Source organism: Pleurodeles waltl, chromosome 6 (genome assembly GCF_031143425.1).
Source record: "Pleurodeles waltl isolate 20211129_DDA chromosome 6, aPleWal1.hap1.20221129, whole genome shotgun sequence".
In the NCBI taxonomy this organism is placed as follows: Eukaryota; Metazoa; Chordata; class Amphibia; order Caudata; family Salamandridae; genus Pleurodeles; species Pleurodeles waltl.
This window is the reverse complement of record NC_090445.1, coordinates 168364451-168652808: the sequence shown is the minus strand read 5'-3', so window position 1 is coordinate 168652808 and position 288358 is coordinate 168364451. Positions and strand designations below refer to the sequence as shown.

The 288358-nt window shown below is 45.5% G+C and overlaps 1 protein-coding gene across 2 annotated transcripts; it reads right to left on the bottom strand.

Moving 5' to 3' along the window:
* Positions 1-59364: 59364 nt before the first annotated feature.
* Positions 59365-260409, bottom strand: PSME3 (proteasome activator subunit 3). 2 transcript variants are annotated; one of them, XM_069237733.1, is made up of 11 exons: positions 260233-260409; positions 230041-230073; positions 226167-226229; positions 224080-224184; positions 215503-215551; positions 207939-208051; positions 189548-189616; positions 175667-175734; positions 175519-175573; positions 104439-104525; positions 59365-61363 (listed from the first exon to the last, which is right to left on the bottom strand). In XM_069237733.1, the coding sequence occupies exons 1-11, from the start codon at positions 260272-260274 to the stop codon at positions 61283-61285; spliced, it is 765 nt and encodes a 254-aa protein (XP_069093834.1). In that variant the 5' UTR covers positions 260275-260409; the 3' UTR covers positions 59365-61282. The 2 variants fall into 2 exon arrangements, with proteins under 2 accessions (XP_069093834.1, XP_069093835.1); XM_069237734.1 differs by lacking the exon at positions 260233-260409 and having other exon boundaries at positions 226147-226229.
* Between the last annotated feature and the right edge of the window lie 27949 nt (positions 260410-288358).

Sequence of the window (288358 nt, the reverse complement as noted above, 5' to 3'; positions counted from 1 at the left end):
TTCTGAAAAGGACGCGCTCGAGCCGAAGCCTCCTGTGTCAGGACTGTATAACACAGCCCTTCTTGATTTGCAGCGGCTCCCGCATCCGCAGCTCGGCACCAACCCCATTTTGGTGGATGCAACTGGGGTTTTGTGGGTTGCAGCTACCATCTGGAGTATCCAGTTTCTGCCACCTCTGAAGTGAGAAGCCTGCCTGGTCGGCATCTGGTTTGGCGCTGGTTGAGCACTGAGTTCGTGTGCTCTTTGAGTACTTGAGGACTGGCCAACTCCCGCCCTTTCAGGTTATTTAACCTTTGATGTCAAAGCTCCTCATTTGTGGCAGGAGTCCCCGCTGGGTATAATCTTGGAGACCCAGCAGCCTGTATGTGTACAATTTGTGAAAAACTGTTTGGGAACTAGTGCTCAGAATTTGAGGACTAATGAGGCAATAACAAAAATGAGTGGGGCAATACGAAAGTGGCTGGATGTGGCCTGCAGCCTCTTGATGCAAGTGACACTACTGCGAGTGTGGAGCCGAATGAGGCTTCTACTGGTAATTCAGGGACAGTAAAAATATTCAAACAATATCTGTTGCAATATCAGAAATTATGCAAGAAAGAAATTGTAGTAAGCTGGGTTCTGGCTGTAGTGCCCCCCCACTTTTTGCCTGGGTTTTTGATGCAACTTTTTCTAAAGTGCACTGGGGTTCTGCTAACCAGGTCCCTAGTGCCAGTGTTCCTTCCCCAAAAGAAGACACCTGGTTACTTGATTCCCATGTGACCAGGTCCCTTTAGAACCTCTAAGTCCCAGTGAAAGGTACCTCTGGGGCCTAGGTACTAAGGAGGGCCCCTAAGGGTTGCAGCACAACTTGTTCCACTCTAGGGGACCCAGCACCAACCTCATATAGACTGCCGTTGCAGGCTGTGTGACAAGGTGCTCCCTAAAAGTGAAAACTCGACGTCACACAGCCTGAATGCCAAGTCCCTTAAAGACTGCATGCAGTCACCACTACAGCAGGCCTTCTAGCTCCAAGGAGGGGTACATTATATTACATGTGTGGGCATATCTGCAAGAGCAGATATGCCCCTGCTAATGTCTGTCGATGTGCACTGAAGCCATTTTAAATACAGGTGCTGGACACTGGTCAATACTACTTCCCCAGCTACATGATGGCTTCACTGAAACTAGGAATGTTTGGTATCAAACATTTCATATGAATAAACCTTCACTGATGCCAGTGATGGATTTATTAATACATGCATCCAGACGTGCACTGTAGAGGTGCCCACTGAAAGCCTACCAGCCTCTGGTGTGCTTGCTGACTAGTTTAAGCCAGCCTGCCACCACCAGAAATGAGTCTGACCCCTAAGGTGAGAGCCTTTGCCCTCGGGTGGTCGGCCACAAACCCTGCTCTGGGAGGGGTGCTACACACCCCCACCCAACAGGATGACCTACAGATCTACCTTCCAAGGTGGGGAGCTTCATAGAAGCCAACAGCCCTTGGTATGCAGATCTGGTTTCTCTCACACGGGAGATGCCGAGCACCCCTGCCCCACGGCACATTTGGCACAGGGACTGGAAGTCAATGTAGTATTCAGAGGGGTGTGTCCATCCCTTGGGTCAGTCCCACGCCTAAGGTGATCTGCCTGATGTGGACATTACATCTCAGAATTTGCCATATTGGAGTTGCCAGACTTAGGAATTCTGGGGTAGGGTTATGCCCACTTCCCACAGGAAGTGGTCATGTAGGGAGTGTACTGACCCCAGGGGTAGGTAAGCACATTGGCTACTACCCTACACTCCCTGAAATGTCCCTAAATTCAGTTTTTAAGGGAGTCTGTGGCACCTGAGAAGCAGACTCTGACAACCTAAGAAGACCAAGGACACTGAAGAGCCGGGAAAGCAGAAGAGGCAAACAGAAGTAGTTGACCTGGTACCAATCCACCAGCCATTTCTCGTCAAAATCTACACCAAAGTCTACTCGGCCTGCAGCTGTGATTCCAGAAATCCGGGAGGACTGCCTGCCTTCAATAAAGACTCAAGACCCAATGTGAACAGCAGACCTTCTCTCTCCCTAAAACTCAAAGAAAGGGCTCTGAAGTCTCCAGAACCGCCAAAACCAGACATCTGAAGCCACCACTGCACCTGTTACCTCTGGCCTGAGTTGAAGTAGACCACTGTTGTTAACAAGGTTCCCCAGCCCTCAAGATTCTGAGTCGATCGTGGTTTCCCCCCTCCTGGACTCCCTAACTATGCCTGCAGCCTTTCTAAGCAGCCCCCTTCTACTGCGACCACTCCAGTAAGGAAAACCAGACGCCTGAAGACACCTCTGCACCCCTCGACCCAGAGTCATGAAGAAGAGGACCAAAGTTACCTACCTGTGCCAAAGCATATTAGGCCTGAGCCCCTCTGTTGGTTCAGCCAGACTGCCTTTCTGATCACAGCCAGCAGCCTCTTTTTACAATGACTGATCTCCGTTGAAACACATTGGGCACCCAACACCATTTTACACCCTGCACCCGGCAACCCCTGTGTCGCTTCCGGTGTACTGCTGGTACTTCTTAGGACCTTGCCCACCACTCCCCTTAACTCATGGAGATTGGCCTTGTAAGGCGCTGTAATCTACTTGCTTTCTGAAATTGCTCTTCCTCCCGTAGGATAACTTTGCAGGACTCAGAATTTGTACTGTGTCCACTTTTTAAACTGAAGAACAAGTTACTTACCCTCAGTAATGCCTTATCTGGTAGAGACATTCTAGTTGCAGATTCCTTACCTTGGAATTTCCCCAGTTATCAGTCTGGATCTGGAGATTTTTCTCGAGCAGTACCCCTGCGTGCTGTCAGGTGGCGTCAGTCGGCTGTATGTCCGTTGTCAGCGTCATGCGCACCGGACATGATGTTATGGGATCTACATAGACACCACCCCTGTGCGCCGACATCCGTTTCTTTTCATGACTTTCCACACCAGAAGTGCAGAGCCATGAAGAACACTCACCACCAGTGCATCAAAACTAGGGCCCTGAAAGGGAAGATCCTGTCCCTGGAAATCAGTTCACAGAGAGGGAAGGATGGGTGGGTTGGTGAGGAATGTGCAACTAGAAAATGTCCTGGACATGCCCTCCCCCCACAGCTACATCTCCGTCCACCTTAGAGACCTCCACTGGCTCCTGACCGACAAACGCATCACCTTCAAGCCACTGATACACCTACTAGGCACTTCACAACATCGGACCAAACTACCTCAACCACCGCCTGACCTTCTACACCCCCGCCAGGCAACTCCAACCCTCCCATCTCGCCGTCACCCCCAGAATCAGGAAAAGCACAGCCGAAGACAGATCCGAACAGGCAAATTACCTGTCCCTACGGACCTGACTGTCCAGGCAGTAGTGTTTGGTAAACGTGTGCAGGGATGCTCACGTTGCTGCCTGACAGATGTCCAGGAATGGAACTCCGCGTGCTAACGTAGTGGTTGCAGCTGATGCTCTGGTAGAGTGAGTGCGCAAACCCTCCGGGGGTGGCTTTTTAGCTAATGCGTAGCACATTTTTCAATGTCTACATGAGCCCCCTCGCCGACATCGTACGCAAGCACGACATCATCATCACCTCCTACGCCGACGACACCCAACTTGTACTCTCCCTCACCAAGGACCCCGCCAGCGCCAAGACCAACCTACAAGAGGGTATGAAGGACGTCGCAGATTGGATGAGGCTCAGCCGCCTAAAGCTGAACTCTGAAAAAACGGAAGTCCTCATCCTCGGCAACACCCCGTCCGCCTGGGACGACTCCTGGTGGCCCACAGCCCTCGGCACCGCACCGACCCCCGCAGACCACGCCCGCAACCTCGGCTTCATCTTGGACCCTCTTCTCACCATGACCAAGCAAGTCAACGCCGTGTCCTCCGCCTGCTTCCTCACTCTCCGCATGCTCCGTAAGATCTTCCGCTGGATCCCCGCCGACACCAGAAAAACCGTGACCCACGCCCTCGTCACGAGCCGCCTGGACTACGGCAACACCCTCTACGCCGGGACCACAGCCAAACTCCAAAACCGCCTGCAACGCATCCAAAACGCCTCGGCCCGCCTCATCCTCGACGTACCCCGCAACAGCCACATCTCCGCACACCTGAGACACCTGCATTGGCTCCCAGTCAGCAAAAGGATCACCTTCCGTCTTCTCACCCACGCACACAAAGCCCTCCACAACAAGGGACCGGAATACCTCAACAGACGCCTCAGCTTCTACGTCCCCACCCGCCCCCTCCGCTCCGCTGGCCTCGCACTTGCTGCCGTCCCTCGCACCCGCCGCTCCACGGCGGGTGGGAGATCTTTCTCCTTCCTGGCGGCCAAGACCTGGAACTCCCTCCCCACCAGCCTCAGGATCACCCAGGACCACTCCGCTTTCCGGAGACTCCTAAAGACTTGGCTGTTCGAGCAGCGATAACCCCCCCTTTCCCCCCTAGCGCCTTGAGACCCGCACGGGTGAGTAGCGCGCTTTATAAATGTTAATGATTTGATTTGATTTGACATTTTAATCAATGGAACAACCCATCTGGAGATTGTAATCTTCTGCACTGCACAACCTTTCTTCGCACTCACTTAACCAATGAAAAGCTGATCGTCCACCTGGAACTCTTTAGTACGTTCAAGAAAGAACATCAACTCTCATTTTGGGTCCAGGTAGTGGAGTCTCTTCTCCTCCTTAGAAGGATGTGGGGGTGCGTTTAATGTAGGTAAGGTGATGGATTGACCTACATGAAAGGCCATGACCACTTTTGGCAAAAAGAAAGCCCTGGTGCGAAGCACCACCTTGTCAGGATAGATGGAAAGGTGGAGTGGCTTAGATGACAGCACCTGCAGTGCTACTCATCCGGCAAGCAGATGTAATGGCCACCAGGAAGGCTGTTTTCAGTGCTAGAAGCCAGAGAGGACAATTGTGAAGTGGCTCAAAGGGAGCACACATGAGGAATGTTAGAACCAAGTTTAAATCCCAGTGGGGGCATTATGAATGGAGATGGAGGAAACATATGGGTAAGACCCTTAAGGATCCCATTTACTATAGGAGACTTAAAGAAGGTTGGTCAGGTAATCTCAAAAATGGCAGACAAATACCCTTTGAGGGTACCCAAAGCAGAGCCCTGCTGGACCAAAGAAAGCATAAACAAGAGGACCTCAGATAGAGGGACTTGTCTGTACACCATGCCACAAATTTGTTCCATTAATAGGCGTACACTGTTTTGGTGGAGGAATGCCTGATTGCCAAGATAACGTCACAGACTTAGCGCGAAAGGTCAAAAGCTGTCAACTGCCAAAGCTCAATCTCCATGCAAGAAGCAGAGACTGGACAGGTTCGGGCGGAGAACCCTCCCCTGCTGCTGTGACAGAAGATACTCCCAAATGGGCAGTCTGATCAGAGGATCGCAAGCCATGCCCAATAGTTCAGGATACAACACTTTTCATGCCCAGTCAGGAGTCATAAGGATTACTTGGGCCTGGTCGCTCTTGATAACTCTGGGCAGAATTGGTATAGACGGAAAGGCATATAGGAGGCCTGAATTCCACTTGAGACGGAAAGAGTCACCAAGCGAGTGCCGTCTTGGATACTCCGACGTGCAAAACTGCTGAACATGCACATTCTCTGGGGATGCGAACAGATCTAATCAAGGCTCTCCTCACTGCCTAAAGAGACCTTGCACCAGCTCCAAATGGAGACGCCATTCGTGATGGAATAAGCATTGGCTTCTGAATTAGTCTGCTCTGGAGAGCCCGCCAGATGATGAACCACCAGGGATATGACCTGTTGTTCCAACCACGTCCAAAAGCGCAGAACCTCCTGACAAACGGTCCACGACTCCACCCCACCCTGCTTACTGCAGTATCACATGGCAGTGGTGTTGTTCATTAACACCTGCACCACTTTCTCTTTGAGAGAGGGAAGGAATGCTTTCCATGCTGATTGCCCAGAGCCACAAAAGGTTGATATGGAGCCCGGACTCTGACGGAGACCAGACGCCTCTGACCTCCACTTCTCCCAGGTGGCCACCCCATCCTAGGAGTGACACATCTCCCACTACTGTAAGATCTGGATGGGGAAGGGAGAGAGATCTGCCTCTGACACATTTGTAGTTTGTTATCCACCAAGGCAGATCTCGCACAGTTCCCTCAGAGATCTGGACCATGTCGGAGAGATTCCCGTAATGCTGCATCCACTGTAACTTCAGGTCCCACTGCAGAGCCTGCATATGCCATCAAGCATGTAACACCAGCAGGATTCAGGAGGCCATGAGACCCAGCAGCCTCAGTCATTCTCACAGAAATCCAGGATAGAGGCTGAAACATTGGTATCATAGCCTGATTATCCTGAACTTGCTGCTCAGGAGGATAAGCCCAAAACCGCAGTGTCCTGAACAGCTCTGATGAAAGGGTGTTTGAGGGAGTTCAGTGCGACTTTGGCATGTTTATAGTGAACCCCAGCAAATGCAGCAGGTCCGGCCAAAGCTAGAAGGTAGGAGACAGCCTGGGGCAAGCCCACTTTCAACAGCCAGTTGTCAAGGTAGGGAATGAAACCCCGACCTGTGAAGATGAGCTTAGACAACTGCCATCACCTTGGTGAACACCAAAGGGACACTGGTAAGGCCAAAGGGAAGTATGGTGAACTGAAAGTGCTTGTGGACCACCGTGAACCACAAGTAGCACCGGTGGGCAGACAGGACGGGGATGTGAAAATAAGCATCCTGCAAGTCCAACACTACCATCCAGTCTCCTATGTTTAACACGGATAGAACCTGAGTCAGATAGAACCTGAGCCAGTGAGCATTTTGAACTTCTCCTTTCTGAGGAAGAAACTGAGGGACCGAAGGTCTAGGATAGGGCGGAGGCCCTTGTCCTTTTTGGGTACCAAAAAGTTGAGGGAATAACCACACCCTACTTCTGGCACCCTCTCTATGGCTCCCTTGGCCAAGGGAGACATAACCTTCTCGCTGAGAAGTGCCAAGTGATCCTTCATTATGTGATCATAGGATGGTGGCATGGATGGATGAGTAGTCTCAAAGGGAGGGAGTAGCCCCTTTGGACTATTTGCAAAACTCACCTGTCTGACGTGATGGTAAGCCAGCAGAGCAAGTGATGGCAAATCCTGCCTCCGACTGGTCCCTGATAGAAGAGCGTAAGACTAGGAAAGTTGGGAGGCTGCAGCGGGGGAACGGGGGCATGGACTGGATAGACCACTGGCTCCCTGATCCAAGCCGATGTTGCATCACTCATCCTCAGCCATGCAGAGGCTGGGCAGCATGTGCAGCGCAATGGCTGGGGGGCAAACATGGTTGGGCACCCTCCTGTAGCCACCAAAGTGGCGAAAAGCAGCAGGGGGGTCAGCTGCACGGCCTAAGGACCAGGCTGTAGCTCTGGACTTCAAGCGCAGTCTGCTTTGTCTTTGACGAGATGGGTGCCATCAAAGGACATGTCGATAAAGGTGGATTGGACATCATGGCCACCGTCAAAGCAACCGATATGCCTAAAATCAGTCCCCGATATCCAGCCCACATCTGATTGTGAACTTAGCTGCGTCTCTACCATCAGCAACGGCCTGGGTGTCCTCCATGACCTGTGGCAGCACTTGCACAACCATGTCCCATAAAGTATGGGTGTAACGGCTCAAAATACATACAGTGTTCACAGACCACAAAGCCAGGCTGGAGGAAAAAAAAACATCTTCCCAATGTGATCCAGCCTCTTGGATTCCCTATCTGAGGGTGCAGAAGGCAATGCACCATGGGACGTGGAGGCTTGAATAACCAAGCTCTCAGGGGTTGGGTGTTGAGTCAGGAAGGCTGGGTCATTCGAGGCAGGCCTATGGCGGAGGGCTATTGTCTGCTTATAGGAGCCCCTGTGCTGGGTTTGGACCAGGTCCCCAGCAGGAAATCAGTAAAGGCTTCATTAAAGGGCAAAAGGTTGAAGCACCTCCATCAGATGATTAGTCCTTACAGCCACTAAAGACAGTTCGAGTCCCAAGACCTCAGCCGCTCTCCTCACCACCACTGAATAGGACGCTCCCTCCTCCGTAGCCACAGTAGGGGGAGAAAGCATATCAGTGTCTCAGGAAGTGTCCAATCCACTAGCCTCACCCAGTTCCGTAGCCCAGTCCATAGGGTCTTCCAGTTGGTATTCTAAAGGGTTCTGTGCCCCTCTGCCCCCACTCCTCACCATGCCCTAACTCAAGAGAATAAGGGTCAGGATGGGGATCAAGGTCCTTGAAGTTTGAATCTGCATCGAGTGATGCTAGTTTGGCTTAGTGTCGAAGTCAGCAATAAGGATGGGGTTGATGCCGGGCATGGGCACGGCTGGCGTTGGGAGTGTCAGCGTCAGAACCGCCGGTGGGGAAGGTCGAGGTGGTTCAACCACTGACAGTTCAGATCCAGAAGCGGATCCATGGATAGAAGTAGACAAAATAATTTCAGACCTAAATCTAGGTGCAATCCAGTCATCCCACATGATAATATTGATACCTACAATGAAGTTGCAGTTCATGGGCTTATGCAAATAAGGCAAGAAAGTAAAAAAACAACTATGCCAGAAATTTAACTGAGGACCAAAACACATTTGGTTTCTTTGAGTACGAATCCCTCCTTTGATATTAAACCAGCAGAGGCAATGTAGTTATATGGGACATACATAAATACCAGCAAGAAGGCAATTGGAATTGCCAGGCAGTAATGAGAAAACCACAATAGGAACCTATAGGGAAACAGAAAACGGCATACAAGATATTACTTGTGGATTGGCATGAGAAAGGCACACAGTGTGAAGGATTATCAGTTTTTACCTGTAGACAAACCTACAGCACTGTTTTTTTATGTTGCCCAAAAATCATAAAAACAAGGAGAACCCCACCCCACCCCCCAAAGAGACCAATTATCTCCCGTAACAGTTTATTGGAAAATACATTTATATACCTTCACCATATCCTTTTACCATGAGTTCTTGGTTTATCCTCATATCGTAGGGATAAGCACAGATTTTAATCAACGAAATTGAGGGAATCCTTTGGAAATCAAGATGCATTATGGTTACCATAGATGTTGTATCCCTTTATACCTGTAGTGACCATAATCTGGGTGTGCAAGCTTGTAGGTATACATATTTATTTAGGGATAAAGCACTCTTCCTATACGACCACTCTATGATGCTATTAGAAATGCTGCAATTTTGTTTGGATTTTTTTTCCTATTTTAGACAGTGGTATAGGCAATTAACTTGGACTGCGATGGAAAGTTGCTTCGCACCCAGTTACGCGGGAATATTCACGGGGTGGTGGGAGGCAGAGCACATATGGATGGAAGCAAATGATAAATGGATGAGGCATCTCATATTTTGGACAAGATACATAGATCTTTTTTGTAATCTGTATGGCCCACCTGGTGAACTGCAGGAGTTTCTCATTTATATTGCATCAAATGACTTGAATGTCAGTTTCACACAATACACAAATTGGAAACTGAGTTTCTGAATGTTATGGTCAAAACAGAAGGTGTTAGAAATGGGATCTTTGGTTGGCAGTCATGTTACCCCCTGTCCAAGCAAGGACCCTCACTCTAGTCAGGGTAAGTCACACACAATCCAAATTATCCTGTGCCCAACCTCTGGTAGCTTGGCACTGAGCAGTCAGGCTTCACTTAGAAGACAATGTGTAAAGTATTTTTGCAATAAATTATGCAATACCACCATATAGCACCACAAAAATACACCCCAGTGTTTAGAAAAATATATAATATTTATCTGGATAAATGCAGGCCAAAAACGGTCAAAGATGCAATAAGTAAATGTAGAGATATCACTTAGAAATGATATAAAGTATCTTAAGACTTTTAAAAGCAAACACAGTCTCTTTCAAGCACAAAGTAACAGGGTTCACGTGAAAAATCTCTGCAAAGGGCCGCAGAGGAGGAGAAGCGTGGAAACAAAGGGGTGTGCTTTGATTTCTCGGGCTGCACACAGCGATGCGTCATTTCGTTTCTACACAGGGACAGCTGTGCGTCGATTTCCGGCACTCGGTTGCGGATCCTCTTGGGGTTGCGGGGTTTTCAGATGCCCGAGGATGATGGACGTGGATATCCTGCACTGGCAGGATGAAGTCACAGGAGCTGCATCGATCCGGTGGTCGAATTTTTTCTCGCACAGCAAGCCCTGCGTCGATTCCTCTCTGGAAGTCGGGCTGTGTCGCTCCGGGTCGGCTGTGCGTCGATTCAGAGGGCGTGCTTCGAATTTCCAGTCGCTACACTGGCACTGCATCGATCTTCTCGTCGCGAAGTCCCGCTGCGTCATTCCAGTTCGGTGAAATTTTCACCGCGGGGCAGGCTGTGCGTTGTTTCTGGCAGGCTGTGCGTTGAATTTCACTGCACAAGGAGTGTTTCTTGAAAAGATGAGGGCCCTCATCCTGACCTTGGCGGGCGGCGGAGGCCGCCCGCCAAAGTCCCGCCGTCAGGTTACCGTTCCGCGGTCGAAAGACCGCGGCGGTAATTCTGACATTCCCGCTGGGCTGGCGGGCGGCCGCCTTCAGGCCGCCCGCCAGCCCAGCGGGAAAGAGGCTTCCACGATGAAGCCGGCTCGGAATCGAGCCGGCGGAGTGGAAGCTGTGCGACGGGTGCAGTTGCACCCGTCGCGTATTTCACTGTCTGCGCAGCAGACAGTGAAATACATTTAGGGGCCCTCTTATGGGGGCCCCTGCAGTGCCCATGCCAGTGGCATGGGCACTGCAGGGGCCCCCAGGGGCCCCGCGACCCCCCCTACCGCCATCAGGTTCCCGGCGGGCGGACCGCCGGGAACTGGATGGCGGTAGGGGGGGTCGGAATCCCCTCGGCGGCGCAGCAAGCTGCGCCGCCTTGGAGGATTCCAAGGGGCAGCGGAAAACCGGCGGGAGACCGCCGGTTTTCCTGCACTGACCGCGGCCAAAGCGCCGCGGTCAGAATGCCCTGCGGGGCACCGCCGGTCTGTCGGCGGTGCTCCCGCCGACCCTGGCCCCGGCGGTCTAAGACCGCCGGGGTTAAAATCACCCCCGAAGTCTTTTTGGTATTGAGACTTCAGGGGACAGGAGGCAAGCTCTATCCAAGCCCTTGGAGAGCACTTCTTCACCTCAGCCAGAGAGCAGCAAGGCAGCAGTCATTCACAGAAAGCAGTCAGGTGAGTTCTTTGGGCAGCCAGGCAGTTCTTCTTGGCAGGATGCAGGTTCTGGTTACAAGTTTCTTATCCAGGAAGTGTCTGAGTTGGCAGGGACAGAGGCCTTGTTTATATACCCAAATGTGCCTTTGAAGTGGGGGAGACTTCAAAGGGTGGCTTAGAAGTGCAACAGGTCCCCTTTCAGTTCAATCCCGTCTGCCAGGGTTCCAGTAGGGGGTGTGGCAGTCCTTTGTGGGAGAGCAGGCCCTCTACCCTCCCAGCCCAGGAAGACCCATTCAAAATGCAGATGTATGCAAGTGAGGCTGAGTATCCTGTGTTTGGGGTGTGTCTGAGTGAATGCACAAGGAGCTGTCAACTAAACCCAGCCAGACGTGGATTGTATGGCACAGAAAGATTGAAGTGCAGAGAAATGCTCACTTTCTAAAAGTAGCATTTCGAAAATAGTAATATTAAATCCAACTTCACCAGCCAGCAGGATTTTATATCACCATTCTGGCCATACTAAATATGACAAGCTTACTCCTTTCAAATCAGCAGCTACCACTCAAACAATGTCGGAGGGCAGCCCCAATGTTAGCCTATGAAGGGAGCGGGCCTCACAGCAGTGTAAAAACGAATTTAGGAGTTTTACACTACCAGGGCATGTAAACTACTTAGGTACATGTCCTGCCTTTTGCCTACACAGCACCCTGGTCTATGGGTTACGTAGGGAATACCTTATAGGTATATTACATGTAGAAAAAGGGGAGTTTTAGGCTTGGCACGTACTTTTAAATGTCAAGGCGAATTGGCAGTGAAACAGGCACACACAGTCCTTGCAATGGCAGGCCTGAGACAAGGTTAAGGGGCTATTGAAGTGGGTGGCACAATCAGTGCTGCAGGCCCACTAGTAGCATTTAATCTACAGGCCCTGGGCACATATAGTGCACTTTACTAGGGACTAATAAGTAAATTGAATAGGCCAATTGGGTATGATCCAATGTTAACATGTTTAAAGGAAGAGAGCATATGCACTTTAGCACTGGTTAGCAGTGGTAAAGTGTGCAGAGTCTTAAAACCAGCAAAAACAGTATCTAAAAAGTGGAGGGAGGCAGGCAAAAAGTTAGGGGTGACCACCCTAAGGCTGTCAGGTCTAACAGAAGGAAACAGTGTAAACAAGGATCTTTGGGGAAAAGATTGCAGAGAACAGCGTACTGCATGCCCACAGTAGCCACCCTGTGCACTCAAATGGAGCATACCCTACAGGGAAATGCTGAGGGTGACAAATAATTGTAGCACCCCCTTACCTTTCCAACTGGAACAAGGTAAGATTATTGGTAGATTCTTAAGTAGGGGCTACCTTAGGAAGGTTTTGAGGACAGCATGTGAGAGGTTGAAGGTCTTACACAGGGCAAGTTTGCTGCAGAAAAAGACTAAATATGAGGGCACCAATATGCCTAGACTGAGCACCACGTTTAATAGTGAATCCACTCAGATTAAACGCATGCTTAACAAATATTGGCATCTGGTTAAGTTGGACCCAGTGATTGACAATTTGGTCAGTCAGCATCCCATGATAACTTACAGGAAAAGCAAACCATTAAAAGACTTGCTGATACATAGGTGTCTACTGAACAGGAGAACAGGAATTCTTGCCTGAAGGAACAAGAGGGGTTCTTCAAGTGTGGCAAATGCAGGGCATGTAGAACTAGTGTGAACAGGAAGACATACTCTTCCCAATGGAAGAAAAGTGAAAATCAATACATTTTATTACTTGCAATAGTGACGTTTGTGGTTTATGTGATGCAATGCCCTTTTGGACAACAGTATGCAGGGAGTACCATATTCCATGGAAAGAAGAGAATTTTGGAACATCTGCGTGCCATAAAAAACTGTGACCCTAATTACCCTGTGGCAGGCCATTGGCATCAGATGCACAGGAATGATATTGATCTGATCTAGTTTTCTGGCATTGACAGGGTTCCCGCTGTTATAAGAGGAGGGGACAGAGAAGAAGTTAAGGAGGATGGAATCGGAATACATTATTCTACTTAATAGTGAATGTCCTGGAGGTCTCAATATCAACAAGAAACTCCATATACACGTTGGCACGTATTTAAAATGACTATCTGGTCGTGTTTTTCACCCTACCTTTGCTGAATTGGGGTACTATGGAGTTATGGAGTGGACGTATCCTTTATTTGCTATTGTTTTTCTTGCCTGCTCTTGTTATTCATTGTATGCAAAGACATATAAATAAGCCATATTTTCACCAACGTTGATTTATATACGATTTTTTATGAGGTGCATTTGTTTTTTGATTTCGTCTCCGGGCCACTTGGCTCCAGGATAGTCTATATTTAATGAGAGGAGCAGGGTCATGTGATCCTATATTTTTAATTATTTATCTGTGTAGGAAATGGCCCTTTCTGCAGGTTTATCCCCAAATGTTTTGCCTTTCTCCTCTTATTTTTCTGACCCTCTTTTTGTTGGCTTTAGTACTCTAGGCACTTTATCACTGCTAATCAGTGCATGTGCTCTCTCCCCTCAAACTTGGTATAATTCGCTTACATCTGTTTGGCATATTTAATTTACCTGTAAATCCCTTGTAAAGTGGTTTATCATGTACCCAGGGGCTGTATATTAAATGCTACTAGTGAGACTACAGCCCTCATAGCACCACCCACAGAAGTGCCTTTTTAAACTTGCCTCAGGCCTGCCACTGCAGTGGCTACGTGTGCAGTTTACTGTGGCAGGTCAAGCTACTTGCAAAGGCCTAAACTCCCCTTTGACCTAAGTCACCCCTAAGGTAGGCCCTAGATAGTTCTATGGCAGGCTACTATGTATGTCAAAGGTAGGACATATACTTTTGTGACATGGTCTTGTTGTGACAAAGGGCATATTTTGTTTTTCACTGCTGCTCCTCTCAGGTTTGCATCAGGAATTCCCTTATATATGTTTAAGTGGTAATTTCTGATCTGTGAGTAGAGTGGGCATGTTTGGAGTGGTATTGAAAAATCCTGCTTACTGGCGTAGGTGGATTTTACATTACTATTTTAATGCTACTTTTAGAAAGCGGGCATTTCTGTGAGCTTACAACTCTAGTGCTTTGCAGCCACTGTCAACACCAGAGCAGTACGTGGTCTATTGGCGAAAAAAATGCAAAAACCCAGCACTCTCAAAACAACGTAATTTATGCATTGTGCTGATATGTTGTGGGTTAACCTTTTGCATTGCAGAGTTCAATCCTGAAAACTTATTGTTAATATGCTTACAAATACTGTTCCTTTGCAATGTATTGCTGCAGGTTTTCAGAGTGTGTTAGGGTGTGGCCCCTTTCCAGGGTCTTCCAGAGACTTTCCATGCAACATGCTTGGGTGTGGTTCGGGGCTGGGCCAAGACTCTGTAAAAGAGAGCCAGCCCAACTCCCAGTGCTCACTATTCAGAGGTCCCGGTGCAGAGCAGCAGCTTCTTCCTGAGCTCCTGTCCCGGCGGCCTATTTGGATCTTCCAGTCTTCTGCCCTTCATTCTTCATTGGTGATCATTGTTCCAGGCGGTAAGACGGTGGTTGGACTGTTCCAACACCGTTATTGAGAATTTTCATATTCTTGGTTTAATTCTTAAATGAGTAACTGATTACTTGCGCGCTACCATTTCTTGACATTTATATGGTAGTTTACAAATAGGCAAGACGCGCGATTTGTTTCATAAAGGTTTGACTTTGTTATTCATTACGTGCTACCATTTCTTGACATTGGCATGGTGGCTTAAGAATCGGCAAGATGCGCGATTCGTTTTATGGTGTTTAAACATTGTTGTCCATTGCGCGCTACTATTTCTTGACATTTACATGATGTTTTACGAATTGGCAAGACGCGCAACTCGTTTCATGAGGATTTAACTTTGTTGTTCATTGCGCGCTACCATTTCTTAACATTTACATGGTCGCTTAAGAATCGGCAAAAGAAGCGTGATTCATTTCATTGTACTTTAATCTTGTTATTTATTGTGAGCTGTTATTTCTTGACATTTACATCGTGTTTTACGAATCGGCAAGACGCGCGATTCGATTAATGATGATTTGACTTTGATATTCATTGCGTGCTACCATTTCTTGGTATTTTACATGGTGACACTCGAAACGGCAAGACGCACGATTCTCTCCTCGAGTTTATTTCATGTTGTTTATTGTATGCCACTATTCTAAGATATTTATTATGTAATATTCGAGTTGACAAGTTATGTGATTTGTTTCCTGAATCCATATTGTGTTATTCATGGTGCACAATCCTTTTATGGTGTTTACTTTATATATATATATATATATATATATATATATATATATATATATATATATATCTGCAAAATGCGCAATTTGTGTTGAAACATTTTAAGAGTACACAGAAGGCCAGAGTTTCTAGATGCAATATTGTATGGTCCTAATATACATTCTCAAAACAGGATTTATATGACTGGTTTAAAATTTAGTCAGAATGTTTTTTCTGATTCTCATGTAAAGGAAAGTACTTGAATAAGAAAGTTTTCATTTAATTCATCTTGATTCCCTTACAGGTATCCGGCCATCTTGAAACTTAGTCATTTTAAACTTAACTCTTAGATTGTTCATGTTTTCAGAGTGACTAGGCTTAGAATCATAGTCTAGTATTGATTTCAGGAGATATAATTTTCATATTGTGTTTTCTAACCTTTTTCTTACTACAGGGCTCCTTCCCAGCTGTTCCCTTCCTAATCCCCTCTTCCCCTCTTGAACTGTCTCAGTCTCTGTGATTTATCTATCAGAGTCTTGGAGCTGTTCAGTGGTGGACGTGCTGGGAACGTGCACAGACCCCGAGGATCTGGTGACTCTGACACAGTCTCTGATCCACGTCTGGGGCAGAGTGACAGGTCCACTTGGTGCATAATTTCCAGACAGCCATAACACAGGAAGGAAGTGGTGTGACAAAAGAGTCATCTGCATACTGATGGTCTTCCTGGGCTGGGGAGAGGGTCGTTCACACCCTGCATGTGAATAGGCTGTCCCATGCCCTCACACAATGGGCTGATTTCCCCCTACTGATGTCTGGGGACAGGGCTGGGTTGAAAGGGTATCGTGCTTCACTTGAAAGAGCCCCTTTGAAGTTACCCCAAGTACAGGGGCTCTAACCCTATGATTTTAGAGCACTTTTGGAACTGGGGCTGAGCCTCTGTCAGAAGGACTGCTAAACTGCACCAAGGACTCATCTGGACTGCTCTTGTTGCTGCCCTGCTGGGTGGCATAAAGGACTATGGATTGCTTTTCTGCTTGTTTGCCTGCTGTCCCCGGACTCTATTCTGCCAAGGCACGTGGGACCGCAAGGAGGGACCGCCATTTGAACCAATGGCTCTTATGTGCTGGCCTGCCTGCTTGCTTTGGGATCCATACCTAGTGTTCTCCAGGGGATAGTTGCTGATTCCCTGCTCACTCGGAGCCTCTGGTCAGGGTGATTACTCTAGAGTTTAAAGTCAACAATACCGGCCTTGGGAACAGTGTGTGACGAGTGCTTGAAGAGGAGAAGGCTGCACATGTTAGTGTGTGCCTTGGTTGTCCCCAAGTGGGTGGTGGTGAGCGCAACTCTGGATTCTGGGGTATCCAATCAGAAGGTGGCTGATCCAACATTCCCAGACTGAAAGCAGGAGGGGCGCTTTCCCCCATGACTGGGTGAGTGCCCCCACTGAGACAACAGTCTTCGCTTCACTGCGTGTGCCGACATGCACACACAGTTGCACTACAGGGAAGGCCAGGTGCTGAGGCAGAGAGAAGTCACCTCCGACATCAGAGTGGTCCCATCCCAGGGAACACCTGGAAGTGGACGACACACGTTCCTTGCTCTCAGTGGCTCCCCTGATGCTTGGAGGTTGCTGCCCTAAGCCATGATTTGTAGTCGCTAAGGTGCACGGAGTGGTGCGACCTACAGGCAAGGCCCAGAGGAGAGGGGGTGGGGGTGGTCTGCTGTGGCTGCACTTCCCCCAGTTTGTGTCAAGGGCAGCCAACGCACATGCAGGCAGCTGCCATGTGGAGTTTGACATGCAGGGGGGATTCCTGCTAGGATTTACAGGCAGGGGTTCTCTCCTCCCCCCCCCCCCCAAACCCCTAAATTCTGAGACACATCTCGGGTGCACTGGATGGTGCTGGTTGGTTTCAACATAGTTTTCCTCAACAGTCTCCCCCCCCCCCCCCACCAATCCGAGTATTGCCACATTCAGGAGACTACTTAAAATTACCACATTATAACTAGTAGGTGCGCAGGTGCCCCTGTTCCCTATGTGTAAAGCCTAAATACACTTGTTTTCAGGAGGCACCTAGAAATACTGTAACCTTATTAATAGGAGCCATATTGTTATATGGAGATTTAATGCGGTGGCCTCCAAACACGCCTACACTGCTAGTAAAGTGTTGATAGCTGGATGCTAACATAGTGATTGAGGTGTTTATCCTTAATCAATTTGCTTTATATACATGGTAGCTATGGTTCATGGTATTCCCTCTTCATAAAACTGCTGCATTTCATGCTCTGTTGTCTAATGTATGTAATTTGGATTCTTGTCCTGTGAGAATAAGGAGTACTGTTTCAGAATTTGCATAGTGTTCACAGTATTTATGAATTATGTCATTAGGACCTATGATATGCACACCATACTACATTTTTATATAATTACGTGTGGAGCCTCTTTTTGTGGTTTACTTAATGTGTCACTGGTAGAGTGTTGAACAAACGCTTTACACAGGACTTCTGGGTATAAGTCTGACTGCTCTTCGCCAAGCTATCAGGGGTGAGCACAGGCTATATTTGGTGTGCAACTTACTCGCCCTGACTAGAGTGGTGGGTACTGCCTGGTTTGAGTGCAAACCCTAGCCAAGCAGAAACCCCATTTCTAGCAATCTTGAATAGAAATGATTAATGATTTCTTAGATTATGGATGTGCCACTGGGCACTGTAATTGCTTTTATGAGTATATTTTTTGAGTCATGATGATATAACAGTAACTTTTCCCACTTGGAGTCACATATTTTATTTGACATTATATACTATGGTGATGGACATGAATGTTCACGTATTGGTCGCTAGTCATACTTTTTCTATTTATTTTTTAGCAATTTTTGACTTTCGTTGAATTATGGATAACTTTTTTCATGATTTATTGGCACAGTATACATCAAATACCCCCTTCCATAGCAACGTCACATTTGTTGAATTGCATGTGTTAGGGAAACGTCTTTAAACGTATGCCAAATCACGTTATGTATATGATGACATTTTGAACCTTTTGTTAGGCGGAATGAGCCAGATCTTGCAGTATTTTATCTATGTTTGTCTACCGATTTGTGATTTTTTTAAAGGTGATACTACACATTCAATCTGTAATTTGCCCTGAGGAAGACCACGGTTGAGACGCGTTGCAGAATAAACTTCTCAGTGAACACATCTTGGAGTGCAAGCGTTCTGTTTCTGGACTGTGTGATAGCCTTTCTTGATATATCTCTCTACATACATAACCTACCAGTGGTTGCCAGTAAGTTGTTAAGACCAAGTTTAAATTTTCCATACAGAGTTTTTTTTTTTTTTTGCTAATAAGTTTGGGGGCATTTAATGAACTTTCACAAAATGTTCAAAACCTATGTCCCTGTCACTTTAGCCGCGGTCTGGAAAGTTTCGGGGTGATCCTTCACACTGAAGGCACAGAAACAGGGGGTGCCCAAAAACAGCTTCCCCATGCAATTTCCCTACAGCCCGAACCACTGAATGGAATTCCATCAAATTCGGCAGAAAGCTAGATCTTGGTCCAGAAAGACATCTGTTTGTGATCTGGTGTATATCAGTTAATTCGTTTTTGCATTATTAAAGCAAAAAGACATGTAGGGGCGCAAAGGGTCCACACATCCTACAGTACTCATGGTGAGATCTGATTGGATGCCAGCACTTTAACCAGGAAGTGCTGGCAGCCACCTTGTAACTCAACCTCAGCCAGAGTCCCATAAAGAGAAATCCACAAATTCAATCATACTACAAAGATGATTTTGGCATCATCTTCCATTTTTAGGGGGAGTGTAAGGGTATGACCGCTTGTATACTTTTAAGTATACTTCTTCTGTGGGCTTCCAGCTATTCCATTTGTTAGTTTCAGTGTCATTTAAAAATCCTTTCTTGCTGGTGGCCAGTCATGCCTCTTTGTCCTTCCTTCTGTGTAGGAGCAGGGACCAACTACGGTATAATTACGCTTTGTCCCGTTTTTGTCTTTAGGAGACTTTAGTTTCTTTGTTTCCTGCTCGTTTATATCTGAAAGAGCATTTACCAAGGAGTTTTGCAACCCTCTGCACCATTACAAAATACCCGGCTTTAGAGTCCCCTTCAGTGGTGACGTGACAGTGCGGCCTGGGTCAGTCAGAGTTGTCAGTCTCCAAAAAATGCTGAATTCATATCGCCCCAATTACGATAAAGCTCCGAAGATTGGTAGTGCGGCGCTACGGGCTAATCTCCACTACAATATTTTGCCCTCTAAAGAAATACGCTGACATGTGCCCCATTTAATCAAAATACCACTTCCGTCCCCTGCCTGGAATAACTGCACTTTTAATTCCAAATTACGGCAGTTTTAACCTGTGAGAAAACAGGGCTGATTGCAGAGGCCCCCTAACTTTTTGCCCCAATTTTCCACTTTTGGCTGGTGTTTTCCTGACTCTGATGGTGCCCTGGGTACTGCTAACCAGTCCCAGGGCCTATGCTCTGTGTAATATCAATATGCAAATTAGGCTAATTATAATTGGCTAAGTCAACCTACCTATAAGTCCCTAGTATATGGTAGGGCATGTAGGTTTAGGGACCACAGCATAGGTAGTGCACCCATAGGTGCACTGCTGTGGTGCCCAGTGTCATTTTAAAGGCAGGCCCGCCTTGCTGGCTGCTTTTAAATTAAAGTTATATGCAATTTCGACTTTGGAATTAAAAGTAGTTCCAAAGTCTTAAACTACCTTATTTTTACATATAAGTCACCCCTAAGGTGTGCCTTATGTGCCCCTAGGGCTGGGTGCCATGTAACTATGAGCAGGGACCTTATAAAAGTAGTTTTATAAGCCCTGGTGAGGTAAAAACAGCCAAATTCGTTTTTCCCTCATTGTAGTGAATGGCCTTCATAGGCTAGAATGGGGAGACTATTTTAATTTTAAAAGTCCCCTTAAATGACAGATACAAAGAGTTTGGCATCAAATTAATTGTTATAATAAACCCCACAACTTCCAGTTGTTGGATTTAATATAACTTGTTCAGGTAAAGAGTTTTAAATTTTACCTGAAAAGTTGCCAATTTCAGCCCTGCATTGTTTTTGCTGCTGTGCTCTGATTGGCCGGCCTCTGGCAGCCTGGCCAGGCTGCTTGATGAGGTGTGAAGTGGCCTGGCTTCATACAAAGATGTGCCTGTGGGAGGGAATCTCCCCTCAGCAGATGGTGAGGCAGGAAGGGTGAGGACTGCCAAACTGGTCTTTAAAGGCAGAGAAGCACATTTGGAGAAACCCAGCAACACCCCCACATCCTGCAACCCCAGACAAGTAGGTGACCCTTTGATTAGGAGAGGGCAGGAGAGGGGTGTGTTTATGATTTTTAGCCACACCAGTGGGTGGGCTCAGCCAGATGTAACCTCCAAAAATCATTTTCAGCAATGATGGATTTTTGAAGAATGTTGCCTCCTGGGATTGATTTTTGCCACACTTCCCAGGAAGTGGTCATCACAGGGGGAAGGAACCTGCACCTGATTGGAGAATCAGGAACCCCCTGTTTTTCGCCCAGGAGCAAGGATAAAACTGGCAGACCTGCACCCACACCTCAGTTCCCTACCAGATCCCCATCAGATTCCAACAAGGAAGAACCAAAGGAGAAGAAGGACTGCCCTGCTGGACCCCTGGCCTGCACCTGGAACCTGCACTCAGAAGGACTGCACCAGCTGCACACTTGGGCTTCACCACAAGAAGGACTTTGCCTGGCTTCAACTGGTTCAAAGAGGGACTCCCTGTTTGCTACAGGTGAAAAATTGCTAACCAGGGTCCCCTGCACCAACTCTTGAAGAAATCAACCAGCTGACCACTTGCCCAGTGGCCAAAAAGGAGTTTGTGCCAGGTGCATTCTGGGAGTTGTAGTCCACCCCCCCCAAGGATCATCTCAAAGCCTCTGGACCCCTGGGGTGAGCTGTGGACCCCAAAAGAACCTTAAAAGAACATCTGGGAGAAGACCCAGAAGTTTGGAGAACTTTTGAAAAAAAAAGCTACATAGAGGGACCGACCCGCTGCGGCAACTCTAGCTGGCTTGCCTCAACCGCGACCCGGCCTGATTTGCGGATTTGTCCCGGTGAAGAAAATCTCCAAAAAAGAGACTAAGTCCGAACGTACAAAGATGACCGGGACCTCCCAGCCAGCATATCCGAGGAGGGCTCCAAGGACGTCTGATCAAGATCCAGGTTTACCCCGGTCGAAGGATTTTCACCTCGGAAAAACGACTAAGTCCGAAGGTAAAAATCTCCACTGAGGATTCCTGCAATGCGTATCTGGAGAAGGGTTCCAGGACGTCGGATTTGACTGGCAGGTTCGTCCTGCTGAAGAAAATCTTCAGAAAAACGACTAAGTGGGAAGGTAAACTTTTGACCGAGGCCTCCCGCGGCTTGTAGCCGAGCCGGGCTCCATCGCGGTCGGCCTTAAACTTTGACTTTGCCCCGGTCGAGGTGCAACAAGATGGCCCGATTGGCGCTTTTTGTTTCTAGGCGCTAAAAAAACACCAATTCTTTGAAAATTCATATCTCCGGTTCCCCTTATCCGATTTTATTCGTTTTTGTGTCATTTTAAAGATAAAAATATAATCTATTTATTGGTTTTGGATTTTTAAACTGTTTCCTGTGTTTTACTTAATTACTGTTTTGTGATATTTGAATGCTTTACACTCTGTCTCCTAAGTTAAGCCTTGTCGCTCGTTGGCAAGCTACCAAGGGTTGAGCTGGGTTTAATTTACTGAGACCTAACTGGACCTAAGTGGAGGTTAGTGGCCTATTGCTAAGTGTAGGTACCTACCTGCCCTTACCAATAACCCATTTTCCAACATAACCTCACAACGGTAACATGGAATAATGAGCCTTGAAGCTATGAATCACACAAAACCCATGTAGATGAGTAGGTGGGCTAATTTTGCCAGGGGAGATTGTTTCAGCAGTCAACGCCGCAAACACGTTAGAAGATAATGGGGGTTGCTAAAAGTGAACCCCCATATGTACACAGCCCATGATCTCGGCTGCACCGCATCTGCGCACATTGCTCTGCAGCAGTCCTGGCAGCAAGGGGCGGGAGCTGAGTTTTCCACCTCAGGCTGGCAGAGGAGGGGCGAGAGGTGGGGACTGGAGTGGCGCTTCAGCCTTACACACACTGTGCAGTGCTTGAACAGCACGCTGTGGGAGGCTGGCCCTGTGCCTACCGGAGCTTGCCACGAGTGAATGCCCCTCTCTAGGCTGCGCTGCTGCACACTGGCGCCTGCTCACGGATCACCAGATACAGTGCAGCACACACAGCAAGGATTCTGAGTATTCCTCATTTGTGCTAAAGGCAAGCAGAAGTAAGATTAAACTTACTGCAGACTGGATGGAAAACATGCCACCACCCCGTTTTCTAGTGTTGAGCTTAGTTTCTTGGGCTCAACAGATGTGAGCAACCACTAAATTAATAGGGAGATCCGAGCCAGTGGTCTGGCTTGGTTAAAAGAGCACGAGCCTAGCCAGCAAACTGCCATGTACATCGTGCAATAAATGTCCTGTGTAAACAGGAAAAAGTTTTTAAATTCAAATAAGTGTATGCTTGTGCATGGAGATTCATTTCATTCCAGTATATTAGATTACATCGCTGCATCGCTATCATTTTATTTTAGATGTGATGATTTCTAAAAACAAATTTAGAGACATTAATAAATTAAGAGGTCATGGGTTAACCAAGGGATTAACCAGCTGTCATGTGGCCTTTTTTATAATGCCTATGTGTGCCCTCTATAAATGGTCTGTTATAAATGTAGCAAAATTATTAAGTCTGAGGCACAAGTCTCAGTCTCAAACTAGGGATTTGCAATCTGCACACTGACTGCCTTCCAAATGGGAATGCAATTTGCAACCTGACCTTTGTACTAACAGGCTGCATTGCAAATTATATATTTGCAGAGGGACACAAAAGACCTGCCTAATGAATATTATTAGGCAGTTTGCAACCTTCAGTGGCAAGCGCTTTACTCTGTTGTTAGTATTGTGGGCTTTTAACCACACCTACCTCTTTCACTTGTTTGTGGGCTTGCCTTTCAAAAATCCTTCATCTTTGGTAAATGCTTTACGTTTTTCTGCCTTGGGGAGGTTTTGTTACCGCCTTGCAGACTAACCCAGTTACATGGATAACTGCACGATTGCCTACATTTTTGACTGTGAGACAACTTCTGTTTCCTTTTGTGCTTCTCCTTCACGCTCATGGTGGCCATGGCAGTTTGAATCAGCTCAATTATGTCAACTGTTTTACAGTTCATTTTCAATTTATGTTGAAAGAAACGTCCAGTTAGGAATATACAACGTTAATAGCTCTAACTCGAGCAAATGCGAGACCAATTGCATTGCAAATGGGTGTTAAACTTTCTCAGCGCTTCTTCTTATCACTCATCCAGATACAACCATGCTCCACGTGGCATCGTGCCCCATCTCGTGAATATCAGCTGATTACACGGCTGCCATCAGGGAAGGATGGGGCCATTTTATGTGCAGTGCAAGCTATTCAACTACAGACAGTGCTGCAACGAAACACACCTCCCCCTGTTCGTCAACCAAGATTCATGTAGACCGGAAAGCTTTTGAGCTCCGGACCCCTGCAGTACTGTGCGCACAGCCAGGCTCACATTATACAAACACAAAATGGCAACTGCTTCCCAGAAAGGAGGTGTGTACAAACAGCTGCACATCGTTCTAGGCTTTGGTCAGTGCTTGCATTCCTTGGCAAGTGAGATTGTCGGGTCGAGACAGGCTTCCACTTTTCACCATCATGTCTGTTTTCTAAGGGTTTGGTACAGATGTATATATTGTTTTCGTTGAAAAAAAACAAAAGGTTACAGGGACGTTCTAGTTAGGAAACAGATTTTTAAAAAACCTTAGAAATTCACTAAACCCAAAGGTTACAGTGACTTTATATTTAGGAAATAGCATTAAAAATCCATAGAAATTCCCTGAAAAGAGAGAGAAAAAACAAAAACAAAGGTTACAGGGAAGTTAGTTAGAAAATAGTTTCAGAAAACCTTAGACATTCACTAAAGAACAAGTTACTTACGTTCGGTAACAAATTGTCAGGAGATGCATCATAGTCTGGAGGTTGGCTAACACTGTGGAAAGCCTGCCTACAACAGCAAGTAGTTGACCACCACCATCACTTTTGTGAGCACCTGAGGGATGCTGGTGAGGGAGCCCAGCAAACTGAAAATGTTCCTGGCCCATCTTGAAAACATGTAGCCTCTGAGACTGAGGAATGGGTATATGAAGATATGCTTCCTGCAGATCCAAAGGCACCATATAGTTTCCAGGTGAGACGGGGGGCGTGGCCACGGAGCCGAGCATGGCGCACGCTTAACTGTTCGGCTCTGGAGGGGCCGACTTTAAATTGGTGCCTGGACGCGCTGAGGCGGGCGATCTTGCACTCAGAGAAGAGTGAGACGACCGCTGCGGAGGTGCGGTCTCGCCCCTGGAGCGGGACTGCATGCACTGAGGAGACGCGGGGATGAGGGGCCCCCCGGCGCTGCCCGGTGGGGAGTCCGCTTTGGGTACACCCCTTGGGGAACGCACAATCGGAGCGCCGGTGGCTGCTGCCCGGGAACCCCCGGATGCCGACGACGAGACTTACTACGCCCGAGGCAACCCAGGATGAACATTGATTGTCCTTTGTGGGGCGGGGCAATGCGGAATCGCCCTGCGACAATTGCCGTCGTCTGCCGGGGTTGGAGGCCGGGTACCCTTGTTGCCAGGTGCGGGCCCCCTTTGGTTGACTGGACCAACGCCGAGCTGAAGGCCTACTGCACCCACCCCTTCTACGCACAACGACGCAATTCTACGAAAACACACCAGCCCCGGTTTAGCCCAAAGCTGTTTTCTCATCTATGGAGTAGATGGGACGCGACCAGGGGGCTGAGCACAGCACACGCATGATCGTTTGGTCCGCGGGGGGCCACCGGTGGACCCAGGCCTGAGCGCACTGGATCAGGTGACCCTCTATCGAGGGACGGACGCAGTAATCTGCGCGAACGAGGGGGGCCGCTGGGGCCTGACTGCAGCGCCGGCACGGACCCTCGGTGGAGCCGGACTACGCAACGTTAGCGGAGACCCTCGGCCCGGCCGCTTGCTGCCGCTTACCGCGCTGGGAGTGGCTGGCGGAGCGCCTGAGGCTCTCCTTGGAGCAACCGGATCCTGAGACTGCGACAACAGTGCCCTGGACTAGTGGACAAATCAACAGCATAAGCACTTGAACTGTGCGCCAGACTCACTGAGACGCCCCTCCCTGTCTGGCCAATGCCCCCCAAGGGCAGACATAAGAACAAAGCCATGGACCCCCTGACACCGACACCAATGGGGGACAATGAGCCGACCATGCAGAGCCAGTCACAAATCAAAGTATAAGACACCCTAGACAAGATACTGGGTGCCATTGAGGACACCAAATCCACATTACAGCGCGACATCAATCAGGTGGCGATAGAGGTGGGCCTCCTGAGAGCCGATCATCACAAATTGGCCGACAGAGTAAAAGAAGCGGAAGCAACGCTAGCGGAAGTCGTCCCAAAACAAGAAGACGTATCAGCGGAGGTGACCTCCTTGGCTGGCAGAGTGGCGAAGATCGAACAACGAGCTGAAGACGCAGAAGGTAGAAACAGGAGGAACAATATTCGCGTGGTGGGCCTCCCTGAGGGGGCAAGGGGACGAATATAGTGGAGTTTCTGGAGAAATGGCTAAGCACAGTTGTCGCACCAGGATGTCTGACCCCCTTTTACTCACTGGAGCGAGCACATTGTGTGCCAGCTAGACCACTCGCTCCTGGCAGGCCACCACGGGCTGTAACTGGTAAACTCCTGCACTACAGAGACAGAGACATCCTCTTACAGAAAGCCAGGGAAACGGGCCCATTTAAAGTAGCCAATGGCGAAGCGACACTATTCCCTGACTTCACCTTAGAGGTCCAAAACAAGCGCGCCTTCTTCTTAGCCGTTAAAAGAACCTTGCGAGAAGAGGGGATACAGTACTCGCTGCTCTACCCAGCAAGACTACGAGTGACCGCGGAGGGGAAAACCACGTTCTTCCAAACTCCAGAGGAGGCATGGGAATGGCTCGAAAGATTTGGGACACGACCGGCGCGACCTGCACCGGAGAATCGCGGGGCGGGCGGGACCCGGTGGGCCCCGAAGGGGAAAAGGCCCAGAGACCGCCAGCGACTGGCGCCAACGCGGACACAGAAGAAGACTGGCAAGAGAGAGGCCCTGGAGGCGGCGGCCAAGGTGGGCAGAGAGTCAGCGCCCCGGGAAGTCTCTGAAGAAGAATCGGACGATACGGTGGTGTCCTCACCTGATGGCTCTGGGGATTCGACTTACGCACCAAGAGTGACCCCGCAGACCGCTGACGAACTTGCATAGATCGTACCCGCACCGGCGCTGAAAGGCGAGACAAGATAAGTAGTGAAATGGCCCCTCCGGACCTGGCCGCTCCCCCAGACCTGTCTCTCGCCTGTCAGTCCTGACTGGCGAGTATTGCAATGATGTGTTTGAATAATTTGCAGTGTTGCAGAACTTATTGGGCCGCCTACAGTTCCGGAGGTGCCCTGGGGATGGGGAGTTGGGGTTTGCTGATACTAGTTATATCGGCTACATGTGTGAAATGGACTGAACATAATGAAGGTACAAGCTTATGGGGGAATCGGTCGGGCCATGGGTGTGCCGACCCTACATACAACAGGCTTTGAGAATAGGATGGCGGACTACAATATCCTAACTTGGAATGTTAGGGGGATGGGTACTCCTGCTAAGAGACATAGAATTCTTTCCTTTTTAAAAAGGAGAGGGGTGCAGATAGCTATGTTACAAGAGACCCATCTCGCACCCGGAGAGGGAGAGAAACTAAGGCGGAGATGGAGGGGACAGGTGTTTGCCACAGAATATTCAGCTTACGCAAGAGGAGTTCTGATTTGGATTAGGGCGGGGGTCCCCTTCGCGATTGATTCCTCCAACATAGACAGAGAGGGAAGGTTTGTCATATTGGAAGGGAAATTACAGTGGCTCCAGTTGATCCTGAGTTGTATATACGCCCCCAACCAGGACCAAACATCATTCATGACGGGCCTGTCTAGGCACCTCACTCGTCAACACATGGGGGAAGTACTAATAGGAGGAGACTTTAACGCAGTGCTCGACATTGACTTAGATAGATCTAACCCCCCACTACAGGGAGCAACATCAACCAAAACAGCAAAAAAACTAGTTGAGTGGCTAGACGCCTGGGGGCTGGTAGATGCTTGGCGGTTTCAACACCCAGCAACCAGGGATTATTCGTTTTACTCGGGCCTCCACCAGGTACACACTAGAATCGATAGGATAGTTTGCACTGCGGGACTGGCCCGAAGTATGACCCATGCGGAGTACCTTGCCCGCACAATATCAGATCACAACCCTCTATTACTGACATTGAGGGTATCACAGGACAGACCCCCCCATACCGGCATGGAGAATGCTCCCGACGGCGCTAGAAGACCAGGCATACAGGGAGGAATTACAATGCTACCTAATAGAACATATAGAAGCTAACCAGGGATCCACTTCCGCCAGAGGCATAGAGTGGGAGACACTCAAAGTGGGGACGCGGGGTCACTGTCTTGGACAGTCGGTGGGGATAAAACATACGCTTGAGAGAGAATTAAACGCACTGGAGAGGGTCATTCACGAGGGGGAGCTGAGACAGGGCCCTGCAAGGCAAGTGGATGAAGAGTACGAACGTGCACGTAGAGAGCACTCCCAAGCTGAAGAGCGACTTAGATGCCACAGTATGCAAAGATACTTGGCATCCATACAATCAGAAGAGGGGAGATCCGGTAGACTCTTGGCATGGCTGGTGCGCCCGAACGGAGATAGTGACCCTATTGCAAGTGTACTAGACAGGGGGGGGGACACGCAGACTCAGTCCAGAATCCATTAACGACGCATTTAGAGATTACTATACACACTTATACAGGAAGCCCACAGACTTGGGGACGGGGATTCTTGACAATTTCCTAACTCGGATACCCCTACCGGTATTGAGCCCAAAGGACAGGGTCGGCCTGGGGGGCCCAGTGACCACGGATGAGACAACTGAAGCAATTGCACAGCTGGCCCCTGGGAAGACCCCTGGTACAGATGGTCTTCCTATGGATTTTTATATAAAGTATAAATCCTTACTAGTCCCCAGACTGATAGAAATGTATATGGAATCGGCAAAGAACGGAGAACTCCCATGCACACTGCGTGAGGCATTGGTAGTGCCACTCCCTAAAACAAATAGTAGGGAGGCATCAGTAACAGACTTTCGCCCACTATCAATGCTAAATAGCGACTTTAAGATCCTCAGTAAGATCCTGGCCAACCGGCTATTACCTCTTATGCCCACCCTGATACATCCTGACCAGAACGGTTTCATACCTGGTCGCAGCACCTCTCTGAATCTTAGGCGTATTTTCTCTATCATACATATGCCCAGTGAATCGAAGCCGCCAGCCGGGACCATGCTAGCAGTGGACTTTGAAAAGGCCTTCGACTCAATCAGATGGGACTACCTGAGGGCGACAATGTTAAAAATGGGCCTGGGTGAGGGCTGGGTCGAATGGGTGGACCTATTATACTCATCCCCACTGGCAAGGGTCAAGACGGGTAGGACAATCTCTGGTGCTTACCCAGTGCACCGAGGAACTAGACAGGGATGCCCCCTATCTCCATTGTTGTTCGCCCTGGCGATGGAGCCCCTGGCGGCGTGGGTACGCGGGGACGGAGCGGGCAGAGGGATTCGGTGGGGACCAACGGATCACATTATCTCGCTATATGCAGAGGACATCTTGATCTATCTTAGAGATGGGGCGAATGATCTCCCCTGGGCCCTGAACACCCTGGAGGAGTTCGGAGAGGTGTCAGGATTAAGACTTAACCGTAATAAAACATATGTGTTCCCCCTGACGCCTGGATATAGATGTCCCGCAACGTGCCCAACAGACCTGAAATGGGCCCCACGGACATTTAGATACCTGGGGATCCAGATCTACCATGACATGGGAGACTTAAGAGAGGGTGCAAACCGGAGCATCTGGTGGGGGCGCCTGCCGGTGACGAATCTGCCTCCTGCTCGGGGGGCGAGGCCTGGTGCCTTCTGGCTGCAGGACTGCATGCACTGAGGAGACGCGGGGATGAGGAGCCCCCCGGCGCTGCCCGGTAGGGAGTCCGCTTTGGGTACACCCCTTGGGGAACGCACAATCGGAGCGCCGGTGGCTGCTGCCCGGGAACCCCCGGATGCCGACGACGAGACTTACTACGCCCAAGGCAACCCAGGATGAACATTGATTGTCCTTTGTGGGGCGGGGCAATGCGGAATCGCCCTGCGACAATTGCCGTCGTCTGCCGGGGTTGGAGGCCGGGTACCCTTGTAGCCAGGTGCGGGCCCCCTTTGGTTGACCGGACCAACACCGAGCTGAAGGCCTACTGCACCCACCCCTTCTACGCACAACGACGCAATTCTACGAAAACACACCAGCCCCGGTTTAGCCCAAAGCTGTTTTCTCATCTATGGAGTAGATGGGACGCGACCAGGGGGCTGAGCACAGCACACGCATGATTGTTTGGTCCGCGGGGGGCCACCGGTGAACCCAGGCCTGAGCGCACTGGATCAGGTGACCCTCTATCGAGGGACGGACGCAGTAATCCGCGCGAACGAGGGGGGCCGGTGGGGCCTGACTGCAGCGCCGGCATGGACCCTCGGTGGAGCCGGACTACGCAACGTTAGTGGGGACCCTCGGCCCGGCCGCTTGCTGCCGCTTACCGCGCTGGGAGTGGCTGGCGGAGCGCCTGAGGCTAGTCTTGTCAGTCCTGACTGGCGAGTATTGCAATGATGTGTTTGAATAATTTGCAGTGTTGCAGAACTTATTGGGCAGCCTACAGTTCCGGAGGTGCCCTGGGGATGGGGAGTTGGGGTTTGCTGTTACTAGTTATATCGGCTACATGTGTGAAATGGACTGAACATAATGAAGGTACAAGCTTATGGGGGAATCGGTCGGGGCCATGGGCGTGCCGACCCTACATACAACAGGCTTTGAGAATAGGATGGCGGACTACAATATCATAACTTGGAATGTTAGGGGGATGGGTACTCCTGCTAAGAGACATAGAATTATTTCCTTTTTAAAAAGGAGAGGGGTGCAGATAGCTATGTTACAAGAGACCCATCTCGCACCCGGAGAGGGAGAGAAACTAAGGCGGAGATGGAGGGGACAGGTGTTTGCCACAGAATATTCAGCTTACGCAAGAGGAGTTCTGATTTGGATTAGGGCGGGGGTCCCCTTCGCGATTGATTCCTCCAACATAGACAGAGAGGGAAGGTTTGTCATATTGGAAGGGAAATTACAGTGGCTCCAGTTGATCCTGAGTTGTATATACGCCCCCAACCAGGACCAAACATCATTCATGACGGGCCTGTCTAGGCACCTCACTCGTCAACACATTGGGGAAGTACTAATAGGAGGAGACTTTAACGCAGTGCTCGACATTGACTTAGATAGATCTAACCCCCCACTACAGGGAGCAACATCAACCAAAACAGCAAAAATACTAGTTGAGTGGCTAGACGCCTGGGGGCTGGTAGATGCTTGGCGGTTTCAACACCCAGCAACCAGGGATTATTCGTTTTACTCGGCCTCCACCAGGTACACACTAGAATCGATAGGATAGTTTGCACTGCGGGACTGGCCCGAAGTATGACCCATGCGGAGTACCTTGCCCGCACAATATCAGATCACAACCCTCTATTACTGACATTGAAGGTATCACAGGACAGACCCCCCCATACCGGCATGGAGAATGCTCCCGACGGCGCTAGAAGACCAGGCATACAGGGAGGAATTACGATGCTACCTAATAGAACATATAGAAGCTAACCAGGGATCCACTTCCGCCAGAGGTATAAAGTGGGAGACACTCAAAGTGGGGACGCGGGGCCACTGTCTTGGACAGTCGGTGGGGATAAAACGTATGCTTGAGAGAGAATTAAACGCACTGGAGAGGGTCATTCACGAGGGGGAGCTGAGACAGGGCCCTGCAAGGCAAGTGGATGAAGAGTACGAACGTGCACGTAGAGAGCACCCCCAAGCTGAAGAGCGACTTAGATGCCACAGTATGCAAAGATACTTGGCATCCATACAGTCAGAAGAGGGGAGATCCGGTAGACTCTTGGCATGGCTGGTGCGCCCGAACGGAGATAGTGACCCTATTGCAAGTGTACTAGACAGGGGGGGGACACGCAGACTCAGTCCAGAATCCATTAACGACGCATTTAGAGATTACTATACACACTTATACAGGAAGCCCACAGACTTGGGGACGGGGATTCTTGACAATTTCCTAACTCGGATACCCCTACCGGTATTGAGCCCAGAGGACAGGGTCGGCCTGGGGGGCCCAGTGACCACGGATGAGACAACTGAAGCAATTGCACAGCTGGCCCCTGGGAAGACCCCTGGTACAGATGGTCTTCCTATGGATTTTTATAAAAAGTATAAATCCTTACTAGTCCCCAGACTGATAGAAATGTATATGGAATCGGCAAAGAACGGAGAACTCCCATGCACACTGCGTGAGGCATTGGTAGTGCCACTCCCTAAAACAAATAGTAGGGAGGCATCAGTAACAGACGTTCGCCCACTATCAATGCTAAATAGCGACTTTAAGATCCTCAGTAAGATCCTGGCCAACCGGCTATTACCTCTTATGCCCACCCTGATACATCCTGACCAGAACGGTTTCATACCTGGTCGCAGCACCTCTCTGAATCTTAGGCGTATTTTCTCTATCATACATATGCCCAGTGAATCGAAGCTGCCAGCCGGGACCATGCTAGCAGTGGACTTTGAAAAGGCCTTTGACTCAATCAGATGGGACTACCGGAGGGCGACAATGTTAAAAATGGGCCTGGGTGAGGGCTGGGTCGAATGGGTGGACCTATTATACTCATCCCCACTGGCAAGGGTCAAGACGGGTAGGACAATCTCTGGTGCTTACCCAGTGCACCGAGGAACTAGACAGGGATGCCCCCTATCTCCATGGTTGTTCGCCCTGGCGATGGAGCCCCTGGCGGCGTGGGTACGCGGGGACGGAGCGGGCAGAGGGATTCGGTGGGGACCAACGGATCACATTATCTCGGTATATGCAGATGACATCTTGATCTATCTTAGAGATGGGGCGAGTGGTCTCCCCTGGGCCCTGAACACCCTGGAGGAGTTCGGAGAGGTGTCAGGATTAAGACTTAACCGTAATAAAACATATGTGTTCCCCCTGACGCCTGGATATAGATGTCCCGCAACGTGCCCAACAGACCTGAAATGGGCCCCACGGACATTTAGATACCTGGGGATCCAGATCTACCATGACATGGGAGACTTAAGAGAGGGCAACCTTGGTAGAGCGCTCCGATCCCTGAGATCATCGGTAGAATTTTGGTGCTCTCTGAAACTGTCAGTGATGGCCAGAGTGGCGCTCTCCAAGATGATCATGCTCCCCGACTTCTCTATTACTTCACCAACTTGCCACTATTAATACCCCGAGCATGGTTCCGCGATCTGAACACATTACTCAGAGAACTAATATGGGACAATGGGCGCAGACGAACTACACTTACAACTATCTGCAGACCACCCCACGCGGGAGGCCTGGGAGCCCCTGACTTTGAGGCATACTACCTGGCATCCCAATTACAGTGGATACCCGGTTGGCTTGCGGGCCGGGGCCAACTAGATTTATATACAGCCCAAGGAGTAATTGACACGGCGTGGATTGCGGCATGCATGGCAGACAGAAAGATAAACCCCCCCCCCTGGGAACAATATAATGATAAAAGTGGCAATGGCATGCTGGAAAAGATGCACGAAAAGAGTGGGAGTGGGCCCTCCATATTCCCCAGCTTTGCCACTGGCGGTGCTCGCCATAGAACCTAGGGGGAGGTGGGGCCGGGAAACACGGGACTTGGCCCCTGGTTGTCAGCTGGAATAGAAGCAGTGGGAGGACTCTTCAAGGAGGGAGTGATGAGGGGATTTGTTGAATTAACGGAAGAGGGTGTTCCCGGGGGGCAGTTCCTGCTTTACGGGAGGCTAGTGCATACTCTTAAAGCTCACTGGGACACGGTGAATGCGGAACCTGACACACATGAGGTCCTGCACTCACTGTTGACATTAGGGGAGGAATCACATCTGATCACCAAAATATATCGGGCCCAAGTTGAGGCAGCCTTAGACTCCTTACGGTCGCTGAGAGGACGATGGGAGGGCACAGTTGGGCGGGAACTAACTGACTCAGAGTGGAAGAGAATACTGGCCTACCCCCGGAAGATATCACGCAATACACGGTTAAGGTACATTCAATATAATTATTTGCACAGAACGTACCTCACGCCTCACAGGCTATTCCGTATATATGGAGGGGCCCCGGGGACTTGCCCGAGATGCGGAGGAGGAGGGGCGGATTTTGACCACATGGCTTGGACTTGCCCGGCGATCCAGACTGGCTGGAGGGAAATATTGCCCACCCTAACTGAATTGTTTGAGTTTGAGTTGAGACCCACCCCTGAGCTGTGCCTGCTGGGCCTTAGACCAGCTGCACTTTGCGGAAAAGTGAAGGGGCGCTTTCTGGACCTTTCCTTGGCCCTTTATAAGAGACTAATCTCGAGGGGCTGGAAGGCCGCAGATCACCCTCTGCTGACCGACTGGAAAAGGGATATATCAACATGGTCTAGAACTGAACTACAGGTCCTAAAAGCAGAAGAAGCCAGGAATATCCGCCAGGTTCCTATAGCTCCGGGGTGGGAGAATTTAATGACGAGCTGGGAGAGTATAAATAAGAGGCTGGCAAGCCCAGTAGGAGAAACCAGTGAAATCCAATCCACACCGAGGATGGAACCAAATGGTGGAAGCACATAGGCAGGCACCCAAAACAGACCCAAACCACACATAGATCACATCGAGAGTAAGGGTGCGAAGACAGTTGGATCTCTGACCCCCACTCCACTGACAGAAATAGCAAGCACTGTGAGTGACCCGCCGCCCCCATGGTGCGCCGGTGCGCCCTGGGTTGACATCTTCCCCTGCTCAAAAATTGATATATTATACTACCTTCAAGCCAACTATTACAAAAGCCATAAAGTTGACCCCCTAGGGTCTTTTTTTTTTTCTTTTTCTCCCCTTCCTCCTTTCCCTACCTCCAATTAGTCCAATATGACTGTCAACAGAAGTTGTATACCACATACCTCGTGTTCTCCCTCCCCCCACCTTCCTCTTCCCCTCTCACCACCCTTGTCTTCCTGCACCTAACCCCTTACACCATCCTCCCAAGTTACAAGGAAGAAGGGGTTCAAGTTTGTTGTTTGATTGTTGATTATACAGAACAGTGAAATGAAGAAAGGAAATGCGCATTAACAAGTAAATGAGCCCAGTTTGTTGAATAAAGAACAATAAGACTAACGATAATAAAAAGAGCAAACAATGAACAAAAAGTAGAATATAGCATTATAAACAAAAAAAAGCATGTGAAATGAACAAGTATGTAACTATGTAACAGCAAAATGTTAATAAAAATATATTTTAAAAAAAAAATAGTTTCCAGGTGAGACAAGATCTGCATGAGCATTTTGAATTTGTTCTTCCACAGGAAGGCAGTTCAGAAGTTGAAGGTCCAAAATAGGCTGGAAACCCCACCACATATTTATTTAGCACAAGGAAAAAAAGGGTAGCAAGCCTCCCTCTGTTAGTACCCTCTCTATTACTCTCTTGGAGAGTACAGCTCACACCTTGTGCAGAAGAATGAACATGTCCTCTTCTGAAATTCTAATGTAGGGGAATGTTTGGTTTGACAGAGCAAAACGCAAAGGCAGGGCATAACCATGCTGAATCATTTTTAAGACCCATTTGTGGAATGTAATCTATCACCACCCTGGGATTAAGTTCTGGATGCTGCTTACCAATGGATGGGCATGAGCTGCTAATGGCTTAATATAGAGGGACAGGCGGCTGTTGCAGCAGGAGAAGAATGGGAGGACTGATGCTCCTTCTGGCCTGCACACGGACTGCCAGACCCACAGCCTTGAAAGGACTACAGTGACTGCTGTACTGGGTGGGGAAGGCTGTCTTTCCTTATACACTAACCGTATGGAACAGCTTCTGAACATTTAGAATTGTGTGAAAATTACTTGGCAAAGGTTGTAAGACTACAGAAGCATACCATGACTACTTCATTTAAAGTGCTCCAATGAAGAATCTGCTTTTCACTGAATTGGGGAGAGCCATTAAAATTAAAAAAGCATATCCACAACAGAACGTGAAACAATCCTGTGGAGCACACCTATGTATATCGGTGAAGCACAGCACTGGTCCAACAACCCTTCTGAGGTTATTACTACTATCTAGGCCAGTGGCGATAACGAACAAGTTACTTACCTTCAGTAATGCCTTTTCTGGAAGAGACTATTGAGCCGGAGAGTCCTTACCTTGGAATATTCCCCAGGGATCAGACTGGACCTGGAAGTTTGAGCAGTACCACTGTGTGCCAATAGGCAGAGTCAATCAACTCTGCGTCAGCAGTGTCATCCACATCAGAAATGATGCACACAGTACCTATACAGGCGTCAAATATAGGTGTCTAGGCAGGCAGCTTAGTTCTCAGATTTATAGCTACTTTCTCATTGCCAGAGTAGCATTGTGGTTGGTTAATGCTTTCTGCCTTTTGAGTCGCAACACACATGCACTGTGAGGCAGCCAGAAAAATCTTGCCGACAATCCCAGACGACCTTAAGGCCTTCCTGGCTAAGACATAGAACATCATATTGGATAGAAACTTACAGCTGCAGATTCATTACCTTAGAATAGTCATCAGGCGTCAGACTGAACATGTAAGTTTTCAAGCAGTACCCCTGCAAGCCTATAGGTGACTGGGTTCTGCTAGGCATCAACCACATTGATAATGATATGCGCAGTACATATATAGCCACCCCCCAGGAGGTGCACTTCAGTCATTTCTTTCCTTTCTGTGCCAGATTGTGATTATCTGTGAAGAGCTACTCTTAGCTGTTTTTTTACCAGCTTTTCCCTTGACTTTTGTCAAACCTTTTTTGAGAGATTTTCTCTTCTGGAGTGACAGGATGTCCACAAAGAAACTGGCTGGTCTTGATCCATGTGACCAAGAAGAGAGTCTGCCCTCCAGGCCTTGTGCTTCAGCTGTCAGTCTGCGCCATGCTTCTGACTTTTACGGAACAACCCCTGCCCAGCTCACAGAATGTTGAGGCCATGCACCTCATTTGGGTGGCCCAGCCCTTTTGGAACCCTTCGGGCTCAGGAGGGCCCCTCCCCCATCCGATAGGATCCTTGCCAGCGGGTTCAGCTTTGGCTCCATTCGAGTCCCGTGCTGGATCTGGACGAAGATGCCAGCGAGATAGAGACCTTCCTTGGTGCCAGCCTCAGTGCCATGCAACAAACTCGTCCCCTCCAACAACAGCATCATCCTCAATGTCATTCACAACTCAGACACTGAACTGGACAAGCGTAGTCCAACTTTGATTCTTGCGCAGCTGGAAAGGGAGACTAATGGGTGGGGCCTCAGCTGCAGTCAAGACTAACATCTGAACCTTTACACCCTTACCTACATTCAACTTGGTGCCTGGTGCAAGCCCTACACCTGGGTTCCTGTGCATAGGACAACTGCCTGCTGCCAATTTCCTGCTCCTGGAGACTTCAGTTTCTTTACCCAGTACCCTTTCCCGGAGAACTTGGGGGTCCAAGCCTCTCCTCTGGAGTCAAACCTGGCACGTTCCCTACCACGCCACAGGACATGGAATCCAAGTGGCTTGATACCTTAGGAAATCATTTTTCATCCGCCAGCCTGGCACTGTGGTCAGTGAACACCGTGTGCCTTTTGAGTCAATATTTCCACTTGCTCTGGGACTTGGTTGCACAGGTGCTTCCTATGGTCTCGGAGGAGGCTCAAATAATACTCTCACAAGCTATTGTAGACGGGAGGGAAGCAATTAACTTTGCCATACGCTGTGGGCTGGATATGACCGGCTTGCTGGGCACAGAGGTCCGTAAGTGCCACACCAGCTTGAGAACCACTGTCTTTTCAGGAGATGCCCATGCCGCGCTTATGGACAATACACTTTGACAGCTCTAGTCTCTTTGGAGAGAATGTGGACTCTGTACTGGAGTACTTGGTTCTCTATGGCTCCTTGTTAACACAATCTGCCTTCTGCCCCTTTCATGGCCACAAAATGGGTTTCCAACTGTGTCCATACCTTCCCAGCCACCATGGCCAACAGTGTGGGACCAGTAGCTAGATGTCAGACCAATTCACTACCACCTCCCACTCCCCAAGCACACCTGCCCTGCCCTGCCCCCCCCCCCCCCCACCCCCCACAGCCTCCATACTCTTAGTTTTCCCCCCTAACATCACAGGTGCTGAATGGGGGTCAGGATTCGCCATCACTTGCACCAGTTGAGGGAGGGGGTGTAGTCAAATTTCTTATCAATAATAAAGAAGTGACCATTCTAGTAATAATTGAGTATTTATAAGCAAAATAAAACAAAATAAAATACGGCCGGGAGTACAGCACAGTTCTGCAACTGAAGCCACACTCAACTCAACTCTTACACACAGTGATTTTTATACACTTGGTGGGCACTTAAAATCCACTTCCTTCACAACACTTACGATTAACAAAAACAATAAGTCTTTAAACGTTATCGGACTGCTTGTTACAAAAATACAGTCCTGGCAGATTCATTACATACATAGGGGGTCCTTCTGACCCAACGACCGCGGGAGCACCGCCAACAGGCTGGCGGTGCTCCCAAGGGCATTCTGACCGCGGCGGTATGGCCGCGGTCAGAAACGGAAAACCGGCAGTCTCCCGCCGGTTTTCCGCTGCCCATGGGAATCCTCCATGGCGGCGCAGCTTGCTGCGCCGCCATGGGGATTCCGACCCCGTCACCGCCATCCTGTTCCTGGCGGGTTTGCCCGCCAGGAACAGGATGGCGGTGAGGGGTGTCGTGGGGCCCCCGTAAGAGGGCCCCACTTTGAATTTCAGTGTCTGCTTAGCAGACACTGAAATTCGCGATGGGTGCTACTGCACCCGTCGCACCCCTTCCACTCCGCCGGCTCCATTCGGAGCCGGCTTCATCGTGGAAGGGTGTTTCCCACTGGGCTGGCGGGTGGCCTTTTGGCAGTCGCCCGCCAGCCCAGTGGGAAACCCAGAATGACCGCTGCGGTCTTTTGACCGCGGTACGGTCTTCTGGCGGCTCCCGCCACCCGCCAAGGCTGGAATGACCCCCATAGTATCTAATATACACAATGTCCTTCGATCCTGCCCTGTGACCTCTACCAATATGTTCCCCCTACACATCTACCAGGCTCCAAAAGTTATGTCCTGTCACCCCCTTTCTGCCAACCTTGAAACACAAACATCTAACGCTGTGTCTCCCTTTCAAGTCTGTCGTGATTTACCCTTCTCCTTTCCTGCTGTCGGAAAGTAGCTCAAACTCTCCCTTGTGTGTGTGCGTCCCAAGTTATCTGTGGTATGCTAGGCTGAATAGTAACTGCTTTGCCCTGCACCTGGCCTCTCTTCTCATTCTCCTTTCTGTCCCGGTGTTCCTTCTTGACCATTATGTTCAAACCGAGGCCTGGACTTTTCTCGTATAATATAGACTTCTGAACGTTTGTTTTCTAATTCGTGTGTCGACCAGAGTAGGCCCTCTTTAGTTTTCTTAAGGTCTATTACAGGGGTCATTAACATCAGACTGTTGGGTTTTGCAAATAATCCAAAAGAGCTACTCCTTTCCTTTTGTGACCATCCCTACACCCATATACGACCGGATGATGGAGGACAACCTCTCCTTGCTCCATCAAGAAGTGATGGCTGTCTTTGCCAACGGAGCAATTAAGAGTGCTGGCATCTGAAGTAGGTTGTGCTTACTATTGCCACTACTTTCTTCATCCTAAGAAGGTTAGAGCCCTTAGCCATTTCCTAGATCGATCTTATGAATCTCTTCCTGTAAAAGGAGAAATTCAAAATGCCTGCAAAAGTTCTGTCTGCCCTGGATCCGACAGACTGGATGGCAGCATTGGACTTCAAAGTCACACATGACTCCCTCAGACTCTCCCTTTCATCAGAGCTGTTCTGGACAGAGTGCAGTTTCTGGCCTATACTCATGAGCAGCAAGTCCAGGATATTCAGGCTAGGATAGTGATGTTTCAGCCTCTATCCTGGACTTCAGTAAGAATGACCCAGAGTTTGTTGGGCCTCATGGCTTGCTGCATCCTGCCTTTAACTCATGCCTGTTGTGATATGCAGGCTCTGCAGTGGGACCTGATGCCCTAGTGGGTGCAGCATACGGGGAATATCTCTAACATGGTCCAGATCTTGGAGGAAACTGCGAAAGATCTTCAGTGGTGGCTGATGAACTGCAATTGGGTCAATAGCAGGTCTCTCCCTCTCTCTCTCTCCTCCCCTTCCCCCCCCCCCCCCGCCGCCGCCGAAGATGCCTAGCAGATCACAAATGGGGGTCTCCATCTGAAGGAGGTGCAAGGCCTCTATAAACAGGAGGGAAAGCTTTGGTTAGATCTGTTCACCACGGCAGAGAATGCGCAATGTCAGTTTTGCTCACTGGAGTTTCCAAGGTGGCTATTGTTCGGAGACAATTTTTGTCTCACGTCGGGCTCCTGGCCTCCTGTATACATTGCCTCGGGAACCATTTATTATACACACCCCAAGGATTTTTCATGCATAACATGTATCTAGCACTCATGTAAATTGCCCCAACACCTTTGGGTCGCTCGAGTTCACATTATCAAATAAAAAGGCCTGTCACTGGGGTCAAGACTGATGGCAAATAAAGGCAGAAGAGAAACAATTCACAAAGAAGCAAAAACAAAATAAGGAGACTGAAAGGAAACACGTCTTAGTAAAGACCTACAGAAAAACTGCATGAAAACAAATTCACAATAGTAAGCCCATTAACCAGAGACAAGAGGTGCAGTACTGCCGCTGTGCAAGGTGACAAACACTGCAGAAATGAAAGGTGTGAAAGGCAGAGAAAAAAGCAATCTGACAATGGCGAGGATGCTTCTGGGGCACAATGGAGGTGAATATGAACAGTTTGCAAGTTTAACTCCTGTAGCAGAATCTCAATTTTCCATATTCAATGGAAGGTTTTTTGCATATGCACACATCCATTTAAAAGGGCAAGCTGTAGATCACATAGCTAAACAGGACCTATAGTGAGAGGAGAGAATGTGGGATGAACTAGAGCGCTCATTATGACATTCTTTCTCAAGCATACAGCAATACTGCAGGTTCCAGAGTCCTTTCGATCTTTTGCTCTCAAGAACACAAAGGGGGACCTCCCTGTCACCGGTCGGGCCTATTGTCATGGTTTCTGTGGCGTTGTTAATGCCATAAAAACCATGATGGTAGGCTGGCTCATAATGCCATAATTGTCATCTCCGGCCCGGTGGCTCATACCGCCATGGCGGTATACGTGGAGAACTGGTTGGTTGGCTGCAGCCAACCCGCTAATCTCATAATGTGGCGGTATGTACCGCCAGCCAGGGACATAATGACCCCCTAATTTTCTTATCCAGATCTTACATAGATTCACATGCTTGAATCAGAATAGCAAGCAGTTTCCAGCATTGTGTTAAGAATCAATACAACTAATTGCGGATGGTGGGCAGTAAGAGCAATGCATTAAAGACAAATAAAAACAAGAAAAACGTATATTGTTCATAAACTGAAAATAGAATAACAGTTTATAACCATATTCTGCAACAGACATAACATAAGCAATGTTATAATTAAATATTCCTCTAAAATAGAGGCTCTCCTTACAGGAACAAATGTTGTTACACAGTTTGACCTACAGCTGCATCCTCTCGAAGCACCGACAGCAGGTAGTAGTGCTGCGTAAATGTATGGGCATTTCTCCATGTTGCAGCACGGCACATCTTCTCCAAAGAAACACCCGCAAACTGTCATAACCCCTCAAACCTAAAAAGAATAGATGATGGACGGAATACAGAGCAAATCAAACATTCACCCCCAGTCACAAAGATCCGGGTTTAATCCATTGTTTTTTTTTTCTCACCACGCCACCCCAGGTTGGACCCAGCCATATGCAAATCAGTATTGACCCTGTTCCTCATGAGAACAGTCCAGCCCAAACTGCCAAGCCCGGTCCTCCCTGGACCTGAAACAAGCATCCTAGGACCGGTTTCAGGGTATCAACCTTCATCAACTAGGCTAGCTTGAACCAGTGGCGCCCGGGCTCACTATGCCACTTAATTAATAATAAAGTATTGTAACAGATAATAGTGTGTTGCCAAGTAATTGCAAATGTTAGTTTTCAGGTGCCATTATCCAGTCAAATAAGACGTGAGGTGGCAGACTGAGTGTTTGACGAAACATCTGAGGCAGTCTCTCTGAATCCCATTCCCCTTTTCCCTTCCAGGGTGCTCAATACGGAGATTCTAATTCATTGCGAGTAGTCTGGGTTGGGTCTTAGGATAGGTCTTCTGCTCATGTCGAATGTGCCCTGCCTTTGGTTGTAAACAGTTTCCCCACTTTTGAATGTCAAAATTGGATTGTGGTGGAAATCCAACTTGCGAGTGTGGCTTTAGTGACTGCATACCCTTGATGTTTGACTGTTTGATATGAACAGTTGATTGGATTTGAATATGTTGTTTCTTCGATGTAAATAGAATTCAAGGCATCTCAACATCCAGAGTATGAAGTGCTTGCTCAGCTGGGTTGGGTGGATTTGTGGGAAAAAGGTGCACAGTATGACTGGTTCATTCAGGTGGAAGTGATTTGGTACTTTTGGAATTAACCGGGGATTTGTTCTTAATACGTAGTCATCAGTGGAAAAAGGTTCTTGAGTAGTAAAGGCTTGTATCTCACTGACTTCTTGTATAGATGAGTGCTAATAATAATGCTAACTTCCAGGTGAGAAATTTAAAGTCTGCCTTAGGAATTGGTTCACATGACTGTTTTGTCAACTGTGAAATCACTATGTTGAGATGCCATTCTGGTGGTGAGGCTCTTATTGGAGGGAAAGCATAGAACAAACCAATTCAAAACAGTTTGATGATCCTATCCGAGCCAAGGTGTGAGTTAAATGATTTTCTGTATATTGATATAGCTGCAAGGTGGACCTTGATGGAAGCATGCACTAGTCCAGAGTTGTTGTTGACATCATATACAGAACCTTTTCCATTTTAGCCTGTATGTTTTTTGGTGGAGTCAGCTCTTGCCTGTATATCGTTGCAGCCCTGAGAAATATCTAGGTCCTTGTATTCATTGAATTCAGGAGCCATGCCCACAAGTGGAGAGATGTTGGGTACAAATGGAGAACTTGGCCCTTGTTCCTGGTCAATAATGTTGGAATTGGAGTAAAGCAAATGGGTTGGCACTCCGACATCAAAGAGTAGTTCCTTATACCAGTGTTGCCTGGGCCATCTGGGGGCAATTAGGATCAGGTGACAATGCTCATTTTTCATCTTCCTTAGAACTGCATGAGGGGGAAGAGGGGAAGCGTAAGCATAAATCCCTGACCATCTCATCGAAAGGGCATTCCCCCACTGCCCTGGAAGCGGGTATAGACTGGCATAAAACTGGCATTTGGTGTTGATGTTAGTCACAAAGTTCAATGCTGGCCTGCCGCAGCATGCAAATATCTTGTTTGTCTGCGTTTGATGGAGCTCCCATTAGTGACAGTTCTGTTGCCCTGCTGAGTGTTGCCAATGTGTTTGACTCCTGATACACACTCCTCCCTTAGTGATGTATTGTGAACCGTGATACAATTCCAGAGATCCTGAGCCTCCTGGGACAGTGACAGGGATTCATGTTTCTCCTTGTTTGTTTCTATAATACATGCTGGTCGTGCTGTCCGTACAGACCAGCACTGAGGAGCCTTGTATCCTTGAAAGAAAGGCATGAAGAGTGAGAAAGTTGGCCTTCAATTCCAGACTATTTATGTGCAATGTTCTGTGCTGTTGGGACCGCCGCCCCTGAATTTGTATATCTTGTAGATCGCTGCCCCAGCCCTGGAGGGAGGCATCTTATCATGAACTCGGGCACGTGAGGAAGGAATGTGCCTTGAGATAAATGAGAAGCCTGGGTCCATCACTCTAGGGCATTCTTGATGTTCAGAGTGCTAGTTATCAGATCGAACAATCCTTCTTTCTTTATCCATTGCTATTGCAGTTCTTCCTAAAGTGGTCTCATTTCGAGTCTTGCAAGAGGCATTAGATTTATAGCGGAGACATCATGCCTAGCATGGACTTATACATACGTACTGAAACACACCTTTTTCTTAAAAGCTTGAGCATCAGCTGTTTTGACCTGTGCTGCCTGTCCTGGGATAAAAACGCTTTGTTGGGCCTGCTGTCCAGAAGAGCCCCTAGAAACAGCACGTTCTGTTTAGGGATATCTGATTTCTGCGAGTTGCTCATTAGCCCCAATTTGAGGAATAGGGCAAGACAAGCTTGTGTTGATTTTCTTGCCTGTTTCGCTGGTGGGGCTTTGAGGAGCCTTGAAAATACTCGATGACACCGGTTCCTAAAAGCTGCAGCTACTGGATTAAGGCATTTTGTAAATGTGCGAGGTGCCAATTTTAGTCTAAAAGGAAGAACCTGGAATTGGTAATGAATACCAGCCACTGTGAAGTGAACATATTTTCTGTGTTTGGGGTGGATGGGGATATGGAAGTATGCGCCTTCCAGATCGAGAGATCTGCTGTTGAGGTGGTTTAGGACGTCAGAGAGAGTGACCATCTAAAATAACTGCTTGAGGAGAATTTTTTCTGAAGTCCAGGATGGGCCTCCATTCACCAGATTTCTTTTTTTTTTTTTTTTAATCATTAAGAATCTGGAATAGAAGCCTATGCCTCTTTAAGAAAAGGATACTCTCTCGATTGCACCTTTTGCCAGAATGATGAAGGCTTCTTTTATTAAAAAGTGAAGATGGGGGGGGCGGGAGTTTGCTCCCTTTGTGGGGTAATTTGGTGGTGTTTCCATAAATTTCAGAGTATGGCTATACTCTGAGTTTTAAGAACCATCTGTCTGCTGTTATTTGTTTCCATTGATGTAAATGTTTGGAAATCTTCGCATACACTGGATGGAGAGATGTTGTGGCAGACACCCGATGGAGGCCACTGTTTGCAACCTGTCTCTCTAGACTAGGAGGGCTGTTTTCTGCGGGACCCTGTTTAGTGTAGGCAGTGGTAGTCTGTTGCCAGTATTACTGTTGGTATAGCAATCTATATTGTGATTGAAAAGGTTGATATTTTGGTCTTTGGTAGGCCCCTTGGTAGGATGAAAATCCTCTTCCACAGACTTCCTGAAGCAAGCTTTTTTAAAAATATCGGAGTGCCCAAGGATCTTGCCGTACCTGTGTCCGTTTTGATGGTTAAGAGGGCATCATTGGTGTGTTATCCAGACAATGTCTCTCCGCCATAAGCCATGTCAATGACCTTAGACTGTAGATCCAGTCTGAATGATGTTGACTTGAGCCGTCCTTGGCATCTAAGTACTGCCTCTCTAGCTAACTGGGGAAAGCCGGTTGTCCCTATATCCAGAGCACTATCAATTACCTCAGAGGAGGTGAGCTCACCTTCCTGCAGTATTTTAATTACCTCAGGCTTTTTATCCTCTGGAATGAGGCCTACAAGATTTCCAATGTCTGACCACATCTGCCAATCATGGCAGCCTAAGATAGCTAGAGTATTCGCAACACGCACCACAGCGGCAGACACAGTGGTAAATCTTTTGCCCACATTGTGTAATGGTCTTCCGTCCCTGTCCAGTGGTGTGGAGATGGGGGAGCGGAAGGATTTTTAGATAGTCTTTGAGATCTGGTTTAGGATGGCTTGTTAAGCATGCCAATCAATCATCAGGGGCGTTGCATTTCTGGTTTATCCTGGACGGCACCAGTACCACGGTCGCTGGGTTTTTCAGAATTTTGATCCCCTCATCCCAGATGTAGACTATAATGGGGATGGCCCTGACAGACTTCCTTGCTTGCTCCTTGAAATCATAAAGGATGCAGTTGGTTTGTTTCACTGACATTGGGAGGTAGGATCTGCTGGCTGCTCTATCCATTAGGTTATGGAATCAACCTATGTCCTCTGGCAGTGAATAGGCGTGGGAATGAGAATTATCCCACTCACTTTGCAGTCTCCTTCCTCTCTCTTCTGAGTAAGATGGGACCTCTCTCGGTGGTGCTGCCACAGCTGATTGTTGTGCAATTCTAGAAGTTACTGGTGGAGGTATAAGTGGAGGTGTAGATGGTGCAACAGGCTGAGATGGTGTACCTGATGCTATGTCCAGAAACCTTCTTTTATAGTCTTGTAACATTGCCTGCAGATCCTGCACCAGTGAGGGAGGTATTTGTAGATTGTCCTGTCTTTTTTGGTAATCATAGCGTTCATATAGAGACTTACACTGAGGAACGCAATACTATTGGTAGTATGGGTGCTCTTCCTTAAAGTTTCATAGTCGTCATCCTGGCATTTAACCAGAAGCTCAGACAGACTATGCGCAGTCCCGAATGGTCCATCATCTTCAAATTCCTCCAGATCAAAGAGATGTGATGGAGGATATGTAAAAGACTTTACTAGGTAAAGTTACCGGACTAATCGTCTTTTTTGAGGTTTTCAGTATAACAGTTGACGGGCATGTCGACAGCAGTTCGATCCTCGCCGATGCAGTCTGTGGACAAATTCTCGTTGACAGAATGGGCGAGTCAACAATGGTCTTGTCAACGAGACAGTTGTAACAGTCATTGTAGTAGTCGTTGACGACTGTCGTCAATGTAGATTTTTTTTTGATGGCGATGGAAGTTTCTCTGGCTTTGTAAGACAGTGTAGCAGGCTGAGAGGAGACTTCCTTCCCATAATGTGGGGTAGAAAATCTGAGGAAAACAGCCTCTGGGGAGTGTTCTAGAGGGTACTGTCACCTGAATGGTCATGGTTCAAGTTTGGTCCCTTTTACAAAACAACATGGATATGTTGTTAAAGACATTTTTTGTTGCCATTAGGGCCGATGATCATGATACATACAGCTATGTTATGGCACTGTGGGGCTCCCATACCAATGGGGAATGATTCAAGCATGTGAATCTATGAAGGATCCAATACTTGATAATGCAGGACTACAGTAGCCACAGATGGGTCATGTTTACATTAACACATCTGATGGCACCTCTATACAAGGCATACCAGGCTTGTAGTGAACTAGTGTAATTGTGTAACAAGGATTCACGTTACACAGACACGTATTGTGCCAGACTAGCTTTTAATGCATAATACCTGCTCTACTGGGCATACGGGTCAACATGTCTGGCTTCGAACACTACTCCCAGTTCCTATCCCCAGGGACCACCACTCAGATCACTTTCTAATGCACTGGCAGCCCACGAGTGGCTGCTAGGAAACAGTATACTGATGTAGGAAAGTAAACTAGTGTGGACTGTAAATGAAAAAAAAATAGGAAGTCAGGAGGACCTCCCAGGCAGCGAGTGGGATCAACGAGGGAATGCACCTGCACTCAACAGGCAGTAGAGCACCCCAGTTACAGCAGCTCCTACCAAAGCACAACAGATGGTCTTTTCAAGCTGAAGGAAATTAAAGGAGTTAAAGGCACGAAGACTGTTAAAGGGGCAGTCTTGGCATGAACAGCAAATAAGACAAGATAGAGATGAGGTGACAGGAAAAAAAAAAAAAAGAAATCACGCAAAAGCAAACACTGGCAGGAAAGGAATAAAAAAATAAAAAAATTGTCCCCCAAACAAAAAGGAAAAACGAGCAGTACTTTGCCCGTGCTCCATAGAGCGAACAAAAGACAAAAAAGAGTGACACAGAGAAAGGATTGCTCATTAGTAAGCAAGGATTTTTTAAGGATACTGACAGACAAATGAAAAGCAATGGGCGGGCTTGAAGCCCACAAAGTATATACAACAGGTTGCTTAGCAACAGCACAAGTGCCATCTAGGCTTGATAAAAAAAAAAAAAAGAAAAAGGAGTGACATTATAGTGCAGCTCATCTCTCTATTGGGGCAGTATGGAGCCAGTACGGGCCTGCATATCGCTGTAGGAATGTGGCCTGGTGTGTGGCGAGCAACTATGGTGATATCACCCTGTACCAGGTATCCCCTTATTAGTGAGGTGTAGTCCGTGTCCAGGAAGGCTCTCTAGAGGTAGCTGTGGATGAGCAGCCAAAGTTTATCAAGGAGACATGCAAAGCTCATGCAATATCACACAGCACTTACACACTTGAAAGAACCACAGTGTCACAAAAATAAAGGTACTTTATTTTAGTGACACAAATACTAAAATACTACATAGGTAATGCTCCACTAGCAGGTGAGTGAACACACTATTATATACACCTAAGTTGTCAGGAATGAGCATAGAAAGAATAGAAAAGAGTACAACAACAATAGACAATAGTGACCCTAGTGGGGAGCCCAAATCACATAATAAAAAAAATGGAATGCAAACGATGGACCTCCCCCCCCCCCACCCAAGTAAGTGGAATCTATAGAGGGGAGCTGGAGGAACCCCAGAAGGTAAGTACCAGAGTGCCCCCCCAGCGACTAGGAGAGAAGAGGTAAGTGCCTGGTTTTTCCTCAAACCCACAGAGAACCTTTGGAAAAGGACTGTGCAAGACCCAAGCACGACTGCATGAAACAGAAGATGGGTCCAGACAGAAGGGGACCTGCAAATGAAAGGTACAAAGTACAGTTCCAGATGGAGTGTCCGGTTGGGGTAGGAGCTACTACCCATCCTTCTGGAAACGCAGCACCAGGTAGACGGTGAGGACCAGGACTCAGCTATGCCGCACAGGAGCAGAGGAAGAGTTCCAGAAGTGATGCAGTTGATGCCCCACATCGGAAGAGGAGTTGTAGTCCGTCAGTAGTGTGGAAAAACCACCAACAAGCCTTGGCAAGGGCAAAAGTTGCAGAAGGAGATCTGCAAAGCTGCAGGGGACCAGGAAGGTCTGACGGGACTCAACCCAAGATGGGGAGTTCCAGGCAGCCCCCAAGTCAGGAGAGCAAGAAGTCAAGGATGCAGCCCCCACAGGCAACTCACAGGCAGCAGGCACAGAAGTTGCAGTTAGGCCCACTCAGCACACCTGGAGAGGAGACCTACGTCGCTGGGGCAGCAGGCATAAGACCACGTGTTGCAGGGAAGTGTCCTGGAGGCAGAGGCTACACAGAGCCTGAATATCCCTTGGAAGAAGAGCCAACAAGCCTTGATAGTTGCAAGAGTGGCAGTTGAAAGGGGTACCGTCCCGCAAGGAGAGCCAAAGACTCACCACCTCCAAAGTTGGACAGCTGGTAGAGGGGTCCAAGGGAACCACTCATGACCACCACCTGTGATGCTGGATTCACAGAGTTGCAGGAGAGAGGACCCCACGCAGCCAGTCGTTATTGCAGTTGGTGCCTGTGGATGCAAGGGAGTAACTCCTTTACTCCAAGGGAGATTCCTTCTTGCTTCTTCGGCAGACTGAAGACTTGTTGCCCTCAGAGGATGCACAGCTGGGGAAATGTTGCAGTTGCTGAAAGGAGTCGGAGAAACAATGTTGCAGAGAGAAGTAGTCGCTGGATCTGCAGACTGTAGGTTCCTTTTGAAGTCCAATTGCGGTTCCAGTGGCCAGAAGTCAAAGTAAACGTTGCAGAGGAGTCCTGCTGGAATCTTGCACGTCACATCTGATGACTCACCCAAGAGGGAGACCCTAAATAGCCCAGGAAGGGGGACTGTCACCTAGCAAGGTGACCACATCAAAGAGGGGGCTGTGACGTCACCTGCCTGACGTGACCACTGATGCTCCCAGAGGCCTCTGCCCACCTTGGATTCAAGATGACAGAACCAAGTGGCCACCTGGAGGAGCTCTGGGCACCACCCCTGGGGTGGTGATGTACAGGAGAGTGGTAACTCTCCTTTCCATTATCCCGTTCCATGCCAGAGCAGGGACTGGAGGTCCCTGAACCAGTGCAGACTGGTTTATGCAAGGAGGGCACCAAATGTGCCTTTCAAAGCAAACCAGTGGCTTGGGAGGCTATCCCTCCAAAGCCATGTAACACATATTTCCAAAAGGGAAAGGGTGTTGGGTCCCTCTCCCAAAGGAAATCCTTTGTTCTGCCTTCCTGGGCTTGAGTTGTTCAAGCAGGAGGGCAGAAACAAGTCTGTAGAATGGCAGCGGTGCAGGCTGCCTAGGAAAACCCTGAAAACTAGTCGAGGCAAAGCTGGGAGTCCTCTAAGGTGCCCCAAGAGTGCATGAAAGCATACAACCAATACTAGCAACAGTATTGGGGTATGATTCCAACATGTTGGATACCAAACATGCTTAGGTTCCGAGTTACCATTATGTAGCTGGACATAGGTAGTGACCCTATGTCTGGTACACTGATAAAATGGCTTCCCACATAAAATTATTTGCACCCTGCCCTCTGGGCTAGGAGGGCCTGCCATAAGGGTGACTTACAGTGACCTGTAGTGAAAAGGGTGCATGCACCCTTTCACGCAGGCTGCAATGGCAGGGCTGCAGGCACATTCTATGGGTTACCATGTGTGGCATAATACATGCTGCAGCCCATAGGGTAGCCCTAGTACCCTAATGCCTTGAGTACCTAGGTACCATATACTGGGGACTTGTATGGGAGCACCAGTATGCCAATTGTGGGGTGTAAAAAGTTGGGGACAACCAAACCCAGAAGGAGAGAGCACAGTTACTAGGGTCCTGATTAGCAGGATCCTATTAAACACAGTCAAAACACACTGACATAAGGCCAAAGGTAGGGGGTAACCATGCCAAAAAAGAGGGTGCGTTCCTCATGAGCCAGCTAGCAGTGTGTGGAAGCACTGCTGAAGAAAAGTCTCCTGATAGTCTACCGTCGAGGAGCATTCTAGGGAATCTGCCATTGGATAATACATCGGATTAGAGCTGTGATTTCCTGATCACATTGATCCATTTTGCTCCTGCACTGGGGAAGGAAGCAAATCCACGTTTAGGAGGATGTCCACAGATCTCCTGGAAGACTAGACACTGGTAGGACAATATAAAGCTATAAATGTACAAGGTACTCTGACTTCACCCATTAGCAACCCTCTTCAACATATCAATCCCCCGCACCCCCAGCCCGACAACAGTCAGGAGGTTATGCAAATTGGGCATGAAGATAGACTTTGTTTACTCTAGGCTTCACATATTTGCCTTTTGCTTCAAATCCCAGATTCAGCAGTCAATAGGGATAAGGCTAGCATATGAATGGTTGTGCCAGACAGCACCTTTTCTCAGAAACGACCTATAGCCATGAGATTACAGAATCTAACCAGCTCTAGGCTAAACCTAAGTATGCATGACAAGTGCAGGACTCCCTCTGTACCCCTTGAGAGAGACACAAACATTTCCAAGGCTCTAACTGGCTTGGAGGCTGTTGATAACCCAGATTTCTAGAAAGGCTAATTCGCTTTTGTAAACTGGAAGAAGTTTGTAATTCAAGCAAGTGCACAAAAAAAAAAAAAAAAAAAAAAAAAAAAAAAAAAAGCTTTGGCAGCTACGGCATATGTGTGTGATGGAAAATAAAAAATAATAATGGCTCATTATAGCACTCAGTAAAAGGGCGCAATGGGTCAAATAAGACTGGTGCAGTGTGCACTCAGCAGATAGTTGCAGTACTAACAAACAGGTCTCTAAACTGCACAACCGCATTGTGCTTTAGCAGTTAGTGCGATTTTTTTTTTTTTCTTTTAACTAAAATGTTGGAAGCAGGTATTAAACTGACCTTTGAGTCTCAAAAGTTCATAACTGCAGCTGGACTTCGCACAAGTTGTCCTAATGCAAGCCTTCTCTTTTAAATAGGAATGCCCTTGCACTTCCTTTTGTTCTGTGGAGTTCTTAGGGTTACCTTAAAGTTCTCGTTTGTTAAACATCATGGCAATTGATTGCATATTCACTTCTAAAATTGGATGATAGCTTAGGGAGGGATCTTACACATTTGGCTCCTCCATCATGGAAAAAGTGGTTTACTTCCAATACAATCCAAGGCTTTGAAAGATACATGCCACTCGTGGTGTAAAACAGGGCTGTGTGCTTGCGCCCCTTCTTTTTAATTTGTTCATCGTACACATGTCAAAGTCTCTTGACTGTTAATTCTCATCCCCTCCTCACAGATTGATGGCCTCAGGCTCAGTCATCTGACTTACGCCGATGATCTTGCATTAGTTAGTTACACTAAGTTAGGCCTTCAACGGCTGCTTAACCAACTTGCATCTTATACTTCCGTGAATCAAATGGCAGTTAATCTGCTTAAAACCAAAGTGGCCTCCTTTGGAAGGAAAAAACATTTGGGTTCCAGTTGGTACTATAAAAGCTGTAAACTCGTTTCTGACCAGTCTTACAAATATTTAGGGGTGCACTTCGATACCAGGGGCAGTTTTGTTAAACAGAAGATCGAACTCAAAGCTGTGGCATTGTAGGTGGCCTTTTCCAAATTATCCGAAGTTTTAAATGGCCTGACCCTCCTTCCCTAATGGAAGTTATGAGAGCAAAGATTATCCCTTCTCTGGCCCATGATCAAGAAGAAATAAGTTATTTACCTGTAACTGTAGTTCTCCAGTATTGGAACCTTTCATAGATTCACATGCTTGAATCTTTCCCAGTCATCCCGATGGGATTCCCCAGTGCAATACAAAAAAAACATGCTCAATTGCATATAAAGCTCTAAAAGCACTAGGCCTCTAACTTAGAAACATATCACAGTCGGTTTGTAAAAAAAGGACCAAACTTAAAAGACAACCAATCAGCTTACACCACCCACTAGACCCCTCCTGTGAGGAGCGGACTTCCCTCAGATTTTCAAAGCACAAGTGTAGCAATACAACTAGTACTGAGGGAATGAAGGTGAGCTCCCCAGGGATGGTGGGTGTGTCGCATGCGATCTATGAATGTTTCCAATACTGGAGAACTACAATTACAGGTAAGTAACTTATTTCTTACTCCAGTATTGGAACTTTCATAGATTCAGATGCTTGAATCAGAGTAGCAAGCAGTGAACACCACAATGGACTTTCAGAATGAGTTTGTTCTGTTCAGATAGAATTTTATGCACCTAAGTTCGATTGAATACAGGGTCCTCTCTGCATTCGTCTGAGGGTTCAGGAAAACCGATTTCAACACCACTGGTTCATTGATATGGAATTATGAAGGCACCTTGAGAATGAATTTGGGATTGGTGTGTAGAACCACTCTGTTTTTTTAAACTGCAAAAAAGGTTCTTGTATAGTGAAAGCTTGGTTTTCACTAACTCTGTGCCGAAGTAAGACTGAGAAGGAGAGCCACCTTCCAACTGAGGTACTTGATGTCTGTCCTGTGGATAGGCTCAAAGGGCTCCTTCATGAGCTGGCAAAGGACGATGTTAAGTTGCCATGCCAGAGGTGAAGGTTTCACTGGAGGAAAGGATCTGAAGAGACCCTTGAAGAATTGCTTGACTAATCTCAGAGAACATAAGGACGGTTTACCGGGTGTCCTTTTGTATCGGGGAAATAGCTGCCAAATGGACTGTAATTGATGAATGGGCAAGACCAGACAGTGCCAGCTGCAAAAAGTACAGCAACACTGCCTCCGGGGCGGAGATGAGAGGGTGCACATTATGGGTTTCATACCACAAACAAAACCTCTTCCACTTTAGGCAGTATGATTTAATGCTGCTAGCCGCCCATGCTTGAGCTAGCACTTCCCTGCACTCCGCTGGTAGGTCTAAACGGCCGAATTCAATGAATTCACGAGCCATGCGCACAAATTCAGAGACTTGGGATCCGGGTACATTACTTGTCCTCCGTTGATGGTAAGCAGAATTGCTCCGATTCTGATGGGTGGACGAGCAGACAGGAGAAGCAACTCTGTACCACTGTTGACGCGGCCACGCTGGAGCTATTAGGATCATCTGGCAGGGTTCCGACTTCATCTTCCTGATCTCCCTTGTGAGGAGAGTGATCGTATGCATAAGATTCCTGACCATGCGATCGACAATGCATCCCCCCCCATGATCCCAGTTGGTGATGCCAACTTGCGTAATGTTGGCATTTGGCGTTCTGGGAGGATGCGAATAGATTCTGTTTTTCCCACTGGTCGAATATTCGATCTAATGTCTGCTGGTCTAATTCCCACTCGCGAGGGGATGTTGCCATCCTGCTCAACGAATCCGCAATGGTATTCTGTAGGCCTGGGACATGTTCCAGTTATGTAGACCGAGTGGTGAATGCACCATTTCCAGATGGTCTGCGCCTCTCGAGAGAGCAGTTGGGAACGCGTTCCTCCTTGCTTGTTGAGGTAGTGAATTGAGGTAGTATTGTCTGTTCTGACAAGCACTTTTAACCCTCAAATCCTCGGAAGGGAAAGCTTGCAAGGCATATTAGAATGTTTTCAGCTCTAGGAGGTTTATCTGAAAAAGATGGTGAGAAGGGGGCCATTTACCGCTGACCCAAAGGTCTTGCAGGCAGGCAACCCATCCAGTGAGTGATGCGTCCATCGTTACAATCATTGGAGGGATCTGTGGCAAGAACGTGAGACCTTTTGAAATGTTTCCGAATTGTCCACCAATGGAGAGAGTGGACCATGTGTGGTGTTATGAGGACCGTGTCCACGAAGGATCCTTGCGCCTGCGTCCATTGTTTGTCCACCTACTCTTGAATGGGACTCATGGGCAGCAGACAGTAGGAAATGAGGCTTATGCTTGACAACATCATGCCCAGTAAGGACTTGTACTGGTGAACTGAAAGACAACTTTTTCTTTGGAATCGCTTCACTAGGGAGATTACCGTGGTTTGTCGGTCCAGCGTTGGATAGCCTTTGGCCTGTGGTGTGTCTAATATAGCCCCTAGGAAGGCTAACCGAGTCGAAGGTTGAAGGGAGGATTTTTCCTTGTTTAGAGAAAAAGGCCTAATTCTTTGAAAAAGCACATTCTCACCCTGACTGACTTTCGTGCTGACTGGGCATCTGGAGCTTTCACTAGCCAGTCATTTAGATAAGGAAAAACCTGGTGCTTCTTTCTTCTTAGGTAGGCTGCAACTGGGGCCAAACATTTGGTGAAGATTCATGGTACTGAACGTAGCCCAAAGGGGAGGACCTTGAATTGGAAGTGTTTGCCGCTGACCATAAATCTCAGGTTCTTCATGTGCAGTGGATGAATGGAAATATGGAAGTACGCATCTTGAAGGTCTAGAGACGCCTGGAGGACGTCTTGCTGGGTAACCATCTGAAATGTTTGTTTCTTGAGGTACTTGTTCAGCTCTCGCAAGTCCAGGATTAGCCTCCATAAGCAAGATTTCTTCCGAAAGAGAGAAACGAGAGTAGAAACCCTTCCCTCTCTGGGAATATGGAACGGCCTCTATGGCCCCTTTCTTTAGCATGGTCGCTACTTCTAAGCAGAGCAGACAAAGATGTTTTTGTCGGGACTGGGATGGAAGCATTAATGGAGGAATCTGAATGAATTCCAACAGGTGCCCAAATCAAATTACATCCAGCACCCGCTTGTCCTTCGTAATTTGCTGCCAGCGTTGGACATGATTTTTTAATATCACATGGAAAATTGTAGGAGAGGAGGGAGGAGAAACTGGTGGTAGGCAGTCATTGCATACATGCAGACTCTTTAGATTTTCGCCCTGACTTGGTCTTGTGGTAGGGTCTGGTGTAAGCCACGGGAGGCTGTTGCTTCGGTTGATATTGTAGCCTAGAAGGTTGGAATGTGGAGGAGTAAGATGGATACTTAGTGCTGGTATCCTCCACGAAAGGAAGGATGACCTCTGCCTCTTCGAAAGGGCACCTTCCTGTAATGTAGAGTGCCCAATGATCCTGCTGTCCCTGTATCAGACTTTATAGTCTGAATAGCATCGTCAACGTGCTTTCCAAAAAGCGCCTCCCCGTCATAAGGAAGATTAAAAATCTTTGTCTGCACCTCAGGGGTGAATGTTAGTGGCTTTGAGCCAACCCGGACGCCTCAAGACCGATGACCCAGCGAGTAGTCTAAATCCCATGGCTGCAATATCAAGCGCACAATCTATCTCTGCTGAAGATCGTTGACATTAAATGAGCACCTTTTTAGATTCTGATTTGGCACTCTACGAAAGCTCTTCTAAGGATTGGGACATGTCTGACCAGAGCTGCCGATCATATCTACCAAGTAGAGCAAGGGAATTGGCCGCCCTTACCACAATAGCAGACGAGGAAAAACGCTTGCCGATGTTATCGAAGCGTTGTCCCTCTTTATCCGGCGGTGTTGTCAACGGTGTGGAGGGGTTTCTAGAGCGACGTTGGGCAGCTTGTGAAATTACAGAGTCTGGTTTCAGGTGGCCTGAGAGGCAAGCAGGAGCATCATCAGTAGGCTTATATTTTTTGTCCATCCTCGGCAGCACTGCAGGGACTGTTGCAGGATTCTGCATGATCTTCAAGCCCTGGCTTCAAATGATCTATTATTGGTATAGACCCGACCATTTTTCTGTGGGGCTCTTTAAAATCGTAGAGGAAGCAATCCCGCTGAGTTGCAGGCATCAGAAGATCAAACCATGAGACTGCTCGCGCAAGTAGGTTATGAAAGCCACCGATGTCTTCAGGTGGAGACTCTACAACAGGTGATGTAGGAGATGCAGGCGCTGGTATGATATAATCGTCCCATTTGTCATTCCCAGTCTGTATTTCGCCTTTCTCCGCGTCAGAAGTAACTTGCTGCATTGGTGTAGAAATTGTAGAATGCTGTGGTCTTGGTGGAGGTGTATGATGTGGTTGTTGCAACTGGGGAGTTGGTGGCATAGCCAGAAGTATTGGTTGTTGCACAGATGAAGGCTTCGATGGAAAATGTTCTTTATAGTCCACCAACATTGCTTGCAAGTCTGAAACCATTCCCTGGGGAAGAACCATCAGCCCCGGCTGTTGCTGCTCATAATAACTTTGGTCATAGTATGAACCATCGTCATCTGAATATTCCTGGCATTTAACCCGTAACTGGGAAGGGCTACTGGCCACTCCAAAAATGCCATCTTCCTCCGAGTCATCATCATCTAACAGGTGTTAAGGTAAAAGGCTGGAAACCTTGCTAAGAGATGTTAGTGAGGGCGTCAAATGGTACTTCTTTAGCCTACTTTGCGCAGCTTGGTCCGTCGATGAGAACAGAGGCAAGGGCTGTAACCTTCATTGTCGACAAGATGTCGCCGATGGTGGTGCTGTCGACAAAATGATCATCGGTGGTACCGTCAACGAGAGTTTAGACAGATCGATCATCAGACGGTGGAAGCATAGACGGTTGAGACATCGTCTACAGTTGGAGTGTCATCGACGTCGTTGACTGTTGCTTGGTCGACGAACCAGTCGACGGTAGAAGCATCGTTGACGAGGCAGTCGTCGGCAGGGTCTTCACCAACAGGTGTACCGTCGACGGTATCAGCGCCGAGGAGGTAGGTCTCATTGAAGAAGAGTGCTGCGAAGAGATAGGGCATGCCGTCGACGAGAATGAGCAGACTGTCGACGAAGAGCCGGTTGCTGCCACTGACACAGTGTGGTGACAGTAGATGTCGTCGTTCAGGCATGAGCCATCGATGATGATCCCCTCGACGGTGCAGAAATTGGCTTCCTGAAGGTATGTTTTACCTTGACTGGTGGGGTTGATGGCTCAGAGACAGGCCTCTTTTTGTATTTGAAATCTGAAGCTTTAGAGTTCATCCTCTTTGAAGGGCTATACATTTTTGAGGACACTTCAAAAGAACCGCCCAGAAAAGTTGTACAAAAATCTGCTGAAGAAACTTCAGCTTGTCTCTTCACAGGTGTTTTTACCACAGACACAGAGGAATAGGCAATGTCTTCATCAGAAACTGGAGTGTCTCTGGATTTCAGTTTTTGTAGCCGAAGTAGAAGGCGACCTTCTCCGTCCTTTAGAGTTTTAGTAGAAAAGGTCCTACATACCTTACAGTCTCTAGGTGTATGGCTAGGGTAGAGACAATATATGCAGTCCTCCACATGCAGTCTTTTCTTCATGCAGGTAGCACAGGTTCTAAAAAGCCCTTTCTTAGGTGTTTGACATGGTAGCCAGGTTGGCCCACCTTGAATAACTCCTGAAGAGAAAAAGAATCCAAATCGCCTCAGGAAGGAGAGGAGAAAAACTGAGCAGAGCTCGAGAGACTCCTTAGCACGATGTGTGGTGGAAAATCTAAGGGAAGTCCGCTCCTCACAGGAGGGTTCTAGAGGGTGGTGTGAGCTGATTGGTTGTCTTAAGTATGGTCCTTTTTTTACAAAATGACTTATGTTTCTAAGTTAGAGGCTTTAGAGCTTTATATGCAATTGAGCATGGTTTTTTGTAGTGCACGGGGACTCCCATCTCGACGACGGGGAATGATTCAAGCATGTGAATCTATGAAAGTTCCAATACTGGAGTAAATTCTGTTGGGTAAAGGCTCCTGCCTATTTAATAGGCTGGTCAACAAAATCTATAAGAGTGTCTTTCATGTCCCGCACCTTGCTTCACCCGCGCAGGTACGGCTGGAATTTGGGCTTCTGGATTCGGTGGCAGTTGGTGCCAGTGCTTTTTGGCAGCTCTGTGATAAGCTGCGTTGTGCCACGGATGGCAGTCTTGTGGCAGGAAATCAGTGAGTCTAAACCGAAGGGATCATACTTCCATTTTTTGGCTGAATGCAAATGGTGGCTGGGTGCAGACGATCTTTGGGCAAGTAATTCCCCCCAACCCCAAAACCAGGTTCAATCTAGATGTAAAAAGGTTCATTCAACTGTATTTGTATCACTCAGATCGCTCCCTCCTTGCTCAACGGAAGCATGCCTGGTCAGTAATTAAATCCTTTAAGCCAGGTGCCCCTTCCAGCTTTCTTTCCTGTTCTTATGGGTTCCGGTTGAAAAAGGCAGTTATGGCTTTTAAGAAACCCCAATCGTCAATCCTTAAACATCTACCTCAATGGCGGCTATCTTCCGGGGAAGGCGTGACATGTAGAGGTTGTAGCTACGCGGACGAAACTATTGATCATGTGGTTTGTCTGTGCCCAGCTTTACTAAAGGAGCATACATTCCTGCTTCGGAGCAAATTGAACGAACTGAGAATTCGCGCCGGTCGACAGGCCATTAACCAGTCTCTGGACTCTGCTAATTCAATGCTAAATGTGTTATTGATTAGAGTCATTAAAATTGGCCAATCTAAATTTAGTGGCACTGCGAGCAATGGATAAGCATAATTGGAATTTTTTCCCCCGCTCTTGCCATACTGCCCGTTATTGGTTAGGTTGTGGAGTTTTAATGGCATATGCTGGTATTTACTGTAGTCATTAACGCACTATGCACTTTAGGGCCAGGGCTTTATGTATTTTTTTTCATCTTATGTATTTGCGGAGTTCTGGGCTTGGTGGTATATTCTACTTTTATATTGTAGGACTGTTCTATACTTTCAGGCAGGAACACTTTTCTAAAAATGTCATGTGCGTCCTACTCACGGTGAGTTTTTAGCATGTATTCAGCTTTTGATTGCATTAGTATTTCCTTGTTTTCCTCTTTTTTGTCTAATTGTATTGGATTTTATTATCTATACAACAAATTATTCAATTCAACGATACTTGCTAAATATGCAGGACAGTAAAAGTTCTAAAGAAATGGCGCACATTGGGAAAGGTGATTGACTTAGTGAATAGGTAAAGAGCAGCATGCTTCAACGGGCGAGGTTGGCAGGGGTTTCCAAAAGCCTCTTTTTAGGAAACGGAAAAAAAAACTCGTACAAAATGAGGACAGCCCATGAGCAGAAAGCATTATTTCTAACAAGCATCACATTTATAAAATTGATTGCAGTCTCACTGGAAATTCAAAAACGCAAACAAATGTATTTACTGAACACTTTTAATATTGACAGTTTAAAATTTTACACACGTTCCTTTATCAGAACCATCCAACAACAATGAATATCAAAATAAAAAACAATTTAAGGCTGGACACCACCAATCAATACTTTGGAAAATGGACAAAAATTCATAGATTCGGTCCTGATCAGTTATGGAAAGAGCCCCTGTTCTATTCAAATTGTAACTATTGTCATCTTGCAGAAATCCAGATGCAAATGGAACCATCACACTTCACACAATGGGAAGCCGAGAGAGATTGGTCATCACACATGGGCCAGGAAAAAGTCAGCCACTGAACATTTTATCCAGGTGGAGGTTTGCATCTTACGTAGCAATTCGTTCACATTGCTCTGGAACATAACACCCACTGACTTATCAATAAAGACAACTTAAAAGAAGTATAAAGATATTACAGACATTATCATTTTAGTGATTGAATACCATGTTCAACGGTTTCTTCCTTTCAGGTTGCTTAGGACTGATGGAGCATGAGTCAATCACCCAAGAGACAGGATGTAGATCACATTTAAAAAAACAGAAGGGAAGATACGGTACAGCCATTTATTCATCTAAGGCATTGCAGCTGGTAGAAACCTACATGCATGCAGTCAAATATTCAACATTGTAGGAAGAGGCTTCCCAGCATCAGAAAACTGGGATTGCAATGCCGAGTTCGTGGTGCAAAGATTGTTTTTGTGGGAGGTGAGAATGAAAACTTGTCTGGAACACCAATCCTTATGGCCTAAGAGGTAATTTGTATCTAGCAAGGAGGGAAACGACACCAAAGCATAACAGAATGCCAATGAAATATACAATTAAAGCCTGTCACAGTGTTGGCATAGATAAAATTCTTAAATCTAACATATCAACTCATCCCAACACAAATTTATACCATACAGAGGGAAAGCACAAAAGTCTAATTAAACAGCTGTAAAATGTGAGCAGCTCAGCAACTCACCGGTATCCATTTCTGTGCAATGGACCATGGAAAGCAAAAATAAACGACTTGGACAGCAGCAGAAAGACTGGACGCCCCCACCCTGTGATATGTACCGCTTTCTCTAGACCTCTTTGTATACAACCTGTCTGGCTATGTTGCCAGTGATGCCAAGGACTCACACTCAAACAAATATTACATTCATGATACCTGAAATCTATGCGCCCAACACATCCTTATTCAGATCAATGTGACCACAAGTATTCCCAAAGGATCTTATTGAATTTGTAAGTTAAATTATGTCTCAGTCAGTACCAAACTGCTTAGCAGGGGGTATGCCAACTCAATTTGTTTCACACCTTTGAATCAGCCCAAAGCATAAGCAATGTTTAGAAAGTCAAAAAAAGAGTTCCACAACATCTTGCAATGGGAACGGATCTAGTCACGAACACTACAAAGCAGCCACAGAGCAATCAAGACTCAGGTCTTACAAAGGACCTACCATCCTTTAGAGCCCAACACCAGGGTCAATATCCAGTTTGCGATTTTTATCAGTAAACATCCAAACATATGGCGAGCGAGCTTTACTTTCATTTGAATTAAGATAAAGTTGTCTGAAATAAGCCTCCATTTATTACCAGTTTGGAAAAATAAGTGAAAAAACTGCCAACTCCACCCAAACACTAACGCCAGCGTTCAAAATTTTTACATTTAAGTGCCTCGGCTTTTAAAATAAAACCATGTTATTTAGGCTGGGGGTGGGGGGAGGGAAGGATAAAATTCCTGAGAACCAAATAAAATTAAAGCACAACACTAACTAAATGGAAGCTTTGTTTAAATTGTAACTTAAAAACAGTGTGCTTAATATTTCCAGCCAGTTTTGCTTGATAGTCAATGTCGTGCAAGGAACCAAGGCAATGATGGTCTTCAGTCGAACACAGTCCTTTAATGTTGAAGCCTTTCAATAGAGGGCATCTGCATTGCTGCTCCGGGGTCTCTTGATCTTTTCTATGTTCTTAAGGATCATGTCATGTAACGTCACCTGGGATAAAGGAGATTAATACATGAAAGAATAGTTTTAAAAAAAATATCCCCGCAATTCACACAAGATCTGGTTACTTAAAAACTATAGATCAGTGAACAGATATCTAATTTCTAAACATTTATTCTGAAAATTAACCATTTGAAAAAAAGTCCGAAATCTGATACTAAACAACAGAAAGCATTATTTCAGTCTGCCATCTAGGAAGAACCACTGCCGATATCACACTAGATCAAACACAGACGTGTCAAAGATGCAAACCTGTAAACCACAATGTAGCTTCTTCCCCGTCCAAATAGTCTGTTGCAGATGTTCACCATCCAACTGACAGAAGCCTGCTGAACACTTCCAAGGAGGGTGTTTCATTGTACTATTTTATTCAGTTTAGGCATCAGATTTAGACTCCTAAAGTAAGACTGCATAGTTTCACTTTAGGTTAAGCCATTGTCTTTCATTACCAAGCCTCTTCTAAAGAAAGTGTATTACTTCCCACTAAATCAAATGTACCTCGATCAGTATTAGGGGCACAGCCATTGAGAGCGAAGCTAACATCTAGTCAAGCTAAATGAGGGAAATTGCATTACAGTCCAACCCCCTGCCAAAGCACAATCTGAGGAGCCCGGAATCCACAAACTCACTTAATATGCAAAGTGAAAGTATGGAAGTTTTACTCAACATCTGTTGCTTGTTGACAAAACCAGTGGGACCCGTGGTGGACTCTTGTAGGTGCGTTTCCCTTGTACAGCTGTCGGACATATATCATGAAGTGCTTATTAGAGTGCTGCATAACAAGTTTTTGAAAAGTGCATATTCACCCCTTGAAGCATCTTGGCTCCGGATAAGCAAACATTCTTACCTCTTAACAGTAGTTAGAAGGGTAGCTCAATAAATCCATATAAATAAATCCATCCTCTGCCCCTGGAAATCTTTTAAAGCCGGAGAGAAAAAACTCCAACAAAGCAAACTAATTAAATACCCAAGAGGGGTGAACGTTTGTATAACAATATTGCACTTTTAACCCCGTAGCTGCTTAAGCTTTTACAGCCCGGAGCCTTTTTTAAAAGTCAGAGCCTACCAGTCAGAGCAGCTAGGTGGCTGCTAAAGACTGCGAGGACATTCTGAAAGCGGACCTAAGAATGCATTCTGCCCATTGTTTACCACTGGCTTTGTAACTCATGTTTGCATGCTTTCTATTTGCAGGCTTTGTTTCAGGCTGTCCAGCATGTCTGTCACTCCTGTGGAGCATAACCGGAAGCAAGCACTCGTGGAAGACTACAGTAAATGGGCTAACAGGCCTTTACATTTTGTTCTTATCTTGTCACATTTGCTGTGCATTCAAAGACAGGTAAAAGGTTAGGCTCGGTCTTCTGAGGGAGCTTGGTGTTTAATTTTCTTTTTCTGACTTCAGAGTGATAGGATTTATCTGCCAATCTGGGGGTGTAAAAGGAAAGGCTTTTTTCCTAACAACATTAAAATGTCTGTACATTAACTATGCAAATATTTCAGAATATATCAATTAGGAAAGTACTAAGGAATTCTGAAGTGTGCGGGAAACATTTTAATACAATCCAAATAAAATATTCTAGGTGATGCAGTTTGCACATTGTGCTCTGTATAGTTTTATCAATAAATCTGTACGTCTGTGCAAATATAATGGTCGTTTCAATTGAAAATGTGTTGTCTTTAATGGCAATGCATTACCACACCATATTGCGACTAACTCCCACCACTAACTTTTACCATTGCTCAATAGCTGGTATGCAACATGGCTAAAACACATTGACAGAGGCAATAGCTCATACAGACGAGAGGTATTGGCTTTGCCAATGCTTTTTATTTTATTTTTTAATGTTTGGGATAATTTGAATTTGACCCGAGGGAGGTCTGAATGTCAAATCTGTTACCCTATATTTGGTATGCTCAGAGTACCCAGCGTGCATTGACACAGAGCTTGCGGACTTGTGGCGGGATTCAGAAGTTAAAAGAAAACACAATGAAATCATTATACAGTCGCCGGTGCATATACGAAGGGCGCCAGCAGATAGCACCTGAAAACAGAGGATTCTAGCTCTTGTACGTCCCATAACTATATGGGAAGAGGTGCCAGTGCTCTCCAACAGTCCTGACGAGGCCTTGAGTTGCTAGGCCGAAACGCGTCGACATATCCCCAATGGGTCCAAGGAGTCTGAGCAAATAATCAATTTATTGTTAAATAACTTATATAGCACTACTTGCTATCTTGTATAAAGAAAATTAAGGTAGCATACAGCTGGGTGCAGGATCCTTGGCTACCATATAATTGTTGATCACTTTGTTTACTGTATTTTGTGTTGTGACTATTCTATGAATCGTTGGAGTAGGGCACATGTATATATAAAAAAAACTTTTTTTATATCATATGTACTATGTGGTTCACTTGTCTGTTATTTTTGTAAATATGTATAGATAAGTGTATATAGTTCCACTGTAGTGTCAGTTGTTTATAGATAGGAAGTCTTCCTCTGATCCTGAGATGAGTGTGTACATTGACAAATATAATAAATAATGGAAAATAGTTGTATTCCTTCGAACCAAGAGTTATTATTGGTTGTGTGTAATCATTATTTAATTTGTCCCTCTCCTGCTAAATCTTTTTTGCAAGCATTGTTTCATTAGTATCCTAAGCAGGCGAGGGTGATAGGATACTCCCCTTGTTTTTTGGTTAGAGTACCAGAGCTAGCAGAGTCCCTTACAAAGAACAAAGAAATTAGTCAAATATAGCAAAAAGTTTTTTTTGTTCTTTTTTATGGCAAAACAGTGCTGTGGAAGAAATCATTTCATCAACCAAAGATTTGCTGTGCTATGATACGCATCTTCCCAGCTTCCCGTAACTTCACCTGTCCACGTAACAAGCAGAACCAACTGACCTGCAGCATGGTTTTTCACTGTATACCAAAAATGCTTCAATTCCTACGGTAAATTCTGATGAATGAAAAATGGGTTTGAAGAAAACCTATGCACTTTTGCAAGGTGCCCAAGATACGGAGTTTAGGAACAGTGGGTATCAATTTTGGGCTTACCCACACTATCTTGTCATTTAGAGACCATTTTGCAGACCGGATTATATCTGTAAACCGAAAGGGAAGAGATTTTCAATTGATAATGGATGTTCAACACTTCTTCCTATAAAAGTGGTACCCCACTAGCGATGGGTCTAAATATTGTAACAGACCAGGCTCCAGAACACAACGAGGAGACATCAGAAGTTTGACTTGCAAATGTGCCCATTTTGGCTATGTGGGTATAGCAGCAGTATTGGGTCAGAGCAGAGCCATCACACAGGGAGACCTAGTAAACTCAAACATTTAAGAAAAGTAGACACCCCCGATGAGTCTTAAGCAATCTAACTTGCATGGATTCAAATACAAACCTGCCAATATCCACAACCTTTCTACCACCCAGGGTTCCCATACTTTTCCCAATAGAAATGGTTCTCACTGCATATGTAGTGCAGTGCATGGGAACATCTGGTCTATCACACTGAAATAATTAGCATTAACCTAAGGAAAACAGAATGTAAACTTAAAATGGGTTTAAAAAAAAAAAAGCCATACTGCTCAGAAGCAATTCATATCCTATTTTTAAAAATGATTAAAAAGGGGGACAAACCTTTTGGCATACACGCAGCACAAAGGGAGGAGGAGGAGAAGAAAAAAAAAAAAAAAAAACTTTGCTGTCACATTAAGGTTACCCACCCCTGGATCAACAGCAGCATGCAGCATAGTGAGACAGACCGTTGCTTCCTTTTGACAGCGATACAAGCCACAAGGTCTCGAGAAGAAACAACTGTTCCTACTTTCCTGACTTCACATGGGAGGAGGGCAAGTTGTTCATGAACTTATTCATGCTGCCACTGCCAGAGAACTAGTGTTACAGGTAGGTAGGTAGCATTGTTTTCTTTCAAGAAACCGTCATTGATATTCATGAACACTAAACATAATAGCAAGATGATCCCTTCTTACAAGTGGTGAGAAAGTTCGAGCTGCTAAAGTACACCCCTGCTGCAATAAGGTATCTAAAGTACATACTCACCTTCAAAACGTTGACACTTCTGGTCCAATTCTATAGCCACGAACAAGATAAGCAAATATGCAATCAGGTTTTAGAATGTCACTGTCTTGTCATTAAGCTCAATCATAGAAGAACAAAATGGCTATTTTTTTTTGTAGGTTCACAAATTGCTCGTGATCGTCAACTATGACAACCACATCACAACTGAAAAGCCTAAAAAGAAAAGTGAGCTATAATCCTAGTTCTCCAGAGGAGTCTTCATTATAATCATAACTGATTTATCCAGCCTATGAACGATATGTCGGCACTTGTAAGAAAAATAAATAAAATGTTGAAAAAAAAAAAAAAAAAAGGTATATAATTTATATATACTCATTTTGAGGAAAATAATTCTAGGGAAAAAAAAAAACTTTGAAACAGCCTAGGAAGGCTATATTCACCAATGTCTGCTTATTTACGTTAAAAATTTACTTTAAAAACAGTCACTAAAAGTAACCTAGTGATCTGAAAGCTTTCACAAACGTTTTATTGAAGGAAAATTGAGAAAACAGGAGCAATGTAGTCTAAAAGCTGAAGCCTGAAAGGCTGGGAAAACTGAGCTGTTCCGTCAACTACGCCCAGTATTCCATTATGCACTGTACGTGGATGCTGAGCCAGTTTTTTCACAAAGATGAAGATTCATGAAAAACTGGGCATAAGTTCTCATTGTATTTCCTCCAAGCAGGGTAGGTTGCTTAAGACTGTAATGAAGATTCCACGGAGGAGAACGAGGTTTTCAGGTAGGCAATTGTTCCTTTTACCCGAACGATCTTAATTATTAGTCATAACAAATAAGAAACCCATTCCTTCTAAAGGCAGAAAAACACATGCAAAGAAAAAAAAAAATACTACAGAACATAATTGCAATGATTCTGCAGGCTTGTTCCACTGGGGCATTAGCTCTAGAATCCAAGACAATAATATTTTGTGAAAGCGTGTTCAAACATCTACATGACAGATGTAAAATAATCTGTCATTGAGCTACTCCTCAGCACTGCCACAGTAGCAACACTGGTGCCAAGGGAATACACTCTAGGTCTACCCAACACAGATTTGTTAGCATTACTGAAACAAACAATGCAGGAAAAAACATCTAGAGACAGAATTTTAAGACTTTTTATCCTTTAAATACAAAGCCCTTTCAACTGAAGAAGGATTCTCAGACAATTGAAAGAGTAATTGATTAAAATAGAAATTAGACACCACCTTCGGAAGGAAATTGAGGTGTCCTTGTCATTACCTTGTCCTTGATTTCTGTAGATGGTTCCTTATAGTACCTATGGCAGATGTAATTTTCACTAGAAAAACTGTCTTCCTGGAAGCACTTACAAAAGAGGCCTTCTGAATGAGTCAATGTTTTTGATAAAACTATAATCATTTCAAAGGGAGAAGGGTTCCTTGAACGGATATTAAAGTTCTCTAAAGCATTCTAAAAGGTCATTAACAACAGAAATCCGGGAGGAGGAGGTTGTCTTCTTTTAGACACACTGCTACGTGTATCTTTATGAATGAAAACTGCAGCAAGATGCTGCTAATTCGAGAAGGCATGGAAGCACTGCTCCCCCCCCATGCTCCACTATATAGTAACCATTTACAAAGAAGGCAAATAAGCTCAGCTCATTGAAACAAATTTGAAAGAACTGCTTGACCCACCATTGTGTCCTCATTACCTACAGCATATAGACAGTCATGCCTGGTAAAGGTATGCCTGTTGGATCATGTGGCAGCTCTGCATAGGTCAGGCAAGACACGCCTGCAAATTAAGCTGCTGAGGTTGACACTTCTGGTTGAGTGGGGGCACATCCTTGATGTAAGCAGCCTTCCCCGCTCTCATGATAGTCATAGGAGCCAATACCCATCTCACTACAGTCCCTCTTGACACCAATTGACCTTTTCTTGCGGGTGCAAATGCAACCAGGAGCTGATTAGTTTTTCTGAAAGCCTTTGAAGTTTTATTCAGAAAGAACAAACATCTTTTCACATCTAGGGTATGAGGCACTTCTGCTTTGACGGGTCGTGAAAGAATGACTAAGACATTTGGTTTATTGAAGTGGAAATCTGTACGTACTTTAGGTATCAAGCAAGGATTAGTATGCACGATAACGGTCTTTTGAACTGCAACTATGGCTCTTGCACAATAAATGCTTGTATTGCACTAACTCGTCTTGCAGATTCAAGTGCTAAGGGAACAGCTGCTTTCCATGTATGTCTTATGTCAGCTAGGCTCAAGAGTCCTTCTCACGAGTTACTCTAGAACTGTATTCAATGGTTTTCTTACCAATGGATAAGCCGAAAGTATCCCTTTAAGGAATTCTTTTATCAGCCCGTCTGACCACAGGGACATTACTCCTAGAGTGTCTGAATCTTAAAATTGTCACTAGGTGTACTCTAATCGAGCTGTGACTTAGACCAGACTGAGCTAAATACAGTAGGTACCGCAGCATCTGCGCAGGCTTTGAAGAGAATGGGTGACACTCGTTTGAAGCACACCAATTACAAAAACTTTCCCTCTTTGTTTTGTATGACTTATTCGCTGATTTCTCTCTAGCTTTCGCTAAAATACCTCTGCATTGGTGGGAAATAATGATGCTGGTGAAATCTGTTGTATTCTGTAGCTAGACTGCTAAACTGATAGATTCCAGATTTGTATGAATAACATGGCCTCTGTTTCAGACGAGCCATGCTGGGACTTGTTTGAGTGGAATGTGTCGCTGTTCTGACATTAGAAGAAGCTCTGTTTCACAAAATTGTCTCAGCCACACTGGTGCTATTTTAATAATCCTGCATGGTTTCCGTTTCATCTTGTGCAGCATTCTTGTAATTAAAGACATCGACGGAAAGGCATATGCAACTATTCCTATTCATGACATTTGAAGTGAATATCCCCATGATCCCTTGTGCAGTAATCTGCTTAAGCAGTGTCTACATTTCTTGTTCACCATAGTAGCAAACAGATCCATAGATTTGCTGAACATTTTGCTGAGTTTTGTGTCCGACATCTCCCACTCGTGGCAGTCTTTAATGAACCCGCTTAACTTACCTGCCCACTAGTTTTCCTTGCCCTGTACACGATTCACTTTCAGAGAGTTTGTGCTGAAGACACCATGTCCTGCGTCTCCCTGGACTGCAGAAGTGAACTTGTTCCACCTTGCTGGTTTAAATAGAACACTGTGATTGTACTGTCTGTTCAAATCAAGACTTACAACACTTTTACTCTTGGTAAAAAAGCCCTGAACCCCAAAGCCACCACCTTTGGCTCCAAGAAGTTATGTTTCTACTTTTCCTGATCTAACATCTTATTGCCCAGTTTCAAAGTATAGGAGATGTGGTCCCCAGCCTTCCTCCAAGGTATGCGTTATGACAGCTTGCCACTTTGACCAAGAACGTTAAACCCATTGCAATGTAGATTTTTCATCCTTCATTGCAAGGCGCTCACCATTTCAGCTGTTGTACGTACAACATTGTCAAGTTAGCCTGTGCCCTGCGTCCATTGCTTGTCCAGTTGTTCTTGCAGTGGTCTTATGTACAAATAGCAGTTCGGGATGAGCGGAATGTATGATGATGCCATTCCCCTAAATGATTTGAATTGCCTTACTGAAGTGGACCTTTTTCTTGATAGGGTGGACGCCAACAATGCTATTATCTTTGCAACTCTTTTTTGTCAGATACACCTTGCAAATGTGTGTTAAGAATTGCTCCCAGAAAAATAATTGTGTCTGGAATTATACACGAATTCTCCTTGTTTATTTAAAGGCCCAAATCATAGAAACGTTGAAGGCATGATGTTGTAGAATTAATTACAGACTAGTGTGGATTTGCTTTCATTAGCCAATCACTCAGGTTAAAAAATACCTGATGGCAGTTTCTTCTCAGGTAGGCCGCAACTAGTGCCATGCATTTGGTAAAAACTCTTGACAGACTTGAGGCCAAATGGTAGATTCCTGGATTGGTAGTGACTTGCGGCCTCCTCAAATCTGAGATATCGCCTGGGCTTTACAGGTAGAGCGATATAAAAATAGGAGGCCAGAAGATCCAACGATGTCATGCGTCTACTGGGTTTAATGGCTGGATGATATCTTGTAGCGTAATCATTCTGAATGATTTTTTTTTTTATTTTATTTTTTTTTAAAAGGTACTTGTTGAGCTACCTCAGGTCCAACATCTGTCTCCGTTTTCCATTCTTCAACAGAAAGAAGTTGGAAAGAAACCTGCGTGTCTGCGATTGTGCGACGACTGCTATTGCTTCCTTCAATATCAGATACTCTATTTCCTCTCATGACAACTGAAGTTGCAGGTATGATCTCCTGATAAGGGGATGTGGAGGTTTTTGGATAAATTCTAGTGTGTTACCATACATTATGATGTCTAAGACCCATTTGTGAGAAGAGATGGACTTCCAATGGGAAGCAAAACTGTAGAGGCGACCAGCGTCACTGTGATGTCACGGTCTCCTGGATGAATCATGTCCTTTGCCCCCGACTGCAGCCCTTCGCCTACCTGATTGTCTGGAGAAAGTTGCGGTCTGTGAAGGTCTGTATTGCTGAGAGAACTGTTGATGATATACCTGCAATCTGCTGATAATACTGCTGATCCGAATAAGGTTGGAATCCCACTCTAAATGAATATTCTCTCTAATTCTACCACTTCAAAAAGAATTAACATTGTCTCTGCTGCAGTGATCCCAAAGACCTCGCAGTCTCTGTATCGGCCTTGATAGCTAGTAAGGCGATGTGCTTTCTGAATAAAGCCTCGTCATTGTAAAGCATGTCCAACATTTTTGACTGAACTTTGTCTCAATGAAGTTGCCTTTAACCATACCTCCCTTCCTAAGACAGCTGTTCCAGCCATGTGTCTGAAACCTGTGAGGGCTGCATCATCCATTGCTGTACCTATTATTTCTAAGAATGTCCTTTCTCTTTATTAGAGACTGGCTCTAGCCTCCAGTCTTATCCTCTGCAAGAGACTCTAGGACTTGATTTCGGTCCAACCACATTTGGCAGTAATACATACCCAATATGGCCAGGGCATTAGACACCGTTATGGTGATTGCCACCATGGCAGAGAAATGTTTCCCTATGTTGTTCAATCTCCTACCCTTCTTATGCAGAGGAGCTAAACAGGATATCGTTGGGTTTTTCAACCTCCTTTGTGCTTCCTGCATAACAACTGAATCTGGTTTTGGGTGACCAATGAGGCAGAATGTAGAGTTCTCAGGAGCTTTATATGTTTATCCAGCATTGAGGATACTGCTGCTACTGTAGCGGGGTTCTTCCTGACCTTGAGTTCCTCAAATCAGGTGTAGTCAATAATTGTAAGGATTTTTTTTTTGCAGACTACTTATGTGACTCTAAAATCATATAAGATATTGCTGAACAGAGACCAGGAGAACAAATCGTTTCTCTAGAAGTGCATGGAATCCCCCTATGTCATCTAGGAATGAGCTAGCCGCTGGAGGTGTTGGTGTGGCCAAAATAGGGGTCACAGTCATACCATTCAATACCAATGGTAGTTAGCTGGTCTTGAGGCATCTCACCCTCTTCAGGCTCATTAACATCTCTCCACGATGAACACAGTCATGAATGGTGGTAGCCTCTAGCTGCCTTGTTTGCAAGGTGTCTTTACAGTGCACTATGGACATTGCTTTTTGTGACTACGCTTAAACTTCAGAGTACTGACATTTATGTGCAACTGTGATGGACTTGTGGCATCTTCCAAAGGCCAGTCATCATCCTCTTCCAGCAAACCTCCCATTTCTAGAAGGCACACTGGTAGTAAAGGTGAAACTTTGCTAGGCGAAGTAAATTCTGGCTCAGCAGTGACGGTCCACGGGCCCATCGACAAAGCCATAGTGGAGGATGCCTTTGGCTTCAATAGTCTGATCTTCGCTGTTGTCATTGGAATTAGTGTCAACGGTGGAGCAGATTGTCTCTCTGATGGTGTTGATGACTGTGCAGCAATGTTTTGCGCCAGCAAGGAGACGGACGTTGACAAACTTGTGGTCGACAAAGACAGTCAACACGAGTCTTACAGCTGACAAAGCCGTACACACTCTAGAAGTTGATGTCGAAGTAACCATCTTCACTGTCGCTGGTGCCATGGATGGTCTAGTCGCTTTAACCAGCAACTTGCCTTATTTTTCTGCAGGCTAAACAACCCTCATAAGGCACGCCAGGTATAGGAACCTCAATTGGCATAAGTGAGCATAGCCCTATAGCATATACAGTAACTGGTATCTATAGGAGCTCTTTCGGAAAATGGGCAGTACATTGTTGCGAAACATCATCTAGAGGTGGGGCTATACTCATTGAAAGAAGCATTCCCTTTCGTCTCACTCACTGAATCTGATGCACATGGCAGTTATACTATTGTACAAGCCTTGATGGGTACTAAGCAGGATACTACAATCGTCACCTCTAATCGAACACTTGTGATCTGCCCTTTTATAATGACTTACAAAGTCACATCTTGTTATTCCCAGATAATAATTTGTGGTGGGGATTTTAACATAGTGTGTGGCCTATCTCATTGGTACTCCAGTGCTATCAACAAATACACACACAGCTGCTAAGGCACAACTAAATATTTCATCAGATCATAACTGAGTTAATATTGGAGGATAAAAATCCCACACATAGGCCTCCCCAGTCAAACATGTAGTCTTGCCTGGACTTTTGAGTGGTCACTTGAGATGCATGCCCCTGGAAGGACACGGTGGAGTACTTAGGTGGGACTCTTTCAGACCATGCTTATCTGCTTTTGAAGATAAAGGTGTTTACTGGGCACAGGAATAAAGCCCCGGTAGAAGCTCTCTTCATCTGCTATGTTAGGCAGGTTATGTAGAAGGGAAACAAGAAAAGAGATTGTGTAATTCTTTCCAGTCAATAGGGGCAGTTGACTCTTTAGTATGTGAAGACTTCTAAGTAGTAATGGGTGGCCACTTCATAGCTAAAATAAAAATATTGGAGTACTAAACTCCAAGAGAACACCTATTTAGACTTGAGCTTAAATCCAAAAAACTGGAAAGTGTGCTAATGACAAGAGAAAACCACACGTTTGAGGTGGAAAAAATGACTTAAAATGCCAATACAATTGTCGCAGAAAGAGAAACCTGCCATTTGAGCAAATCCACCTAGGCAAGTGGATTTGGTGAAGGTGAATGCCTTGGTAGATGACAATCCAAGATAAAACAACCACAGCCATCCAAGATAAGAAAACTCCCTGCTTTGCTCCATCCATACATAGATGCAAACGTAACCACAGCTACATCCATTCAGGCTCCTGTGGGCAAAAAGGAAAGCATATGAGGGGAGCTCATGAGAGATTCTGCCCTATGAAAACCTATGAAACGACAAACTAGGTTAGAGGCAGAAATAGAAACATTAAGGAGAGAATATAATAGTGCTCAACTCTGCATTTATTACACCAGTTTGAGAGGAGGTTGGATCTAAAAACCAATTTTACTACACAAGCGGAATATGCCTTACGACTACTAAAATGGAGATATTATGAGCAGGAAAAGGCATGAAGACTGCTGCCTGCAGACGTACGTCACAGATGCAATAAACCACACCTGCAATTAAGACTAGAAATGTTGAACTCACTACATATCCGGTAAACAAAGCAAATACCTTTGCATGTTTCCTAGAGGATTATGTAGTAGAAAAATCACAGGAAAACCCCAAAAAAGATATATATATATATATATTTTTTTTTAAGATTTCAGTTTTGACACCCTTTTGAAAGAAGGACGCGAGTCACTGGAGAGACAATTAACAGAAGAGGAGACCTAAGAAGCCATTTGAGTATGTCCAATAATAAAGCGCCAAGAGACAATGGCTTTCCCACAGACCATTATAAAATTAGCAAACTGATACAGATACTGTCATTACATAGTTATTCGAGAAGTAGGTGGTTTTTAGACCAGAATACAATAAGAGAATTATGAGCTTTATACTTAGATCAGTCTAATGACCCGATGTACTAAAATGCAATTTAACATTTACTAAATAGCGATTTCATGGAAATCACTATTTAGGAAATGCAAAATTTTATGTATAGAGAACAATTTCATAATAGTGATTCTTACAAAGGGCATGCTCTATTGCAATTGAAAAAAGGATTGCAATTGCCATCAACTTGAAGTCTATGTCGTAAATGCCCAAATCCCGTTTAGGAAATTATTTGTACATCAGAATAGAAATCGCAAATAACTAATCCCCATTTGTGATTTCCTATTATAGGGTTCGCAAAATGTGATTTCTACAGGGTAGAATTTTGAGATTTCCTAAAGGCCTTTGTACATCAGAAAAGGCAGTTTAGGACGGTTAAGAAATGCAAAAGGGCTTTGTACATCTGGCCCTAAGACCTAAGTATGTGTGCCAGTTACTGCCAGATATCATTGCTTAAGACAGATTATAAAAACCGGCTAAAGTATTGGCAACAAGGCTCACAAATTATTATACAGGATTCATAAGAAAGCTTTGTACCAGGCTGCGCCTCAAAAAACCACAGAACATTATCAAACATCCTTTGGCAGGTGAAAATAGATAAGATTTTGATTAATTAGGATGCAAAGAAAGCATGCAATTGTGTTTAATTTGGGGCTTCTTACTTCATACTATGGAAAGGTGTGGGATTGGGATGGACTTTCCTAGCTAAACTCAGACTTTCATACTCCAACACCAGGCCCAGACAAGAGTGCATGGGTCATATGTCATGTATCACTGATATCCATAGAAGGTCAAAACTTTAAAAGCTGTGATTATTCTTATTTCTTATAGTTTGTGACAGCGATAAGACTGGAGTCAATATCGAAGAATGACAAGTTAAGATCCTATTATACATAGGCCTATTAATTTGGTGAGCCAGATGCCTCAATCCTATCTTTTATAATGGTTATTGATTCAGTGTCACCCAAACCACAGATTTTTTTTTTGGAGGAGGGGGGGGGGGGGGGGGGGGAAGGAGGGTCATCTGTTATTCTCAAACAAATCCCTCTCCATTTGTGCTTCTAACTACGAGCCAGTGTGCATGAGCAAAATAATTGAGCAAAATAATTTAGCAAAATGCCCTTCGAGTCACATCAGCATCAAATGCTGATTTGTAAAACAAACATGATTCCTAAAACGGGGGGGTTGGGGGGCAGAAACAGGTGGGGGCACAGGCACATTGAGGTGTTCTCTTGGGCCAGAGGCTGGCCCAAAAAGCAAAATTACAACGGAGCCTTCCAAAGCCAATAATTAACATGGCACACACCCACCCACCCACTGCAAATAACATTCGAGACTGAGCAACAGTCTGGGGGCCCCACAAAAGTCCATGAAAGGGGAAAAAGAAGGCACGGAGTGAGGCGGCAGATAGTTCTTGAAGCTCACTCCCCCCACCCCTCCCCCCAAAGTGGCTCCCATACACCAGGACAGTTGTACACCAAGCCCCTCAACGTTTGATCCTGAACACTTATCATCCACTCGTGAAGTTCTGGAGCAGAAATATAAGGGCTTTAGACCTCTGCACCCTTCATGAGGCCCACCACAAACTCGCCAACAAAGTTAAATGTAATGAATAATCCCTGAAAGAGACTGGCACGGATATGACAAAACTGCAGGTATGAGTATCTGAGTTCAACAAATACCTGGCGATCCTGTCCTGCAGGGCGGAGGAATGGAGTAGATGCAGCAATATGTAGTTGGTGGACATGCCGGAATGAGTTGAGGGGAAAGGCATTGTCACTTATCTGGAGGGATACCTGTCAAAGGAAGTGTGCAACTGCCCCCCAAACCACCACCCCCAACCCCCCAGGCCCCAAAAGGCCCATCACCATTCTTTGCCCTAGAATGGGCACAGAGTTCATGTGCACAGCCTCACACCGTAGTTGAGACTGCTGCACTACTGCAACAAAGACCTCATACAACGTGTTCGGGCACCTGGACGATACCAGTTCGATAACGCTGCTATGGTGAATTAGCTGGAATGCACCTTTGCCATACAACAGAGGGTTTTGTTTATAGCAGTGACAAAGGGTGACGCAGGTCTGAAATGTGTTGCTCTTCTCTGTCTGCCTGAAGGTACTAATCAATGTCTGCCTGAAGGTACTAATCGGTGTGGGGTTTTATGACCCTGGAGGAGTATGTGACTAGTTAGAAACTTATGAGGCTGGCACACATGTGGGAGGCTAGAGCAAACCACTCACTCAAAGCACCAATAGATGGGCTGCGGGCGTCCCAGGAAACCATCAAAAGCTCAGGTGGGACAAACAGGCCACTGCACTGGCAAACATCTTCCATGCACTAGCACAGTCCTATTCTAGTAAGCATACGCCAAACTCCTCCGCAGAGAGCAAAGGCATGCCAAGGAATGTCATGTCATGCCCAGGGACCCAGCACATCACTCACAACAGAGGATGATCTATGAGAATGTGATGGAAAACCACGTGAGGGGGTAGAGGGGGGGGGAGGTTGGGGGGGGGGGAGAGGGAGGGGGTAGGGTTGGGGGGGGGGGGGAGAGGGAGGGGGTAGGGTTGGGGGGAGGGGGGGGGGGAGGTGTTGTGAGTTGGGGAGGAGGAGTTTAAACCAAGTAAGAGGATGCGCCAGTCACCTCTCCAGCTCCATTGGGCAATATATGATGGCAGAATGGGTGAAGGAAAAGCACAATTTCAGGACACATTACACTGCACGGCCCTTGTGAGGAGGCTGGTACCTGGGCAGAGAGGCAGAGTAGCCACCTGTACAGTTTGGGCTATTGTTGGGGTTGATCTCCGGGGCAGGGGCCAGGTATGTTTCTGGTAGGCTGCACCACCTCCAGTTAAATGTGCATTAGGGGGCTAGTTTAAGTCTGTACCAGCACGAGTTTACTGGACGGACATCTGTTGCTCTCAGACCTGGGGTAAGGGGGTTGGAGACTTAAGTTTTGTTAGATCCACCTGGCCAGTTGCACGCATACAATATGTACAGTTTGGGTGACAGACTGGAGGTTGTGTAGCTTAGCTGAGACATACCTGTCCACTACCCCAGACATCAACCCCCACAAACATGTAGTAGTGATGGTCTGGTTTAAGTCAGTATCTGGACGAGTTCACTGGATGGACAGCTGTTGCCACTCAGACCTAGGGTGAGGGAGTTGGGGGACCGTTAAGTTTTGTTCAAGTCAGCCTGTCAGTTACACACACACACACACACACACACACACACACACACACACACACACTCGCCAGCTATGGGCACTTACATTGGAAGGGTCGCTGTGCGGGGGTTGAGATGGATCTCTGGCCAGGCTATATATGGTGAGCACAGGATCCACATATTGTGAGGAAAAAGAACAGAACAGAACCTGAGGACTCTAGGTACACAGTCTTTACCTGGAACACAAGAGAACTTGGGTCTGCAGAAAAGGATATAAGATACTTACATTCTTGAAACGCAGGGGCTTGGATGTGGCCTTCCTACAAGAAACACATCTAGTTGAAGGGAAATTACCCAAACTGAAGAGATGCTGGAAGGAGCAGATACACACCCCAAGACAGATATGCAAAAGTACAGGGGAACCTAAGTGGAGTGCAGCCAACACCAGGCATGTTTACATACCCCAAACACAGAACACATACTGGAAACCTTGACCCAGGTGCTCATCCCAGGACGTGAGCAGTCTGATAATCCTCTGAGGAGACTAACCGTGTGCCAGACATAGCCTTGAACAGATCAGTGGCCCTGCGTGCAGACTGTGCCTGGATGACCCAGGATCTGCATGACTTGCTCCCTCATTGGAGCATGGGCAACAGTTTGAGGAACACAAGGAGGGAATGTTCCTGTTATTCAGCTGTGCATGCCTTGCACATCGACCTAGACAGGCTGGTGTACTCCCTGGGAATAGAAAAACTGCAACCATTTTGAGTACCTGGGTTGCAGGATCCCCAACCACAACCCACTACTAATGTGCATGAACTGCAGCAAGTGAGTGCCCCCCCTACTCCCACCTGGAAGCTACAAGTGACTTTCCGGAACCCATGTTGAAGACCTGCTAGCAGATGCAATATGTGACTCCTTCAACCACAACTGGCACACTGCAACACATACTAAGACTGCGATGCGTTTAAAACTCTAGTGTGGGGTTTCTGCATGGGACAATTTGCAGAGGTATGTAAGATATTGGAGGGGGACCTACCCAAATTAGAGGACTGAATAAGATGGCTGGAAAGCGGGAGCAACCCCTCGCTTAGCACAGACTGCTGGTAGAAAAAAAAAAAAGAAACATGCCACTACCATAGAGAGGTTGAGAACCCTTGCAGACATCAATACCTGGCCTCTGCACACAGAGTGAGACAGACGTGGCAAACTTAGTACGGCTGGTGCAGCCTACTGACAAGGGTCGACCCCATTACCCATATCACTGATCAGGAGGGCACACTGGTCTACTCCCAACAAGATCCTTGGGGTGTTTCCTAGCTAATATAGAGAGTTACTCTGAGACCTGGGTCCGCCACTTGTTGAGACTGGAGTCTTTGTGGACCTGCCTCAACTACCTATGGCTGACAGCAAGATTCTGGGAGAGGCAGCAATAGAATTTGAGATCAGAGTGGCCCTCAAGAAACTCGCATGAGGGGAAAACACCAGGAACAGATTTCCTCCCAGTGGAGTTCCAACAGACCCAAGAAGCTTTTCTGGCGCTGAAGCGGACAGAAATGTATGCTGGGGCACTGGACTGAGGTTCAATCCCAGAATCCACCAGGGAAGCCTTAATATTATCAGTACCTAAACTATCTGAGGCCCAGCTAGGGGCTATAGGCACATTCCATAGTGAACATGGACTACGTTTCTGAGCAAGGTTCTAGCTAACTGCCTAGTGCCCCACCTGCAGCACATCATACACCCTGAACAAAATGGTTTCATTCCCACACAACAGCCCCTCTTACCATATTAGCAGCTATACCGGGTTGGGAATTAAATTGAGCCTTATCACTTGGATGCGCTGGAGTTGTCAGCATGACATCTGACACATTGCAGTGGAGTTACCCGAGAGAAGTTATGCAAGATGAACCTGGGAGCAGGTTAGGAGAGATGGGTGTTCCTCTTGTACTCTGGCGCAGCGGTAAGGGTTGGCAGAGACATCTGAGGAGTTTGCGGTACACAGGGGGAGGGGTATTGGAGAGGTGGGGCTATACAGGGCTGCTCTCTCTCTCTCACCAGCTATTTGCCCTAGCAGTGGAACGGTTTCCCAATATACTTTGCATTAAGGGCCGAGAGTAGGGCATCCCACTGAGACAGGGAGCACACACTATCCCTATACATGCACCTTTACTCTAATAATGTCAGGATGAGTACCATGCAGCATGGCCCGCATTGCAGAGATGAGCACTGTCTTAGCTCTGTGCACTAACTGGCAAAACACCTGTGTTTTCTCACTATGACTCGACCAGCTGCAGCCCCTGGCAATAAAACAGACAGATCAGGTGGGAATCAAGGGGGCCTAAATACCTCGGGTTCAGGATTCACCACTGGGAATCAAATGCTGGAGGGCCAACCAGGAGGGTGTTCTGGGGCCTGGGTGGCATTCTGGTACACTTTACAGTTAGTTACCCATCATGGCCAGTATCACCCTTACCAAAATGATCAAGTTCCCCTGAGTGCTATACTATTTTGCCAATATCCCAAACCGGTTTCCGTAAATATGGTTTAGGAGATTAAACACGATGCTGCAGGAGCCAATTTGGGATGGGGACGGTACAGGGTAGCACTTTGCACCTCCAAACCCAGCATGGGGGACTGGACGACAGCATGCATCACCAATCTGAGGCAACCTTCACAAGCCTAGACATCTTGGAGACTGACAGTGGGCTACCCGCTGTACAGTTTGACCAGTGGTGTTCTTACGCGGACATTATGAGATCTAGACTGACTCACAAACTAACGACACTGCAAATGTTTCTCACCTTTGGGGACAGACACAGACTGACATACTGGTTGGACAAAACACCAATATGGTCTACCTCCGAAGACATACCCAGGACTTCTAGGGGGACCTTTGAGGGACAAGGAATGGCAACAGGTGCTGGAACGCTTTTATACCAGCATCAAAGAGCACAAGATTTAAGTACACCCAATTAAGTTCTATGCATATGACGTACCTCACTCTACACAGGCTCAGCATGATGCAAACAAATCCACCTCTGTCCTAGATGTGCTCACAGTTTTGCAAGAGTTTACAACTTTAATAAGCTCTGACAATATGCAGTCAAAATTGAACACTGCCAGACGTCAGATCACCTTCTTAACCCCTTCGCTGCCCGGCCTTTTCCCCCTCAGGTGGCAGGCCTTTTTTTGGCTATTTGAGGCAGGGCGCGCTTAGGCCCTCATAACTTTTTGTCCACATAAGCTACCCACGCCAAATTTGTGTCTTTTTTTTTTTTCCAAACATCCTAGGTATTCTAGAGGTACCCAGACTTTGTGGGTTCCCCTGAAGGAGACCAAGAAATTAGCCAAAATACAGTGAAAAGGTTGTTTAAAAATAAAAAAAATAAAGACGGGAAAAAGGGCTGCAAAAGAAGGCTTGTGGTTTTTTCCCTGAAAATGGTATCAACAAAGGGTTTGCGGTGCTAAAATCACCAGCTTCCCAGCTTTCAGGAACAGGCACACTTGAATCAGAAAACCCAATTTTTCAACACACTTTTGGCATTTTCCTGGGACATACCCCATTTTTACCAATTTTTTTTGTGCTTTCAGCCTCCTTCCAGTCAGTGACAGAAATAGGTGTGAAACCAATGCTGGATCCCTGAAAGCTAAACATTTCTGAAAAGTATGACAAAATTCTGAATTCAGCAAGGGGTCATTTGTGTAGATCCTACGAATGTTTCGTACAGAAAATAACAGCTGAAATTTAAAAAAAAATTAAATTGAGGTAAAAAAACTGCCATTTTTCTCCACATTTTACTCTAACTTTACCCTGCGATGTCAGATTTTTTCTAAAGCAATATACCGATAGTCTGCGGACTCTTCTGGTTGCAGGGATATATAGGGCTTGTAGGTTCATCAAGAACCCTAGGTACCCAGAGCCAATAAATGAGCTGCACCTTGCAAGGGGTTTTCATTCTATACCGGGTATACAGCAATTCATTTGCTGAAATATAAAGAGTGAAAAATAGGTATCAAGAAAACCTTTGTATTTCCAAAATGGGCACAAGATAAGGTGTAGAAGAGCAGTGGTTATTTGCACATCTCTGAATTCCGGGGTGGCCATACTAGCATGTGAATTGAAGGGTATTTCTCAAATAGACGTCTTTTTTTACACACTGTCTTATATTTGGAAGGAAAAAATGTAGAGAAAGACAAGGGGCAATAACACTTGTTTTGCTATTCTAAGTTCCCCCAAGTCTTCTAATAGAAATGGTACCTCACTTGTAGGTAGGCCTAGTGCCCGTGACAGGAACACTATCTGAACGCAGCAAAATTATCAAATACAAAACTACCTGTTTTTGCAGGGGGGTGGGGGGCGGGGGGGGATTGACGACCACATACGTTGTTGGTCCTGGGCTCAGCAGCCATCTAGGGAAACCTACCAAACCCAGACATTTCTGAAAACTAGACACCTGAGGGAGTCCACGGAGGTGTGACTTGCATGGATCCCCCAACGTTTTCTTACCCAGAATCTTCACCAAACCTCAAATTTAGCTTTAAAAAAAAAAAACACATCACATTTCCCCCACATTTGTGTGGGATCACCGCACCAGGACGAATTTCCTACCACCCAACGTTCCCCTCAGTCTCCTGGTAAAAATGATACCTCAGTTGTGTAGGTGGCCAAGTGCTTGTGACAGGGAAGAGCCAAAAACTGGTTGAAATTGAGGGGGAACCAAATTGGGTCCAAAAGGGCAGTTTAAAAAAAAAGATTTTTAGGCCGGCAAGTGCAGCAGAACTTTTATCGGTATAGATGAGACAATGCTGGGTGGTAGGAATTTTGGAGATTCCTGCAGATTCCGGAAGGTTCCATCACAAAAATGTGGGGAAAATGTGTGCTTTCCAGCAAAGTTGCAGGTTTGCAGGGCATTGTGGATAAGGAAATGGTGTGGGGTGCATGTGAAGCATACCACCCTGGAATCAACCAGATGTTTAGTTTTCAGATGTGTCTAGGTCTTGTGGATTTTTCTACATGGCAGCGTCCCAAAGTTTAAAAAAAAAAAAAAAAAAAAAAAAGTGCAGCCCACGCCATTCCATGTGGGACAATTTTGAGAGTTACCAAGCTCTCATGGCCCAAATGTAAAACAAAAACCAAAACTAATCAAATGTCCTCTTGCTTGCCATGGGATAAGATGTTTTAGTGTGCGGGGGAGAGCTGAAAGACTGTTAGCCCCTTCAGGTCAGGTGGGGGCTTAACCAGGCCTATACTGGTTGGTAGCCACCACCCCACTATTTTTTTTTATTCCCTGGCAACTAGTAGACTTTCTGTCCCCCCGGGGTGTGGATCAGGGGTAATTGTCCAATCTGCCCACTTGTGGGCAGAACAACTTTGGCCCCATTTATTTGGGGTGGGGGTAAAAAAAAACAAAAAAAAAAAAAACCTTCCCTGGTCTCTGGGGGGCAGTTACGGTTAACAGTGAGGTGCCCCCATGGGGCGAGACTCTTGTCCAAGGGAATGCCCCCCCCACCCCCAAACAAAACACACACCAATCCATGGTATTTAGATGTTTCTGCCCTCTTTGGAGGCAGACTGGCCTAACAAAAATAGGCCAATCTGCCTCAAGGGCAGAAATGGCCTAAATACAATTTGCCCCCCAGTGGAGCGACCCTTGTCTAAGGGGTCGCTCCCCATACATAAAAACAAAGTAAATAAAAAAATATAAATATCACTGGTGTCTAAAGGGTTCTGCACCCCCTGGGGGCAGATCCACCTAATTATATTAGGCCGATCTGCCTCCTGGGGGGTGGGGGTCATTTGGCCTTATGTGCAAGTATGAATACAATAAATAATCCCTGGTGTCTAGCGGTTTCAGCCCCCCCTGGGGGCAGATCGGTCTAATTATATTAGGCCCATCTGCCCCGGGCGGGGCTGGCAGAAATGGCCTAATAATAATTTGGCCCCTGCGAGCGGCCCTTGCCCAAGGGGCCGCTCCCCTTATTGGAATATGCAACAAAAAAAAAAAAAATTTATAATAATAATTCCCTGGTGTCTAGTGGGCATTCCTGCTGCCCGATCGCAATCGGGCAGCAGAAATGCTGTGAGAGACAAGAAAAGAAAGGTCTTTCCTTTGTCTCTCCCGCCCCACCTCCCAGTCGGAAGAGAAACGCAAAAGCATTTCTCTTCCGGGATTGCGCTGGAAGCAAGCTTCAGTGCGATCCGAGGTGACCTTTGATTAGTTCAGCGTGCGATTAGCGCTCTGATGTCAGACGTCACGGGGGGCACTTCCCCGTGGGCCCGGTGCAGGACAAGCTGGTCTCGTCCCAGGCACACGGCAACCATAAGCCTGGACGAGACCAGCTCGTACGGGGAATGGGAGAGGTTAAATGATTGCTTATCTACAACTGCCTTGTATTGGCTTAAAAATGTTTGCATGGACGGGTGTCAACCACACTGACTATTTGACATATACATGTAGCAAATTTTGTTTTTACTGGTTAATGGAGAGCAATAAAAACATTTTTTTTAAAACCACTTACTAAACAGTCATTTGGATACATTTAAAAACAAGCATTTGCAATGCAACGGGTCTCACGTTTGCTCATGTTAGAGCTGATTGCGTTGTAAACTCCTAACCAGACTTTTCATCTATTGGCAAAAGTGCTTTTATGTACGTAACCTGAAAAAGTGAAATTAACTGTGTAAAGCGCTCGACTTCTGCCGAGCGAAATCGCGCTAGTAAATTAGAGAAAAAGTAGTCCACGAGCCGGACAGAAAACAGCGAGCCTCGTATGTTTTCTGTACTTGGTCGCTGAGCTCGAGGAGGGCTAGCCACCGGAAAAGGCATGACGTGTGCATGCCTTCGACTAATGAACGCAAGCAGATTTTATTAGGCAAACCCACAATCCAATGAAAAACACGGACGTGATGTCGACAGGGCTCTGAGCCCTTTTCTAATAACTAAAGCATCTCGCTGCGATATGCATGCGCATGCAACGCAGGCTCGACCCTAAAAATTCATAAACGTACTTTGTAACCATTTTTAATTATATTTTACCATATGAACTGCAGTACGGTCTACAGAAAATGAAATCTCATATGCTGCAGTCGAGCGGTTGACCCCATTTATATTTTTCTTGGCTGACATGTAACTATTTTTGTAAATTGGTCATTGGGTCACAGATGAGTAAAAACCTATTCTTTCCTTTATTTTTACATTTTTTATATCAATGATTAGTTTATTGCTAATAAAAATGGAGCAATTCACACATTTCACTCCTTACTGAATTTTCAATTTTGTCTGCTTTTCGGAAATGAAACGCTTTCTGGGATCCCACGCCTCTTTTCACCACAAAATGGATACAAATGTGGTTGGATAGCTTATTTAATGGGGGGGGGGGGGGGGGTGGAGACATCATGAAGGCTTACAAGCAAAGTGACCCATAAACAGAGCTAATTAATCCAGAGAACAAGACCAACTGTCTTCCAGTAGTCCTTCAGAAATGATACCCTGGATATTCTGCCAGAGAGAACAAGTGGTAGAGTAAATGCAAGGTAAGGGGCAGGGCCAGAGAAAATTATGGAAGAGCTAAGAGAAAGGTTATAACAGATAAACCCAGCAAAAGTCAGAGAAAGTGAAAGGCAATTAAGGGCTTCAAATTCCTGCTCCCTGGCCTTGCACAAGTCCATTCGGCCTCCCATAATTGGCCTACTGGTCGATCTGTTTAATGTGTTTTGTTGACCCTAGGGAAGCAACCTCGTTGAGGCCAGTTTACGGACATTAGATGCAGAGAAAGCTTTCAAAAGGATGGTGCTCAGATTTCTCAAAAGGGCACAAAGGATTTATTCCCCACTTCAGTAAGATTGCTCTGGCAGGCTATAGACTCACATGAAATGATCTGGATGAATGGTAAGGATTCTCAGAAAGGGGGGAGGGGGGGGAGGGGAAGAGACGGGGCACAGAAAACAAGCTGCTTCCCTGTTCCCCTATTAACACTTTATATTGAGCCTCTGGTGGGCAAAATCGGCTAAGCTAGAAACATTAAGGGAGTGGTTAATATCACAGAGGAACCTTGAAATCATTTGACCAGATGAAGGTTGAATATGGGCTACAGGAGGAACAAACCCTCACATCCGCCCAAACTAAGTACTTGGCTACATCTCCCACTGTAGAATCCGTGACAGGACCATTGATGTGCTTCAAATATTTGCTCAGTAGAACATAGACAAACCCCCATCTCTCGGATATACAAGTTATTGCTAGAGGGCCAACTCAAACGGGAAGAGGAGCCAGGCAAATTTTCTGACATGCAATTAACAAAGATCTTAGCTACTACATAAGGATCATTTCACATAGCCATCGGCCGGAACTTTCAGAGAAAGTAAGTCTGTGGCACTGTACTGCATTTTTGGTGGTGTAGTTCGCCAGGTCATTCTGTGCAGCAATGAACTCAGCCTAGGGTTATGGGAAGCATTTGTGATTAGGTAAGGGTCATGATCACTGGCTAATCTGTTGGGTCATGCTCCAGATACTCCCAGAGAACCACTTTGCAAGAATGATCTCCCAGCCGAACCCCCGCACCAGGTTAGCCATTTCAGGCACGCAAACAGGAATATTTCAATATAGTTTGGATTAAACTGTTTTGTGTGGATGGGGGTGGGGCGGGGGAGGTGTCTGCTTTGTCAGAGGAAATTTGTCATGTTTTGATGTTTACACACAAAACATTTCAAGTAGAAAATTGAACATTGGATGCAAGAGTAATATAGCACAGTTAAGAGCAGGAAGGTGTATTGTGGCTCATGTAAGGGTACACCAAGTGTCAATCATGAACATTAGGTCAACTTAATCTTAAGACATTACATTCCATTCCACTATTCTTGTCCCTTAACAAAAAAGGTTCTCTGTACAAGCTGAAAAAACTCAATTCCTACATGTACTTGGTCTATGTGTCAATGAACAAGTTGCTTCGGTGAGCGTGCTTTCTAGTGGATAGTATAATGGCAGAGTATTCGTCTTAATATTTCCCCAGGCGTCAGACTCTATCTGGGAACTCAAAAGCAGTACTCCTGGATGTTATGCTGTGGAAGTGCTGAGTGGGGCCACATAAGTGTAACCCAAGCATACGGACAGTTGCTTTTTAAGGCTTGTCCATGCTCTCAGACAAAAAGGCCATTGTTCAACTGGCTTGACCAGTAATCAGATCTGTAGGTTAGGATCTTTTTAAATGGCATGAATCCATCCATGCCACAGAATCGGTGGTGGGATTTGAGAAATTTGCAGCTAAAGTATAGTATCCACCAAAAAGAGATAGCATATGGTGTTTGAAGGGGGTGGGGGAGACACTAGGTGGGCGTGAGTATCTGGGGGGCTGGTTTAGACACTTAATTGCACCGTATCTAGGATAGCTCTGATGAACGGAGGCATCTGCAAATAAGTCAGGTGTGACTTTAGCACATTCATACTGAACCCCAGAGATGCTAGGAAGCTTGCTGCCGTCTAGAGGTGGTCTAAAAAGGCCTTTTTGAATCCATTTGAAGAAGGCAGTCATCGAGTTATGTGAAGACTAGTACACAATCTCAAAAACGGTGCAATGCACCCAACACCATCACTTTTGTTAACACCTGAGGAACACCAGCTGGGCCAAAGAGAACCACTGAAAACTGAAAGTGCTCCTATTCCGCTATGAACTGCCTATGGTACCTGCAGGACTAAAATATATAAATATGCGCCCTGCAGGTCTAATGCTACCATCCAGTCTCCGAGATCAAGGGCAGAGAAGACCTGGGCCACAGTGAGCACGTTGTCCTACAGCAGGAAGGCACTGAGGGAAGAGATCTAAAATAGGATGAAGGACTCCAGCACAAGGAAGTAGCAGGAGTAACACCCATTCCCTACTTCCATACCAAAACACTCTCAATGGCTCCTTTGGCCAAAAAAGGTCTGCTCTTCCTTCTGCAAAAGGGACATGTGTTCCTACATTAGCCACACTGCTGGTCGTGGAAGGTGCAATGGGATGGGAATGACGCCGCTGCACATTTTCCCCATTGCCCTGAAAGTGGTCTACAGAAGCCTTGACCATGAAATGGCAGAGGTAGTTGAGTTGGCAGCGGGGTCCTGCATTGGTAGTATTACAAACATCCAACACAGCCTTGAAAGAGGCGAAAATGCTGAGGAAATGGCATCTCTATTTCAGTGTTTCACAATGAGACCCCTTTCTTACCAAAACAGATGAGTCAGCAACTAAAACATCCAAAGAGGCCTTGACATTGCTGAGAAACCCATAGATCATCCAGGCGTGGTGTCTAAACACCACATTCGTGCCCATTGGCCGATCCCCAAGCAGTCAGTTATGTTGTGGTAAGGTATTAAGACAAATTTTGCTGCATCCAGACTGTCCTGTATGGTTTGGGCTAACAACGTCCATAATACTTCTAGAACGGATGAGAGTAGACCAACTGCATTCCATAAAATGACTGGAGCAGCCGAGGAGGCAGATGGCATCGACATAGCACAACACAGGTCTGGCAGATGAAAATATGCGCTTGCCAAAAGTTTACATGCACTTGGACTCTGTCCAGGAAAGGTGTTCAGTTTGCTTCCGCTAGAGGTTGCCTGAATCACCAGACTCACTGGCATAGTTTAAAAAGTCAGGACTGCCTGTTGCTAGTCTGAAGAGCTACCCAGAGGGCTCAGTGCACGGCTTTACCCAAATGCCTAAGAGAGTATTGTAATGCCTCACTGAATGGAGAGGCTCATTAAGTGCCTGGCCAGGCTGAAGAACCTCAAGTCAGGACACGAGTTTTGAACTCAGTAGGGAGCTGCAGGTTAAGGACGGCTACAGTCTCTCTAACCATAGCAAACGTGACACTCAATGGCAGGATCAGGGGAAGACATAAGCCAGGTGTCTGGGGAAGTGTCCAGGCCACTGCATCATGTAATCCAGCATACCAACTGCCCTAACTGTATTGCGGGGCCGACATTGTCTTAATCTGATGAAGACTAGGAACTCAACCCTGTGGTAAAGGCAATGTATAGCACACGAATGGCTTTAAGCTAACCTCCAGTGGGATCAGAGAAAGGCCTTAGTACAGGTAGACACAAAGCGGTCTCCAAATCACAGACCACAAAGGGTAACGCCTCCTCTCACAACACTAGTGGAGTCCACAACTATGTGAAAGGAATTGGTCCAGGGAGTGGTGCTGGAACTGAAGTCTGAAAACAAGGCTGGTGTGGAACCCAAAGCGGGATCAAGAGGCACAGATGGTAATGAGGGTAAACCTACAGGCAGGACCACAACTGGTGTTTGTAGATCCTTGGGGCCCAAAGGCACACCAGAGGAACTCAGACGAATGTCAAATATGGACAGCATGGCCTCCCTAAAAGGACTTTCTTTGCTACAGCGTCACTGACTGACCCGGAAATTTGGGTTGCATCAGGGCTCTTCAGGAATGAGACTGAGAAGAATGTTGACGCTCACTGGAATCTGAGAGCTGTGGGAAGAGGCAGAAGCCTGCCTCAACTTCTGGTGTTTCTTTTTAAAAACTTACCTGAAGACACTGAGCGCAACAATGACCTGCTGCAGGAAAGATTTTGAGAACTAAATCTTTTTGGCTTTTGCCAGTCACGGCGCAGAATTCAATGCTCACGCTACATAGAGCTTAGCCTCAGGGTCCCATATGGCTTTAGTCTGGGCACAGTTGTCGGCTCTCAAACCACACCGAGCCACAGGCGTACTTTGTGGGGATTTGTCGGACATTTGGTTGCAACAGTCTCTACAGAGTTTCAATCCTATTGTTTTGGGAGGAGACTTATTTCCCTAGCAAACTGGTAAAAAGTAGAATTTGGGAAAATTACCTTTCAAAGACAAAAGCAGTAGAGCTCAGGATCTGCATCTGAAGGTAAGGAAAGGAATGCCTGGGTGGCACTTCTATGTGGCCCCACTTATCACTTCCAGAGCAGACAGACGCAGGAGTGGAGTTGCATGATGCCACCTACTGGCATGCATGAGTACCTCTGGAGTTTCCAGATCCAGTCAAACGCCTGAAGAAATATTCACACTTGAAAAAATATTCACAAGGTGAGGAATCTGCAGTTAGACGTATGCATCAGAAAAACATTTTAACTGATAGTACTGTATCCTACAATGCATCAACTGCTTCACTACACTGATTTGGATGTAAAATAATTAACAGAAGGGGAAAAAAAGGCAGTCCTTTCCTAATAATTTAAGAAAGGAGTTATTTTCGCCAATCTGAATGGTTTAGACCAAAAGCAGGAGACTACTATGCTTACAAAAAACACAGCACTTGCACTGAACTGTAGACTGGCAACTATTGAGTACTGCTACCCTCTGAGATCAACTATTTGAAATGAAAATCAATTTCTACAACTTAGCAACCAACTCAATGCATGCAACTTCAAATTTCAGTGGTTTAAGGTTTTTGAACTTCTGCCCTTCTGGGATCAAGTTGCAGGTCACCAAGGGGGGCTTGTGGACAGAAGCCACTATGAACAGACATGGCACTGTGAGCGCCTTCTTACCGATCCCCCCCCCCCCTCGCCCATCGCCGGTCAACCTGCATTCTGAGGGCCGCAACCAGCCCTAAATATACTCCTCACTTCAGGGGCACTCGATTCAGGGCGGATTCAGCGGCTCAGAGTGCTCCCCACTACCACCTGCACCATGAAAAGAAGCAGAGTGCCTCCCCTTTCATCTTCGTCCAAAATGGGGCCCGCGGATGGCTGAGCATCCAAATCCTTGCTGCCAGGCAGGGTGGACCTGAAGAGACCCAAGGCCAAGGGGTGACCCTTGCTGCACAGACCTCGTTGGAAGGTGGGGGCCGAAGCCGCACCTGGGACCAGCCACCTTTCCGCCAGCTGCGGAACGCAGCGATGAGGATAGGCTTGCTGCAATTTAGGAGACAAAGCCGCAACCCTGGAAACTGACCCCGCCCACTAACAGGGGTGCCCTCCTCACCGAGGGTCCTGCTTTGAGAGCAGAAGGAATTAGGCAGCCTGTCAGCCTGTCTGGGAGACTAGCAGGGAAGCCCATGCTTCGCGCCAACGGCACCCTGAGGGCCCCCACGACTGATGACCGGATAGCGTCTGCATGGCAGACCATACAGGCCTCAGCATAGACTGACCCCACTGAACCAGGAAGTCCAGCACAGAGAACTGCGCAATGCAAAGGCTTACTTCTGGAGAAGACACGCAGTAAGTGGCACATTGTGCCTGCGGACATGTGTTGGGAGACAGGGTATGGGCAGGTCAGACTCTACAGCACTGATGCCTCCCTGGTGTAGGTGCCTGTCCTGGAACGCAGGCCAAAGATGACCCTGGGCATGACGGGTGTCCACCTGGACGGTGGGAGGCACACCTTTTCTCCGGCATGCGGACAGAAAGGAGGGGGTGAAATCAAGTTGGAAGGACATGGCCGCAAGGACAGTGAAAATAGGTCCAGACGAACCAATATTAGAATCATCGGGCTCAGGGAACTGAGGGCTTTGGTCTTCTCTACTGGACTTTTCTTTTTACACTCACTGGGAGCTAGCCAAACCACACGGCCAAACCGTCTCCACAGCCAGTGGCTGCCAGACCTCTGTACTATGGAGACCACGATCACATATTAGTGCAAGCCAGACAAAGGGGAGGCATCCGAGTAAATAACAATAAAATCGTGATTTTGCCAGACTTCACCACAGAGGTAAAAAAAATGTTGCACTTCATTCGTAGAGGCCAAGAAATAGTTACGAGCCCAAGGCCTGCAATACACAATGCTATTCCCAGCAAAACCACAAGTGATTACACAACAAGGAGTACCGTTCTTTCTTACCCCCTGCAAAGTATAAAACTGGCTGGAAGCCCATCCACAGGTGGGCCACATCGTCCAGGAGATGAAACGCCCACCGCAATGCCACAAGTGGAAACCACCAACCATGTGATTATGAGGGGGAGCCCTGTCAAATGCTGAACAGACCTAGAAGGGGGCAGGTACTGGAGGCCATTGCCGGCCTGAGAAGAGTTACTAGCCCCATCACTTCACTGAACCCAGGCCCCCTCCTTGCCCCCCTCCTTGACATTTCACCACCATTGACTGAGGCTGGTTCTGAGACTTCGAGCAAATACTTGCGACTTATATTTCCCCCCCCCCCCCCCCCCCAAGGATCGCAGACGAGTTCCTGTGAACCAGAGGGCAACTCTCCTGCATCACATGGATAGCACTCGGCTGCTTCACTACAACATGGGAGATGACAGCTACTCCGCCGACTGTTGTAACGCTGCTATGCGTCCCATATCGGCCAATGCAGATCCTTGAGACCCTCACTGGTGAGTAGCCACGCTTTACAAATACTGATTGATTTATATTCATTGAGATTTCAACCCAGAGATTAGGTGGGGACGGCACAGGAGCGACGAGTGAACAGCGACTGCAAGGTCACCCCCGCCCATATGGACTATTTGAAAGTTTGCAAGTACAAGTATATACGCTTGTTGAATGTTCAACAGTTTTGGATGAGTGGGGTTATGCTACCTGTCCAGGGAAATAGAAGTTTGAAAGTTACTGTTTTTGTTGAAATGGGTTTTGATCTGCTCTGTGCCTTTCTCGCCATACAATATGCCCAACCAGAGGGGGGCTCCCCGACAGCAAACACACCACTGCTGAGATTCCTCCCCCCCCCCCCCCCCCTTAAATTAAAATCATACCCCATGGCTAACCTGATATGTACAAACTCCTCACATGGAACATGAGGAGGATGAGTTCGCTGATTAAGCACCATAAAGTGTTCTCACAACTCACTAGGTGTTGAATCCACATAGCTCTTCTTCAGGAGAGCCACCTGGACCCAAAGGAGTGCCTCACAATGAAGCGCAAATGGAGTGGCCAGAGTCACACCACCATATATTCTGCCAATGCGAGAGGGGCCCTCTGTGTTGACCTCGAGTGTGAGGCTCTCAGAGCAGTGATTCAGGGACACTGCATTTCGGCTGCAGTACGGATGCTCCTAAATGATATTATGGTAGCAGAAAATGCACTGAGAGCTCTCGAGAGGCATCGCCTAGACAAGCCAAATATTCGATATGCTATGACAATAAGAAGTACATGGGTCGCACCCATGCGGCGGGTGATTGCGTGGGCACTCCTGGTGTAGCTGGCAAACCCGGCCAGGAGAGGCTCGGTGATCGTGGAACTGCACATGCCCTTGGGCTGCACCATATGTCGGCAAGCTGATTTAAATAAGGAAATCTGCAAATACTATGGTGTCCTTTACCACAGCAAAGCTGACATGGGGATCACCGTGATCCAGGCTTTCTTGGCAGGCGTTTCTATAGTCCGTCACACCCAAGAATCGGAGGCCCTCAAGCAAGATATTAAATTGCGGAGGTTTGAGTGGTTGTCCAAGGCTTGGCGCGGAACAAAACTCCTGGCCTGGATGGCCTCTTGGTAGAATTCTACCTAGACTACATGAAGGAGCTGGACCCACGCCTAGTCTTGATGTTTAAGGCAGAAATGAACACAGGGTCCTGCCCAGATCTGCCCAAGAGGCGCTCATCATTTCCCTCTTGAAGCCTGGGAAACAAGCAACGAACATGGCTTCCTACCAACCTCTCTTGATGCGGCGTTTGGATTATAAAATACTCAGCAGAATACTGGGAACTCCGCTGCTGCAGCACATGCCCTCCCGGGTCCACCGGGACCACTCTGCATTCACAACAAGTCGCATTACAGCTCATAACATCAGTAGACTCCAGTCTCTCCTAAATACAACTACCACTGGTAAGAACAAAGCTGCTATTTTTGCAGTTGATCTCGAACAAGCTTTTGAGAGCCTAGAATGGCCTAATCTATACGGAGGTGCTATGTAAATATGGGATGGGCGAGAGCTTTGTGGCTTGAACCCAATTGCTCTATACAGAGCCATGGCCTCAGAACCGGATGGGCTGAGCCATATCTGAGAGCATAACCAAACAAGGCTGACCGCTCTCGCTCTTCCTTTTCACCCTTGCAATTGAGCCTCTCGCTTGCTGGGCCCGCACCAGAGAACCTTACAAAAGCCTACAGGCTCCAGGGCAGGAACATCACACAGCATTTTATACTAACGACCTCCTGTTTCTTGAAAACAGAGGGAGCACTAAACGGAGCAAGATGTCAGATCACTATGACGCCATCTCGGGTCTTCGGGTGAACTGGCAGAAATCTAGCCTCTTCCACATGGCTGCCGATAGACAAACCCCAAGAGACATCAGAGACCTCCAATGGGAACTGAATCACCTTCCTTACTTAGGAATGCACATCTATCATGATTCACGCGACCCCTTAGAGGACAATGTGGTGTGAGCGATTTGGGGACTCCATGGCAGCATGTCATTCTGGAGCTCCCAGTCATTCTGCGGCAGGACGGGGTGCCCTACTGAAAATTATAGCTTTACCCCGTTTGCTCTACCTTTTTGTCACCCTCCCCGTATGGATACCCGGAAAGACCTTTCAGGCATTTAAATCCCTACTTATTAGCTTTCTCTGGGGTTCAGGCCCCAGTGGAGTGGCCCTGGCTACTCTCCAGCGATCCATTTGGGGGTGAGGGGCTGGCTATGCCCGATTTTGATTATCTGGCGGGCCAGCTCCAATGGCTGGCGCAATGGATAGCAAACCAGATGATGCCCAAATGAGAGGTGGGTCTTTCCACTCTGAACCTATCCTCATTGAGCAGAGTGCTGCTCAGACTCCTTTCGCCCTACAATTCAGCTCCTCGGACCTTGGGTGTGGACACTGCTGGTTGCGACATTCCACATATGAAAATGCCCCATACATTATGCCCCAGAAATTCCACTTGGTTTCCCAGTGTAGTTGCCCCATGACAGGAGCTGGGCAGGAGAAATTCTCAGCCTGGGCCGAGGCAGGGACTGATAAGATGGGGACCCTCTGAGGCAGACACTCTGCCTTTTGAGGACCTCAGTGTTAGCCACACCTCAACCCCTGGCCCTTTTATCCTTCATAGGGCCCTCATCAGAGCGGTGCCACCACACCGAGCAACCACCCAGTCATCGCTGGAACAAAGTCACCGAAGACCAGTTGACCAACACCCTAGCCCAGAAACCGCCCACCGACCCGGACATCGCCGCCCACAACCTCAGGCTATGGATCGAAGACTGCGCCAACAGCCTCGCACCACTCAAGAAACCCTCCAACAACCAAGCCAATAGAAAAGTCACCTGGTTCACCAACGACCTCCAAATGCAACTGCTGCAAACTCAAGAAGAAATGGCTCCACGAACACACACCCGACAGCCACTCAGCACTTAAGGACACCACACGCAGTCATCAACTCCTCAGGCTAGCAAAAAGATCCTCCTTCAAAACTCGCCTGGAAAACAACGCTCACGACTGCAAAGAACTCTTCAACATCGTGACGGAGCTCTCCAACCCCAGCGCCACCATCAACGACATCCCCCCCCCCCCTCCGAAGAACTGTGCGACACCCTAGCCACCGCTTTCCACTGAAAGATCGCCCACATCCACGACCGCTTCAACACCCCTACTACCCCAAACATGCCAGTCTCCCCCTCCACGAACTCCACCCGCACCAACCGCCTGACCTCCTGGACCAGCATCAACGACGACGAAACTCGCAAGACCATGAATTCCATCCACTCCGGATCACCGTCAGACCCGTGCCCACACCACATATACAACAAAGCAGACACAGCCATCGCATCACACCTACGGAAGGTCATCAACCTCTCATTCGAAACAGCAAGATTCCCGGAGAGCTGGAAACATGCCGAAATCAACTACTCAAAAAACCAAAGGCGGACCCCGAAGACCTGAAGAACTTCCGGCCCATCTCCTTGCTACCATTCCCGGCGAAAGTCATTGAGAAAATTGTCAACACACAACTCACCTGATACCGCGAAGACAACAACATTCTCAACCCCTCCCAGTCCGGATTCAGACGGAACCACAGCACCAAGACCGCTCTCTTCGTCGCCACAGACGACATCAGAAGCCAACTTGACAATGGAGAAACATCAGCCCTCATCCTCCTAGACCTGTCAGCCGCCTTCGACACAGTCTGCCACCACACCCTGAAAATCTGCCTCCACGAAGCAGGGATCCAAGAGAAAGCCCTCGACTGGACCACATCCTTCCTCTACGGAAGAACCCAGAGTCCGCCTCCCCCCTTTCCAATCCGAAGCCACCAACATCTGTGGCGTACCCAGAGCTCAGCCCGACGTTGTTCAACATCTACATGGCCCCCCTCGCACAAGTGGCCCGCCAAAACAACCTCGACATCTCCTACGCCGATGACACCCAACTCATCCTCTCCCTCACCAAGGACCCACACACCGCCAAACCAACCTCCACGAGGGCATGAAGGCCAGCGCCGACTGGATGAGAGGCAGCCGGCTGAAACTGAACTCTGACAAAACGGAGGTCCTCATCCTTGGGCCCACCCCCTCCGCCTGGGACGACTCGTGGTGGCCAGCCTCGCTGGGTACCCCTCCAACGCCAACTGACCACGCACGCAACCTTGGCTTCATCCTCGACTCATCCCTCTCCATGTCAAAGCAGGTCAACGCCAATCTCCTCCTCCTGCTACAACACCCTCTGCATGCTTCGCAGAATCTACAAATGGATCCCAACTGAAAGAAAAACAGTAACTCAAGCCCTTGTCAGCAGCAGGCTCGACTAAGGCAACGTACTCTACGCAGCCATCCCATCTAAACACCTGCAACGCCTCCAATGCATCCAAAACGCCTCCGCCCAACTCATCCTCAACATTCCCCGCCGCAGCTACATCACCCCCCACCTGAGACCTGCACTGGCTCCCCGTCGACAAGAGGATCACCTTCAAACTCCTCACCCACGCACACAAAGCACTCCACAACACCGGACCAGCCTACCTTAACAGACTCAGCTTCTACACTCCCCACCCGACTACTCCGCTCTTCCAACCTCGCCCTCGTCTCCATCCCCCGCAAATCCTCCGGCGGAAAATTTTTCCTACCTCGCCGCCAAGACCTGGAATACCCTCCCGTCTGACCTTAGACAGACCCAGGACCTGCTCACCTTCAGAAGACACCTCAAGACCTGGCTCTTCGAACAGTAGCAGCACCCCCACCCCTTCTCTCCCCCAGCGCCTTGAAACCCTCACGGTTAAGTAGTGCGGTTTATAAATATACTGACTGATTGATTGTGGAGGCATTGAAGCAGGGCCCTTTGGAGCCACGCAAGTCAGCAACATGCCAATATTTGTTAACAACAACAGGCACTTCTAATGCGGTGACATGTCTCTATCGAAGAATTGGATCAGACCGTATCTCTCCACTGACTGCACTCAGCCTGAAATGGGAGGAGGACCTAGGGGAACCTATTACCTACGAGGCATGGGAGACTATCCTAGCGCGCACCCCTAAAATATCAAGACATGCCAGATTTAAAAATATTAACTTGTATGTGCTGCATAGGGCATACTTAATGCCTGGAAAACTCTACCAGCATTTCAAGTTAGCAGAAGCTAAAAGCACGAGGGGTGATGCAGAAGCGGTGGAATTTTTTCACATTATCTGGACCTGCCCATTTCTCAACAGTATTGGACTGCTGTAACCGACACCTTAACTGAGGTGCTTGACCGAGAAGTTCCCTACACAACTGGACACTGTTTGTTGTGCTAGTACTCCTCCCACACACGTCCAAACTGAAAATATTCAACCAATTCCAAGACCTGGCACTTTTGAGAAAGGACTAGGAACTTGAAAGGGCCCTAACCTTTCAGACCTGGACACAAGAGTTGCTGAAGTGGGTTAAACTGGAGGGGATGGTGAAATTTTAAACTGGAGTCAGTTTATACGTGAAATCAGGTGCGGACAGGGAACCACAAAAGGGGCACAGGCCTGGGCAACTCTAGTACTCACACTTGAGAACACTGGCTTCCAACCCCAATAAAATAAAGTAAAGGCAACCTAGCAGTGGGTTTTCATTGAGCATCCCTAATTAAAGTGAGTACAATATCTTCACAAACAGGGCTTTAAAAAAAAAAAAAAAAAAAAAAAAACAGAAAAAGGTTACGAGACCTGCAGGTTGAGTACCTTAAATAATCTACCCAACTGCAATGTACTTGACCTGCAAACGGGTCTCAAATTGGGTGATCCTAGGCAAATAGTTTACAGAGTCGCTTGTTTCTTAATTTTCACATATGACTGCACCTTGAAATAGGTGAGCTCAGCATTTTAGCAGTACAAAAACTGTCTTTTGTTTGATTAAATACACTAAAGTTTGCTGCATGCATCACAAGAATCTAGCCCATATAACCTAGGACTTTTTAGTTTACTAACCGCATTGTCATCAGGGCAGAAGTGTTTCGTAGTTTTTTTTAAACACTCAATTTTAATAAATATTACTAAACCATGATGTGGTAACATATTGTCACCTACACACAGTAACTTTCCAAGAAATGTCCAAAAACCTCTCCACTAACTTGCAGTTTTACTGATAAAACTATGTAGTGTATTAACAATCTGTGAAAATTGGGTTTCCTTTGCACATCAACATGTAAAGTACTCTGATTTGATTTCATCCTATTAAAATATTTTTTCATCACACAGAAATATAAAAAAGGGCTTTCACAACTACTGAAATATATTTTGAAATGTTTGCACAGTTGACAGTCATTTAAATGTTGTGTGTTAGGAAAAACCTGACATCCTATACCTGTTTATTTTACATTCTAAGCAGCAGGTCACACAGTTCACCTTACAAAGTCCTGGAACTCTGCAGTCAGAAGGAAAATTAATTGTAAGAAAAAATGACTTTTGACCTCTATCTGTAAACACAGAGCAAATGTGAAATAAGAACAAGGATTTAAAGGCATCTTTTATTGCCCCACAACTTTGCAACTGAACAGAACACCTGTTCAGTGTCAACTCGCCAGAGGGGAGGAGTAAAATAGCTCGACCTGATCAAATAAGACTTGCCAATGGAGTGGTCAAGTGGATTTTTTTTAGCCCGGACAGGGGTCCTGTAGGTAACTGCAGTTAGCTACATAAGTGACTAGATGCACCCTACTAGTAGGGCCATTTATCACTATACAATGGGCTGACATTAAACACTAGACCGTACCATGGTGCAAGGTACAGAGTAAAGGGAGTATGGGGGTGTTGGCTTAATGGAGCAGAGAGGTATGCCAGTACTACATTATGTTTTTCACTAGTGACAGCCAACATGAACTGCTTGGCAGCGGTTCGGCCCAAGGAGCTACATAACCTCACTTGTTGTGTACCTGTATCAATGTAAAAGCTAATAGGGGCTGAGAAATTCAACTGCAAAACGGCTGGACTACTCAAACATATCAACGTGCCTACTGCCATTTTGTTGTATGTATTTGTTGAAAATCAATAAAATTGGTTTAAAAAATAAATAAAATATATATATGGAAAATGTCACTTACCCAGTGTACATCTGTTCGTGGCATTAGTCGCTGCAGATTCACATGCTGTGCACATATCGCCATCTGGTGTTGGGCTCGGAGTGTTACAAGTTGTTTTTCTTCGAAGAAGTCTTTTCGAGTCACAAGATCGAGGGACTCCTCCCATTTCGACTCCATTGCGCATGGGCGTCGACTCCATCTTAGATTGTTTTCCCCCGCAGAGGGTGAGGTAGGAGTTGTATATGCTAGTAATAGTGCTCATGCAATGGAGTGAATACGTATGTACATAATGTAGTTTAAAGTAATATATATATTTACAAATATACAGATGTTCAAGATCAACTTCGAAACGGCTACAGGCTCCCGGGGAGGCGGGTGGGCGCATGTGAATCTGCAGCGACTAATGCCACGAACAGATGTACACTGGGTAAGTGACATTTTCCGTTCGGTGGCATGTGTAGCTGCAGATACACATGCTGTGCATAGACTAGTAAGCATTTATCTCCCCAAAAGCGGTGGTTCAGCCTGTAGGAGTTGAAGTTGTCTGAAACAGTGTTCGTAGTACTGCTTGGCTTGCTGTGTGGTTAGCACGTCTACACAGTAGTGCTTGGTAAATGTATGAGGCGTAGACCATGTAGCTGCCTTACATATTTCTGTCATTGGAATATTTCCTAGAAAGGCCATGGTAGCACCTTTCTTTCTAGTTGAGTGTGCCTTTGGTGTAATAGGCAGTTCTCTTTTAGCTTTAAGATAACAAGTTTGAATGCACTTAACTATCCATCTAGCAATGCCTTGCTGAGAAATTGGATTTCATGTATGAGGTTTTTGTAAAGCAATAAATAATTGTTTTGTGAATTAGTTTTGTTCTGTCAATGTAGTACATTAACGCTCTTTTGATGTCTAATGTATGTAGTGCTCTTTCAGCTACAGAGTCTGGCTGTGGGAAGAACACTGGTAATTCTACGGTTTGATTTAAGTGGACCGGTGATAGGACTTTTGGTAAAAATTTAGGATTTGTTCGTAGAACTACCTTATGCTTGTGTATCTGAATAAATGGTTCTTGTATGGTAAATGCTTGAATCTCACTTACTCTTCTTAAAGATGTGATGGCAATTAAAAATGCAACTTTCCATGTTAAGTATTGCATTTCACAAGAGTGCATGGGCTCAAAAGGTGGACCCATGAGTCGTGTTAAGACAATGTTGAGGTTCCACGAAGGAACTGGTGGTGTTCTTGGTGGTATAATTCTCTTTAGACCTTCCATAAATGCTTTTATGACTGGTATTTTAAATAGAGAAGTTGAGTGCGTAATTTGCAGGTAAGCTGAAATTGCTGTAAGATGTATTTTAATGGAAGAAAAAGCTAGCTTTGATTTTTGCAAATGTAGTAAGTATCCTACGATGTCTTTGGCAGATGCGTGTAAGGGTTGAATTTGATTATTGTGGCAGTAATAGACAAATCTTTTCCACTTATTTGCATAGCAATGTCTAGTGGTAGGTTTCCTAGCTTGTTGTATGACCTCCATACATTCCTGTGTAAGGTCTAAATGTCCGAACTCTAGGACTTCAGGAGCCAGATTGGTAGATTCAGCGATGCTGGATTTGGGTGTCTGATCTGTTGTTTGTGTTGCGTTAACAGATCTGGTATGTTTGGTAGTTTGACATGAGGCACTACTGAGAGGTCTAGTAGTGTTGTGTACCAAGGTTGCCTTGCCCATGTCGGTGCTATTAGTACGAGTTTGAGTTTGTTTTGACTCAGCTTGTTTACTAGATATGGAAGGAGAGGGGGAAAGCGTAAGCAAATATCCCTGACCAACTCATCCATAACGCATTGCCCCGAGACTGATCTTGTGGGTACCTGGATGCGAAGTTTTGGCATTTTGCGTTCTCCTTTGTTGCAAATAGATCTATTTGTGGCGTTCCCCAACTCTGGAAGTAAGTATTCAGTATTTGGGGGTGAATCTCCCATTCGTGGATCTGTTGGTGATCCTGAGAAAGATTGTCCGCTAGCTGGTTCTGAATTCCTGGAATAAATTGTGCTATTAGGCGAATGTGGTTGTGAATCGCCCAATGCCATATTTTCTGTGCCAGGAGACACAACTGTGTTGAGTGTGTGCCTCCCTGTTTGTTTAGGTAATACATCGTTGTCATGTTGTCTGTTTTGACAAGAATGTGTTTGTAGCTTATTATGGGTTGAAATGCTTTCAGCGCTAGAAATACTGCCAATAGTTCTAAGTGATTTATGTGAAACTGTTTTTGGTGAGTGTCCCATTGTCCTTGGATGCTGTATTGATTGAGGTGTGCTCCCCACCCTATCATGGAGGCATCTGTTATTACGTATTGTGGCACTGGGTCTTGGAAAGGCCGCCCTTGATTTAAATTTATACTGTTCCACCATTGAAGCGAGGTGTATGTTTGGCGGTCTACCAACACCAGATCTAGAATTTGACCCTGTGCTTGTGACCACTGTGATGCTAGGCACTGTTGTAAGGGTCGCATGTGCAACCTTGCGTTTGGGACAATGGCTATGCATGAGGACATCATGCCTAGGAGTTTCATCACCTTTTTGAGTTGTATTTTTTGATTTGGATATATGGCCTGTATTACATTGTGAAATGCCTGAACCCTTTGTGGACTTGAAGTGGCAATCCCTTTTGCTGTGTTGATTGTCGCCCCTAAGTATTGCTGTGTTTGACACGGCAGAAGGTGTGACTTTGTGTAGTTGATTGAGAAACCTAGTTTGTGTAGGGTTTCTATGACATACTTTGTGTGTTGTGAACACCTTTCTAGAGTGTTGGTTTTGATTAACCAATCGTCTAGGTACGGAAACACATGTATTTGCTGCCTTCTGATATGTGCAGCTACGACTGCTAGGCACTTTGTAAAAACTCTTGGTGCAGTTGTTATTCCGAATGGCAACACCTTGAATTGGTAATGTGTTCCTTGGAACACAAACCTTAAGTACTTTCTGTGTGAAGGATGTATCGGTATATGGAAATATGCATCCTTTAGGTCTAGTGTTGTCATGTAGTCTTGTTGTTTGAGTAGTGGGATTACGTCTTGTAACGTCACCATGTGAAAGTGATCTGATTTGATGTAGGTATTTAATGTTCGGAGATCTAATATAGGTCTCAGAGTCTTGTCTTTTTTGGGTATGAGAAAGTACAGAGAGTAAACTCCTGTTCCTTTCTGGTGTTCTGGTACTAATTCTATTGCTTCTTTTAGTAGTAATGCCTGAACTTCTAGTCCTAGAAGATCTATATGTTGTTTTGACATTGTGTGATTTCGGTGGCACGTTTGGAGGGAATTTGAGAAATTCTATGCAATAACCATGCTGGATAATTGCCAGTACCCAAGTGTCTGTTATCTCCTCACAATGTTTGTAAAATTGTCTTAGTCTCCCCCCCCCACAGGTGTTATGTGTTGGGGATGTGTGACTTGGAAGTCACTGTTTGTTTTGAGGGGTTTTGGAACTTCCCTCTATTTTTTGGGTATTGTGCCCCTCTATATTGCCCCCGAAAACTTCCCCGCTGGTATTGGCTTTGATAAGTGGGCCTTGCTTGTGAGGTTGTGGCCTCTGTAGGTTGACCTCGAAACCCTCCCCTAAATGGTGTTTTGCGAAATGTGCCTCTGCTTTGTGGGGAGTAGAGTGCGCCCATGGCTTTTGCGGTATCAGTATCTTTTTTGAGTTTTTCAATAGCAGTGTCGACTTCCGGCCCAAACAACAGCTGTTCATTAAAGGGCATATTCAGCACGGCTTGTTGTATTTCCGGCTTGAATCCTGACGTACGCAACCATGCGTGTCTCCTTATTGTTATTGCAGTATTTACTGTCCTTGCAGCTGTATCTGATGCGTCCATTGATGACCGTATCTGATTATTGGAGATACTTTGTCCTTCTACCACTTGTTGTGCCCTTTTCTGGAACTCTTTGGGTAAGTGTTCTATGAAATGCTGCATTTCGTCCCAATGAGCTCTATCATATCTTGCCAAAAGTGCTTGTGAATTGGCAATACGCCATTGGTTTGCTGCTTGTGCTGCAACTCTTTTACCCGCAGCATCGAATTTGCGACTCTCCTTGTCTGGAGGTGGTGCATCTCCCGAGGTATGAGAGTTTGCTCTCTTGCGAGCTGCCCCAACAACCACAGAATCTGGTGTTAATTGCTGCGTAATATAAACAGGGTCTGTTGGTGGTGGCTTATACTTTTTTTCCACCCTTGGAGTTAACAGGCTCCTGAAATATTTGTTTTGAATGTTTTAGCATTCCTGGGAGCATAGGTAAGCTTTGGTATTGGCTATGAGTGGAGGAGAGTGTATCAAATAAAAAGTCATCCTCAATTGGTTCTGAATGCAAGGTGACGTTATGAAACGCAGCTGCCCTTGAGACCACCTGCGTGTAGGATGTACTGTCTTCAGGTGGCGACGGCCTTGTAGGGTAACAGTCTGGGCTGTTATCGGATACGGGAGCATCATAAAGGTCCCATGCATCAGGATCATCTTGACTCATTGCAGTATGAGTCGGAGATTGCATCAGTGGTGGAGTGGCTACCAGTGATGTATGCATTGATGGTGGTGGAGTTGTTTGTCTTGCCACCTTTGCCTGTGGCTGCTTGTCCTTTTCTTGAAAGGCAAGTCTTCTTTTCATCTTAATTGGGGGAAGAGTGCTTATCTTCCCTGTGTCTTTTTGAATGTGGAGCCTTCTTTGAGTGTAGTCTGGCTCAACAGATTGAAGTTCCTCTCCGAACTTATGTCCTTGCATCTGGTAGGACAATCCCTGTTCCTCTGTGTAGGAACCCGTTTTCGGTTCCGATGCTGGATGTTTCGGAATCGAAATCTTTTCGGTCGCCTTTTTGGGCTCAGAGGCAACCTTCTTTATTTTCGGCGTCGTGGTTTCTCTGTGCCGAACCATTTCGGTGCCACTGTCTCGGTGACGAATCTGTTCGGGGCAGGTGTCTCTGGCCAGAGATTGTTGTGTGGCGGTATCTCGACCGGAGTCGGATGACTTCGCCACATGCATGCCCTTTTTCGGTGCCGATGATCGGTCACCTATCTTTCGGGTTAAGCCATGGCCTGTTGGCGGTGGCGTCCCCTGGGCTTTTGTTGTCTTCTCGTGAGTTTTATGTTTCGATGTCTTACTCACGGTTTTCGGCATTTCTTCGGGATCGAGCTCGTCCGAGTCCGATTCATGGATGGAGAAGCTTTCTTCTTCCTCCTCGAAACGCCCTGGTCCTGTCGGCGCCGACGCCATCTGCAGTCTTCTTGCTCTTCGGTCTCTTAATGTCTTCCGAAACGCTCGACAGGCTTCACAGGTATCCTCCTTGTGCTCTGGAGACAGACAAGTTACAGACCAGATGCTGATCTGTATATGGATACTTGTTATGGCATTTTGTGCAGAAGCGGAATGGGGTCCGTTCCATCAGCCTTGAAGAGACACTTGGCCGGGCTGACCAGGCCCCGACGGGGGGATCGAACAAACCCCAAAGGGCCACCAGAGCTCTTCAAAAATCGGTGTCGATCTGTTATAACTAACCCGATACCGAACGCAAACAATACCGACGATTTTTCCGAGATTCTAACTTTCCGACCCGAAACACGGAGCGAAAAGGAACACGTCCGAACCCGATGGCAGAAAAAAACCAATCTAAGATTGAGTCGACGCCCATGCGCAATGGAGTCGAAATGGGAGGAGTCCCTCGATCTCGTGACTCGAAAAGACTTCTTCGAAGAAAAACAACTTGTAACACTCGGAGCCCAACACCAGATGGCGGGATGTGCACAGCATGTGTATCTGCAGCTACACATGCCACCGAACATACATATATATATATATATATATATATATATATATATATATATACACACACACAAACAAATAAAGGTCTTAAAGGGATTTTACCCCATCTAATTTTAGTAGACAACTTCAGCTTTTAGATTGCTTGCACTAAAGGGAATATGATAAAAGATAACTATCAATAGACAATATCTCAATGGATAAATCCACAAAATTCCACTAACAATACATCCAATGGAAATTCAATATATGCTTTATGAAATTGTCACATCAATAAAAAGCTGGTAAGATAACTGGGTGAAAAGGAAGAGTCAGAATTAATAAATAAAATGCTATAAATGTTTCTAGAAAGCAACATCAAGTTGGGTATCTGGCTGGGCTCCTTTGTCAGACACTGTCTCTCTAATGCAGCAAACAATTGAATTAGAAAAATATATCACTTTGCAAGTTAGGCAATTCCAATAATTACTTCACAAAATACAGGAAATACTATCTTTACACTGGACAAGTAATCCACAAGTCTTAAGAGGTGTTCTTTTAAGTGAAATTGAGTGAAGGAAAGCAACTGACCAAAACATTTTAAACAAAGTTGGCTCATAAAAGAACTATCCTGTGAGGTACTTATATTAAACTGAGCGGCCTCAATTGTTCTCAAAACAAATGTTAAAACTTACATATTGGTTCCTCAGTTCTGATATAATTAATCGTAAACTAATATATTCCTTTTCATCGATTTCAGTTACTGTGCGACGGTAATCTTCCTACAGGGGAAGAGAAAAAAAAGTTACATTTAGACAGATCTAACCAAGCATAAGACTTATGAGCAACATGACAATCAGTAAACAAATGCCTCTATTTCAGCATGGCAAAAATAGTCATAAGGTAATGTCCACAGAAACCATATTAAAGTACACTTCATAAAAATTACGAGCCAAAAGGCATCCCAAAAGCTGGCATTTAAATCCAATCCTCCATGACCAAAAAATTCCAACATATTCCTGAATCCTTGACTTAACAGACAGATGAATCAAGTTTGTTCCCACCAATATATAACTCTGATGTTTGGATACCTACTCCGTTACAAGTCTGCCCTCTCGCTAAGTGGGTCATTTTTCTTTTTTAGAGCGGACGGCAATTATGTTAGGATTATGGGGGCCATTATGTCTATCCAGCCTTAAGCTTTTTCTTCATTAGAAATGTGTCCACATAATTATCGTCTATCCTTTCAAGTACCATGGCTTCAAGGTAGAGACAGAAAATTCGTTACACATTAAATGTGAAACAGGAAAATCTATTTTGACTCAGAAGAATAAAAGATCTACTTGTGACATGGACTGAACAGAAGGGGTCAGCTGAGAAGGACTCGATATCAATACACATAAATGCCCCCTTTCTGTTAATCACTTCGAATTCAGAAAGGCATAAATTATCCCTTATTTCAAAAATACTTTTAAATAAATGTACCGTAGAGTTACCCACCACCCAAAACCTAAAATTAAACTGCTATTAAGATCAATAACCACACAACTCACATAAGGATAGTTAACCTACTCTAGATGTGTTTTTTGAAAAAATTTGAAATGGGGGCAAGCGGTGTGTAAGGAGCCAATGAAAAATACTCCTGCCTGGGTTTAAGCCAAAAGACATGGAGCTACTAGGCTCAAACATTCTGTAATTGCATGTCCTGGAGAGTGAAGGGGTGTTGTAAATCCTTGTTGTACTAGAGTGGCATGGCGAATTATTGTATGCATCTCTATTAAGACCAACTACAAATAAAATGAATAAAAACAAAACATTATTGAACTGGTGCCTTCACAATTGCTAATATAGTCATATCAGACATTGTTTATTACAGTTTAGATCTTAATCCATATTAAGAAAGACAACTCAATGGGATGGGGGTTAAGTCTATTAAAAGAACAAAATATTTAAAAATGCATATGATCTATTTCTGTGCTGGTCCTTCGAAGCAAAATAGTGGCTACAGCATTGTTTTAACATCTCTGGAACGAAATAAGACATTAATACGTCTTACACAGACTCAGCAAAATGGGACAAACAAATTAAACAGTCAATTCTTTAAGAGTATGCCATAGTCAAACCTGTTTTACCTCTGTATTGCGCCATAAGCCTTCAAATTAAAGAAGCACAATCACAGAATCCTGAATCACAAATACTGTTTATATACTGAAAGCATCCTTACAACAGGGGCTCACATCCTTCCATGGGACCACTCAGATCATTCCATTGTAATGCTCTATCTAGAATCACTGCGGGGTGGGAACCACCCATCTTGGTGGCTTAACAGTTGGCATTTAGTAGACTTTGATCACTGACACAGGAAACATACCCCTAACTTGAATTAAATGCAATCAAGACAATTTCTGAAGGAAAGACAGTCCTGGGTCTGTCTTAAATCCGGCAGGAGGGTGTTCCAGGTCTTGGTGGCGAGGTACGAGAATGATCTGCCGGCAGAAGATTTGCGTCGGATGCGGGGGATGGAGGCAAGGCAGAGGTTGGCGGAGCGGAGATGTCAGGTGGGGGTGTAGAAGCGGAGTCTGTTGTTCAGGTATGATGGTCCAGTGTTGTGGAGTGCCTTGTGTGCATGGGTGAGGAGCTTGAAGGTGATCCGCCTGTTGACGGGGAGCCAGTGAAGGTCTCTTAGGTGGGGGGTGATGTGGCAGTGGTGAGGGATGTTGAGGATGAGTCGGGCGGAGGAGTTTTTCGAAGCGTTGGAGGAGTTTGGATGAGATACCGGTGTAGAGGGCGTTGCCGTAGTCAAGTCTGCTGCTGGGCGAGGGCCTGGGTTACTGTTTTTCTTGTTTCTGATGGGATCCATTTGAAAAATCTGCGAAGCATGTGGGGGGTGTTGTAGCAGGAGGAGATGGCACGGACCTGCTTTGACATGGAGTGAGGAGTCCAGGGTGAAGCCGAGGTTTCGTGCGCTGTTGGTGGGGGACCCAGCGTGGACGGCCACCATGAGTTGTCCCAGGCGGAGGGGGTGCGCCCGAGGATGAGGACCTCTGTTTTGTCAGAGTTCAGTTTTAGCCAGCTGTCTCTCATCCAGTCGGCGATGGCTTTTAGTCACTCGTGGAGGTTGGTTTTGGCGGTGAGCGTGTCCTTGGTGAGGGGGAGGATGAGTTTGGTGTCATCGGCGTAGGAGATGAGGTTGTGCTGGCGGCCACTTGTGCGAGGGGGCCATGTAGATGTTGAACAACGTTGGGCTGAGGGATGATCCCTGGGGTACGCCGCAGATGATGTTGAAGGATTTGGATTGGGGTGGGGGTGAGGGATCTGTGCCTTTGGTTTCTTGAGAAAGGCGTTGATTTTGGCGTGTTTCCAGGTTTCCGGGAATCTTGCAGTTTCGACGGAGATGTTGATGGCTTTCCGTAGGTGTGGTGAGATGGCTGTGTCTGCTTTGTTGATGTGGTGTGGGCAGGGGTCTGAGTGCGATCCGGAGTGGATGGAGCTCATGGTCTTGCGGGTATCGTCGTCGCTGATGTTGGCCCAGGAGGTCAGTCGGCTGGAGCGGGTGGAGGAGGAGTGTCCGGAGTGTGAGGGGAGTTGAAGCTGTTGTGGATGTCCGACAGGCGGTTGCTAGGGCGTCGCATAGATCTTAGGAGGGGGTGATGTCGTTGATGGAGTTTGGGTTGGAGAGTTCTTTTACGATGCTGAAAAGAACTTTGCAGTTGTGGGCGTTGTTTTCTACGCAGGTTTTGAAGGAGGATCTTTTTGCTAGCCTGATGAGTTGGTGGTGTTTGCGTGTGGCATCCTTGAGTGCCATGTGGTTGTCTAGAGTGCATTCGAGTAGCCATATTTGCTTGAATTTTCGGCAGTGGTGTTTGGAGGCTTGGAGGTCATCGGTAAACCAGGTGGCTTTTTTGTTGGGAGGGTTTTCTGAGTGGAGCAAGGCGGTCAGCGCAGTCATTGATCCATAGCTTGAGGTTGTGTGCCACGATGTCTGGGTCGGTGGGGTTGACGGGTGGACTCTGAGCTAGAGCGTTGGTTAGTTGTGATTCGGTGACTTTGCCCCATCGACGGCGTGGTGGTGTTCTATTTGTTTCTTGAAGGTGAAGTGGATGCAGTGGTGGGCGGTCCAGTAGAGTTCGGAGGTATGGTTGAAGGTGACATGGTTGCGTGTGGAGAAGATTGGGTCAAGGGTGTGACCGGCTGTGTGGGTGGGTGTGTTGACTAGTTGTGAGGCCGAGGTTTTCGGTCAGGGTGGTGGAGTTGGTGTCATTGTTGTTTTCGAGGTGGAAGTTCGGGTCCCCGAGGAGGATGGAGTCCATGAAGGCGAGTGCGTGGGTGCTGGCCAGGTAGGCGATGCTGTTGCAGAAAGGTGCCCTGGGTGTCTATAGATGAGCTCCTCTGAGCGTGGTGTTGGGGTCGGTGCGGACTTGGAAGTGAAGGAGTTCGGCGGCACTGAAGGAGTTGTCCAGGGTGGTTTTGACTTCAAGGGTGGCTTTGTGGACGATGGCTATGCCTCCTCCGGTTCTGTTGGTGCGGTCTCGGCGCGCGACTTTGTATCTGTTCGGGATGGCTATGGCGATGTCGGGTGCTGAGGAGTCGTTCCACCAAGTTTCGGTTAGAAAGGCCACGTCCGGGGAGGTGGAGTCGAGCAGGTCCCGGACTTCGATGGCGTGCTTGCATGCTGAGCAGGTGTTGAGGAGTATGCAATGGAGGTGGTTGGTCTTGATCCTAGGATGTATGTGGGCTCTGTTGCAGGTGAAGCTGCAGTTGTGGCAGGAGAAGGGTCCGTGCGTGTTCTTTGGAGAGGCCTGGAAACAGGTGGTGTCTCGGCTGGCGTTGAGTGCGCGGAGGGTGTTGGCGTTGTAGCGTATGCTGGTGGGGGTGCTGTTGCTGGGGCCAGGGGTTCTGGCGCTGGGTGCGGTCCAGGCGCAGACGGGCTTGCCTTTGGCGTGCCATCGGTGGGCCGCGCCATGGCTTCCATAAGAGGAGGGGAGGGTGGGAGGGGCAGCTGGGAGGCGGGAGGCCCTAGCGAATGAGAGGGCTGGGAGGTGAGGCTGCAGGGGACGCAGCGGCGGGAAAAAAAAGCAAAAGGAGGCAGCAGCAAGGAACGGTGAGAAGGGGGGGGGGGGGGGGGAAGAGGCGCCGCAGCAGAGAGAAAAAAAAGCAAAATCAGGCAGCAGCAAGGAAACGGGATGGAGCTCAGAAGGCGGAGCGGGGAGCGACCTGTCTGCAGTAGCAGGGTCAAAATTCAGGTTCTGTGGATTCCCCCGGCATGCTGTGGGAGGCCTATGAGGGGGTGGCAAAGGCACTGCTCAGGAAATGAAACTGTAAACGGATGCAACCAATTACCGAAGTGGAGGCCCGGATCCTCCTTGAAAGGAGAAAGAACTTGGACATCGATGGCCCAAGAGCCCAAACTTGGTATTTTCAAAAATGCTAAATGACCTCTAACAAACATGTCTACGAATGGGGAGATAAATCTAGCAAGTTGCTGTACTGGTTGGCTTCCCAGAATGCTATACCCCTGGTGGTCCCTAGGATGACTGCACCAAGTAGCGTGGTCACCACAGAAGCTACAACTATTTTATCTTTGTACATACTGCCCTACATCAGTGAGGGAATCTATCCAGCCCCTCCCTCAGCCGACTATTTCTCATTTGGTAAGCAATATCTAGATTGCCCACTTGTGCTCCAAGAACTGGAGCGGTCCTCTGGGACATGAATGCGTTTAAGACGCAGAGCCCGGACATCCCCAGGGAAGAAAATAAGTTACTTAGCTGTAACCGTGGTTCTTCAGTATTGGTATCTTTCATAGATTCACATGCTTGAATCACTCCCCGTCATCAAGGTGGGAGCCCCACGGTACATAGAAAGCAGTAGATTCCATTTTTACATTGAAGTCAATGGAAAAAACTACATTCACAGCTTACTAGCTTAATTAGAAAAGACCGAAAGTCCAGCCAATCAGGCGAGACCACCCTTTAGAACCCTCAGCACAGAGGCTCAGTCTCTCAGATTTTCCAGCACGAGTGACGTACAAAATAGAGAAGAAAAAAAAAAAAAGTGGGCCTCTATGGGGAAGAGAGTGGGTCGCATGTGAATCTATGAAAGAAACCAATATTGGAGAACCACAGTTACAGGTAAGTAACTTACTTTCTTCTCCAGTATTGGGATATCTTTCATAGATTCACATGCTTGAATCCGAATCAGCAGTGGTGGGCAAAGAAAATTGTTGGCTCACCTTATGCAAATAAATTAAGCAAAACTGCTTGTCGTACCACTGCGCCCATCCCATCAGCAACATCTAGGCAGCAGGGTTGAGTAAAGGTGTGGCTGCTGGTCCACGTTGCCGCTCTGCAAATCCAGTGTGAGGAGGGGGACGGAGTTTAAAATTGGAGGAAACAACCTGAATAATCCCTTTAGGAGTTGCTTGATTATCCTAGAGGACCATAAAGATGGTAAAGCAGCAGTACGGCGAAATCTAGAGATGGCTGCCAGATGAACTTTGAAAGATGAGCGGGAGAAACCTTTTTTCGCTAATTGCAGAAAATACAGAAGTATCTGCTCTGGGGAAGACGTTAGGGGATGAATATTGAAGGTTTTATACCATATGCAAAATCTTTTCCACTTGAGTTTGTATGTCTTATTCATAGACTGGGCTCTGGCAATGGCGAGCACCTCTCCAGAGTCTGATGGAATGTCTAGGTTGGTAAAATTCATAGAATTCAGGAGCCAGGCCGATAATCGAAAAGAAGTCTGGTTGGGATGGCGGACCAGGCCTAGAGTCATCGTTAGCAGGTCTGGTATTGGTCTCAATCGAATGTGAGGTTGTTTTGCGAGAGGAGCAGTAGCTCCGTGAACCAAAACTGGCATGGCCATCTGGGAGCTATCAATACTAAAATCTGCAAGGTTCCCTCTTCATCTTCTGAAGAATTCTCTGGATTAGCGAGAGCGGGGAGAAGCATAGGCACAGATCCCTGACCTTTTGATCAAAAATGCATTCCCCTTTGAACCTCTCTGCGGTTGCCAACTTGCGAAGTATTGGCATTTTTTGTTCTCTCGTCACAAACAGTTCCTGATTGGGCTTGCCCCAGCGAAGAGAGACCCGACAGAGTTGCCTGGTTGAGCTCCCATTCGGGGCAGATCGTCGATGTTCTACTTAGTGCATTTGCCAAGGTTTTGGATATTCCTGGGAGGTGTTCTGATCTGAGAGTTATATGATGGCGAAGTGCCCAATACCACAGCTCCTGCACCTAGAGAGGAAGTGGCGGTTATCTTGTACCTCCCTGCTTGTTGAGGTAATGCATGACTCTGGTGTTGTCGGTTCGGATCAAAAACAATGAGCCTTTGATCTTGGTGAGGAAGGCTTTGAGCGCCAGGAACACTGGCTTTAATTCCAACATGTTGATGTGTAGCACTGCTTCCTGTGTGGTCCATTTCCATCTCACTGTTAGGTCTTCTAGTTGCGTGCCCCATCTCTCCATAGACTCATCCGTTGTCCGAATATGCACTGGTTTGTCTTTCAGAAAAGAAAGCCCTTCCAAGATGAGGGGTCCTTCTCCAACATTCTAAGGCTCATCTCGTTGGTGTGGTTATTTGGACAATATCGTCAAAAGATCCGCTTATCTGCTTCCACTGATAGTCTAGCTGTTGTTGTAGTGTTCTCATGTGAAGACGGCAGTTTGATATCAACGGAATGCATGAGGACAGCATCCCAAGAAAAAAAAATTGTAAGTTAGGACAGAAATTGACCTTTTGCTGAGACAGTACGCTAGACTCCTAATTCTCTTCCACCTCTCCTGAGAGGCGAACGTTTTTGCTCGCTGTAGGAAGTTGGCTCTGTATGTGCTATTTCAAAGTAAGGAATAGCATGCACAGAGTCCAAGGGTTCCCCTTAGAGGTAAAATAGTGGTAAAAATAGATAATACTAATGCTCTATTTTGTGGTAGTGTGGTCGAGCAGTAGGCTTATCCAAGGAGTAGTGTTAAGCATTTGTTGCACATACACAAGACAATAAATGAGGTACACACACTCAGAGACAAATCCAGCCAATAGGTTTTTATATAGAAAAATATCTTTTCTTAGTTTATTTTAAGAACCACAGGTTCAAATTCTACATGGAATAGCTCATTCGAAAGGTATTGCAGGTAAGTACTTTAAGAACTTCAAATCATCAAAATTGCATGTATACTTTTCAAGTTATTGACAAATAGCGGTTTTAAAAGTGGACACTTAGTGCAATTTTCACAGTTCCTGGGGGAGGTAAGTTTTTGTTAGTTTTACCAGGTAAGTAGGACACTTACAGGGTTCAGTCCTTGGTCCAAGGTAGCCCACCGTTGGGGGTTCAGAGCAACCCCAAAGTCACCACACCAGCAGCTCAGGGCCGGTCAGGTGCAGAGTTCAAAGTGGTGCCCAAAACACATAGGCTAGAATGGAGAGAAGGGGGTGCCCCGGTTCCGGTCTGCTTGCAGGTAAGTACCCGCGTCTTCGGAGGGCAGACCAGGGGGGTTTTGTAGGGCACCGGGGGGGACACAGGTCCACACAGAAATTTCACCCTCAGCGGCGCGGGGGCGGCCGGGTGCAGTGTAGAAACAAGCGTCGGGTTCGCAATGTTAGTCTATGAGAGATCTCGGGATCTCTTCAGCGCTGCAGGCAGGCAAGGGGGGGATTCCTCGGGGAAACCTCCACTTGGGCAAGGGAGAGGGACTCCTGGGGGTCACTTCTCCAGTGAAAGTCCGGTCCTTCAGGTCCTGGGGGCTGCGGGTGCAGGGTCTCTCCCAGGCGTCGGGACTTTAGGTTCAAAGAGTCGCGGTCAGGGGAAGCCTCGGGATTCCCTCTGCAGGCGGCGCTGTGGGGGCTCAGGGGGGACAGGTTTTGGTACTCACAGTATCAGAGTAGTCCTGGGGTCCCTCCTGAGGTGTTGGATCGCCACCAGCCGAGTCGGGGTCGCCGGGTGCAGTGTTGCAAGTCTCACGCTTCTTGCGGGGAGCTTGCAGGGTTCTTTAAAGCTGCTGGAAACAAAGTTGCAGCTTTTCTTGGAGCAGGTCCGCTGTCCTCGGGAGTTTCTTGTCTTTTCGAAGCAGGGGCAGTCCTCAGAGGATGTCGAGGTCGCTGGTCCCTTTGGAAGGCGTCGCTGGAGCAGGATCTTTGGAAGGCAGGAGACAGGCCGGTGAGTTTCTGGAGCCAAGGCAGTTGTCGTCTTCTGGTCTTCCTCTGCAGGGGTTTTCAGCTAGGCAGTCCTTCTTCTTGTAGTTGCAGGAATCTAATTTTCTAGGGTTCAGGGTAGCCCTTAAATACTAAATTTAAGGGCGTGTTTAGGTCTGGGGGGTTAGTAGCCAATGGCTTCTAGCCCTGAGGGTGGGTACACCCTCTTTGTGCCTCCTCCCAAGGGGAGGGGGTCACAATCCTAACCCTATTGGGGGAATCCTCCATCTGCAAGATGGAGGATTTCTAAAAGTTAGAGTCACTTCAGCTCAGGACACCTTAGGGGCTGTCCTGACTGGTCAGTGACTCCTCCTTGTTTTTCTCATTATTTTCTCCGGCCTTGCCGCCAAAAGTGGGGCCTGGCCGGAGGGGGCGGGCAACTCCACTAGCTGGAGTGTCCTGCTGGGTTGGCACAAAGGAGGTGAGCCTTTGAGGCTCACCGCCAGGTGTGACAATTCCTGCCTGGGAGAGGTGTTAGCATCTCCACCCAGTGCAGGCTTTGTTACTGGCCTCAGAGTGACAAAGGCACTCTCCCCGTGGGGCCAGCAACATGTCTCGGTTTGTGGCAGGCTGCTAAAACTAGTCAGCCTACACAGATAGTCGGTTAAGTTTCAGGGGGCACCTCTAAGGTGCCCTCTGTGGTGTATTTTACAATAAAATGTACACTGGCATCAGTGTGCATTTATTGTGCTGAGAAGTTTGATACCAAACTTCCCAGTTTTCAGTGTAGCCATTATGGTGCTGTGGAGTTCGTGTTTGACAGACTCCCAGACCATATACTCTTATGGCTACCCTGCACTTACAATGTCTAAGGTTTTGTTTAGACACTGTAGGGGTACCATGCTCATGCACTGGTACCCTCACCTATGGTATAGTGCACCCTGCCTTAGGGCTGTAAGGCCTGCTAGAGGGGTGTCTTACCTATGCTGCATAGGCAGTGAGAGGCTGGCATGGCACCCTGAGGGGAGTGCCATGTCGACTTACTCGTTTTGTCCTCACTAGCACACACAAGCTGGTAAGCAGTGTGTCTGTGCTGAGTGAGAGGTCTCCAGGGTGGCATAAGACATGCTGCAGCCCTTAGAGACCTTCCTTGGCATCAGGGCCCTTGGTACTAGAAGTACCAGTTACAAGGGACTTATCTGGGTGCCAGGGTCTGCCAATTGTGGATACAAAAGTACAGGTTAGGGAAAGAACACTGGTGCTGGGGCCTGGTTAGCAGGCCTCAGCACACTTTCAATTGTAAACATAGCATCAGCAAAGGCAAAAAGTCAGGGGGCAACCATGCCAAGGAGGCATTTCCTTACACAACCCCCCCCCAAACGAAAGAGGATGAGACTAACCATGAGCTCATCAGCTCTTGGAATTGGATGAGCATCTGTCTTGGTGACAGAATTGAGCCCTCTGTAGTCCACACAAAACCTCATCTCTTTCTTTCCATCTGTGGTGTGAGGTTTGGGGACTAAGACCACTGGGCTAGCCCAGGGGCTGTCAGAGCGCTCAATGACTCCCAATTCCAGCATCTTGTGGACTTCCACCTTGATGCTTTCCTTAACATGGTCAGACTGTCTAAAGATTTTGTTCTTGACAGGCATGCTGTCTCCTGTGTCCACATCATGGGTACACAGGTGTGTCTGACCAGGGGTTAAGGAGAAGAGTTCAGGAAACTGTTGTAGGACTCTCCTACAATCAGCTTGCTGTTGGCCAGAGAGGGTGTCTGAGTAGATCACTCCATCTACTGTACCATCTTTTGGGTCTGATGACAGAAGATCAGGGAGAGGTTCACTCTCTGCCTCCTGATCCTCATCTGTTACCATCAACAGATTGACATCAGCCCTGTCGTGGAAGAGCTTAAGGCGGTTTACATGGATCACCCTTTTGGGGCTCCTGCTTGTGCCCAGGTCCACCAAGTAGGTGACCTGACTCTTCCTCTCTAGTACTGGGTAAGGGCCACTCCATTTGTCCTGGAGTGCCCTGGGAGCCACAGGCTCCAGAACCCAGACTTTCTGCCCTGGTTGGAACTCAACCAGTGCAGCCTTTTGGTCATACCAAAACTTCTGGAGCTGTTGGCTGGCCTCAAGGTTTTTGGTTGCCTTTTCCATGTACTCTGCCATTCTAGAGCGAAGGCCAAGTACATAGTCCACTATGTCCTGTTTAGGCTCATGGAGAGGTCTCTCCCAGCCTTCTTTAACAAGGGCAAGTGGTCCCCTTACAGGATGACCAAACAGAAGTTCAAAGGGTGAGAACCCTACTCCCTTCTGTGGTACCTCCCTGTAAGCGAAAAGCAGACATGGCAGGAGGACATCCCATCTCCTTTTGAGTTTTTCTGGGAGCCCCATGATCATGCCCTTTAATGTCTTGTTGAATCTCTCAACCAAGCCATTAGTTTGTGGATGGTATGGTGTAGTGAATTTATAAGTCACTCCACACTCATTCCACATGTGCTTTAGGTATGCTGACATGAAGTTGGTACCTCTGTCAGACACCACCTCCTTAGGGAAACCCACTCTGGTAAAGATACCAATGAGGGCCTTGGCTACTGCAGGGGCAGTAGTCGACCTAAGGGGAATAGCTTCAGGGTACCTGGTAGCATGATCCACTACTACCAGGATATACATATTTCCTGAGGCTGTGGGAGGTTCCAGTGGACCAACTATGTCCACACCCACTCTTTCAAAGGGCACCCCCACCACTGGAAGTGGAATGAGGGGGGCCTTTGGATGCCCACCTGTCTTACCACTGGCTTGACAGGTGGGGCAGGAGAGGCAAAACTCCTTAACCATGTTGGACATATTGGGCCAGTAGAAGTGGTTGACTAACCTCTCCCACGTCTTGGTTTGTCCCAAATGTCCAGCAAGGGGAATGTCATGGGCCAATGTTAGGATGAACTCTCTGAACAGCTGAGGCACTACCACTCTCCTAGTGGCACCAGGTTTGGGGTCTCTGGCCTCAGTGTACAGGAGCCCATCTTCCCAATAGACCCTATGTGTTCCATTTTTCTTGCCTTTGGACTCTTCAGCAGCTTGCTGCCTAAGGCCTTCAAGAGAGGGACAGGTTTCTTGTCCCTTACACAGCTCTTCCCTGGAGGGTCCCCCTGGGCCTAAGAGCCCAACCTGATAAGGTTCAAGCTCCAAAGGCTCAGTTCCCTCAGAGGGCAGAACTTCTTCCTGAGAAGAGAGGTTCCCTTTCTTTTGCTGTGTTGCAGTTGGTTTCCCAACTGACTTTCCTGTTCTCTTGGTAGGCTGGGCCATTTTTCCAGACTCCAGCTCCACTTTTTCACCCTGTGCCTTGCACTGTGCTCTTGTTTTCACACACACCAGTTCAGGGATACCCAGCATTGCTGCATGGGTTTTTAGCTCTACCTCAGCCCATGCTGAGGACTCCAGGTCATTTCCAAGCAGACAGTCCACTGGGATATTTGAGGAGACCACCACCTGTTTCAGGCCATTGACCCCTCCCCATTCTAAAGTAACCATTGCCATGGGATGTACTTTTCTCTGATTGTCAGCGTTGGTGACTGTGTAAGTTTTTCCAGTCAGGTATTGGCCAGGGGAAACCAGTTTCTCTGTCACCATGGTGACACTGGCACCTGTATCCCTCAGGCCCTCTATTCTAGTCCCATTAATTAAGAGTTGCTGTCTGTATTTTTGCATGTTAGGCGGCCAGACAGCTAGTGTGGCTAAATCCACCCCACCCTCAGAAACTAGAGTAGCTTCAGTGTGGACCCTGATTTGCTCTGGGCACACTGTTGATCCCACTTGGAGACTAGCCATACCAGTGTTACCTGGATGGGAGTTTGGAGTGGAACCTTTCTTGGGACAGGCCTTGTCTCCAGTTTGGTGTCCATGCTGTTTACAGCTATGACACCAGGCCTTTTTGGGATCAAAGTTTTTACCCTTGTACCCATTGTTTTGTGAAGAGGCTCTGGGCCCACCCTCCTGTGCAGGTTTTTGGGGGCCTGTAGAAGACTCTTTACTATTTTTAGTTTTGGTTGTCTCATCACCCTTCTGCTGGGGAGTCTTTGTGACCCCTTTCTTTTGGTCACCCCCTGTTGAAGTCTTGGACACCCTTGTCTTGACCCAATGGTCCGCCTTCTTTCCCAATTCTTGGGGAGAAATTGGTCCTAGGTCTACCAGATGCTGATGCAGTTTATCATTGAAACAATTACTTAACAGGTGTTCTTTCACAAATAAATTGTACAGCCCATCATAATTACTTACACCACTGCCTTGAATCCAACCATCTAGTGTTTTCACTGAGTAGTCAACAAAGTCAACCCAGGTCTGGCTCGAGGATTTTTGAGCCCCCCTGAACCTAATCCTGTACTCCTCAGTGGAGAATCCAAAGCCCTCAATCAGGGTACCCTTCATGAGGTCATAAGATTCTGCATCTTGTCCAGAGAGTGTGAGGAGTCTATCCCTACACTTTCCTGTGAACATTTCCCAAAGGAGAGCACCCCAGTGAGATCTGTTCACTTTTCTGGTTACACAAGCCCTCTCAAAAGCTGTGAACCATTTGGTGATGTCATCACCATCTTCATATTTAGTTACAATCCCTTTGGGGATTTTCAACATGTCAGGAGAATCTCTGACCCTATTTATGTTGCTGCCACCATTGATGGGTCCTAGGCCCATCTCTTGTCTTTCCCTCTCTATGGCTAGGATCTGTCTTTCCAAAGCCAACCTTTTGGCCATCCTGGCTAACTGGATGTCCTCTTCACTGGAGTTATCCTCAGTGATTTCAGAGTTGTTGGTCCCTCCTGTGAGGGAACCAGCATCTCTGACTATTATTTGTGGAGTCAGGGCTTGAGAAGCCCTGCTCTCCCTAAGTAGGACTGGAGGGGGGGAATTTCCCTCCAAGTCACTATCTTCATCCTCTGAGTTGCCATCCTCAGAGGGGTTGGCCTTTTCAAACTCTGCCAAAAGCTCCTGGAGCTGTACTTTGGTAGGTTTGGGGCCCATTGCTATTTTCTTTAGTTTACAGAGTGACCTTAGCTCTCTCATCTGTAGATGGAGGTAAGGTGTGGTGTCGAGTTCCACCACATTCACATCTGTGCTAGACATTATGCTTCTAAAAGTTGGAATACTTTTTAAGAAACTAAAACTGGTTCTAGAATCTAATTCAAACTTTTACAAACTTTTAAACTCTAAAAGAAATGCTAAACAGGATCTAACACAAGGCCCTAGCAGGTCTTTTAAGAATTTAGAAAACTTTTCAAATTGCAAAAATCAATTTCTAATGACAATTTTGGAATTTGTCGTGTGATCAGGTATTGGCTGAGTAGTCCAGCAAATGCAAAGTCTTGTACCCCACCGCTGATCCACCAATGTAGGAAGTTGGCTCTGTATGTGCTATTTCAAAGTAAGGAATAGCATGCACAGAGTCCAAGGGTTCCCCTTAGAGGTAAAATAGTGGTAAAAATAGATAATACTAATGCTCTATTTTGTGGTAGTGTGGTCGAGCAGTAGGCTTATCCAAGGAGTAGTGTTAAGCATTTGTTGCACATACACAAGACAATAAATGAGGTACACACACTCAGAGACAAATCCAGCCAATAGGTTTTTATATAGAAAAATATCTTTTCTTAGTTTATTTTAAGAACCACAGGTTCAAATTCTACATGGAATAGCTCATTCGAAAGGTATTGCAGGTAAGTACTTTAAGAACTTCAAATCATCAAAATTGCATGTATACTTTTCAAGTTATTGACAAATAGCTGTTTTAAAAGTGGACACTTAGTGCAATTTTCACAGTTCCTGGGGGAGGTAAGTTTTTGTTAGTTTTACCAGGTAAGTAGGACACTTACAGGGTTCAGTCCTTGGTCCAAGGTAGCCCACCGTTGGGGGTTCAGAGCAACCCCAAAGTCACCACACCAGCAGCTCAGGGCCGGTCAGGTGCAGAGTTCAAAGTGGTGCCCAAAACACATAGGCTAGAATGGAGAGAAGGGGGTGCCCCGGTTCCGGTCTGCTTGCAGGTAAGTACCCGCGTCTTCGGAGGGCAGACCAGGGGGGTTTTGTAGGGCACCGGGGGGGACACAGGTCCACACAGAAATTTCACCCTCAGCGGCGCGGGGGCGGCCGGGTGCAGTGTAGAAACAAGCGTCGGGTTCGCAATGTTAGTCTATGAGAGATCTCGGGATCTCTTCAGCGCTGCAGGCAGGCAAGGGGGGGATTCCTCGGGGAAACCTCCACTTGGGCAAGGGAGAGGGACTCCTGGGGGTCACTTCTCCAGTGAAAGTCCGGTCCTTCAGGTCCTGGGGGCTGCGGGTGCAGGGTCTCTCCCAGGCGTCGGGACTTTAGGTTCAAAGAGTCGCGGTCAGGGGAAGCCTCGGGATTCCCTCTGCAGGCGGCGCTGTGGGGGCTCAGGGGGGACAGGTTTTGGTACTCACAGTATCAGAGTAGTCCTGGGGTCCCTCCTGAGGTGTTGGATCGCCACCAGCCGAGTCGGGGTCGCCGGGTGCAGTGTTGCAAGTCTCACGCTTCTTGCGGGGAGCTTGCAGGGTTCTTTAAAGCTGCTGGAAACAAAGTTGCAGCTTTTCTTGGAGCAGGTCCGCTGTCCTCGGGAGTTTCTTGTCTTTTCGAAGCAGGGGCAGTCCTCAGAGGATGTCGAGGTCGCTGGTCCCTTTGGAAGGCGTCGCTGGAGCAGGATCTTTGGAAGGCAGGAGACAGGCCGGTGAGTTTCTGGAGCCAAGGCAGTTGTCGTCTTCTGGTCTTCCTCTGCAGGGGTTTTCAGCTAGGCAGTCCTTCTTCTTGTAGTTGCAGGAATCTAATTTTCTAGGGTTCAGGGTAGCCCTTAAATACTAAATTTAAGGGCGTGTTTAGGTCTGGGGGGTTAGTAGCCAATGGCTTCTAGCCCTGAGGGTGGGTACACCCTCTTTGTGCCTCCTCCCAAGGGGAGGGGGTCACAATCCTAACCCTATTGGGGGAATCCTCCATCTGCAAGATGGAGGATTTCTAAAAGTTAGAGTCACTTCAGCTCAGGACACCTTAGGGGCTGTCCTGACTGGTCAGTGACTCCTCCTTGTTTTTCTCATTATTTTCTCCGGCCTTGCCGCCAAAAGTGGGGCCTGGCCGGAGGGGGCGGGCAACTCCACTAGCTGGAGTGTCCTGCTGGGTTGGCACAAAGGAGGTGAGCCTTTGAGGCTCACCGCCAGGTGTGACAATTCCTGCCTGGGAGAGGTGTTAGCATCTCCACCCAGTGCAGGCTTTGTTACTGGCCTCAGAGTGACAAAGGCACTCTCCCCGTGGGGCCAGCAACATGTCTCGGTTTGTGGCAGGCTGCTAAAACTAGTCAGCCTACACAGATAGTCGGTTAAGTTTCAGGGGGCACCTCTAAGGTGCCCTCTGTGGTGTATTTTACAATAAAATGTACACTGGCATCAGTGTGCATTTATTGTGCTGAGAAGTTTGATACCAAACTTCCCAGTTTTCAGTGTAGCCATTATGGTGCTGTGGAGTTCGTGTTTGACAGACTCCCAGACCATATACTCTTATGGCTACCCTGCACTTACAATGTCTAAGGTTTTGTTTAGACACTGTAGGGGTACCATGCTCATGCACTGGTACCCTCACCTATGGTATAGTGCACCCTGCCTTAGGGCTGTAAGGCCTGCTAGAGGGGTGCCTTACCTATGCTGCATAGGCAGTGAGAGGCTGGCATGGCACCCTGAGGGGAGTGCCATGTCGACTTACTCGTTTTGTCCTCACTAGCACACACAAGCTGGTAAGCAGTGTGTCTGTGCTGAGTGAGAGGTCTCCAGGGTGGCATAAGACATGCTGCAGCCCTTAGAGACCTTCCTTGGCATCAGGGCCCTTGGTACTAGAAGTACCAGTTACAAGGGACTTATCTGGGTGCCAGGGTCTGCCAATTGTGGATACAAAAGTACAGGTTAGGGAAAGAACACTGGTGCTGGGGCCTGGTTAGCAGGCCTCAGCACACTTTCAATTGTAAACATAGCATCAGCAAAGGCAAAAAGTCAGGGGGCAACCATGCCAAGGAGGCATTTCCTTACACTCGCTCAGTGTCTAATATGGCTCCCAGAAAGGGGATTATGTTTGACAGTAGTAGGTGAGACTTTGGGTAGCTGACTGCTAGTCCTAACCTTTGGAAGAGGGACAGGCAATTTACTGTGTCTCTGGTCGCCTTGGACGCTGATTGTGCCTTTATGAGCCAATCGTCCAAGTATGGAAACACCTGGATTCCCATCTGCCTGAGGTGGGCTGCCACCGGAGCTAAGACCTTGGTGAAAGCTCACAGGGCTGAGCTGAGGCCGAAAGGTAACACTCTGAACTGGTAGTGGGTGCCTGCAACCTTGAAGCGTAAGAATCTCCGGTGACTGGGATGGATAGGGATGTGGAAGTAGGCGTCCTGGAGATACAAGGCAGTCATAAAATCTCCTTTGCTGAGCAATCATAACACATCTTGGAGTGATCATCCGAAATGACTTTTTTCAGGAACTACTTAAACTTTTTAACTAAACACCAGTATGCCCAGATTTTTATTTTTTTTTTAAATCAAAGACAGAATAGCTTTAAGGTACTTTTAGGTCATGAATTATGCATTTAATTTTCAATTGGGCAGCTGGTTGTCCAATTTTTTCCTCAACCCAAGTAGTATCTGCACATTGTTCATCGGGTCCAGAATGGGTTATACACTTGATTGGTAGAAAGTCTCTAGTTATGTGCTTTTTTTTGTTTTTGTTCTCAGTCTCAAATGGAAACACATACATAATGTACCTTGCAGTTTTTAGGGTCAAGCCTGCAAGAGCATGCTCTAGCGCAGGATTCTCACTTGCAAGACACTTAAAAAGGGTTTGGAGCCTGCCTGTTGTCTACCATTTGTTGGCTTGCCTAGCACTCTTCTTTAAAGCCTTGTAATTCGTCACTGCATGCCTAGCATCATTTCCATTCCACTCTGAAGCAGGGACCAAGCACTAATAGATTCAACTTACTCAGTGCCCGTCCACTGCTCCCTACGCGACTGAGGTACTATTTTGCAAACAGGTGTGTGACTGGCAAAAACGTGCCCAGGAGGACAAACAAAACTGCAAAGGATTAATTTCAATAGTCAACTATCTTTTATTTGGCCAAGTCTTAATTTCTTACTTTGCACTTGTGTTTTGTTTTAGCTTGTGGGTGCTGCTCTCAATAGATGAGGATTACCTTGTTCTAAAATATTGCAAAGCGACATTGTTTCTTTCTTATGTGCAATTTCTCAAATGATGCCTTAACAATTGTGCAGTACACCCCGGTTCACCGACACTGAACTCTACCCCCCCTCTACGACACATATACAACATGGCAAGAAACACATTTCTAAAGCCAATAGTTCTCGTACAGCAAGACCTATGGGCTTTGCCAATGCTTGATATGGAAAATGTCACTTACCCAGTGTACATCTGTTCGTGGCATGTTCCGCTGCAGATTCACATGCTTTGCATACATCTCCCATCTAGTTTTGGGCTCGGAGTGTTACAAGTTGTTTTTCTTCGAAGACGTGTTTGAGTCACAGGATCGAGTGAATCCTCCTCTTCGGCTCCATTGCGCATGGGCATCGACTCCATGTTAGATTGTTTTCCCGGAGACGGTAAGGTAGGAGTGATAGAGTATAAAGAAGGAATGGTTTCTTACCTGTAACTCCAGTTCTCTCGTAGGGGTATTTCCATGATAGTCATAAGCACTGAATAGTTCCGCGTGCCTGCGGGGACCCCCGGAGCACTGATGTGAAGTATATTCTTAAGTGCAGATACCCGCCCTTTGAAAAAAGGTCTGTCAAAACCACTTAAGAATACACTGTGCAGCCTATGTGAACAGCTACACAGGCCAAATTGTTAAAAAGAAAACAGTTGTATAGTAAATTCATGTTCAAACACTCATTTATTCTAGAAATGTAATGGAAAATACATTCTCATACTTTATTTACACCTTCCATGAGAATAAAACAATGCAGGGCAGTGTAGCCCATAGGCTGCTATTATACAGAATGTAAATAGAGCTGTGCCTTTAAGAAAGTAAAGTCTTCCTGTATCCCACATGCACAGCAAAAGGCAGTTGCCTCAGTTCTTTCTGAAGGCTTGTAATCTGACATGAAGGAACAAAACATTAGTTGGAGTACCAACATCGATACTACTATGTCAACTTTTCTTATGTCAACTCCACCGGGGAGGAGGGAGGGTTGCTTATGACTATCATGGAAATACCCCTACGAGAGAACTGAAGTTACAGGTAAGAAACCATTCCTTCTCTCGTAGGGGATTTCCATGTATAGTCATAAGCACTGAATAGACTAGCAAGCCCATCCCCATAACCGCGGCGGAGTAGACAAAGTAATACTGAAAAAACATGAATCACGCAAATAAATTCTTAAGCGAGGCCTGTCCAACCTGCGCATCTGCCCTAGCGTCTGTATCAAGGCAGTAATGCTGTGTAAAGGTATGGACCGATTTCCAAGTGGCTGCCTTGCATATCTCAGCCAAAGGGATATTTCTCATTAAGGCTGCAGTAGCTGCCTTCCCTCTAGTAGAATGGGCTTTTGGCCTGACACCAAGAGATTTGTTCGCTAACTGATAACACAACAGTATACATGAAACAATCCATCTGGATAATGATTGCTTAGACGTGCCCAACCCTGTTCTAACCGGGCCATAGTTAAAGAGTTGCTGTGATTTACGCAAGCATTTTGTCCTGTCCAAGTAAAATTTCAAAACCCTCTTTACATCCAGGGAATGCAGGGTTCTCTCGGCAGGGGTAGATGGATTTTGAAAGAAAGTTGGTAATGAAATGGTTTGGTTCACATGAAAGTCGGAAACGACTTTAGGCAAAATTTTTGGATGCGTCCTCATCACTACTTTCGCAGAATGAAAGACTGTGTAGGGTTCTTGAGCGCAAAGGGCCTGGATTTCACTGACCCTACGCGCTGATGTGATTGCAACCAGAAAAGCAGTTTTCCACGTGAGATGTTGAAGTGATGCTTTATGTATTGGCTCGAACGGCGGTAGCATCAGACGCGAGAGGACAACATTCAGTTCCCAAGGAGGAGATGGTCTCCTAATGGGAGGGAAGTCCTTTTTTAAGCCCTCCAGGAAGTCCTTGATAATTGGGATCCTAAAAAAAGGAGGGTTGTGAGGGGCTCTTTCTATATGCCGTTAGAGCCGCCAAGTGCACTTTTATTGATGTCAATTGTAAACCCGATTTTGCCAAACTTAGCAAGTATGGCAGGATAGTTTCCTATCCACAGGATATCGGGTCAACGTTGTTGTCCAAACACCACACACAGAATCTTTTCCACTTGCATGCATAAGCCGATCGTGTGGAAGGGCGCTTTGCTTCTCTTAGGATTTCCATACAGTCCTGAGGTAAGTTCAAGTGTCCATATTGCACTAACTCAGGAGCTATGCTGCCAAACTCAACGATGAGAGGTTGGGATGACATATCTGCCCTCGGAACTTCGTGATAAGGTCCGGACGATGAGGCAGTCTGATGTGTGGCTTGAGTGACCGCTGAAGGTCTGGAAACCACCATTGGCGTGGCCATTCTGGAGCAATTAGAATCATTTTGGAATGAGCATTGGATAGCTTCTGGAGGACTGCCGGTATCAGGGGAAGCGGTGGAAAGGCGTAAAGAAATGCTCCTGACCAGTTTATCCACAGGGCATTCCCCAGCGTCCCTGGATGGTAATATCTGGAGGGAAAGCTTTGGCATTTTTTGTTTTCTGGGGTTGCGAATAGGTCTATAGAGGGGGTACCCCATAGTGCGAAAATGGAACGAACGACGTCGTGTAATACCCATTCGTGGTTCTCGTCCATTACGCGGCTGAGAGCATCCGCTTGAACATTCTGCCTGCCCGGCAGGTGAGTTGCCACTAACGACAGGTTCCTGGCTAGAAGCCAATGCCAGATTGTCCGAGCCTCTCTGGATAATATCCTGGACCTGGTGCCTCCTTGTTTGTTTACGTAATACATGGTGGCCACGTTGTCCGTCTGGAGGAGGAGAGTTTCAGTTTTCAGAGAAGGTAGGAAGGCCTTGAGCGCAAGATGGACTGCGTGAAGCTCCAGCAGGTTGATAGGATAGAGACTCTGTGACCACTTGCCTTGGACTCGAAGATGATCCATGTACGTTCCCCATCCGAGCAGCGATGCGTCTGTTACGATGGTTTGAGCTGGAGTCTTTTGCTGGAAAGGAATCCCCGCCAAAAGATTGTTGGGTGAACACCACCACTTGAGGGATTGTAGGGCGTGGGGAGAAAGAAGGACTCTGCTCTCCCAATCGTCCATCAGTTGGCACCATTGATCCTCCAAGCACTCCTGTAAGGGTCTCATATGGAGGCGAGCATTGGGAACGAGATGGATACAAGACGCCATCGAGCCCAGTAGAGAGGATATTACTCTTGCAGTGGTCTGTGGTGTTCTCTCTAGTTGTTTGCACTTTTGGAGAATCGATAATCGTCGTTCCTCCGAAGGAAACACCTTTCCTTGATTGGTATCTATAATGGCCCCTAAGTAGTGCAGCCTCTGAACAGGCGTTCCTGTGGACTTGAGAAGATTGACTTGAAGACTGAGATTCTGGAGCAGCTGTTGAGCCCAGTTGAAATGTTGAGCCTCTAGATAGTTGGAGGCCTTTATGAGCCAATCGTCTAGATAGGGGTAGACAAATATTCAATGCTTCCTCAAATGGGCGGCTACCACCGCCATGCATTTGGAAAAATTTCTCGGTGCTGATTTGAGGCCGAAGGGTAGAACCGCAAATTGGTAATGACTTTTGCCGACAGTGAACCTTAGAAATTTGATGTTTCTTGCTCACCGGAATGTGAAAATAAGCGGCGCGAAGGTCTATCGCACAGAGCCAGTCGCCCTGACGAAGTTGCGGGTAAATTTGGTGTAAGGATAGCATCCTGAATTTCTCTCTGCGAATCCACTTGTTTGCTGTCCTTAGGTCTAGAATGGGACGAAGATCTTTTGTCCTTCTTTGGCACTAGAAAATACCTTGAATAAATCCCTTTCCCGCGTTGATTGATCGGGACGGGCTCTATTGCTCTTTTTTGTAATAGGATTGCTACTTCTAACTGAAGAGCTTCGAGGTGGTGGCTGGCTGGCTTGGGTGGAACAGATGGAGGAGGACAGATGAATCTGAGAGCGTAACCATTTCGCACAATATTCAATACCCAGGCGTCTGATGTGATGCGTAGCCACTCGTCCAGATGATTTGAGATACTTCCCCCTACCGGAGTGGATAACGGAGGAGGGGGGAAGAGAAGATTCAGGGCTTAGACGCGGGAGCCTGGCGAGTTGCCTGAGTTTGCGGCGTGGAACGACCCCTTGTCGACTTTCGCTGTGTCGAGGCCCTTTGATGCTGTTATTGCTGCTGGGGACGTGAGGACATCCAGTGTGGTGTCCGATACCTGTGGGTGAATAGTCTTCGGTGGTAGGGACGGAATACTTTTCGTTGTTCCTTTGGGCGTTCGATGCCTACCGCTTTTAAAGTATCTAGCTCAGACTTCATTCTTGACATCTCGTCATCGGCATGAGAGCCGAACAAGGTGGAGCCTGAGAATGGTAAATTCTGAATTCTCTGCTGTGCCTCTGGTTTGAGAGATGTTAATCGCAACCAAGCGTGTCGTCGTAAAGCTACTCCATGAGCGTAGTTATGGGCCGACAGACCCGAAGAATCAGCAGCAGCGCTTATCACCTGGTTGGAAACCATGGCACCCTCACCCACGACCTCCAAGAAATCTTCCCTTTTGTCTTTGGGAAGGTGCTCCGCAAACTGTAGCATAGAGTCCCAAAGAGCACGATCGTATCTTCCTAATAAAGCAGTAGCACTGGCTGCTTTCATTGTGATGGCTGCGGTAGAACATACTTTTCGGCCTGCGGCATCGATCTTTCTACTCTCCTTGTCCGGAGGCGAGGAGGAAGACTGAGATGTAGAGTGTAATTTCTTTGCTGCTACTATAACCACAGAGTCCGGCACTGGGTCCGACCTTAGGAATAGAGGGTCTTGTTCCGGTGGGCGATACTTTTTAATAAGCCTGGAAGGAGCAGATTTTGTTGTGGCCGGTGTCAGAAAAATATCCATTGCCGGTTCAAGAAGACCCGGGACCAGTGGAAGTAAAGGTCTTGAGGATGCTCTCTGGTGTAAAGTCTCGAAGATCACCGAGGTCGATGGGGCGGGTACCGCCAGCGGGATATTTTGTTTGGTCGCCCCGCGCACTAGGACCTCTTGGAAGGTATTCACGTCATCTATGGGGGACACCCTCGGGGACGGTGAGTCCAACAGGGTTGGAGAGTAATCCCGTGTAGACGAAGAGGAATGTCTATGACGTGAATGTGAAGATCTCTGAAGTGACTCATGTCGATGGTGCCGAGAGGAAGACGAACGTCTAGAGGAATGCCTGGAATGTCTTATGGATTCCGCTGGAGTCACCGGCACAGACTCTGAAGGGGGAGCCGGAAGAGGAGCCGTAGGTGTTACCGGTGTCTGCAGCAACGGCGGCTGTTGGGGAGACAGCTGAGGCGAAGCTGGAAGAAGGATGAGTGAGGCTGAGGATTCTGAAGCGGTATAAACCCTTCTAGGCCTCTGACTGTCACCTCGATGTCGACACACTCGACGTCGAAGTACGGTGACAGCGGGTGCCTCTTGGCGTTGATTTCCCCCCCCCCGTCGCTGAGATCCTCTCGACGAAGTGATGACGGCGACTGTCTTCGACGGCGAGCACTCTCTCTCTCGACGCCGATCGTCCTCATCGCGTCGACCCGCACCCAGATCTTCGACGGCGAGCGTCCACACCATCTCGACGGCGAAACGGCTGGCGACGTCGAGCGATGCTTCTTTCTCGCCGGTGAGCCGGTCCTCGGCGGCCAGCATGTTGGCGCCGTTCCTGGCCTCGACGTCGATGCCCTCGACGTCGGAGACCTATGCCGTTTCTGAGCAGGTCTGGCAGAAGTTGCAGAGGAAACAGGGTGAGCCCTGGTAGAAGACTGACCTTCTCCTCGCTCTGTGGCAGATTGGCCACTTCTTCTCCTGTCCTCTCTTGCCTGAAGTCAAATTTTCTCCCTATCACGAAGGGTCCTTCTGGAGAAAGTTCTACAGGAGTCAGGTTTGTGGCTGGATGGAAGGCAAATTATACAGACCCGGTGTGGGGTCCACAAGAAGGACATTTATCAAAAAGTGAAGGCATTTCTAAAATAGAAAAACCTTAAATTTCTGTCAGAATTTGACAGAAAAGGTTAGCAAATGTTCACTCAATATTAAAAATGTCGAGTGAAATTGAAATTCAAAAGGTTTTAATTGAATTTCTGTCAAAAAAGGCTTTGTGAGGTAGAGCTCAATGCTTCAGGGTCCTGTCAGAAGGAGCTGGAAAAAAGAACTGAGGCAACTGCCTTTTGCTGTGCATGATGGGGTACAGGAAGACTTTACTTTCTTAAAGGCACAGCTCTATTTACATTCTGTATAATGGCAGCCTATGGGCTACACTGCCCTGCATTGTTTTATTCTCATGGGAGGTGTAAAGAAAGTATGAGAATGTATTTTCTATTACATTTCTAGAATAAATGAGTGTTTGAACATGAATTTACTATACAACTGTTTTCTTTTTAACAATTTGGCCTGTGTAGCTGTTCACATAGGCTGCACAGTGTATTCTTAAGTGGTTTTGACAGACCTTTTTTCAAAGGGCGGGTATTTGCACTTAAGAATATACTTCACATCAGTGCTCCGGGGTCCCCGCAGGCGCGCGGAACTATTCAGTGCTTATGACTATACATGGAAATCCCCTACGAGAGAAAAGAGATGTCCATGGTAATGGACTATATATGTATAAATACATATATATGTACAAGTGTTTAACTTAAACTGCTACAGGCCTCCAGGGAGGTGGGAGGGTGCATGTGAATCTGCAGGGGAACATGCCATGAACAGATGTACACTGGGTAAGTGACATTTTCCGTTCGATGGCATGTGTAGCTGCAGATAAACATACTATGCTATGCATAGACTAGAAAGCAGTTATTCCTCCCATAAAAGCGGTGGTTAGCCTGTAGGAGTCGAAGTTGTTTGAAATAATGTTTTTAGTACAGCTTGACCTACTGTGGCTTGCTGTGCTGCTAAAACATCTACACAATAATGTTTAGTAAATGTATGAGGTGTTGACCAAGTAGCTGCTTTACATATTTCAGCCATTGGTATACATCGTAAGAAGGCCATTGCAGCACCTTTCTTCCTTGTGGAATGTGCTTTACGAGCAACTAAGAGTTGTCTTTTAGGTAACATGTTTGGATGCATTTTACTATCCATCTTGCTAAACCTTGTTTTGAAATGGGGTTACCAGTATGAGGTTTTTGAAAAGCTACAAATAGCTGTTTCGTTTTTCGTTCTATGTAGTACATCAGAGCTCTTTTAATGTCTAATGTATGTAGAGCTCTTTCTGCCACAGAATCTGGCTGTGGGAAGAAGACTGGCAGTTCTACTGTTTGATTGATATGAAAAGGTGAGACTACTTTTGGAAGTAAGTTGGGGTTAGCTCTTAGTACAACTTTATGTTTGTGTACTTGTATGAACGGTTCTTCAATAGTGAAAGCTTGAATTTCACTAACTCTTCGCAATGATGTAACTGCGACTAGGAAGGCAACCTTCTATGTTAAGAATTGCACTTGACATGAGTTCGTAGGTTCAGATGGTGGGCCCATAAGTCGCGTAAGCACTATGTTTAAATTCCACAAAGGAACTGGAGATGTTCTGGGTGGAATTATGCGATTTAAGCCTTCCATGAAGGCTTTGATAACAGGTACTCTAAATAAAGAGCTGTGCTGTCAGCAGACGACACCGACCTCTCAGAGTCCAGTGCTGTGAGTCCTCCTCCGGAGAGAGGAAAGTTGGACCAGAAAGGCCAAAGACCAGGAGGTGGTCATGGAGCTTGGGTTCAAGCATTACAAAACTTAACACTTCTTAATCTGCAAAAAAGGAGGGGTCCACCATAGCTCAGGCGCTAAAAGTTATCAGCTCGTTATGTTTGGGAACGGGCTGTTGGTATTGGGCGACAGATGCTTCGGGGTGGGGGGAGGGAGGGGAGTATGGGGTGGGAAGGGAGTTGGGGGACATGTGTGGTTCTACCCAGCCAACAGGCTGTTATTGTTCTTTATAGTTAATGTAGGTCTATGGTCTCCACTACCGGATCGGAACAATAGTAATAGGTCATTCAGACACAGACACTAGGAAAGAACCGAGGGAGAAATCATTAAGGGCAAGGTACGGATGGGTGAAAGTGGAGGAATGGGGATAACTCACATAATATCATGGAACGTCAATGGGTTCCTTGATAAGATTAAAAGGTCAGCAGTGCTCACTTACATTCACAGACATAAACCTAATATACTCCTGATGCAGGAAACACATCTAATGGGGAATCAATGCCCCTTCTTAGCCCGTAAAGGATTTGACAGGGTATTCCATGCAAGGTTTACAAGAGGCTGAATAGGGGTTGCAATACTGCTGCATCACTCATTACCTTTGGTAGTGAGACAAGAATGGAGAGACCCGCAAGGGAGGTACGTGGCGGTCTCGGGCACGGTAGAGGGCCACACAATGAATATTGTGAGCGCTTATGCTCCCCCAAACATGGTGCGTAAAACTCTAGGAGATCTGACAAGGTTTTTAGTGGAACTGCCCCCTGGGAACACAGTAATAGGGGGTGACTTCAATGCAGTCCCAAACCCAGGGCTAGACACGAGCGGGGGACCCTCAGCTCAGACAGGCCTTGGCCACTAGTCTGGAAGGATGGATGACATCAACAGGGCTCTGCGATGCTTGGAGTGCGTGGCACCCGAGACGCAAACAATTCACGCATAGGTCGGCAGCACACAATCCAGGATAGACCTGGTGTTTGTGTCAGCCAGGGAATGTGGACACCTCTCCCACATCGAGATGCTACCGCATGGGATCTCTGACGACGCGCCGGTTCGGCTCAAGATGGGCCTTGCTGACCCGCTGATCCGCCCCATATGGAGACTAAACGCATGGCATTTACAAGATGAGGAAGTTGTAGATAGCTTAAAAGGTGTCGCTACACGACTACTTTAATACTAATGAGGGCTCAGTGAGATCACCGGGAACCCTATGGGCTGCAAGTAAGGTAGTAATGAGAGGGACAGCTAAGGGACTGATCCGCGCTCGCGACTCCCGTATCACTCAGCTGGAGGCTCGTGCCACTCTTCTTGAGACAGAACAGGAATCACACTCGGACGAACAGATGACCAGAAACCTCTTGCTGATTCAAGAGGAGATACGTAGTCTATCCCTAGAAATGGTAAAACACATGTGGCACGGCTCGAGTGTCCGGCTGGGGCAACAAAACAGGGAAACTACTATATTGGTTGATTTCCCTACAACAGGCTCCTCGAATCGTCCCTGAGATATGCAATTAACAAGGGGAACGGATGGTTGAGCTCCAAGAGGACGCCGAAACGTTCGCTGAATTCTATAAGGCCTTATATTGAGCGACAAGTCCGGAGGTTAGGGGCTCCCCAGACGGGTTCCTGGCAAATTCTTCACTCCAGGTTCTACCCACTGTAAATGTACGGGCTTTGGAGGAACAGTTCACGGAGGCAGAGATCTGCGATGCCATAGCGGCAATGGGACTAGGGAAAACTCTCGGGCCCGATGGGTTTCCTCCAGAATACTATAAAAGATTCAAGGAGGAACTGGTTCCTCACCTAATGAATCTCTATGCTGAGGTAGACCAGAAGGGCATTTTTCCAGACAGACTAGATGTTGCCATTGTCGTTCTGCCTAAGACCAAACCCCCCTCCCTCTCCTGCGCTGACTATAGACCCATATCTCTCATCAGTGAAGTAAAGATCTATGCCACAATGCTGGCCTCCCGCCTCAAAAGGGTGTTGCCCTTACTGGTGCACCCAGATCAGTGCGGATTCATGACCGGACGTAGCACGCGCCACTGTATACGAAGGCTCCAGGTGGCTCTTGCAAGGAGACATTGAATGCCCCAGCAATTGGCTCTCCTATTCATCGACTTTGAAAAGGCATTTGACTCAGTTAATTGGGAATTCCTTTTCGCGGTGCTCCGGCATGCCGGTTTCGGGCCACGGTTTCATAGACTGGTCCAGGCCTTGTACACCAGACCCATGGCGCATGTACGGGTTAACGGAGTCTTGTCCTCAGCCTTTCCGATACATCGGGGAACACGACAGGGCTGCCCCCTCTCCCCTCTCCTTTTTGCTCTGGCCATTGAGCTATTGGCGGGAATGTTGAGAGAAGATCCGATTTACCAGGGTTGGAGATGGGGCCCCTTTTGTGAAGACCGAGTGGCCTTTTACGCGGATGATGTCCTATTATACATGGCAAACCCGGGAGTGACCGGACCCCGAAGCTTCCAGTTACTGCGGCACTTTGTTGACTAGAAATGGAATGACTGGGAGAGGGGGGAAAAGCATAAGCAAATATCCCTGACCAATTGATCCATAAAGCATTGCCCTTGGATAGGGGATGATGGTATCTAAGCTTTGGCATTTTGCGTTTTCGCTGGTGGCAAACAGAACTATGCCTGGTGTTCCACACTGTTGAAAGTATTTTTGAAGTACTTGAGGGTGAATCTCCCACTCATGTGTTTGTTGATTTCTGCTGAGAACATCCGCTAATTGGTTGTGTATCCGTGGAATGTATTGTGCTACCAGGTGAATTTGGTTGTGTATTGCCCATTTCCAAATTTGAGTTAGAAGGCAGAGTTGGAACAAATTTGTCCCTCTTTGATTGATTAGGTAATACATGGTGGTCATGTTGTCGGTTTTGATCAGGACATTCTTGTGAATAAGGAGAGGCTGAAAAGCTTTGAGTGCTAGGAAGACAGCCCTAAGTGATTTACGTGTAGCGGTTTGTGTTGGGCATCCCATTGTCCTTGAAGGTTGGTATTGTTGAGGTGAGCTCCCCAGCCAAATCACTGATGCATCTGTTGTAATTATGGTCTGAGGCACAGGGTCTTGAAATGGGCGCCCTTTGTTTAGATTTGTGGAATTCCACCACTGAAGGGACATGTATGTTTGGCGGTCTATCAACACTAGATCTTGACGTTAACCCTGTGCTTGTGACCATTGTTGTGCAAGGCACTGTTGCAAGGGCCGCATGTTTAGTCTTGCAGGTGGAACTGCAATACATGATGCCATCATACCTAATACTTTCATGACAAATTTGACAGTGTACTGTTGACCTGTCTGTATTTGTGCCAATATATTGTGGAATGCTTGTATTCTCTGCGTATTTGGACTTGCAAGCACTTTGAGTATTTAGTATTGCCCCTAAATACTGCTGTGTTTGCGCAGCCTGTAGTTGTGACTTTTGGTAGTTTGAGAACCCTAGTGTGTGCAGGGTTTGTATTACATAATGCGCATGGTTTTGACACTGCATATGAGTGTTTGATTTTATTAGCCAATCGTCTAGATATGTAAAGAGATGTATGTGTTGTCTTCTTAGGTAGGCTGCGACTACCACTAGGAACTTTGTGAATACCCTTGGAGCGGTTATTCCAAAGGGTAACACTTTGAACTGATAGTGCTTTCCTTTGAATGACAAACCTGAGATATTTTGCGTGCGCAGGATGGATGGAGATGTGAAAATGCGCATCTTTGAGGTCTAATGTTGCCATGAAATCGTGTTGCTGAAGTAGTGGGATAACATCCTGTAGGGTTACCATATGAAAGTGTTCTGACAGGATGTAAAGATTGAGGGTTCTGAGAACTAATATTGGCCTTAAGGTGCCATCTTTTTTGGGAATGAGGAAATAGTGTGTTAACTCCTGTCCCTACTTGATTTTGAGGCACGGCTTCTATTGCTTGTTTGAGTAATAGAGATTTGACTTCTTCCTGTAACAGAGGGATATGGTCTGTGGATAGCCTGTGTGGTTTTGGTGGAATGTTTGGTGGCGTTTGTATCAATTCTAGGCAATAGTCATTGCGGATAATTGATAATACCCAGTTGTCTGTGGTAATGTTTAGCCAATTGTTATGGAACTTTTGCAGTCTTCCCCCCACAGGGGAGGTGTGGATTGGAAAGGAATGGCACAAGTCACTGTTTACTTTGTTGTGATGCTTGTTTTGGTGTTTGATATTTTCCCCTGCCTCTGGGGTACTGGCCTCTATAAGTGCTTTTGAAACCACCTCGTTGGTATTGAGGTTGGTAGGCCGGCTTTGGCTGTGATGTGGATGCCTCCCCAGTTTGGGCTCTAAATCCACCTCTAAACTGGGGTTTACAAAAGGATCCCCTGTATTGTGTGGTGTACAGTGCACCCCTGGCTTTTGCGGTGTCTGAAACCTTCCGCATTTTTTCTATAGCAGTGTTGACCTCTGGGCCGAAAAGCTGTTTTTGGTTGAACATCATATTCAACACTGTCTGTTGGATTTCAGGTCTGAATCCTGAGGACCTAAGCCATGCATGTCTCCTTATGGTTACAGCAGTGTTGATGGTTCTGGCTGCTGTATCTGCAGAGTCTAGGGCTGACCTAATATGACTGTTCGGGATGGCTTGCCCTTCCTCCACTATCTACTGTGCCCTCTTTTGCTGTTCTTTGGGGAGATGCTGGATTATATCTTTCATCTCGTCCCAGTGCGCCCTGTCATATCTAGCCAACAAAGCCTGTGAATTGGCTATTCTCAGCTGATTGGCTGCCTGAGATGCCACCCTCTTCCCTGCAGCATCAAACTTCCTACTCTATTTGTCTGGTGGGAGTGCATTACCCGACTGCGAGTTTGCCCTCTTCCTGGCAGCGCTTACCACTACTGAGTCTGGAGGTAGTTGTTGGGTAATATAGACAAGATCAAAAGGAGGTGGCTTATATTTCTTCTCCACCCTAGGAGTAATTATTCTTGCCTTTAGAGGCTTGCTAAATATTTGGTCAGCATATTTTAGCATGCCAGGAGCATAGTAAGCGACTGATATGTTGCATGCGTGGAGGAGAGTGTATTAAATAAGAAATCATCCTCTAATGGCTCAGTATGCATGGTGACATTATGATATGATGCCGCCATAGCTATTACTTGTGTAGTCTGTACTATCCTCTGGTGGTGAAGGCTTAGAGCAGTGGTCTTCAAACTTTTTAATGCCGCGCCCCCCCAGTTGAAAAATAAAAATCATTGGGGCTTAGAGGGATAGCAATCTGGGTTATTGTCTGGAATGGGGTCTGGATCATAAAGATCCCATGGATCAACATTGTCCTGCTGCGAATCAAGAGTGCGATGGTGACTGCATAAGTGTAGGACTGATAGGAGGTAGATGTGGAGAGTGAGGAGGAGAAAACTGAGGCGAGGTCTCTCCTTTGTTTTTGGCACTTTAGCTGGAGGCTGTGTAGTGTCCAATTCCTCCTGAAAGGCTAATTTTCTCTTTGGTTTTGGATGTGAATCCTGGTTTGCCTTTCATCCATTGCTTCCATGATTGGCTGCATCTGTGAGTCCTCCTTAGTAGAGTTTTGGCTCTCTAACTGCTTTTGAAAGTCCATGCTCCTCAGTATAACTAGGTTTTTTCGGCTCCGAAGTTGGCTTCTTCGGTATCAAAAAAGATGGGGTTGAGGATGGTCTCGGCTCCGAAAACTATTTGAGATTTAAAATCAGAAGAGCAGTGTTTGATCGATTCGGAGACGGATCTTCAGCTAGAGTCCGATAGCTTCGGAGGGGTGGCCTTCTTCAGTGCCAAGCTGGTGTTGGTCACCGCACGCTCTCTTTTGGGTCGAGCCATGGCCTTCCTGCAGTGGCATCCCCAAGGCCTTATGTTTGGGCTTAGATGACACATGGGCAGGCATACTCACGTGCTGTCCTGCCGTGACAGGTCTGTCCTCCTCAGAATCCTGGTCGGAGTCAGATCCTCGAACGGAGACTGCGGTCTGCATGATTTCTTCCTCTTCGATGTTGAGATGTTCTGTGTTTTTTGATGCCATCCCGAGTCTCCGTGCTCTTCTGTCCTGGAGTGTCTTTTTCGACCAGAAAGATCTGCAGGCCTCTCAATTTTCTTCCCAATGGTCGGTGGAAAGGCAGAGATTACAGACTAGGTGTTGTTCCGTATAAGGGAATCTAGCGTGGCACAGAGGACAGAATCGGAATGGAGTCTGATCCATGAGGCTTCCACGCGGTCGGCCCGACCAGGCCAGAGTTGGGCACACGCGCCTGAAAGGCGAGTAAAGATGTTTGTTTCGACAGTACAGAAGTGTCGATCGAAGGTGTAATGCGATCGAAACAATACCGATGAGAAATGAAGAGTTTAAGCTTTTCCAAATCGAACTATCTGAGCGAATGGAAACACGTCCGAAGCCGATGGCGGAAAGAAAACAAACATGGAGTCGATGCCCATGCGCAATGGAGCCAAAGAAGAGTCACTCGATCCCGTGACTTGAAAACACTTCTTCGAAGAAAAACCTCTTGTAACACTCCGAGGCCAACACAAGATGGCAGACGTATGCATAGCATGTGTATCTGCACATGCTATCGAACATGCATATATATGGAGAATGTCACTTACCCAGTGTACATCTGTTCGTGGCATGAGACGCTGCTGATTCACATGCTGTGCATATCCCGCCATCTAGTGTTGGGCTCGGAGTGTTACAAGTTGTTTTTCTTCGAAGAAGTCTTTGAGTCACGAGATCGAGGGACTCCTCCCATTTCGGCTCCATTGTGCATGGGCGTCGACTCCATCTTAAGATTGTTTTCCCCGCAGAGGATGAGGTAGGAGTTGTGTATATAGTAATAATGCCCATGCAATGGAGTAAGTACGTATGTACATAATGCGACTAAAAGTATTATATTTACAAATTTTCAAATGTACAAGTTTAACTTTAATCAACTTATAACGGCTACAGGCCCCCGGGGAGGTGGGAGGGCACATGTGAATCTGCAGTGTCTCATGCCACGAACAGATGTACACTGGGTAAGTGACATTTTCCGTTCGATGGCATGTGTAGCTGCAGATACACATGCTGTGCATAGACTAGTAAGCAGTTCTCTCCCCAAAAGCGGTGGTTTAGCCTGTAGGAGTTGAAGTGGTTTGAAATAATGTTCTTAGTACTGCTTGTCCTACTGTGGCTTGTTGTGTTAACACATCCACGCAGTAATGTTTAGTGAATGTATGAGGCGTAGACCATGTGGCTGCCTTACAGATTTCTGTCATTGGTATATTTCCTAGAAAGGCCATTGTGGCGCCTTTCTTTCTAGTGGATTGTGCCTTCGGTGTAATAGGCAGTTCTCTTTTAGGTTGGAATACATTTAACTATCCATCTGGCAATGCCTTGTTTGGATATTGGATTCCCTGTATGAGGTTTTTGGTAAGCTACAAACAATTGTTTTGTTTTGCGAAACTGTTTAGTTCTATCAATGTAGTACATTAGAGCTCTTTCTATGTCTAATGTATGTAATGCTCTTTCAGCTACAGAGTCTGGTTGTGGAAAAAACACTGGGAGTTCCACAGTTTGGTTTAAGTGGAACGGTGATATAAAACTTTTGGCAAAAATTTGGGATTTGTGCGTAGAACCACTTTGTTTGTGTATTTGTATAAAGGGTTCTTGTATGGCAAAGGCTTGTATTTCACTCACTCTTCTGAGGGATGTGATAGCTATTAGAAAGGCTACTTTCCAAGTTAAGTATTGCATTTCACAAGAGTGCATGGGTTCGAATGGTGGACCCATGAGTCGCGTTAATACAATATTGAGGTTCCACAAAGGAACTGGTGGTGTTCTTGGTGGAATGATCCTTTTTAGACCCTCCATAAATGCTTTTATGACTGGGATTCTAAATAGTGAAGTTGAATGTGTAATTTGCAGATATGATGAAATTGCTGTGAGATGTATTTTAATGGACGAAAAAGCCAAGTTAGATTTTTGCAAGTGTAGTAAGTAGCTTACAATGTCTTTTGCGGACGCGTGTAATGGTTGAATTTGATTATTTTGACAGTAATAAACAAATCGTTTCCATTTATTTGCATAGCAATGTCTTGTAGTTGGTTTTCTAGCCTGTTTGATGACCTCCATACATTCTTGTGTAAGGACTAGGTGTCCGAATTCTAAGACTTCAGGAGCCAGATCGCTAGATTGAGCGATGCTGGATTCAGGTGTCTGATCTGCTGTTTGTGTTGAGTTAACAGATCTGGTCTGTTTGGTAGTTTGATATGAGGCACTACTGACAGGTCTAGTAATGTTGTGTACCAAGGTTGTCGTGCCCAAGTTGGTGCTATTAGTATTAGTTTGAGTTTGTTTTGACTCAATTTGTTTACAAGATACGGAAGGAGTGGGAGAGGGGGGAAAAGCGTATGCAAATATCCCTGACCAACTCATCCATAACGCATTGCCTTCGGAGTGAGGCTGTGGGTACCTGGATGCGAAGTTTTGGCATTTTGCGTTTTCTTTTGTTGCGAATAGGTCTATTTGCGGTGTTCCCCACTTTTGGAAGTAGGTTTGCAGTATCTGTGGATGAATCTCCCATTCGTGGATATGTTGGTGATCTCGACTGAGATTGTCGGCCAATTGGTTTTGAATTCCTGGGATGTATTCCGCTATTAGTCGAATGTGATCGTGAATCGCCCAATGCCAAATCTTCTGTGCTAAGAGACACAGTTGTGATGAATGTGTGCCTCCCTGTTTTGTAATACATGGTTGTAATACATTGTTGTCATGTTGTCTGTTGACAAGAATGTGTTTGTGGGTTATTAGCGGTTGAAATGCTTTCAACGCTAGAAACACTGCTAGTAGTTCTAGCTGATTTATGCTAAGTTGTTTCTGCCGAGTGTCCCATTGTCCCTGGATGCTGTGTTGGTTGAGATGTGCTCCCCACCCTACCATGGAAGCATCTGTTGTGATTCCGTATTGAGGCACTGGGTCTTGGAAAGGACGCCCTTGGTTTAAATTTACAGGATTCCACCATTGAAGCGAGGTGTGTGTTTGGCGGTCTATCAACACTAGATCTTGAAGTTGACCCTGTGCTTGTGTCCATTCTGTTGCTAGGCACTGTTGTAAGGGCCGCATGTGTAATCTTGCATTTGGGACAATGGCTATGCATGAGGACATCATGCCTAGTAGTTTCATCACTAATTTTACCTGATACTTTTGGTTTTGGTGCATGCTTTGTATTAAGTTTTGGAATGCTTGTACCCTTTGTGGACTTGGAGTGGCAATCCCTTTTTTTGTGTTGATTGTTGCTCCTAAGTATTGTTGTATTTGACACGGCTGTAAGTGTGATTTTTGGTAGTTTAGTGAGAACCCTAGTTTGTGAAGGGTTTCTATGACGTATTTTGTGTGTTGAAGACACCGTTTCTGGGTGATGGTTTTGATTAACCAATCGTCTAGATATGGGAATACGTGTATGTGCTGTTTTCTGATATGTGCCGTTACTACTGCAAGGCATTTTGTAAATACCCTTGGTGCTGTTGTAATTCCGAATGGGAACACTTTGAACTGGTAATGTACTCCTTGGATTACAAACCTTAAATATTTCCTGTTTGAAGGATGTATGGGTATATGGAAGTATGCATCTTTGATATCTAATGTCGTCATGTAGTCTTGTTTGAGCAAGGGGATTACGTCTTGAAGTGTCACCATGTGAAAGTGATCTGATTTGATGTAAAGATTTAGTGTTCTGAGATCTAATATAGGTCTTAGAGTTTTGTCCTTTTTGGGTATGAGAAAGTACAGGGAGTAAACCCCTGTCCCTTTTTGATGATTGGGTACTAGTTCTATTGCATCTTTTTGTAACAACGCTTGGACTTCTATCTGTAATAGATCCATGTGTTGTTTGGACAGGTGTGTTTTTGGCGGCACATTTGGTGGTAATTGTAGGAATTCTATGCAATAGCCACGTTGGATGATGGCTAGGACCCACGAGTCGGTTGTTATATCCTCCCAATTTGGGTAAAAATCTGTTAGTCCTCCCCCCACTGGTGTTGTGTTGGGGATTTGTGACACTGAAGTCACTGTTTTGAGGGGTCTTGGGACTTTGGAACTTCCCTCTAGTCTTAGGGAACTGTCCCCCTCTGTATTGTCCCCGAAAGCCTCCTCTCAGATACTGGCTCTGGTATGTGGGCCTGGTTTGTGAAGTTGAGGGTTCTGTGGTTTGAGCACGAAACCCCCCTCTAAATTGTGTCTTCCTAAAAGTGCCTCTGCTCTGTGGGGAGTAAAGCGCGCCCATGGCTTTGGCCGTATCTGTATCTTTTTTCAACCTCGATAGCAGTGTCCACTTCCGGCCCAAACAACTGCTGTCCATTAAAAGGCATATCAAGCACAGCCTGTTGGATTTCGGGCTTGAATCCTGAGGTGCGCCAGCCATGCATGTCTCCGAATTGTCACCGCTGTATTTACAGTTCTTGCGACTGTCTGCTGCGTCCATTGCTGAACGTATCTGGTTATTTGAGATACTTTGGCCCTCTTCTACCACCCGTTGTGCACGTTTTTGGAATTCTTTGGGCAGATGTTCAATAAAGTGTTGCATTTCATCCCAGTGGGCTCTGTCATATCTTGACAGCAAAGCCTGTGAATTCGCAATGTGCCATTGATTGGCTGCTTGTGCTGCCACTCTTTTTCCCGCTGCAAACTTGCGACTTTGTCGGGTGGTGGAGCATCTCCGGAGGTGTGTGAATTCGCCCTTTTATGTGCTGCGCCAACTACTACGGAGTCCGGTGTCAGTTGCTGCGTAATGTACATAGGGTCTGTTGGTGGAGGTTTGTACTTTTTCTCCACCCTAGGAGTAATGGCCCTGCCTTTAACGGGTTCTTGAAATATTTGCTTTGCGTGTTTCAACATTCCCGGTAGCATTGGAAGACTCTGGTTCGGACTATGTGTGGACGACAGTATTAAATAAAAAGTCATCTTCGATAGGTTCACCGTGCAGTGTCACGTTGTGAAAAGCACATGCTCTGGACACCACCTGCGTGTAAGCAGTACTGTCTTCAGATGGTGATGGTCTTGCTGGGTAACAGTCAGGACTGTTATCTGACACAGGCGCATCATAAAGATCCCATGCATCAGGGTCATCTTGGCTCATGCTTGTGTGTTTTGGAGACTGCACCATAGGTGGGCTAGCGATTTGTTGATGATTGCGGTGTGCGTTGAGGTGATGGTGGCGGAGTTACTTGTTTTGCCACCTTTGCTTGTGGTGGTTTATCCTTCTCTTGGAAAGCCAGTTTCCTTTTCATCCTTATAGGAGGGAGAGTTCTTATCTTCCCTGTCTCCTTTTGGATATGGAGCCTTCTCTGTGTTTAATCTGGCTCCCCTGCCTCTAGCTCCTGTCCGAATTTATGGCTTTGCATTTGTGTGGAAAGCCCTTGCTCCTCGGAGTAGGAACTTGTTTTCGGCTCCGAAGCCGGATGTTTCGGGATCGAAACCTTTTCCACCGTCTTTTTCGGCTCCGAAGCCACTTTTTTGTGTTCCGATCTCTCGCTGCCGAGTCATCTCGGTGCCGGTATCTCGATGTTAAGATTGACCTGAGACACCTGGTCAGAACAGAGTCTTTTCTGTGCCGGTATCTCGACCGGAGTCAGATGACTGCGACACGTGTGCCCTTTTTCGGTGTCGATGGACGGTCACCGATTTTTTGGGTTAAGCCATGGCCTGCCGGCGGTGGCGTCCCCTGGGCTCTGATGATTTTAACGTGAGTTTTGGCCGGGGCTGTTTTACTCACGGTTTTCGGCACCTGTTCTGTTTCGGCCTCGTCCGAGTCTGCAATGGAGAAGGTTTCTTCTTCCTCCAAGTCTTGGTGTCCTGACGGCGCCGACGCCATTTGAAGTCTTCACGCTCTCCGGTCCCTCAGCGTTTTCCTCGATCGAAACGCTCGACAGGCCTCACAGGTATCCTCTTTGTGTTCGGGAGACAAACACAAAATTACAGACCAAATGTTGATCTGTGTAAGGATACTTGTTGTGGCATTCGGGGCAAAAGCGGAATGGGGTCCGTTCCATTAGTCTTGTAGATGCACGTGGTCCGGCCGACCAGGCCCCGCCGGGGAATCGAAACCCCGAAGGGCCACCGGAGCGCTTCAAAATTCGGTGTCGATCTGTGATAACTAAACCGATACCGAACGCAAACAATACCGTCGAATTTTTCCGATATCTAACTAACTTTCCGAACCGAAACACGGAGTGCAGATGAACACGTCCGAACCCGAAGGCAGAAAGAAAACAATCTAAGATGGAGTCAACGCCCATGCGCAATGGAGCCGAAATGGGAGGAGTCCCTCGATCTCGTGACTCGAAAAGACTTCTTCGAAGAAAAACAACTTGTAACACTCCGAGCCCAACACTAGATGGCGGGATATGCACAGCATATGTATCTGCAGCTACACGTCATCGAACATATATATACACACACACATTCATACATACATATAGTATGTTTAAGACAAAGCGCAATAGAAAACATCCATGGATTGCCTAAGAATATTTGAAAAGTTAGTTTGGGGGACTGCGGTTATATCCCAAGTAGCTGAATCAGCTTTCTTGGCCCACTTAGTATTTAACCAATTAATTGTGGATCACATGATTTGTTTGCAGTCCATAAACTATACTTCTTAAATCTTGGAATTAAATGTAGGTGAATTATTCAAATGAGTACACTAATGACAGAATATTTAACCCTTTTAGTATACCACACAGAACCTCTGAACTATGAAGTCTATTTTCATCCTGTCTGATCAGATTTCTTTTGTGGAGAAAGGTCTTTGTGAGACTTGTAAATATTTTAGGGTTGAATACTAAACTAATAAGAATCTTGTTGGGTACTTTCCCTTACTTGAACTGTATTTGCAATCACAGAAAAGCTATTGTTTTTAGAGCCTCACAAAGTACACAGGATGCATTATAGTTTTTAATTTCCTTCTGTCAGACCAAGGACCCTCTGCTTTATGTATCTCATTTAAACTCAAGTTCACTGCTGTGTTACAAGTCTACTCTCCAAATACTTTGGCTACAATGGAAACTCCTGTAGCAATCTTTTGAAGTAATTCAATAGACTGGGTTCATTACTTGGAGTATTTGAACTACGTGAACCAATAGTACATATTGTAGTTAAAGCCATATGTTTCTTCTCCACTTAGATTATTTAGCGTATCTAAAGTGAATGGGTTCCTAGTTCTCATCTTGAAAAACATTCACTTTCCACAATGTTGAAGCTACGTTTGCTTCTGTATTGTTTGAATCCTGCATACACATCTGAAGGAAGTAGAGTTTTGGTCTGAACTAGAATCAAGTTGTAATGATTCAGTTTTACTAACAATACATTAACTGCAGAACCTCTTTTTGTGATGTGCCTTCAGTACCCTGGAGATAGCATCTATAAATGAATGTAAAACTATAAAGCCCAAAAGTTGCTTTGACAGAAAGCATCCCAATGCAAAACAAATCAAGCAATCAACCAGCAGTTGGACTTCCCTTAAGATTTTTTTTTGTTTTAATCTCTATTTGATAACCTGTCCCGGGTCGCTCTCTCTCGAAGCTTTCAGCAATGAGTTCCACAATTTTGCTGCCAGAAAAAAAAAAGCAGCCACTCTTTCTTCTGCAAATCCTCAGGATACATAACATGCCTTTATATGTAAGAGCGTAGTACCCGGCTTGGAATGTATTTGCTAAACCTTCCCTGCAGGCATAGAGGCCCTTTTTTTGCAGTGCTCTATAAGTAATTACCATGGCCTTTTAATCCTTCAGTTAATTTGAAGCAAATGCAACTGATTAAGATTTTCTCCATGTGAATTGCCTCTTAGGAGAGTTTAAGATCATGCAAGAAGCAGAGTTCTGAACCAGCTGTAGTCTTTTCAAGAGCCTTGGCAGAAGGCCTAAACAGATCACATTTGCCCACACCAGCCCACTGACCATAGCATGCTTTTTATTTTCCAAGAATGCCTTGGGAGCTATTCCAACACCTTTTTAAATTATATTAGCAACGCAAAACATGTGACTGATAGGGATTTTTCCATTAAACTGCAAATAATATCTATCAAATTTAATACCTAGGTTTCTTGCTTCAGTTTTAAGAATTGGAGGTTCTCTTGAGGTCTTTCAGCCACAAGGCTTTGAGGTAAAAGGAGGAAGAGCCACTGAAGACCAGCACTTCCAATTTATTTGAACTGAGTTCAAGACAACTGTATTGCAACCAATTTGTTGCAAATCCCGGAATCAGTTGGGTAAAAAACTAAAGCCCCACTGTTACTATGCAAACACTCAAATCGTCTCCCTGCATGCTCCGGACACTATAGTACCATGCACCCTTAGCCTGTGTCTGACAGAGGTTGCAGGGTGGATAGAAAGAAATTGCCTTAACCTTAATGGCAATTAGACTGAAGTGCTAGTGTTCAATAACATGTCCGATTCATGGGGCCCTCACGGTGGACAAGTCATGGGGCTCTCCCCTCTGGATAAATTAAGGAGCTAGACTTTCGGATTGATATAATACTCCAACCCAGATTAAAACAACCTAAACCAGCACTCTGCTCGTATCAAAAGTGGCCACAGCTGATAAAACGAACCTAGATCTTGGTAAAAAAGCAGTGCTCATTCTAACAGACTCAGCAACATCTAAAGGAGCGACCATCAATCTGAAACCTTGTCGGAATCCAGATTGGGAGAGAGACAATGCCAGTCTCCTATATGTAAATTGAGCAAGTTGTTTATTTACCAGCTGCCCATACAAAAACAGGAAGGAACCCCATACCAGCCTATGGGGATCACCCTATGGTGAAGAGCTCCCTGGGCTACCAAGGTTGAGCCCATCCAGGTACACTAGGTATTTGGACGAGGATTCTAGGATGAAGCATGCCACTTGGAATCCCAGTGGGTGAATCCTTTTAATACCATAGGGTGATTCCCCTAAGGCTGGAATGGAGGGATAGGCTAAGCACAGTTGTGGTTCCCTCTTGTTTTTCCTGTCATTAGATGTTTGGGAAAGTGAGCAAACTCTGTATCACTTCTCACCATCTCCTTGGAATACAGCATTTACCAGCTGCTCTAGCATTTTCCCCAGGGACCGAGAAAAGAGGTGGGTCTGCAGTTGCTCAAGCACCAATGGTCTGCATTTTATTTTATTAAGCAGGGGGAGGGAAACTGCACCTAGTTTCAGAGATCACTAAACATGGCATTAATCTGGTTAAAAGTGAAACTGCATGCTTAAGAATTCTAGGTGGGCAGGAGTCTATCAGGGATCCAGACATAAGATAAACACTTCTGAGTCTACAAGGGACATTTTTTCAAAAAAAATTCCACAATTTGTGACTACTTGAACACCATTAACCTTGACCAAATTAGAATAAATTCTTCCCACCTTATCCTGAAAATAATTAGAGAGATCATCACTTAAGTCCTGGGAAGCTGTGATATTTTGTTTCCTGTCTTCAGCTGTAAGAAACGACCTTCCAAGCTGAAAGATCAACTCTGCATTCTCAATTTGCTTAGTAAAAGAGTCGACTTAAGTCTACTGCATACTTGAATGAATCAGTGACTTTATAGACTTAACAGCTGAAGGGTTTTGGCAAGATAACAAGTTACCAAGACTACAGAACTTCAAGATGAGTAGCTTTCGTAGATTTTGTAGTATTCTAGAACTGGGCTAGAACCTTGATGGGGAAGATTTGCAGCGGTGTAACAGTGTGAGGTCGTGAGACGGTCGGCGAAGGACCACCCTTCAGGAGTGGTTCTTGAGAAGCACGTCGCGGATGGTTGGGCTGCAAATTAACCTTGAAACTAATAAGGAATTTCGATCTTGGTGGCAACGGACCAGACCTCCTGCCGCTTCTATTGTGTTTCAAGGAGTTTTTACCCTTGTTGTAACAAAACAGACCTCCTGAGTCAATGTCAGCAGTCAGTTAGTTAGTGCCAACTGAGGTTTTGTAAGCAAGTTTATTATGTTTTATTACGCTGGTCTCAAACTTTTGGAGGACTTTTGTGTACATCGCTAATGTACACAGCGTAAAGCCTGTGCATTTTATTCTGTGGGCTGAGTGCACAACATCGAAACTCTTGTCTGCTCATTTGTACTGTTCATTCAGTTGATTGGCGATTGGCTGATGCGCACAGCTTCTGGACTTCAATGTGTGCATCGCTCAGCATCTTAAACGGACGTGCAACGCTGATGTGCACAGCATGGAAACTCATTCAGTAAGCATTTGGTGACTCACTGATGCGCACAGCTTTTGGAATTGTGTGTGCATTGCTCAACATTTAGAATGGCCGTGCAACGCTGATGTGCACAGCATAGTAACTCGTCTGCTGATTAGTACTAATAGTAAATTAGTAGTAAATATTTGTTTGGTGCTTGCTGATGCGCACAGCTTTTGAATCCACATATGTTTATCGTCATATCTTTCGATAGTTTGCCTTGTTTGATAGGTATTTATTGTTGTTAGTGATTGATTTGTTGTTAGTGGATATTATTCTTGTGAGCATTGTATGGTGTGTGTGTGTGTGTTGCTGAAGTAGCAAAATGCAAAAGTCACAGAACCTCCATTTTTATTTTCTTCTGCGGGTGAGCCTCCTATCAAGTGGCCAAAATGGAAAAAGGTTTTTGAGCGTTATGCTAAAGTATGGGGGACCTCTGAGTGCTGAACGACGAACCGCCTTACTGCTCCACTGTTTAGGGTCGCAAGGTCAAGAAATATTTGATCATCTTCCCAATGTTCCAGATAGTGAAGCAATAGATCTCAATGAGTTTAAAATTTGCATACGGAAATTAGACATTCACTATCTTCCTAAGGTGAGCACTATTTTAGAACAGTATTACTTTGGGAAAAGGTTACAAAGGGAAGGTGAATCTATTGAGGACTATGTGACAGATCTCAGACCGCTTTTCTCTTCATGCAAATTTGCTTCTCTGACTGATAAGAGGATTAGGGATCAGTTTATGTTAGGCTGTAACATTGAGAAAGTCTGCGAGGAGTTGTGGCTTAGGGATGAACCCTCTCTTGATGTGTTGACGGTTGCGAAAAGAATTGGGCATACTCTTAAATGTGTGGATGTGATTAAGAAGAAATCCTCTAATGTGGTTTGCTCTGTTTCGGATAGTAACAAGAAAGTGCTTAGTACGGAGTAGAAGGTAACCGATTCTTCCTCAACAGGTAGAGAGAAGAGATGTTTTCAGTGTGACAAACTGGGGCATTTTGTTCATGACAAAAAGTGTCCAGCTCTTAGAGCAGTATGTACGTTCTGCAGGAAACAAGGGCATTTTTTCTCTGTGTGTAGGTTAAGAAAGTCTAAACAATGTGTTTATGATGTTCATACTGGTGATAATGAGGGTTTGTCTGCTGATGATTTAGATTGTGGACAGATTGTACAAGGAGGTAAGGCTAGAAGCCCTCTGGACTATCCTTGTTGAAGGGAAAAAGACTCATGTATTGTTTGATTCGGGTGCGAAGATTACGATTGTATCTAATGATTTCTTCTGTCGTTATCTTAAAGGCAGTGTTACTCTTCTCAAACCAGACATCAAGCCATGTGCTTACGGGGGAGGGGAGGAGGAGGAGATTTACTTCCATGTATATTTCGTTTGTTTAATTGAGTACAAAGGTCGTTTCATTTCTGGAAAAATGTGTGTCAAAAAGAGGTTACCGCATTATAAGCTGGTGGAATCAAAAGGATCTTGGGGTAATGTTGGATCCTAATAGTGAAAATCCCATTATCAGTTGTGTGTCACACCAGGCTTCCGCTATTGATTCGGGGTTACAGCAAGTTTTGTCTCAAGAATTTCCCAGAGTTTTCAGGAATTAATTAGGCTGCTTAAAGGGTTATCGTCATAACATAAAAGTTGTTCCAGGTTCAATTCCATTTTGCAGTAAGGTTAGAGATGTTCCTGTTAATGTCAGGGATGAAATGCTAAGTGAGTTGAATAAGCTTAAGTATCAAGTTATCATTGTGGCGGTGGAACGTACTGCTTGGTTGGCCCCAGTAGTTGCAGCCAGGAAGTCCAATGGTTCACTTAGGTTACATGTTGACCTCAGACAATTGAACAGATGTGTTGTGGTGGATAGCTACCCATTACCTAACATTGCTCAATTGCTCATGATGATAGGTGATGCAAATGTTTTCAGCACTATTGATCTGGCCTCAGCAGATCATCAGATTCAGCTTGATGAAAATTCTATGGATCTTACTGCCTTTAGAACACCTTTTGGTACATTCAGGTATACCAGACTTCCTTTTGGTTTAATCACGGCTGCTTCTGTGTTTCAGAGAGTTATGGAGATGGTGCTTAAGAAGTTGGATGAAGTCTGTGTATATCAGGATGATATTCTTGTGTATGGGAAGGAGCATGCTGAACATGGTGCTAGGGTCAGGCAGGTGTTAAAGAGAGTGAGTGATCACAAACTAAACGTGAAATTGGAGGAGAAGTGCAGGTTTGGTATTAAGCCAATTGATTATTTAGGCCACACTATAACTGGTGAGGGTGTTTCCCCTAAATCTGATCTTGTTAATACCATTCAAGCAATGGTTTCTCTTAAGACGAAAGAAGAGCTCATGAGGTTCTTAAGTATTGTAAGGAAACGCCTCCTTGGCATGGTTACCCCCTGACTTTTTGCCTTTGCTGATGCTATGTTTTGAATTGAAAGTGTGCTGAGGCCTGCTAACCAGGCCCCAGCACCAGTGTTCTTTCCCTAACCTGTACTTTTGATTCCACAATTGGCACACCCTGGCATCCAGATAAGTCCCTTGTAAGTGGTACCCCTGGTACCAAGGGCCCTGATGCCAAGGAAGGTCTCTAAGGGCTGCAGCATGTCTTACGCCACCCTGGAGACCCCTCACTCAGCACAGACACACTGCTTGCCAGCTTGTGTGTGCTGGTGAGAACAAAACGAGTAAGTCGACATGGCACTCCCCTCAGGGTGCCATGCCAGCCTCTCACTGCCTATGCAGGTATAGATAAGTAACCCCTCTAGTAGGCCTTACAGCCCTAAGGCAGGGTGCACTATACCATAGGTGAGGGCACCAGTGCATGAGCACTGTGCCCCTACAGTGTCTAAGCAATACCTTAGACATTGTAAGTGCAGGGTAGCCATAAGAGTATATGGTCTGGGAGTCTGTTTTACACGAACTCCACAGCACCATAATGGCTACACTGAAAACTGGGAAGTTTGGTATCAAACTTCTCAGCACAATAAATGCACACTGATGGCAGTGTACATTTTATTGTAAAATACACCCCAGAGGGCACCTTAGAGGTGTCCCCTGAAACCTTAACCGACTATCTGTGTAGGCTGAATAGTTCCAGCAGCCTGCCACAACCGAGACATGTTGCTGGCCCCATGGGGAGAGTGCCTTTGTCACTCTGAGGCCAGTAACAAAGCCTGCACTGGGTGGAGATGCTAACACCTCCCCCAGGCAGGAGCTGTCACACCTGGCGGTGAGCCTCAAAGGCTCACCCCTTTGTGCCAGCACCGCAGGACACTCCAGCTAGTGGAGTTGCCCGCCCCCTCCGGCCCCGGCCCCCACTTTTGGCGGCAAGGCCGGAGAAAATAATGAGAAAAACCAGGAGGAGTCACTGGCCAGTCAGGACAGCCCCTAAGGTGTCCTGAGCTGAAGTGACTCCAACTTTTAGAAATCCTCCATCTTGCAGATGGAGGATTCCCCAATAGGATTAGGGATGTGACCCCCCTCCCCTTGGGAGGAGGCACAAAGAGGGTGTACCCACCCTCAGGGCTAATAGCCATTGGCTACTAACTCCCCAGACCTAAACACGCCCTTAAATTTAGTATTTAAGGGCTTCCCTGAACCTAAGAATTTAGATTCCTGCAACTTACCGAAGAAGACTGCTGAGCTGAAAACCCCTGCAGAAGAAGAAAGAAGACACCAACTGCTTTGGCCCCAGTCCTACCGGCCTGTCTCCTGCCTTCTAAAGAACCCTGCTCCAGCGACGCTTTCTCCAGGACCAGCGACCTCTGAATCCTCAGAGGACTGCCCTACTTCCAAGAGACCAAGAAACTCCCGAGGACAGCGGCACTGCTCCAAAAGAACTGCAACTTTGTTTCAAGGAGCAGCTTTAAAGACCCCTGCAACTCCCCGCAAGAAGCGTGAGACTTGCAACACTGCACCCGGCAACCCCGACTCGACTGGTGGAGAAACAACGCTTCAGGGAGGACCCTCCGGTGACTCTACGACTGTGAGTAACCAAAGTTGTCCCCCCTGAGCCCCCACAGTGATGCCTGCAGAGGGAATCCCGAGGCTCCCCCTGACTGCGACTGCCTGAACTCCCTTTCCCGACGGCTGGAAAAGACTCTGCACACGCAGCCCCCAGCACCTAAAGAAACGGAACTCCTGTGCAGGAGTGACCCCCAGGAGGCCCTCTCCCTTGCCTAGGTGGTGGCTACCCCGAGGAGCCCCCCCCCCCCCTTGCCTGCCTGCAACGCTGAAGAGATCCCTTGATCTCTCATTGAAAACAGTTACAAACCCGACGCGTGTTTGCACACTACACCCGGCCGCCCCCGCGCTGCTGAGGGTGTACTTTTTGTGCTGACCTGTGTCCCCCCCCGGTGCCCTACAAAACCCCCCTGGTCTGCCCTCCAAAGACGCAGGTACTTACCTGCTGGCAGACCGGAACCGGGGCACCCCCTTCTCTCCATTGCAGCCTGTGTGTTTTGGGCACCTCTTTGACCTCTGCACCTGACCGGCCCTGAGCTGCTGGTGTGGTAACTTTGGGGTTGCTCTGAACCCCCAACGGTGGGCTACCTTGGACCAAAAACTGAAACCTGTAAGTGACTTACTTACCTGTGAAAACTAACAAAAACTTACCTCCCCCAGGAACTGTGAAAATTGCACTAAGTGTCCACTTTTAAAACAGCTTATTGTGTTTTATGTAAAAAGTATACATGCTAATGTAATGATTTAAAGTTCCTGAAGTACTTACCTGCAATACCTTTCAAATGAGATATTACATGTAGAATTGGAACCTGTGGTTCTTAAAATAAACTAAGAAAAGATATTTTTCTATAACGAAACCTATTGGCTGGAATTGTCTCTGAGTGTGTGTTCCTCATTTATTGCCTGTGTGTATGTACAACAAATGCTTAACACCTTGATAAGCCTACTGCTCGACCACACTACCACAAAATAGAGCATTACTATTATCTCTTTTTGCCACTATCTTACCTCTAAGGGGAACCCTTGGACTCTGTGCATACTATTCCTTACTTTGAAATAGTGCATACAGAGCCAACTTCCTACATTGGTGGCAGCGGTGGGATACAAGACTGGACTACTCAGCCAATACCTGATCACACGACAAATTCCAAAAATGTTCATTAGAAATTGATTTTTGCAATTTTAGCTATTTTTCTAAATTCTTAAAAGACCTGCTAGGGCCTTGTGTTAGATCCTGTTTAGCATTTCTTTTACAACTTCCTACAGGTATGGTTGAATATTATCATAAATTTGTTTAATACTTTGCTGAAATATTTACAATATGAGAGGTATTTTGAGTAAAAGGTGTGGATTTTGTGTGGAGTGATGTGTGTGAAAAGGAGTTTAAGATGATCAAAGATAAGTTATCTTTCGCATCCAGTCTCAAGAATTTTGATCCAAAAAAAAGTTATATCATTACAACTGATGTCAGCCTCAAAGGTCTGGGAGCTGTTTTGCAGCAAGGTGGGTGTGGGCCGCAGACCACCACTATGTTTTTATCAAGGAGTCTCAAAGCTCAGAATGTAAATATTCTGTAATTGAAAGAGAGGCACTTGCTTTTCATTGGACCATCAAAAAGTTGAACTCTGTTATGGGGCACTACTTTCATTGTAAGAACTGATCATAAACCATTGTGTGAGGTCTTTAACAAGAAGGGGATAGATTCTATCTCCTCCAGGATAGCCAAGTGGGTGGTTGATCTCCAAGAATTTCATTTTGAGGTAAAGTACATTCCTGGGGTTGAGAAAGTGATTGCAGATGCTTTATCTAGGTTGGTTTCTGAGAATGGAACTGGATTAATGGATGATGATGTTTGTGAGGAGGATGTAGATTTTGTTTGTGAAATTAATCATGATTGTGATTTCAGAAGACAGATGGCGCCAAGAATTGGAAGAGGATTCTACTCTATAGAGAGTGATTGGTCTTATCAAGGGTGGTTGGAAGTGCAAACATCAAGGTGGGGACCTATGTAAGGATTTTTGGTTTGTTAAATACCAGCTAGCAACCAGGGATGGTTTGCTGTCACGGGGTACTAGGTTGGTGCCCTCGGAAAAACTAAGAAAGGAGTTGTTGGACATAGCTCATGATGGTCACTCAGACATCTCTAAGACCAAGGAGAGATTGCGGTCTAGTTATTGGTGGCCTGAAATGGATATCCAAATTGAACGTCTGGTAAGGGAATGTATTCAATGTCCCGTGAGTGAGAAAAGTGTGAAACAGAGTTCAACCCATGTTGTTGAGAACTCGTCCAGAGAAGCCATGGAGAGATATTGCGCTAGATATTCTGGGGCCGATACATGGTAATGGTCAGGAAACATATCATTGTGGTTATTGATATGTTTTCTCGTTGGCCTGAAATTCATTTATCTAGAGGTATTGAGACACTAAATCTCATAGGTTTTCTGAAGGATCGGTTTCTGAGGGAAGGCATACCTGAAACAAGCTGAACCCCATTGTCTATAATGAAAATGTCACTTACCCAGTGTACATCTGTTCGTGGCATCAGTCGCTGAGATTCACATGTTCTGCAATAGCTCGCCATCTGGTGTTGGGTCGGAGTGTTACAAGTTGTTTTTCTTCGAAGAAGTGTTTTGAGTCACGGGACCGAGTGACTCCTCCTTCTGTGCTCATTGCGCATGGGCGTCGACTCCATCTTCGATTGTTTTCCCCGCAGAGGGTGAGGTAGGAGTTGTACTATAGTAATAGTGCCCGCGCAATGAAATGTGTAAGTATGTACCTATTAAAGGTTTAAATAATATATATACAAATGTACAAAATTGAAGGTAACTTCTGAACTGCTACAGGCTTCCGGGGAGGTGGGTGGGCACATGTGAATCTCAGCGACTGATGCCACGAACAGATGTACACTGGGTAAGTGACATTTTCAGTTCGATGGCATCTGTCGCTGTAGATACACATGTTCTGCATAGACTAGTAAGCAGTTATTTCCCCATAAGCGGTGGTTTAGCCTGTAGGAGTAGAAGTTGTCTGAAATAGAGTTCTTAATACAGCTTGACCTACTGTAGCTTGTTGTGCGGATAGCACATCTATACAGTAGTGTTTGGTGAATGTGTGAGGCGTAGACCATGTGGCTGCCTTACATATTTCATGCATTGGGATGTTTCCTAAAAAGGCCATTGAAGCACCTTTTTTCCTTGTTGAATGTGCCCTGGGAGTAATGGGCAGTTGTCTTTTTGCTTTAAGGTAGCAGATTTGGATGCATTTAACTATCCATCTGGCTATACCTTGTTTTGATATTGGGTTACCTGCATGAGGTTTTTGGAATGCAATAAATAGCTGTTTAGTTTTTCTGATGTTCTTTGTTCTGTCAATGTAGTACATTAATGCTCTTTTGACATCTAATGTATGTAGTGCTCTTTCAGCCACAGAATCTGGCTGTGGGAAAAAAACTGGTAGTTCTACCGTTTGATTTAGATGGAAAGGTGAAATAACTTTTGGTAAAAATTTTGGATTAGGTCGTAGGACGACCTTATTTTTATGTATTTGTATAAAAGGTTCTTGTGTTGTGAACGCTTGAATTTCACTTACTCTTCTTAGAGATGTAATGGCGATGAGAAAGGCAACTTTCCAGGTTAGGAATTGTATTCCGCAAGAGTGCATGGGTTCGAAAGGTGGGCCCATGAGTCTTGTTAGGACCACGTTTAGGTTCCATGAAGGAACCGGTGGTGTTCTTGGTGGTATAATTCTTTTAAGACCTTCTATGAATGCTTTGATGACTGGTATCCTATACAAGGAAGTTTAATAGGTAGTCTGCAGGTATGCAGATATTGCTGCAAGGTGTATTTTAATAGAAGAGAAGGCTAGCTCTGCTTTTGGTAAATGGAGCAAGTAATTTACTATATGTTTTGGAGTTGCGTGTAGTGGTTGTATCGGATTATGATGGCAGTAACAAACAAATCTTTTCCACTTACTTGCGTAGCAGTGTCTAGTGGATGGCCTTCTGGCTTGCTTTATGACTTCCATACATTCTTGGCTAAGTTGTAAGTGTCCGAATTCTAGGATTTCAGGAGCCAGATTGCTAGATTCAGCGATGCTGGATCTGGGTGTCTGATCTGTTGGTTGTGTTGCGTTAACAGATCTGGTTTGTTGAGCAGTTTGATGTGGGGTACTACAGAGAGATCTAGCAGTGTTGTGTACCAGGGTTGTCTTGCCCACGTTGGTGCTATTAAAATGAGTTTGAGTTTGTTTTGACTCAATTTGTTTACTAGATAAGGAAGGAGAGGGAGAGGAGGAAAAGCGTAAGCAAATATTCCTGACCAGTTCATCCATAGGGCATTGCCTTGGGATTGCTTGTGTGGGTATCTTGACGCGAAGTTTTGGCATTTTGCGTTCTCTTTTGTTGCAAATAAGTCTATTTGAGGTGTTCCCCAGAGTGTGAAGTAGGTGTTTAGAATTTGTGGGTGGATTTCCCATTCGTGGACTTGCTGGTGATCGAGAGAGATTGTCTGCCAGTTGATTCTGGATCCCTGGAATAAACTGTGCTATTAGACGAATTTGATGGTGGATTGCCCACTTCCATATGTTTTGAGCTAATAAGCTTAACTGCGTTGAATGTGTTCCTCCTGGTTTGTTTAGATAATACATCGTTGTCATGTTGTCTGTTTTGACAAGGATGTATTTGTGGATTATGATTGGTTGGAAAGCTTTTAGTGCTTGAAAAACTGCTAATAATTCTAGATGATTTATATGCAGTTTTGTTTGATGTATGTTCCATTGTCCTCTTATGTTGTGTTGATTGAGATGTGCTCCCCACCCTGTCATGGAAGCATCTGTTGTTATTACGTACTGTGGCACTGGGTCTTGGAAAGGCCGCCCTTTGTTTAAATTTATACTGTTCCACCATAGAAGCGAGAGGTAAGTTTGGCGGTCTATTAACACCAGATCTAGAAGGTGACCCTGTGCTTGAGACCACTGTGAGGCTAGGCACTGTTGTAAGGGCCTCATGTGCAGTCTTGCGTTTGGGACAATGGCTATGCATGAGGACATCATGCCTAGGAGCTGTAGTATTGTTCTTACTTGTATTGTCTGATTTGGAGACATGTGTTGAATGACTCTGTTGAAATTGTGAATTCTTTGTGGAGTTGGCGTTGCTACTCCTTTTGTCGTGTCTATTATGGCTCCTAGATATTGCTGTACTTTGCTTGGCTGAATGTTGGATTTTGCAAAGTTGACGGTGAACCCTAGTTTGTAGAGGGTTGTCATGTAGTTGTGTTTTTTGAGCAATGGTAACACTTCTTGTAGTGTGACCATGTGAAAGTGGTCTGATTTGATTAATGTGTTTACTACTCTGAGGTCTAGAATTGGTCTCAGTGTTTTGTCCTTTTTTGGTATCAAGAAGTACAGTGAATAAACTCCTGTGTTTATTTGTGTGCTTGGTACTAATTCTATTGCATTTTTTTGCAGTAGTGCTTGAACTTCTATCTCTAGAAGCTGTGAATGGTGTTTTGATAAATTTTGTGATTTTGGTGGTATGTCTGGAGGGAATTGCAGGAATTCTATGCAATAACCATGTTGGATAATTGCTAGGACCCATGTGTCTGTAGTTATTTCCTCCCATGCTTCGTAATATTGGCCTATCCTTCCCCCCACTGGTGTTGTGTGTGGGGGGGGGGGGGGGGGGGGTGAGTGACATGTGAGTCACTGCTTGTTGGTAGTGGTTTTGGGGCTTTGAAATCTTCCTCTATTCCTAGGGAATTGCCCTCCTCTATACTGGCCCCGAAAGCCTCCCCTGTACTGTCCCTGGTAGGTGGACGGTGCGGACTGTGAGGTACTAGCTTGTGTGGCCTGACCCCGAAACCCTCCTCTAAAAGGTGTTTTGCGGAAGGTGGTATAAGATCCTCTGCTCTGCGGGGAGTAGAGTGCGCCCATGGCCTTGGCAGTGTCAGTGTCCTTTTTGAGCTTTTCTATGGCTGTGTCGACCTCCGGACCGAACATAAGTTTTTCGTTTACTGGCATGTTAAGTACTGCCTGCTGAATTTCTGGCTTGAATCCAGACGTTCTGAGCCATGCGTGCCTACGGATGGTAACCGACGTATTAATGGTCCTTGCGGCTGTGTCTGCTGCATCCATAGAGGAGCGTATTTGATTGTTGGAAATGTTTTGACCTTCCTCAACAACCTGTTTTGCTCTTTTTTGTAGATCTTTTGGGAGATGTTCAATGAGATGCTGCATCTCATCCCAGTGGGCTCTGTCGTATCGCGCTAGCAGCGCTTGTGAGTTTGCGATGCGCCACTGGTTTGCTGCTTGGACAGCGACCCTCTTCCCGGCTGCATCGAACTTTCTGCTTTCTTTATCTGGGGGAGGTGCATCCCCAGAAGTGTGTGAATTTGCCCGTTTTCTGGCAGCCCCTACCACCACAGAATCTGGTGGCAGCTGAGAGGTGATGAATACAGGGTCCGTAGGAGGCGCCTTATACTTTTTGTCCACTCTAGGCGTTACTGCCCTACTTTTAACTGGCTCCTTGAAGATCTCCTTTGCATGGCGTAGCATGCCTGGGAGCATAGGCAGGCTTTGGTAGGAGCTGTGGGTGGAGGAGAGGGTGTTAAATAAAAAGTCATCCTCTACTTGTTCAGAGTGTAGTTCCACATTATGGAACTGTGCTGCTCTAGCCACCACTTGTGAATAGGCTGTGCTGTCCTCAGGTGGTGATGGCCTAGTTGGGTATGTCTGGGCTGTTATCAGACACTGGTGCATCGTACAAGTCCCACGCGTCTTGATCTTGGTCATCGTGGCTCATGGCGGTGTGAGCTGGCGAATGTGACGGGGTGTAAGTTGGCGAAGCCGGAGTTACAGGTGGAGGCGAGGGAGGAGGGGTTACCTTCTTTGCTGTTTGTTGCTGAGGAGCCTCTAGTGCTATAAACTGAAGTGTTCTCTTTCTTTTGAAAGGTGGAAGGGTACTGATCTTCCCTGTCCCCTGCTGAATAAAGATACGCTTTTGCGTGTGATCCACTTCAGTGGATTGCAGTTCCTGTTCGAATCTGTGTTTTTTCATTTGTGAAGACATAGAATGTTCTTCAGTATATGAGCCTGAGACTGGGTCTGTTGGTGCTTTTTTCGGCTCCGAAAACCCTGTTGTTTGTGTTTTCGGCTCCGAGGTAACCTTCCTCTTTTTTTGTGCCGAAAAATCTTGGCGTCTATGGTCTTCGGCGCCACTGTCTCGGCGTCGATCCGGGTCGACACCGAACTCTCGGTGTCGATGCTTCTCTTTAGCACTCTCTCGGTCCCGAGGAGGCTGCGTGCCGGTGTCTCGACCGGAGTCGGACGATCTCGACACTGAATGGGCCTTTTTCGGTGCCGATTGTTGGTCACCGGGAATTTGGGTTGAGCCATGGCCGGTTGGCAGTGGCGTCCCCTGGGCCTTTTTGCCTTTTTTAAGTTCTGATCTCGACGTCTTACTCAGTTTTTGTATTGTCGAGTTCGTCGGAGTCTGAATCCTGGATGGAAAAGGCTTCCTCCTGTTCCTCTTCTGTCTCGAACTGTCGATGCTCCTTTGGCGTGGACGCCATCTGCAGTCTTCTCGCTCGACGGTCGCGCAGAGTTTTTCGGGACCGGAACGCCCGACAGGCCTCACAGGATTCTTCGCTGTGCTCGGGTGACAGGCACAGGTTACAGACCGAGTGTTGGTCCGTATAAGGATATTTGTTGTGGCATTCAGGGCAGAATCGAAACTGGGTCCGTTCCATCGGCGTTGTTCTCCACGCGGTCGGGCCGACTAGGCCCCGACGGTGTGCCGAAATCTACCCCGAAGGGCACCGAAGCGCTTCGATATTCAATGCGTCGTCGTATGTGTTTATCTCGAACCGGATCGCAACGATACTGTCGAAAATCTTCTGTTTTCAGCTATCTTTCCGTTCCGAAACTCGGAGCGACAGGAACACGTCCGAACCCGATGGCGGAAAGAAAACAATCGAAGATGGAGTCGACGCCCATGCGCAATGAGCACAGAAGGAGGAGTCACTCGGTCCCGTGACTCAAAACACTTCTTCGAAGAAAAACAACTTGTAACACTCCGACCCAACACCAGATGGCGAGCTATTGCAGAACATGTGTATCTACAGCGACAGATGCCATCGAACGCAATGTTTCCAGAGGAATGAAGAATTTTCTTCAGCTGTGTGGGGTCAAACACAAAAAATGTGCGTTGTATCATCCAGAGTCAAATGGTATGATTGAACGGTTTAAGAGTGTTGAAAGAGACGATAGCTTTGGCTAAGAACGACAACAAAAACTGGAAAGATGAAGTCATCAAGAGTTTTGGGATGTACAGGTTCACGCCTCAGACGACCACTGGTGTGTCTCCTTTTGTTATGTTTCGTGGGAGATGTACCAACACTGTTCTTGAACCGGGTTGGGTAAATACATTTTTGGATGCAGATGAACGTCCTAATAGAAATGATCAAAGGGGAGAGAGAGAACTTTTCAGGATGAGGATTAACAAACTATATTTTGATCATGGTCATACGGTCAAAGTGACTAAATTGAATGTTGGGGACTTTGTTTTGATAAAACGCCCTGGATTACCAACCTGTGGGAACAAACGGTCTAAACCCACGAGAGTCATCAAGATCTTTACTAATGCTGTCAAACCAGTGATCATCGTGTGTGGAATCTTAATAGGGTTGTTGTGTATAAGGGTGGAGCAGTGTAGGATGATTTGTTCAAAGTTGGAAGTGTCCCGGAAGAGGTGAAAGAAAAGAGCTATCCGAGGAAGTATTATAGGAAATTGCAAAGCCCTGCTTATTTGAGGGACTATGTTTAACTCTTTGGTTTTATTTGATGGACTAAGTTTAACTCTGTTTTTTTTGTGTGTGTGTGTGTGTTGGGGGTGGAGGGTATGTAGTATTCTAGAACTGGGCTAGAACCTTGATGGGGAAGATTTGTGGCGGTGTAAGGTCATGAAACGGAGGCGGTCGGTGAAGGACCACCCGTCAGGAGTGGTTCTTGAGGCGCGCCGCAGATGGTTGGGCTGCAAATTAACCTTGAAACTAATAAAGGAAGAGACTTTACGAAACGCTGTATGTGAAGGTACTTTTCTACAGATTTACATGCTTGAATAAACCCAGTCATCATGGGGCTCCAATGGAAGACCTTGTGAGTAGTATAATCATGAACATACTCAGAAAAGCTTTGAACTTAGTCTCAACAGTATCCACAGCACATTATAAAAAAATCCAAAACTCACCCACAGTGCAGCACTGTCTTCACCCTTTTCCGACCTAGACCACCACAGTTCAGAGCCGCAATTTGTTTTTCTTAAAAGTCTTTTGAATCACAAGAAAGAGTGACCACTTCCTCTTGGTGATAATGTGCGGGGCATAGACTCCACTGTTCGACTATTTTCCCTGCACAGTGAGTGAGGATGGAGTGTGAAATTAAGTGATAAGTAAAGAGATGTCTTGCATGGGGGGGGGGGGGGGGGGGGGGGGGGGAACTGATGTGGGATACTACAACAGCCACAGGGCACTCAGAAGGAGGGTGGGTAAATGTGAATCTACAGCACTACATATCACAAACCGATGCTTACAGGGTAACATTTTCTGTTTGAGGCATGTGTGGCTGTAGATACACATGCTGTGCAGAGACTGTGAATAAGTCCTCCTCAAAAGTGGTGGCTAGCCTGTGGGTATTGCAGTGGTTTGGAAAATTGTAAATAGAACTGCGTGACCAACATTAGATTGTTTGCATGCTAGAACATCCACACAGCAACGTTTAGTGAAAGTGTGTGATGTAGATCAGGTAGCTGCCTTACAAATGTCAGCTATTGGAATGTTCCCTGAGAAGGCCCTAGAGGCTCCTTTCTTTCAAGTAGTGTGCTGTAATAGGAGCAGGTAGAACTCTTGGCTTTAGCGTAAAATGTCTGATGGCATTTAACTATCCATCTGGCAATGGCTGATTTGGATATAGCCTTTCCTGTAGGAGGTTGGAATTTCCATCTTCTCCAACATCTCAAGGCAACATGTGCGACTGTTGCGAATACTTTTCCTGGAGCAGAATGATCGGTAGGCATCACAATCTGCCTCTGTGTTCAGGCAACAGGCATTAATTACAAACCTAATGCAAATCGGTCTGGGTTTATTTTGTATGGCACCAAGGACAGTAACTGAAGGGCATTCGTTCCATCACCATTGTGGCATTGAGATGTAATGTAGATGAAAGTAGGCCCGGACAGGCGAGGCACAGGAGGGGTTGCAGGCGGTATGGACCGGACCTGATTGAAATATTTAATGTCATCCCACAAGGAAAGTACAGGAACATGATTGAGGAACACCACCAATGGGGGGTTAGGAGGGTGAGGTATCATGTGAGCCGAAAAGAGCAGCACGACTCACAAGCAGGAGCCTGATGGCAAAAAGAAAATCTAACAATGGAGTTGTTGCCCATGTGCATTACCACCAAGAGAAGCCACCACTCTACCTTGTGATTCAAGAGGTTTTTGAAAAACAATCTGCACACATCCAGGCCCAACACTAGATGGCAGGAGTATACACAGCATGTGTATCTACAGCCACACACCTCAAACATGCAGGTTTACTTAAAAAGGGATGAATGTGAATCTATGAACGGTACAAATAATGGAGAACTTGTTACAGGTAACTGTTTTCTTCATGATTGATTTTTCATAGATTCTCCAGTGTCTTAATCAGAACTGCAAGCAGTTCCTTCAAACTTAACATTCAGTGACAAGTAGTAACAAAGCTTACATTATTGAACTTAGTTAAACTGTTGGTCTTACTGCACCCTCTTTGCAGTGTTGAACTAGACAATAAATAATGTTGCATAAATGGGTCTTTTTTTCCACCTTATTGCCCCACGAATATCCACAAAGTGAAACAGACGTGGACACTCCTTGCAGAATGTGCAATTCTATTGAGAGTATGAAGTGCTCTCTTCACTGCAAGACCTGTGTTTGGAAATTAGGTCTTCACAGTAACTGCCTTGTTTAGTTCAAAATCAAATGGTGACTTGGGTATAAAAATGCAGATTTGTCTTGAAGATGGCTCCATTATCCCTTAACTAGAGGAATGGTTCTTTGTAAAGTCTTTGATTTCAATGACCCTTAAAGCTGATGTTAGGGCTTAAAGAAGAGCTAAATTCCAGGAGCTTTACTTCATTTTAGCCCCTTTTATTGGCTTGAAAGGACCCCAAGTCTATAGCATTATATTTAGCAGCCGTAAAGGTGGAGGGTGTCATATTGCACAACAACTATAAAGAGACCTTTAAGGAACTCTTTAAGAAATCTATTAGAAAAAAAGGGATGGTTGGTTCAATGGTTTTTGGAAACGTGAAAGGTAGCCAGGTAGAAGCTGACTAAAGTACAACTTAGTTTTCATCTTGCTAAGGTACAACAATATCTGTTGAATGAGTAAAGAGATAGGATGCAAAGTATGCAAAAATGTGAAATATTTCGATCTTGCTTCTTGGTAGATACTGTTCTAGTACTGGGTAGCATTTCCTTACAGTCTTAAAGAATGCCTAATAGATGGAATTCATTGCATTTGAGGAGCTACGTGGACAATTTCAGGGAACTCTGATTAGGATGGAGAATCTGCTTGTTGCAGCATGACAGCAGGTTAAGTCAGCATTTTCTCCAACTGAAATTAAGGCTTTTCTTAGAGAAGTAGCTCTATGAGCCAGTACTGTCTGGGAAATCAGTGCTACAGAATGAAATGGCACGGGCCCGCTTAACCTTAAATAATACTTTTGGAATCAGAGGATGTGGAAGCAATGAACAGGCAAGTTTATTCAAAGAAATGTATAAAATAATAAAGCATTCCTCCTCAACCCTGGTAGGTCTGCTGGCAAAGGACCGGCATTTTTAATTCTATTTGGTAGCAAACAGATCCAAGTTTGGCTTGTTCCAGCAACAGAATTTTCAGTAGGACTGGTTTAGCTTCCACTAGTGACATTTCTTTGCTCTCCCAAGACTGTCAGCCCGGGAGATGGTCATGCCTGACACATGCTCCATCTACATTTGTGTGCAATCCCTTATGCTCTAAGCTTCTTTGGACAATAGGCTTGATCCTCTGATGTGTTGATATATTCTTTGAATATATATTGTATATAGTCTTTGTATGTATCACTAAGGAATTGCTTATTCTTAGAAAGCAAAAGCACAGCCCTAGAGAGATAATTTCAGCTCGAGGACACTTACGTGAAGTCATGTTCCCCTCAGACCATTTGCCACTGACTTGTCATTCTTGTTAAGTGTTTCGTGACCAGCCAGTTGTTCAGATAGGGAATAATGTGGTGACCTTACTTCCTCTAATGTGCAGTTACCAGAGCCCTGCAATGTAAGAAAATGCTTGGGACCAAGTCCAGTAGGTCGAAAGAGGTCAATATTTCTTGCTTTGGAAAAGTTGGAGAACCTCCTGTAGGTTAACAATATCTGCTTTCTCACATATTCGTTTAAACTCCCAGAAGAATAAGTTACTTACCTTCGGTAACGCTTTTTCTGGTGGATACAGTAACTACCTGTGGATTCCTCACCAAAAGAATTCTCCCCTCGCGCCAGCCTTCGACGGAAATTTCTTCTAGCTCTGCACGTCGACGATGACGTCACAATCGCCCGACTCCACGCGAAGCCACATGACGTCATCCAGGCAATAAGAAGCCCTCGTCGACGTGCAGACGTCAGTTTTCACAATTTTTTAACGTGCCCTAGAGGCGAACAGGTTAACCTAAAGAGCACACATTCATCCAGAATAGATGAAAATAAAAACATTTAATATAAAACTCAATATAAATCACCGGTATGAATGCTCTAATTCGAGATAGAAGTAAAAATATATATGTATAATTCCAGTTCAAAATGTCCTTTTCACTACCTTAATTTGCAAAGGAAAAGTATATACAATGAATACAACTGTATGCATGAAAAAACTATATATATATACAAGATCAAGGATGCGCACCTAAAGAGATCTTGGTCTGACCAGTCAGGCAACGGGGAGGTGGGTGGGACCGTGAGGAATCCACAGGTAGTTACTGTATCCACCAGAAAAAGCGTTACCGAAGGTAAGTAACTTATTCTTCTGATGGATACACCTACCTGTGGATTCCTCACCAAAAGAATAGAGTCCCCAAGCAGTATAACCTCCGGTGGTGGGTGCCCGAATGGTCAAACCAAGAAATCCTGCAGCACCGAGCGAGCAAAATGGCCATCCCTCCTGACCTCACAGTCCAAACAGTAATGCTTGGCAAAAATATGGAGGGATGCCCAGGTCGCTGCCCTGCAGATGTCAGCCACAGGAACACCTCTAGCCAAAGCCGATGAAGCCGCTTTGGCCCTGGTGGAATGGGCACGAAGCCCCACAGGTGGATGTCTCTTCGCCAAAGAATAGCAGATCTTAATACACAGAATGACCCACCTGGATAGCGTTCTCTTGTGGACCGCTCTACCTTTCCTCTTCCCCACGTATCCAACGAAGAGCTGTTCATCCTGTCTGAACTCTTTCGTCCTGGCGACGTAGAAGCTCAGCGCTCTTCGTGGATCCAGCCGGTGGAGCCTCTCTTCCTCCTTGGATGGGTGAGGTGGAGGGTAAAAGGAAGAGAGCGTAATGACTGCCCCAGGTGAAAGGGTGTAACAACCTTCGGTAGGAAAGCCGCCTTGGTCCTCAACACCACTTTGTCCTTGAAGAAGGAAAGGAATGGGGTTTCTACAGTTAGAGCCTGAAGCTCACTAACCCTTCTGGCAGATGTTATTGCCACCAGGAAAACAGTTTTAAATACTAGGAATCGTAAAGAACAAGAGTGCAGGGGTTCAAACGGGGCCCCCATAAGAAAAGTTAAAACCAAATTAAGATCCCACTGAGGCATAACGAATGGTGTGGGCGGATACTTATTAGTAAGTCCCTTTAGAAACTTTAAAACAACTGGTGAGTTAAAGAAGGATGGTTGATCAGGAAGGCACAGAAAAGCAGATAGTGCAGACAGATAACCTTTAACAGTGGCAACTGAAAAAGCTCTCTGTGCTAAATAGAGTGCAAATGACAAAATGTCAGATAAACTTTCTTTTAAAGGATCTAAACTATTCTCTCCACACCAGCTCGTAAACTTAGCCCAACGATTCGCATAGATGGACTTGGTGGAGTGTCGCCTGGCCGATAGAATAACTTCCACCACATCTGGATGGAGAGAAAAGGAACTCAGACTGCCCCGTTCAATCTCCAGGCATGAAGATGCAGGCTCTGGAGGTGGGGGTGTAGAATCTGCGACTGCGAGAGGAGGTCCACCCTGCAAGGGAGACGGAGTGGAGGGCACTGAGAGAGTTGGAGTAGGTCCGAATACCACACCCTTCTCTGCCAATCCGGAGCTATTAGGATGACTTGGGCTCGGTCTTGGCGGATCTTCCTGAGAACTCGAGGAATCAAGGGCATGGGGGGGGGGGGGGGGGGGGAGGGGGGGTAAACGCGTAAAGCAACTGACCCTTCCAGGTCATCTGAAACGCATCCCCAAAGCTCCTTGCACCGGATACTGGAGGCTGCAAAATAGCGGGCACTGCGCATTCTCTTGAGTGGCAAACAGATCTATTTGTGGATATCCCCACATCTGGAAGATATACAGAACCAGATCTGGATGAAGACGCCACTCGAGGTCGACCGAACTGAGTCAACAGAATGTCTGCACGCACATTCAGGACTCCGGCCAAATGATGTGCAATCAAGCAGATCTTGTGGTCCTGAAGCCAGGACCAGAGTCGAAGAGCTTCTCTGCAGAGAAGATACAACCCCACTCCTCCCTGCTTGTTTATATACCACATCGCGGTCGTGTTGTCAGTTAGAACCTGGACTGACTGACCGCGAATGGACGGGAGAAAGGCCTTGAGTGCCAGCCGTACTGCCCACAATTCTAACAGATTGATGTGTAATTTCTGTTCTACTGGAGACCAAAGGCCTTTGATCTCCAGGTCCCCCAGATGAGCTCCCCACCCTAGAGTGGAAGCATCCGTTACCACTGAGGCCACTGGTGGGGGTCGCGAAAACGGCCTTCCTTGAGACAGGTTGCCGACCGCTGCCCACCATTGAAGATCCACTGCAGTGTCTCTGGAGATCTTTATCGAGTCCTCGAGATCCCCTTTGTGCTGAAACCACTGCCTGCGGACGCACCACTGGAGAGCCCTCATGTGCCAGCGTGCATGAGTGACCAACAGTATGCAAGAAGCAAACAGACCGAGCAGACGAAGGACTTTGAGGATTGGAACTACCGCTCCATTTCGAAACATTGGAATCAAAGCCTGTATGTCCTGAACCCGCTGTGGCGGCGGAAAGGCCTGATTCAATGTCGTGTCCAATACTGCCCCTATGAACAGGAGGCGTTGAGAGGGCTCCAGGTGAGACTTGGGTACATTGACTGAAAACCCCAGGTCGTACAACAATTGAGTCGTCGACTGGAGATGGCACCGCACGAGCTCTGGCTTTGATCAACCAATCGTCCATGTAGGGAAACACAGCGATCCCCTTTCTTCTGAGCTCTGCCGCTACTACCGCAATCACCTTCGTGAAGACTCGAGGTGCTGAAGTAAGACCAAACGGGAGGACAGCAAACTGACAATGTTGTGATCCCACCACAAAACGGAGATACTTCCTGTGCGATCTGAGGATCGGAATATGAAAATACGCGTCCTGCAAATCGACCGACACCATCCAGTCCCCTTCGTTCAACACCAAAAGAACCTGTGAGAGGGTCAGCATTTTGAACTTTTCCTGTTTGAGGAACCAATTCAAAATCCTCAAGTCTAAAATCGGTCTTAGCCGACCATCCTTTTTGGGAATCAGAAAGTATCTTGAATAGCACCCCTGACCCCTCTCTTGCTCCTTTTTGTAACAGGGATAACACCTCCTGCTGCAACAGGAGAAGATGATCTTCCGAACAGAAGGATGGGCGGGGAAGGAGGAAATTCTCGAAAGGGAAGAGCGTACCCCTCCTTCACAATGTCGATGACCCAGGAGTCTGATGTTATGACCTCCCACATTGGAAGAAAAAGGGAAAGTCTCCCCCCTACTGGAGACGAATGGACAGGGAATGGCGGAGGACTACGGCTGCTTTCCTTGCTGCACCCCTCCCGAGGAAGAGTGAAGAGGCAGAGTGCTGCAAGGTGGCTCCTCTCATACGGACTCTGCCCCTGAAAGATCTGTAAGGCAGGGTAGAAGCAGTTTGTTGTGGTCCTTGCAGTCTTCCTCGAAAGGAACCACGACCAAAACCTTTAAATCTGCGAAAGCCTCTAAAGGTGGATGAGGCCGAAGTCTGGAGTCCCAAGGATCTAGCTGTTGCTCTACTCTCTTTAAAGCGTTCTAAGGCCGAGTCAGCCTTAGAACCGAAGAGCCTTTCCCCATCAAACGGGAGATCAGGAGCGTAGCCTGCACGTCCGTCGAGAAGCCAGATGATCTGAGCCAAGACTGCCTTCTAGAGACTATGGTCGTGCCCATAGCCCTAGCAACCGAGTCCGAAGTGTCCAAACCAGACTGGATGACTTGCGTCACAGCCGCTTGAGCATCCGAAAAGAGTTGCAGCATCTCCTGTGATACATTAGGATGGCCCTTTGCCTCTTCCATAAGGGCATGTATGTAACGACCCAGTATACATGTGGCGTTAGAAGATTTCAAGGCCATACTGCACGATGAAAGTCTTTTTAGCCGTATGGTCCATCTTTTTAGACTCTCTATCAGCAGGAACCCCAGGAAATGAGCCAGGAGAGGATCTGGAGGAACATGATGCTTGGACCACAAGGCTCTCCGGAGTTGGTTGCCTGGAGAGAAACATCGGATCCCCAGGCGCCGTCCTGTAACGCCGAGCCACCGCCCTGTTGACTGCAGCGGTGGATACAGGCTTCATCCAAATATCCTTTATAGGGTCCACCAGAGCCTCATTGAATGGAAGAAGAGGCTCAGCAGAAGCAGATGTTGGATGGAGAACCTCAGTCAACAAATTTCTCTTAACCTCCGCGGTGGGAAGAGTAATATCCAAAAAGTCTGCAGCCTTACGAATGACCTTATGGAACGTAGCTGCCTCCTCCGTGATCTCCCCAGGAGAAGCTAGATCCCACTCCGGGGTAGTGTCCAGGCCGCTAGCTGAGTCTAGACCCTGGAAGTCACCTGAGGGCTCAACAACTTCTCCTTCCTCCAGGTGTTGCCTTGCTTACTCTTCTTCTTCCAAAAGACGGAGGGCCAGACGCCTTGATCTAAGTCTGGACTCCAAGCCTGGAGTCGACAAGGCGTCAGCCGACGCCGAAGACCTCCGTCGGCGCCGAGCCTCGGATCCGTCCGAAGCCAGAGGCTCCGGCTCCACAGCAATCCTAGACGTCGATGGGATCAGAGGCGAATCCACCGGCGCCGTAACAGGTGTAGCCATCCTGGCCGACATCGTAGTCATCGGCGCCGCTTCAGACGCAGTAGGCATAAACGGGGTGAACGGCGCCGACTTGAAAGATGCCAGAACACCCAAATCGTAGGCCAAAGGACCAGACGGACCTGCGTGACTTCCACCCGGCGCCATGGAAGCAAAGATGTTAAACATAGCGTTCAAAAACGCTGCAGGATCCGATCCCAGAGTCGGGAAAGCCGGGTACTGTTGTTGCTGCACCGGCGCCAGTAAAGCTGCCGAAGAGGGTCCGGGTAACTCCTGGCCAGGAGAACCTTCAGGCCTCTGGAGAGGCTCGACCTCAAAGACCTACCCGGGTGACTTCGGGGTCGCCGGAGGAGGAGGGGTGACGGTCGGGCTTATCTCCCACGTCTGACGACGCCGAGCAGACGGAGAAGCAGATCTAGACCTGGACCGACCCTTGCTCGATCGGCGCAGAGATCCATGACAGCGCAGAGAGCCACTATGATGGCGGCGAGACTGAGGATCTCGACAAAGACTCCCTCCTATGACGCCTCTTTCTTTTTCTTGGATCGAGCCAAGAATAACTTCGCCTCTCTTTCTTTGAGCGCCTTAGGGTTCATGCGCTGGCACGAACCGCACGCCTCGACCTCATGATCTGAACTAAGGCACCAGAGGCAGTTATCGTGGGGGTCGGTAACCGACATCCGACCCCCGATTTGGTTACAAGGTTTAAAGCCGGATTTTCTAGGCTGCGACATCGTAACCTACAGTTGGTAACAGTAGCTCCCTGTGAGCCTCGAAGAAACAACCGTTATTCGGGCACAGAAAAAAGGGAACCGACGTCTGCACGTCGACGAGGGCTTCTTATTGCCTGGATGATGTCATGTGGCGTCGCGTGGAGTCGGGCGATTGTGACGTCATCGTCGACGTGCAGAGCTAGAAGAAATTTCCGTCGAAGGCTGGCGCGAGGGGAGAATTCTTTTGGTGAGGAATCCACAGGTAGGTGTATCCATCAGAATACAATATTAGTCTCCACTCTCCAAATTCTTCCATATTAAAACAAAAACAAAACAAAAAAAACACAGGGATAAAAGAATTAAAGCCGATGGGGTGCTAGGACCTTTTCTTTATCACCCCTTTCTTCTGTAGAAGGTGAAGATGGTAATGGGGCATTTTACATGGTGTTGTTGGAGGCTTCTGGATAAACTCGAAAGTGACACCATACTGTATCCAACACCTGGTGGTCTGATGTTATGATAGTCCAATGGTTGGAATAAGGATCTTTACACTTCATTGTTTTGTAACCGCTGCCAATTTGTCACTGCCTTCTGGATCCTGCGATGCCCCAGCTATTGAATTCCAGCCCTTCTGCCCAAGGCTGGTTTATTGTAGGACACGGGGTGGAGCTTTATACTGCTATTAGTAGGTTTGATTGCAGGGTGTTGAAGGACAGTATACTGCTAACATCTATCTAGGTGATAGCCGCCTCTGTAAGAGTAGATTTCTGTACCTCTTACGCATAGAATAGCCTGCAGAAGTCTTCAATGAAGTACACATAGGTATCTTGCCACCTCAGTAGTTTGACTTGACCTAGGAAGTCTCATCTTCAGGACACAAAAACAAGGCTTCTGCATTGCTCATCATATCCAAGATCCTGATTTGTACTTCTGGTCTGAAAGACTTAGAATGTAGCCAACCCAGCCTTCGCAACACTGCTGCGCCAGCAAGTTGCCTGAAACCAGAAGCAGCAAGGTCCTTTGCAGGATCAATTAATGATGAAGATGTTCACTACCCCTGCTGCAGAATAGCTTTAACTTCAGTTTTCTTGTACACTGTAGGTGTTCCGGATATGGTTTAATACAGGATCACATCAGGAGGTCATATCTGGCAAGTAGTGCCAAGGTTTTGGCAGCTCTGATTTAGGCAGCTGCCGTAACAGAAAAATGTTTGCCAATATTACCAACTCTCCTGCCTTCTCGGTCAGATGGTGCTGCACAAGGAGAAGTCTGGTTTATTTTGCATCATTGGGTAGCTAGCAGGACTGTCTGCAAGGGGATGACCAACTAAACATGCAGGAGTATTTTCGGGAGTCTTACACTTCTTGTGAAGTCTTAAGATTACTGCAGCGTCCTCATTTTTAATCCCTCTGCCCAAATACGATTCATAACTGGAATTGCTTTAACTGTTTTTCTTGCTGGATCTTCAAAGTCATAAAGAAAGCAATCCATCTCCTTTGTAGACACTGGCAAACAACCCTCTTTGAAACACCATTATCTTCTAGTAGTGCTCCATTGCAGGGGGAATGGCATAACCTAGAGAAGGTGTGATTCTATCAACCAATTCTGGCCCAGAAAACAGAGCTTTATTTACTAACAGACCATCAACATCTGTATCTGGGCTTTCTGGCGGACTAGACTACAGCATCAAAGGGGAACGATGGGTGAAGTGAACACTGTGCAACTGATAAATGTATTGGGGTATGTAAGGAAATGCCTCCTTGGCATGGTTGCCCCCTGACTTTTTGCCTTTGCTGATGCTATGTTTACAATTGAAAGTGTGCTGAGGCCTGCTAACCAGGCCCCAGCACCAGTGTTCTTTCCCTAACCTGTACTTTTGTATCCACAATTGGCAGACCCTCGCATCCAGATAAGTCCCTTGTAACTGGTACTTCTAGTACCAAGGGCCCTGATGCCAAGGAAGGTCTCTAAGGGCTGCAGCATGTCTTATGCCACCCTGGAGACCTCTCACTCAGCACAGACACACTGCTTGCCAGCTTGTGTGTGCTAGTGAGAACAAAACGAGTAAGTCGACATGGCACTCCCCTCAGGGTGCCATGCCAGCCTCTCACTGCCTATGCAAGTATAGGTCAGTCACCCCTCTAGCAGGCCTTACAGCCCTAAGGCAGGGTGCACTATACCATAGGTGAGGGTACCAGTGCATGAGCATGGTACCCCTACAGTGTCTAAACAAAACCTTAGACATTGTAAGTGCAGGGTAGCCATAAGAGTATATGGTCTGGGAGTCTGTTTTACACGAACTCCACAGCACCATAATGGCTACACTGAAAACTGGGAAGTTTGGTATCAAACTTCTCAGCACAATAAATGCACACTGATGCCAGTGTACATTTTATTGTAAAATACACCACAGAGGGCACCTTAGAGGTGCCCCCTGAAACTTAACCGACTGTCTGTGTAGGCTGACTAGTTCCAGCAGCCTGCCACACTAGAGACATGTTGCTGGCCCCATGGGGAGAGTGCCTTTGTCACTCTGAGGCCAGTAACAAAGCCTGCACTGGGTGGAGATGCTAACACCTCCCCCAGGCAGGAGCTGTAACACCTGGCGGTGAGCCTCAAAGGCTCACCCCTTTGTCACAGCCCAGCAGGGCACTCCAGCTTAGTGGAGTTGCCCGCCCCCTCCGGCCACGGCCCCCACTTTTGGCGGCAAGGCTGGAGGGAACAAAGAAAGCAACAAGGAGGAGTCACTGGCCAGTCAGGACAGCCCCTAAGGTGTCCTGAGCTGAGGTGACTAACTTTTAGAAATCCTCCATCTTGCAGATGGAGGATTCCCCCAATAGGGTTAGGATTGTGACCCCCTCCCCTTGGGAGGAGGCACAAAGAGGGTGTACCCACCCTCAGGGCTAGTAGCCATTGGCTACTAACCCCCCAGACCTAAACACGCCCTTAAATTTAGTATTTAAGGGCTACCCTGAACCCTAGAAAATGAGATTCCTGCAACAACAAGAAGGACTGCCTAGCTGAAAACCCCTGCAGAGGAAGACCAGAAGACAACAACTGCCTTGGCTCCAGAAACTCACCAGCCTGTCTCCTGCCTTCCAAAGAACTCTGCTCCAGCGACGCCTTCCAAAGGGACCAGCGACCTCTGACTCCTCTGAGGACTGCCCTGCTTCGACGACAAGAAACTCCCGAGGACAGCGGACCTGCTCCAAAAAGACTGCAACTTTATCCAAAGGAGCAGCTTTAAAGAACCTTGCAAACTCCCCGCAAGAAGCGTGAGACTTGCAACACTGCACCCGGCGACCCCGACTTGGCTGGTGGAGAACCAACACCTCAGGGAGGACCCCCGGACTACTCTACGACTGAGTACCAAAACCTGTCCCCCCTGAGCCCCCACAGCACCGCCTGCAGAGGGAATCCAGAGGCTTCCCCTGACCGTGACTCTCTGAAACCTAAGTCCCGACGCCTGGAAAAGACCCTGCACCCGCAGCCCCCAGGACCTGAAGGACCGGACTTTCACTGCAGAAGTGACCCCCAGGAGTCCCTCTCCCAAGTGGAGGTTTCCCCGAGGAAGCCCCCCCCTTGCCTGCCTGCAGCGCTGAAGAGATCCCTTGATCTCTCATTGACTTACATTGCGAACCCGACGCTGGTTCTAACACTGCACCCGGTCGCCCCCGCGCCGCTGAGGGTGAAATTTCTGTGTGGGCTTGTGTCCCCCCCCGGTGCCCTACAAAACCCCCCTGGTCTGCCCTCCGAAGACGCGGGTACTTACCTGCAAGCAGACCGGAACCGGGGCACCCCCTTCTCTCCATTATAGCCTATGCGTTTTGGGCACCACTTTGAACTCTGCACCTGACCGGCCCTGAGCTGCTGGTGTGGTGACTTTGGGGTTGCTCTGAACCCCCAACCGTGGGCTACCTTGGACCAAGAACTGAACCCTGTAAGTGTCTTACTTACCTGGTAAAACTAACAAAAACTTACCTCCCCCAGGAACTGTGAAAATTGCACTAAGTGTCCACTTTTGAAATAGCTATTTGTGAATAACTTGAAAAGTATACATGCAATTGAAATGATTCAAAGTTCCTAATGTACTTACCTGCAATACCTTTCAAACCAGATATTACATGTTAAATTTGAACCTGTGGTTCTTAAAATAAACTAAGAAAATATATTTTTCTATAACAAAACCTATTGGCTGGATTTGTCTCTGAGTGTGTGTACCTCATTTATTGTCTATGTGTATGTACAACAAATGCTTAACACTACTCCTTGGATAAGCCTACTGCTCGACCACACTACCACAAAATAGAGCATTAGTATTATCTATTTTTACCACTATTTTACCTCTAAGGGGAACCCTTGGACTCTGTGCATGCTATTCCTTACTTTGAAATAGCACATACAGAGCCAACTTCCTACAGTGTAAAAGGATTTGCAGATCACGCAGGACCATGACGGAGCAGATTGCTTCAAAAGTATATTTTTAGTATCCCAGTGAGTGGCCTCCTAAAAACACTTGAAGTAGTCAGCAAGCATCAAATGTAAGTCATTGACTAAGGTTCTATGCACCTGTATCATATACTCAGGTAGTGCTTGCACCACTTCAGCACGAGTCCACACCGCATCAGTCATGAGTTCCTCAAAAGGCTGGACAGAACCCCTTGTATTCTTCACTGGATTCTTGAATTACAGACTCTAGCGTTTTGCAATTAGTTAATAATCCTTAGTACATCCGTTATTACTTCCAAATCAGTAAACTGATCTGAATCACCCAAAGTGTCATTCATATCATAAATGCCCTTTACTCTTTCAGTATTTATTTCATTAACTGAATCGTGTCAACAGTAAAAAGAACCAATTTCAGAGCATGTTACTGAATAAGGAGCATCAGCAGTGTTAAATGATATCACTACTGTACGGCAAATTAACAGTCCAATATGAACGTTGTGACTAGTACTTGATGCCGCAAAACAAATAATTTGTTGCTTCAAGCACTTATTGTAGAAACGCTCCAATTGAGATGTTCAGTTGGCCATGATTATAGTGCTAGCACCATTTAATTTATGTCCACCCTTGATAGTGGTCTGGTTCTGAGATAGTGTTAACATCCTGAACATATTTATATATGTATTTAATACTTTGAGAATCTTGATTTGCTTTTTTATTGCTTGCTACTTACAAAGTTAATGATGCAACAACAATTACTGATTATTAAATCAAAATCAGTATGCAGAGCAGTGGGACCAGCCCACAACACCAGCTAATTGGGAGCAGTTATAAAATTACTTCAGGTTTCCAATGAATTGTCCAATAGATTACAAACTGAAAATAGAGTTTACTTCCAAGCCGGCTAATATTACTAAAGTTATCACTAAAATAGTTAAAGTTCAATTGCAAGGGCATTTACAATCAATAAAGGTTTGCTACTAATAAGGTTATAGCCCCATCATCACAAACCTAGTAAATAATAAATAGTTTGCTCCTGTACAGTTCGTTACTAGGTTTCTTATACAACTATAACGCATATATTGGTCTGCATGGACATCTCTTTTTTCACTTATATACTCTATCACTCCTTCCTTTACCCTCTGCGGGGAAACAGTCCAACAATGGAGTCGATGACCATGCGCAATGGAACCGAAGAGGAGGAGTCACTCGATCCTGTGACTCTAAAAGACTTCTTTGAAGAAAAATAACTTGTAACACTCCGAGCCCAACACTTGATGTCGGAATCAATAGGCATAGCATGTATATCTGCAGCTGCACATGTCATCGAAAATATATTCTGGAACACTAAAGAGCCATTAAGAATTCCTCATACCCAGTTGCGAGACATTGGTCAAAGATGCATAACCGAGGTACCAACTGTTTGGTATATTTTGGAATTGATAAAATCGAGAGAAACATGCATGGAGGGGACTGAGAGAGACTCCTTAGGATAAGGGAATCAGAATATAATATTCTCCTTGGGACTAAGACACGGGGGGGTCTAAACAAGGATGAGTAACTTTATGTACATGTAGGGTTAATGTGACAATTTAATAATGAATAGGCGTGCTCTCTCTCTTTGATTTCCCCCAATAGGCGCTCTGGTTAGTTTTCATACATAGGTAGTGGTTGAAACTTGTGGCATTCCCATGTTATTTTCATTAGTTAAAGGTTTCAGGCATGAGGGTACCTTGTTTTTCTGGCATGGAGAATAATTAATTTGCTACTTGGTAACCTTATCTGGAACGGGCAATATGATTAACTATAAGTGGTAATGATGCTGGAAATATTTTAGTTATGCATCTAATGTTCTAAATTGTTTTGCTAGTTTTATTTTATCTTATTTTAATTATTTAATTCATCCCCCTTTTTTTTGCAGTTAGTAATTATGGAACATATAGTGAAACCATTTGGGTTTCCCTGCTGATGGTAGTATTTCTTTTATGTCTATGAATAAGGGGTATATAAGGTCAGACAGGAAAGTGCACAGGTTTTTTTCAATTTGGCCATGATGAAGACACTTTTGTGTTGAAACGTGTTGCCATCTTAGAAGTAAAAATTTTTATTGGATTTCTTTTTTTGAATTGTTATTTCAAATAAAGCCTTGTGCTTGAGAAGATGACACGTTGGGTGCGACTTCTTTTTTCTGCTTTTGAATGAAGTGGCAGAAATAATATATTCATTTTTAACGGACGACATGACCGTTTGTCTGCACTTTCCTAAACGGGAGCAATGCTGGAGTGGTTGCAATAGGTGAAGGTTGTTACAGATCCTGGCTGCATAGGCAGAAAAGGGATGCTGCTGTAATTTTTTTTTTTTTACATTTTTTTTTCTTCCACACTTCAATATACAATCTGATGGAGCACTGGCTTGCAGGTGCAGCAAAAACCAGCGATGGTGATCTTGCCTGCAAGATACTTGGAGGGGTGGTGGTTCTGGTCATGATGGCTTTGTAAATAGTGCAGCTGATTTTGAAGATGGCGTGGGCCGGCAGGGGGGAGTCAATAGAGTGCCATCATTCCACAGTCAGTTACTTGGTTTCCAGGGCACTGCTTTTGAATGCCTTCGTTTATGCCTTTAGTAGATGAGCAAATAGATCCTGAACATTTGTGAATTAAATATTTACATAATCTCAAACTACAATGCAATTGATCAGAAATAGGATCATGCTATTTAATAGCTGTACTGCAGGCAAACTGTTCAAAATAAATTCACTGGTGCAAGCGCCACTAAATCAAACATGCTTTTAAATGACTCCCACTTAAAAAGTAGATAGTAATCTCCTAAATATCAGTGTAGGATGGGGGTTAATCCAGGTAACATCAATCTTAATGAAAACCGCTACTGCCTGAACTACAAGAGCACAAGTATCAAATGCATGCATAACACATGAAGTCAACTTTACTCACCACATGTGGATATTTTGCTATCTTTGATACCAATTTGGCTCTGGTGATATAATATCTAGTAAAAGATAAAGGGGAAATAAGAGCTTATGTTGAGGACATGTGTGCCTAAATGCCTGAAGGAAGAGGGGAATAAACTGAAGAAGCTCACCTAGAAATCTGGTCCAAGTAAGATGCTGCTTCACTTTCTACTGTCCGGAGTTCAGCCACTGTTTCTTCCTGCAGAAAGATTCAAATGGATAGAATAGAAGAGTGGTGATGAATACTCAATGCTTCGGTTAAAACTAGTTTGCATGACTGCACCAAGAGCTACTGGAGTTCTGGTGAAAAGAGAAATATAAACATAATAGCAAACATTATCAGGTTGGCAGAAAATGTTACATGCCTTCAGTAATCATCTTACTAGCAGATACTCCATCTACCTGCAGAGTGCACACCTTTGAATATCCCAGGTGCCAGACTGGATCTGGAAACTTCTGATGCAGCCTTCTAGCAACAGTAGAGGGTGCTTGCTCCACCCTGATGCCAGAACTGAAGTTGGGTGACATCACTGGCAATATAAGGCACTCACCCCAGCAACCCAACATCAGTTCTCATCCATTTTTAAACAGACTCATCAGCCAGCAGTAGCTTGGTTCTATTGCCATTGAGAGTGCATGAAGCACACGCCTGGGCATACCCTCCCCACTTAAGGTGGCACACTAGAGTATACAAAAAGTGATGGATGGAATGCTTGAATTAATGCAGCCACAGGTAAGTACTTGGGCTGCATCCCAATCTATCGTTATTTTGCACACCATGACACCACAGTTTAGAACCAACTATATACAAACTCAGTCTCAGCTATTTCTATATTTCACAGTGCATAGTTGTAGGACAATGGCTCCTTATTGCGATTAAACCACCCCCCCCCTTCACAATTTTAGCCTGATATTGACGCTGGCTTGGCTGATAGTGTGCTGGGACCCTGCTAACCAGGCCCCAGCACCAGTGTTCTTGCACTTAAAATGTACTATTGTTTCCACAATTGGCACGCCCCTGGCACACAGATACGTCCCTTGTAAAAGGTATCAGTGGTACCATAGGCCCTATGACCAGGGAAGATCCCTAAGGGCTGCAGTATGTGTTGTGCCACCCTAAGGGACCCCTTACCTAACACATGTACACTGCCATTGCAGTGAGTGAGTGAGTGAGTGAGTGAGTGAGTGAGTGAGTGAGTGAGTGAGTGAGTGAGTGAGTGAGTGAGTGAGTGAGTGAGTGAGTGAGTGAGTGAGTGAGTGAGTGAGTGAGTGTGTGTTGGTGGGGAGAAAAAGGCAAGTCGACATGGCATCCCCCTCAGGTATCGATGCACACAAAATATGTGGCATAGGTAAGTCACCCCTCTAGCAGGCCTTAAAGCCCTAAGGCAGGGTGCAACATACCACAGATGAGGGCATAGCTGCATGAGCAATATGCCCCTACAGTGTCTAAGTCCACTCTTAGACACTGTAAGTACAGTGTGGCCATATTAAGTATAAGGTCTGGGAGTTTGCCAAAATGAACTCCACAGCTCCATAATGGCTACACTGAATACTGGGAAGACGAGTTTCTGACCTCCCGGGGTAAGAGACTGTGTTCTGAGGCCAGAAACAAAGCCTGCACTGAATGGAGGTGCTTCAGACCTCCCCCCTGCAGGAACTGTAACACCTAGCAGTGAGCCTCCAAGGCTCAGGCTTCGTGTTACAATGCCCAAGGGGCACTCCAGCTAGTGGAGATGCCTGGCCCCGGACACAGCCCCCACTTGTGGAGGCAAGTCCTGGGAGATAATGAAAAAACAAGGAGTCACCACTCCCTCAGCCAGGTCCACCCATAAGGTGACCAGAGCCGAAGTGACCACCTCAATGGAAAATCCTCCATCTTGTTTTGGAGGATTTAGCCCAATAGAGATCGGGAGGTGCTCCCCTCCTCAAAGGGAGGGAACACAAGGAGGGTGTAGCCGCCCTCAAGGACAGTAGCCATTGTATTTAGGGGTGACCCTGAACCCAAGAAATCAGATTTCCTGATGACCTGAAGAAGGACTGCTGACCTGAAAGCCCTGGAGAGAAGACAGATGACAACTGACTTGGCCCCAGCCCTACCGGCCTGTCTCCGGACTCAAAAACCTGCAACAGCGTTGCATCCAGCGGGAACAGCGACCTCTGCAGACTCAGAGGACTGCCATGCAACCCAAAGGACCAAGAAACTCACATGGACAGAGGGTGTCTAAACAACCAAGAAGAAACCATCTTTAAAGAGGCTCCAGCCTCACTCCAGAAGCGTGTGTCCCCAACACTCTGCACCCGACGCCCCCAGCTTGTGTCCAGAGAAGCCAACACTGCAGCGAGGACCCCCAGGCGACTCCCACGACGTGGCCACCCTGAGAAGACCTCCCTGCAGCCCCACGGCAACACCTGCAGAGAGAATCCAGAATCACGCTAACCACATCCAGAGGGAATTGAAAGGAATTACAATGACGCTACTCATTGTCCACACATTAAAACTTTATCCAGCGACTGGGGTGCACAATCAGATCCCGTGATTGGGAGAGAAGGTCCACCGAGCGGAAGTCCAAGCTGCACACAGGGAAATGAGCAGGTCTGTGTACCTGAACCTTCTCGGCCAGTCTGGGGCAATGAGAATAGTTTAGGCCTAGTACCAGTGAATCTACCTCAGATGTCAAGGAATCAAGGGTATGGAAGGAAAAGCATAGTGAACAGAAAACCTTCAACCCCAATTGAAAAGCATCTCAGGCTTTTCCGGACTGAAGCGGGCAATGGGCGCTGGAGCAAGTGGCAAAAAGATCCACCTCAAGCACATCCTGAACCAATTCGTGGTGGAGACACCACTCGTGGTTAGCAAAATGACAAACTTAGGCTGTCAACTGTCAAATTCGCTGAACCTGCTAGGTTCGCTACTTGCCACAGCTAAAGAGAAGGTCAATGGTATACCAATACTGCCTTTGGGGATTGGGTGCTTGGTCTTGATATTACTCCTCTTCAGGCAGCTGAGATGCTCTTCTTGATTTCATTCTCTTGAAAGATGGCAGGTGAGACGCTTGAAGAGGTGGTGCTAGCAATGCTCGTAACTAACCAGAAGCTGCACCATTTTTAAAATATATTGGAGAACATTACCAGGGGATTGCTCAGCGCCAAAGGTGGGCTGTCGAGTGGAGCCCCGTGTGGGCCACAGGTTGTTCCTCCAAAATTATCCAACATAGCCTAAAGAAAAAGGATGAATGTGCACCAGACCCTGGGAAATCTGGGTACGCCTGCATACCCATAGATGTTAGGGAAGAATACCTGTGCGGTCAGAGAAATCTGAGGGATAAGGCCACTAACTTTGGCTGTGGAGTGGAAGGACCTGGTGCAAAGCATGAGCCAGACACTTACCCATGGCCTTTGACTTCCTGGGTTAGGAGGACTGCTTTTTTGTGATGCACCTTCTTTTCCTGCAAAGACTTGGGGAAGAGCAAGATGGAGACCTGGGCCTCATCCTAGACTTAGTCCTTGGCCGACGAGGACCCCCAAGGCCATCTCCAGCAAAGGACATGAAGCGCTCCACCTCCTACTGTGAAGTCCTTTGGTTCATCTGAAGGTAGAGTTCACGAGGAAGACTTGGGCCTCGATCTCAGACACCAAAGAAAATCATTTGGATCTGTGATGGACATATGTCTACCACATCAACTTGAGGTTTTAAACTCAAACTTAATTGGTGGGGGCATGTCCCCAGAACTAAATCCATAATATGCAGTAAAGCAAAAAGAAACTCTTCACGTCAAAGTTAAGGAGAGATGTTCCGGACCCATTAGTTACTTACCGGAACAGCTTTACCTTCAGTAACTTATTTTCTGGTAGATATTTCAATTGGAGATTCCAAATGTTGTAAAGTTTCCCCAGGTAGCAGACTGTATCCGGAAACATTAAAACAGTTCTCTTGTGCCTCAACAGGTGGTGTTGTGCGGCTCCATGTTACATCTGTCTACTCCAGATGTGACGTCGGATATATATATATATATATATATATATATATATATATATATATATATATATATATATATATATATATATATATATATATATATATATATATATATATATATATATATATATATATATATATATATATATATAGTTATTTTTCTATATTTCCAACAACAAATCAGTCTCTCAGGCAGAACACTCTGACTGCTGGTGCCAGCGTTAGGGACAAGACCGGAGTCCCTCATTAAATATCTAACAAAAAAGGGGGCCCTGCACTCCTGGAAGCTTTCTCCTTGAAGTTTTATTTGACTGATAACAGCATCAAACAAGCACCACAGCACCACAATGCGTTTCGACTGTCCGTCTTTATCAAGTGGATTTAAATCTGTGTTCTCGCGTTATTTCCATCAACATAGCTTTTATATGTGTTGAGGCCTTATGGGATCCGTAGTTGTCAATATAGCCCACCTGGGGCTTCTTATTCGCACTGTGACATAATTAATTAATTAACGCGGCTCCTTTTGTTTAAATGTGCATTGGTTTTAGTTCTGATTGCAATGTTCAACATACTTTCAAGATCGGAATCATTCACCAGCCGTGTTTGTTGTTTTAACCCAATAACCTTTTCACAGCAGTTATCTGATTCTGCACGTATTTCTGGATTCCAAACTGCTTGAAATACAATAAAATAAAACATTGCTCTGTCTTTTGTGTGTGTGTATATATATATATATATATATATATATATATATATATATAAATATAAATAAAATGTCACTTACCCAGTGTACATCTGTTTGTGGCATGAGACGCTGCAGATTCACATGCTGTGCATATCCCGCCATCTAGTGTTGGGCTCGGAGTGTTACAAGTTGTTTTTCTTCGAAGAAGTCTTTGAGTCACGAGATCGAGGGACTCCTCCCCTTTCGGCTCCATTGCGCATGGGCGTCGACTCCATCTTAGATTGTTTTCCCGCAGAAGGTGAGGTAGGAGTTGTGTATATAGTAATAGTGCCCATGCAATGGAGTAAGTATGTATGTACATAATGTGACTAAAAGTGATATATTTACAAATTTACAAGTTTAATTTTTTGTCAACTTAAAACGGCTACAGGCTCCCGGGGAGGTGGGAGGGCGCATGTGAATCTGCAGCGTCTCATGCCACGACAGATGTACACTGGGTAAGTGACATTTTCCGTTCGATGGCACGTGTAGCGGCAGATACACATGCTGTGCATAGACTAGTAAGCAGTTATCTCCCCAAATGCGGTGGTTTAGCCTGTAGGAGTTGAAGTTGTTTGAAATAATGTCCTTAATACTGCTTGTCCTACTGTGGCTTGCTGTGTTAACACATCCACGCAGTAATGCTTGGTAAATGTAGGAGGCGTAGACCATGTGGCTGCCCTACAGATTTCAGTCATTGGTATGTTTCCTAGAAAGGCCATGGTGGCACCCTTCTTTCTAGTGGAGTGTGCCTTTGGTGTAATGGGCAGTTCTCTTTTTGCTTTTATATAACAGGTTTTAATACATTTAACTATCCATCTGGCAATGCCTTGTTTGGATATTGGATACCCTGTCTGAGGTTTTTGGAAAGCAACAAACAATTGTTTTGTTTTGCGAATTTGTTTGGTTCTATCAATGTAGTACATTAGTGCCCTTTTGATGTCTGATGTATGCAATGCTCTCTCAGCTACAGAATCTGGTTCTGGGAAGAACAATGGGAGCTCCACTGTTTGATTTAAGTGGAACGGTGATATAACTTTAGGTAAGAATTCAGGATTTGTGCGTAGAACTACTTTAGGTTTGTGTCTCTGTATAAAGGGTTCTTGTATGGTAAAGGCTTGTATTTCACTTACTCTTCTGAGAGATGTGATAGCTATTAGAAAGGCTACTTTCCATGTTAAGTACTGTATCTTACATGAGTGCATGGGTTCAAATGGTGGACCCATGAGTCGTGTTAATACGATGTTGAGGTTCCACAAAGGAACTGGTGGCGTTCTTGGCGGGATAATCCTTTTCAAACCCTCCATAAATGCTTTTATGACTGGGATTCTGAATAATGAAGTTGAATGCGTAATTTGCAGATAAGCCGAAATTGCTGTGAGATGTATTTTAATGGATGAAAAAGCTAACTTGTACTTTTGTAAGTGTAGTAGGTAGCTTACGATGTTTTTTGCAGATGCGTGTAATGGTTGGATTTGATTATTAGGGCAGTAATAAACAAACCTTTTCCACTTATTTGCGTAGCAATGTCTTGTGGTTGGTTTCCTAGCCTGTTTTATGACCTCCATGCAATCTTTTGTAAGGTCTAGATGTCCGAATTCTAAGATTTCATGAGCAAAAAAATCGCTAGATTTAGTGATGCTGGATTCAGGTGTCTGATCTGTTGTTTGTGTTAACAGATCTGGTCTGTTTGGCAGTTTGATATGAGGCACTACTGATAGGTCTAGTAGTGTTGTGTACCAAGGTTGTCGTGCCCAAGTTGGTGCTATCAGTATTAGTCCGAGTTTGTTTTGACTCAATTTGTTTACTAGATACGGAAGGAGTGGGAGAGGGGGGAAAAGCGTATGCAAATATCCCTTACCAACTCATCCATAACGCATTGCCTTGAGTGAGGCTGTGGGTACCTGGATGCGAAGTTTTGGCATTTTGCGTTTTCTTTTGTTGCGAATAGGTCTATTTGCGGTGTTCCCCATCTTTGGAAGTAAGTTTGTAGTATTTGGGGATGAATTTCCCATTTGTGGATCTGTTGGTGATCTTGAGAGAGATTGTCGGCTAATTGGTTTTGAATTCCTGGTATGAATTGCGCTATTAGGCGAATGCGGTTGTGAATCGCCCAATGCCATATCTTTTGAGCTAAGAGACACAATTGTGTCGAATGTGTCCCTCCCTCTTTGTTCAGATAATACAAGGTTGTCATGTTGTCTGTTTTGACAATAATGTGTTTGTGGGTTATTAGTGGTTGAAATGCTTTCAATGCTAGAAATACTGCTAGTAGTTCTAAGTGATTTATATGAAGTTGTTTCTGTTGAGTGTCCCATTGTCCCTGGATGCTGTGTTGGTTGAGGTGTGCTCCCCACCCTACCATGGAAGCATCTGTTGTGATCACGTTTTGAGGCACTGGGTCTTGGAAAGGCCGCCCCTGGTTTAAATTTATAGTATTCCACCATTGAAGCGAGGTGTATGTTCTATCTTGAAGTGGACCCTGTGCTTGTGACCATTGTGATGCTAGGCACTGTTGTAAGGGCCGCATGTGTAATCTTGCGTTTGGGACAACGGCTATGCATGAGGACATCATGCCTAGTAGTTTCATCACTAATTTTACCAGGAACCTTTGGTTTGGGTGCATGGCCTGTATTACGTTTTGGAATGCCTGTATCCTTTGTGGGCCTGGAGTGGCAATCCCTTTTTTTGTGTTGATTGTTGCTCCTAAGTACTGTTGCATTTGACACGGCTGTAGGTGTGATTTTTGGTAGTTGAGTGAGAACCCTAGCTTGAAGGGTTTCTATAACATATTTTGTGTGTTGAGAACACCGTTCTTGCGTATTGGTTTTGATTAACCAATCGTCCAGATACAGGAACATATGTATTTGCTGTCTTCTGATATGGGCTGCCACTACGGAAGGCATTTTGTAAAGACTCTTGGCGCTGTTGTTATCCCGAATGGCAACACTTTGAACTGGTAATGTATCCCTTGGATTACAAACCTTAAGTATTTTCTGTGGGAAGGATGTATGGGTATATGGAAATACGCATCCTTGAGGTCTAATGTGGTCATGTAGTCTTGTTGTTTGAGCAAGGGGATTATGTCTTGAAGTGTCACCATGTGAAAGTGATCTGATTTGATGTAAAGATTTAGTGTTCTGAGATCTAAGATAGGTCTTAGAGAGTTTTGTCCTTTTTGGGTATGAGAAAGTACAGGGAGTAAACACCCGTTCCTTTCTGATGATTGGGTACTAGTTCTATTGCGTCTTTTTGGAACAACGATTGGACCTCCAGTTGTAATAGATCCATGTGTTTGGACATGTTGGGTGTTTTCGGTGGGACATTTGGAGGGAATTGTAGGAATTCTATGCAATAACCATGTTGGATAATGGCTAGGACCCACATGTCTGTTGTTATTTCCCCCCAGTTTTGGTAAAAATGTGTTAGTCTCCCCCCCACTGTGTTGGGGATTTGTGACACTGGAGTCACTGTTTATTTTGCGGTGTCTTGGGATTTTGGAACTTCCCTCTAGTTTTAGGGAACTGTCCCCCTCTGTATTGTCCCCGAAAACTTCCCCTCTGATACTGGCTCTGGTATGTGGGCCTTGTTTGTGAGGTTGAGTGTTCTGTGCTCTGTCCCCGAAACCCCCCTCTGAACTGTGTTTTGCGAAATGTGCCTCTGCCGTTGAAAGGCATATTCAGCACCGCTTGTTGAATTTCTGGCTTGAATCCTGAGGTGCGTAGCCATGCGTGTCTCTGTATGGTGACTGCTGTATTTACAGTTCTTGCAGCTGTTTCTGCTGCATCCATTGCCGACTGTATCTGATTATTAGAGATACTCTGGCCCTCTTCCACCAATTGCACGCTTTTGGAATTCTTTGGGTAAATGCTCGATGAAGTGTTGCATTTCGTCCCAATGAGCTCTATCGTATCTCGAAAGCAAGGCCTGTGAATTGGCAATGCGCCATTGGTTGGCTGCCTGTGCCGCAACCCTTTTCCCCGCTGCGTCGAACTTGCGACTTTCCTTGTCGGGTGGTGGTGCATCTCCCGTTGTGTGTGAGTTTGCTCTTTTGCGAGCTGCACCTACTACCACTGAGTCCGGAGTTAATTGCTGCGTGATGTACACAGGGTCTGTTAGTGGTGGTTTGTACTTTTTTTGCACCCTCGGAGTGATGGCCCTGCCTTTCACAGGCTCTTGAAAGACTTGTTTGGAGTGTTTCAACATTCCAGGTAACATAGGGAGACTCTGGTACTGACTATGTGTGGACGACAGTATTAAACAAAAAGTCATCTACAATTGGTTCTGCATGCAGGGTGACATTGTGAAATGCGGCTGCTCTGGACACCCCCTGTGTGTAAGCAGTATTGTCCTCAGGTAGTGATGGCCTCGCTGGGTAGCAGTCATGACTGATCTGATACAGGCGCATCATAAAGATCCCATGCGTCAGGGTCATCTTGGCTCATCCCTGTATGCGTTGGGGATTGCATCATTGGTGGAGTGGCCATTGGTGATGGTTGTGGTGAGCGATGTGGTGACTGTGGCGGAGTTACTTGTCTTGCCACCTTTGCTTGTGGTCGTTTGTCTTTCTCTTGGAAAGCAAGTTTCCTTTTCATTCGGATTGGAGGGAGAGTTCTTATTCTCCCTGTCTCTTTTTGAATGTGGAGCCTTCTTTGCGTGTAATCTGGCTCCCCAGCCTCTAGCTCCTGGTCAAATTTGTGTCCTTGCAATTGTGAGGACAGTCCCTGCTCCTCAGTGTATGAACTTGGTTTCGGCTCCGAAGCCGGATGTTTCGGTATCGAAACTTTTTCAACCGTCTTTTTCGGCTCCGAAGACACTTTTTTGGCTTTCGGTGTTCCGATTTCTCAGTGCCGATCTTTTTCAGTGCTGGTTTCTCTATGCCGAGATTGCTCTGACCCAGTGTCTCGGGGTCGAGCCTGTTCTGTGCCGGTATCTCGACCGGAGTCGGATGACTTCGACACGTGTGTGCCCTTTTTCAGTGCCATTGGCCGATCACCTAATTTTCGGGTTAAGCCATGGCCTGCTGGCGGTGGCGTCCCCTGGGCTTATGTATTTTCCGTGAGTTTTGGCCAGGGGTGTTCTACTCACGGTTTTCGGCGTCTGTTGGGTTTCGGCCTCGTCCGAATCCGCGATGGAGAAGGTTTCCTCTTCCTCCAATTGTTGGTGTCATGCCAGCGCCATCTGAAGTCTTCTTGCTCTCCGGTCTCTTAGCGTTTTCCTCGACCGAAACGCTCGACAGGCCTCGCAGGTATCCTCTTTGTGTTCGGGAGACAAACATAAATTACAGACCAGATGCTGATCTGTGTAAGGATACTTGTTGTGGCTTTCGGGGCAGAAGCGGAATGGGGTCCGTTCCATTAGCCTTGAAGACGCACGAGGTCGGGCCGACCAGGCCCCGCCGGGGAAATCGAAACCCCGAAGGGCCACCGGAGCTCTTCAAAATTCGGTGTCGATCTGTTTTAACTAACCCGATACCGAACACAAACAATACCGTTGAATTTTCTGAGATTTAACTAACTTTCCGAACCGAAACACGGAGCGAAGAGGAACACGTCTGAACCCGATGGCGGAAAGAAAACAATCTAAGATGGAGTCGACGCCCATGCGCAATGGAGCTGAAAGGGGAGGAGTCCCTCAATCTCGTGACTCGAAAAGACATCTTCGAAGAAAAACAACTTGCAACACTCCGAGCCCAACACTAGATAGCGGGATATGCACAGCATATGTATCTGCAGCTACACATGCCATCGAACACATATATATATATATATATATACACACACACACACACACACACACACACACATATATATACATATATACATACATACATAAAAATTAAAACATAAATAATTCACTGGTATGGTCAATGATGGAGCAGGTAACAAAACGTTCAGTTTTGTAGTTCCTCTTACAAGCACCTCTTGGAAGGTGTTGATGTCATCAACTGACAAGACCTATGGCTGGGGAGAATCAATCAGTGTTGGCAGTTATCTTCCAGGAAGAGAATGACCATCTTGATCGTGACCTGGACCTAGTATGAGTGCGCCGAGAGGAGCATCTTGGAGTGCAAAAAATGATGGATGTCTCAAAGGCTCTTGTGCACTCAATCTGGCCTGAGGAGACCTTTATCTCTGAGAAGAAGCAAGAGGTCTCGTAGGAGAAGAATCTTCTAAAGTTGTTTTCGAGGAAAAGGTGGAGGTGAAAAATGTGGCGCAGGAGCTGGCGGAGAGAATCCAGAAGAAGGACTGGTGACGATACAGAGTACAATTATCCTCTAAAGCCAGGGTTTATTCTTCCTGGTCTCAACCTCTTGAGGCTTTCCGCAGGCCTGGAATGCCTAGAAGTCAACAGGCTTCTTGATGTTGATAATCATGTCTTGACATTGAGCATCTCCCACGTCTCAACGTCAGAATCCTTCAACATCAACCTCCTATGTATCAACAGCAAATTTGGTCTTTCAATGTCAGCCCAGCTCTCGATGAAGAACATGTCAGCACTGTATCTTGCCTCGACATCGACCTAGAATGATGTTTTTTGAAGAATTTTACTCTTTTTGCATCTCCCTCAACTGAAAACCCCAGAGGAAGGTGGACGAGCCCTGGTAAAGGACTGACCCTCTACTCGCTCACATAACGTTCAACCTTCAGAATGCACCTCCTGCCATCCTCTTCTCTCCTGTCCCATGAAGGAGAATCTTCTCCCCGTCTCTCAGGGTATGCCTGGAAAAGGCCCTTCAGTGTTGACATCTGTCAGGTATGTGGCTGTCAGGAAGGCAGAAGTCAGGAAGGCAGATGACACATACATCATGAAGATTGGATTTGGCCTTCTTCCTGCCACAGGCAAGGTATTTGTCAAAAAAAGATGTCATTTTGACTAGAAAAATAGGTTGTCAGAAAATACCACTAGAAATTTTCAAATCTATCAAAGAGAAATAAAAAAAAAAAAATAAAAAAAAAAATTCAAAAAAAAAAAAAAAAAGAAGAGCTCGGTGCTCCTAGATCCTCTTACCAGAAACCAGATGAAAAAGGGAAAGGAAAAAAAAAAAAAAAAAAAGAAATGGGATAACTGCCATCTACTGGGCATGGTGGAATATTGAGCTGTGAACCCTTAAAGGCACCAACTCTTTTAATAGCTGCAGCCTGTAAGTCTACATTGCCCTGCTCCTCCTCCTTCCTTTTAAAAGGTTTGTGGATGAGATTTGTAAGGACAAAACACAGTTCCAGCTATTTTTCCTGATATTAATTATATATAGAAATAATTTTTTTAAATGCAAATTAAAGCCATTGGCCAATATAGCCTCATTTACAGTTTGCAAAACATGTAATAACTTAAGTGCTTATCTGGATCTAGCTAAAGAAAGGCGAACATCCATACGTACATACATTTTTTCTTCGACCCCCCCCCCCCCCCCAGACTGTTTTTCACACTTGTATTATGCTGAAGCATGTGGCGCCTGTGGGACAGTTCGTGCCATTACCACTGAGACTGGATAAGGACAATGTACATAACCCAGCAAGAAAAAGTAGTAAAATTAAAAAGTCAGGCTGCGATCATGTGTAGGCCTGTCACTGGGCTCCCTAAACTAGGTGCCAGTGGAAGCAGTTTTTGCTGCTTCCAGTTGGGGCTTTGTATCTCAGCAGCTTGAGAATGGCACCCATTAGGTATGAAACGTTTATACTTGCAGCTAAACTCAAGACAACCAATCACTTAACACAATAAGAGTAAAGAAAGATTTGTTTGACTCACAGAACTAGATAACTGCCAACAGGCAGTTATGTACAGTACACAGAGAGGAAGAACATGTCTTGAAGAGCTAACTACGTAGGACTTAGGGTGAACACCTGTCATAGCTGTGTGAAAATAGATAGTTGCCCAAGCTATCAGAAGCAAGGCCTTTCTTCCTTCATTCAATAGTGACACAATCGAGAGGACTAACCTGGTAACAGTGGCTCAAATACACATTAGGAGGACCATCACAACATGCTGATGCTTTTGAGACCCTGAAAAAAAAAGATCATTCGTCCAGCTGAAACAAATTCTAAAAGTTATCCTTTGGTTGGAAAGGGTGAAATTCCGTATCAAGTGACTACTGAACAGGGGTGAGTGGACGTACCCATTAACCACAGCAGTGGACTACTTGAGAATGGTGACCGAGTACAAGTCATGGCTGACTGACACAAAGCAGACATCTGCTACTCATTTGTGATAAGTTTCTCACTATGAGAGCATCTACTAAATTGAAACTTATTCCTGCATTGTAAGCAGATGCAAAACCTGCCAACAAATTATCTATCCTCAGAAACAAGTCACAACTCAAGGTCCTCTCAACTGCAAATAAGCAAACGCTAATTTCAAACAATGCAGAAAGCGGCCAAGACAACAGTGTGTGGCTGAAGCTAAACAGACCATGCATATCAGGTTGAACCTCTTAAACCCTAACGCAACACAAAACGTGTGTGTAATTGTAATTTATTTTTCATGTGGTTCAGAGATGCTCAATTCAAGTACTGAGAATTAATTTGTAAAACAAGAAGCCATCAACAGTAGCTTCCTCTTATAGGCGACAGGATAAGCATAATCTGTAATGTTTCAACCATGGACGAAACAGTATAGTTAATGCTGGCATCGGTTACTCTGCAATAATTTCCATACTCAAACGTTTTTTTTTGTTTTCTCAAGATTTTACACCCATGCTTACAAAGGCTTGAAGAATGACATTAGGGACTTTTGATCTTGTATCAGTCATTTATTTACTCTAGACATGCTGGTGACCAGATTACAAAAATCTTGTATAGATTTAAAAAAAAAAAAAAAAAAGTTTTACTAAAGGTATTAAACTAAAGAGCTTAATCAGGAGGAGGGATGCCAGGTTCCAGTAAATATATCTACTTAAAATGTTTAGTTACCAACTGTGAAGATCCAAAAGGTAAAAATGTGGTTTTAAAAATCTACACGACATTCACTCATTTTTCACTGTCTGTTAAAAGGCTTCACCAACTATGAAGATTAGTAATAGAACATTTTTAGATTTAAACAATGGATTACTAACTTGCTATAACCAATGAGTAAGGCTGCATTCAAACTGGTCGCACAACAAGCATGGATGCAAGTTTGGGGTATAGACAATGCTACTTTGACCAGCTAAAAACATGTTCAAATGGAAGATGACAACCAACAGATAGAAGTGCTTCCATTATTAGACAAGATCCTGAAGAATTACATTCTTGTACCTTGACCAGCAACAGCATTTTTAACCTAGAGCAACATTGATTTTAAAAAGTAGATAATAAAATTATGAAAATTCTGTACCTGAATAGAAACACCAAAGTTGTTACCATCTTCTATTCTTGGAATGAGAAGTTGAACCCACATTTTCACCTAAAAACAAAAACGGAACATATTTTGCAGGTTTCAGCAACCCAGAGGCTTTGCAACTATTTTAAATTCAGGATTGTACAAATGAATGGCTACAGTGATACAGCACAAATCAATGGCAAAGTACAAGCAAGACAAACAACTTGGCACATTAGTTTAGAACAACCAGGTAGCTCAAGGGTCCACAAAAAGATTATGTCTTTTCAGAACTCAACCCAAACACTGACCCTGCGACAATAGGTTAGTGTCGGAGAACACACAAACCAACTCAGTCGCAAGATTTAAAATAAATAAATAAATAAATAGAAGGATATGGCATTCTGGTGAGATGCATCAGCACCTTTTAAGGTGGGCCATCACCAACGACACTCACTCAGGGAGAACAGCTCTTAAAAAAAGCTTACCTTCACATGGAGAAAATGACCATCCCTGAACACTTCGAGATGAGACCCAATTCCTCATGACTGTTCTAGCTCATGATAAGAAGCAAACGTAACATGCCTCAACTCTGGACCAAGGAGTGTCCTCAGAATTGACCCTTAAGACCCTTAGAATGGCAGCCTCCCCAAGATGCTGCCCTACAGTTAACACCGGGGGCACCTTCTAAATAATGACTGCTTCTACCTACTATCAGGCTCTGCCCCCTCCCTAATCAGCTCCCGAGTTCAGACATCTTTCACAACTGCAAATATCACTTAGCATGGAAAAGGGATTTGGTGCACTGTATACCAATGTTCAAATGAGTTTCAGGAAAGAGGCCACCCAGTACAAACTTCTCTACTAAGGGTATACAACCCATGATAAACGACCCTTAAGTGTTACAACACTATAATTTGTAGAGCTCACATCCTTCAGGTTTCTTCGAACTATGAGCTCATAGGATAAGAAGAAATTAAAGCATTGAGATGGAGAGTAAGAAAAACTTGTGGAACACACATACTATTTAGCAGTTTTCAAAACATAGTAGAAGGTAGTAACTAACCCTTAAATTGTCAGGCAGTGGATTACAGATAACAGCGGTTACCTCTCCCTTCCCATACCTACAGGATCACAAGCAGAATTTTGGCAGAACATAACACACAAGAAGGCATGTGCCTTAAAGATATCCTGTGCTTTAAGCCACAGCCAATGCAGTAGTGTACGCAGCCTGGCCACCAATAGCTGGAGGACTTTAAAAGCAGTCTGACTCCAGTGTACTGGAACATTATTATCTCAGACTGAGCATCCTCCGTCAGCCCCAGATACAAAGCATTACCATAAGCAAGAGGTGAACTAAAGCAGGTGACGACTACTAAACATTCTGTTTAGGCAACATATCAAACTCTTCCTCAGAAGGCAAAAAAGGATTAAGAAAGCACTACCTACAGCCTATCCTTTAATGATTTCATTCCTATAATGCAGCATGGACTTAACCATCACAGTTGAAATGTTCAGAGATAGTTCAGCACAATTGGATCAAATAAGTAATTAAAAGGGCACCAACTCCAGGATTCGATTGTGCATCATCATTAAAACAGTACAGCAGTTAGACTTGCATAGAGGCAAGTGTAGGCAATTTCATAAATTAAGCAAAAGTTCATCCAAAGTACTCTCTGATCCTGACAGGATGAAGCATAATTAATAGTAAGTGCTCATATTAAATGTTTCCCCTTGCGGTACCATGGCTTCACAGACTGGGGCTACTCCACCCAAGAATGCTGGCAGGGAGCACCTAAACATTTGCTAAATCCTCCCATTTCTCACTACTACGTGATTAGGTCGAAAGAATTAGTAGCCTCCTCAAAAAATACTATCAAGAGCAGAGTGTTTTTTTTAGACATGTATCTAACAAAATAAGTAAATAAAAAGGCCTATGCTAAAATATCGATGTTTTGAACAGCAACATCTAAAAAGTGCACCAATCTAAACAAGTTACTTACCTCGGTAATGAATTATCTGGTAGAGAAAATAACTAGCTGCAGATTCCTTACCTTTCAATTTCCTAGGCGTCATACTGGATCTGGACGATTTTTGCATGAGCAGTACCATTGCTTGGTTCCGTGTTGCGTTGTTGGTGCCGGAAGGGACCCAGAAGAGCAGAGACAGAGGTGTGTCAAAACTAAGGCCTGAAGGTTTGTTTCATCCCGAATCCTGGATATCTGTCGCAGAGCAGGGAGGAATGGGTGGGTCTGTAAGGAATCTGAAGCTAGATATTGTCTCTACCAGATGTTTTGTTACCAAAGGTAAGTAATTTGCTCATCTGATATACACCTAGCTGCAGATTCCTTACCTTTGAATAGATATCCAAGCAACAGCAACCTCGGTGGTGGGCTGTGGACAAATCAGTTAAACTAGGAAGTCCTGTAGAACCGAACAGGTGAAATGCCCATCACTGCAGACCTGACTGTCCTGGCAGTAGTGTTTGGTGAACGTGTACAGAGATGTCCAGGTTGCTGCCTGGCATACATCCAGGAATGGAACTCCACCTGCTAACACAGTGGTCTCAACCTTTCCCCTGGTAGAATGAGCCCTTAAGCTTTCAGGAGACTGTTTCTTGGCCAAGGCGTAGCAGATTTCAATACAGAACTGTAAGGAAATGCCTCCTTGGCATGGTTACCCCCTGACTTTTTGCCTTTGCTGATGCTATGTTTTGAATTGAAAGTGTGCTGAGGCCTGCTAACAAGGCCCCAGCACCAGTGTTCTTTCCCTAACCTGTACTTTTGATTCCACAATTGGCACACCCTGGCATCCAGATAAGTCCCTTGTAAGTGGTACCCCTGGTACCAAGGGCCCTGATGCCAAGGAAGGTCTCGAAGGGCTGCAGCATGTCTTATGCCACCCTGGAGACCCCTCACTCAGCACAGACACACTGCTTGCCAGCTTGTGTGTGCTGGTGAGAACAAAACGAGTAAGTCGACATGGCACTCCCCTCAGGGTGCCATGCCAGCCTCTCATTGCCTATGCAGGTATAGATAAGTCACCCCTCTAGTAGGCCTTACAGCCCTAAGGCAGGGTGCACTATACCATAGGTGAGGGCACCAGTGCATGAGCACTGTGCCCCTACAGTGTCTAAGCAATACCTTAGACATTGTAAGTGCAGGGTAGCCATAAGAGTATATGGTCTGGGAGTCTGTTTTACACGAACTCCACAGCACCATAATGGCTACACTGAAAACTGGGAAGTTTGGTATCAAACTTCTCAGCACAATAAATGCACACTGATGCCAGTGTACATTTTATTGTAAACTACACCCCAGAGGGCACCTTAGAGGTGCCCCCTGAAACCTTAACCGACTATCTGTGTAGGCTGACTGGTTCCAGCAGCCTGCCACACTAGAGACATGTTGCTGGCCCCATGGGGAGAGTGCCTTTGTCACTCTGAGGCCAGTAACAAAGCCTGCACTGGGTGGAGATGCTAACACCTCCCCCAGACAGGAGCTGTAACACCTGGCGGTGAGCCTCAAAGGCTCACCCCTTTGTCACAGCACCGCAGGACACTCCAGCTAGTGGAGTTGCCCGCCCCCTCCGGCCACGGCCCCCACTTTTGGCGGCAAGGCCGGAGGAAACAAAGAAAACCACAAGGAGGAGTCACTGGCCAGTCAGGACAGCCCCTAAGGTGTCCTGAGCGGAGGTGACTAACTTTTAGAAATCCTCCATCTTGCAGATGGAGGATTCCCCCAATAGGATTAGGGATGTGACCCCCTCCCCTTGGGAGGAGGCACAAAGAGGGTGTACCCACCCTCAGGGCTAGTAGCCATTGGCTACTAACCCCCCAGACCTAAACACGCCCTTAAATTTAGTATTTAAGGGCTTCCCTGAACCTAAGAATTTAGATTCCTGCAACTTACCTGAAGAAGAAGACTGCTGAGCTGAAAAACACCTGCAGAGGAAGAACAGAAGACACCAACTGCTTTGGCCCCAGTCCTACCAGCCTGTCTCCTGCCTTCCAAAAGAAACCTGCTCCAGCGACGCTTTCCGAGGGACCAGCGACCTCTGAATCCTCTGAGGACTGCCCTGCTTCAAGAAAGACAAGAAACTCCCAAGGACAGCGGCACTGCTCCACAAGAACTGCAACTTTGTTTCAAGGAGCAGATTTAAAGACCCCTGCAACTCCCCGCAAGAAGCGTGAGACTTGCAACACTGAACCCGGCAACCCCGACTCGACTGGTGGAGAAACAACGCTTCAGGGAGGACCCTCCGGCGACTCTACGACTGTGAGTAACCAAAGTTGTCCCCCCTGAGCCCCCACAGAGACGCCTGCAGAGGGAATCCCGAGGCTCCCCCTGACCGCGACTGCCTGAACTCCATTTCCCGACGGCTGGAAAAGACTCTGCACCCGCAGCCCCCAGCACCTAAAGAAACGGAACTCCTGTGCAGGAGTGACCCCCAGGAGGCCCTCTCCCTTGCCCAGGTGGTGGCTACCCCGAGGAGCCCCCCCCCCCCTTGCCTGCCTGCAACGCTGAAGAGATCCCTTGATCTCTCATTGAAAACCATTACAAACCAGACGCGTGTTTGCACACTGCACCCGGCCGCCCCCGCGCTGCTGAGGGTGTACTTTTTGTGCTGACCTGTGTCCCCCCCGGTGCCCTACAAAACCACCCTGGTCTGCCCTCCGAAGACGCGGGTACTTACCTGCTGGCAGACTGGAACCGGGACACCCCCTTTTATCCATTGAAGCCTATGCGTTTTGGGCACCTCTTTGACCTCTGCACCTGACCGGCCCTGAGCTGCTGGTGTGGTAACTTTGGGGTTGCTCTGAACCCCCAATGGTGGACTACCTTGGACCAAAAACTGAAACCTGTAAGTGACTTACTTACCTGTTAAAACTAACATTACTTTACCTCCCCCAGGAACTGTGAAAATTGCACTGTGTCCACTTTTAAAACAGCTTATTGTGTTTTATGTGAAAAGTATACATGCTAATGAAATGATTCAAAGTTCCTAAAGTACTTACCTGCAATACCTTTCAAATGAGATATTACATGTAAAATTTGAACCTGTGGTTCTTAAAATAAACTAAGAAAATATATTTTTCTATAACAAAACCTATTGGCTGGATTTGTCTCTGAGTGTGTGTTCCTCATTTATTGCCTGTGTGTATGTACAACAAATGCTTAACACTACTCCTTTGATAAGCCTACTGCTCGACCACACTACCACAAAATAGAGCATTAGTATTATCTCTTTTTGCCACTATCTTACCTCTAAGGGAAACCCTTGGACTCTGTGCATACTATTCCTTACTTTGAAATAGTGCATACAGAGCCAACTTCCTACATTGGTCGATCAGCGGTGGGGTACAAGACTTTGCATTTGCTGGACTACTCAGCCAATACCTGATCACACGACAAATTCCAAAAATTGTCATTAGAAATGGATTTTTTGCAATTTGAAATTTTTCTAAATTCTTTAAAGTCCTGCTAGGGCCTTGTGTTAGTCCCTGTTAGCATTGCTTTTAGAGTTTAAAAGTTTGGTAAAAGTTTGAATTAGATTCTAGAACTAGTTTTAGATTCTTAAAAAGTATTCCAACTTTTAGAGGCATAATGTCTAGTGCAGAGATGAATGTGGTGGAACTCGACACCACACCTTACCTCCATCTTAAGATGAGGGAGCTAAGGTCACTCTGTAAAATAAAGAAAATAGTAATGGGCCCCAGACCTTCCAAACTACAGCTCCAGGAGCTGTTGGCAGAGTTTGAAAAGGCCAACCCCTCTGAGGATGGCAACTCAGAGGATGATGAGTGACTTGGAGGGTGATTCCCCCCTACCAGTCCTATCTAGGGAGGACAGGGCCCCTCAAGCCCTGACTCCAAGCATAATAGTCAGAGATGCTGGCTCCCTCACAGGAGGGACCAACCTCTCTGAAATCCCTGAGGATAACTCCAGTGAAGAGGACATCCAGTTAGCCAGGACGGCCAAAAGATTGGCTTTGGAAAGACAGATCCTAGCCATAGAAAGGGAAAGACAAGAGATGGGCCTAGGACCCATCAATGGTGGCAGCAACATAAATAGGGTCAGGGATTCTCCTGACATGTTGAAAATCCCTAAAGGGATTGTAACTAAATATGAAGATGGTGATGACATCACCAAATGGTTCACAGCTTTTGAGAGGGCTTGTGTAACCAGAAAAGTGAACAAATCTCACTGGGGTGCTCTCCTTTGGGAAATGTTCACAGGAAAGTGTAGGGATAGACTCCTCACACTCTCTGGAAAAGATGCAGAATCTTATGACTTCATGAAGGGTACCCTGATTGAGGGCTTTGGATTCTCCACTGAGTATAGGATTAGATTCAGGGGGGCTCAAAAATCCTCGAGCCAGACCTGGGTTGACTTTGTAGACTACTCAGTAAAAACACTAGATGGTTGGATTCAAGGCAGTGGTGTAAGTAATTATGATGGGCTGTACAATTTATTTGTGAAAAGAACACCTATTAAGTAATTGTTTCAATGATAAACTGCATCAGCATCTGGTAGACCTAGGACCAATTTCTCCCCAAGAATTGGGAAAGAAGGCGGACCATTGGGTCAAGACTATGGTGTCCAAAACTTCCACAGGGGGTGACCAAAAGAAAGGGGTCACAAAACCTCCCCAGGGGAAGGGTGGTGAGACAGCCAAAAACAAAAATAGTAAAGAGTCTTCTACAGGCCCCCAAAAACCTGCACAGGAGGGTGGGCCCAGAACCTCTTCACAAAACAATTCTGGGTACAAGGGTAAAAACTTTGATCCCAAAAAGGCCTGGTGTTGTAGCTGTAGTCAGTCTGGACACCAAACTGGAGACAAGGCCTGTCCCAAGAAAGATACCACTTCTAACTCCCATCCAGCTAAAACTGGAATGGCCAGTCTTCAAGTGGGATCAACAGTGTGCCCAGAGCAAATCCGGTGTCACACTGAAGCTACATTAGTCTCTGAGGGTGGGGTGGATTTAGCCACACTGGCTGCCTGGCCCCCTAACATGCAAAAATACAGGCAGCAGCTCTTAATTAATGGGACAAGTGTAGAGGGCCTGAGGGATACAGGTGCCAGTGTCACTATGGTGACAGAGAAACTGGTTTCCCCTGGCCAATACCTGGCTGGACAAACTTATCCAGTCACCAACGCTGACAATCAGACTAAAGTACATCCCATGGCTATGGTAACTTTAGAGTGGGGAGGGGTCAATGGCCTGAAACAGGTGGTCTCCTCAAATATCCCAGTAGACTGTTTGCTTGGAAATGACCTGGAGTCCTCAGCATGGGCTGAGGTAGAACTGAAAACCCATGCAGCCATGCTGGGTATCCCTGAACTGGTGTGTGTCAAGACAAGGGCAAGGCTCAGGGTGAAAAAGTAAAGCTGGAGTCTGGAAGAAAGGCCCAGCCTACCAAGAGGAAAGGAAAGTCAGCTGGGAAACCAGCTGCAACACAGCAAGAAAAAGAGAACCTCTCTTCTCAGGAAGAAGTTCTGCCCTCTGAGGGAACTGAGCCTATGGAGCTGGAACCTTATCAGGTTGAGCTCTTAGGCCCAGGGGGACCCTCAAGGGAAGAGTTGTGTAAGGGACAAGAAACCTGTCCCTCTCTTGAAGGCCTTAGGCAGCAAGCTGCTGAAGAGTCCAATGGCAAGAAAAATGGAACACATAGGGTCTATTGGGAAGATGGACTCCTGTACACTGAGGCAAGAGATCCCAAACCTGGTGCCACTAGGAGAGTGGTAGTGCCTCAGGGTTTCAGAGAGTTTATTCTGACCTTAGCCCATGATATTCCCCTTGCTGGGCATTTGGGACAAACCAAGACGTGGGAGAGGTTAGTCAACCACTTCTACTGGCCCAATATGTCCCAGAAGGTTAAGGAGTTTTGCCTCTCCTGCCCCACCTGTCAAGCCAGTGGTAAGACAGGTGGGCATCCAAAGGCCCCCCTCATTCCACTTCCCTTTGAAAGAGTGGGTGTGGACATAGTTGGTCCACTAGAACCCTCCCACAGCCTCAGGAAATATGTACATCCTAGTAGTAGTGGATCATGCTACTAGGTATCCTGAAGCTATTCCCCTTAGGTCGACTACTGCCCCTGCAGTAGCCAAGGCCCTCATTGGTATCTTTACCAGAGTGGGTTTCCCTAAGGAGGTGGTGTCTGACAGAGGTACCAACTTCATGTCAGCATACCTAAAACACATGTGGAATGAGTGTGGGGTGACTTATAAATTCACTACACCATATCATCCACAAACTAATGGCCTTGTGGAGAGATTCAACAAGACATTAAAGGGCATGATCATGGGGCTCCCAGAAAAACTCAAAAGGAGATGGGATGTCCTCCTGCCATGTCTGCTTTTCGCTTACAGAGAGTTGCCTCAGAAGGGAGTAGGATTCTCACCCTTTGAACTTCTGTTTGGCCACCCTGTAAGGGGACCACTTGCTCTTGTTAAAGAAGGCTGGGAGAGACCTCTTCATGAGCCTAAACAAGACATAGTGGACTATGTACTTGGCCTTCGCTCAAGGATGGCAGAGTACATGGAAAAGGCAAGTAAAAACCTTGAGGCCAGCCAACAACTCCAGAAGTTGTGGTATGACCAAAAGGCTGCACTGGTTGAATTTCAACCAGGGCAGAAAGTGTGGGTTCTGGAGCCTGTGGCTCCCAGGGCACTTCAGGACAAATGGAGTGGCCCTTACCCAGTACTAAAGAGGAAGAGTCAGGTCACCTACCTGGTGGACCTGGGCACAAGCAGGAGCCCCAAGAGGGTGATCCATGTGAACCGCCTTAAGCTCTTCCATGACAGGGCTGATGTAAATCTGTTGATGGTGACAGATGAGGACCAGGAAGCGGAGAGTGAACCTCTCCCTGATCTCCTCTCATCAGACCCTAAAGATGGCTCAGTGGATGGAGTGATCTACTCTGACACCCTCTCTAGCCAACAGCAGTCTGACTGTAGGAAGGTCCTGCAGCAGTTTGCTGACCTCTTTTCCCTAACCCCTGGTCAGACACACCTGTGTACCCATGATGTGGACACAGGAGACAGCATGCCTGTCAAAAACAAAATATTTAGACAGTCTGACCAAGTTAAGGAAAGCATCAAGGTGGAAGTCCACAAGATGCTGGAATTGGGAGTAATTGAGTACTCTGACAGCCCCTGGGCTAGCCCAGTGGTCTTAGTCCCCAAACCTCACACCAAAGAAGGAAAGAGAGATGAGGTTTTCTGTGGACTACAGAGGTCTCAACTCTGTCACCAAGACAGATGCTCATCCCATTCCTAGAGCTGATGAGCTAATAGACAAATTAGGGGCTGCCAAATTCTTAAGTACCTTTGACTTAACAGCAGGGTACTGGCAAATCAAAATGGCCCCTGGAGCAAAAGAAAAGACAGCATTCTCCACACCTGATGGGCATTATCAGTTCACTGTTATGCCCTTTGGTTTAAAGAATGCCCCTGCCACCTTCCAAAGGTTGGTGAATCAAGTCCTTGCTGGGTTGGAATCCTTTAGTGCAGCTTATCTTGATGATATTGCTGTCTTCAGCTCCACCTGGCAGGATCACCTGGTCCACCTGAAGAAGGTTTTGAAGGCCCTGCAATCTGCAGGCCCCTCTACCAAGGCATCCAAATGCCAGATAGGGCAGGGAACTGTGGTTTACTTGGGACACCTTGTAGGTGGAGGCCAAGTTCAGCCACTCCAGCCTAAGATCCAGACTATTCTGGACTGGGCAGCTCCAAAAACCCAGACTCAAGTCAGGGCATTCCTTGGCTTGACTGGGTACTATAGGAGGTTTGTGAAGGGATATGGATCCATTGTGACAGCCCTCACAGAACTCACCTCCAAGAAAATGCCCAAGAAAGTAAACTGGACTGTAGAATGCCAACAGGCCTTTGACACCCTGAAGCAAGCTATGTGCACAGCACCAGTTCTAAAAGCTCCAGATTACTCCAAGCAATTCATTGTGCAAACAGATGCCTCTGAACATGGGATAGGGGCAGTTTTGTCCCAAACAAATGATGATGGCCTTGACCAGCCTGTTGCTTTCATTACCAGGAGGTTACTCCCCAGGGAGCAGCGTTGGAGTGCCATTGAGAGGGAGGCCTTTGCTGTGGTTTGGTCCCTGAAGAAGTTGAGACCATACCTCTTTGGTACTCACTTCCTAGTTCAAACTGACCACAGACCTCTCAGATGGCTGATGCAAATGAAAGGTGAAAATCCAAAACTGTTGAGGTGGTCCATCTCCCTACAGGGAATGGACTTTATAGTGGAACACAGACCTGGGACTGCCCATGCCAATGCAGATGGCCTTTCCAGGTTCTTCCACTTAGAAAATGAAGACTCTCTTGGGAAAGGTTAGTCTCATCCTCTTTCGTTTGGGAGGGGGGGGGGGGGTTGTGTAAGGAAATGCCTCCTTGGCATGGTTACCCCCTGACTTTTTGCCTTTGCTGATGCTATGTTTTGAATTGAAAGTGTGCTGAGGCCTGCTAACCAGGCCCCAGCACCAGTGTTCTTTCCCTAACCTGTACTTTTGATTCCACAATTGGCACACCCTGGCATCCAGATAAGTCCCTTGTAAGTGGTACCCCTGGTACCAAGGGCCCTGATGCCAAGGAAGGTCTCTAAGGGCTGCAGCATGTCTTATGCCACCCTGGAGACCCCTCACTCAGCACAGACACACTGCTTGCCAGCTTGTGTGTGCTGGTGAGAACAAAACGAGTAAGTCGACATGGCACTCCCCTCAGGGTGCCATGCCAGCCTCTCACTGCCTATGCAGGTATAGATAAGTCACCCCTCTAGTAGGCCTTACAGCCCTAAGGCAGGGTGCACTATACCATAGGTGAGGGCACCAGTGCATGAGCACTGTGCCCCTACAGTGTCTAAGCAATACCTTAGACATTGTAAGTGCAGGGTAGCCATAAGAGTATATGGTCTGGGAGTCTGTTTTACACGAACTCCACAGCACCATAATGGCTACACTGAAAACTGGGAAGTTTGGTATCAAACTTCTCAGCACAATAAATGCACACTGATGCCAGTGTACATTTTATTGTAAACTACACCCCAGAGGGCACCTTAGAGGTGCCCCCTGAAACCTTAACCGACTATCTGTGTAGGCTGACTGGTTCCAGCAGCCTGCCACACTAGAGACATGTTGCTGGCCCCATGGGGAGAGTGCCTTTGTCACTCTGAGGCCAGTAACAAAGCCTGCACTGGGTGGAGATGCTAACACCTCCCCCAGACAGGAGCTGTAACACCTGGCGGTGAGCCTCAAAGGCTCACCCCTTTGTCACAGCACCGCAGGACACTCCAGCTAGTGGAGTTGCCCGCCCCCTCCGGCCACGGCCCCCACTTTTGGCGGCAAGGCCGGAGGAAACAAAGAAAACCACAAGGAGGAGTCACTGGCCAGTCAGGACAGCCCCTAAGGTGTCCTGAGCGGAGGTGACTAACTTTTAGAAATCCTCCATCTTGCAGATGGAGGATTCCCCCAATAGGATTAGGGATGTGACCCCCTCCCCTTGGGAGGAGGCACAAAGAGGGTGTACCCACCCTCAGGGCTAGTAGCCATTGGCTACTAACCCCCCAGACCTAAACACGCCCTTAAATTTAGTATTTAAGGGCTTCCCTGAACCTAAGAATTTAGATTCCTGCAACTTACCTGAAGAAGAAGACTGCTGAGCTGAAAAACCCCTGCAGAGGAAGAACAGAAGACACAAACTGCTTTGGCCCCAGTCCTACCAGCCTGTCTCCTGCCTTCCAAAAGAAACCTGCTCCAGCTATGCTTTCCGAGGGACCAGCGACCTCTGAATCCTCTGAGGACTGCCCTGCTTCAAGAAAGACAAGAAACTCCCGAGGACAGCGGCACTGCTCCACAAGAACTGCAACTTTGTTTCAAGGAGCAGATTTAAAGACCCCTGCAACTCCCCGCAAGAAGCGTGAGACTTGCAACACTGCACCCGGCGACCCAGACTCGACTGGTGGAGAAACAACGCTTCAGGGAGGACCCTCCGGCGACTCTACGACTGAGTAACCAAAGTTGTCCCCCCCTGAGCCCCCACAGCAACGCCTGCAGAGGGAATCCAGAGGCACCCCCTGACCGAGACTGCCTGAACTCCATTTCCCGACGGCTGGAAAAGACTCTGCACCCGCAGCCCCCAGCACCTAAAGAAACGGAACTCCTGTGCAGGAGTGGCCCCCAGGAGGCCCTCACCCTTGCCCAGGTGGTGGCTACCCCGAGGAGCCCCCCCCTTGCCTGCCTGCAACGCTGAAGAGATCCCTTGATCTCTCATTGAAAACCATTACAAACCCGATGCGTGTTTGCACACTGCACCCGGCCGCCCCCGCGCTGCTGAGGGTGTACTTTTTGTGCTGACCTGTGTCCCCCCCGGTGCCCTACAAAACCCCCCTGGTCTGCCCTCCGAAGACGCGGGTACTTACTTGCTGGCAGACTGGAACCGGGGCACCCCCTTCTCTCCATTGAAGCCTATGCGTTTTGGGCACCTCTTTGACCTCTGCACCTGACCGGCCCTGAGCTGCTGGTGTGGTAACTTTGGGGTTGCTCTGAACCCCCAATGGTGGGCTACCTTGGACCAAAAACTGAAACCTGTAAGTGACTTACTTACCTGTTAAAACTAACATTACTTTACCTCCCCCAGGAACTGTGAAAATTGCACTAAGTGTCCACTTTTAAAACAGCTTATTGTGTTTTATGTGAAAAGTATACATGCTAATGAAATGATTCAAAGTTCCTAAAGTACTTATCTGCAATACCTTTCAAATGAGATATTACATGTAAAATTTGAACCTGTGGTTCTTAAAATAAACTAAGAAAAGATATTTTTCTATAACAAAACCTATTGGCTGGATTTGTCTCTGAGTGTGTGTTCCTCATTTATTGCCTGTGTGTATGTACAACAAATGCTTAACACTACTCCTTTGATAAGCCTACTGCTCGACCACACTACCACAAAATAGAGCATTAGTATTATCTCTTTTTGCCACTATCTTACCTCTAAGGGGAACCCTTGGACTCTGTGCATACTAGTCCTTACTTTGAAATAGTACATACAGAGCCAACTTCCTACAAGAACAAAGCTGCATGAAGAGGTTCATTTCTGTACTGCCTGACCTTTCTTTGCTCCAACATACCCCATGTGGAACACTTTTGTGCAGTCAAGGTAGAACAACGCTCTTTTTGGGTCCAGATGGTGGAGTCACTCCTCCACATTCTTCTAAAGAAAAGGAGCGTAAAAGGTGGGCAGGGTGACTAACTGTCCCAAATGGAATGGGGTCACCACTTTTGGTAGGAAAGAGGCTCTAAGCGAATCACTACTTTGCCTGGAAACAGTCAAATGTGGTGGGGGGGGGGGGGTGAGCTTGAGTGACAAAGCCTGCTCACTCACCCTCCTGGCAGATGTTATTGCCACTAGAAAGACTGTATTGATGGTCAGCAGCCAGAGGGAACAATTGTGCAACAGTTCAAAGGGAGTTCATATAAAGGTAGGTGAGAACAAGATTAAGGTCCCACGGAGGCACATTAAAGGGCGAAGGGGGAAACATATGTACAAGCCCTTAGAGAAACCCTGCTGGGTAAGGGTAAGAATGAAGAGACGAATATTAGAAAGAGGCAGCAAGAGGGTCAATAGACTTTTCTGTACAATATAATACAAACTTACCATCTGCAGGTGTGTACCGTCTAGTGGAGGGACGCCTGGCTGCCGGCATTAGATTACAGACATTGGGTTGAAGATCAAAGACTGTCAACAGTCGCAGCGCAATCTACATGCAAGACGGCGGAGAGTTGACAGGTTCTGGTGGAGAACCCTCCCTGCTACAACAGAAGATCCTCACTAAAGGGCAGGCTGATAGGAGGGTCGGTGCTCATTCTCAGAAACTCAGGATACCAGACTTTCCATGCTCAGCCTGTGGCCACAAGGATGACTTCGGCCCAGCTGTTCATGATCTTGTTTAGAACTCTGGGTGGCAAGTCATACAGGAGGCCTGAACTCCAACTGAAATGAAAAGCATCTGAGAGACTGCTGCCAACGTGCAAAACCGCCGACATTGCAAGTTCTCTTTGGAGAGAAACAGATCTGACCAAAGCTCTCCTCACTGCTGAAATAGACCTTGTGCCACCTCCAAATGGAGACGTCACTAGTGATCTACTAGGCATCAGCAGCTGAGTTCATCTGCCCTGCCGTTTAGAGAACCAGCCAGGTGTTGAAACGCCAAGGTAATGCCCAGCTGTTCTAGCCATTTCCAGGGACACAGGGCCTCTTGACAAATGTTTAACAACCCTGCCCTGCTTATTGCAATACCACATGGCAGTGCAGGTGTTCACAGACAACAGCACCATCTTCCACTTGACAGAAGGAAGAATTGCTTAGAATGCTAGTCGGATCTCTCGGAGCTCCAGCAAGTTGATGTGGAGTCTGGATTCTGCCGGAGATCAGAGTCCTCTGATCGCCACCTCTCCAAGATGACCGCACCCTCCCAGAGGTGAAGCATCTGTCACCACTGTGAAATCTGGTTGGGGAAGGGAGAGAAGTCTTCCTTTGACCCAATCGCAGTTCGTCAGCCACCCCTGCAGGTCTTTTGCAGTTCCCACTGAGATCTGGACCACGTCAGAGATTTCCCCCCTGATGCTGCACCCACTGCAACTTCAGGTCTGCAGTGCCCACATATGCCATCTGGCACGATTCACCAACAGGCTGTAGGAGGCCATGAGACACAGCAGCCTCAGTCACTCTCACCAAAATCCACAACAGAGGCTGAAATTTCGGTATCGTAGTCTGAATATCCTGGACTTGGGAGGATAAACCCGAAACTACGCTGTGTCCAGAACAGTCTGATAAAATGGAGCATCTGAGAGGGAGTCTGGTGTTACTGCGGCACGTTTATAGTGAACTCCTGAAAAAACTGGAGGTCTGCCATAGTCTGAAGGTGGGAGACGACAGCCTGGGGCAAGCCCGCCTTCAACAGCTAGTCGTTGAGATAAGGGAAGACTGATATCCCTGACCTCTGTAGATGAGCTGCCACCATCGCCACTTTGGTGAACACCCGAGGGGTGCTGGTAAGGTCAAAAAGGAGCATGGTGAACTGAGCAAGGGTTCTGATGAGGAAGCACCAGGCTGAAGCACTTCTGCTAATAGGTTAGTCTTGACCGTCAGCGAGGGAAGTTCAAGGTCTTCACCACCAATGCAATACAATGCTCCCTCCTCCGTAGCCACAGTAGGGGGGGGGGAGGGAGAAGAGTGAGCCAGTTCCTCCTTGCAATCCATAGATGTTAGAAGTGGTGTTCTAAAGGGTCCAGTGACCCTCTCCAATTCTTCCCCTATACCGGACTGCTTCGATAAATGCTCAGGCAACAACCTAGGACCAACTGGCCCTGTCAACGCTGAGTCAGCAGTGATCAGCATTGTTGCAACTCATCGGGGATGAAACTGGGGCCAGTGCCAACAGGAGCATCAGCACCAGGACCGGCGCCAGAGAATGATGCATTAGCAGGACCGGCGCCAGTCCGGATACATGATTGGATCTACAAGACCTTATTGGAGCAGGAACCAGAGCCACTGTTGCGAAACCTACTGGGACATCCTACAACCACACAGGGCCTGGAGGTGCTGTGGAGGGGTCAGCCTGCTCAAATACGCAGTGCATGGCCTTGTAGAATTCCCTTACGTGAGCGGGGGTCCGTCCAGCTCCCTGAAATGCAGTGAAGTGCGAAGTCTGACCTGACAACGGACCCACAGAACCATGCCTGGAACATCTATATTCGGAGGTTGTCGCGTCAGCCAAGAGACTAGGAGAAGTTGAAGCATGCTTCGGCTTCTTAAGCCTCTTCCAAGTGTCCCGATGACCTGGAGAGGGACGAAGAGAAATTGCGGCTCATTGAGTGGTCCAGCTGCCTTCTTGACGGGACCAAGATCTCCAAGGAGTCACGCTAAGTGGCATAGACTACCAGGCCACACACCGCTTTAACGACCACTCTCTCAAAGCCTTCAGCGCCATGGTCCAGTAGTCCGAGCACAACTTGGAGTCATGACTGCGCTAAAAAAAAAAAAAAAAAAAAATTGTCAAAAAGCAACAGACGGTAGCTTTTTCTCCAGATCAGCTCTAAATGGTGTGGAAAGAAAGGGACTGATGTCCACTCGCTGAAGTATAGAAAACAATTAATTAAAAAAACACTAAGTGCTGGCAATGGATGGTGTGCCAGAGAACCCCTCTGGAAGAAAATGTCCAGCGATCAGGGTTCTGGGAATAATGAAGCTGATGATTGGAACAGAAGTCCCGTGTGATGGCATTGGGTTCCTGGGAATAAGTAACTTGCCAGGAACATACAAACTTCCATTTAGGATATCTACCAACGTATCTGCATTACATACAAAGGCAATATGGAGGGCTTAAGAAACCACCAATCATTTAAACATGGTAGTCCAGGCTACAGAAAAATTGCATTGTAGTTCTTCGTACATAACAGACAGTTAATATTTGCAACTATGGTCTGCAGTACCAATAATCATAGCTTAGGACTGAATTGGAGTAGTTTATACTGGGTTACTTGTTCTAATAGGATCTAGGTGGCACACACAATATTAAACTGTCTGCACAGACGCCAGCTCAACACAAAGAGACATCTAATGTGCTGGTAGTTTAGTCTACAATTAAACCAACAACAGCATGTAAAGCCAGGGAGAAATCTGTGTCAATAAAAGTGGGCCAACTATTATACAAACTAATACATGAAATATCACAGAAATCAATACACAGTGATACAGGAGTTCTACATGCAGTCCAGGCTCCAAGATTCCTGCATCTGAGAATCCAATCATAAAAATGGCAGAGCGATGAGGTGGTGGCTGTGAAAGTAATGAAGTTCACCAATACCGTGGATAAACCCGAGCGTCAAAAGAAAGGAGAAATAAGAATTTAAAAAGATTAAACTAATTCATCCTCATAAAAACATGCCAATTAGCTAATGACAGGTAGGGGACTATAAGAATTTAGCATGATAAGTGCACTTTTTCAAACCTAATTCAGGCATGCGAGTCAAACAGCCAATCAAGATCCTGGAAACACAAACAGACTTTAACACAGGAGATGTTAGGTCAAAACAATAACTTTTCCACAGGTACAGAAAGTCTAGGGTAGATTAAGTAACCCTGAACTCATGAGGAGCCACCTCAGAAGCATACTCCCACTATCATATAATGAGGATCCTATACTACTACAGTGATAGATCACCTACCCCTGTAGGATCCACAGCAGACCAGGTACTAAACAGACGAAAGGCAGTTTTTGGCTCCTTGATTTCTTTCCCGCAATATTTTATTTTCCTTACTAGCTGAAGCCTACTGACCTTCCAATTCCACCCAACACTAGATTCTTAACCTTGTTAAGCTTAACTCCCGTCTTCGCCTAAGGCAGTGGTTCCCAATCTGTGGTCCAGGGACCCCTTGGGGTCTGCAAAGCCTTCTCAGGGGCTCCGCGACTGCTTAGAAAATTAAATAATATTAACAGATTAGGTCCCCCAGCTTGCAGTGATGACTCACTGGGGAGGTCCCCAGATTAAAGTGAGTCAGAGGGTGTCCCCGGGTTCCAGTAATGATAAAGTGGGGGTCCACAGAAGTCAAAAGGTTGGGAAACACTGGCCTAGGGGGTATTAACTTGATACTTCACATCTCAGTCAGCCTCAACTCCACTTTGGCTGCTACTCCTACATATTCTCCAACTTCATAAGCTTTTACCTTTGAAAATGCATGCACGTCTCTGCCCATTTGAATCTCATCTGTGCTAATGCTCGCAATGCTGAACCTTTCGGGCATTAATGATCCATGATAACACTACTCTTTCTTCTGCCTTTAAGCCAAAAATCAATGTACTTGCCGCAACCCTGAGGCTGCTTCCCATCAGTCACTGTTCAGTGCTCCGAGTTACATAATTTAAGCACATTCCTCATGTTAAAACAGAAGGTAACTTTACGCCAGAGTTTAACTACAGCAGCGTAAACCCATATGTTATATCTTAATCCCATTTTTCAGATAACATATCCATCATTTTTCCATTTCACCCAGCAATATTTTACCTGTATTCCATGACTTCAGATTTTTGTTATTAAATATCTTCTCCTCACAAATGAACAGGACTGGTTTGAGCAAAGGAAGATTCCAGACAGTGGCAGTTATGCAAAACAATCTGCATCAGATGCCCAAAAAGTCACAAAACAAAAGGGAATTAGGGCCATGTGTACGAACACATTTCCCCATAGACACAGAATGGGCAAAACTGCTTGCTACATCTGGCCCTTAGTGAGACAGAGGACAACCCATTAGGATGCCAACATAAAAACAGCTGGAAGGGGATTACAATAAAAAAATATATATATATTGCTATCACTTGGTAAACACTTACTGTGTTGCATTTTTCAATAAGCAGCCGAATTTCAGGTTTCACTTTCTCAATGATTTCTACAAGTTTCTGGTTGCTCTTCAACATTCCATTTGGCATCACAAACACTTTAGTGCCTATTGACAGGGGAAAATTTACGATAAATAAAGTTCATGATAGTGCTAAGAAACGTCTCTGCATTACTGACCACTTGGAAGAGCAGTTCAGTGGTTAATTTGAAAAATAAATAAATAAAAATATAGAACATGAATAAATAAGTACAAGGGCCCTAGTTTTATTTTAGAAGCTGGCCAACATTAGGGTGGTGGGGCTTCAAAACTACAACTACTGCATGGATTCCCCTTTCCTCCGCTATCCTATGCCTCCATCTGTTATCTTTACATTTGGTCAGTTTTCTATTCCACTTCTCCTTTCTCCCTTGGGTCAAAGTCAAAAGATAACCAATAAGCATGGGTCCGCCCCCCCCAAAAAAAAAAAAAAAAAAAAAAATGAAAATAAAGGCTGCTGGTGCTCACAAGAAGCCCAAATTAAATACTAAAAAAAGATCATGCTCTGTCTGGCCTCCTATCACAGAAGTACCTTATATGAACAATTGAAGTGAAACATTCTTTTGTAAAGGAACAAGAGTAGAGCAAACTACTAAAGTCTCATTGGTAAAAGACAACTTGATATTACTGTACAAATGGTGTACAAAAGGCTTGACATTCTATTTGCAATTATATACTGCTGCCTACTCATGATGAGGCGCCTAATATTTATGGACAGGTAAGACATGTTTTTTTGCGGGTTAGGACACTTGAGCACTAAATTGTCAGAAGCAGAAACGGACAAGTGCCTATTGACCCATGTTTTGTGCATGTATAGCAGAGGCTGCTCATAAGGTGTCACTACAAGTGTGTAGTCTATGTATGATTGTAGGAGAGCATGCGAAAAGGGCAGAGTCCATGCCTCTGCATAAATACAATCGGTTTCGAGGTCCATCCATTGATATCCTTTGAGTATGGTGCAAAGAGGTATGCCTAGAGGTGAACTAAGAGTTATCTTGAAGAGCAATTTGAATCATTTAATTATAATGCCTTAGAGTCCATCGTTAAGTGGTAGAGGAGCAATGCAAACAAAGAAAAAATTGAATTACCCTGTAAGTATATGCAAAAAGCGTAGAAGATTCACATGTTCAGCATACTCCTACATCTAGCGTTGGGTCCCTGACATTTGCAACTTGTTTTTCTTCAAGAAAGTCACAAGACCCGTTGGGCACAATGCAGTAGCACACTGGCTCCACCTCAGATTGCCTATCGTGGAGAGGCGTATATGGTAAGTGGAGTTCAGCAAACAGTGTAGTGTGCAAAGTGAAGAAAGTTAAAGGATATGGGAAACATCAGTGATCGTGTCTATCTCCATAGAGGAGGTTGGGAACATGTGAATCTACAATGATACACCCTACAAACAGATGGTCAAAGGATACGTAACATGTTCTGTTTGTAGTATGTGTGGCTGTAGATACTCTGCACAGGCAAAAAAGCAGTTCCTCTCCAAAGTGGTGGCAAGCCAGCAGGTGTTGCAGATGTTTGAAAAACTCTTCTTAAGACTTAATGGCCAAGTAAAGCCTGTTGATATGCAAGAACATCACAACAGTGACATACTAAAAGACAATGCTTGGTGTAGAAATGTGGCATTAGTCAACGAGCAGCCTTGCAGTTATCCATTAAAGGGATGTTACTCAGAAAAGCCTAGCGTTGCTCCCTTTGCGTGTAGATAGCTCTAGCAGACACGGGGTGCGTGCCCATAGCCTTGTCAAAGCAAATCTACACACGCAACTATCCACTCAGATATGCCAGCTTTAAAAATGGCACGGACCCTAGTGGAGTTTGCCGAAGGCTACAAAAAGTTGAGCAGACTTTCTAAAAGAGCTTATTTATATCAATGTACTAAGTGCTCGCTTGAAAGGCAGTGTGGACGGCTCTTTCCACTACAGACTCGAGTTGTGGGAAGGCTGGCAGCTTAAGGGTCTGGCCTAAAGGGAATAACAACCTTGGGCAGACATTTAGGGTTGGAGTAAAGAACGATCCTATCTTTGTGAACTGGAATAAACTGTTATTTGAGTGCAAAAGCCTGAAGCTCCCCAAGGTGTCTGCAGGAAACGGAGATTAAGAAAGCAAATTTCCAAGTCAAGGACGCCAATGAACAGGTGCAGGGGTTTGAAAGAAGGACCCAGGAGTTGTGTGGGGACAAAAATGAGGTTCTAGACAGATGTCAAAGGCATCTTTGGAAGTTTTACCATCTTTAGACCCTCAAGGAATGCCTGAATGAATGGTATTTTAAAAGGGGGAGCATGTTGTCCATTTTGGAGGTATGCTTCCACTGTTAGACGTAAGCTTATGTATGCGTATATAGCAATGCATGAACCTTTTCCACTTAACAGCATAGCAGATGTGAGTAGAGGCTTTCAGCTTCCACAAGATAACTATGCATTCTTCTGGGCGATTGAGGTAACCAAACTCAAAGAAGTTAGGTGCTAGATCACAAGGCTCAGCTGCTCAGAATTTGGGAATTCAAGCTGGCTTGGATATGTGAGAACTGACAACTAGAGGAATTCTGAATATCAGGACTGCCACACCCAGGTTGGTGCCACCTGAATGTGGGTCATGGACACTTGCAACATCTTCCTCACCAAGTACAGTGTGAGTGAGTGTGTCGGCAAATATAGACCGGTTCATCCACAGTGCATTGCAATGGACTGTGGGCACGCTTACCTGGAGTTGAAGTGTCAGTGTTTTTCGAACTTGAAGTGGAGTACCTGTTTGTGGACTTGATGCGCCCTGCTGAGCAGGTCTGCCAAGTCATTTTTACAACTTGGTGTTAGGCCACTGAAGGACCATTGCCAGCATCAGTCGCTAAAGTCTGAAGCGCCCCACCCAGAGGGCTATTACCGGTTGGACACCAGACACCTATTGGAGCTGTGCTCAGTCAGCAAAAGGCATTTTGGGGCTCAAGACTGACCAAGAGGCACTGTTGAGGCATGTGGTGTCAAGAAGCTGGCGTGTGGAGCGCTGACCTGAGGAATCAGACCTCCTCCACAATGTCTAAGCCCTGGAAGATAGCTTCCTGACTTTCTTCTCCTTGAGCTGCTGCAATTCCAAAGGGCTGAGCTTCCTACTCAGCACCTGGCATGTCTTCACCTTCAAAAATAACAGGTGTCTCAGACAAGGTTTGCCTTTGCAACTTGTAATGACCGCCCCCTCCTTTTTTATCCCCTTCCGATACACTAGGATTTTTTTTTGCAGCACAAAAAGTTAGGCTTCACATGAAGTCACCTTATTTTCTGGGGAGAAGCAGTGATTTCTGGCCCAGTAGTGGCCATTCCAGATAAATAGGGTGATAAACCTAGGGCAGAAGTGGAAGGGAGTGCATTCTATAATGCTGCCCTAAGTGCATTCTTGGGGGGGGGGGGGGGGGGGGGGGGGGGGGGCGGAACTGGTGAAGTACCCCAAGCTGTTTGAATTCCTGGTGTCACCAGAGGAAGCTCTCGCCGAGTAGTATTGCGGTTTATGTTACAGGGTTAAAAGAGTGAGCCACTGAAACCAAGAAGGAATAGAAAAGGAAGACCAGTTGAGTATTAATGTGATGATCCTTGAGCCACATTCTTGAAGGGCTGAGCCCATGGCAGAAGTAAACAATCTGAAGTGGAGGCAGTATGTCGATTCACTGTGGACACCTTTTGTGGCTCAAACGTCTTAAAAGAAAAGCAAGTTGAAAACATCGGGGCTCAAAGCAAGATGAGTATGTAGAACGTGTATCTATAGCCACACAGGCAACAAACTGCCTATTATGCAACAAGCTCAGAGGATTCCCCCAGAAGTTGCATGTAGTGAGCACCCCAGATGAATGGACATTACACAAGCAGCCATTTTTAAAGTTTTGATGGGTCCATCATGCAGGGAACGGAGGAATAATTATTTTGGAATAGCAGTAAACCCCTCCATACAGATGCTTAATTGTTTCTAATGGACACCAGTGAACATCTATTGGCAGATTTTAGGTCACAAATATAATCCTGACACTGCTCGAATTACTGCTAACCACCAATGCAGAAGTAAACTGCTCTACTGTAATGAATCCCATGGGGCTTAGTGGCTCAGGAACAGGGACACAGCAAGAACTCTACAGGGTTAGTGACAAGCACACAATGGGCCAATAAACTTCGCAGGACCAATCTTAGTCTCAAAAAGTAGGAGTAATGTAATTTGATAAACCAAAGGAGTAAAATTATATGGAAAAATCTGTACACAAGAAGCTTAGAAAATCATGGATCATACAAGCATTTCAGCTTGGCATTAAAGACAAAATGGCAGGCTGAAACTAGCACCCCAACCATGCTGAGCATAAGCTGGTTTATTACAAAAAGTTTAAAAAAAAAAAAAAGTTAAAAAAAACATGCATCTGAAACACAAGAGTTCAGTCTTCTAATCAGTAGCATTGACAGTGAAAGCAGGAAAAGTGGTATGTAAAGCAGAAGAAACTAGTTTTGAGGCCAAGCAGCGCATGTCATTCTACGTTCCAGTTTTCATCTACTGCACATCCATGGGTTTGATTATGGCTCTCAAAGCAATAGAGAAGAATCCCTAATAAGGATGGCTGACTTGATAACCTGTTGTGGATGGTAGTGCTGCAGGAGTGCTGGGACGGATAGAGCGGATCAGGGTACCAACTTAAAGTGCTTGTTAGTGAGACCTTTGCCACATTAATACGTTTACTAGATGATGAGATTACTTTTTGCATGCTGTAAGGAAATGCCTCCTTGGCATGGTTACCCCCTGACTTTTTGCCTTTGCTGATGCTACGTTTTGAATTGAAAGTGTGCTGAGGCCTGCTAACCAGGCCCCAGCACCAGTGTTCTTTCCCTAACCTGTACTTTTGATTCCACAATTGGCACACCCTGGCATCCAGGTAAGTCCCTTGTAACTGGTACCCCTGGTACCAAGGGCCCTGATGCCAGGGAAGGTCTCTAAGGGCTGCAGCATATCTTATGCCACCCTGGGGACCCCTCACTCCGCACAGACACCATGCTTGCCAGCTTGTGTGTGTTGGTGAGAACAAAACGAGTAAGACGACATGGCACTCCCCTCAGGGTGCCATGCCAACCTCACACTGCCTATGCAGTATAGATAAGTCACACCTCTAGTAGGCCTTACAACCCTAAGGCAGGGTGCACTATACCATAGGTGAGGGCACCAGTGCATGAGCACTGTGCCCCTACAGTGTCTAAGCCAAACCTTAGACATTGTAAGTGCAGGGTAGCCATAAGAGTATATGGTCTGGGAGTCTGTCAAACACGGACTCCACAGCACCTTAATGGCTACACTGAAAACTGGGAAGTTTGGTATCAAACTTCTCAGCACAATAAATGCACACTGATGCCAGTGTACATTTTATTGTAAAATACACCCCAGAGGGCACCTTAGAGGTGCCCCCTGAAACCTAATCCAACTACCCGAGGCTGACTGGTTCTAGCAGCCTGCCACACTCGAGACATGTTGCTGGCCACATGGGGAGAGTGCCTTTGTCACTCTGTGGCCTGTAACAAAGCCTGCACTGGGTGGAGATGCTATCACCTCCCCCAGGCAGGAGCTGTAACACCTGGCGGTGAGCCTCAAAGGCTTACCCCCTTTGTTCCAGCACCACAGGGCACTCCAGCTAGTGGAGTTGCCCGCCCCCTCCAGTCACGGCCCCACTTTTGGCGGCAAGGCCGGAGGAGATAATGAGAATAACAAGGAGTCGTCACTGGCCAGTCAGGACAGCCCCTAAGGTGTCCTGAGCTGAAGTGACTAACTTTTAGAAATCCTCCATCTTGCAGATGGAGGATTCCCCCAATAGGGATAGGAATGTGACCCCCCCTCCACTTGGGAGGATGCACAAAGAGGGTGTACCCACCCTCATGGCTAGTAGCCATTGGCTACTAACCCCCCCAGACCTAAACACGCCCTTAAATTTAGTATTTAAGGGCTTCCCTGAACCTAAGAATTTAGATTCCTGCAACTTACTGAAGAAGACTGCTGAGCTGAAAACCCCTGCAGAAGAAGAAAGTAGACACCAACTGCTTTGGCTCCAGTCCTACCGGCCGGTCTCCTGCCTTCTAAAGAAACCTGCTCCAGCGACGCTTTCTCCGGGACCAACGACCTCTGAATCCTCAGAGGACTGCCCTGCTTCAAGAGGAACAAGAAACTGCTGAGGACAGCGGCCCTGTTCCAAAAAGACTGCAACTTTGTTTCAGAGGAGCAGATTTAAAGACCCCTGCAATCCCCGCAAGAAGCGTGAGACTTGCAACACTGCACCCGGCGACCCAGACTCGACTGGTGGAGAACCAACACCTCAGGGAGGACCCTCCGGCGACTCCGAGACTGAGTAACCAAAGTTGTCCCCCCTGAGCCCCCACAGTGACGCCTGCAGAGGGAATCCCGAGGCTCCCCCTGACCGCGACTGCCTGACTCTAAAATCCCGATGGCTGGAAAAGACCCTGCACCCGCAGCCCCCAGCACCGGAAGGATCGGAACTTCAGTGCAGGAGTGACCCCCAGGAGGCCCTCTCCCTTGCCCAGGTGGTGGCTACCCCGAGGAGCCCCCCCCCTTGCCTGCCTGCACCGCTGAAGAGACCCCTTGGTCTCCCATTGAAACCTATTACAAACCCGACGCTTGTTTGCACACTGCACCCGGCCGCCCCCGTGCTGCTGAGGGTGTACTTTCTGTGTGGACTTATGTCCCCTCCGGTGCCATACAAAACCCCCCTGGTCTGCCCTCCGAAGATGCGGGTACTTACCTGCTGGCAGACTGGAACCGGGGCACCCCCTTCTCTCCATTGAAGCCTATGCGTTTTGGGCACCACTTTGAACTCTGCACCTGACCGGCCCTGAGCTGCTGGTGTGGTGACTTTGGGGTTGCTCTGAACCCCCAACGGTGGGCTACCTCAGACCCCAATCTTAACCCCGTAGGTGGTTTACTTACCTGCAAGAACTAACAATACTTTACCTCTCCAGGAACTGTGAAAATTGCACTAAGAGTCCACTTTTAAAACAGCTTATTGTGTTTTATGAAAAAAGTATATATGTTACTGTGATTATTCAAAGTTCCTAAAGTACTTACCTGCAATACCTTTCAAATGAGCTATTACATGTAGAATTTGAACCTGTGGTTCTTAAAATAAACTAAGAAAATATATTTTTCTATAACAAAACCTATTGGCCTGGATTTGTCTCTGAGTGTGTGTTCCTCATTTATTGCCTGTGTGTATGTACAACAAATGCTTAACACTACTCCTTTGATAAGCCTACTGCTCGACCACACTACCACAAAATAGAGCATTAGTATTATCTCTTTTTGCCACTATCTTACCTCTAAGGGGAACCCTTGGACTCTGTGCATACTATTCCTTACTTTGAAATAGTGCATACAGAGCCAACTTCCTACACATGCTGTCCTGACCAGAACCAAGCAAAATAAAAGCTGTAAGACAAAACAGCAAAGAAGCCCAAGGCCATGAAAACCGAGGAAGAAGCATGCATCTATAATCGTACCGGATAAACAGTCTTCACCTTCGTCCAACTTCCTCTTTTTCATATTTGGCTGAAAATTATTAAAAAAGTTTATTAAAACATGGAAAAGACTTCCATACAATGATTTTATACGTTCAATCAAAAACCACAGGCCTCCCTCCCAAAGCAGTAATGAGACCATGTTAGTTACTATATTGCAAAGTCTCTGTGGCATGTATACCTTGGAAGAAAATGTGTTCAATTTGTTATACTAGAATGGATACGAACCTGCTAAGAGACTCCTGCCTTGTGTTTTGGCTCTGCATCATCATATCCAAACAGGACAAGTTTCACAGTCAAATATTCTAAGGGTAACCCCTACAAATAGGATAAGGACTGTGTTTGGCACAAACACAATCCAATCTAGAATTTAACTAAACTCATTTGTAATTTGGCCTGCTGAGATACCATCAGAAAGAGTAGGATAGAACGTAACACAACTAGTCACACCGAGACCACCTTTGTAATCAAATATTTTAAAAAAAAAATCACCTAAGCAATATTTCAATCAAAGTATTACCTGGTTCAAAGCTAAATCCATACAAATACAGCATTCTGTAAGTGCATTACCCCCATGAACGCAGCAAAATGGTTTCAACATAAGCTAAAATCACAGAAATTGTGGATGTATTAATTTCCAAAATAAAATTTAATTACAGAATTTAAAAAATATTAATTTGACACTTCATTCACTTAGGAGTCTGACACCAGACTCCAGTTTTGATAGACTACAAGAATGACCAAACATTTCCAAGCATTCGGTTAAGGTGTTTGAAGCACATCCTCCAAAACTGTACCTAATATGTAGATCTGATCAACGAAAATCAATTGATCTTACCAAGTGAAAGTTTTTATACACTGTGTAACAAAACCAAACTTGTTAATTATGCATTTCTAAAGTATTAGAATTAATATCTCCTTTACAATAATAGTAAGCTCTGAAATGGTTACTGGAAATGTTAGAGCACCAATGCAGGAAATTTAAATAAAAAAAGCTTCAATTCTGAAAAAACACACATCACACATTCTCAGAGATAGTGTCACTAGTATATCCAAATACAATTCCCAAGTTAACATTTAAAATAAAGTTGCTCAAAATGAAAGCAACACATTTTCTGCAAACATGAATATTATAACAATAATTAAGTTTTGCAGGGCACGGAGGCAGAGTAGCTCAGCCAGACCTCAAACTCAAAAAAATGCTCCACCCAGAAAACTGAGACCATACCTCCAGGGTTAATGGGGTAAAGCAAGACCCCGCTAGCAAGTTCGAGAAGTTCAAGCAATTCATTGTGATATCTCCGCTTAGTTCCAGTGTCAAATCCACAACAGGGTGAGACTGAATTTAACCCCTTGACTACAAAGTAACATGAGTGCAAAAAACTTTGGAAGGAAGCCTGCGCTCTGCCCTCCCAACAACATTTTATCAATGCCAATCAGGCTCTGTATTGAAAAACCTGAACACCACAATGCGATCCTGGTGGAAACCAGAGGAGTGCTCATGGTGAGAACCTGAGGAGGACTCATCACTTTAAGTACAAACTCTGATGTCTAGTCGAATACTGAGTCTCAGGAAACCTTAGCAGTCCCCGCTCTGCACAGAATAAGATTTATTTATCTGGGATCAGACAATGCATTGTTTGTTACATACCTTTTCGGTGACACTTTTTGGAAAAGGAGAAAAAAAAAAAAACCACACAACAATCAGGAGCTTCTGAACTAAAAAGAAAAAAAACTTTAAGCCTAAAGATACAACTTTTAGTTTGTCAGTGCAAACATTGCCCTGGAAAATAGTGGCTAAGCGGAGAGAAAAATATTCTTATAAACAGATTTACGAAGGTGGGCCTTTTAGCTGCTCACGACTGAGAACCCAGTCTAACAATTTATTGGACAGAACCATCTGACATTAATCACGGATTTGGTTTTTAAACAACGAATGCTTATTTTTCAGTTTAAAGCGTTCTCACTCTGATGATATATGAAATTAGAAAGGTTAATGAAAAATGTAAACCTCATGCATCTAAGTGCTTAACAAGCAAAGAGAATACCTTTGAGGAATGAAGATAAATTTGGGCTCTGCTGCAGATTATGCATACTCGTTTTTTCTGATAATTGTAAATGGTGATACTATGCGTCTGCAGCTTGCACAAATATTGTTAGGATAAACTACGTGGCTGTTTTTAAAATGTTTTAAAAATACAGAGTATTTCAATAAATAACCTGCAAATCAAGACAACAGCGATGTACTCCTTGTGCGAGCAGCTCTGTAAACACAAGGACACCCTCGAGCATAATCAGTCAAGCTGCTTAAACAAGAACAAACCGAAAATAAAGATCATTGCACAGAAAACTTGCAAAGTGTTTCATACATGAGGGAGAAAACTAATCTATCCTCGCTACTTAGGAGGGATTTTCGCTGACAAATCTGATGAAATGTACTTGATTTGACTCGGACTACGGTGATTTCCGTAATGAAAAAGCGCCTGAGCAGCATCTGGCTCAGCCCAGTCCTCACAGCAGACCTGTGTTTGTTTGCTTTAGTTTAAGTGTGTGTGCTGCATTGCGACCGCTGTTACAGCGGCTTGAGGCCTGGAAATTATGTTTAAAAGCGAGAGGCGTGGTGGGTGAACTTTTATTAGTAAAACACTCTGAAATGTTTAAAAGGTTACTAAATGATACAGAAACAGATCAAGGGTTGGTGAGGAAGGGAATAAAGAAAGCCACAAATTCCTGTACGAGGGATCTGCAGGCGGAAAGAAGTTAACAGGCTCGGGGGAAGGGTGGCAGAAGATGGGCATTGTGAAAACAGAGCAGTGTTTGGTTTCCGGTTAAGATTTATTTTCAATAATGAAGCAAAGCATTTTTTTCAAAGTCACAAAATAGAACAGAAAAGGTGAGAGGGAGTGTGAGGAATAGAACAGACAAAGTCACATGTAACTGCAGGTGAAAATAAGTAATAGATTTGGAGCAGTGGGAGGAGGATGCAGTGTATGTGAAAACAGGAGCGCTCCAAGACAAAGAACAGCAGTTTATCTACTTTGTTTCAATGCATTACGGTTCTTGCGCTTTCAATGTACGCAGGAGGTTCTAATGAGTGAGTGCAGACTTCGGAGGACACCTCGAGCCCACCCCCGGACCTCCTGTCTGAAGGGCAAAATGAGACACCAGCAGAGACGTTGCCGCAAATAGTTATGACAAAAATGCAGCAGCAGGGGGCAGAAACAGGTGCCCTCATGAAACAGCCTCTAACATTTGACCTCAGTCTTTGAATGCACAGCACATGTAAGCAGAGAAGAACATCATTCAGAGCCCTGTTAACAGAAACAGACTGGAGCCATTGAAAAATCCAGCGCTCTGGTCAAATGCTATTGGCCTAAGAAAAAAGTAATCCCCAGGCACATGCTACATAGGCCCAAGTGGAAGGGTACATGTACTAGGCCATGCTCCAGAGGAGTATACAACTGTGGAAGAGGAGAGACAAAGAGGAAGAATTCACCACTAGCAAGCAAGGTTTAAGGACACTGAAACAAACCAGTGAAAAAGAAGAGACCCCACAAAGTATAGAAGTATATACTAAAGTATATACAAGAGGTCTTGAATACTCGATCTAAAAATGGGATTTCACAACTACTGAAATATATTTAAAAATGTTTGTTTAGTTGACTTGGTCATTTAAGTGTTGTGTTAGGAAAACCAGACACCATAAACAGCAGGTACCACGGTTCACCTTACAAAGTCCTGGAACTCCGCAGTCAGAAGGAAAATTAAGACAAACTGACCTTTGACCTCTGTCTGGGAACATAGAGCAAATGTGACATAAGAATAAGATTCAAAAAGCATCTTTTAGTGCCCCTCCACTTTATGACTGAACAGAACGCCGGTTCTTTGTCAACTCGCCAGAAGGGGCGAGTAAGTCCTAAAAATAGCTCGACCGTATCAAATATGACTAGCCATTGCAAGTGTTCGAGTAGAGCCCTGGATATTATATATAGCCTTTCCCAACTGAATTTTTTTTTATATATATATATATATATATATATATATATACACACACATATACATACACATATACATACATATATATACATACATACACACACACACCTAAGCAGTTACTCCCAGCATGAATGCCTGCACACAAACTCAAGTAATGGTCCCTCATGCATCATGAAGAAGATTCGAATGGAATATGAACGGGCTAATTAGGAGGCACCTAACATAAGAAAAAAATTATTATTTCTTTTTTTTTTTTTAAACTATGAAACAAGCACTTAAGTCTCTTCAAGTAAAGGGGCAAATATGGCAAGTGGAAATCATAGGAATACTCCCTCTGCTGAGGTCATGGAAAAATAACAACTGGACCATTTGTCTGATTCCAGAGAGACTAGGCAGCCTTCTGATGTTATAGCAGAAAAGAGAATTGGCAGCAATGGATGTTTGCCAGACTTGTTGCCTTGATGGATGGTACCACTCTAGAAAGGCAATATGTTTATTTGGAGAGAGTATTTCAGCACACAGTCAATTCCGCCGAGTTCCCAATTTCACATATGGCCTCAACACAGAGTAGACCAGAGGACCCCCTACAGAAACCTTAGACTACTTAACAAGAATTGACTGCGTACCAACAGCAGCCATAGATTCAGGAATCTACTCTGCATCCTCAATCTTACGTTTAGTGAGAAAGGTACTTTGGAGTTTAGGGAAAAGGCTCTCAATTTAAGAAAAATAGACAAGTGGAGATGCTACAAAAGAAGCTAATGCTACAGACTTGTTTCCCTTGCTCTTAAAGTGAAATCAGAGTCATTGGATGAAGCTGGTGCAAGATCCAACGTGATTTCTGAAACCCCGAGTTACTTAAAAAAACATTATTTTTAAAAAAAACACACAAGTGAAGTGTCTCAAAACTTCGGTATAACCTTGAAGTCAGGTAGACCGCACTCCTACACTAAAATGTTAGCACAAGTACATGAGGCAATCAATGACCCAATCTTCATGAACCCTGCAAGCAAGAAGACTCAAAAAAAGATGTTACATTGTTAAAAAAATATAAAAAAAAAAAGAAATAAAATAAAAAATAAAAAAAGAAGAAGAAACTGCAACATTAGCTTCACTTGGGAAAGGAAAGCTAATCATGCCCAATACATATTCTCAGTTATCAAAGTATACAACATCCTTAAATTGTGAACTCAAGACGGAATGTCAGGGTGAAATCTAACCACAAAAGGACCAAATATAAGCATTGCATTGAACTGTAATAGAGCATAGTTTCTTCCCTTACCCCGCTATTCATTAGGGTACACTGACAGTCCTTGTCAAGTTCCAGCCTGAAAGGGCAAGCGCGATGTTCCAAATGTTGACCTTATTCTAAGTAAGACTAACAATATCAAATCAACTAAACTTGCTACATTGTTAAGCACCAAAATAGAGCTAATGGTTAGTACCATTACTCGGGGAGAAAAGAGGCTACCGAATAAGAGCAAAGGAGTCTGACTCAAAAGACCAGCATGGGAAAATTTTAACCCAAGTAACTAAATTCTCAAGAGAAACAGCAATGCTTAGGACTATGAAGATATGGAGAATAGATGAAGGTCAAATTTAGGATGTATAGGGAAAAAAGTGAATCAGCTACAGCTCCAGTGAAATCTGGCCTTTAAAATAAAAAAATAAAACAAAAAAAAAAATAAAAAAAAAACACCCACAACACTTCGTGCGAGACTCCTCAAACAATTGGATTATCATCAGTGCGCCACTTTCAAATCACTGAATAAACTGAAAACCATACTGCAGGAAGCTATATAGAAGAGGTGCAGGAAGTTGGGGATTTCGTTTTCTTTTGATGTTTTTTTCCCCCGACATGTTCAACAAAACTGCCAAAAACAATGGAAAATTAAACAGACGACCCCTAGATAAAATTTTTTTTAAAAAAGTGTTGATCCCTGGTATCGTTAAGTGATGGCCAAGCAACTAAAATGAGTCTTGGAGCCGATTATGCATATGCTTCTGCAGTTTGGCAGGCGAGATGAGTTGTCCAGTGTCTGACCGCAAACCGTGGCACCCAACAGGGATGTTCGTCACTATATCCCAGAAGGCCAAAGATTTGAATAACGTTAGAATAATTTCATTTACTTCCAAAGGTCTTGATCAGCAAAACGCCAAAGCAATAGAAATATTAATTTGAACAATCAACCATCTATTGTATTGTTCAAGAAACCCATGATAGTAAATCTAAAGTGAAGGAAATCTGTTATGCACGGGTTTGTTTTCATCCTCTGGGACACTTTACACAAATGCAGCTATTTTGTTCTCCAAACTGATGTATGTTAAAGACAACACCATGGCCTATGATGATAAAGCGGAAGGAATGGGTTAACTGAAACAGAAAAACTGCTTTGTATAGCTTTTTTTTTTTGTTCTTTTTAAATCCCCTTCCCTCCACAACTGAAAAGGAATCTCAATCCCTTTGTAATCTACCGATTTCTAGATTACCTTGAAAGGAGACCTAATTAAAGGGAAATTGGGACAGTGGTAGCGGAAGTGTTAACTTCAACCACAACCTTAGATCAGACAGCTGTAATCGTTAGAATCATTTAGCTCTAAATAATGAAATTATTTGAAAGATATATGGAAATAACAGTTCCAAACTGATTCCACCAGTATATTGAGGCTGGTTAACTCAGTCACCCATGTAGATTTATTTCCTTCTCATCTATGCTAGAAGTAGTTACACCCAGGCCAACTGAATACGAGTTCTCACCACAGTGCAGCTGTGATTGAAATACACTGAGCGACTTCCGGTGGTTAGACCAATTTCAAGCGTTCCTCTCATCAATTTGATTGCCTTCATTTAAAAACCAGCCACAATCTAATTTGAACCCTGCTTGGCAACTAAACAAATTTGGTTAATTGGATTTTGGAAATAAAATGTTTAAGGAATATGTTTATAAACTTATTTAGGGACAGTTTGGGATGATCATTTCAAAGACTTTCTAGATCAGTACTGGATTACAAAAGTATAAAAAGGTTTTTGCATACTACATCCACAGTTTATAGCAAAGGAGGGGGGGGACAATTCTATACTACAGTATCCTACAACAAAGCATCATATTTCAGTCACAGCAGTGGTATGAATTGGGGGGAAAAGACATAGGATGAAATGCAAACATGTTTATAACCACACACAAATTTATAGACAATCATAAAAAATAAAAAAAAGGACGTAATTAAATTAAAGAAGACAAAGACCACATCTTTACATTAATTATACAATTAATCAACAGGAGCCTGGTTGGAGGCCAACCTCCATCATTTTACAGTGGTAAAATCATGAGCTTTGTCAAACGGAAGGAAGAGAAAAACAAAAGAATTCAACTTTGTAGGCCATTTCATGCAGTTTATAACATAATTGCAAAGGTGGTTGCAAACAGGATTTCTAGGACAGCACTCTTGCTAGTTTACCCATATCTAATTACAATTTCCAGCTGTTAGCAATATATCAAGAACAATTTTGGAAGCTATGGATCTGTTTTCCAGAAACACATTCCTGTGCAGTAATAGTTAGATGCAGACAAGGGTTTTGACCTTGTGAAGTGGGCAAGTGTACTAGTTGTAGCAGTGTTTGGTTATCCTACCTAGCTCGAGGTTAACTGCAAACCTACAGAAAAAGTCCAAGGTGAAGGTTGTGATTAACTCTACAGAAGATGGTTTTACCCAAGTAAAGAGTGTTACAAGACAAGCCTATTCAAAGTCTCAGTATTGCTTGCTCTATTACCACAAGCATCTATGATGAGGACCTAAACTAGCATCCACCAGAAGCAAACATTATTATTAGCTATGGTTATGCCTAGATCAGTAATTATAGCTCTGTGGAAATCATAGGCCACATCTCTGCTTAATGGTTGAAATGCAATCTAAAACTATCCTATTCGCGAGAAATCTCAGAATGAAGCTCTGTACAGGAAATCCCCAAATTATTATTTAAAAAAAAAAAAAAAAAAAAAAAAAAAAAAAACTTTAAAACATCTCTAAAGCAGTTGAAAAAAAGCCACCAAATTAAAAAAAATAATCTAGAGACTGAATTTAGCACATGAAATGCAACCTAAAGGAATAAATTGGCAGTATATTTTAAAACCACCAGTGCCTTATGCACCAAACTTCAGACAAATTAAATAAAGAAACATGGTTAGATTAAGAATTTAGAAAGCTGGGAATTAAAGAGGTAGATATGGCTATGATCATCCCTGGAAACCCAACACAAACACAATCCAAGTACAATAGGGAAAATCATTCGTGGAAACAGTAGTGGAGGGAGTGAACATTTTTCCAGAGTTGCACAATGTGGAGACAGAAAGGGCTCTTAGTGAAGGAAACTCAACTGTGAACTATGGCTCTACAGGCAAACGTTATCAAGCATTAATTCATTCCAATATACAGCATTTATGGGAGAGAAAATGGACATTAGAATGAAGACAGGAGAGACGTGACCCATCTACTCCAAAACACAGAGCAGGCAATCTTGCACATAATTAGGAATGTCTCAATTAATGGCAGCATCAAGCTTACCGTGTCAATTCCATCATGACTATTTGTTAGGAGAATAGGGTCAGGAATAGGAAGATTCATTTCCGAGTGAATCAACGTCAAATCTTGAATGTTTAAGTCTGGTTCCTAAAAAGGGAAACTAGAATTAACTTCATGAAAAGTAACTAAACAGTAGCAATTTGCATACTTGTATAAATCTAACAAGTCCAGCAGTGAAAGGTGTTTTCACATTAACAGAGTGCACTCAGCCTTACAAAATCCAAAGATTACGGAGATAGATCACCTTACCAGGATTTAAGCATTCGATCTTTATCAAACCAATCTCCCCTACTGCTTAACACCAATATATGGAAGGATGGGCTAATGCTGAAAGTTTCCAAATCCTGAAATTAGATGCATTTTTCAATTTTAAGTGACGCATAGTCATTATAGTCAATTACTGCAACCAATGCCTCACTCTGTGCTGGTATTTTTAGATAAACTAATGAAGTTGTACATCACTGAAAAGGTAGTGCTATGTTACTTTCAGATATCAGCTTTCAATACAAGACATTCCGTATGTAAACATGGTTACTAATCAAAAATTATGAAACCATATTCCCTAGTCAAACCGTTATAGAAAAATTATAGAACGGGGATTTTAGCAAAGCCATTTTCTCAACTTTTTAATAAGAAAAGAAAAAAAAATTATACATCACTGAGATTTGGCAAAAACTGTAATTTTGGTACTTTCTTTTTCAAAGTTCAAAGATCATGGCTATATTTCAATACCCAGTAAGTGGTAATAAGTGGTGACAAAACAAAGCACAATTTGGACAGGTTTTTAATTTGGTGTAAAAATGTTAATCAGCTTAAAGCTTAAGCACAAGTTAGCATGAACGTCAACAAATGTTCTTAGCATTCTAGAGGGAAGCAAGAACTTGGACAATTCTTCTCTTTCATAGCCCCCGCTCCCAGAACAAAGCTGGAACAATGCGTTTACAAGCACATTACATGAAAAGCCATGGACTTTTTGGTTTGCTATGGAAAAAAAATAAAAAAATAATATCTTGTTCACTTCTTCATTCAGGTGTTTGTAACTCAAAAGGTTTGTGAAGACTAGTCCGATTCAATAATTTAGTTCCCTGCTTAAAAAAAACACAAAAAAAAACACAAGTATATTATTATTAATATATAAATATATATTATTATTAATATATATATATATATATACACACACACACACACACACACACATATATATACCATATATACATACACACACACACACAAAATCGACCATCAAGTGCTGTAGCACAGGCAGAGGGGCCTTGAAGCATTGGTCCCCTTTCAAGCGAAGACTTGGAAGGTATTACAACACAGTCCGGACACTTGAAGGATCAGTATAAAAGCCCCACATAGCTGCTAATGCAAAGTCAGATCTTCAGAATCTAAGGGTGCTCAGAGACTTAGGTCATCTTATCTCAGCTCGAATGTAAGTAGGTTAACATGTACAGTAATATTGTATATAGATCACTACAACAGATTACGTAGGGATACAACGTTTTTCTGGCTTCAATCACATTGTCTTAATTACGTCATATGTACTGGCCCAAAGTGATCTCTTTAGACAAATGCAATGCTGTTTTTAGTTTTCTGTGTCATGTTACTTGCAAATATAGATAATCCGCTAAACAACATAACAGTGATCCAGCTGTTCACAATCTTCACCGTGACCTAAGTTGTTACGTCCATTGTCATGAAGTCACCCATTCTTAACAGCTATCACACTACATTTCCTTGGCGTAGAACAATTTCAGGCAAGCCAGTTCTTTATTTAGATCAATGGCAGCAAAGGACAGGACATAAACACGCTGAATACAGTTCTTTAAGAGACAGAGCTGTTTACTACTGAAAATGTGAAGTAAATACTTCCTGTCGCGGCTTAAGTGTGTGCAACTTCGTATTTCTATAAAGTAAATTACAGAAGCAAGTATATCTAAATAAGCTCCCCATACATTAGAGATTAAGGGTACCATACGAGTCTGCTGTGATGTTCCCCAATTCTACTCATCATTACGGTACAATACTTAACATTACATTTCTTACATGAAGCATTGACAACTCACTGTGAGGAAGCCATCCAGCTCTAGTAACTTCTTAGGAAAAAAGCTTGCAACCAGGTCTTCAGCCTAAAAGCAATCACAATTTTTTGAAAATAAGCAAACGCAAAAAGGTGGACGGTCCTTTAAAAACACATTTACAGCAACTGCTCTATCCGCACGGTACCATGCAGGCTCCCCAACAATAAAGAGCAGTGTCCAATTTAAAAAAAAACAAAAAAACAAAAAAAAAAAAAATCCTTACCCTACCATCACACCTCACATTTTGTGGAAACAGATTATGGGTGACTAAACTTGCACTAACATCCTCCAAGCTTGTGCGCTGCATCCACTCCTTTAACAAGGCAGTAACTCCCAAAAAAAAAAAAAAAAAAAAACCACACACACAAGTGTCAAAGCCAATAGGTCTCTCTTAAGCAAGCACTACTGGCTTTGCCAATGCGTTTTAGCCATCTTGTAAACCAGCATGGCTAAAAGTTAGTGGCATACAGGAGAGTGAAGTATTGGAGAGTGGCCCGGTGAAGAGTGGAGTAGAGTTGACGAGTGGAGTGGCAGAGTGTGGAGTTGCATAGAGTGGCATACACTGGGGTGATAGTCAACCAGTGTAGAATGCTTTGGCGCAGAGTATAGTGGCACAGAGTACAGTGGCACTGAATTCAGCTGTGTTCAATGCAGCGTCAAAGATCAGAGTGGGGCAGGGTACAGTGGCATAATAGGCTGCAATGGCACATAACAGATTGCAGTGGCGCATAGTAGGGTGACACAGAAAGCAGTTGAGCAGCGTTGATTGGCAGAGTGCAGAGCAGAGCAGTAGAGTAGTGTAGAGTATAATGCCATGGAATGCAGTGGCAGAGAGTAGAGTGGCGTAGAGTTCAGTGGCGGAGAGTGCAGTTTTGCAGAGTAGTGTCAGAGTGCAATGGTGAACAGTGGCGTAGAGTACAGTGATGTTGAGTGCAGGGACAGTGGATCTGTGTAGAATGCATTGGCGCAGTGGTTAAAAGTAGAGTGGCGTGGAGTGGCGCAAAGTAGATTGTTACAGAACAGTGAAGTGGCATAGAGTGGAGTAGGGTAGAGTGCAGTTGCGTAGATTGGCACAGAGTTTAATAGTGTAGAGTAATGTGGTGTGGTGTAGAGTAACATGGTGTTTAGTGCAGTGGCAGGGTGAAGATTAGATTAAAGTGCATACAGTGAATTGGCCTAGAGCAGTGGTTCCCAACCTGTGGTCCGTGGACCCCCAGGGGTCCGTGACACATTCCCAGGGGGTCCGCAGGCCTGGGAGGCAGGCACTTCTCCAGCTGCAGCCTCTGAGGAACACGTGCATGCGTGTTTTCATTTTTATTACTTCCTTTGTTGAGCAGTTTTAAACGCACTGCAAAGCTTCTTGTACTGCAAAAATAAAAGCCTCAAGCTAACTCAAGTGATTAATGTATCTGCTGGAGAGAGATGGGAATTTTGTGCAGAGGCAGTTTTGACTCAAAGGTAGCGCAGATGGTTAATATGCCTGCTGCAAAGAATGTGTATCATGCAAAAAACAGTATTTTATGTGCATGGCACAGTGGGTTATTGCTTCTGTCACAGAGATTCTTTTGTTACTATGCAGTTCATAATCATAATCTACCACAGTGAGCTGTGAACTCCCATTAAAGACCTGCATGCAAACCGCGTGGCACAAATTAGAAAGTTGTTTTTTTCCTAGTCTTTCGTTTTCCTTACGCTGCTAAAAAAGGTTTGCTTGTGTAGAAATAAATTCTTATTGCTAACGCAGTGCTTAATTTGTGCTTGATGTTTCCGGTGCCGAGCACCAGCACTTATTTTTGAGGGCCGGGGCTTATTCTTCTGCCTCAAGCATTTGCTGCGAGTAAAAGACACATATGGGAAAGAAAGAGGAAGGGAAAAACGAAAAAGCGTCACAAAGGGATAAAGGAGAAAGCTGCTAGAGTGAGCTGAAGTGGCAGGGAGTGGCTTTATATGGATTGAAGAGGCCCGAGATGGTTTAGGATTATGCTGCCTCAGTATTCCGTGTACCCACATTTAATTGCAGCAGCCACGTGTTTAGGAGGGCGGCTTTGGGCACCGGCATGTTTTTATTTACAAATTAAGCACTGTGCTAACGTAATCGCTTATCACTGTGCTGTGTTCTGAATCCTAAGTTTGTGCTTCTCCGGACCAAGCACTCTTAGGAAAATGCCTACCAGTGTGGACGACATGTGAATCCTACACCTTGTAGTCCCCTGTAAAGTGCCCTGACACCCTGCAGTGGTATAAGAGGTGCTATAAAACAAATGAAGTACATGTGACAGAGAGGCTAGGGAGAGATGAGAGGCCCTTATGGTTTATTTCCTTTCCCCTTCACTTATTTATGTGAAAAAGCTTTCTCAGATCTTGCATACCTAAAAAATAAAAACAGAAATCGCTCCGGAAATGTAGAATCTGACCTGAGGATTCACCTTTCCTAAATAAAACCAAGCATTGAAAAGGTAGTTGCAGAGATGCAGCGCCAACCTTCCCAATAAAAATGTTTAGATTTTTGCATATTTTTTCAATATAAAATCATTTTATCTTTAGTAATTTGAGTATTTGTTTGGTGTGTACTTGTTATATTTTTTGCGAATTACTGTTTTAATGTTTGAAAATTAAAATGTACAAATTTCTGGGGGTCCCCGGCTTCCAGTAATGATTCATTGGGGGTCCTCAGGAGTCAAAAGGTTGGGAACCACTGGCCTAGAGCTGTGTGTTAGAGTAAAGTGCAGTGGCATGGAGTATATTGGCGTATAGTGCAGTGTTGCACAGTGGCATACATAAGAGTAGCGTAGAGTGAAGTTGTGTAGAACAGATTGGTGTGGCCTTGAGTGGTGTACAGTGCAAAGGCAAAGAGTACAGTGGAGTAGAGTAGTGGCAAAGACTTCACTGGCAGAATAGAGTGGTACAGAGGCGTAGCGTGAAGTGGGGTACAGTGGAGTGGTGTAGAATGAAGGAGTGTGGAGTGGAGTATTCATGGTGTGGCAGCTCACTGCCATTAAAGACAACACATTTTCAAATAAAAAAAACAATTACATTTGCACAGATATACAGAATTACGAATAAAACTACAGTGCAAAGACGAAAGTGAGTGGAAATTGCATCACCTAGTTTAAGGATTAGTTTTATCATAGTAAAGTATCGGTTTTCAACACTTCAGAAATAACAAAAATTGTGCTTCATTTGTGCGTTCATAATTCGGATATGTTCTGAAATACTTACAAAGTTCATTTAAATGTTGTTGTGTGCTAGACAAAAAAAAAAATCCTTTCAACCCCCAGAATCCAGAAGATCGTCACACAAATCCCTTCTCACTTTGAAGTCAAATGAAGAATAGAACAAGCACCCTTGGAAGACAGCAACTGACATCGGACCTCGGTCTTTGAATGCATAGCAAATGTGACAAGATAACAAGATTTAAAGACCGGTTTACAGAAAGTGAGTTAAGGAGGAATACAGAAATCAAGCTTTAGGTAATAGGAGGGACGAACTGAACCCAGAGAGCCTAAAGCAAATGGAAAGCCGGAAAGTACGAGTTACAAACCACAATGCCATTGGTAATCAACGAGCGGGAAAACATTCCTAGGTCAACTTTCCGAAAGTTCTCAAGATGTCTTTAGCCAACCAGACAGCTGCGGTGTGTAGGTAGACTTGAACAGAAAAAAAAAAAAAAAAAAAAAAACACACACACACCACACAATCTTCCACAAGAAGCAGATGTTTAAAGTTTCCCCCACAAAACTGTGTCCGGATTCTACGTGTTTTCTCTCTCGGAGCCCACTGCTATCGACAATCTAATTAGTGTGTAATTGAAGAAGCCAATCAACACCATGCTTTATAGTGGATTAGTCAAGTCACTTACTTCACTTGTGATTCTCTCTCTGAAACAATCAACCTGAAAATTGAAACATAAAAAAAAAAAAAAAAAAAAAAAAACACGTTACGAAAGGCATGTCAAATAGCACCATAACACTTTCAGCCACAAGTGACTTGCAGCATTTTGTAAACTGTATTCTCCCCTTCCTACAGCTATATAAAGCAGCAAACACATACCTCAAATTGTTGTGAATGTTGAAAACAAAAAGAAGAAAATGGATGCGGGAGCACAATTACTATGCCAGAAAAAAAAAAAGTTGCTAACATATATGCAGTTTAAACTCCACAACTGAGAAACTCAGACTAGTAGGGTTCAAGGGAAGAGGGATTTTTTTTTTGGGGGGGGGGGGGGGGGGGGGGGGAGAAAATGTTAATAGTTTCCTGCCCCAGTGTAAGAAAAATAAGTGGAAGAAGAGCCATTTGCTTACACCTTTAACATACTACAAAATACTTTTTAAAGCTATAGGTTGATTGTTAAAAGAAGCATGCGGCACAGGAAGAATATACAATAGCAAAAAAAATTAGGGTAATTTTTATTTTTAAAGTGAGCAACATTTATATTCCTAAAGAAACATGTTCCAAGAAGTGGTATTTTGGGGCAGAGGTTTTGCCTCTCATTAAGCAAAAAGGACAGACTTGAGTGGTAGGGGCAACACTGAGGAGAATAGGGTTTGTAAAGGCAGGAAAAAAGGACCTAGGATCCTCCGACTAAACATTGTGGGTAGAAAAATTACTATAGGCCCTCAATAAATGGATATAAAAACATTCTGTAAATACCCCCAGTTCATGAAATTTATAGAAAATTGTTCACTGGCATGAATTAGTCAGACATATACAAACGTAAATATATAGAGACCGTTCAAAAGGAACAGGACATTAATAATGCTATCAAAAGGAACACTTTCAGAAGCAGTGAAGAGGCATCAAAGCATGCATCAACAGAGTGGTTTATTGTTAATCCCAGAGAGAACCCTACATGCTAGTTCACTGATTTAAAGTGATTTTGAATATTATAACTGTAAATCCACTTTAGTTTAGTTATAAAGTGATACTGCACGAAACAGGTTTGTATTGCCCAAGGTTGCTTACTGAATCTACATGTAATGGAAGAAACATTAACATTCCCGAAGCACACAGTCAAAGGTCAGGCATAGAAGTAAATCAGGAAGTAAATAACTCTGGTCTTAATGAACGATGTATCAACTGGCATACATTTCCAAGGTGCAGAGTAAAAAAATACCCATTCTAAAGTTAACGGTTTCAACTCAGGATTTTACCACAAAAGAAAAGGACTTCGTTTCACTGCAACAAGCAGAATACAGCTCCACAAAGTTATTCCTGTATTTATACGGAAAAACCAACGGAGCCTGACTTTTGTTGCATAGTCACATAAAAGGTTATGTGGCGAATAGGTCTGCATATTATATAGTTTGAGAAGCTAGATAGTGATGCAGATCAGAGCCAGCAAAGTTCCAAGTGAATGCAGAGTCTGAAGGAAGCAGGACTGCTAACCCTACTCGAACAGTGGAATATTGCTTAACTTCAAAATAAAGAAGCTAATTTCCCCCTGATGTGTCTCCTAGTAGAACTAGTTTGCTCATTAAGTTCCTCAAAAAGTTAACTGCACTGTGTTGCCAATTCAAGTCAGTACAGTTCGCTTGCATTCAGATTTCATTTCTTATGGTGCAGTCACACGACCACAAGTTATTATGGAAAGGATTCGTTTGGAGCCATGCTTCTACAGCAGGAATAGAGATCATTAGTTTGCTCGCTTAATCTACCACCTTCACATGGCATTAACTTTCTCATTTTGCCTGAGAATATAAAGCAAGGGCTACAAAGAGCAAATCAATGTGGTCACATTGTGGGCATGCCAAAGTAAGGGGCCATTCACTTTGATAAAGTCCACCTGAACCAACTGTAAAGTGCTACTACACAAAATACTGCTCAAATTCATTTTTTGTACTTTACATAGGTGTAAGGGTCACAACACCTAGTTGAACACTACTGCATACATGGAAAAGAAAATCATGATACACTCAACACGGATCAAATAATCGAATGTTTACAGACCACAATTTAGACTTTTAGTGCCCTATATAAATTGACAGACAATATGTGCAAGTATGGACAAAACTTTGACCAAAAGGTGGGCCATGCAGCAGATAGCCAAAATAGTAATACCTTTGAAGAGGGAACATTTATTTAAATAAATAAATAAATAAAATATACATTAGAATTTGAAATTCTCTAGGCAGCTTTAAATCACAAAATGGGTAAAGAGGAGTGCTTGGGGTTATTTGGATGAAGATTTTTTTTTTTTTTAATGTGGGTCTATACCCAAGGTGAACAATGGTAATTTTAGACTGAAGATTTCATTCACAAGTTTGCAGAGACTATTCAACTTTGGAGGAGATGTAGCCAAACTGCTGATTTCAAAACTAGAGAACCAGGTTCAACTCCTGGTGTTGCTCAACAGTATATCAGATCAAGTAGCCAATCTGTTTGTTGCAAGGGCCTCTTCTCGAACACATGGCCACTTGTGGATTATCCACAAGCGGCACCATGGCCACTAGCCTTTGACTCGCAGCCGGGAACTCTTTGGCATACAAGTGCTACCAATGGCATGGAGGATATGGTGGAGTCTCATGTCGGTTATCATTTTCAAATACTTCAAGCCAACAGGTCACCATCTATTGGCACAGTCATGCCAGGTAAGGACATCAGCGCTTAGGAACGATGTCAAGTGTTCCAGATGTGGGGCCCTAAGCTCCAACTCATGAATGTGTCTGGTATGTAGTATATTCTGTATTTACATTTCATTTGAATAAGTCTGTGTTCGCAGTTGGGCGATAAGTCTCATTTTGAGAACAGAATTTCCACTGATCAGACAGAGGTGAACTTGCTGACCATTTGGACTAGGTAGTAGGAACACAGATACGTCAAGTGTTTTAAAGTCGAGATATCAGGCACCTAGGTAATGGATCCAATCCAATACAAATGGATCTGTAAGCGTGGCTAATACTGCTGCCGGAGCTCATTCGACTAACCAGGTCTTGAGGCCTCTTCTGAACTCCAGCAGGGAGGATGAAGTCTGTAGGTGAAGTGGGAGGTTGTTACAAGGTCTCACGGTGAGGTGGGTGATGGAGACTGACATATGCAGGTTGTGCGGCTGAGGAACAGGGAGGCGGAGCACAGGTGTCTGGACAGGAGGTGGAAATTCAGTCAGTGGTTGCTGTAGTCTCAGCCTGGTTTGTGGAGGGCTTTGAGGGCGTAGATCGGCACCTTGAAATGGCATCTCTTCTGAATAGGGAGCAAGTAGAACTTGTTGGGGAAAGGGGGGGGAATGGTGGTGATGTGGGACCGTTTGGGGAGGTCAAGGATTAGCCTGGCTGCCGAGCTCTGTAGTGTCTGTAGTCTTGAGGAGCTACACAGTGATATCCGCATAGAGTGCTTTGCCATTTTCCAGTCAGCCAGTGACCTGGGCTTGATTGACTGTGGGTCTTGCGTCAATGGGGAGCCACTTGAAAATCCTTGGCGCATGCAGAGGGTGAGGATGCCAGTGGAGAGACTGCGCTGGTCTGTTTTGTCATGGTCAGTTTACTGTCCGGGATGAAGCCAAGGTTGCGGGAGTTTCTGGTCGGTGCAGCTGGGGGGGGGGGGGGGGGGGGGGGGGGGGGGGGGGGGGGGGGGGGGGGGGGGGGGGGGGGGGGGGGGGGGGGGGTGATCCTAGTTGCTCCATGATAAGGTGTTTCAGAAGATTAATACTTCCGGCTTGTCTGTGTTGAGGTGGAGGCAGATGGTTCTTATCCAGAAGGCAATGTTCGCCATGCAGTTGTGGAAGTTTGTTAATTTGGTGTTAGGGTCTTCAGATAGTGAGAGGATGAGCTGGGTGTCCTTAGCGTAGGATAGGATGTTTAGTCCACGCAATCTTACAATATTTGCCAAGGGAGTTATGAAGGTGTTGAACAGGGTGGAGCTTGAGGGATGACACAGTTGTTGGAGATTTCAGAAACAGTAGGGTGAGGGGTAGGGGTGTTGGCCCCTATTAGTGTTCTTGCAGATTTCAAGAAGGATGTGTGCAGACGTTGGGTTCCAAGGTAAATGGGCACATGGGGTTATTTGAGGGATTTCCAGTGTATAAATCTGTTCTATAAGCCTTAGCTCAAAGTCCATTCCAAGCCTAACTGGAGCAGGCTGTCCGGTGAAAGACAAAATAACTACCCCAAGTAGGCAAGGTCCAACTATAATCAGCCTCCACCACTATGCGGGTGAAACAGGCAGAAATGATTCCAGTAGTGTGCATCCTGTTCTTTGCACATAATAAAATCGACTAGGATACCAGATAGCCAAGTCTGACGATATGTGCGCCATAACTGCCCCACCATAGATTCCCTAGGCCCTTGCTCACCCCGATATTGCTAGGTACTGTACAGAGGATGCATACGATTTGTGAGTGTATTGGAGGTTGCATTCTGATGTTGCTACAGTAAGTGGGGAAATTACAGACTTCAGTCACCCAATAGTAATGCCTGATAGCTGACTGCATCTAACAATTCTCTTGAGAGACTGACCTCAGGCTCTCGGATGTATATAGAGGGACATCAACTATGTACAGCAACACTAGGAGTCAGCAAGAGTGAAAGTTAATCCCTCTTTCAAAGTGATGTTAGCGGCAAACAGAACGGCCAACAGGGGACAGCTCTTTCTGGTGCCTCGACTAGTCTTGATTTGAGAAGACAGGAGATCATTTAATCTAATGCAAGCTACCAGCTGGAGGTAAAGGGGATCATTCACTTCATAAAGGCTGCACTGAAGCCCATAAGCTCCAATATACAGAAGAGATAACGCCATTCAAGCGAGCTGAAAAACTTGGCGGCACCCAGAAGTGCAGACATCACATTAATAAGGGATTTGTGTGATGCAGAACATCAAAGATGGAATAAAGGTTACTTGAAATCTAGCACCCAGGGATAAAGCCAGACTGACTGCAGGCTAACTAGCCTACACAGCACAAAACAAAAAAAAGTCTATTGGTCATGGTGTGCATTGTGAGGTGTTTTCTATTTTTTTTTTACAAGATGGTACTGTCTATGTTGTGCCTGTTGAAGCAGGCCAGGACTTCCAGAGGTCATTAAGGCCTCATGCCTGTTCTTAGTTCAAAAGCATAGCTGTTTTATTAATTTTTATTAATGATTTTCTGTAGTACGTTTGGCGTTAGGACCTCAGCGTAGTATAGTTGGCAACTGCCTAAGATTAGGCAACACCTTGATTCCTCAACGCCCAGCATTGAACAAAGGGTAAATCAAGACAGAAGACGAGAGTAGTCGAGTGGATTACAAATATTACAGTTGCATAGCGTGTGCCCAAAAAGTGAAGTCTACTCTACGTAGCCGAGATCTCACACCCTCCTGACTGCAACACCCCAATGAAACATGCAGGGAAAAAAAAAAAAAAAAAAAAAAAACACCACATTTAGTTACCTGTTTGGGTGTCACTGAAATTCTGTAGCTTCCCATTCATGGTGATGCGGAGTGGATACATCAGTATGTATTGAATGCTGGGTTTTTGCTGATCTCTCAAAATTCCCTTCTACCGGCCTGTGCTTGGAGAGCGAAATCTGGATAGATTGACAGATCACTTCCCTCTTACATCAGGTCACAGTAGTACCTGGCCAGGCTCAGGGTAGTATGTGAATCTTTGAAATATGAGTCGACATAGAATGAGACAGAAGGTGCTCTGGGTCCAGTGATCTATGAGATTGCTTGACAGAGAACACAGGGGTAAATGCAGATCTGTCAAAGACACTAACTTTTTCCATAAAATCTTTGCACATCATTTATTAAGGAACCCCTAAGATCTGAAAGTTACTTTGGAGAGGCTAGGCCTCCAAGTCCTCATTTTGTCCTTAATACCTTCCATGACACGTTTCATGTGCAGCAGCTTCTCGCTACACACGTGTGCAGTGTTGTGTCTGACACTTCTCTGCTCCAAATAATCCTTCTTCTTATGTTCCTTCATTTGGTCAACTCTAAGTATGCTTCGTGTCAACCAGCAAGGCAGGTCTAATTCTAGTGGTCCATCTGATCCTAAAATGACTCTAGTCATCATCAAGGTGGGGGGGTGAAATGGAGTCTCTAGTTGACATGGGTATACACCCTGTCCACGTAGGAAGCCCAATGCTAGTCAGGGCAAGTCACCTACACAACCTAATGTAACTTGTGCTCACCCTCTGGTAGCTTGACAAAGCAGGGAGGCTTAACTTAAAAGGCAATGTGTAAAGTATTTGTGCAACACAAGTACAGTAATCACAATGACACCACCAAAAAGGACTCCACGCGGCTATATTAAAAATAAAGATTTTTCTGTATAGATCAAGACCAAAAATAACAAAAATCCAATGAATATGCACTTTTAGAAGATATCACATTAAGCACACTGTGTATGAGGCTTATTTTAGAGTCTTACCAGTATTGTGTGAGAATACTAGTGTCCCCCTGTGAGGAGCGCAGAATAAGTTGATCGGAACCATTCTGGAGCGGCCAGGTTGAAGAAAATAAGGTATGATGTTCTTGCTATGCAGAGAGCGTAGCAGAAGCTTAAAGGCCGCTTGAGCCTATGCATCTGGGAAGACAAGGCCACAATTTAAAGGGTAAGCGACCTGAGAAAGGTGGGCGAAGGAGCAAGAAGCAGGATTGAGCTAGAGCGTGACTCGCTGGTTGGGGTAGGCCAGTGCATATCACACGTCTCAGTCACTTGGCAACACGGATGGTGACCCACACTGAAGCTGCTCCGAAGTACTGGCGGGATGGGCAGTGGGCTGCCATAAGGCTACTCTGAAGTCCTGATGGGGCGAGTCGCAACCAAACCGCACTGCAATCTTAGCTGAATGAGCGGCAGGCTGAGACAAAGCCACGCTGAAGTGCTAATTAAAAGGGAACAGAAGGTTGCAACAAAGCCGCACTTTAGGTCCTTGATGTCCCGGAGACCTGGCATAAAACTGGGGGCAAGTCGGGAAGCCCTTGGAGTTACTCCGGGGAAGACTTGAGTCTTGGGTTACAGGGCAGAGATTAGCAGAAAGCAAGGCAGGGCTGCAGTTCATTGAAACTGTCAGACACAGCAAAGTCAAAGTGGTGATCCTCCAGCATAGCAGTCCATATTCCAGCAGCTTTCTGGAGTCTAGAAGTGTATTGATTTTAGTGGGTCAGGCCCAGTAGTACTTATACCAAAAAGGGCTTTGATGTGGGGGATGACTTCAAAGGTTTCTTTGATATGCACCCTGTAGGAAGTTGGCTCTGTGCATACTATTCCTTACTTTGAAATAGTGCATACAGAGTCCAAGGGTTCCCCTTAGAGGTAAGATAGTGGCAAAAAGAGATAATACTAATGCTCTATTTTGTGGTAGTGTGGTCGAGCAGTAGGCTTATCAAAGGAGTAGTGTTAAGCATTTGTTGTACATACACACAGGCAATAAATGAGGAACACACACTCAGAGACAAATCCAGGCCAATAGGTTTTGTTATAGAAAAATATATTTTCTTAGTTTATTTTAAGAACCACAGGTTCAAATTCTACATGTAATATCTCATTTGAAAGGTATTGCAGGTAAGTACTTTAGGAACTTTGAATAATCACAGTAGCATATATATTTTTTTCATAAAACACAATAAGCTGTTTTAAAAGTGGACAGTGCAATTTTCACAGTTCCTGGGGAGGTAAAGTATTGTTAGTTCTTGCAGGTAAGTAAACCACCTACGGGGTTAAGATTGGGGTCCAAGGTAGCCCACCGTTGGGGGGGTTCAGAGCAACCCCAAAGTCACCACACCAGCAGCTCAGGGCCGGTCAGGTGCAGAGTTCAAAGTGGTGCCCAAAACGCATAGGCTTCAATGGAGAGAAGGGGGTGCCCCGGTTCCAGTCTGCCAGCAGGTAAGTACCCGCGTCTTCGGAGGGCAGACCAGGGGGGTTTTGTAGGGCACCGGGGGGGACACAAGTCCACACAGAAAGTACACCCTCAGCAGCGCGGGGGCGGCCGGGTGCAGTGTGCAAACAAGCGTCGGGTTTCCAATGGGAGTCAATGGGAGACCAAGGGGTCTCTTCAGCGGTGCAGGCAAGGGGGGGGCTCCTCGGGGTAGCCACCACCTGGGCAAGGGAGAGGGCCTCCTGGGGGTCACTCCTGCACTGAAGTTCCGAGCCTTCAGGTGCTGGGGGCTGCGGGTGCAGGGTCTTTTCCAGCCGTCTGGATTTTAGAGTCAGGCAGTCGCGGTCAGGGGGAGCCTCGGGATTCCCTCTGCAGGCGTCGCTGTGGGGGCTCAGGGGGGACAACTTTGGTTACTCACAGTCTCGGAGTCGCCGGAGGGTCCTCCTTGAGGTGTTGGTTCTCCACCAGTCGAGTCGGGGTCACCGGGTGCAGTTTGCAAGTCTCACGCTTCTTGCGGGGATTGCAGGGGTCTTTAAATCTGCTCCTCTGAAACAAAGTTGGTGTCTTTTGGAACAGGGCCGATGTCCTCGGGAGTTTCTTGTTCCTCTTGAAGCAGGGCAGTCCTCTGAGGATTCAGAGGTCGCTGGTCCTGGAGAAAGCGTCACTGGAGCAGGTTTCTTTAGAAGGCAGGAGCCAGGCCGGTAGGACTGGGGCCAAAGCAGTTGGTGTCTTCTTTCTTCTTCTGCAGGGGTTTTCAGCTCAGCAGTCTTCTTCTTCGGTAAGTTGCAGGAATCTAAATTCTTAGGTTCAGGGAAGCCCTTAAATACTAAATTTAAGGGTGTGTTTAGGTCTGGGGGTTTAGTAGCCAATGGCTACTAGCCCTGAGGGTGGGTACACCCTCTTTGTGCCTCCTCCCAAGGGGAGGGGGTCACATTCCTATCCCTATTGGGGGAATCCTCCATCTGCAAGATGGTGGATTTCTAAAAGTTAGAGTCACTTCAGCTCAGGACACCTTAGGGGCTTGTCCTGACTGGCCAGTGACTCCTCCTTGTTATTATCATTATCTCCTCCGGCCCTGCCGCCAAAAGTGGGGCAGTGGCGGGAGGGGGCGGGCAACTCCACTAGCTGGAGTGCCCTGTGGTGCTGGAACAAAGGGGGTAAGCCTTTGAGGCTCACCGCCAGGTGTTACAGCTCCTGCCTGGGGGAGGTGATAGCATCTCCACCCAGTGCAGGCTTTGTTACAGGCGACAGAGTGACAAAGGCACTCTCCCCATGTGGCCAGCAACATGTCTCGAGTGTGGCAGGCTGCTAGAACCAGTCAGCCTACACGGTAGTTGGATTAGGTTTCAGGGGGCACCTCTAAGGTGCCCTCTGGGGTGTATTTTACAATAAAATGTACACTGGCATCAGTGTGCATTTATTGTGCTGAGAAGTTGGATACCAAACTTCCCAGTTTTCAGTGTAGCCATTATGGTGCTGTGGAGTTCGTGTTTGACAGACTCCCAGACCATACACTCTTATGGCTACCTTGCACTTACAATGTCTAAGGTTGGCTTAGACACTGTAGGGGCACAGTGCTCATGCACTGGTGCCCTCACCTATGGTATAGTGCACCCTGCCTTAGGGCTGTAAGGCCTACTAGAGGGGTGACTTATCTATACTGCATAGGCAGTGTGAGGTTGGCATGGCACCCTGAGGGGAGTGCCATGTCGACTTAGTCGTTTTATCCCCACTAGCACACACAAGCTGGCAAGCAGTGTGTCTGTGCTGAGTGAGGGGTCCCCAGGGTGGCATAAGATATGCTGCAGCCCTTAGAGACCTTCCCTGGCATCAGGGCCCTTGGTACCAGGGGTACCAGTTACAAGGGACTTACCTGGATGCCAGGGTGTGCCAATTGTGGAATCATAAGTACAGGTTAGGGAAAGAACACTGGTGCTGGGGCCTGGTTAGCAGGCCTCAGTACACTTTCAATTCAAAACATAGCATCAGCAAAGGCAAAAAGTCAGGGGGCAACCATGCCAAGGATGCATTTCCTTACACACACCCTCCATCCCCTTTCAGTTCAGCCCTGGCTCCAGACTAAGTGGGGGCTCTGGCCACTACCTTTTGAGATATAAGTAGGAGCCCTTCCCAAACTCCTGCCCAGGGATATCCATCAGTATGCAGATGCAGCGGATTATCCCGTGTTGTGGGTGTCTGAAGGGAATGCACAAGTGTTGTTGTCATCTAACCTAGGCCAGATGTATATATTGGAAACAGGCCTTAGACATACAGGGCAGTGAGAACAAAAAAAATGCCCATTTTCTAAAAGTGGTATTTCAGAAATAGTAAGGATAAATCCGACTTTACCAGTAAGGAGGATTTATCATGACCATTCCAACGATACAAAATATGACGCAGCTACTCCTCTCAGATCAGGAACTACAGCTTAAAAGTATTTCGAGGAACTCTCAATGCTGGCCTGCGAGCGGGGCAGGCCTCATAGTAATGAGAAACGACTAAGAGTTTTTCATTACCAGTACATGCAAAACAAGTAAGTACATGCCCTGCCTTTTACTTATAAGGCACCCTGCCCTCTGGGCTACCTAGGGCCTACCTTAGGGTTGCCATATGCAAGAAACATGGACTTTTAGGCTTGGCATGAGGTTCTGAATGCCAAGTCAGGGTGGCAGTGAGACTGCCCCACAGGGGTCTTCACTGAGTCCCACCCTTTTCAATCTGTATGTGAGACCGTTGGCTGCGGTCGTCAAGCGGTGGGGCCTAACCATGGTATCCTACGCAGATGATACGCAGCTGGCAGTCACACTGAGTGGGGACTCAGACCTGGAGGCTCCCAGGTTTTGTGATGGTCTGCGGGAAGTGGCTAACTGGATGAAATCCAACTGTCTCCAGTTAAACACCAAAAAGACGGAGATTATGGTGGTTGGTAAACAGGTGGTTTTGTGGGATGATAAATGGTGGCCTTCGGAGTTGGGTGTGACTCCCCTCCCAGCGGCAGAGATAAAAAACTTGGGGGTATGGTTTGATTCTTCTCTGAGTTTCATCTGTCATACCAAGAAGGTGGCGGCTTCTTGCTATGGCATCAGAGGACTTCGACCTATCCTCAAATTCTTTGATGCACCTACAAGACAGCTGGTGGTTCAAGCATCAGTGCTGTCTAGGTTGGACTATGCCAACTCCCTACTGGCGGGGATAAACCAGTCAGAATTTCGGGGGCTCCAGCGGGTTCAAAACGCTGCGGCCCGACTGGTGACTGGTCTCCCCAGGCGATGTTCGGTGTCCAATACTCTGCGCTCTCTCCACTGGCTCCCTGTGCAGCAGAGGATTAGATTTAAGGTTCTCTGTTTTGCATTTAAAATCTTAAAGGGTACTTCCCCGCAAATCATGGAGAAATTGCTGATTCCTTATGTTCCCTCTCGCACTCTTAGATCGTTAGGCCAGAATTTAGCAGTGGTTCCGCGCTTTAAGCTGAGCAGAATTGGGGGCCACTCTTTGAGTCCTGGCAGCGAGTTGGTGGAATTCTCTTCCTCCACAAATCCGGGCCATTGATGAGCTCCTTCAGTTTAGGCGGGCTATTAAGACCTTTTTATTTGTCTAAGCTTATCTGTTGTGTTTTGTCTTCTTTTGCCCGCTTTTAGTGCTGTGTTGTGTTTACCTTCTCAAAGCACCGGGACGCCCCTTTGCTGGGGCAGCTGTGCGCGGTACAAATAAAAATAACATAACTGCAACCAGAGGCTCTGCAGTGGCAGGCCTGAGCCATGTTTACAGGGCTACTTAAACTGGTGGCACAATCAGTGCTGCAAGCCCACTAGTAGCATTTAATTTACAGGCCCTGTGTATATAGTTTACCATTTTACAAGGGACTTGCATGTAAAGTAAATATGGCAAGTGTGGATACACCACCGTTTCCGTGTTTAGGGGAGAAATGCACACACTTTACCACTGCTAACCAGAGCTAGAGTCCTAAGGCCAACAAAAAGATGTAGCAGCAAAACAGGAGGTGGCAGCAAAAGTGTGGGGTAAGACTGACCACCCTAAAGATGCAATGTCTAATTCAGTGTGGGGGGGGGGGGGGGGGTGAAGGATTCTGCAGTGATTTCTTTTTTCTTAGTTGGGCACCGGGATTCGAAGTTGATCCTGGGTTGTTTCTGTTGTGCTTCCTCATGTTCACTGCAATACGGGGCACAGTTAGTCAGTTGATGTGTACACATGTATCTGCTCTTCTGCAGAGGATGTTGGTTGAAGCAGCAATATCCATCTCCACATAGTCGATCCAGCCTGACCCTCTAGGAAGCAGCAAGGATCACCTTGAAGTAATCAAGGGTAAGGCATGTTGGCCTGAGACCTGAAACACCCCACCAGAAGTAAAGATGTTTATTTCTCATAGGTGACCCGAACGCAGGAGGAGGGTGCTGACAGGAGCTGACTAGGGTCTATGGAACAGGGGCTGATCCGCAGCCAAGCCATATATGTGCTATGGGGACCGTGCCAAATTCAGTGCCACCACAGGTTCTCTATGTCAAGCCTGCTGGAACGGTGGGGGTTTGGAACAGTCCACACTGAGTTCAGGGTTGTGTGTCATAGGCTATCCAGAGCACTGTGGGAGGGCCATTCGGTAAAACGCAGGACCCACAATGGAGAGCACCACACCAAGCAGCCTGCCCCCAGGCCGTGATGCCAATAGTCCTCACTGCCTGTCCAGACCACAAAGTGGTCCCCAAGTGTCTGGCAGCAGTGGGGGCATTATCTGGGAGTGGGCTCACAGCAGGGCCAGACCCACCATCACCACCCCCCCCCCCCTCCCACCCCCCAAAATCACTTGTCTGCTTATGATGTTCCCTCTTTACACGTGGAGTCATCTTGGTTTGCCCCCTGCCCCGCCTGAACAGACTAGGGCCTGCTGTAAAGCCCATTCTCCTCATAGCAAACGGTCCCCACTTTCTCTTTTCCGTTTGCCTTAATCTACCTATATTTAACAAATTGTTGCCTTCTTAACCTCAGTTATTAATTTCACCTACTCAGATACCAATGTGGACCTGTAGACAGAGAAATACACGGGGCAATGATGCTGCTGGGTGGCCCCTCAGATTGAAGCGCCTTGTTTTCTTCTGGGAGGGATCAATACACAAACGGCCAATCAAATATTTATTACCTCAGTGCTACATCACCACCCCAATAGAATGTACAGCACACCTCACATGCAATCAGGCAGACAGAATTTCTCCATGAATCACACCCTATTAAACACTGAATGCAAATTAGCAGCAAGCAGTTTGCTGAAATACATCCAGGCCATAAGTCAAGACTGCACTCAATCATGAATAGGTCACCTTTTAAAGCAAACATACAGGTATGTTTATAATTGCTCCAGCTGGAGTGCCAGAAGCCACACTAGCGGCAGTTGCGTGCTACACAAATGCCAGACAAAACATTTTAGATTACAACAATTAACAAGCTCTATCTCCATACATAATCGATCTGCAATTTTCTTCCAATGGTTGTTTTGTAATCCAATGATCATGATGGAGGGGAGGGGGGGGAGGTTGTCAAAGAGGGACAGGGGAATGAGGTAGAAAGCAAGAACCCACTGCACTGAATCTGCTATGTCCTTCTGTCCGAAAATGACTCAAACTATTTGTTATATCAGAATGCCTGCTTCTTTCCACAGCCACTTCAAAACTATTTAGTAATCACAACAAAATTAACTGTGAAGTCCAGTAATGCAAATGATCCCTGATCAGTCTTTCAGAAGTTGCTCAAGTCAAGGACGACAGTTAGTGCCCCAACTGCATTTCAATTGGTTTCAACCTAGGCTGTCTATCTTCTCAGTGTTTTCGTTGAGTAGGGGGCTAAGGAGAGAGAGAGAGAGAGAGAGAGAGAGAGTAAAAAAAAAAAAAAAAAAAGAAAAAAAAAAAAAAAGCACACACACAGGTCAGGGATCACAAGAAACGTTCCCCCCCCCCCCCCTTTTTAAAAAGTGGATAATCCATGTTTGTTTCAGGCAAGTGGGGGATTACCATGTCTGTTCGCCTACTCCAGTGTCGTAGGATGAAGGTATTTTATGATAAACCAAAAATTAAAACAAAAAAAATAAATTGTGATGAGGTGAGAGCATCAAGACGCTAACCAGAGTTCAGATTAGAAATGGATTCAGTCTGTGACGGGATTGGTCTCAGCACAGATTCCTGTACAGTCAGGTTAATGCCATGTCTCATTTAATGCTCTCGGGATTCTCGAACTTAACCAAAAAAAGTTTTCAGAATAGCTTCTTTAAGAATGTTTAAAAAAAACAAAAAAAACACAGGAAGTAGTCAGCCATGATTTTTTTGGGCTAACTCACTAACTCAACGTTATGCAATAATTTCAGTCCTGCCATAATAGCGCCTTATTTGCCAGAGTCCGTGTCAGATTTTCAACATATCTTGTTCAACCTATTTCTGCTGACCTTAGCAGGCTCAATCCTGTGATGGTTAACACAGAAGGAATGTCTAGATCTCAGACACCTATTTACACCCCTGCTGCATGTACAGAACTAGTGTAATCACCACAGCAAGGGGCACAAACAAGTTTTCTCCGCCAGTCCAAAGGCATTTAGGTTTCATAACTTGTTTTTTTATTTTCCAAGCCTTTCATTTACTTTCCCTATTGGCTAAATTCTAAACCAGGTTTTGTTAGGGATCTCTTGTTTAACAGCTGTGGCCTCCAATTTGCAGGTACTCACTTCAGTGTCTGGGACTCAACTGCCCACAATATCAGGTTACCTCTGTCGGATGTAACTAGTTATGCACCCTCATGTCTGGAGCACATCTATTCAAATACTTTTATATTTAATGTAGGATTTCCTTAACTGCAATTGAAAGGACTAGGTGAGAAAGCTTTGTTTGAACATGTGAAGAACCTTAACTCAGAATACTTGCACACAAAATCTAATTGGCAAATTATTATTATTATTATTTTTTTTTTTTTTTTTTTTTTTTTTTTAACTACAGCAAAACATTAACATGCATATTAAATAATTTTTCGCTATTTTCCACCTAAATATATGTCAAGGTAAGACAGTGGTACTGTCGCATAGGCTCTCATTCTAATGAGACCACTGGATTTTGAGCGGCAGAATCGCCAGCGGTGTGGGAGACGGAGTCCAACCCACTGCTGGTGACCCCTGTCACTCGCTCCAATACGGGTTTTGCTCCGGCTAACCAGCAGTGCCTCTTCTCTACCAAAGGATAGTGATTATTGGGCAGCCAAGCGCATGACATACTAGGCTTCTCAGGGAAGTCGTGGTTAGTTGGGAAAGTTTGGAGCTGGAAACCAAGATAACTTTATGAGGAAGAGAAGCTGGAGTCACGCTTTTTTTAAAAAAAATTTTATAAGACTGTGTAGGTGCTTTATGGAGGCCAGGTTGATATCAAAGTTACGCCATGTTGATTTATTTAGCTGGTTAATAGATAATGGAGGGGCAATCATAAAAGTGCATTGCTATATATATATATATATATATATATATATATAAGATTGTGTCCAACTATTGTGGTCAGCAGGTGTGAAAGGAAATGTTATGGTTAAACACAAGCTCTTTTCAGGAATTTCAGACTACAAGGAATTCATTACATGTACAGAGTGGTGGCAATTAATATATTTATTATGGGCAAAAAAGGGGATATCACTCAAAGGAAGAGAAACTGGCAGATACAAGATCTTCTCATTCCTCTAACACAAACTGGTTGCCTTGATTCCTGGGCTTCCTGCTGCCTATGCCAAGATCTACATGTTTCGATTGGTATTTTTAAGTGGGGGAAAAAAAAAAAATATCTATCTAAGGTTACAGGGACGTTATTGCTAGAAGCAGAGTCCCAAAATGACTGACAACACTTCCTTGTTGAACTACTGTCAGCCAATCAGATCTCAGCACTTGATCGGGAGGGAAATCATATATATACAGGGAGTGCAGAATTATTAGGCAAGTTGTATTTTTGAGGATTAATTTTATTATTGAACAACCACCATGTTCTCAATGAACCCAAAAAACTCATTAATATCAAAGCTGAATATTTTTGGAAGTAGTTTTTAGTTTTAGCTATGTTAGGGGGATATCTGTGTGTGCAGGTGACTATTACTGTGCATAATTAGGCAACTTAACAAAAAACAAATATATACCCATTTCAATTATTTATTATTACCAGTGAAACCAATATAACATCTCAACATTCACAAATATACATTTCTGACATTCAAAAACAAAACAAAAACAAATCAGTGACCAATATAGCCACCTTTCTTTGCAAAGACACTCAAAAGCCTGCCATCCATGGATTCTGTCAGTGTTTTGATCTGTTCACCATAAACATTGCGTGCAGCAGCAACCACAGCCTCCCAGACACTGTTCAGAGAGGTGTACTGTTTTCCCTCCTTGTAAATCTCACATTTGATGATGGACCACAGGTTCTCAATGGGGTTCAGATCAGGTGAACAAGGAGGCCATGTCATTAGATTTCCTTCTTTTATACCCTTTCTTGCCAGCCACGCTGTGGAGTACTTGGACGCGTGTGATGGAACACTGTCCTGCATGAAAATCATGTTTTTCTTGAAGGATGCAGACTTCTTCCTGTACCACTGCTTGAAGAAGGTGTCTTCCAGGAACTGGCAGTAGGACTGGGAGTTGAGCTTGACTCCATCCTCAACCCGAAAAGGCCCCACAAGCTCATCTTTGATGATACCAGCCCAAACCAGTACTCCACCTCCACCTTGCTGGCGTCTGAGTCGGACTGGAGCTCTCTGCCCTTTACCAATCCAGCCACGGGCCCATCCATCTGGCCCATCAAGACTCACTCATTTCATCAGTCCATAAAACCTTAGAAAAATCAGTCTTGAGATATTTCTTGGCCCAGTCTTGACGTTTCAGCTTGTGTGTCTTGTTCAGTGGTGGTCGTCTTTCAGCCTTTCTTACCTTGGCCATGTCTCTGAGTATTGCACACCTTGTGCTTTTGGGCACTCCAGTGATGTTGCAGCTCTGAAATATGGCCAAACTGGTGGCAAGTGGCATCGTGGCAGCTGCACGCTTCACTTTTCTCAGTTCATGGGCAGTTATTTTGTGCCTTGGTTTTTCCACACGCTTCTTGCGACCCTGTTGACTATTTTGAATGAAACGCTTGATTGTTCGATGATCACGCTTCAGAAGCTTTGCAATTTTAAGAGTGCTGCATCCCTCTGCAAGATATCTCACTATTTTTGACTTTTCTGAGCCTGTCAAGTCCTTCTTTTGACCCATTTTGCCAAAGGAAAGGAAGTTGCCTAATAATTATGCACACCTGATATAGGGTGTTGATGTCATTAGACCACACCCCTTCTCATTACAGAGATGCACATCACCTAATATGCTTAATTGGTAGTAGGCTTTCGAGCCTATACAGCTTGGAGTAAGACAACATGCATAAAGAGGATGATGTGGTCAAAATACTCATTTGCCTAATAATTCTGCACTCCCTGTGTGTGTGTATATATATATATATATATATATATATATATATATATATATATATACACACACACACAAATTTCCTTTAATTTCTCTAAAGCTACTGAACGGATTTACATCTAATGACAAAAATGACTTTCTGGAGCAAGAGCTACCTTTCTGCCAAATTTTGTGTAATTCCATCCAGTTATTTCGGCGCTATAGCTGCTCAAAATCCCTATGGAAAAATGAAATGGGAAAATGCTTTGTCGGCCCCGGCTTGAGTCATCATTACCCCAAACCTATCCAGACAGCAGCAGAAGTCAGCGTGAAAGTTTTTTGGGAAAATTTTGTGCAGATTGATCAAGCGGCACCAAAGATATTAGCAAAACACACCAAAAAAAAACACTTTAGAAATTAGGTGCCAACTAAAACTACTTAGTGGCATTTGCCACTAGGTATTTATATATAAAATATGCTTTCTTCAAAATGCCCAGTACCAAATGAATAAAGATAGATTCAGATCTGCTTTTAGAACACAGTGGAGGAGCGTGTTCATATGTAAAATAACAGGCACCCCCCCTCCACTTTTTTTTTTTTTTTTTTTTAAGGGTGGAGCACGCAAGTGCTCTGGCCCCTCTGTGGGCTTTTACCATGCCCATCAGTATGGTTGGCTCGTGGCCTTGCCTTTTAAAATTGGACTGATTTCGCAAGCGAAAAGGTATGCATACGTCATGTCTTTACCGGTGTTTAGCCCTTCTCTACAACATCGGTAAACTACTAAAAACAGACTTTGGGTTTTCTGAATGGCTTCTGCACTAGTTCTTTTTACTTCCTATGCAGCGTGATCTCGCTGGACAGTAGTCGAGGCTTTGCATGACATCGACTCCGTTACATGGATAATTCTACTTTTGCCGGTAACATGGATAATCGCACTTTTGCTGATATGTTTCATTGCAAGCGAATTTCTGTTTCCTTTTCAGTGTCTTTTTCGTGCTCATGGCGACCGTCGGCATATGTGAAACTGTTTTACTTTTCATTATCAGTTTATGTGGCAAGAAAAGTCTGGTTAGGAGTTTACAATGCTAATAGCTCTCACTCGAGCAAATGAAAGACCCATTGCATTGAAAATATTTTTTTATTATTATTATTCACCATGCCAAGATGAATGGACCAAAAAAAAAAAAAAAACATTTAGGCATGGAGACCGACAGCAATTTGCTGCCTGGTCCAATGCACAAAAGATTGCCGGTGGTGACACAGGGAAGCAGCCACTAGGGGGGGGGGGGGGGGGGTGTGTGTGTGTGTGTGTGTGTGTGTGCGCGGGGGGGGGGGTGAGGGGGGGGGAAGTGAACGGGTACACACAGAGCAATATCAAATCAGGTAAAGTGCTTTTGCAGCTTAACGGTCACAGCATTTTTTTATGTCACTTATACAGGGGATGCATGTAGCAGCAGTCTGAAAACAAATGTCACAAATTTACAGGAGGTTTATCTATGAGACTTGCAACTTCTACATCATTAAGTCTTTGCATTTTATCAAATGCATTTTTAATTGAAAATGCTGAACACATTTCTTTCTTATAATAAAAAAAACTAAAGAATTAGGATGGGTTTTGTAGCATTACTGATGTATTGTAAATACAAAGCAACCTGTCACAAAACATGCAGCACCAACCGATGCAATTTGTTTAGTCCTTTGCAATGCTTCAGATTTTGGCCACCTATGCTGCACAGCTTTAGTCACACCGGGTAAGCGCACATTTCTATAGTATCAATGTAGGCAATATTTTGACATAAGAGTATAACTGAGAATCCAATAGCAATGACTTTATTCAGTAATGTAGTTCATCTTAGGTTTTTGATACAGGAATTATGCCTTAGACCCTCCTCACTACAACATCAAAACAAATGGAGCACATGGCAAAAACAATGGATTATTATGATCCTACTCAAGAATAACCATAAAATGGTGTGCATTAGTTTATGTATTGGAAATACTGAGAAGCAGTGGCTAGCAACAGCCAATGCAAAGCTAAAAACACCATAAGGTGATGTATTTGCAGACATAATGCTAAATTCAGCCAATTCACACAAATCAAAACGGGATCGCAGACAAAAAAAAAAAAAGAAGTGTACATTAACCACAGGTGTTTAAATATTTAGTAAAGTGAATTTAAAACATATTCACAAATTGAACAAGAACTAGCAAAGCCAAAAGTTCTGGCCTTGTGCAATTTTTAGGTCTCCTCCGACAACGCGCACGCGCTGTTCCTGTGAGGGTTACTGTACATATACACTTGAGGCCCGCCCACTACTTACAATTTGGTGGCTTCATTTTCACTCTTGCCAGCCTCCTAAACTGGCCAGTGTTTGCCTTAGCATCACTTCCGGTATCCTCTCTGGCTTAAGGACCAAGCACAGATTTATTTCTCTTGATTATTCTCAGTCCGCTTGTCGCACAGTGAGTGAGGTACTGTTTTTCCAGCGCCATTGCTTTCCCCTCCGACCCACCCACCAATTTTCGATGTTGCCGTCTCCTTTTCTCCCTCCGTCCTTGCCTGCCGATAGCCACCACCTCTTTCCCCTGTGCTTGCCCGTCCTGCCCTCCCCATAAAAAAAAAAAAAAAAATACATTTTTTAAACCTACGACAAAGCGCCAGTGCTGACCACGTTACAGCACTTTTTGACTAACTTTAAGCAGAGACCTATCAACTTTGCCAAAGGTTATTTCTCCTTTTACTTGCTCTCTGGCTTTGTGCCCCCACCCAAGTGTCTTATTTGTTTATTTTTGTTGTTATCACAAAGATCCTCCGTGCCCACAGTAAACATGATCTTTCACTGAGCACACAGTGTGAACAGGGGCCCTATTACGCGTAGGGCACATTTTCTCCTTTTACATCCACGCACCTAAAAACAGGTGCACTAGGTGTAAACAGAGAAAGTGCGACCTATCACATAAAATGCGCTGCCTACAAGGCAGCGGATTCATGTGAAAAAACAGAGGCTGCTTTAATGCCCCTCCATGTTTGGGTCTCCATGTTTTGCAGTGTAGGTGGGAACACCCCTGCACTTTGAAGGAAGATTAGAGATCCCCTTGCAGGCGGGTGCAGTTATTGACTGCATCCACCTGCAAGCGGGTGTATGTGGGGGGTCCAAGGGACCCCCTATGCCACCTCCAGAGGCTGACATCAGAGGGCACACTCACAGTGCATCACCTTTTAGATGGCACACTTAGTACGCCAGTGCGCCTCCTGACAGCTTCTTTGCCCGCTTCTAGAATACCCCCATACAAACGAGGTAACACCCTATGGTGGTAGCACTGGCGCAACAAGGGTGTTGAATTCCTATAACCAGACACCCAGGATATGTTGTCTGGGGTCAAGGACATGTTTTCATGTTTATTTTGTCCTTGGGGCAAATAGGTCCAACCTTGCGCAGTACAAACCCTTTGGCTGCCAGTTGACAGTACCACATTATGGAGCAGGTATGTTAATATGTGTGTCCATATATTACTGTTCAGCCTTGTATTTATGGGTCATTAATGCAAAGCCTTTATTAGGGTGAGCGCTCTAAACACATGTTGTAAGCTTGGACTGCAGTAGTAACAGTTGTTCCAGTAGAAAGGGGGAGGGTGGGTGGGGGGAGTACACACACGTTTGTAAACTTTAACAATATAAGGCTACATGTAATGCTCCCAGAGTGCTCCCAGAATGCTCTGATTAGAAGCAAATATTTGCAGAAGCTTCAAACCAAGATTGACAATTCTTTGCTTTCAAAATAAAATGTTCACAAAAAATGCAACTAGCAAAAAAACAAAATATTTTGCTAAATGATTGAAATTTTAGGAACCATTTCTTTGAAGCATCATTCAGCAAAAAGTTTTTATGCAAGCTTGTATTTTTAAGAAATGTTCATATGGAAGAATCCGTGAAATCAGTTTCAACAAGATTATGAGAAACATGAAAATAAACAAGTGCTGGCAAAGCCAATAGGCCCCACATCGGTGGTCAGTCTTTTGGTTTTGCCAATGCACGTAATATTTTGACATGGCGTTTTGTAGACCTTTATTGCTGTGGAAGCTGCTGGGCCCTCGCCATTGTAACAAACATTGGAGAAAAGCAAAAATATCTTTGGGGTCTCAAAAAGCACACATTGCCTCAGTTTCTGGCACCAAGCAAAACTACTGTGTGTGCCAATAGCAGACTATCACTCACAGTGTAGCCATCCAATAGAAAAAGTCTTGGTTAACGCCAGACCTAATTAGGGGCCCAATTGTTAATGAGTCACAAAAGTGCACCCATGCTGTATGTTTTTGCTTTAGTGCAGATTTACATATTTCATTAATTCACGTGAATTTACAGAAGTACACCAGGATATTGTACTCCTAGAAAATATGTGAAGTGCATCTCATGCGTAAATATGTTGACTGTGTAGAAGTTTCACTTTTCCTTTAACCACTTTTTTCCCCCCCAACCCTGGAAAAAAAAAAGTTTCACTTCTGCCCTTGTCAGGAGTATATTTCCAACCTTTCCCAGTATGGGAAAAGAATAAGGAAGAGCTTGAGAAAACCCATAAAACAGGCAAGCTAGTGCACAAGCATCTGCGGGCCCTCCTCTAATACCAAAGTGCCCCGGCCATATAAAGTGGGCGCAAGCACCCCTTGTGCCCCCGGGGCACTTCCATAAGGCCCCAGAAGTCTTTAAGGCATCAGCGACCCCCTCCAGTCTGAACCCGGTGCATGGCCAGCCACAGCTCCAGCACACGAGCTGGCACTGTGTGAGGGAGAAAGGCAGCAGGATTTTAACAATACTGGCATTCCGGTGTGTTGTAGGTTTGTATCCCTGTAGGTTTATGTTTTTTCCTCCTGTCCTGCTCATATTTCACGCTCCCGTTTTCTATCCTTAGGTAGCACCTTCTGTTCTGCTGTATAACATGTTTGAGTGAAGAGCCTCTTGCAAATATTAATTTATTGTTAGGGATGAGCAATTCAGTAAATTAATATGGAGAGCGGAGCTGAGTAATCTCACTTAGCTCCAAGACCCCAGGCGAGCCTTGCATATGTTTTGAATGTAAACCAAGCATCAAACATGTACAATATGAAAAGTCTTCCTGTAAATCAGTGTATTTATTTCAACACAAGGGAGCGTTTCACCTTGAGAAGTATTCATTAAAAAGTAATATTTTTTTCCAACTTAAACATGGAATCATTCCTGTCCCCCAGCCCTGATGACAATGTTATTAGTGAAATAAGCAGCGATGAATTATCTGTGACTTAATGGTGACCTCTTATTGTGCAGACGGAGCAACATAATCGTCAATTAAATTACAACACACAACCAGAACTCACTTATTTCAAGGTGATAGTGGAAAACCAGCATTGGCAAAGCCATAAAGTCTCGATTACCAGAGCTATTGGCTTTGTCAATGTTTTTGTCATGCTGTACATCATAGTGCTTTAACACTTTCAGCCATGTTGCACAACAGCTGCACTCCTGGACAACATGGCTAAAGATTGTTACAAAAACATTGACAAAACAAATAGATTGCGTAGGCGAGACCTATTGGCTTTGCTAATGCTTATTTTTACCAAGCACATCTACTGAAAAAAAAAAAAAAAAGGAACACATATATATATATACACACACACACACACACACGCTGCAGACTAAACAGAGGCCGGGTGTATCTTAGAAGTAAAAATAAAAAATTAATCACTGTATATAATATTAATAATATAACCGTACCGGTGTATCGTAGCAGGTCAGTGTATGTAAGAAAAATGCACAGACCTAATATTTTTGGTTGTTAACACACAAGAAAGAAATATTCTTACTCGTCTACAGAAAAGTCAATGGCTTTTAATTCCTATACCAGAAGGCAATTTAAATCAATAGTTTTCAAACTTTATACTTAGTCCCCTTTTCACAGAAAAAAATATATCATGCTAAATAAAATAGTAAACCGAAACTACTACTGGCACCGCGGGTTAGACGTTAAGTAATGTTTGGATCTACACTGAATGATAGAAGAATCCCTCTAAACCTTAAATACGAATTCACGCCAACAGTGCATCAGTCCAAGGCATCATCAGCATTGCAAGCTTCCCACACACACCCAGAACAGGCATTGCATGCCAGTTGCAGCACAAATACACCCTCAATTACACAGCAAGTACAGCAAAAGTAGCACAATACAAGCCTCTCCGATTCAAGACAGTCACAGGACAGGCAGCAACACTGCAAGCTAACCTCACAAACAGAACATGCATAACACAAGCAGCAGACAGCCAAGCGTAGGAATAAGGAACTAATGTGGTGGGGCAGGTGCCCGCTAAGGGGCTCTTAGGGTCACTGTTAACAGGGTCCTCAGATTCTCCGCTGGATCTCAAGTGCCCATGAACTAACCTTCACACTGCCTCCGTTAATCTGGGGAAACCAACATCTAATCAGCATAGAATAGACCTCAGATAATTCTTAAGAGAACCAAAGTTATACCTCGGCCAAGCAAAGGCTAGTTCTCAGCCATCTTCAAACACTTCTTCCAGTGCAGATAGTCAGCTCTTCGACAACCAACATCTGACCATCAGAAACCTTCAGGTGATTCTCATAATCCAGCAATTCTCAGACACCTTCAATTCACTCTAAGACCCATTCAATTCACTCTATGACCCACTCTGCATGCACACATTCCCTCTACTGGTCCCACGTTTGAACTCTTTCATAATAAACTAATTTTTAACATTATATATATATATATCTATTACACGGAGTTAGCCAGCAATACTGCCATGTGCCAAATTATTCAGTTTGTTTTGTATGGTATTCGTTGTTTATCCTTCTACGGCAACATAAACATAATTTTAATGAAGATAAACTTTTTTTCTTTGCTTCTAATGAGCTGGGAAACAAAATAACTGGTATCTTGTTTTCTGTGGCATGGCACGCTCTTATGTCTCCATTTGTCTGTCAGCTTGAGCAGGGACAATCTACACATGAATGCCTCTGTTACTTACCGGTAATTGTTATTACTCCGAGTCCTGGTCATCCTCTCCCCAGTATGGTTATACTATACAAACTCATACTGCAAATACTGGGGCGAGGAAGACAGGCAAAGAGGTAGTGGTCCAGTTACGTACCGGTAATTTTCGTTACTCCGAGTCCTGGTCTTCCTCGCCCCAGTATTTACAGTACGAGTATTTGCAGGATAACCATAATAGGGCGAGGTAGTGTCTTTTTTTACACCTACTTCACAACACGTTGATCAAACAAGAAGCAGGTTATATGCTCCAATTAGAGTGCGGATGGGGGTGGAGGGCCTGGGGAGAAATCCCTCGTTATAGTCACGAGCTGTGCAGCATAGCATCAAGTTTTCCAGTGCTATTCAATAATTCTTCACAACATCAAGTTAACCACTGTAGCATGAGCAACAAAGCACACAGCATGGGTTTCTGCTGTCCAATAAGCACTACTCCTCAAGTGCTACAATGCCCCCTCCCCAACCAGCAAGATGCCGCTAGCACTTTGAAGGGCAGTGGTTTAACTAGAAAAGATTGGGGTGAAGAAAAAAAAAAAAACATAATTGAGAAGAGAAAAAAAAAATGAGAATATAAAATATTGTTCATCAGACCTGGCATTCTTTTCAGACCGGTGCACCCATGTGAACAGGCAAAATGTCACTCAAGGAGCAAGGGGGCAGATGACTTAAGTGAGTTAACAGAGTTCCCATGCTGTATGTGGTGGGCTGGAGCAAAACAAGCATCTATTCTATTTGCCTAAGTGTTTTAGCCACACTATACAGAAGACAATGGGGTGTAGAGAGAATCAACAGACAAAAAGGGGATGGGGGGGCGGGGGGGGGGGACGACAACAGGTGGGGGGATACATAAAAATAGTACCTTTAGTAGAGCACGTACAACGGAAGGGCACTAATCAAAATGAAACAATCAGTACTTGGTCCAAGCTCCAGATGAAAGATGAGAACGTGAATCCAGCTCATGCTTGCCAAATAGGAGGCAGCAAAAGAGTGACAATGAAGCCAATGAACGGTAAGCACTGTGCGGGCTCCAAGCCTCTTGTAATTAGCAATATGTTGCGAGGGAGACAGCATGCTCCGTCACAGGTGAGGCCTAAAAATTACAGTTGGAAGCCAATGGTTCAAGAGGGACGATCCTAAGCCCAGCTCAGAGCAAACAGTTTACATTTGGAAATTGTTTTCATTATAGGAGACTGGTGAGACAATTAAAGCTATTGCTAAGTCACACCTGGAAGGTAAAAATGAACCCAGTGGACTAGAATATTAACAGCATACCACCATAGCACTACACTTTATATAAAAGCATGGAATATAAATCCTGTTGGTAAACCAAGCATAAAAATAATGTTAAATGCTGCATTAAAACTGTTGACAAAGTAAAATTACAACGATTTCACTAAAAGAGAACCATAAAATCTTCAATACTTTGCTGCCAAAAACCTGTTATCCCACTACAATTAACAGGTCCATGATCCAGATTTATACATTCTGATGTCAGACGGTCACCTGACTTATAGAAAAAGTCGACATCCCTAAATGATTAGCATAAACCAGCTCATTTTTGGGAGTTGGAGGGGTTAAGGAGTGCAGCCTGCTCGCTCTTGTTTGGGAGATAAGATTGTATAATCACTGATTTAATGAAACTAACTGCCTGCTAGTAAAATGTGTGTAGTTTGGTGTCACAACAACCTGTTTTGCAGAAGATGCTATCTTGTTAAACTAGATTAAATGTTTTATCCTATTCCAGGCAATTTACAGAGAGCATGGCTACCCAATGGACCTCCCAGTGTTAAAACAGCTGATAAGACTTCAACCCATCAGGGAATCCGTATATTAGACTTTAGGTAGACACCCCTCAGTTCACAAACAGCAATGCCTTTAACATCTTCCTTAAGCTTAGCTCATTTTCAAATTTTACGTATCCAAGTTGGTATAGTTACATAGCTTGGGGTCAGATAGGAGCAACCGCCACCCCTTGCTCAGTGAGTGGTTGGAGTCACTCATCAACAGTGAACTAGGGAACCTCAAGACATTAGCGGTTGTAGAGGGCTGCAGTGAGGACTTTCAGTTGAGGGTCTGGTTTTTTTTGTTTTGTTTTTAATTAATGGTAGGTCCTCTGGGCGATACAGAGAGCCTTAAATTGTATTCTCTGCTCAACTGGTAGCCAATGTAAGGAGACCAAAGAGCTTGACACTGACTGATGCTAGGAACTTTCAATAGTAGACGGGCAGCAGCATTTTGCAGTACCTGTAGTCTTTTGACTGCATATAGTGGAGAGCCAAAGTAGAGAAAGTTTCCATGGTCAAGATGTGACAGAACAAGCGCCTGTACAATTAGCTTGCTAGTGGGGAAAGTTAAAAGACCTAATATTATCTGGGCATGCCATCAAATTTAGCTGCAACCTTCCTGGCTTGATTTTCCAAGATGAGTGACCACTCCAACCAGATACCTACATTTTTTATGGAAATTTTGGGGAGAAGGGTGATTTCCTAAAGACTCTGGCCAGCATACTGCAGGCCAGCTGTTGAAGTTATTGGCAACCAGCATGACTTCAGTTTCATCACTGTTGAGTTTAAAGCAGCAATTAGCCATCCAATCTGCCATTTGCTTTAGACAGGGTCCAAGTTGATGCACTTTTGAGCGGCTGACCAGTACTCAAGATTCGCAGACAAAGGGGCCCTGGGGATTAACATTTTACCGGGGGGAGGGGCAAGGAGAGTACCGGTCTGGAATCAAATGCCTAAAATGTATTAAGTCAATAATCAGAACCTAAAACATGGTGCAGAAGTGGTCTATGTCTGTTTTATTGCCAGTCAAGGTACATGTACGTGCCTCAGAGCTCTAACACATACCAACACACCCTCCAATTCCTAAGCACATGACAAGTGAAAACAAAGGGCATATTAACACGTAGCAATACCAGAAGGCTCTGTAGTGATCTGAAGCAGGGCAAGACTTCAATTTTCAAGTTATGGCTGCCGTGTCTTTCTTTTTCTTTGCTAGGGCATGTGCCGACTCCCATGCACCATGTCAAAACATCGACGTTAGGATGAGGTGGCGAGCATGGGAAAGTATCAATGGTTCCATTTTCGGCACCTTTTTAGAGGGTGGGGCAGAATAGGAGAGCAAAAGCACCAACATCTCTTAGAATAGGTTACATACCAAGAGCCCACCATTTTTCAAATGTTTCGATTAGTTGGCCCTCTAAATCAAAAGGAGACAGACTATTAGACAGTTAGTTATAAAATGTGTACACGTTTCATTTTTTCTGCAGAACGCTAGAATGCACTTTTTGTTTCTGGGAAGCGCAAGGGGTAGAGCAGTTGGAATATATAAGATGTTAATTGCACGTAAGTGGCGTCCTTCCTCTCAATTTCCCAAACGGAATGTATCATCACCATTTTACAAACTTCCTAGTTTTGACCTAATATCCTGCCTGGAAGGAGTTCGAACCCCAGTTCTGACAAAGGACCAGAAACTAATTGATTAAATCAGTGGTTCCCAACCTGTGGTCTGGGGACCCCTGGGGGTCAGCAAAGCATTTTCAGGGGTCCGCGACAGCTTACAAAATAAAAATAAAAATTGACAAATCCCCAGCTTTCAGTAACGACTCAGGCGGGGGACCCCGGATTCCAATGATGATTCAGTAGGGGTCTCTGGGTTCCATTAATGTTAAAGTGGGGGTCCACAGAAATCAAAAGGTTGGGAACCACTGGATTAAACAAACATGTCGTACTCCAAATGATAAATACACTATACGGAATGGAACAAAACCCTTAAACTATACTGCCTAGTAATGCCACATTATAATTCTGCTATCCTTCACTTACTCATCATTCTATTCCTTGTAATCTAGTTTCTAATGGAGAGCACGCACACAATATGTTTACACAAGCAGAGCCTTAAAATTACGTCGCACAAGATGACAAATGTTCTCCATCAGCGGTTTTCTGAACCTTAGATTTAGACTCAAGGGCCACAGACAACAAACACAAAAATAACTTTGAGGTTACACACACAAGAAAAGAAACTGGGAGTTTGGTGAGCTAATGCTCCTGCTTTCTTACAGGCATTCGATATTGTGAATCGAATATTCTAAGTCACTTAAGCGCACATTCGAACTGTAAGATTCACTACGATCTCTGGAGCAAGATATCCCTCTTAAAAGATCTTTCTTTGAAGGAAATACACCGAAAACATGTAGTAGGAGTTGGAAAATGACCAGAAATGGATAGAAGGATGCTTTGCGAAAAACAGTGCGTTATTATTACATTTAAGTGTTGTCACTTGTATAACGCTGATTTGCCCCTGGTACTGCCATATAGCATTTTGAGTAGCATGAAAGTAAAAACAGGAGATTGATCGTCAAAACAATAAAAAAAATACTTAAAACAACCAAGTGACAGCACAGGACTGAGCAATAAAATATTTTCAATTAAACAATTGTGATGAGAGGGTGGACAGTTGATAAACCCACTAGTTTAAGCAGATAAAGACCATCGCTAAGGAATCGCTCTTTAACGGTGAGCTACACATTCTTAACTGTTATTTGAGACCCATAAAAGGCTACTTATGAACCTGTGTGTTGACTGCATGCTTGCCGATGGCCCTGATCTTCTTCCTCATTGTCCAAGCACGATAAAACACGAGATGTTAGCACCCAGCGGCTGCTTTCTTGTCAAGTTGTCCTGTGTCGATTCGTGTTGGTACTATTTTAAGGCGCAAGCCGGAAACGCAAAAACATAAAGGCCACCGATCTGCATGACACACATTGAGCAGCTGCCGAAGAAGCGCTGGATGAGCAAACTGGGCGCAATAATCATGTCATTATGTTGCCATGTCAGATGTCATCAGATTCTCTGACTCACATCGCATGCTTTCTAGCACCACTTGAAGGAGCTGAACAGGAACCACAGTAGAAAGAGCAGCAAATGTCAAGAAGACCAATCATCCAAACGGTGGCAATATGACATAGATCGGAATAATTCGATTGTTAAAACCAGCGTTTCTTACATTTTCTCCCACAACGAGATGTGTGTGCTAAAGTGCATGTTAGGCGTTAGAAATTAGAATACCAGAACACGCTGCAGGATTATTAAAATATGCTAGACTGCAAGTACGTCCCTTACAATCGGCGGGGTTTCGCTGAAGCAGAATTATAATCGTGGTACGCGAAACCCCGTATTTGTGGCCATCACAAGAACATCGAGGACAGAAAGCCTCCCACGGAATTACGTCAACACGAGTCAGGAGCCTACAGGCCAGTTACGGCCACTTCCTACTCCCCGGGCCTTTTAAATGCCCCCCAGGGAAGTCCGGTGTTTGAAGATAAAACAACCACGTCTATTTTAACCCCATCAACTACACTTACAAATATAAATCCTATTTCGCCAAAACGTTCCGAGGTTTGGATCCATCCCTCAGACTGTTATTAACAGAATTTAACGAATGTCACCCTGTAGTAAGGTTTCACAGCTCATACCCAACCAATGTAGTAGAGTACCTGCTATGAGTGCCCTCAGTAGCAAAGTCCCTGCTCCCACCGCGAGTGCCCTCACCCAGCAAGCCTCTTGTTACGAGGAGTTCTAAACGGACAGGTGTAACCCATTCACTCCTCATTAAGTCGGGGCCCCTACATGGAAATAAACGACTCACGCCCCGCGGGTTACAACCCCCGTCAGGTTCTAAGTCCCCCAATACTTCATCCGGCCTCTACCTAGCTATCCACTGAAGCAGACCGACGGGTATCACCCGCCTGGGTCTAGCTCCTACCTTCTTCTTTAACTCCTGGTCCACTTTCAGCAAGGAGGACATAATGCCGACTAAGGGCTCTGGTTCGATTTCAGGCGGAACGGTCTCCACAGCTCCTGTCTTTGCCGCCTCCTTCTGCTTCACTCACAAACAGCCGCTGCCGGTTTCAGAGCACCATTGGCGCAAAAGGAAGTGACGACTAAATCACCGATGCAAAAGATGCTACGAGCCAATCAAAATCGAGTGAAAGGCGGCGTGCAACGGAGGCGCGCAACAAAGGAGAAATACGGCAATAGAAGAAAGACGACTCATGCTGTCACTTATGCTTTCCATAGCTCGCGCTTAATGCTGAAACGAACCAAGCATTTTTGTGCCTAATCGGGCAGCGTAACACAAGGGGTGACCATCACAGTCAGGCAGAACCCAAATCGTCCCTCGTATTATTAACTGAATACGAGGGTATGTTTTTCTGCCTTGACCAAGTGTAACATGATTGTCGTGACGCTGCCGACACGTTGTAGATTTGTATAAATAGTAACGCCAACACCTGTGACTCCTCCCAAGGTCTGCACAAACTGCCAACCCTTGTCGCGTAGGCTCTCATTATCCTAATGAGACTACTGAATTTTTGGGTGGCAAGATCGTTCACAGTGTGGGGGATTAAGTCTAACCCACTGCAAAGGACCCTTGTCACCCCAAATCCGGGTTGAGCTCCGGCTAACTAGCAGTGCCTTATCTCTCCCAAAAGGAAGAGACAATTGGGCAGTCGAGCGCATGACATCTTAGTGCTTCCCAGGGAAGTGTGGTCACTCAGGTCCCAACCAGTTCTCTCATACACAGTGTGGTCTCATATATAAATGACAAAGGCAGTTTGAGTTTTAAAGATTGGTTTAATAAAACAACTGCATTTTAGATAACAAGGCGTGAGCCGCAATAACCAGAACCATACAACACAGTAGGATTGAAATAGTAACGAGGAGAGTGAAACATAAGAATAATGCTATCATAGTGCAACTAGATTACGTTCTCTCTCTAAGTTATATTTTGAGCATAGCATGTTAAGCTCTAAGCCTGTCTCTCAGGTTCCCCAGGGAGGACATCGACCCTCATACCTGAGCAAAGGCCTGTGATCGGGATCAGCATCTGCAACAGGGCAGTCAGCATCTAGTTGTGGGTTCCTGGTCGGAATCTCCCTCTTACGTGTATCAGGGCTAGGAAGTGTTTTTATAACTAACATGCCGGTGTGCTAAGAAACGTCCCTACGTAAGAATGTGTACTTTCTACGAACCCTAAAGACTAAACTTTTACCACGTCTATCAGCAATGTACCAGACTGTATCCTTGACTGAAGCACAGAGCAAGCAAGAATGTATTGTTTGAGAACTTCAGTGCTGAAGTCAGCTAAACAGTGTGATAGAAGAAAATAAAACAAGACCGTGAAACTGGTTATTGTAAAATAACAGTGCAAGGCTAAATAAAATGCATCTAGGGCAAAGTGCACAGAGGCCTAATACTTTAAGCAAACGCGCAGAAAGCTACATTAAAAAGGGATACACTACACCCTCCCCTTGTCAGTAGAAAGTGGTTTAAGCCGAAGCTAAAAATGCCCTAAGCTAAAAGATAATTAAAACCCTACAGAATTTCAACAAGTCAAGAGGACACCAAAGCACATTAATCCTCAATTTAAAAATAAGCATGCGGCTAAGAGCCAAATTCATGTAACAGTGTTAATTGAGACCATATCCAATTTAAACAGTGGTCATGGAAAGCAGGAGGTTCTCCACTTAGGCAGATGACAAAACCGGAAAATCCACGCCAAAGACTATCAAGGAGCAGGTGTGTTCCAAAGCCCCAGTGTCAACCAAGGCGGCATCCCGTACAGAGCCTGTGAATGAGTTAATATCAACTTCCTCCAGGAAGGGTATCTCGTAATCAGCCTCACAAAGCAAACGCAGCACGCATGTCTGGGAATGAGCCCTGATCGGGAACATCAACAGATCAGCATCAACCACTGGGGGGCGTTGCTGTGAGAGACAGACGTCTCCAAATCGCACCAATGGCACCGAAACACGGGCTGCACACAATCCAAAACCGGTCTGAATGACAGAGACCAGTCACACCACAAATGTTCCAGGAGTGTTGCTCCAAAGTGCTGCATCATGCGTTCACGACACAGCTGCGCTGATGGGAGCACCCACATTCGTCCTTGTTGCGGCGGGACAGCCATTGCGGAAAAACAACAGCAACAGCAAAATGCCGGCTAATAAAGCCAAAGTTATCGGAAATCCCCCAAAACTGCTTCCGAAAATTGAATGAATAGCCGAAGGTATTAAACTGAATATGGAAGAGAAGGTGTGAATGAAACCAACACCAACAGCTTTGAAAAAATGTGCTAATCCAGCCATGCTGGACGCATTAAATATACGTCCCATGAGTTCACCAAAGTGGCTCGGAAAGTTGGTATTTAACAGGGACTGTATTTCTGCTGATTACCTTACCACCTGAAGTGCGTAGGTCTCGCGTGCAGATGTAAGGGCCACATGCTTCTGAAACAATAAAGCCTTTAGTCTACTTAACTTGTCGAAATTCACCTTGGAAGTAGTAATGTGAGGCCAGATATCCGCTACCTCCCTTAATTTAGTGGGGGGAAACAACACATTCCCGCAGCAAGTAACGACCTTAGTGACCGAAACAACGTAAACTATTCCGGCCCGCATGCCACAACAGTCTTCACTATTAAGGAGGACGTAGCTGCCGTTTGAAAGCACCTGGAATGTGCGTTTAATCAAGGGGACCGGAACTCCCTTCAGATAGTAAGCCAAGTTCGCAACCGAGGCATTACATGCCCCATGCAAGGACAGCTGCTTACAAATCATCGAATGACTGACTGAAGTCTCACATTCACTACCGCTAAGAAAGACCTCTTTAATGCCATTGAGACACCTGTACAAGAAGGGAAGCTCCCACACCTCATGGATATAACTATCCCCCAACTTCTCATATCTGCCTACCGGAACATGTTTCAAACAAGAAGTGAATTGCAACGTAGAAATAGGCAGATTAATAACCCTGTGTATCAACCACTCTGCAGACGGTATTTCGGCCATGGTAAAAGACAATCTTTCTAATTTTTCAATGTTGAGCATGACATAAGTCGCCTCCTTCTTAGCCATTAGTTGTTGTTGTTGCGTTAAATTAAAGGAAAAAAATATCTCCCTGGCACTGATGTGCTGCCACGGAACGCGTCCCGCCTTCAATGTCTGAAGTGTCCAACCCAACTGCATAATGGACCGGGTCTGACTTTGTCCATGATATAAAGAAGACATGTCAGATTGTACAATGTCTATAGCAGAAGAAACAATGTTGTTAATCGTATATATTCTGTAGGACAAGGTGTGAATTCCATTATCCACAACAGCTAATGCCTTTTTCAAATTTTCCTGATCTATCTGCCTTAACCGGGCTGCAGCCTCCTGCTGGGAAAGTTTCCATATTTCATTGTACACTTCGTACAAGAAACGCTACCTACGTGGTGTCTTCGGGCCTGACAAAAAATCTTGCAAGTCAGTGTTATTATACAGGAGAGTGAGATGTGTCTTGACTGCATCTAATGAGGATGATTTTAACCATTGTTGGCACAATTTTCCCACACTATATGTAGTAATTATTTCAGCATGTTCTGGTGATATATAGCGAGGGTCTGCCCAACTCGTCCTGAAACCCCCCCAGGAGGTGACAAAACGTTGATGACACCCATTGGTGTCTATATGCCACAATAACCACCCGCCCGGACGTGTCAATGAAGTGTTAAATGTACCATTCTGGACTCAGTCTGTAAGCTCACTAAAAGTGGCATTTATGTATTTCTGCCAGTTATTAATTTTTGCAGGGACAGATATACTAGGCATGTTCAATTCTCTAATCGTTGCTAAGCCCAAACAGCTAGTCTGTTGTACTGTTTCATAAAAAAAAATCATTTGGACGGGAATGAGACATGCTCTAAACAATGTTTCTCTACCCTTTGTCTGCCAATGTTTTGTTCCCCAAACACTTTTCAAATCAACATTATTTGACCAATATTCATAACCTTCAATCGATAGTCGGGAAACAAAAGAATCTGAGTATATGAATTTCGTATTAGTCAACAACATTTGCTTATCTCTAGACGGAGTTAACTTAAAATAATATGACTTAGCATTCATTTGATGATGCCCAGAAAAATACATAAATTTGTCAGAATAAGTTTTGGAACTCCCTTGCGGGGGAGTTGGCCAATGCTCCCATTGCGTATAGTCAAATATCGTTTTTGGACTACTTGCTTTGTGTATAAAATGGTGCCCATAGTAATTATAGCAAAACATGTCACCATAATTGTCTTTAAACTGGTAAACATCTTCATTTTCATAGACAGTATAATATTGTAATTCAGTCATCATGGAATCAACTGTCTTTACATCCCTATCATCAGATAAAATGCCTGGTATTACTATATCATTCAAAGATAACTTTAGGACATACGATATTTGAATTATCTCAGTGGGACCGTATATATCAAACATTACTTTATCCCACACAATCCCATCCGGAATTGGCACTGCAGAAATGTTCACAAAGGACAAGTCTCTTCGAACCTTATGTGATGAAAAATGTGGCTTCAACACCTCCTCCACCTGTTCAACCGCTGATCTCTCAGGAAGAAAATGACCATGTATTAACAGAAAAAAGGTAAAGACAAACCCTATCCAGCGAAAAAATGCTGGCATGGTCAATAAGAGCCACAGATAGTTCCAAGGAAAAACAAAATACGTATCTTTAAGCCAACACATCAGCTTACGTGGACCCGACAGGTCAGTAGTCGAAGAGGCAAACGAGTCTGATAGACTTGTTGTTGGCAAAGGACCCAGAGGCAGTTCGTGCAAAAGGTGTCGCCGTATTCAATGGAGGAGTTGGTGTTTCTCGTGGTGGTACACTGTAGATAGCACCATCCGCCACTTCAGTAGTCATGGTGACTCAATCAAATGTTTCTAAGTTATTTGTTGTCAGTGGAACTAATGCAAGATCATCATCCACCCTCCCCAAGCTCGGAGAGGCAACAGTGTTGGTATAGATAACTTGAAGCGGAACATCTTCCCCAGTAGTGAGAGGGATACAGGAACTACTGGACGTTCCTCTTGGTCTGCTGTGCAGAATCGGCCACATGTTGCAACTTGATATTGTCAATAGAAACAAAGCGATTTTCTTTGGCACCTGGCAACGGGGGTAAAATAACAGTTCTCGTTCTGTGTATCCCCAACACAGGGACTGGTGCTCGAAAAGAAGGGCCAAATTCTTCTTTCACTGCAACCTTTTCACACACAACATCCCCAACTCTGGGAATCCAACCAGTAGGTGTTACTGGCACATCCTTAATTCCTGTGGAGGCAGCACTTTTAGAAGAGTTATCTTCACGGAACTGTTGTAATTCCTGCAAAACAGTGACACGATCATTTATGTCAAAAGGCATTTCCGCCACCTCCACACCAGGACCATCAAGATCCGGAACAAACATTAGTGTTCCGAACAGGCACTCATATGAAGTACGACCCCACAGGGACCTTCTAGGCAGGGTATTTAGTGCTCTCTGAACTCCATACAGGTGGGTTAGCCAACTACCACCCGTACCTAAGACTCTGGCTGTTAAGGATTGCTTTAAATCGCGGTTTAATCGCTCCACGAGAGAATTTCCCTCAGGATGAAATGGAGACGAGTACTGGAGCTGGACCCCCAACAAAGCCATGGTGGACCTGAATGCCCCTGAGGCCCTAGTCCGAATGGAATGCGCAAATGCATATGTACCGACAAAGACACGCAAATCTTTAATAACAGTTTGAGCGTCAGCCGAGCGCTGTGGCCACACCCATACAAATCTGTAGCAAGAATCAACAGCGACTAGTATATATTTGTATGCACTATCCGGTGTGAGTGGACCGCAATGCTCCAAGTACACACATTGTAATGGTCTGTTGGATATTAAGATGGGTGTCTGCGGCGGGTGCTTAGCTGTTGAAACTTTAATTTGTTGACAGATGTCACAACAAAGGACATACTGCTTAGTCTCTTTATAGAGACCAGGCCACCCGTAACGGGCCTGTAATAGCGAAATTGTGGCGGCCACGGCAGCATGTGCAGATGCCTCTCCCTCATGCGCTGCATTAATCAATTGTGGTCTTACAACTTTATTGGGGATCCCGCGTATGCCTACACTAGGTATTTTAACCTCAGCGTTGAGCATACTTCCCATGAAGTATTGATATTTATTAGGAAATCCTTTAGGATAGGGTGTGCCATCAACTGTAGCTTTTATGGCAGCCAGAATCTCTGTGTCTGGTTTGGAACTCGAACGAGTCACTGCAGCCACAGTGGCAACTGCCACTGCCGACTTTGCGGCTTCATCAGCCAAAGTATTCCCAGCAATGTGTATTCCAACGCGCTGGTGTCCAAGAGTATGTACAACATGGACTTTGGGTAGCGTCTCCTTCAGGTCTGCTACCTTCCCCCACAGTAGTCTGTGTTTTATGGTGTTGCCTTTTGAATCTCTGAACCCATTCAAGCGCCAGTAATGTAGGTATTCATTAAAAGACTGGACACAATAATACGAATCACAAACAATCAGTGTGAACTGTGTCGGATCTGTATGTTCTAATGCCATCAATAGAGCTTTCAGCTCAGCCAATTGTGCCGTACAATCCACTAAGGTTTGTGTATAAGTATGTTGGGGCAGAATTTCTCCCCCTCCATATGGCCGCTCACTACCGCACATGCAGCAGAATATTGGTGTTTTGTTCCTACCGCCGGTTGCGCAGAGCCATCGGTGTACATGACTACTTGATATTGATCAATAGGCAATGTGTCAGAGGGAACAGGATATTCAACTTCATATTGCAGAAATTCTTGAGTTTGTAATTTTGGTTCAAAAATGTAATCTACATCAGTGGCTGTTAAAGACGTAGCCCATTGTATCCATCGCGGGTGCAGAGCTTTTGCGTTAGGAACGCTAGCTTTTGTAACAGTCTCCGGGGCTGGAATAGGGAAAACGACAATAATGCGTTTACCCTGGGCAAGAGGTCGTTCTTTAATAACAGCCATCTGTACAGCAGTGAGAATTTTCTCTGTGGGTGCAAATCATTGTTCAGCAGCCAAATACAAGTGTGACTTGTATCCAATCGGGATTGTCTCACCTTCATTAAATGTGACATACGTAAACCCAATGGCCCCAGTTATCACCCTGATGACCAAATGCGTCTTATTGTCCCGTGTATGTAAATGTTTTGCAGCTAGGCGATCTGCTTCTAACTCCAGAAGAGTATGTGTATGTTCAATTGTCCAGAATTTGCTTGAAAAATCAGGACGGATTAATTTGTATAAAGGTTTTATGCGTGTAGCATAATCAGGAATGTATGTTCTGCCAAAATTTAGAAATCCCAACAATGATTGCAGTTTCTTAATAATATTGGATGGTTGCAATTGTGCACACTTTTCTAAAAATTGTGGCACTAGGCTCTTACCGTCATTCGACAGCTCATATCCCAGGAATATGACGCTGAGGAAGGCAATTTTAGATTTTTTTAAGTTAAATTTGTAGCCAATTTTGTCAAACCCTACAACAATGCGGACTACCCGTCTCAAATGTTGTAGTAACTCGTCATCCGTGAGATATATATCATCTACATATGACAATGCTTCAGGGTCCAACTTGTGTAAAATTGCAGTCACACGAGCCGCAAACAGTCCTGGGCTATTCCTATACCCCTGAGGCAAACAACAGAATTTTTCTGGGAGCCTAATGCGCTAAAGCTTGTTAAAGCCCTGCTTTTGGGTGCTATATTCTGGCAGAAGAATCCATTCGAGATATCTAAAGTTGTTTTATATTTTTTGTGCACAATGTTATTCATCAGTGCGGCGCTATGTGAATTTTGTATGGCGTATGTACGTGTATGTCCGTTCAAATGTCTGTAGTCTAAGACTATTCTATATGAATGGTCCGGTTTAGCTACAGGGAATAAGGGATTATTCATCGGTGAGACACAGGGTTCAATCACCCCCTGGTATTCTAATTGCGTAAGTATTTCTCTCACCGGTGCCCTTGCTTCCTGTTTTATGGGATACTGCGGTTGTGGCTGAGGTTCACCTTTAATCAGAATTACATGATATGGAGAATCCCTATCCCACCCTACGTGATTTCTATATAAGGCAGGTGCTTGTGCTAGAGCCCATTTGATGCAATAGGACTCTGCGAGTTCCCCTGGAACAAGTGGTGAGAACGAAGGTTTAATAACCTCCTCCCCAACTGGGCAGGTGCGGACAAAATCAGGCGGCAAATCCTGTTCAGCCAGCAAAATGTCATATATTTTGACTACACGATCCCAAAAGATTGCGTGTATAGTGAGTTCAATGTCTCCTTCCAATTGTAAAGTCACTGTATACACCCTATCGGGTTCCGAGACACGCATATCTGCTATTTTAACTTGTATGAAGTCATCAGTTGCTTTCACCTCCAGATGCTCTAGAAGATTCCGGCGAACTATCGTGACCTCTGCCGCGCTGTCTAGCAGTGCTAGTGCCCATGTCTTGTTCTTCAAGAGAACTCTCTTCCTGAGTGGCAGGTCTAACTGAGACTGCCGCCACCTTTTTATTTTTAAACTGTTGTTTTTGTTGTATCGGTTTCTCTTCCTTCTTGACAGAAACCTCCGAAGAGCGTTGTGATTCCTGTCTTGGTTTCACGTACTCTGTTCTCCGCTTTGACCGCCAACTCTCTCATTTCTCTTTTCCGATGAGTCCTGAAAGGAACAAGATTGGCGTGTATCAGTGAACTGATATCTATCAGGTGTTTTCAGATTATCCCTATTCCTGAGATTATACCTATTCTGCGGGGTCTCCGTACGCGGAGATTTTCCCCTTTCTTTTTTAGGTGTCTGTTGTTTTTTCTCCCAGCGTTTCTTATTACCCTCAGGTTGCTGTTTTGCATTTTCTTTACTAATTTTTCCTTGAAACTGTGGTTTTTGCGGTCTAGCCCCTAGGCTATCTCGACCAATACTGGAATATGTTTCCGCTATTATTTTTGGCAGTTCCCGCTCCTGATCTAGTTGCGGGACGTCACGAAGACACATACGCACTGCAAGTGCAACTGCCTCCCCTTTAAGATTACTTAGGATTATTGAAGAAACCGTGGCAAAGTTGCCCATCAGTTGCATTCCTAAATCTAAGGCCAGGGCAGCCCCGTATTCATCCTGAATTTGCTTAAGCACTTCCGGTAGGTTGGCCAAGGTCGGTGTAACGTGTGCCGTTGTATAGAGCGCAGCAAACACCGTGCCCCATGTATTACAATGTTCCACTGTCGGAACCATGCCAAATGGTAAACACATAGTTAATATTCTGTTTGTCCTGAGGTCCCGTATGGGGAAATACCGCCTCTAGCGTATTAATTTTCTGTGCCAGCCAAAATGGAGTCTTCTCCCGTTTTGCTGGAACTTTACCGATGATAGAGTGTACAGTCACTGGGTTTATACCTGGTGTTACTGCATGTGGTTGTGCTGGAGCAGCACGCGCTGGGTTTGTATTTAGTGTCTGCATCACAAATTGTACTAAACGTCTATATGTAGCCGTTAAGTCTGTATATAAACGACGAACTTCAGCCACCGGCATATTTGCAACTGCAGGACGTGGTGTATATGTGGCCAATAAAGGCCAGGTCGGACCATCATTACTCAGTGGACCTAACCTTACTGGCAATATTGTATGGGGTAGGGCGCCATCAGGCCAATTATTATGTTCTTGATAAGATAGAGGTATCTCTAGGTATGCGTACGCCCTGTACTGGCCAGGCGCGTTCGCAACCGTATATGTGTGAAATTTATTTTTTGTATTCCCATCAACTGCTGGAAATGTAACCCAGGAGTAAAAAAGTTCAGTTCTATAGGCTGCGTGGGCGGCCACCACAAACGTGACTGGACCACCCTGGATCGTAATACCATGCGCAAGCAAATGTGCTGTGAGCGGTTGTCTCATGTTAAGAGCTATTTGTATTGCCTGGGGATTCGCCATTAGAAAAACAGCGAGAGTTCAGAGAAGGCACACCAAGACGGGGTCTTTCCTTTTAAGGTTCAAGCTTGAACAACCATCCGCTATAATTAGGGTTACCTATACCGCAGTGGTGGAAGTCCTCAGTGCCGTTAAAGGAACTGAGGGATCATTATAGTATATGAGACCGAGAGAGACTGGTGGACCCGAAAATTAGAGCCAGACCAATCGTTGGCGGCGCCATGTCGCGTAGGCTCTCATTATCCCAATGAGACTACTGGATTTTTGGGCGGCAAGAGCGTTCACAGTGTGGGGGACTAAGTCTAACCCAGCGCGAAGGACCTTGTCACCCCAAATCCGGGTTGAGCTCCGGCTAACTAGCAGTGCCTTATCTCTCCCAAAAGGAAGAGACAATTGGGCAGTCGAGCGCATGACATCTTAGTGCTTCCCAGGGAAGTCGTGGTCACTCAGGTCCCAACCAGTTCTCTCATACACAGTGTGGTCTCATATATAAATGACAAAGGCAGTTTGAGTTTTAAAGATTGGTTTAATAAAACGACTGCATTTTAGATAACAAGGCGTGAGCCGCAATAACCAGAACCATACAACACAGTAGGATTGAAATAGTAACGAGGAGAGTGAAACATAAGAATAATGCTATCATAGTGCAACTAGTTTACGTTCTCTCTCTAAATTATATTTTGAGCACAGCATGTTATGCTCTAAGCCTGCCTCTCAGGTTCCCCCGGGAGGACATCGACCCTCATACCTGAGCAAAGGCCTGTGATCGGGATCAGCATCTGCAACAGGGCAGTCAGCATCTAGTTGTGGGTTCCTGGTCGGAATCTCCCTCTTACGTGTACCAGGACTAGGAAGTGTTTTTATAACTAACACGCCGGTGTTCTAAGAAACGTCCCTACGTAAGAATGTGTACTTTCTACGAACCCTAAAGACTAAACTTCTACCACGTCTATCGGCAATGTACCAGACTGTATCCTTGACTGAAGCACAGAGCGAGTAAGAATTTATTGTTTGAGAACTTCAGTGCTGAAGTAAGCTAAACAGTGTGATAGAAGAAAATAAAACTAGACCGTGAAACTGGTTATTGTAAAATAACAGTGCGAGAATAAATAAAATGCATCTAGGGCAAAGTGCACAGAGGCCTAATACTTTAAGCAAACGCGCAGAAAGCTACATTAAAAATGGCTACACTACACCCTCACATTCCATTCCTCACATTCTCTCCTACCTCACAGCATTCTACCTGTAGTGTTGCGTACCAGTGAAGGAACTGGTTCTGGGACACTACCATCCGTGGGGGTGAACAGAGTGGAGGTCTTCCTGAGCCTCACATGTTTTTCCCTTCTAGGTTTGTTACGTTATATTTTGGTTTTGCCCTGGTGACGTCAGGGCAACTATAAAAATAAAGGGCCCATGGGCGGGAAGGCTGGTGGTTTCGGGGCGATCCTGGGTTTGCGTCCGCAAAGTCACACGCTGCTGCACCTGGCCCGGACAAGACCGATGACAAAAATATAACAACGGTGTGTGGCGAGTATTTATTACCTTTTAATATTAATGTCGGGAGACGCCGACATTACATTCGCAACAAGCAGGTGTGGTTCTCGGATCCCCGCTCCTTTCTGTGGCGGCCGCTTGGTCCTGCGGTGCTCTTGCCACGGGTGAAGGCATTGTCAGCCTGCCAGGCCCTCTTCATTCAGAGAGAGTTTCCTGGGGCTCTACGCTTCCTGGTTCCTGCTGTGTGGCTGCTCCGAGTCTCTCTGACACTCACACGCTGCTGCCGGTGGACTTGGAACAGGAGGCTCCGTCCACCTCGAGTTTTGTTTTGAAGTTCGTTTTCCTGTGCTGTCGCCTGTGTCTGGACAGATGATTTCTGTTTGAGACTGTGGAAGTACTTTGTGTGAAGGTGCCTGGGTCTTCCTGCGGCTGCTGTGTTTCTTCCTGTGGGAAAGGTGCCTCTGACATTGGTCCTGCTCACCTTTCTGGTCGTTTTGTGCCCAGTTGTGCCTGAAGACGCCTGGTGAGTCCTGCTGGCAGTGACTTTTACAACCATATTGCTCAGTCCCAACAGTTTCCTTGATGCCATCAACGGTCCAGTGAGTACCCGATTTGGTAGTTTGAGGCCAAGACTGTTTCTGCAAATTTTTTGCATAACTGCTGCTTCCTTCATGTCAACCATACCTCCCATTGAGCATTTCATCGTGGAAGGGGCCCCTAAGTGGAAAGAATGGGTGGAAAGAGTTTTATTATATTTTGAGGCCGCCAAGGTCGAAGATGCTCAGAAACGTGCTTTAATTTTACATTTAGGAGGAAAAGATAGCTACAAAATATCCAAGAACCTTGTTGAAGATGACCCAAAAACACACGTCACGTTAATTGCTGCTCTAAATAGACATTTCGAGCCCATGGCCAATACAGACTATGAGCGGTTGGTCTTCAGGCAAGCCGTCAGCTTGCGGAAGAATCAGTAGAATCTTTCCACATGAGGCTAAGAGATCTGGCCAGCATGTGTAGATTCGCCGACGAAGTGGAGGAAATAAGAGGGCAAATTATTCAAGGGTGTTCATCAGTAAAACTTAGAGAACGTATCCTGGAGGAGTCTGGAAGATCTTTACCCGACATTCTCCAGATGGGACGCACCGAAGAGTTGTCCAAAGTCTGAGCATCCCATATGGAAGCAGCCCTACAGAGACCGATAAAAGAAGAGTCTACGAACACATTAGCTCCAGCTGCAAGCAAGACGAGATTCCGTGCTAACAAACCTCCAACGAAACCCTGTGGGTATTGTGGCGGACCATCACATTGACCGTCTGAATGCCCAGCCAGAGGGAAAAATGTGCTGGTTGTGGAATGTTGAATCACTTTGTGAAAGTGTGTAGGTCAAGCAAAACTCGGACCGGGAATGCTTCTATCAATGTGGCGACATGCCAGTCTGAACATGGTAGCGCCATTCGATATTCTCTCTTGGAAAAGCTTCTCGTATGTCAACAAAATTGCCAAAATGCCAAGTTCAGTTAGGCACCCATGAGGTTCTGGCAGTAATTGATACAGGGGCCTCCATCAACATTTTGGCTGCAAATGAACACTGCAAAATGTCCCCAATTCCAATGTTGTCAAGAGTGAAGGTAAAAGTCTATGCATATGGACAGACTACCCCACTGGCCCTCAGAGGAGTGTTTAACACGTCCATTACCCATGAGTCCAAGACAATTCTAGCTAAAGTTTATGTGGCAGAAGAAGGACGTGGTATGTTACTGGGTTGCAAAAATGCTGAAGACTTGGGAGTCGTCACCTTTGCACTCAGTATACACCAAGAGTCGATAACAGAGCTTTTGAGCCAGTATCATGGAATCTTTGAAGGGATAGGTTGTTCGAAAACGAAAACGAAAGAGGTTCAACTACACATTGATAATACTGTGAAACCTGTCGCTCTTCGCCATAGACGCATTGCATTTCATCTACAACCCCAAGTAGAAAAGGAACTAGATCACCTGGAGAAAGCGGGTATTATAGAAAAAGTGACAGGGTCCACTCCATGGGTCTCTCCCATTGTAGTTGCCCGCAAACCCAAGCAGCCTGGCGAAGTCCGCATCTGTGTGGATATGCGGCTCCCTAACGTTGCCATTAAACATGAGTGACACCTGACTTCCACGATTGATGACATCATTGGTGAACTTAGTGGGTCGTGCTAGTTCTCAAAACGTGACCTGCGATCAGGGTACAATCAATTGGTTTTGTCAAAAGAGTCCAGATACATCACGACTTTGTCCACCCATGTCGGGCTGAGGAGATACAAACGTTTAAATTTTGGGAACTCCAGTGCCGCTGAAGTTTTTCAAAATGTGATCCATAAACTCATAACGGATCTTCCTGGGACCCTCAATGTCAGTGATGACATTCTGATACATGCACCTACTGTTGCAGAACATCATTCCCGTCTCAGAAGTGTTCTGCAGAGGATCCAAGACTCAGGTTTGACATTGCATCGTCAGCAGTGTGAGTTAAAAAAAACAAAATACAGTTTTTTGGATACATATTCTCGGCAGATGGCATTACTCCTGACCCAGCAAACATACGTGATATTAAAGATGCACCTCCGCCCATGTGCATAACAGAGGTTAGAAGTTTCTTGGGAATGGTAAACTGCTGCAGGAGGTTCTTCAAGGATTTGTCAAATCTCACCCAGCCGCTCAGGAATCTGACCAAATTAGCTAAACCTTGGACTTGGTGCTCGGCTGAACAGAGTGCATTCGAAGCCATTAAAAATGCTCACACATGCCAGAGAAGTTGTGTATGCAAGGTTAGGCGGAGATTCACACTTGCGCGATCGTGGATACTGTACGCGAGCCCCCCAGGATCCTAAAGTTGGAACGGTAAGCTTTTAACTTCCGATGCACGCGGTAGCGCTAGCGCCGGCAATGTCTCTTCAGAAATTCGTGGCACGCGAAGACATAAGAGCACGTGAAGAGACTGGGCTTGTGCGCTGTTCCATCATAGCTCGCGCAGCAGTATTCAAAACAAAATAGAACCGCTCAAGCTTCGTTGACACTGAAGTCCACCTAATGCCAGTAGCGAAAAGGCAATAGGGCGAGAAGAGCCCCGTGTAAAACCAAGCGGCTCCACAGTCAATTGCAGCTCCAGGGATTAACTAACAAAACATTGAGGTGTTGGCGCTTTGCGTACTCACTCCGTACATATTTCTGAAGATCGCTGGCCAGTAATTCATCCTGAGACTTTGACGCGGTTAGAAGTTTCCGCGTCGTCGCCAAAATTCTTGTAGTGACCCTGCCGACACGTTGTAGATTTGTATAAATATATATTTATTACAAGTCTTCTCCAGTAACGCCAACACCTGTGACTCCTTCCAAGGTCTGCACAAACTGGCAACCCTCACATTTCATTCCTCACATTCTCTCCTACCTCCCAGCATTCTACCTATGAGCATTACTAACACTCTATAAACAGCACAACAATGGCATAAACATTCACACGGTGGTGTCTTCTAGACACTCAATTCCACCAATAACAACATTCTATTACAATGAAAAAAACAAGATTTTTTTTGTTATGCTTATCTCCTCACTTAGAGTCTCTTAAAATGCATCTTACCTCCGGGCACATTCCTTCAGATAAAACGGTCTCTTGGTAATGCACTTGCTTTTCTGAAAATTACCATAACCTGGACATATTCTATCTGGGCACGGGTTAATCTGTGACCCACCCACTAAACCTTGACTCCCAGAATCCAGAGCATATTCCAACACAGCAACCGTATCAATACAACTACTACTCCCAAATCCATTCTACTACTTTCATCTCCTAAATAACCCTGCCTAAGCTCTTCCCTCCTCTTTCATATCTAACTCACCCAAACCTCACTTTACTAACATGATCTCCCAAACAACCCTACTAAATTATCTCTCATTTATCTCACCCTGCTACTATGATCTCCCTAACCCTTTCCACAGACTCTTCCCTCCTCACAGCCTAAATCCTATTACCATAAACTCCCAATTAACACTTCTGGATTCTCCCCCCCCTCCACCCCTCCTATATTAATCCACCACTAATTCCTTTTGGGTTCCGGAGTAGCGTGCTACTCACCGAAAAGCGCTTTGATGCCTCATCAGGGGTAGTAAGCGCTATATAAATACTATTACAATACAATACTACCACAGGCTTGTGGAACCACACTCTAAGGAACTGTAACTGAGCTGTGCAAAAAGAGTAAGTAATGGTGTGAAGAACCCCAAGATCACAAACATCTTCCGGCCTATCAACCTTGGCCTAAGTGGGGCTAGTCCCTCCAGGTCAGAGACAGGTCCCTATCCAGCCCAATTGTGGGTGTGTCCAGTTTTATATTTCTTTTGATATTTTATTTATAAGGAGACACATGTAGGGTAACCATCAATTGCCCTCAGAGGTCGACATGAATCTTTGGACTAAGATAGGAGTGGGACAACGTCCTAGGAATCAACATTAGCAATTTCAAATCAATAAACATCAATTTCAATTCTTGGAGTCAGTAATTTATGCACACCATGACCCATGTGGCCATTAATCACCACACCAGTTTAATAAAGTTAAAACATTTATTGCCCTTTAGATCAACAAGGCTAAGATCATGTAAATCAAACGCAAGTCTAAATGATAAAAGTACAGAAACAATACAGGCTGACCAAATTGTCAGAAACATCTTAACCTAGACATAATATTTATCATTAAACATTCAAGAACCACAATACAGAATAACAGATGAATGATAGAAATGGAATACATTTAGTTATTGCGGATGAATTGTTTACAATCAAATTATATGAAAGAGTCGAATTTAGATTTAGGCATACTTAACTGTTACTATGATTCAATAAGCATGTTGTGCTTCATGAAAAAGAAAAGAAGGCAGACATTAATTTGGAAAACATCTGACTATGGCGCTAACCAAAAATAGCATTTCTGTTTTCTGAAGAGAGAAAACATAAAAATCAGCAATGAAAACAAATACACTTTTGGTTATACCTCTCCTAAATGGATCAGCAAGCATTGACGTCTTCATCAGTGGAGCTTCTTCTGGTCTTCTTCATTGGGCAATGGCATAATAAGGAACAGTTCAGTAACATTTTGCCTTAATGCATCTGAACTGACAGAATCATATACAAAGAGCATAGCAATCTAAACAGCACTGAGGGTAAATGGAATCTCCCTTAAATCACCTAAAACTTTGCTATATTAAATCCTAAAAAGCAGCCAGTTAAGTGTCTATTGGTCTGACTGTGGGATGTTTCATTGTTCAACCAATAACCTTTGATCCACGTTTTAGAAGTATCTTTCTTTATTTTCTGCACCCATGATTGGCTCTTCTTCTCTCGATCCTGATCACCAGTTTCCTCTCAAAAATTACATTTAAGTAGTGTGGAAAAACATTGCACCTCTAGGAAGTCATGACCCGTATGGGACTTGGACGGAGATTTGTGGCTTGGATGAAGCTCCTACATACTACCCTCACAACCAGAGTGAACACGGGGCAGACTATTTCAGAGGGCTTTGGGGTAGAGTGAGGTACAAGGCAGGGATGCCCATTATCCCCCTTGCTTTTTGCCATCTCCATGGAGCCCCTGGCAGCATAAGCACAGACGGGAGCTTACTTTGAGGGACTCCAATTAGGGAAAGACATGCAGCGCATTGCATTGTACACTGATGATCTGTTATTATTGTTATGAGATATGCGAAGCGATCTATGGGGGCGCAATCCCTGTACAAGATTGTAACATGAAACACAGCATTGAGCACTAAAGTATATTGTTTAGTTCGTACATTATTTTCTCATCTCAGGATACAAATGCTACAAGCAAGGAACATAACTTTTTCCACAGCGAGCAAGTCACACAGGGTGCTTGAAGAAAACATCATTTTGCAGAGTTACACTTTTAAAGCATTGCCTCTGGACAATTACCTTTAAAACCAATGCTAAAACATGAAGAATAAAACTTTTCATAATATTTAAACTATTCGTCCTTTTAGTACATTTCAATATTCATTTTCAGTACATTTAATTATTATGAATCAAGATACATTTTCATTAGACATTATTTTCTCATGTTTATACATGTTGTTTATGGTGTCCACCATATCAGCTACACGTTTTTATTTACTAATACATAATTTCAGTTGGCCTTTTAATACATGCTGTTTCACAATATATTTTAATGACACAATTTTTATTAATAATGTTTGCACTCCAACACTATAAAGAGTAAATCACTGATGGAGTTCTGAACAATGGGTGCACAAACTGGTAAGACAACCCATGGAGAAGTAGCCACTGCTTACCTTTCACATGTTTAACTTAATGTACTTTCCTAAGAGTACTTGTGATTTCTACGATGCTGCTTTTCTTTTCAACAGCATATTACTCTTTAATGGAGTGTCTTGTGAAATGAGTCACTTGTAGATGTCTGTGTGAGTCAGGTTGTGGGCGGGTGTTTATATCGCAGCACACTTGAGAGCTCTTGATTTGAGAGTAAAGTCAGTGCGAGTTTCTGACGGTGACTGTCAGTGGGGCGTAAACGTGTTCAGCATACTTTCTCATCTAGTCCTTGTTCTCTATACAGTTCACACAGTGCAGTGGTTATGGATGGCAATTTAATTGCGATTGTAGGCAAAAGTGTGTGAAGGACGTACAGAGCTTCCAAAATATTTACAGTGCGTGAGTAAAAGAAAATGAAGTGCTTAGAGGGTGTGTGTGTGTGAGTGTGCGTGCGCACACACAGATCGTTGGTGAAGTGAAAGAAATGCAAAGAAGTGCATATAGGAATGAGTGAAAAAAAGTTGCTGCAGAGGAAAGAGGTGAGGTGTGGGGAGAAAGGGTGTGTTTCACAGAGAAGCTACAGAGAGGAAAGCAGCATGAAGCGGAGCACAATAGTGATTTCCATATTTTGAATGCCACTACCCTTTTCACAGACATCTATCCTTTCCACAGACCCTAGTAAAGTTTAACTCAGTCTCATGTTCTCATATTTAAACATTGTCAATTCTAATTATTTACAACCATGTCATTGGCAAAACAAATGTGTCTGGCTTATTTTAGATGCATGTCTGTTATTGTATGCTATGTTTGATTACAATAACAGAGAGCTGTTAAAGACACAAAAAAATACTGGTTCAGTGACATGCTATAAAAAGCATAGGATTTTTGTTTATTTGTTTTAGGGCCACAATTTTATGACATAGGTCACACCTCATGAAAAGGATTCCTAGATACGTTTCTTACGCCCCTTTGGGAGACAGCCCACCTTTTTTATCCCTCACAACGCTTAACAAGCCTACTCAAACTCCACCATGTGCCATAATCCACTTTGGCAGTAGATCTTTTCACAAGTTTCCTGTCCATGAATTTGGAGCTCCCTTTCTAAACAAAGCAGGAAGACCTCACTATCACACAGTGTCCTCCCTTTAGGTTAGATGGTTTATTTTCAAACATAATATCATAACTTTCTTTAGTCTTCTTTTAATAGTTAGGAATTTGTTTTCCAAAATGTCATGCATTTAATTTTGGAAACTTTTGACACCGATATGTGTCAGGTTAATAAGCAAGTTAGGAATTCTATTCTTCGACAGAGTGAAAGGTGAGAAACTAGTGGTTGAGTGTGGATTGTGGAAATAGCTTCAAAGTTTCTCTTGAGCAACAGATCTGATATTTTGTTCCAATGGCTAAGGAAAATTGTATTCCTTGGACAATATCAGTTGCCCCTTCAACCTGGCTGGAACACTGGATTTCAGAGAATGTAAGGGTGTGTATTTGTGTTGAATTCCATGCTCATTAAGAAATGCCTCCATTTTATGACATACAAAATACACCCCTTTATCATCAAGCAATGTTTTAGGAAACTGTTCTCTGAAGAAACATGCTTTAAACATTTGTAAAACACTGGCAGTGTTAAATTCTTACCAGGCACATTTGAGCATATTTTCTGATTTTGTGAGAATCACAAGTTAAGTTGTAGCAGATATCACTGGTAGTAATATTGTAAGTAATCACATGGGTTAGGTTATCCCATTTCCCATGCGGTACCTCTTGGCAAAACCCGCAGAATTCATACAAACAGAAGTGTGATAACACGTCACATTTTGAACTGCTACATTGTTATTGGTGGCATTAAATATTTGCAGCAAAACCCTGGCAGGGGCAGGTATGGCGACCAAACAAGTAGAGATAACATCAACAGCACTTTTCATGCTAGACATGCAAAAATACTATCTGTTGAGCACGACTCGTGCCAGATGAGTGTAAACATTTTCAGTCAAGTGCAGTAAAGTTGTTGATCGGCGTGGTCAGTCAATCACTTCGGAGCTGGGGGCTTTTGGGCCCTCCCAACCCCACATGCCCGAAGGGTGACCACGTAGAACAGCTAGCACAAAGACACCTCGTAGCATGATATGTAAAAGAGACAAGTATTATCATTCTTGCAAATAACATTTATCTGCTTGAAAGTATTCCCATTTCTCTTGTCCTGGTGTCTTTGCTCTTTGCTATGATTTCTCCTGGGTCGACTCGACATTGTGTTGTGAGCAATAATCTTGCACTAATTTTCCTTTAAATGTGACCCGTTGTCACTCTTCACTTGGAGTGGGACTCTGTTAAACAACATTAGCAAGTCCAGAGTTTTAATGGTATTAAAGCATACTGACACCCGCAACTAGTCGGTAGAGGCCCAATGTAATCAATTTGCCATATCTGACCCGGCAACTTCCCTCTCCCCAACTGACCTTTGACTGTTTACAGGACAGATCTCTGCTGTGTGTGTTAACAAATAGGACACTGCATGATCACTGTTTTTATCAAATCTAGAGGAATGTGCATCCCTCTAATCTCTGCCCACCTGTTAGTGGCCTTCTCTATCAGATGTCCACATTTTTGGTGCACCCACTTAGCCATCCCCACCAAGTCAGAATCCTGTGTCGCCACTTCTGCCTCTTAGATTTTGGCTTTGTCGTCTACAAGGGAATTAAACCATTGTTCTAGTGAGTCAGTGGGACAGTGGGCATCAACATGATACATAGTAACTGTACTTTTCTCTAGCATTTCCCAAATTTCTTGAAACACTTCTTTGCCCCACACATCCTTAGGTTGTATTTGCCAGTTATGTGCATGCCATGTGGGAAGCCAACTGGCTAACCCATTAGCGGTAGACCAAGAATCAGTATAAAAAGTGATGGATCCCAGGCAATTCTTGTTTCAGTGCCTTATATACAGCATACAATTCTGCATATTGACTACTCTTCCCTTCTCCTGTAGTGGATAGCAACTTCTTGGTGACTGGGTTATATGACACTGCCTTCCAATGTCTTGGCCCCCACATACTTGGCTGAACCATCAGTAAACCATACATGCTTCCTATCCTCAGGAGAGAAGAATTCAAATGGCTCACCCCACCTCACTGGTGACTCTTTTATCTCTGGTACCTCCTGCACCCTCTCATCATCCTGCACAGGGGCTTGTGCCACCTATTCATGCAGGGCTGCTGTCCCTGCTGGTCCCACTCGGGCCCTGTCCTGTATGTACCACTTCCACCAAATTATACTGGCCTCTTGCACATGTCCTATGCGGTGAGTTTTAGGTAAACTCATCACCCACTGCATTATTTGAATCTCAGGTTTTAGATTCACATTACTCAGTATCCACTATAGCCCAGTAACAATGATGTAACTGTTTCTCAAAGGGAGTATATCTCTCTCCACCATCAGGTAGCTTTTTGGCCCAGAAACCCAGGGACACCCTCTTTCTTCCCTGTTTTTGCCAGATGCTCCAATTTACATATTGCCCCTGAACTGTTACATGTAACTCAATGTCTCCTCCCTGTACTGTTGAATCGCCTCACACTGCTGCTGCTTTCCCCATTCAAACTCATGTTTCTTTCTTGTCGCATTATACAAAGGGGCCTAAATGTGAGGGATACACTGTCTCCAAAAACCAAAAGTCCAATGAATCGCTTAAGTCTTCTGCTTAGTGTGGGGAGTGGCAAATTATAAGGTCTTTTGTTTTGCCTGCGGCAACACCTCTCTATGTCCCTGACTCCACTGAATTCATATAAACTTCACATTTTGAGAGGGTCCTTGTGTCTTATCTGGATTAATCATCCACCCATTGCTCTGCAAGAGTTCCACAACCCTGTCCAACTGAGTCTGTACATGTTCTTGGGTCTCTCCTTGAATCATCACATCATCAATATTGCATCCCTGGAATGACAGATACTCCATCCAGGTGTTCTGCCACCAGCCGGTAACAGATGGTGGGGCTATGTACATACCTTTGAGGGAGCCTTAGTATTCGAAATTGCCTGCCATTCCACGAGAAAGCAATTTGCTCCTGACTCTCAGGGGCCAATGTTATAGAAAAGAAAGCATTGGCAATATCAATGGTTGAATACCAGGTCCCTTTATGTTTTTGTATTTTCTCAATCAAAGTGATGGTGTCGTGGACTGCAGCAGTCGGGGGAGGGGCGTATATTTGCTAAATTCGCGCTAATCAGTTGTCATTCTATAGCGCCCATCGGGTCGGTGTAAGGGCCATAGAGAATTGTTCCACTTGGTGATGACTGGAGCCACCACACCTGCATTAACTCCTGTATAGTCTGACTTATTTCCTTATGCCCTCACAGAATTTGGTATTGTTTCAAACAAACCACCTTGGTTGCTGGGGGTACCTTCACTGGGGGTATCTTCAGATGACCCACCCTCACTTCTGCCACTGAAATGTATCTCTTTGATCCAAACTGATAACAACCATCATCCAAGCATAAAGCCATCCCCTTCAGAATGTCATTTCCCATTATATACTCTAGGAGGGGCACAAACAAAACAGTATATTCCTTTTTTGGTATTCTCCCTATCTTCATTTGAAAAGTAGTCTGCACTGTGGGGGCTTGCTTTCCACCCAAACCTGTAATGGGGTAGCGCTGACCTGTAAACTTTTTTGGATTGCCATAAATTAAAGAGGCCTCCGCTCCGGTGTTGACTAAGGCCCGGACCCTTTAAACATTTTTGTGCTTCCGGTGAATTTCTAAATCAATATGGGGTCTTTTATCTTTACAAGCCCATCCCTGTCCCGGAGCTTAGCCTTTTTCCTAATCTGATTTAAATCTGTCAACTTTTGCCCATGTCAGGTCTGGATATATGCTCTCATATCTGCCAGGAGAATCCTCTCCTTCCCTGCTCTCAGCAGTTAACCAATCGCTGTCCAAATCTTCCTCCTCTTTCCCTAGTGCAGAAACATTTTTCTCCCTCTCTTTTCCTTCCTCCTGCATCTATGGCTGGCCCAAATCACTTATTATCTTGCTTGTTCACTTTTCAGCTGCCCTCCTTTCTGTCCAGCCCTCGCTTATTGTACATCTCCCACAAGCTTTTGGTATCTATCCCATCAATCTGCTCCTTCTTGATACCATCCTTCAGTAATGCCATAAACATGCCTTTCCTAGATACTCTGTTATTATCTGTGCAACCCTCAGCCCTTGAGGCTCTCTCAGGGTTTGTCCAGTCTCCAAGCTCTCCTAACTCGCAAACTGCCTCCAGTACACGTTTCAATACCTGCTCTGTCTGATTAATTAGGAGAGTCATTATTACCTGCTTGTAAACTGGAGAAGCAAGGTGAATAATTTAATTTCTCACTGACACAGAGAGCGGTATGTCTAACAGATGGTGAGCATCACCCAGGAAAGAAGCAGTTTCCATTCCCTCCTCCTTAATTCTCTGCCGTGCATCTCTTAAGGTGTACCAGGGCTTGTCATTTTGTGGCCAGTCTTTTTCTGTAGGATACTTATGGTTACACCCCAGGATTTCTAGCTGCAGCGGGTGATCTGTCGATTACCCTGATAACCCCTAAACTGCTCCTGTATTATGGGGTCAGTGCTAAGAGAACACAACTTAGGAGCGTCTCCTATACCTAACATTACTCCAGAGTCTCCTGTGTCAGATAATTGCACCATCTATGTAAGTAATGTTTTCCCAGATCCCTGCTTGAATCTGTCTATATCATTGACTTCCTGATGTGTGTAATCTTCTAGGGAGTGCATCTCATCCCCCCCCTGGATTTGTGGAGTGTCCTGTATTTTCTGTCTAAATATTAGTTTTGAACGAACCACTTTCTATTCGCGTCTGGCTCAAGCTGCGCCTCCCCCTCTTTTAACTGACTCATCACTGAAAAAAAAATCGGTTGAGTCCCAGATATTTGCATCCTAGATTTCTACCCTGTAGCAGTAGCTAAATTAACTTTCTTTTGATTGACTCTACCCCTATGTTTCCAATACCTGTATTGAGCAACGCAGACAGCTGCCTTATCCGCTTTATCTTGCAATAACTTATTCTGACAAGACAGTATGGTTAAATTATTTTTAGCTTCAACTAGCTGCCTCTCTGATTGCTGGTTTTCTTGTTCCAACTGCATATATTTTTTGTGCATTTTTCTATAAGCAGGTAACAGGATCCAGCCCCGTCTGTCTAAAATAGATAAATCACATTTCCGTTCTACTGGCACTTTCTATAAACAGATTAAAACTGTTTTGGCTCAGCATCGCTAAGACATCCGTCCCAATTCTCATATAATCCTGCTCCACAAGGCCATTCATTTGCAAGAACATCATAGGGCGCTTTTTATCACCCTGGTATGTTATTTGGAACTTGGGAAACCACCTTTGACTTTTTGCAAACACTTTTTACTTTTTAAATCTTTCGCTTCATATCCTGCAAACAATTCTGCCAAATTGTTCTGCTTAGCTTCAAACTAAGAGGGAACGAGGCTAAGGAATACATAAAATGCAGCACTTTTAGCCTGAGTAATGAATTTATTAAGGCACTTCCCAGGGCTCAAACAAAAATATACAAAAATATTAACGTGAGCGTTTAACCTGAATGCAGCAAAACGTGTGCAGCTACTGACATATCACAGCAGTTGAATAATAATAATCAGAACAAAATGCAATATATCAACAATGAATATGTTTCCAGTGAATATATATATTTATGCATGCACACAGTAAAGCTGAAAAATTAAGAATGAAAAATGCATCACTATGAGGATCGAATCCAACATCACCCTTGTCCTTGCCAATGTCAAGCTGTGGAACCCTGGACAGCTGAGACAGGAGAGACTTTCCCCAGTGGGACTCTGATTTTTCTGAGCAATGCGTCCACGCTGACTGCACTTGGTCAGTGTTGAAAACACACAAAAGGATTGGCCAGATCCCAATGTGTATTTACAAGACAGAGCCTTACCCTTCTCTGCTATAAACATTTTCATCCTTGTACACTGTTATCATCGTTGCATCCCCCAGGTTAGGTTCCCTTCCCTGGTGATAAAAGCAAAAACATGTTCAATTTACAAAACACGTTCAAAGTACAAAACAAAACTGTGCATGGAAAAATACCTGCGCCACCGAAGTGACAGCATTTTAAGCTAAACTAAGGACAAAATGGAGTCAGTGGTCAAGATGGAATCAGTGGATAAATACAGATAAATACAGATAGAATTACAGTAAGGAGAGGAGTTAAGCATTGAACAGGTGAGTCTGTAGGCCTTTCCTGAAGAACTTTTCTAATGGTGCAAGTCGAAGGTTAGATGGAAGCGTATTCCTCAGCTTAGCCGGCAGGAAAGTGAAGGACCTCCCACCACGTCTTGCCCTATTGGTCCTAAGGATATGCAGAAGCGTCTGGGAGTTAGACCTGATCTGCACTAGTGGTATGGCTTAAATGTACAGAGGTCCATGTTCTCCAGGGTTCTATAAGCAAAGATTAGTACCTTGAATTTGATGCAACAGCTCCCATGGAGCTATTGAAGCTGGCGGAGATGTGCAGACACCAATTGCCACATTGGGTCTTAAGAATAAGGCGTGCATCAGCCTTTTTGTATAATGTGCAGCTGTTGCCGAAGATACAATGGCAGGCCCAAATAAAGACTGTTCCCATAATCCAATTTAGAGGTGACAAGAGCACGGACAACAGTCTTACGGGAAGATACAGGCACCAAGTGGAGCACCCTTCTCAAAGATTTGAGACTGGCAAAGCAACTACCCAAACCTGATTTGACCTGAGGCTCTAACAATAGTGTTAAGTCGAATTAAATGCCCAAATTCTTGATGCAGGCTGAAGAGGCAAGGAAAGCCCCCAACTCAGATGGCCACCAGCTCAGAGGGTCAGGGATCATACCTGTACCAAAGAAGAGAATTTATGTTTTATTGGAATTTAGGTGAGACATCTTTCCCCTATGCAGTCGCATACTGTTTTGAGGCAGTCCTTGAAGGGCTTAAAAGAGTCTTAAGTCTGTTCTGAAAAGAGAGCATCAGCTGTATAATATCAGTGTATGACATTATCTTCTGACCCTGCTGTTTAGCCAGCAATGCCAGAGGCTTAAGGTAGACATTGAAAAGTGTAGGACTCAAAGCAGAACCCCTGCAGCACCCCATTCTTAAGCGGTCTAGAGTCTGAGAGAAAAGGAGAGAGAACTACAGACTGAGACCTCTCCTCCAAATATGATTTGATCCATACCAGCACATTTCCGTAAATTCCTATCCTATCTAGTGTATTCAGCAGGATGTGATGCAAGACCATGTCAAATGTAGAAGACAGGTCTAAAAGAATGACCATCGCAGATATATCTAAATGAAGATTGAATTCAATTAATTTTGCACCCTATAGTAAGGTGGACTCAGTTTTGCGTCCTGACCACAAACCAGACTGCGTATTGTGATTGAGGGTGTTGGGTTCAAGAAACAAGCAAATATGCTTATTGGCAGCATCTTGATTGATGCCAGGAGGAGGGAGATGGGTCTGAAGTTATAGAGTAACTTAGGATCTGCTTTGGTCTTTTTTAGCAGTGGGAGAAGGAATGCCTGTTTCCACCTCTTTAGTAGCAGACTTCAAGGAAGTTATTGAGGGCTGGATTAATAATAAGCATGACTGACTTGAGTATGTCAGGAGGGCAGCGTTCCTGAGGTGATCCCGACTTGTAGTTTGCCAGGAGCATAGCTGAATCTTCAAGTGAGATGGAGTCAAAATCCATCAAAATAAGGTCAGTAGGCAGTGACGACACAGGGGGTCTACTGCTAAGCCCTGGTTCGGAAACCGGTCATAATTAACTTTGATTTTGTTCACAACAAAATCAGCCAGCTCTTCAGAGAGATGTAACAAGGGTTTGAGAGAGATCTGCATCACCGTAAGGGAAAAGAAGGATTTAATAGTGCTGAAAAGGGCCTTTAGTTTGTTAGTGGCCGCATCTATATAAAATGGAATGAACTTCTTCTGAGCCCCTCTTGTGGATTTGTGAAAGCTGGCCAGTGCCTTTTTATATGCTAATTTAGTATCCTTGACATAAGGAGAGCACCACACGTGTTCTAGCTATTTACAGTGGGCCTTCTTCTCCCATAGGGCTTCCGTGAACCACAGGGAGGATGGACTTGAATGGCTCTGGGATATATATTTTGGAGAGGCAACATAATTTAGGGCACCAAAGCGCCAATTGCCCATCAGCTCCAGGTCATTTTTGACATTATCGCTCTCGCCAATAAAGATTCCCCTAACAAAGCCTAGTACAATTGCCATCAAGATCTGCCTCTCCTCTGACGACGGGTCACCTGCTCCAAGGACTGATGCATGACAATCATGAAGGGGAGAAGGGAATTGTCAGACCATGTTAGTTCCATGTCCGGATTCACTTGGATAGCCAGAGAGTGAAAGAAAATCAAGTCTAGATTATGACCCAGCGTATGTGTGGGGCTGTGTATGTGTGGTTTAAGGTTGAAACCCTCAAGGGTATGCACCAGATGCAAAGCACTAGGACAAGTAAGATTGTCCATGTGTAAGTTGTAATCTTCCAAGGCCAGAAAGTTAGAGTGTAATATAGAGAGTTGACCCACAAGATCTCAAATCTGTAACAAAGACTAGCTGGAGCTATTCTCGGTTCTATAGATTAAAACTCCAGACAAGGCAAAAACCGGGTTAAGTGAAATAGAGAAGGTTAGCCCTGCTTTAGGATCATAGTCTAGCAGCTTAGAGGAAGTGCAGACCCATGTGTCTCTGCACACAACCACAATTCCCCCACCCTTCCAATCCATTCTATTGCAAAACTGAATGGAAAAACCCTGTGGGATAGCTTACGTGATTTCAGGCGGAGAGGCTACCGAAAGCCAAGACTCTGTTAAAAAGCTTATTCTCCGCTAGCATACAGAATATGTCAAATGCATGCTTTGGGAGTGACCTGCAGTGCAGTAGAGCTGCAGAGACAGGGCCGGGCAACGTCAGAGGTGATGAAGCTTCTCTGGCCTGAGGAGGTGCGGTGGGGTGGTCACCGTCGGCTTGAGTGATGTACCCAAATTGGTAAGGGCAAAACCACAGGTGGAACATTGAAAAAGGAAAGGGTGATGTGCCTCAGTTGTGCCACAAGTGTGGCATTCACACACAGAGAGGGGGTGGAGGGTATGCAATTTACCAGCTCCTGCTAGAGTAGACTGGTATCAGAGAGAAGTCATCCTGCAAACCTGCACTATGGCTGGCACTGGACGCAAGACAGACGTGGACGGGCGCAGACT

Excerpts from the sequence above, each read along its gene's own strand:
- PSME3 (XM_069237733.1), bottom strand. The coding sequence starts at position 260,274 with ATGTCCTCCTTGCTGAAAGTGGACCAGGAGTTAAAGAAGAAG. Across the intron at positions 175,574-175,666 it reads TACTTGGACCAGATTTCTAG|ATATTATATCACCAGAGCCA; the intron begins GTGAGCTTCTTC and ends ATCTTTTACTAG. Across the intron at positions 61,364-104,438 it reads CAGAACTGAGGAACCAATAT|GTGACGTTACATGACATGAT; the intron begins GTAAGTTTTAAC and ends CCTTTATCCCAG.